At 41.8% G+C, this 288,358-nt stretch overlaps 2 protein-coding genes and 4 long non-coding RNA genes across 9 annotated transcripts; 3 read left to right on the top strand and 3 right to left on the bottom strand.

The window, feature by feature from the left end:
• Positions 1–6,919: 6,919 nt before the first annotated feature.
• On the bottom strand, positions 6,920–13,551 carry LOC146715362 (uncharacterized). The gene is made up of 8 exons (XM_085451785.1): positions 13,464–13,551; positions 12,624–12,668; positions 11,335–11,379; positions 10,495–10,539; positions 9,655–9,699; positions 8,910–8,954; positions 7,845–7,974; positions 6,920–7,348 (listed from the first exon to the last, which is right to left on the bottom strand). The coding sequence occupies exons 1-8, from the start codon at positions 13,542–13,544 to the stop codon at positions 7,257–7,259; spliced, it is 528 nt and encodes a 175-aa protein (XP_085307911.1). The 5' UTR covers positions 13,545–13,551; the 3' UTR covers positions 6,920–7,256.
• A 15,521-nt stretch (positions 13,552–29,072) lies between these two features.
• LOC146715361 (uncharacterized) lies at positions 29,073–33,057 on the top strand. 2 transcript variants are annotated; one of them, XR_014918968.1, is made up of 5 exons: positions 29,073–29,151; positions 29,756–29,928; positions 30,883–30,948; positions 32,254–32,531; positions 32,707–33,057. It is a non-coding gene; the product is annotated as an uncharacterized LOC146715361 (long non-coding RNA). The 2 variants fall into 2 exon arrangements; XR_014918967.1 differs by having other exon boundaries at positions 32,254–33,057.
• A 20,859-nt stretch (positions 33,058–53,916) lies between these two features.
• On the bottom strand, positions 53,917–255,590 carry LOC146715358 (uncharacterized). Its single transcript, XM_085451784.1, has 11 exons — positions 255,581–255,590; positions 254,904–254,982; positions 253,714–253,758; positions 60,336–60,380; positions 59,496–59,540; positions 58,332–58,376; positions 57,492–57,536; positions 56,652–56,696; positions 55,907–55,951; positions 54,842–54,971; positions 53,917–54,345 (listed from the first exon to the last, which is right to left on the bottom strand). Exons 2-11 carry the CDS (start codon positions 254,904–254,906, stop codon positions 54,254–54,256), a joined length of 540 nt encoding a protein of 179 aa, XP_085307910.1. The 5' UTR covers positions 254,907–254,982; positions 255,581–255,590; the 3' UTR covers positions 53,917–54,253.
• Positions 75,942–79,926, top strand: LOC146715360 (uncharacterized). 2 transcript variants are annotated; one of them, XR_014918970.1, is made up of 5 exons: positions 75,942–76,020; positions 76,625–76,797; positions 77,752–77,817; positions 79,123–79,400; positions 79,576–79,926. It is a non-coding gene; the product is annotated as an uncharacterized LOC146715360 (long non-coding RNA). The 2 variants fall into 2 exon arrangements; XR_014918969.1 differs by having other exon boundaries at positions 79,123–79,926.
• Positions 243,648–246,162, bottom strand: LOC146715359 (uncharacterized). The gene is made up of 3 exons (XR_014918971.1): positions 246,080–246,162; positions 245,681–245,729; positions 243,648–244,216 (listed from the first exon to the last, which is right to left on the bottom strand). It is a non-coding gene; the product is annotated as an uncharacterized LOC146715359 (long non-coding RNA).
• A 14,600-nt stretch (positions 255,591–270,190) lies between the features above and the next one.
• On the top strand, positions 270,191–274,171 carry LOC146715357 (uncharacterized). 2 transcript variants are annotated; one of them, XR_014918966.1, is made up of 4 exons: positions 270,191–270,269; positions 270,874–271,046; positions 272,001–272,066; positions 273,372–274,171. It is a non-coding gene; the product is annotated as an uncharacterized LOC146715357 (long non-coding RNA). The 2 variants fall into 2 exon arrangements; XR_014918965.1 differs by lacking the exon at positions 270,191–270,269 and having other exon boundaries at positions 270,816–271,046.
• The last annotated feature ends 14,187 nt before the right edge of the window (positions 274,172–288,358 follow it).

Below are 288,358 nucleotides of genomic sequence, written 5' to 3'. Positions count from 1 at the left end.
TACACTGTAACAGATACTTGTCTTTGAGTGAAGATTTAAGGTGATATAAATAAATAACTGCAACTTGAATCTTTACTGAAGCTCAGTATTTGACACAGAGTTCAAACTCACTGCTGTAATAACTAATAATGATTAATATAATAACTATAATATTGGCCATATTATAGTTACATTACCAAAGTGAGATGATTTTAGTCTCATGAACAACACTATCTAATTGTTATTTACTAGCTAATCTTAAAATGACTGTTCAGTACAGAAATGAAGCCCAACAATCATGTTTGTACAGTCCTGTGGTCTCAGCCTCAGATTCTTATCAAATCACACAGAGCTCATGTAGAAACAAATGTACAAAATATGTTCTCCTTCATTTCTGTCAAACAAAGCTGTATGAAACGTTTCCAAGCCTCGCACTTCCGGCCTTAACGGTCTTTGAGTACGCGGACCTTGAGGACCGTTAAGGCTGCGTACTTTAAAGCTGCAGACCCCGAATTGGGATACAGCCTTAACGTCGTTTTCCTTCGCTATTTAAATTCACAAGCACTACATAATCTCATAGTGCCACCTACCTGGCATTCCTCGGGATCAGCAGTTAATTTTCATGAGGCAATTTTAGGTGGGTTACACTTGGAATGCCATGTCTCTTCCTTATCTAATGTGTCACGTTAAAGTGACTTACCTCTGCCACTGTGAGCATTTGGCTGCTGGTGTTACTCAGTGAATCAGCTCTGACAAACATAAAGATAATAAGTTTAGAGAAAAATTATCCAAATACTGCCTTAAAAACAACAATGATGTTAAGACTTCTCATCCAAGCACATAAATGAAAAACAACATATGTACCTTTAAAATTTAGCTTGAAAATATGATTAAATACTTTAAAGTAGCAATAAGAAAGATGATCAAGTTAGATACTACAAATTTACAGACATTTCGTCTCGTGTTTGTCCCTAGTTTTAAAGATAAACTGGACCTGAAACATGAATTCAATTGAAAATAACACAATTAAAAGGAAAAAAAAACACTGAATGTCCTTTGATTTACTAAAACTACCACTGACCACCAGTTTTTTTCTTACCCTTGGCATGTGAGGGACATTTGTTTTGGTCCTGCTTAATGCTTGCCTTCACTGAACTCTGAGAGATGCACCAATGGTTCCCATGGTATCCAAAGCTGACTCCACTTCATAAGGTTCCAGAAGTGAATTTAAAAATCAACACCAAGTATTTAATGAACCACAAATCCCAGCAGGATAACAACCACTGGTGTTTTTTCCTCCAAACTTTATTTATTCAAAGTCATAAACAAAACAAAATAATAACTAACAACGAAATCAAAAATGACATAAAAGAAATAAAACCCACTCAAACTCATTATTGAACAAAATCAGTTACATTTACATTTCATCTTGTCAGAATATAATACACACAGCATATTAAATTCAACAAGATGAAGGTGTTCATAGTGTATTTGTATTGAGTATTACATAAGATGTATGTAGTTTAAACTCAACTTAAACTCTAACAGATCAACAGATCATGCATTTATAACAGCTCTCCACACAGCCCTTTCTCTAGCATTTTATTTTCATTCATTTTCACTTTCATTAGCAGATGTAAAGAGGGTTTTTTTATATATATATCTTATTAAAAGCCCCTCTGATATGTTATATATATCTATAAAAAAAAATCTGTCTCGCTCATGTCTGCAGTAGGCTCACTTAGCATAGGGGGTCTAGCCTCAGGACCCTTACTGGATACAGACATCCCAGGCGGGAATGAAACTTGCGATCCTCGGCTCCAAAGGCGTGTAGATATATATATATATATATATATATATATATATGTATATATATATATATATATATATAAAGATTGACCGCCCACAGGGGCGAGCGGGGAAAGAAAAAAAATAAAATAAAATAATATATATATATATATAATTTTATTTATTTTTATTTTTTTTCAGGGATAGCAGGGATAGCTCAGTAGGTAGAGTGGTGGCCCCATGATCGGAAGGTCGGGGGTTCGATTCCCCTGAACAGCTACCCTGAGGTACCCCTGAGCAAGGTACCGTCCCTACACACTGCTCCCCGGGCGCCTGCTTAGTGGGCTGCCCACTGCTTCACTGAGTGAATGGGTCAAATGCAGAGAAAAACAAGTAATTTCCCCATGGGGATCAATAAAGTATCCATTATTATTATTATTACTGAGAGACCATGCAGTCGTTTTGTCTCCTCCTCAAAAACTCGAATCATGACAATATATATATATACATATATATATATATATATATATATATATATATATATATATATATATATATATATATATATATATATATATAAAAAGATTGACCGCCCACAGGGGCGAGCGGGGAAAGAAAAAAAATAAAATAAAATAAAATTATATATATATATATATAATGGACACTCTCACACAACTACACAACTAAAATAAAATTATATATATATATATATAATTTTATTTTTTTTTTTATTTTTTTTTCTTTCCCCGCTCGCCCCTGTGGGCGGTCAATCTTTCAAGCTCGAGTCCTCTACCAGAGGCCTGGGAGCTTGAGGGTCCTGCACAGTATCTTAGCTGTTCCTAGGACTGCGCTCTTCTGGACAGAGATCTCCGATGTTGTTATATATATATATATATATATATATAAATATTGTCGAGAAAAACATCTTATTTTACTGTCACTATATATCATGCATAAAGCACCGTCATTATTTCATCATTACTTCATTAGTCTGCATCACTTATCATCAGTTTATCATGTATCATTTATCATTTATTTCAGAGCACGCAGGATAAAACCTATTCTAGAAGTAATACTCTATGATGTGGCGAAAACACCAGCAGAAGCTGTGGGTCCAGTCAGGCCCCAGTAAAGTCATATGAGGACACGGTGAACTTTTGTTGGCCGGAAATGGACACTCTCACACAACTACACATTCTACACACTATTGGTTAAGTTCCCAGAAACCCGGAGTGGAAACATCTGGAACATGTTGTTGTTCTTAGCCATAGAAGGACATAGAAGTGAGAACTGACTGATACTTATCAGCCACTGGTAGGATTTCTGGATATCAGCCACCTCCTCTATCTGCCAGTGGTACATACCGTGCAGGGGCCTGTCCTTCCATGATGGTTCCTTGTCTCCCTCCTCTTTCTTGGGTTTCTGCTGCCTGAGGTATTCACTGAGCACTCGGTCAGTTGGGGCCATCTTCCCAATGTATTCTTGGATGTTCGTTGTCTCATCCTGGACTGTGGTGCTGACACTCACCAGTCCCCGGCCCCCTTCCTTCCGCTTAGCGTACAGCCTCAGGGTGCTGGACTTGGGGTGAAACCCTCCATGCATGGTAAGGAGCTTTCTTGTCTTTATGTCAGTGGCTTCTATCTCCTCCTTTGGCCAGCCTATTACCCCAGCAGGGTACCTGATCACGGGCAGGGTGTAGGTGTTGATGGCCCGGATCTTGTTCTGACCGTTCAGCTGACTCCTCAGGACTTGCCTGACCCTCTGCAGGTACTTGGTGGTTGCAGCCTTTCTAGCGGCCTCTTCATGGTTCCCATTCGCCTGCGGGATCCCCAGGTACTTGTAACTGTCCTCTATGTCTGCAATGTTGCCTTCTGGTAGTTCAATCCCCTCAGTTCTGACTACCTTCCCTCTCTTTGTTACCATTCGACTACACTTCTCCAGTCCGAACGACATTCCAATGTCATTGCTGTATAGCCTGGTAGTGTGGATCAGTGAATCGATGTCTTGTTCACTCTTGGCATACAGCTTGATGTCATCCACGTACAGGAGGTGGCTGACAACTGCTCCGTTCCGTAGTCGGTATCCGTAACCAGTCTTGTTAATGATCTCACTGAGGGGGTTCAGGCCTATGCAGAACAGCAGTGGGGACAGAGCATCTCCTTGGTAGATCCCGCACTTGATGGTGACTTGTGCTATGGGCTTGGAGTTGGCCTCTAGTGTTGTACGCCACATACCCATTGAGTTCCTGATGAAGGCTCTTAGGGTCCTGTTGATCTTGTACAATTCTAAGCATTCCAGTATCCAGCTGTGGGGCATTGAGTCATAGGCCTTCTTGTAATCAATCCAGGCAGTGCACAGGTTGGTCAGTCTGGTCTTGCAGTCTCGGCTGACTGTTCTGTCTACCAGTAGCTGGTGTTTTGCGCCTCTGGTATTCTTGCCAATCCAAGGCCTCAGGTATGGACAGTTTGCTGTATTTCTTATGCACTTTCTTTGCCGCACCCTTCTGCAACTCCGTTAGTTGGCTAACCTCCCTCCGTGCTACTTTGATTTTGCTCTCTAGCCTCCTTCTCCATGGAGGGTACTGCCCCTTGTGGCTGTTCAACTTGTAGCCAAGCATCTCACTGATCACTGCTGCCGTATTGTAGATCAGCTTGTTAGTGTCGGTAATCGTGGTTGTAGGTATAGTCCGTAGTGCTGCATTAACATCATCTAGCAGACCTTCTGAGGGTACTTCACGTAATCTTGGTAACCGGCTACAGGGGATCCAGGTTTCAAGCTGTATATATATATCTATATCTATATATATATCTATATATATATATAGATATATATATCTATATCTATATATATCTATATCTATATATATCTATATCTATATATCTATATATCTATATCTATATATCTATATCTATATATATATCTATATATATATCTATATATATATCTATATATCTATATATATATCTATATATATATCTATATATCTATATATATATCTATATATCTATATATATCTATATATATATATATATATATATATATATATCTAGATGGATGGATGGATGGATGGATGGATGGATGTGTGTATATATATGCACATACATATTTCTGACAAAGGACCCACACAGGATTTCTGTGCTAGTGAAAGTTTTTATTTTGCTTGAACAGCAGTTTCTCCTGTGTTTCAGCACAGGTAACTCTATGAGCTTTTACTTCCCTAGCTGCTCGACTCACATTCCTCTCCTGTCTGTTTTTGTCATCACTGTATATAGAGGAGAGAGAGTCATTAGTCCCAGTACACACACCTCTGTCCTCACCTCGACGCCTGTGGATTAGGTTTGTTCCAACACTCGGCCAGATTGGACTTTAACAATTTTGGAGGCAGTTGCAGTTTTTGTGGTGTGGCAGGTCATACTTTCCTGCTGTGGAAAGCTGTGAGGGGGCGAGCTTAATTTGGAACAATGTCTGGTTGAGTTTTAGGTGATAAAATGCTGATGATATGAATGTCAAGACACAAGTTTTATAAATCCAAGCTGTCAATTAGTTTTTATGTTATGGCTGGTTGTGAACAGTACTGTCATAGGCTAAAATAAGCAAGCATAATAAGCCAAAAAAGAGAGTTTTTCTAATTCTCTTTTGGGATGGTTGAGGGGACGACTTGGACACAGTAAAGAGCTTCAACTCCATTATTTTGGGCTGCAGCTGGTAGTCCTTGTTTTACTTGTTAGCCTTGGTGAGCATGGCTTACCCATTTTGCTATTTGCTGCAGGTTCTACAACTCACAGCACAGATCCTCTTTGAAGTAGGGTCTCTGAGTGAATGATACCGAGCACAGCTAAAATCTGGCTAACAAGCCAGCTATTACGAAACCAAAATAAGCAGTGCTACCTGGTTAGGAGGGACTGAACTTTAAAAATAAGAAAGAAGGGGGCATTGTAGGTAACTTTGTCCTGTCAAAAACCTGAAAAATGCTAAATGAAAAATACATCTCAGAGGCCAGTATTATACCTGGGCAGCCTGTGTGGGAGAACCCCATCAGTATTGGTTGGAGTTTAATTTTAAGTTTAATTTTTTTTTAGAGGTTTCATAAATTGGTCCATCGATGGTGCTGATCTCATCTCAGTGTTGACTTCTAGTGGCTGTAATAAAACAGATGGTCTGATATTTTTTTCTCTGAAATGTTGAAAGGGTTGAAGGATTAGGGCCAAACTTTCCGATTAAGAGCACATTAGTCTGGTCTGAATTTCCTTGTGCTGTCTGTGTAACAGTGTCATCAGTTTAAATCACTGAAGGATCGGTGCTGTACATCACCTGAAAGTGTATTTCCTGTCAGAATGGATCTACAGAGCCTCACGGCCATCAGTTACTATAAGTGTAGGGTTTAAAATCATCACTCATGTGAATTTGTGACTCTACAGGCCTCAGTAATAACTATAAACCTACTTATCTTCATTAATATGTCCTCAGAAAGCCCAAGTCCTCATGCAGTTTACAGGCTACATATGAAAGTGTCACTCCTGCAGTCATTCATTCCCAAAACCTGCATCTTCCATGTTTGTTGGCAGGGTCCCCAACCATGTGTTCATTTCTAACTTAACTATAACACACACACACACACACACACACACACACACACACACACACACACACGTTTTCGTGATATATCAGTACGTATGACAAAAATGTGACAAATGGGAACGTGCCTTTCCGAAGGTCCTAGAGGCATGGGGATCTCAAAAAATTTGACCCATGCTTCCAGGAACACACCCATCTGTTGAGATTTTGGCTAGGGCTAAATTTTGGTCAAACCTGAATTTAATGCTACTTGTGAGGACACTGTCAGGTTTATGTGACTTATGAGTACCATAAGGTCACACACAGATATTTCATGTTTAGGTGAATTGTGAAGCCCATGGAAACACATAATTTTCAAGTATACATGACTTATAAGGACCAGGTAACGGTAGGTTCTGCATTTTTAGCTTGGCTCCTTTTGAGATTACAATATAATAGACATGGATGCACAATAGTAATGCTCATCAGTTGGGTAACTTCTGACAGAAATATCAGACATTTATGTGTTAATAAAACAGTAAATCTGAGCTGTGTAAAGACTTTAAAAAAAAAAAGACATGGGTCAAATATGGTCAGTCTACTTTTTAAGTCTTGATATTGTAATGCATTAATTCATTTTGTAGTGAATGTTCATGTGAATAAAAACGTGGAACATTATCTGCCTTTTTTATCATTTAATTGCAAAAAGCACCCAGCATAAACCACAGATTTATGAGTAAGAACAATGCAATACAGAAAACTGCAATACTGACATAACTGTGGAAGTAACAAAGTATCTCTCTTGCTTGTTTCTTTTTTTCTTGCATCTTTCTTTTAATGCTATGATCCTGTTGTGGCTGTAGTACCTTATAACAACCCAGTCTCTGCCTTTCAGAGCTGCCGGCTCTGCTTGGAGGCAGCAGTCACATTCCTTTTTACCTAGTACTTTGCAGCTTTTTATGAAGTGAAACATGCCGCTCAGCAACCTTCACTTCATCATTTGTCCACTTGCTTCTCACCGTCCCAGCTGTCATAAATGGAAACAAAAGAAAATATCTTAATGTGAATGCAAGAAAAGATAGAAAATATTCTAGTTTATAATGTGAATACAAAATGTTCTTAAACCTTGCTTTCTACTGGAGCACTTTAAAGGAGCAATAAGCACAATTCATCATACTTAGGTTGAAGGAATTAAAAATGACTATGTGAAGAACTAGAGGTGTAATTACATCTGGAGTACAGCATGAAGTCACAATCCCTCTCTCTGTGTTGATCTCCAGCCATAGACTTTGGTTTGGTTCACAGGCAGTGCAAAACAGCACACCTAGCAGTGAAAAGATATTGCTTATTGCTCCTTTAAGGATGCTTGGAATGAACCATTTGAAGTGCTGTGTTCTGCTGGGAATCAAATAAGATGAAATGATTTATGATAAAAGCTCTGAATAGTGTCATGTCTGAAAACAAACTTGTTCTTTGATCACAAGTATATTAACCTAAAACATTTTGTATTTTGGTGCCTTTACCCCTTCTTGGTGAAGTGTTGCTAATGTTTTTGTTGTCCAGGGTGATTGAGGCAGAGGTGCCCTTCATGTTGTCCAGGGCAGCTGAGTAAAGCGTGTGGCTTGGAACCCCCGGAATACTTGGTCCTTGAGCCTTTGAAAAGTAACAGTGAAATATGAGAATCAATGTATGCAATAGGTCTGTTTGCTTTTTTCTCTGCATTGTAGGCAAAGTCAGCGTTGGGCAGTGTGTAATTCTACATTAAGGGGCTAAGGGGCAATCGTGGCTCAAGAGTTGTAATCAGAAGGTTGCCGGTTCGAGCCCCAGCTCCGACAGTCTCGGTCGTTGTGTCCTTGGGAAAGACACTTCACCTGTTGCCTACTGGTGGTGGTCAGAGGGCCCGGTGGCGCCAGTGTCCGGCAGCCTCGCCTCTGTCAGTGCGCCCCAGGGTGGCTGTGGCTACAATGTAGCTGCCATCACCAGTGTGTGAATGTCTGTGTGAATGGGTGGATGACTGGATGTGTAAAGCGCTTTGGGGTCCTTAGGGACTAGTAAAGCGCTATATAAATATAGGATATTTACCATTTGATATGAATATTTTACATGTGAACATAATCTACTAATAATACTCATCACAGTGTGATTGTTTGAAATCGGATAGAGTGTTATTATCTTCATGACAAACATCCCTGCTGTTCAGTTTCAATGTAACACAAACTAGAGTTGTTGGTTCTACCAATTGAGAAAGGCTAAAAAAAAAAAAACAAATTCATGTCCTTCACAGCTTAAAACAATCTGAGGACAATGTAACACAGAAATATCAAATTTAGTAGGAATAAAGATCAAGCTGATGCTTTAAAGGGAAAGTTAGGACTAACAAATGATATGCCAATTTCTTTCTCCTAAGATGTTCACAAACAAGTAATGCTAATGTTGAATATGGGAAACTTTCAATCAAACTGATTATTTTAATATAATCAAAGGGCACTTAATTTATGCACTAGGCCCAACTGACACATATACTTGATGCCAAATACAAAAAAATAATGTGTAACCTGTTGGAAGAATGAAGTGGGTGTGTCACTCACCAATTGGTCTGAAGGAGGTTGAGACAGGACCTCGGCACTTGGTGTCTGCAACAAAAGACAACAATATAACGTCAGAAACATTCTCTAGTATAAATCCCGACTATTTAATTAACTACAGATCATATTTGTATCAGTGAATATTATTACAGAAGGATCTGACTTCCTTATACCAGATTCTATAGAAACTTAACACTGTATGGTTCTGCTACCCAACGATATGAGGACAGTGTAACACACACTAGAGTTGTTGGTCCTACCACATGAGGAAGGCAACTGAAACACACTCCTGTCCTTCACAGCTTAAAACAATATGAGGACATGACGACTGAACACATGTAGAGTTCACATTCCTGACTTCTAACTTCTCCTGCTGTTGTCAATAAAAGCTCTAAACCCAACACTGATGTACAGCCATCTATTTCCCCAGAAATTAAATCATGTAAACTGATCAGCGGGAGCTTATTTTGACAAAAACATGTGTAAAACGACAAAAATATCAAATTTTGTCAGAATAAAGATCAAGCTGATGCTTTAAGGGAAAGTTTGGACTAACAAATGGTATAGACAATTACTTTATCCTAATGCTAATGTTGGTTTTGGTTAACTTCGACTAAAACTGATTGTTTTAGTGCAATTAAAGTGCATTTCATTTATGCACTAGGCCCAACTGACACATATACTTGATGCCAAATACAAAAAAATAATGTGTAACCTGTGGGAAGAATGAAGTGGGTGTGTCACTCACCAATTGGTCTGAAGGAGGTTGAGACAGGACCTCGGCACCTGGTGTCTGCAACAAAAGACAACAATATAACATCAGAAACATTCTCTAGTATAAATCCCGACTATTTAATTAACTACAGATCATATTTGTATCAGTGAATATTATTACAGAAGGATCTGACTTCCTTATACCAGATTCTATAGAAACTTAACACTGTACGGTTCTGCTACCCAACGATATGAGGACAGTGTAACACACACTAGAGTTGTTGGTCCTACCACATGAGGAAGGCAACTGAAACACACTCCTGTCCTTCACAGCTTAAAACAATATGAGGACAGTGTAACACACACACTACAATCACTGGTCCTACCATATGAGGACTTCTACTTAAACACACTCCTGTCCTTCACAGCTTAAAACAATATGAGGACATGACGACTGAACACATGTAGAGTTCACATTCCTGACTTCTAACTTCTCCTGCTGTTGTCAATAAAAGCTCTAAACCCAACACTGATGTACAGCCATCTATTTCCCCAGAAATTAAATCATGTAAACTGATCAGCGGGAGCTTATTTTGACAAAAACATGTGTAAAACGACAAAAATATCAAATTTTGTCAGAATAAAGATCAAGCTGATGCTTTAAGGGAAAGTTTGGACTAACAAATGGTATAGACAATTACTTTATCCTAATGCTAATGTTGGTTTTGGTTAACTTCGACTAAAACTGATTGTTTTAGTGCAATTAAAGTGCATTTCATTTATGCACTAGGCCCAACTGACACATATACTTGATGCCAAATACAAAAAAATAATGTGTAACCTGTGGGAAGAATGAAGTGGGTGTGTCACTCACCAATTGGTCTGAAGGAGGTTGAGACAGGACCTCGGCACCTGGTGTCTGCAACAAAAGACAACAATATAACATCAGAAACATTCTCTAGTATAAATCCCGACTATTTAATTAACTACAGATCATATTTGTATCAGTGAATATTATTACAGAAGGATCTGACTTCCTTATACCAGATTCTATAGAAACTTAACACTGTACGGTTCTGCTACCCAACGATATGAGGACAGTGTAACACACACTAGAGTTGTTGGTCCTACCACATGAGGAAGGCAACTGAAACACACTCCTGTCCTTCACAGCTTAAAACAATATGAGGACAGTGTAACACACACACTACAATCACTGGTCCTACCATATGAGGACTTCTACTTAAACACACTCCTGTCCTTCACAGCTTAAAACAATATGAGGACATGACGACTGAACACATGTAGAGTTCACATTCCTGACTTCTAACTTCTCCTGCTGTTGTCAATAAAAGCTCTAAACCCAACACTGATGTACAGCCATCTATTTCCCCAGAAATTAAATCATGTAAACTGATCAGCGGGAGCTTATTTTGACAAAAACATGTGTAAAACGACAAAAATATCAAATTTTGTCAGAATAAAGATCAAGCTGATGCTTTAAGGGAAAGTTTGGACTAACAAATGGTATAGACAATTACTTTATCCTAATGCTAATGTTGGTTTTGGTTAACTTCGACTAAAACTGATTGTTTTAGTACAATTAAAGTGCATTTCATTTATGCACTAGGCCCAACTGACACATATACTTGATGCCAAATACAAAAAAATTATGTGTAACCTGTTGGAAGAATGAAGTGGGTGTGTCACTCACCAATTGGTCTGAAGGAGGTTGAGGCAGGACCTCGGCACTTGGTGTCTGCAACAAAAGACAACAATATAACGTCAGAAACATTCTCTAGTATAAATCCCGACTATTTAACCCTCGTTTTACCCTAGCGAAAAAAGGGACCCGCTTGGGTAACTTTGGATTTTTGATTCTCAATATATCAGTCATTTTAAAGACTAGTTGCATGAAACTTGGCCAGGATGTGTGTTTTAGGATTATTTTTGAAATTCAATGATCCCCTCTATGGTGTGGTGTATAGTAAAGAAGATTCACATATGTACTACCTCCTTTTACCCTTGTATCCGTTTGGGCCCCATTGACTCCCATTATAATCACATATTTTCGATATACTGTAATCCTGACATGCGATAATGCCTTTCTCGTGAATACCTAATGGATCTAAGCCTCAGCCTTCAAAATAAAGGAAAAATAGGTTTTGGATCAAATGAGCACAATATTAGGTACAGCACCACCATAGACATTTTCAGTGCTTTTGAATGGAGGACATGGTTATCTTACTATGCAAAATACATGACAATAAAACAAGCTGACCACCATAAAATAGTCTTGATGTAGTGGAACTGATATAAGAGAGTGGTGTGAATGTGATTGAGAATATATATATATATATATATATATATATATATATATATATATATATATATACTGTGTGTGTCGGTCACAAACAAAACGGCCCGTAGAGCCGCCTCCTTGAAGTGAACAACGGGAGCCTGCTCCGTTTTTTTCTCCTTTCTCTGAACCTCTGTCAATGTTATTTTGCTTCACTTTGCACATGAGCCTTGTTTTTGCCCTCAGCAGAGAGGGGAGGGGTGCAAAAGCAGCCACGTGTTTGTTGAGCAGAGGGGGGAGGGGTGCAAAAGCAGCCACGTGTTTGCAGAGCAGAGGGGGAGGGGTGCAAAAACAGCCACCTGTTTGCTGAGCAGAGGGGGGGAGGGGCAGTCGTTACTCTCCCAGTGGCATCTCAACAGAGCCGGAGGGAGAGAGAGAGATCGTTTTGGATTCAAGTGCACACTTGAAGTCTGTGAGAATAGTTTGCAGCCTTGTCTTACTAGTCATTTCTGCACAGACGCCACTAAATGCACAGACTCGCGCACACACAACACGAAGCGCACGGTCAATTTAGGGGAGCTTGGAAGCTGTGCTCATCGTGCAAACAGCGCGTTATTATCGTAACGGCTGCAAAAGTTAGGATATGTCCTGTCTGCAACATCCATCTTCACCTGTTGGAAGAATGAAGTGGGTGTGTCACTCACCAATTGGTCTGAAGGAGGTTGAGACAGGACCTCGGCACTTGGTGTCTGCAACAAAAGACAACAATATAACGTCAGAAACATTCTCTAGTATAAATCCCGACTATTTAATTAACTACAGATCATATTTGTATCAGTGAATATTATTACAGAAGGATCTGACTTCCTTATACCAGATTCTATAGAAACTTAACACTGTACGGTTCTGCTACCCAACGATATGAGGACAGTGTAACACACACTAGAGTTGTTGGTCCTACCACATGAGGAAGGCAACTGAAACACACTCCTGTCCTTCACAGCTTAAAACAATATGAGGACAGTGTAACACACACACTACAATCACTGGTCCTACCATATGAGGACTTCTACTTAAACACACTCCTGTCCTTCACAGCTTAAAACAATATGAGGACATGACGACTGAACACATGTAGAGTTCACATTCCTGACTTCTAACTTCTCCTGCTGTTGTCAATAAAAGCTCTAAACCCAACACTGATGTACAGCCATCTATTTCCCCAGAAATTAAATCATGTAAACTGATCAGCGGGAGCTTATTTTGACAAAAACATGTGTAAAACGACAAAAATATCAAATTTTGTCAGAATAAAGATCAAGCTGATGCTTTAAGGGAAAGTTTGGACTAACAAATGGTATAGACAATTACTTTATCCTAATGCTAATGTTGGTTTTGGTTAACTTCGACTAAAACTGATTGTTTTAGTACAATTAAAGTGCATTTCATTTATGCACTAGGCCCAACTGACACATATACTTGATGCCAAATACAAAAAAATTATGTGTAACCTGTTGGAAGAATGAAGTGGGTGTGTCACTCACCAATTGGTCTGAAGGAGGTTGAGGCAGGACCTCGGCACTTGGTGTCTGCAACAAAAGACAACAATATAACGTCAGAAACATTCTCTAGTATAAATCCCGACTATTTAATTAACTACAGATCATATTTGTATCAGTGAATATTATTACAGAAGGATCTGACTTCCTTATACCAGATTCTATAGAAACTTAACACTGTACGGTTCTGCTACCCAACGATATGAGGACAGTGTAACACACACTAGAGTTGTTGGTCCTACCACATGAGGAAGGCAACTGAAACACACTCCTGTCCTTCACAGCTTAAAACAATATGAGGACAGTGTAACACACACTACAATCACTGGTCCTACCATATGACGACTTCTACTTTCCTGTTGGAGGTTGAGACACGACAGAGGGACAGCAGGGTAGTAGCTTGCACAAATGATTCTATTGACACAACAGGGAAGTGAGATTAATGAACTGAACGCAACAGACTTTTTCAAAATAAAACAGGAAACATGGCATGAAAATACAAACGTGGTAATATACAGCCCTAACATAAACTCCTTAAAACGATATTAATAACGTTAAGCCAAACTCAACTAACCCGCCATTAAACATAAGAAACTCAAAAACCTTAGAATAACATCAGAAACGCTGGGCCAGAGACCCAGACCGTGAGCAAATAACTATAATATTATTGATTTGTGCTGAATAAGAAAACATTAATATTATCATTTAAATCCCCCCAAGCATATCTTGTGTTGAAAAAAAAAAAGTGTGTTGCAGTTAGCTACACTGAGCTTAGACTGACTGTCTCTGCAGTTGAAGATGCAGAGCACATGCAAGGCCGCAGGTCCCTTTAACTCCGGTGGGAATTTAAAAACAGTTAAATTTAACTTCTAATATCTATTGTTAAAGATAAATCTTAAGTAATTTTTTAGCATTTATTATCATTCACCACTTTCAATTTGTTCAAATCGGTTGTGTATTGTTTTAATTCCGTTTAACTAACCTTAATTAGCTTGTTAAACATACAACTTTACCTCGCGGAGCTTGCGTTAACGCATGGATATCAAAGGTAAATACATACCTCAAGATAAATCTCTCCTGAGTGCTGAAGGTCCCGGATGTGCCGTTCACGCAGAGCTCCGGCGAGTGTGTATCTTGCCGTGACCAGCAGCTCTTTGGTTGACGCTTTCGAACAATCAGATGCATCTTTACTCACTTTTTGACCAATCAGAGACGTCGTTCTATGCTCCACTGACGAAATGCTGCATCCTCTCACCAGCCACGGTCTCTCCTCGTCCATTTAACAACAAAAACACAGCAACACGTGCTGAATTTGAGGTAGGAACACTTGAGAACTGTCACAATGTTTTGCAAACTGCTGTTACAGTTAATTTCGTTCCGTTAATTTGTTTGGTTCCTATTCTGAAGTAACACTTAATACACATGGGGTTAGCTTGCTGGTCTAGTTTAAGTTAGCATGGGCATGCTGTTCACTGATAGAGTAAGGCTAAAATTGTCCTGATATTGTCAGTGTGTTATCATAAACATGCAGCACCCCTAGACCCCCAAGTTAAAATACAGATAATAGATAAGCAATTTAAGAAAATAAGTATAATGTGTATAATAAATGATTTTACTGTCACTTTCCTGGGTCTGTTGACCCAGCGTTTTAAGTTTTAGTTTGTTTAGATGTCGATGTTTATTTATAAGTTCTTTAGGTTTGCTAAGTTCATTTGTTTATTAGATTACCCTTGTGATGTCTGTTTTATTGGGAAAGTCTTTGTCCTATATGCAGTGAGTCTAGTTTTGTTTCCCCTTGTCCCAGCTGTTCCTCATCCCCTCATTATCTCTCTGTGTACTTGCAGTGGCTTGCAAAAGTATTCGTCCCTCTTTTCCACATTTTGTCACATTACTGCCACAAACACAAATTGTCATGGTCCTGGGTCGGTGACCCAGCGCTTTTAGTTTATTATTATGATGATGATGATGATTATTATTGTTTGAGTTCTATGTGTTATATTTGGTCTGCCTCTGAGTCTGCGTCTGTGTCTCTGTCTATGCTGTCACCCCGTCTGTTTGTGAATCTGTCTGTTTAGTTCTGTGTCTTGTTTGGTTCCCCGTGTCTGAGTTTCCTGTTTTATTGTGAAGGTCTCTGTCTGATGTGAGTGTGTTCAGTTTACGTTTCCCCTGTCCCGTCAGCTCTGATTCCTCCCAGCCGTGTTGCCCTCCTGTCTCTCATCCCCTGATTACTGGTGTGTGTATTTAAGCCCTGTGTGTTCTCCTGCCTGTTACTCGGTGTCCTGCTCGGCGGCTGCCGCGCATCCCTTTGTCGTATGCACCCAGGTCTGTTATTTTAGTTCTTCCCAGTTTAGGTGTCTTCAGTTATTTGTCATGCCCCACTGCTTGTTTGCCACTACACCTTGTAAATAAACTTCACTAGCATTTTCATCCACTGCTTGCATCTTGGGTCCTCCTTCCTCCACACCACACGGCTCGCCTTCCCAGCCGTGACACAAATCAATTTTAATGGAATCCAATTGCAGCAAAAGGTGGTTCTACAAAGTATTGACTCAGGGGGCTGAATAATTGCGCACACCCCACTTTTCAGTTATTTATTTGTAAAAAATGTTTGGAATCATGTATGATTTTTGTTCCACTTCTCACGTGTACACCACTTTGTATTGGTCTTTCACATGGAATTCCAATAAAATTGATTCATGTTTGTGGCTGTAATGTGCCAAAATGTGGGAAAGTTAAAGGGGGCCGAATACTTTTGCAAGCCACTGTAAGTCCTGTCCTCATTTGTTCAGTGTCAGGTCATCTGTTGTCTTTGGTGCCACGTTTCCATGTTCCAGGTATCTTTGTATCCATGTCAGGTTTCATGGTTTGTTTGTTTTTTTTAATAAAAAATATTTTCCCCAGGTTAGGTTATTGTTTAGCTTCACCTCTGCCTTTTGTTTTGTAATCTTTTAATTTAATTAAATTTTATTTATATAGCGCCAAATCACAACAACAATCGCCTGAAGGCGCTTTATATTGTACAGTAGATCGCACAATAATAGATACAGAGAAAAACCCAACAATCATAGGACCACCTATGAGCAAGCGCTTTGGCGACAGTGGGAAGGAAAAACTCCCTTTTAACAGGAAGAAACCTCCAGCAGAACCAGGCTCAGGGAGCGGCGGGCATCTGCTGTGACCAGTTGGGGTGAGAAAAGGAAGACAGGACAAAGACATGCTGTGGATTAATAACAAGTATGATTCAGTGCAGAGAGGTCTATTAACACACAGTGAGTGAGAAAGGTGACTGGAAAGGAAAAAACTCAGTGCTTCATGGGAATCCCCCGGCTGCCTACGTCTATTGCAGCACAACTAAGGGAGGATCCAGGGTCACCTGATCCAGCCCTAACTATATGCTTTAGCAAAAAGGAAAGTTTGAAGCCTAATCTTAAAAGTAGAGATTAATAAACGGCTTGCTTTCTGTTAATATTCAAATTTTCTTTCACGTTCCTTTGTGTCAGCATTTTGGGTCCACTCCTCAAATTCATACATATGTCTAACCGTTTTTCCCCACTCGGCGACACACCCGTCGGGGGTCAAACTCTGGTAATTGGCAATTCTGTTCTCAGACATGTGAAGCTAGAGACACCGGAAACCATAGTCAATTGTCTTCCAGGGGCCAGAGCAGGCGACATTGAAGGAAATTTAAAACTGCTGGCTAAGGGTAAACGTAAATTCAGTAAAATCATAATTCACGTCGGCAGTAATGACACCCGGTTACGCCAATCGGAGGTCACTAAAATCAATATTGAATCGGTGTGTAACTTTGCCAAAACAATGTGGGACTCTGTAGTTTTCTCTGGTCCCCTCCCCAATCAGACCAGGAGTGACATGTTTAGCCGCATGTTCTCCTTAAATTGCTGGCTGTCTGAGTGGTGTCCCAGAAACGATGTGGGCTTCATAGATAATTGGCAAACCTTCTGGAGGAAACCTGGTCTTATAAGGAGAGACGGCAGCTCTCATTTCTAGAAATATGGACAAATTAATTAAACCCCCCATAATATGACTATCCAGAGTTGGGACCAGGAAGCAGAGTTGCAGTCTTACACGCCTCTCTGCAGCTTCTCTCCTCCTGCTACCCCCCCAAAAACCCATCTCCATAGAGACTGTGTCAGCTTCCAAAAAGACAAAATCAAACTAAAAACCAGCAACAAACAACTTAAACATAAACAATTACAAAGAAAGAACAATACAGTATCCACATCCTAACTAAAGAGTAAAACAGTGAAATGTGGATTATTAAATATTAGGTCTCTCTCCTCCAAGTCTCTGTTAGTACATGACTTAATAATTGATCAACAAATCGATTTACTCTGCCTTACAGAAACCTGGTTTTAGCAGGATGATTATGTTAGTTTAAATGAATCAACACCCCCGAGTCATTCTAACTACCAGAAACCTCGAAGCACAGGCCGAGGGGGCGGTGTGGCAGCAATTTTTCACACCAGCCTATTAATTAATGAAAGACCAAGACAGACTTTTAATTCATTTGAAAGCCTGATGCTTAACATTGTCCACCCCAGCTGAAAAATTTTAGAAACCAGTCTTATTTGTTATCATCTAATTGTCCACCTGGGCCTTACACAGAGTTTCTCTCTGATTTCTCAGACTTTTTATCTGATTTAGTGCTCAGCTCAGATAAAATAATTATTGTGGGTGATTTTAACATCCATGTAGATGCTAAGAATGACAGCCTCAACATGGCATTTAATCTGTTATTAGACTCAATTGGCTTCTCTCAACATGTAAAAGAACCCACCCACCACTTTAATCACACTCTAGATCTTGTTTTTAACATATGGCATAGAAACTGAACATTTAAGTGTTTCCTGAAAACCCTCTCCTGTCTGATCATTTCCTGATAACATTTACATTTACAATAATTGATTACACAGCAGTGGAGAGTAGACTTTATCACAGATGTCTTTCTGAAAGCGCTGTAACTATGTTTAAGAATGTAATCCACCCACTGTTATCATCTTCAATGACCTGTACCAACACAGAGCAGAGCAGCTATCTGAACGCTACCCCAACAGAGGTCAATTATCTTGTTAATAATAATTTTACCTCCTCACTACATACGACTCTGGATACTGTAGCTCCTGTGAAAACTAAGGTCTCAGATCAGAAGTACCTGACTCTGTGGTATAATTCTCAAACACGTAGCCTAAAGCAGATGACTCGTAAGCTGGAGAGGAAATGGCGTGTCACAAATTTAGAGGATCATCATAATTGGAGAAATATTTTGCTGATTTATAAGAAAGCCCCCCGCAAAGCCAGAACATCTTACTATTTGTCACTGATTGAAGACAATAAGAACAACCCCAGGTTTCTCTTCAGCACTGTAGCCAGGCTGACAAACAGTCAGAGCTCTTTTGAGCCAACCATCGTTAACTAGTAATGACTTCATGAACTTCTTCACAAATAAAATTCTTATCATTAGAGAAAAAAATTACCAATAATCATCCCACAGATGTAATATTATCTACAGCTACTTTTAGTACTGTTGATGTTAAGTTAGACTCTTTTTCTCCAATTGATCTTTCTGAGTTAACTTCTATAATTACTTCCTCCAATCCTCCGTGTCTTTTAGACCCCATTCCTACAAAACTGCTCAAAGAAGTCCTGCCATTAATTAATGCTTCAATCTTAAATATGATCAACCTATCTCTAATAATCGGCTATGTACCACAGGCCTTCAAGCTGGCTGTAGTTAAACCTTTACTCAAAAAGCCATCTCTAGACCCAGCAGTCTTAGCTAATTATAGGCCAATCTCCAACCTTCCTTTCATATCAAAAATCCTTGAAAGAGTAGCTGTCAAACAGCTAACAGATCATCTGCAGAGGAATGGCTTATTTGAAGAGTTTCAGTCAGGTTTCAGAGTTCATCACAGCACAGAAACCGCTTTAGCGAAGGTTACAAATGATCTTCTTATGGCCTCTGACAGTGGACTCATCTCTGTGCTTGTCCTGCTAGGCCTTAGCGCAGCGTTCGATACTGTTGACCATAATATCCTATTAGAGCGATTAGAGCATGCTGTAGATATTACAGGTACTGCACTCCAGTGGTTTGTATCATATCTATCTAATAGACTACAATTTGTTCATGTAAATGGAGAGTCCTCTTCACTCACTAAGGTCAATTATGGAGTTCCACAGGGTTCAGTGCTAGGACCAATTCTGTTTACATTATACATGCTTCCCCTAGGCAGTATCATTAGAAGACATAGCATACATTTTCACTGCTATGCAGATGACACCCAGCTCTATCTGTCCATGAAGCCAGATAACACACACCAATTAGTTAAAGTGCAGGAATGTCTTAAAGACATAAAGACCTGGATGGCCGCTAACTTTCTGCTTCTTAATTCAGATCAAACTGAGGTTATTGTACTCGGCCCTGAAAATCTTAGAAATATGGTATCTAACCAGATTCTTACTCTGGATGGCATTACCTTGGCCTCCAGTTATACTGTGAGGAACCTTGGAGTCATTTTTGACCAAGACATGTCCTTCAATGCACATATTAAACAAATATGTAAGACTGCTTTCTTTCATTTGTGCAACATCTCTAAAGTTAGAAATATCCTGTCTCTTAGTGACGCTGAAAAACTAGTTCATGCATTTGTTACTTCCAGGCTGGACTACTGTAATTCATTATTATCAGAATGTCCTAAAAACTCCCTGAAAAGCCTTCAGCTAATCCAAAATGCTGCAGCAAGAGTACTGACAGGGACTAGAAAGAGAGCAGATTTCTCCTGTTTTGGCTTCCCTTCATTGGCTTCCTGTTAAATCCAGAATTAAATTCAAAATTCTACTCCTCACATACAAGGTCTTAAATAATCAGGCCCCATCTTATCTTAATGACCTTGTAGTACCATATCACCCTATTAGAGCACTTCGCTCTCACACTGCAGGCTTACTTGTTGTTCCTAGAGTATTTAAAAGTAGAATGGGAGGCAGAGCCTTCAGTTTTCAGGCCCCTTTTCTGTGGAACCAGCTTCCAGTTTGGATTCGGGAGACAGACACTATCTCTACTTTCAAGATTAGGCTTAAAACGTTCCTTTTAGCTGAAGCATATAGTTAGGGCTGGACCAGGTGACCCTGAATCCTCCCTTAGTTATGCTGCAATAGACGTAGGCAGCCGGGGATTCCCATGATGCATTGAGTTTTTCCTTTCCAGTCACCTTTCTCACTCAGTATGTGTTAATAGACCTCTCTGCATTGAATCATATCTGTTATTAACCTCTGTCTCTCTTCCACAGCATGTCTTTCATCCTGTTTTCCTTCTCTCACCCCAACCAGTCGCAACAGATGGCCGCCCCTCCCTGAGCCTGGTTCTGCCAGAGGTTTCTTCCTGTTAAAAGGGAGTTTTTCCTTCCCACTGTCGCCAAAGCGCTTGCTCATAGGTGGTCATATGATTGTTGGGTTTTTCTCTGTATCTATGAAGCGCCTTGAGGCGACTTTTTTTGTGATTTGGTGCTATATAAATAAAATTGAATTGAAATTGAATTGTACTTCTGTGACATTTACAGTTGCTTAGTTAATTAAGTGACTTAATTACTCACTTTTATTTACTAATTGAATTACTAAATGAAGCTGGAATTGTGTATTCTGCAGTTTTTAATAGTGTGTTATTAGTTTTTAAAGAAACAATATGCATTTTATACTATATTGTAAAAAGTATAAGGTAAGTTGAATTTAAAATATAATTAATAAAGTGTTGACTTTTTTCATCAATTCTTGTAGATACACAGAGTTGAGACTGAGCCTGATGATCATACTGAATCAGATGACAGCGGCAGGAATCTCCAAGTTCAACTGCAGATTGCAGATGCAATTATATTAATGTAGATTAATATAAACTCTTCAAGGGTCAAAATCTGCACACACATCATTCTGCATAGTGAAGGTCAGACAATTTGTGCATTGATCTTGAGAAGTAAGACTCATTAATTAATAGTAATATAATTAGACAAATGTTGAAACTTTATATTTCGATACATTTTGTCAACAACAAAAGAAACCAAGCTGTGCAGGTACTGATTCATTTTTGTCAAGATTTGCCTGATTTAACTGTTGTTACCCTTGCTTATAGCTCACCTTAATATGTATAAAAATGTGAAAAGTTTTTGATGTGTGTTAGAATGATTGTTTAATTGGCAAGGTTTGAACGAACAATTTTCAGAAGCCTCAAAATTCATCTGTTACTATTCCACGAATGATTGAAATAAAGTTCACCTCCATTTCAACATTGAATACGACTTTGGACATAAGAACTAAAAGGTGCTGTCCACGCATGTGTCCGCTAAGCCCCAGAAGGGTATAACCTGGGTCAAATGTGTTATTGTGTCTGACACACCTACAATACGAGGACTCGCAGAGTGACGTCACTGAAAGTGTGTTTAAAGTGTGTTAAGTTCCAAAACTGGCCATTTTTCTGAGCGTCCTCATTTTGTGAGTGTGTTATCATAAAATTGTCCTAAGATGTCACGAAAACAAGTACACACACACACACACACACACACACACACATATTTGCTTTCTAATGCATCATTGAATGTGCTTTATAAATAATACTTGTTTTTCTCCATCTACTCATTGCATTGTTTATTTGATTATACCTCTTCTTTGCCTTGCAGTGAAAGAATGAATGAACAACATTCCTCCCTTTCTGTGTTCCCTTTCTCTGCAATCAGTGTAAGCCGGTGCTGTGGCTGAGCTTCGCCAATATACCAAGAAACTACGAAATCAGGAAGGGAAAAATACATTTTTACTGCACTGGGTTTACTGATTTGGTTGGACTAATGATTGCCTGATTATCAAGGGGCAGCTTTGTTATCCCTTCAGGTTTCATGCAAGTGAAGCAGCGATCAAAAAGTTACCCGTCTTGCAAAGAGCTGAAATACTTTTTTTCTACAGCTCATGGAACAGAAAAGGCATTCAGACGTCTTTTTGTGCAGCTGATGTTCTCTTTGTTTTTGATTATCTTTACCAGTCAGCTCCTTTGTTCTGGTGGCGCAGGAATAAGATACAGCTCCTCCCTGCTCCCATCAGATCCACACCAAATCCAACACCAACTATCCTTGCTGTTCCCCCTTTTTTTTTCCTCTGGGGGTTTCAATTCTTGCATTTTCCACTCAACATATACTTAAATCCTTAATCTTTTACCATTGATAAGATAAAAGCTTATCACAATAGAAAGGAACACAGTTTTATTTTTTTTAATCACAGGTTTGCAGGAAAAGCCTGCACCAAAGGATGAAGGGAAACAGTTTCTGACCATCACTCAAAAGCTTAGTATTGTTTCTGTAAATTGAGTTGCACCGTGCTCACAGTAGAATGCAGAATGACTTCCTCCCATGAGTGATAACGTAAAGCCCGGGTTTAGGCAGGATATCTTCTTCCGTCCTGGAGGAACAATAAATGGGGATTAATATGCTGCGTGACAGAGAAATGGAGGACTGAGGTTGCTGCCTCTCGTAGCGACACATGATCAGCGCAGGGAATTTATTCCTGCTTGTGACACTCAGGTATGTGAGTGTCTATTTGTCTCATCTGGACTCACACTTCAAGCACAGACACACAACAAGTTACTTCATTCCCCCTCAGCTGATTATGGATACAAATACATGCAAATTCAACTTGGCCTTGGTTTGTGTCTATGGCAGTAAGGACGGACCCGACCACATAGTTCACACTTTTGACACCCTTTTTTTCCCAGTTGCAGCTTTTCAGCCGCCAGCCACACATACACACAACAACAACAACAAACTCATCAGGTCCCAGCACGTTGAATATGGGAGGCCTCCCTCACACCCCCACGTGGGGGTCGCATCCCTTTCTTTGTTGTGTCAAAGGGTCTACCTTGCAATGTAAGGCGCCTTGAGGCGACCTGGGTTAGGCTTTGTGGTAAAGTTTGAGTTTAGCTGATTCTCACTCGTTACAAGACTTCATTTGAAATGTAACATCCTTTAGCCTTTTTTCCTGTTTCCCATGTGTCTAAAACAAAATGTGACCATAACCTGGATTTTAACACTAGCTATTTAAAACTCATACCAAAAACCTGTTAGACTTGTAAAGGTCCTTTCATTCCTAAGCTACAATTCTTGCTTACATTGGAATGCAGTCTGGGTAGCGATGTCACTCTCTAGGCAGTGAAGATGGCATCACTGTTAACACTGTTAACACTGCTATCGCATAAATTATGCTCTGTATGCTTCACGTCTAAAGTGCATAGTGCATGCACATCTCTAAAAGTGTGCTTAAAGCCCACAAATTGAATTGGCTTTCTAGTCTGACTGATATCCAGATAGCAGAGACATTTAAACCTAATCTGGGCGATGTTTGGCACTTAGTTACAGCGTTGAAAAGTATCCTGTTGGATCTGTGGCTGAACTGCTGCCATCAGTCAGTTTGGGTCCATAGAAAACTAGGCCACATTCATTGCTACTGTTGATGGAGCAGCCTGACATTTATTGAACTGGGAGGCTCTTGTATTGCAAGGGTGTGTTCTTTCACATACTTTTCTGCTCTGTAAATAGTCACAGCTGCTTTTGACATGTTTAAACAGTTTGATCAATTTGTTTGTTAGTGTTAACTAAAAGATGAGCAAATATTAGACTTAAATGTATGTGCTTAGTACTGCTCTATTTCCAAAATGTGCCATCTGTACATGGACATGTTTCTTGCCAACAGGTTGATATTTGTTATACTGAGTAATAGTGATGGCACAGTTTGTGAGATAATCCAAGGGGATAGGTTGTGTCATAAAAAATAATTCAAGTAATATTCTCTTTCTCATGTTTTCCTCTTGTGGACACAGGGAATCCAATTAAGCATAACAATACAAAATGTTAAATGCAATTTTAACATGATTTTGCCAGGTGTGCCACTTAAAAGTCAGGAGCAAAGCATGTTTTCAGTCAAATGAATGAACAAATATGTCTGCCTTCTTTTTCCACTTTTTCACTTTATGTGTTTTTGTTCAGTTCAGATTTTTTTCAGTATCTCCGGCTGGCACCCGGAGAACCTTGTGGAGAGTCCAAACTGAAGGATAATCAAATGATTTATCTATTGAGGAGTACGAATGTAGAATGTATATTTTGCAACAATGTGTCTCTCTGGCTTTGCAAATGTTTTCTTAGTCTGATTTATTTTCCTCTTTCAGGAGTCTCTGTCAGCATCTCCAACTTAAGCCTGGTGGCCATTGCTATCGAAAGTTACAGTGCCATCTGTAACCCACTGAAATCCCGTGCATGGCAGACCCGATCTCACGCCTATCGCGTCATCGCTGCTACCTGGGTGGTGTCATTGTTAATCATGGTGCCCTATCCGGTGTTTCCCAAGGCATAATGGTACTGTGGGCCGCATGTGCCGCTTGGACTGGCCCAATCCACAATCTGAGCAGGCCTGGTAAGTGCTTATTAACATGTTATGTTAAACTATTTGCTGCCAGAGAAAGAAATATAAAAGATAGGTAGAAAAAAATCATGGTCTGTAATCAGTTTATCAGACAAATCTTTATGCAAAGAAAAAAAATATGTGTGTGGGCTGGATGACTAGTTTGGAAATGATGACTGCCAGCTATTTTAAAGCAATAATATCTACCATTCTCTTTTTTTTTCTTTTTTTTTTGAAAATAAGTAATCAGTAAAGTAACGGGATTACTTTTTTGGGTAAGTAATCAGTAATTAGTTACTGATTACTTTTTTCAAGTAACTTGACCAACACTGCCTATGAGCAAAGCCAGTGTTGTGTATAGTAAATTTCGATGGTGCCAATAAAGTACAGTGTTTCATTTTTTAACTTTTTACAATTGAATCGCTTTTTGAAAAGTCCCTCTAACTTGCTAACTGGATTGCTGTTGTTTTTTTTTAGCTTGTTTGCAAATCTGACAGTACTTTAACATTAGCATTTCTTCTTTCAAGCTGCAAGTGTTAATTTTAAACATGAAGTCAAACTGTCAAAAGTCAAGCAATTCTATACATCATTATAAGAAGAGTTGTTTGTTTTCAGATTATAGCCTGCCTACCCAAACATGTGGTAAAAGACCACATACTGGAGAACACATGAGCAAAATGCTCGATATTAAACACTTCAAATTTACAGTGTTACGTTTTCTGATGCAAGCTGAAATATCTTAATTAAAGCACTCAACAGTGGGCAGAAAATGAAATGAAGCATATTGAATATTCACCCACTTTGGAATCTTTCAAAACACAGATCATTTAAACACAAGTTTAAATTCATTAAACACAATTCATTAATAAATGAATATATATATGAATAATAAAAGAAAGCATTTTTAATTTCAATTGTATTCTAAGGTTTTAAGATTTACCTTGTGAAATACATTTTACTTTTTGACCATATGACATATATCAATTTGGCTAACCTGTATTAATAAAAGTTCATCCTAAAGAAACTGAAATATTTTCCTAAATTTTAAAGGTTTTTGTTGATTTATATATATATTAATGACATGTATTATATGCATGTAGCACCCATAATAATACTTCACAACATTTCACATTTCTTTTTCTTTCTGAGCTGTTCCTTGCTGGATTTGCTACCATGATTAGCATTGTTATCCTGTTGAAAGATCCATTTCAGGTTCAACTTCAATTTTCAGACAGATAGCTTCCCAATATTTTCAAGCACTCTTTGACATGATCCAGAATTCATAACTGACTCAGTGGCTGCTAGCTGGCCAGTCCCTCGGGTAGCTAAGCCACCCCAAACAGTTTCATTTTCACCTCCGTGCTTCACAGTTCTTCACCCAAAAAGCAGCTATATATTTCTACTGATCCATTTGTCCTGAGCGTGCTATTTGCCTTCAAGGGCAAACTGTATTTTTTGTTGGACAGCAAAGGCTGTTTCGTGATATACCCCGCATGCAGGCCATATTTATGAAACCGGATTCTGACAGCAATAGTTGCAAGGGTTGTCTGCATGTCCTCTGTTTTCTAGAGGCTTTCTTTGTATCAGACAGTCTGCATTACGGCTGAAGACATCAGTTCCTGACAAATTATCTATCTGTGCCAGATTTTAGCACATATGTAACTGACTTCTCTGTACACACTTCAAAGGCAAAAAGGACACCAAGGAGCTCTTGGAGGGGATTTTAAACTTAAGAAGTTTATAGACATAAGCTAGTATATCATACAGTATAATGTCTAAATCAGCTACAGAAGTGGGAAGGAACCAAAAGATGACAGAGGCACATCTCAAGGCTTTCTTTTATGGTTGCTGAATGAACTATTCGTTGCCATTTTTACGATTAGCCGAAGCTAGGGAATATTATCTAAATGTCTAAATGCTGGAACAAAAACAAAAATGCATTAGCAACAAATCCATATAAAAGAGAGATGCTGACAGTGTGGTTAATTGATTGAAGTTTGAAGCCTTGAATTAGGCATTGTGGACATGACCATATATAGAAAATCGGGTCTAGCAGGAGGCTATTAGCTTATTGTAACACTGCATGGCTAGCTTGATTATCAAAATGTCACAGATATGACTGTAATATTGACACCCTTAATTATGTTCCTTTAGGCCTCAACACAGTCCTCAGTGGAGACTATGGACTCATTCAATGACTCTAAAGGCCTAACAGACCAATAAGAAATTAAATATTCCCCACCATTTGTTCTCGCTTTCAAAGTAAAAGTTGCACCAACAGGTTGGGGGATATAGTTTTCTTGCTGGTGACCTGTGGCTCCAAGGAGGTCACTGACTGGTCTCCAGTTCTGCATGACTGGGCTTTAGCAATTAATTTCAGAGTGACTGTGATTCATCCCCAGTGACCACTCACCAGCGAGCTAGGCTCTCCCTCACTGATTGGTGATTTCCAGATAATCAAGGACCCCTCTATAGGCTCGAGGCCTGTTTAATGCAGCCACTGTTTGAGCTTCTTGCAGGACTTTTTGGGAACTTTACTTTTGTTTCCAGACTTCTTCTTTTCACTGCAAACTTTGCTGTTCAAGTTCATCATCCCAGAATACAAATGTTCTAATATTTGTTTAACCTTTGGTAGAACCTCAAAATCCCATCCTTTCGTGAACCTCGGGACCAAAAATGGTCCCGCCCCAAAAGTGCTCTAAAAATGTTATATATCAATATTTTTTTCTACTTTAAATTAGTCAATCTTTTAAAACTACTTCTGCTTAAAATATCCATGTCAAGTTTTAATTATATTTTCATTGTTTTAACCCTTTAAATCCCAGTTTTATTACATGAGCGCCCTGTTTTTTTAGCCCCAAAAAACAAAAAAACTAAATATTTTCCAAAAAAAACATTTGAAGTAATATTTGTTTGTTATTATAATTAGGCCTTTAGATGGACTAAAGATTGGCACCAACAGTCATTTCGATTGCCTTTTATTTTTTTTCCAGGAGCGCATTTCATAAAATGCACACTATCGACCACGCCCAAAAAGTGCTATAAAAAATTTATATATTAATATTTTATTCCACTTTAAATTAGCCAATCTTTTAGACCTACTTCTCCTTGAAATATTCATGTCAAGTTTTAATTACATTTCGCGGATTTTAACCCTTTATATCCCGGTTTCGTCACATGAGCGCACTGCTTTTTTTGCCCCAAAAACATAAAACATAAAACATAAAATATTTTCCAAAAAAAACATTTGAAGTAATATTTTATTGTTATTATAATTAGGCCTTTAGATGGACAAAAGATTGGCACCAACATTAATTTCGATCCGTTTTTAATTTTTTTTGCAGAAGCCGAAAATGTCCCCAGGCGGCGCTGCTGCTCCTGCTCCCCCGGGGAGGAGTGCCTCTGCCGCGGGTGTGTTTCGCGCAGCGCCGGAGCATATGGTTCGGTTCCCATGTCTGCAGCACACACTTCCGCTACCACGTGAAAACAAATACGTCATTTCCTGTTGATTAAAAAAAATTAATGCACCCTCAAACGATCCTAAGGGCAGAAAATGGTCCGGAACGAGCAGCGGGCCAAGCTGCTGCTGCACGCGGGAAATTAGTCTGCCTTTTCCGGGTATCTGTCTCGAGCAGGCCGCTGGAGAAGGTGTGTATGTTCCAGCAGGCGTCACATGTGGAACAAGGGCGCCACCCGGTGGCCAAATAAAAAATTACAATTCTAAGGCCCTGAGTCCAGAATGAAAGTGAAAGTTAAGCCATCGCCACTATGTTAATGGTAATAATTGTACAGTGAAAAATAGCGTTTATAATGGGTTTCAATGGGGCACAAATCGGCCACGAGGTTCGATAGTGGATGTATGCCTTTTATTCAGCCATTTAAGCTCATTTAAAAAACTCAGACTGAAATTTTAAAATAAAATGGGAAAAAAATACATGTTTGAAAATTTGGCTATACTCCATTAAACACAGTGGAAATGGCGTGGAATTAAAAAACGGAAAGGCCACGAAATGGTCCCAGGTTCTAAATAAATGTTTGTGTGGCAGGATGAATGTTATTTCTCAGTTCAGCCCACTTTCGGCCTGGCACATTAGGGAGGCGCTAGTATAAATAATAGCCATTTGAGCATTCCTGGATCGCTTACCTGTGATCTCCTTCTTGGTCACCTGACTTCCCTTGGTGTTGCAGAGATCATTTGCAGGTTACCCTTCTGAAGCCTCCATCGTGGCTGGTAGGTGTTTACTCATTTACTTGGTCGTAAACAGGTATTGTTTTTAGGTCGTAGCTGTAGAAGCCTGCTATGAGCCACTCCATTCATGATTCATGACGCTGTTTGCTCAGTACGTAATTCAGTTTTGTTACGATCTCTGCCTTTTATTGTTCTTTTATTGTAAATACTTATTATGCTTTGCAGGAAGTGTGGCCCTTAGTTTTACAGAACGCTACGCTAACCGAAGTGCTGCTGCTTTGCTTTTACTGTCTGTTCCTGTTGCGAGGTTACTTTTCCTGCTGCTGCCAGCTTTTTAAAGTGGACGTTGGCGTGGACAGCGGCTATATGCATGCCGGTTATGGGAGTCGGTTGGCGTGCATAGTGATTGACTGGATGATTAACTTATAGTCGGGCAGACGGCAAGTTGGAGCAATACAGCGATTCTGCCTGCTCCATATTTTAAAGTTTTATCTAGATTGTATGTTGTTTTTCTGTTGTTTTGATTTTTGTTATGCCACTGGTGGGAGGCCCTTTTTCTAGCTGCAGATCACCAGTGTGGTCCTGCGGTTGGGTTATATTAGTTTTGTTGTAATATATTAAAATTTTCTTTGTTTCTTTTATCCAGATGCGGAATGCCGACGTGGAGGAGACGAGGGTGCCTTGGTGGTGGGATCCTTTGAGTGTACACACCTGCCTTTTTTAGTTTATTAGTGTGAGTGTGTGATAGTGTGCTGCACTTGTGTCTTGGTGAGTTTTCTTTTTTTTAAGTTTGTGCGTGGCATCCCTGCCCCTCCACTGGTAAGCCTCGGCTCTGAATACCCTTTTTTAAGCATATTTGTACATTGATATTTATGATTGTGCTTTTATATGTTGTTTTAAATAATTATTAATAAATTGTCCAACTGTTTTATCATTGAACCTTGTCTCTGTACTGAGTATAGCGAACCTAAGTGCCTTCTTGATGATTAGTGTTACATCCAGTATTCTCTGGGTGAAATCCCCAGGGTGGCGTTGTCTTTTAAACTGTGAAGAATATTTACTTTATTCCCACCTCGTGCTGCCTCATTTGCTATACAAATACAGCTAGAAGCACACCTGGATTGTCACACTGACAAACCTGCCACTGACTTCCTATTGTGGACTTTGTGGGCATGTAACAGTGTCCTCACACCTCACACATTTGGTGTCTCTCTCTGTCATGCACAAATGTACTTTGAGCAGTACTTGAAAAGTGCTCTTGCACAACATAGTGAGGTTCATGATTTTATGGATTTTGTGGCTTATTGTCCTCTCACATGGCTTATAGATTTGTTAATTAGTTAGTACAGCGATATTCACTGAGTTGGCTCTTGTTGAGGACATATTAAATCCCTGCCATGAGTGTTGTGATTTAGAGGTTTTCACACAAGTAGCCTCTGCTGGGGTTAATCTATTTTCTTTAACCAGGCAAGTCACTGAGGACAAATTGTTATTTATAACAACGTTTAGCTCTCTCACCAAGAAAAGAGTAAATAAGTGTTTTTCCTAGAATTTCCAGTGCATTTAAAGGAACAGCTACAAGGCTTTTGCTCTGCAAGTATTAATGCTCGATGTCACAAACATTAGGCTTGACATGAGCCTAAGTTGGCTCTAAAGTTTTGGACCCTAAATTCACAACCCAACAACAAGACAGACTGTTGTCAGCAAGTTTATTTACACAATATTCTGAGGTGTAATTGGAAAACTTTAATCATGCTTCTTGCTGTTTTCTAGAGACTGCACTGGGTTCCTCAGATAACTTGGAGCACCGGAGGAAGGACAGGCAGGTGCGACTGGCAGGTAACTTCCCTTAGTTCCCTTTTCATTAAATACAGACCATCTTGTCAATCCTGGGATAAGTTTTTCTCTTAGATGAGTTGCTCAACATGTAATTCAAGGGTATGAAGACAAAGAAAGAAGATTTTAGTGCAGGAATAGCAATCGAGCAATCTCTGAGAGCTAGTGTAGCCTGATTACCATGATGATTGATGCAAATCTGATGGTCACTGATCACCAGATGGTCCACAAGCATGATGAGCAAGAAGCGTGAACAGGGAAGGCTCCAGCACTGGGTGAAGCTCGGAGCAAGAGCCACCCATAGTCAGCTGCAGGGGGGAAAGCTGAAAGCCCACAGAAGAAATCCAGGCAAACCCTAAACCATGACAAGGTTCCCAAACCCAATAAAGACTCCAAGGTAAAAATGCCCCTCCATGGGTGAAAATGTAGCTCTGACCAGAATAACACCTGATGAAAACCAAAAGTGAAATGTGGCAGCTTCTTTCTTATCTCTATCTCTGTCAACAAAAATCCCATCAGGTGTCTTGGGATGCACAGAAGAACTAATTATTTTTTAAATAAACCAGCTCCTCATTTGTGTATTTAGTTCTGCAGACAAGCCATTGAACAAATGTTGATCATCTCAAGACAACAGAGAAGTTCTTATGTAGTGCTTTTCTACTCAAAGGTGCAAAGTGCTTTACACAGCTTACTTGAAAACATCACAGAGCAACTTGTAGTTCAGTATCTTGCACTTTAGCATGCAGACTGGAACAGCAAGAGATTGAACCCCTAACCACCTGCTTAGTAGATTTCTTGCTCGATCTGCTGAACCACAGCAACCCCGAGTTGTTCTCTAAACTGGAGGCTGTGGTGTTCACAGAAGTCTCTTCCCTGGCGATGGAAGTGTAACCTCACGTTGGTGACAAATCTTTTTTGCTTTGCGAGTTTTCAAATCACAGCTGCTCATTTAATAGTTTCTTCAAGCAACAAGTAATTAAGCCTAAAAGATTATTTGCCTTTTAAGCAGCTCATTATCATTTGCTCTTAGTTAACCTCTCATTAGAGTGATTTTAAAATTTTTCCTTTAATTGAAGGATTTACTTGCTCAGAGGGAACTTTGCACACCTTGACCTTACTTGCTGCAAACAAAGCTGCCTTTCTCCATTCTTGAAAAGTTACAGTCTTTTCAGCCAGCAGCAAATGCTGGTGAAGCAACCATAACTAAATTACTTTCTCAATTATTTATAATGCCTTTCTGGAAGATGGCTGCGAGTAAAACATGCCTCTGCTGGAGTTTTATCATTTTGTTGATATGCGTGCCCGCAGGCTCTGCCGGCAGCCAGTTGTGCCAGAGTGAACCGAGCCGCAGGCCCAGAGGCCGGAGGCCCGAGGGCCCCATTTGCCCCGGAAGAGGCCTGACCGAGCAACAGGCACCAGGCCCTGCCAAGTAGTCACCGGGAGTGAGCTGGTACATACCTGAGCGCCCAGCCCCGGACACCAAGAACCACCAACCCACCGACCACTGAGGGCATCAGTTACCGGCAGGCAGTGTGGTGAGGGGAGATAGGCCTTTCAGGGCCTGGGAGTTCCCAGAGAGGTGGAGTGTAAGACCCGACCTGACATATAAACACAGACAAACAGGCACACACAGACACAAACATGCATTCCCACCCTCATGCACACATATACAAATATACTCAGCACTCACCCAATGTAGGGATAGACATACATGGACAATGTACAAATAATCACACTCCCCAAACAAACTCTATACCCCAGGTCCAGGTACCCTCGTCCCTGGAGGGGGAAACGGCACCTAGACCCAGGAGATGTTACACTTTCCCCCGGGGTGGAAGCAAGCAGACCGCCCCAGGCTCCGCAGCAGCAGGGAGGCCCCGCATCCCAGATCCCAATCAGACGGCCAACACCTCCTCCCAGCCCCCCCGCCCCGATGGCAAGCAGAGAACAGGGGGTGTGTGAAGACCCCAAACCACCCTCCTCTCGCTGATGTGTAGTGTTGCTGCGTGTTGTTCTAAGGTGCATTTAAAACACGGGAGAGCATGGTGCTGCTGCCAGAGAGCAGCAGGTGTTAGCACGGCCCCTCCCGAGAACCCTCAATGTCTACATGGATTTAAAATTGAGGGGTGGGCACCGGCGCCAGAGGTGGGGTTGAATACACAGACCGTCCACTGGACGCCGTTAACGTGCCCACCCCCAAGGGGGGAGGGGGGGGAATGCCTCCCCTGCACCCTGGTGACACACCTGCACCCCAAGGCCCTACTTTTGTGGGTGGGTGTGTTGGAGCGGGAAGAGGGAGGCAGCCGGGGATGAAGTGCAGCCTTACATGTTTTGTAAGGCTGCACTTCCTCCTCTGAGGTTGACTTACAGGAAAATGAGAACAGATTTCTTTTTAAAATCTTCCGAGGGAGCATGTGTAGCCAGTGTAATGTCTTCAGGGAAATAAAAGGATTCCACCAGACTGAAGTGTTGAGGCAGAGAGAAAGCACAGAGAAGAGGTGATTAAATCATAAATTAAGCTCTTGTTAGCATTGGTAAACCTCGGCTGATGTGTTTGTGCATCTACATGTGACGAATGTTTGCAGAAATCATCTGAAGACTAAAACGCTGCCATGTTTGAGTACTGCAGGGGACACAAAAAAACTGTATAAGAGGTATATATGTGATTGCTGATGTCTTACTTTCACTGCATCTGCAGGAGAGTGCAATTATAGAGAAACATTTGGTTTAGGGTGCTCTGTGTTAATTATCCAACAAAAATAAACACATAAGAGACGATAACTGTATTCCGTTTCCTGGATTAACTAAGCTGAAACCATTAAATAACTAACCAGCCTGTACCAGGGATCTGTGTCAGCCGATCCCTGCGACCGTGCACTAAGTTTTAGATAAAATAAACTAAGCCGAAACCATTAAATAACTAACCAGCAATCTGTGTCAGCGATGACAAAGATAGCTGGCACAGGCTGGTTAGTTATTTAATGGTTTCAGCTCAGTTTATCTAAAACTTCAGTGCATGGTTGCAGGGATCAGCTGACACAGATCGCTGGCACAGGCTGGTTAGTTATTTAATGGTTTAGGTTTGGTTTATTTAATCTAAAACTTCAGTGCACGGTTGCAGGGATCAGCTGACACAGATCCCTGGCACAGGCTGGTTAGTTATTTAATGGTTTCAGCTTAGTTTATTTGATCTAAAACTTCAGTCCACGGTTGCAGGGATCAGCTGACACAGATCGCTGGCACAGGCTGGTTAGTTATTTAATGGTTTCAGCTTAGTTTATTTGATCTAAAACTTCAGTGCACGGTTGCAGGGATCAGCTGACACAGATCCCTGGCACAGGCTGGTTAGTTATTTAATGGTTTCAGCTTAGTTTATTTGATCTAAATCTTCAGTGCACGGTTGCAGGGATCAGCTGAAACAGATCGCTGGCACAGGCTGGTTAGTTATTTAGTTGTTTCAGCTTAGTTTATCTAAAACTTCAGTGCACAGTTGCAGGGATCAGCTGACACAGATCCCTGGCACAGGCTGGTTAGTTATTTAATGGTTTCAGCTAAGTTTATTTTCTCTAAAACTTCAGTGCACGGTCGCAGGGATCCGCTGACACAGATCCCTGGCACAGGCTGGTTAGTTATTTAATGGTTTCAACTTAGTTTATTTTCTGTAAAACTTCAGTTCACGGTCACAGGGATCGGCTGACACAGATTGCTGGTACAGGCTATTTAGTTATTTAATGGTTTCAGCTTAGTTTATTTTGTCTAAAACTTTTGTGCACGGTCGCAGGGATCAGCTGACACAGATCGCTGGCACAGGCTGGTTAGTTATTTAATGGTTTCGGCTTAGTTTATTTGATCTAAGACTTCAGTGCACGGTTGCAGGGATCAGCTGACACAGATCCCTGGCACAGACTGGTTAGTTATTTACTGGTTTCAGCTTAGTTTATTTGATCTAAAACTTCAGTTCACGGTCACAGGGATCGGCTGACACAGATCTCTGGCACAGGCTGGTTAGTTATTTAATGGTTTCAGGTTAGTTTATTTTCTCTAAAACTTCAGTTCACGGTTGCAGCAATCAGCTGACACAGATCGCTGGCACAGGCTGGTTAGTTATTTAATGGTTTCAGCTTAGTTTATTTGATCTAAAACTTCAACTGCAACTGCAACTTCAGTGCACTGAAGATTTAGATAAAATAAACTAAGCCGAAATCATTAAATAACTAACCAGCCTGTGCCGGAGATCTGTGTCAGCTGATCCCTGCGACCGTGCACTTAAGTTTTGGATAAAATAAACTAAGCCGAAACCATTAAATAACTAACCAGCCTTAACAGGAATTTGTGTCAGCTGATCCCTGCGACCATGCACTGAAGTTTTACATCAAATAAACCAGTGGTTCCCAAACTTTTTTTGCTGGGCCCCCATTTGTTTTACAAGAAAAATGTTCGCGCCCCCCCTTGCGCGCTCACGCACGCACGAACACATCCTCCAACCACACACACCCATACTTTTTCACCATTGCGGTTTATTTCACACCGCAAACATTTAGTAAACAATTAAGCAAATACAAGTAATCTGCAATAAATTACAGGTAGTAAGAAAATAAACTACCAACACTTTTACGCTAGGTCCACACCTGTAGAACATGTTAGGGGTTCCGAAAGAGACTCAGGCGCAGGCCAGGGTTTCCCTTTAAGCGAAGAACATTGCGTTTATTCACAGTGAACACAATCACCAAGTGGCTATGTACAATGTGCAGGGGAAACGGGTCCGGGTCGCCAGGGTCCGTGGGAAACAGGGTTAGGGGAAAAGGTGCTCCACACTTTCTGTACAAAAGCTCCTCCTCAGTCACTCCTCTCAGAATCCGGTTCCAAAAACGATCTAAACACAAAAGGTCGGGTTAGCGGGATAATAACAAAGGGCTTTCAAGATACAGGTTGGCAGATACACAAGTTTGACTGACGCTGATAGTTCAACGATCCAGCGAAGACTAGTGCAGACTCGCCATCTAAGTAGTGCAGTAATCAGCTGGGATCAGCGGCCGGTGTGGTGATGAGCAGGTGTGTGGGCCAGCAGCGGGAGCCCGCAGTGAGCATCGCCGTGGCGAGAGAGAGAGAGTGAGAGAGAGAGAGGGCGAGAGAGCAAACAAACCACAAACATATTGCCCAATAGAGGATTGACCAGCAGGGCACAGGGACCATGACAGAACATCTGACCAATGTTTTTCATTAATGCTGCTTTAATATACCTGTTCCGTATTAGTATGCTGCGCATGCACGCAGTGAGACGGGAAGCAAGAGGAGGGAACCCGCCCCCGGGAATGGAATGACTAACGTGTAATGGTTGCTTTGTTTCGAAGTAAATGATGCTCGATGATATTCACGAACCCTGAGTCATTATTGAACGACAAACATGGTGTCAGAAGTTGTGGTTCGGTCATCTACTCCAGCACTGCCGACGGAGTGGTAAGACTAAAGTTTTCCCAGCACTTTACGGACGAAGCAAGCAAGTAACCAGCTAGCGTTGCTAGGCTATCGTAGCAAGAGGCTATTAAACGTCAACGACCATGTCGGACAGATTCCGTAGACCAGACCCATTGGTGTTTTGTGGAAACATCGCCGAGAAGTGGCGTATATTCGAGCAGGAATACGACATATTTATAGCCGCTGCTCATTCTGATAAGGATCCTCGGACCAGAGCGTTCATCCTGCTAAACCTCTGAAGCCATCGAGCGGGAGCGCGCATTCGTTTATGCACCCGCTGTGCACGCGGGGGAAGGAGAACACAGACGACTGGTGACCGAAGCAGAATCGAGAGAAGACCCGGAATGCCTAAAGCGCAAATTTCGTGAACTCTGTAATCCCCAAACAAACATAACAATGGAAAGGCACAAGTTTAACACCAGAAACCAACGGCCAGATGAAACAATTGAGTCTTATGTGAGTGACTTAAAAAATAAGGCAGGCAGTTGTAAATTTGGCCAGCTTAAAGACGAGCTCATCAGAGATAGACTCGTTTGTGGCATAAACAGCGACAGCATGAGAAAGCAATTGCTGCGCGACAGCAACTTAACTTTGAGTAAAGCAATTGAAATGTGCCAGATATTCGAGCAGACAGATCGACATACGAAAGCTCTAGCGGCTCCAAAGCAAATGGCGGCAAAGGTCGACACTTTGCATCACACAATAAAGAAAAAGAATCCACACAAAGTCAAGACAAAGACAGGCAATGAACGGCGTGCAACGCATCCAGAACATAGGCTCGCTCACGCAATCACAAACTGTAACAACTGCGCCCCCCCTTGCCACGAGGCAAAAAGGGACAAATGCCCAGCATATGGCCAGCAATGCCATAAGTGCCAAAAATGGAATCATTTCCAGAAATGCTGCAAGTCATCACAAACACGGCAATTCAAAAAGAGACCCGTAAATCACATTGAAATGCAGGCGCACGGCAGCGATGAAGAAATGTTCTATGTGAATGGAATTGACATAGACACTATAAATCCCTGCTTTCCATACAAGAATGACATTTTCACCACGGTGCATATTAATGGAAAACCCTTAGAGCTCAAAGTGGACACTGGCGCCAAATGTAATGTCATGCCAGCTAACCTTTTTGAACAACTGAGACATGATGAAAAACTCATGCCATCACGAAACACTAAACTGGTGGCATATGGGGGAGAGGAAATTCAAACAGCTGGCACAGCAACACTCTCATGCCACTCTGCAGGCAAGGACTACCCTCTGCAGTTCTTCATAGTGAAACGAGACGTACAACCCCTACTTGGCTTACCAGACTCACTTCACTTACAATTAATCACACTAAACAAAGAAGTCCACCATGTGACTAAGGAAGTGGAAATGCTCCTTTTGGCAGATAACACTTGACCACCAATCATCCATGCTCACAACTTTCAGCCATATGGAATAAACTCAGCCAGTGAGGTGTTCCAGCGTGCAATGGAGCAGATCTTTGCTGGATACCCCTGTGCTATCATTGTCGATGACATACTCATCGGTGGAAGAGATATGAAAGAGCATGAACACAATCTCAGAAAAGTACTCGACCGTGCAAGGGAAGTCAAGCTGAGACTTAACCCCCTGAAGTGCAAATTCAGTCTCAAAGAAGCCTGCTACGTTGGCCACGTCTTCACAAGCGAGGGCTTGAAGCCTGACCCAGCAAAGACCAAAGCAATTGAAGAGATGCCCACACCTGAAAACGTCACAGCTCTCCAACGCTTCTTAGGGATGATTAATTACCTAGGAAAGTTCATTCCTAATTTCAGCGAGCTTTCAGCCCCACTTCGGGAGCTAACGTGCAAAGACGTACAGTGGTGTTGGCTCAAGCAGCATCAAGATGCATTCCATGCTTTAAAACGAAGCCTGATCAGTCCTCCTACCCTCAGATACTACGACGTAAAGAAACCCGTCACGCTAACGTGTGACGCATCGCAGCATGGACTCCGGGCTGCATGCCTCCAAGAAGGCGCCCCGATTGCCTACTCATCTCGTACTCTGACACAGACAGAAACGCGCTATGCGCAGATTGAGAAGGAGCTTCTTGCAGTCGTATTTGGTTGTTCCAAGTTTAATGATTACATCTATGGGAAACAAATCCAAATTGAAACCGATCATCAGCCATTAGTCACTATCTTGAACAAGCCAATACATTCAGCTCCAGCCAGACTGCAACGCATGATGCTTAGGCTGCAAAAGTACAACTTTCAGATAGTGTACAAAAAAGGCTCGCAGATGTACCTCGCCGACACTTTATCCCGTGCTCCCACAACCTCGACGGATCAGAACAGTGATGAAACAGCTGACTACGAGATCATGTCGATCCAGCAAATCTCTTCTTACAGGCTGATGCAGCTAAAGGAACATACTGCCTCAGATCCAGAGCTACAGAAACTGAGCACTGTCATAATGAGAGGATGGCCTTGCAGACAAACTCAGCTGCCCACAGAACTTCGTCAATACCACCCATATCGAGACGAACTCACTCTAGAAGATGGCATTGTCATGAAAGGGCTGAAAACAGTGATTCCTAAATCTTTGCAAAAAGATTATATCGTCATCCTCCACAGAGGGCACCCAGGCATGGAAGCTACTAAACGCAGGGCCCGTGGCATTGTGTTTTGGCCCACAATGACAGCAGATATTGAGCAAGAAACAGCTGCGTGTCCAGTGTGCAACAGCACAAGGCCACATCAACAGAAAGAGCCGTTAAAGCTACATCCAGTGCCGGACCTACCCTGGTCAACCGTCGCCACCGACATCTTCGAGTGGAACGGACAACATCACCTGGTTGTAGTCGACTCTTACTCAGGTTGGTTCGAAGTAGACCTGCTTCCAGACCTAACCGCCAACACTGTCATCACAAAGCTCAAAAGACACTTTTCTGTCCATGGCAGCCCGCACAAAGTAATATCAGAAAACGGCACTCAGTTCACCAGCCAACGCTTTGCAGACTTTGCTTCAGCATGGGACTTTGTTCATGTGACAAGTAGCCCAGAATACCCGCAGGCCAATGGATTGGCTGAACGTGCGGTTCGCAGTGCAAAGCAGTTGATGGAAAGATCAAAGAGAGATGGAACGGATGTCTTCCTTAACCTACTCAATCTCCGCAACGTGCCACGAGACAACACATTAGGTTCCCCAGCTGAAAGGCTGATGTCAAGACAGACGCGCACGACCCTACCCGTGTGTAGACGTCTGCTCGTTCCCAGCCCCAAAAGCAACAGAACAGTTAAAACAAACCTACTTCACAAGCGCCAGGCACAAAAGAGATACTATGACAAGTCCAGCAGACCCCTCCGCCCCCTCATGCCAGGTGAGGTTGTGCGGATGCAAACGCGTCAAGGACATGACTCCTTAGGAACCATCAAGGAAGCCCGCGAAGAGCCCAGATCGTACATCGTCCAGTCAGGAGCTGGAGAGTACAGGCGAAACCGCAGACATATCCTCCCAGTCTCTGAACCGCCACCACCACACGGAGATTCCCGTGATGATTACACCGCAGCCCAACCACCTACCACTGACTCCCCACAGCAATCCAAGAACCCGTGACACAAACCGACGAACAAACACATAGCCACACGCAACACTTCACACAAGCCCCAGTCCAGTCCCCCTGTCGCCCGGCACGTGATGCTTACATCACACGATCTGGGAGGGTCTGCAAACCAAACCCCAAGTATGAACACTAAGGCATTAGAGATGGACAGTAACACAAAAAAGAAAAAAAAAAGTGGACAGTACAAGTGATGTGATGTCAGCAAAGTTAAATGCTCTCCGTGTCCTTACCAATGACACAGTTCAAGGTGTGAAGTAATTTGTTAATGTTTAGGCTAGAATGTTATGATATGGACATGTTGTTAACGTGTTATTGCTAAAGGTGTTGTTAGCAGTTTATACAGCCATAAGCTAAAGAGAGGGGATGTAGAACATCTGACCAATGTTGTTCATTAATGCTGCTTTAATATACCTGTTCCGTATTAGTATGCTGCGCATGCACGCAGTGAGACGGGAAGCAAGAAGAGGGAACCCGCCCCCGGGAATGGAATGACTAACGTGTAATGGTTGCTTTGTTTCGAAGTAAATGATGCTCGATGATATTCACGAACCCTGAGTCATTATTGAACGACAAACAACACCTATACAGGTATTTTTGAAAATGCAGCTGTTTCGACCACACCTAAATGGCATTTGGAATCACCTAAAACGGAGATTTTTTTTTAAACTCCTTTTTTGCGTTTACGTGTGGACGAGGAATACAGAGTTCGTCACTCAACGTCAAAGGTATGTGCCTTTTTTCACGTCACGCTGTGCGGTACGTTATTGTTTACATGAGATGAATTGCAGAATGGCAGATAGAATGGCAGACAGAATGACAAAATACTGTTACTGTTAATCTTGACTATCCCACTGTAACTTTACTGTATAAAGAGCTAACATCTCCAAAATGTCAGGAGTAGTTAGTCATTACAAGAAGTGTTTGTGAACTAAAAATCAAGAGTGTGGGATACTGTTTGTCCATAATTTGGAGAGCCCAGCGCGTGCTCACGACGAAGGTAAAACCAATTAAGCAGGGGAGACCTACCTTGGCACTTGTGCAGGTGAAGCCAAAGGGAAGATATGCTTTCTAGTCTTTGGCTTAGAATGAAGTTGGTTTGGAAACATATTCAGCGATGCTTCATCTCCTGATTTGCGTTTGTGTGGGCGCCCCGTGCTAGCAGTGTACAAGCATTGTTTCTTTGTTTTTGCTTTTTCCTTTTCATACCGCGCCCCCCCTGCCATGGCTTTGCGCCCCCCCCCCCCCCCCCCCCCCTAGGGGGCGGTCCCCACACTTTGGGAAGCTCTGTCTTAAAAGATGAGGGAACTCTTTTAGCAGGGTAATACATTTTGTACGTAGCTGACGGCTATGTGTACAGGGGCGGGTCTAGCAAAGTGTTGCCAGGGGGCCAGGTAGGGCATTAACAGGGAAAGGAGGGCACAAAGAAATACTTTTTTTTCTTATTCTCATTTAAAATGTCTAGCTTTTAATAAATAATTATCTTAAGATAATCAAATCGCAGTTTTTATCTAATGTAAAATGTATAGATATCATACATATACCAACAAGACTGTACATCACTGTCACAACAGCGTTTGTTTTCATTCAAAGGCTTTATAGCTTTAATACCTGGTGGGCCGGTCTCTAGTCAAAATGCCAGGGCCGATTTTTTTTGTCCCAGTCCAGCCCTGGGCACGACACGCAGTGAAGTAATCTGAGAAGGTGCATTAAAAAATAAATGGCCGGGCCAGCGGTGCACATCGCAAATTAGCTCGCATAGACACATTAGTTGTGCCGCTTCTTAATGACAGTATCTTAGCTAACAAGCCCAACTACCAGATTCAACTTGTAATTGGCTAAAAATAAGAGGGACGTTGCTAGCTGGCAGTTTTTTCAAGCAATGTTGAAATTTCCACATTCCGACACTTCAAATGCTTCAGGAGCTTTCAGCTCAGTGCAGCATCAGCACCACGGAAATACACGGATACATCTGTAGACTCGAGACAGAATTCAAAATGTGTTTTCGGGACTTTCAGGTGTATGGACCAATGTTTTCTTCTCAAATCACATCAGAAAGCTTTTTTTTTTTTTTTTTCTTTTAAATGACATCAGAAACAGCAGTATGCGACATTACGTGATGGCAGAGCTTCAGTTCATCCTTTGTCATTTTTTTTTTTTTTTTTTTTTAAATAAATAGGACAGGGGGAATGAATGAGAGAAAGAGGGGGAGAGAAAGAAAGAAAACCAAAGGGGAGAAGAGACGGTGAGAAGGGGGGGGAAGAGAGAGAAAAAAAAAAAAGAACTCCTGGGTCACCTGTATGGAGAAAAAAAAAAACAAACAAAAAAAACAAACAGAGGAGACAGCAAACAACAAAGAGCAACATAATAATAGAGAAAACAAAGCACCATCACAATAAACTAGCTAGCCATAGATATCAATATTTACTAAATAATAAACGATATTGTGCAGCACGCAAGATAGACAGCGCACAGCGTGCTTTGAGGTAGCAGCCAAGAAAGCTTTAGTCCGCGTCTGTGAATACCCATGTGTGCATACCTGTGTGGATCAGCATGCTTGCATTCCAAAGGTTTCTCCATGTAATGATCTGCTAGGGAGTGTGGGGGGGCCACAGCCCCGTCCTCCAGGGTGTGAAGCGGGTATGGAGGAGATCAAAACTCCAGACATCCAGAGGCCCCCAGAACACAAGAGACCATGGAAGACCAACAGAGGGGCAGCCGCGCCACTGTTCCAGTAAGAGCTGAGGAGAGTCCCAGATGAGGGCTCGCCCAGCAGCCGCGGAGCAGAAGTCAGGGGGAGTTGCAGTGACGCGCCCGTGAGCTCCGCCGGCCCCCAGCTGCGCCTGAGTGACCGAGCCCCAGGCCGAGAGGCCGGGGGCACCCCACCTCCAAAGGGGCCCGAGCGAGCCCCAGGCCCCAGGCCCCGACAAGCGGCCGCCAAGGAGTGAGCCGGTGTGTACCCGGACGCCCACCCCCAGACACAAAGAACCACCAACACACCGACACCTGAGGGAGTCCGCCACCGGCAGGGGAAGTGGTGGTGGGTGGAGATAGGCCTCCAAACCTTGGAGGGCCTGAGGTGTCCCCAGAGAGGTGGCGTCTGATACCCAACCTGACATATAGACACAGACATACAGGCACACACAGACACAAACATCCATTCCCACCCTCATGCTCTCATCAGAAAGCTTTAATGAGCAGCTGGATTTGTCCCGCATTAACTGGCTGGACACAGAGGACATCCAAATGCAGCTGATTGAACTAAAGAGCTCGACTCTGTGGGGGTCGAAGTTTGCAGAACTACGAACGCAGCTGGAATCCACAGCTGTGTGTGTTCATGGAGCTGCATTTTCACCTGCTGGACATCACTACCTGACAAGCTTAACTGTCTTTAGAACATTGCAGAGGCCTCATTGACAGTATTTGGCTCTACATATCTGTGTGAGCAGATTTTCTCTCACATGAAGAGTGTCCTTAGGCAGCCGTCTGGATGCTGGACACTCGGAGACCTGTGTCTCTGAGTGGGAGACCAGAGATCACATTAACATGTGTATCTCTGTATTAACCAACATGCCATATTGGCCCAGTTTATTTTTCTTATCATTATTGTGAGGAGACCATAAATAGCATTTGCATTTTCTGCTGTACAGTTCATTTGCTGTTATAGATTTCTTGTTATGGATAAAAAGTGTATTTTTTTGTTTCAAAATAGCTGATAACTATTCGCTGATAGCTGCAAGTGTGACAGGTTGAAGGACTACTGCATATGCTGTTCAGTTAATACAAATTCATATCAGTTGATATGAGGACGAAAATAATGTAAATATGGTAAGAAAATGGTTAAGAGTTTATTATTTTTCATGTTATATTAATTGCTTTCATGTTACTTAAGAGAACTACAATCTATACATCAGTGATTGGCTAGTAAGCCTTTTCTGGGATCGATTAGTAGTGTCTCTATTCTCCACTAGAGGGCTTTCGCGTGTTCTCCTCTCCGCAATAAACTACTGCATGAGAGACGCAAGTCATAATCACTCTCGTAATTCTTTCCCCCCTGTTTTCAGGGGTGTAACACCAACATCTACGAACAAATATAGTTCTATAAAGTTGTTTTATATAGTGTGTGACTGTTAATATAAAGCATTATTAAATTTATTGCTAATACATCATATGGCACATTGACTTCTGAGAAAATTTTAGATGGCTTTTAGATAGTGTCAATAGGAAAATTGTACTTAGTAGTCAGTATAATCTTTTAATGATATAAGTTTGCATATGGTAGAATACTGCATGTAATCATTTGTGTTTAGAAGTATATAGTTGGTGGCATATTGAAAGAATGTCTGTAACATTCCAGGGTGTTCACACCCACATCCTAGGAGTATGGGAGAGGTCGTACCTTGTCTTATTGTTTTACGGTAGAATTAACGTAGCTATATCTGTCTTAGTCTAAGTGCCTTTTGGTTTGATGAACTGCTGGACTTCGAGACCAGCAGGTGTAGGGAAGTCATTTATGGGGTCACACTCTGACCCACCACACACACTACACACACCACACACACGTACAGCTCCACATTTCAATGTATGGAACAAACGCCCACTGAAGCATATAAATAAAGACCGGGGCAGTTTCTCAGTGCGAGTCTGTTCTGGAGACTGCCCTTGCTAGCAAGAAGTTCTGTGTGTTTCTCTTCTTTGAGTCTTTACTGAAGAAGTGTTTTAGAGTATATTTCTTAACAGATAGAAAGGTTGCCGACCCCTGATCTAGCCAAAACCAATCAATAAACAGCATCACTGTGCCTATCCTCAGCTATCGATATTATGACAAACCAATTCAAGGGACTCATCTAAGCTTTGCAATCCCATCTGTTAACACATACCCACTAGACATATAATACACCATGCATCCTTCTACTTGCCCATTCATCTAAGCATCCACCGATCTGCTCCAGCTCGGTAATCATACGAATAATAGCCCCTGTGTTGTTTCCATGGCAGTTATGAGATTGATGTTGTAATATTCAGAGAGTATGCTTTCATGTACGAGCACAATCTTCAATCATATTTAGGCATCCATGTTTGTGGTTTGGGACGTTCGTGGCTTACAGTAAACGTCTGAACAGAAACAGCTGTAAGGATATCTGGCACCTGTAACACACTAATTCCACTGGTACAGTTTTAAGACCTTTGCACTTCTTGAGGCCATCCTTCAGCAGAAAATTAGGTGTTACTACAATAAACACGCATGGTTTCACCTGAGGAATGCAAATCTTTTCTCCCAGGCTGAGGTGTGCCGAGAGATCTGCAACACCAAACTTCAGAGCTTGAAAAGCCAGTTATCAGGCTGTGAGTGTTGACTCGAGTCAGGTTTAATGAAAAAAAAAAAGAATTAGAGCATCTTCATTTGGAGCAGAGCAGAGACAGTGCAAGGGGAAAATGTAAACATTTGGTTCAGTTAGTTGTCTGATAATTAATTTGTCAGCACCTCATCCAGAATTGCAGCACAAAATCCTCTAGTCAAACAAAATCCTCACAATTCTGCCAAGTTGCAGAGAGTGAAGCTTTGATCAGTGCATCTGAAAACTCTATCAAAAGAAGCAATAACTAAGACACATGAGACATGCACTTAGAAAAGAAAGAAAATATCTCCCTGTCATTGGCTTTCATTTGAAAATGAAATTAGAATGACAACATGTTAATATGCTTGCAAATTATTTTAATGGGTTGATAAACATTTGTGGAAGTGCCGATGTAGGGCAGGATGCTTCCTACACCTGTGGCATGCACTTGTGTTTCTGTAAATGAATTGCTTGGACGAAGCGTTTTCCACAGTTATTACAGGGGAATGGTTTTTCTCCTGTGTGAATACGCTGGTGCATTTTCAAGTTCCCTAAGTGAGAGAACCTTTTTCCACACTCATCACAGGGGAATGGTTTTTCTCCTGTGTGGGTGTATTGGTGTCTTTTCAAAGGACTTCGGTGAGTGAAGGTCTTTCCACACTCTTCACAGAGGAATGGTTTTTTTCCACTGTGCCCAAACTGATGCACCTGAAGATGAACTAACTGGGCAAAGCTCTGGCCACACTGATCACAAGAATAGGGTTTTTGTCCAGTGTGCAGACGCTGATGGACCTTCAAACTTAATAGTGTTTTGAACATTTTCCCACACTGCTCACAGAGGTATCGTTTGGTGTGAACTTTTGTGCGCAGATCCAGCTGTTCTTCAGTTGAATCTACCCCCTTCTTATGGTGAGGTCTTCTTTGCATTTTCCCGGTCTGTATATAAAGAGAAAGAAGAGATGGACAGAGTAACAACAATCTACAACCATTTGATCTGATAGACTTCCTCCTTACAAAGACTGAGGTGTTGTGAAAAAGTGGAAATGGGAAATTACTGAAGAGTTGTTGTGTCCTTCTTTCATAAACTCCTCCCGCCAGGTGAGGGATGAAAAACGTGTTTGTAGTCAGAAGATGTTTTGATGCAGTCAGCATGCTCATTACCCCAACAATATTTTGCATATTAATTATACATGTTTTTTACCCATTTATATGTAACTTAAACAGGCTATTTACAAGTAAGCAAAGTAATCCTGTTCACACGTCACCAAATGCATACACAAACCCACTATTCAACAACGGAAACTCTGTGCTTCCCCATCTGATTCCATAATTGGAGTCAGCAGGGAAACTGCAATTTTAGTGAAAGGTAAGTAAAAATATATCCTGGCTGTACCTGTAATGCCAAAAATGCTAAATTAACTGTTCCCCTGGCCCCTTTGGGAACATTTTTATGTCACTGTGAAGTTTACCTTTCACCTTCACATAAGATAAGATAAGATAAACCTTTATTAGTCCCACACATAGGAAATTTGTTTGTTCACAGCAGAAAGTGGACAGTAAAAAGTTAAGAGCAGCAAAGTCTACTCTTCATTCTATCAGAAACAGTTATCACAGCTCGTACATTTTCTTTTTACACATATATGTAAGCACTGAGCCAAATTTAGTAATGCCAACACATTAAAAGAACAACATTTGTCTCTTATGTATGATACATCTATATATACACTGTAACAGATACTTGTCTTTGAGTGAAGATTTAAGGTGATATAAATAAATAACTGCAACTTGAATCTTTACTGAAGCTCAGTATTTGACACAGAGTTCAAACTCACTGCTGTAATAACTAATAATGATTAATATAATAACTATAATATTGGCCATATTATAGTTACATTACCAAAGTGAGATGATTTTAGTCTCATGAACAACACTATCTAATTGTTATTTACTAGCTAATCTTAAAATGACTGTTCAGTACAGAAATGAAGCCCAACAATCATGTTTGTACAGTCCTGTGGTCTCAGCCTCAGATTCTTATCAAATCACACAGAGCTCATGTAGAAACAAATGTACAAAATATGTTCTCCTTCATTTCTGTCAAACAAAGCTGTATGAAACGTTTCCAAGCCTCGCACTTCCGGCCTTAACGGTCTTTGAGTACGCGGACCTTGAGGACCGTTAAGGCTGCGTACTTTAAAGCTGCAGACCCCGAATTGGGATACAGCCTTAACGTCGTTTTCCTTCGCTATTTAAATTCACAAGCACTACATAATCTCATAGTGCCACCTACCTGGCATTCCTCGGGATCAGCAGTTAATTTTCATGAGGCAATTTTAGGTGGGTTACACTTGGAATGCCATGTCTCTTCCTTATCTAATGTGTCACGTTAAAGTGACTTACCTCTGCCACTGTGAGCATTTGGCTGCTGGTGTTACTCAGTGAATCAGCTCTGACAAACATAAAGATAATAAGTTTAGAGAAAAATTATCCAAATACTGCCTTAAAAACAACAATGATGTTAAGACTTCTCATCCAAGCACATAAATGAAAAACAACATATGTACCTTTAAAATTTAGCTTGAAAATATGATTAAATACTTTAAAGTAGCAATAAGAAAGATGATCAAGTTAGATACTACAAATTTACAGACATTTCGTCTCGTGTTTGTCCCTAGTTTTAAAGATAAACTGGACCTGAAACATGAATTCAATTGAAAATAACACAATTAAAAGGAAAAAAAAACACTGAATGTCCTTTGATTTACTAAAACTACCACTGACCACCAGTTTTTTTCTTACCCTTGGCATGTGAGGGACATTTGTTTTGGTCCTGCTTAATGCTTGCCTTCACTGAACTCTGAGAGATGCACCAATGGTTCCCATGGTATCCAAAGCTGACTCCACTTCATAAGGTTCCAGAAGTGAATTTAAAAATCAACACCAAGTATTTAATGAACCACAAATCCCAGCAGGATAACAACCACTGGTGTTTTTTCCTCCAAACTTTATTTATTCAAAGTCATAAACAAAACAAAATAATAACTAACAACGAAATCAAAAATGACATAAAAGAAATAAAACCCACTCAAACTCATTATTGAACAAAATCAGTTACATTTACATTTCATCTTGTCAGAATATAATACACACAGCATATTAAATTCAACAAGATGAAGGTGTTCATAGTGTATTTGTATTGAGTATTACATAAGATGTATGTAGTTTAAACTCAACTTAAACTCTAACAGATCAACAGATCATGCATTTATAACAGCTCTCCACACAGCCCTTTCTCTAGCATTTTATTTTCATTCATTTTCACTTTCATTAGCAGATGTAAAGAGGGTTTTTTTATATATATATCTTATTAAAAGCCCCTCTGATATGTTATATATATCTATAAAAAAAAATCTGTCTCGCTCATGTCTGCAGTAGGCTCACTTAGCATAGGGGGTCTAGCCTCAGGACCCTTACTGGATACAGACATCCCAGGCGGGAATGAAACTTGCGATCCTCGGCTCCAAAGGCGTGTAGATATATATATATATATATATATATATATATATATATATATATATATATATATAAAGATTGACCGCCCACAGGGGCGAGCGGGGAAAGAAAAAAAATAAAATAAAATAATATATATATATATATAATTTTATTTATTTTTATTTTTTTTCAGGGATAGCAGGGATAGCTCAGTAGGTAGAGTGGTGGCCCCATGATCGGAAGGTCGGGGGTTCGATTCCCCTGAACAGCTACCCTGAGGTACCCCTGAGCAAGGTACCGTCCCTACACACTGCTCCCCGGGCGCCTGCTTAGTGGGCTGCCCACTGCTTCACTGAGTGAATGGGTCAAATGCAGAGAAAAACAAGTAATTTCCCCATGGGGATCAATAAAGTATCCATTATTATTATTATTACTGAGAGACCATGCAGTCGTTTTGTCTCCTCCTCAAAAACTCGAATCATGACAATATATATATATACATATATATATATATATATATATATATATATAAAAAGATTGACCGCCCACAGGGGCGAGCGGGGAAAGAAAAAAAATAAAATAAAATAAAATTATATATATATATATATATATGATGGACACTCTCACACAACTACACAACTAAAATAAAATTATATATATATATATATAATTTTATTTTTTTTTTTATTTTTTTTTCTTTCCCCGCTCGCCCCTGTGGGCGGTCAATCTTTCAAGCTCGAGTCCTCTACCAGAGGCCTGGGAGCTTGAGGGTCCTGCACAGTATCTTAGCTGTTCCTAGGACTGCGCTCTTCTGGACAGAGATCTCCGATGTTGTTATATATATATATATATATAAATATTGTCGAGAAAAACATCTTATTTTACTGTCACTATATATCATGCATAAAGCACCGTCATTATTTCATCATTACTTCATTAGTCTGCATCACTTATCATCAGTTTATCATGTATCATTTATCATTTATTTCAGAGCACGCAGGATAAAACCTATTCTAGAAGTAATACTCTATGATGTGGCGAAAACACCAGCAGAAGCTGTGGGTCCAGTCAGGCCCCAGTAAAGTCATATGAGGACACGGTGAACTTTTGTTGGCCGGAAATGGACACTCTCACACAACTACACATTCTACACACTATTGGTTAAGTTCCCAGAAACCCGGAGTGGAAACATCTGGAACATGTTGTTGTTCTTAGCCATAGAAGGACATAGAAGTGAGAACTGACTGATACTTATCAGCCACTGGTAGGATTTCTGGATATCAGCCACCTCCTCTATCTGCCAGTGGTACATACCGTGCAGGGGCCTGTCCTTCCATGATGGTTCCTTGTCTCCCTCCTCTTTCTTGGGTTTCTGCTGCCTGAGGTATTCACTGAGCACTCGGTCAGTTGGGGCCATCTTCCCAATGTATTCTTGGATGTTCGTTGTCTCATCCTGGACTGTGGTGCTGACACTCACCAGTCCCCGGCCCCCTTCCTTCCGCTTAGCGTACAGCCTCAGGGTGCTGGACTTGGGGTGAAACCCTCCATGCATGGTAAGGAGCTTTCTTGTCTTTATGTCAGTGGCTTCTATCTCCTCCTTTGGCCAGCCTATTACCCCAGCAGGGTACCTGATCACGGGCAGGGTGTAGGTGTTGATGGCCCGGATCTTGTTCTGACCGTTCAGCTGACTCCTCAGGACTTGCCTGACCCTCTGCAGGTACTTGGTGGTTGCAGCCTTTCTAGCGGCCTCTTCATGGTTCCCATTCGCCTGCGGGATCCCCAGGTACTTGTAACTGTCCTCTATGTCTGCAATGTTGCCTTCTGGTAGTTCAATCCCCTCAGTTCTGACTACCTTCCCTCTCTTTGTTACCATTCGACTACACTTCTCCAGTCCGAACGACATTCCAATGTCATTGCTGTATAGCCTGGTAGTGTGGATCAGTGAATCGATGTCTTGTTCACTCTTGGCATACAGCTTGATGTCATCCACGTACAGGAGGTGGCTGACAACTGCTCCGTTCCGTAGTCGGTATCCGTAACCAGTCTTGTTAATGATCTCACTGAGGGGGTTCAGGCCTATGCAGAACAGCAGTGGGGACAGAGCATCTCCTTGGTAGATCCCGCACTTGATGGTGACTTGTGCTATGGGCTTGGAGTTGGCCTCTAGTGTTGTACGCCACATACCCATTGAGTTCCTGATGAAGGCTCTTAGGGTCCTGTTGATCTTGTACAATTCTAAGCATTCCAGTATCCAGCTGTGGGGCATTGAGTCATAGGCCTTCTTGTAATCAATCCAGGCAGTGCACAGGTTGGTCAGTCTGGTCTTGCAGTCTCGGCTGACTGTTCTGTCTACCAGTAGCTGGTGTTTTGCGCCTCTGGTATTCTTGCCAATCCAAGGCCTCAGGTATGGACAGTTTGCTGTATTTCTTATGCACTTTCTTTGCCGCACCCTTCTGCAACTCCGTTAGTTGGCTAACCTCCCTCCGTGCTACTTTGATTTTGCTCTCTAGCCTCCTTCTCCATGGAGGGTACTGCCCCTTGTGGCTGTTCAACTTGTAGCCAAGCATCTCACTGATCACTGCTGCCGTATTGTAGATCAGCTTGTTAGTGTCGGTAATCGTGGTTGTAGGTATAGTCCGTAGTGCTGCATTAACATCATCTAGCAGACCTTCTGAGGGTACTTCACGTAATCTTGGTAACCGGCTACAGGGGATCCAGGTTTCAAGCTGTATATATATATCTATATCTATATATATATCTATATATATATATAGATATATATATCTATATCTATATATATCTATATCTATATATATCTATATCTATATATCTATATATCTATATCTATATATCTATATCTATATATATATCTATATATATATCTATATATCTATATATATATCTATATATATATCTATATATCTATATATCTATATATATCTATATATATATATATATATATATATATATCTAGATGGATGGATGGATGGATGGATGTGTGTATATATATGCACATACATATTTCTGACAAAGGACCCACACAGGATTTCTGTGCTAGTGAAAGTTTTTATTTTGCTTGAACAGCAGTTTCTCCTGTGTTTCAGCACAGGTAACTCTATGAGCTTTTACTTCCCTAGCTGCTCGACTCACATTCCTCTCCTGTCTGTTTTTGTCATCACTGTATATAGAGGAGAGAGAGTCATTAGTCCCAGTACACACACCTCTGTCCTCACCTCGACGCCTGTGGATTAGGTTTGTTCCAACACTCGGCCAGATTGGACTTTAACAATTTTGGAGGCAGTTGCAGTTTTTGTGGTGTGGCAGGTCATACTTTCCTGCTGTGGAAAGCTGTGAGGGGGCGAGCTTAATTTGGAACAATGTCTGGTTGAGTTTTAGGTGATAAAATGCTGATGATATGAATGTCAAGACACAAGTTTTATAAATCCAAGCTGTCAATTAGTTTTTATGTTATGGCTGGTTGTGAACAGTACTGTCATAGGCTAAAATAAGCAAGCATAATAAGCCAAAAAAGAGAGTTTTTCTAATTCTCTTTTGGGATGGTTGAGGGGACGACTTGGACACAGTAAAGAGCTTCAACTCCATTATTTTGGGCTGCAGCTGGTAGTCCTTGTTTTACTTGTTAGCCTTGGTGAGCATGGCTTACCCATTTTGCTATTTGCTGCAGGTTCTACAACTCACAGCACAGATCCTCTTTGAAGTAGGGTCTCTGAGTGAATGATACCGAGCACAGCTAAAATCTGGCTAACAAGCCAGCTATTACGAAACCAAAATAAGCAGTGCTACCTGGTTAGGAGGGACTGAACTTTAAAAATAAGAAAGAAGGGGGCATTGTAGGTAACTTTGTCCTGTCAAAAACCTGAAAAATGCTAAATGAAAAATACATCTCAGAGGCCAGTATTATACCTGGGCAGCCTGTGTGGGAGAACCCCATCAGTATTGGTTGGAGTTTAATTTTAAGTTTAATTTTTTTTTAGAGGTTTCATAAATTGGTCCATCGATGGTGCTGATCTCATCTCAGTGTTGACTTCTAGTGGCTGTAATAAAACAGATGGTCTGATATTTTTTTCTCTGAAATGTTGAAAGGGTTGAAGGATTAGGGCCAAACTTTCCGATTAAGAGCACATTAGTCTGGTCTGAATTTCCTTGTGCTGTCTGTGTAACAGTGTCATCAGTTTAAATCACTGAAGGATCGGTGCTGTACATCACCTGAAAGTGTATTTCCTGTCAGAATGGATCTACAGAGCCTCACGGCCATCAGTTACTATAAGTGTAGGGTTTAAAATCATCACTCATGTGAATTTGTGACTCTACAGGCCTCAGTAATAACTATAAACCTACTTATCTTCATTAATATGTCCTCAGAAAGCCCAAGTCCTCATGCAGTTTACAGGCTACATATGAAAGTGTCACTCCTGCAGTCATTCATTCCCAAAACCTGCATCTTCCATGTTTGTTGGCAGGGTCCCCAACCATGTGTTCATTTCTAACTTAACTATAACACACACACACACACACACACACACACACACACACACACACACACACACGTTTTCGTGATATATCAGTACGTATGACAAAAATGTGACAAATGGGAACGTGCCTTTCCGAAGGTCCTAGAGGCATGGGGATCTCAAAAAATTTGACCCATGCTTCCAGGAACACACCCATCTGTTGAGATTTTGGCTAGGGCTAAATTTTGGTCAAACCTGAATTTAATGCTACTTGTGAGGACACTGTCAGGTTTATGTGACTTATGAGTACCATAAGGTCACACACAGATATTTCATGTTTAGGTGAATTGTGAAGCCCATGGAAACACATAATTTTCAAGTATACATGACTTATAAGGACCAGGTAACGGTAGGTTCTGCATTTTTAGCTTGGCTCCTTTTGAGATTACAATATAATAGACATGGATGCACAATAGTAATGCTCATCAGTTGGGTAACTTCTGACAGAAATATCAGACATTTATGTGTTAATAAAACAGTAAATCTGAGCTGTGTAAAGACTTTAAAAAAAAAAAGACATGGGTCAAATATGGTCAGTCTACTTTTTAAGTCTTGATATTGTAATGCATTAATTCATTTTGTAGTGAATGTTCATGTGAATAAAAACGTGGAACATTATCTGCCTTTTTTATCATTTAATTGCAAAAAGCACCCAGCATAAACCACAGATTTATGAGTAAGAACAATGCAATACAGAAAACTGCAATACTGACATAACTGTGGAAGTAACAAAGTATCTCTCTTGCTTGTTTCTTTTTTTCTTGCATCTTTCTTTTAATGCTATGATCCTGTTGTGGCTGTAGTACCTTATAACAACCCAGTCTCTGCCTTTCAGAGCTGCCGGCTCTGCTTGGAGGCAGCAGTCACATTCCTTTTTACCTAGTACTTTGCAGCTTTTTATGAAGTGAAACATGCCGCTCAGCAACCTTCACTTCATCATTTGTCCACTTGCTTCTCACCGTCCCAGCTGTCATAAATGGAAACAAAAGAAAATATCTTAATGTGAATGCAAGAAAAGATAGAAAATATTCTAGTTTATAATGTGAATACAAAATGTTCTTAAACCTTGCTTTCTACTGGAGCACTTTAAAGGAGCAATAAGCACAATTCATCATACTTAGGTTGAAGGAATTAAAAATGACTATGTGAAGAACTAGAGGTGTAATTACATCTGGAGTACAGCATGAAGTCACAATCCCTCTCTCTGTGTTGATCTCCAGCCATAGACTTTGGTTTGGTTCACAGGCAGTGCAAAACAGCACACCTAGCAGTGAAAAGATATTGCTTATTGCTCCTTTAAGGATGCTTGGAATGAACCATTTGAAGTGCTGTGTTCTGCTGGGAATCAAATAAGATGAAATGATTTATGATAAAAGCTCTGAATAGTGTCATGTCTGAAAACAAACTTGTTCTTTGATCACAAGTATATTAACCTAAAACATTTTGTATTTTGGTGCCTTTACCCCTTCTTGGTGAAGTGTTGCTAATGTTTTTGTTGTCCAGGGTGATTGAGGCAGAGGTGCCCTTCATGTTGTCCAGGGCAGCTGAGTAAAGCGTGTGGCTTGGAACCCCCGGAATACTTGGTCCTTGAGCCTTTGAAAAGTAACAGTGAAATATGAGAATCAATGTATGCAATAGGTCTGTTTGCTTTTTTCTCTGCATTGTAGGCAAAGTCAGCGTTGGGCAGTGTGTAATTCTACATTAAGGGGCTAAGGGGCAATCGTGGCTCAAGAGTTGTAATCAGAAGGTTGCCGGTTCGAGCCCCAGCTCCGACAGTCTCGGTCGTTGTGTCCTTGGGAAAGACACTTCACCTGTTGCCTACTGGTGGTGGTCAGAGGGCCCGGTGGCGCCAGTGTCCGGCAGCCTCGCCTCTGTCAGTGCGCCCCAGGGTGGCTGTGGCTACAATGTAGCTGCCATCACCAGTGTGTGAATGTCTGTGTGAATGGGTGGATGACTGGATGTGTAAAGCGCTTTGGGGTCCTTAGGGACTAGTAAAGCGCTATATAAATATAGGATATTTACCATTTGATATGAATATTTTACATGTGAACATAATCTACTAATAATACTCATCACAGTGTGATTGTTTGAAATCGGATAGAGTGTTATTATCTTCATGACAAACATCCCTGCTGTTCAGTTTCAATGTAACACAAACTAGAGTTGTTGGTTCTACCAATTGAGAAAGGCTAAAAAAAAAAAAACAAATTCATGTCCTTCACAGCTTAAAACAATCTGAGGACAATGTAACACAGAAATATCAAATTTAGTAGGAATAAAGATCAAGCTGATGCTTTAAAGGGAAAGTTAGGACTAACAAATGATATGCCAATTTCTTTCTCCTAAGATGTTCACAAACAAGTAATGCTAATGTTGAATATGGGAAACTTTCAATCAAACTGATTATTTTAATATAATCAAAGGGCACTTAATTTATGCACTAGGCCCAACTGACACATATACTTGATGCCAAATACAAAAAAATAATGTGTAACCTGTTGGAAGAATGAAGTGGGTGTGTCACTCACCAATTGGTCTGAAGGAGGTTGAGACAGGACCTCGGCACTTGGTGTCTGCAACAAAAGACAACAATATAACGTCAGAAACATTCTCTAGTATAAATCCCGACTATTTAATTAACTACAGATCATATTTGTATCAGTGAATATTATTACAGAAGGATCTGACTTCCTTATACCAGATTCTATAGAAACTTAACACTGTATGGTTCTGCTACCCAACGATATGAGGACAGTGTAACACACACTAGAGTTGTTGGTCCTACCACATGAGGAAGGCAACTGAAACACACTCCTGTCCTTCACAGCTTAAAACAATATGAGGACATGACGACTGAACACATGTAGAGTTCACATTCCTGACTTCTAACTTCTCCTGCTGTTGTCAATAAAAGCTCTAAACCCAACACTGATGTACAGCCATCTATTTCCCCAGAAATTAAATCATGTAAACTGATCAGCGGGAGCTTATTTTGACAAAAACATGTGTAAAACGACAAAAATATCAAATTTTGTCAGAATAAAGATCAAGCTGATGCTTTAAGGGAAAGTTTGGACTAACAAATGGTATAGACAATTACTTTATCCTAATGCTAATGTTGGTTTTGGTTAACTTCGACTAAAACTGATTGTTTTAGTGCAATTAAAGTGCATTTCATTTATGCACTAGGCCCAACTGACACATATACTTGATGCCAAATACAAAAAAATAATGTGTAACCTGTGGGAAGAATGAAGTGGGTGTGTCACTCACCAATTGGTCTGAAGGAGGTTGAGACAGGACCTCGGCACCTGGTGTCTGCAACAAAAGACAACAATATAACATCAGAAACATTCTCTAGTATAAATCCCGACTATTTAATTAACTACAGATCATATTTGTATCAGTGAATATTATTACAGAAGGATCTGACTTCCTTATACCAGATTCTATAGAAACTTAACACTGTACGGTTCTGCTACCCAACGATATGAGGACAGTGTAACACACACTAGAGTTGTTGGTCCTACCACATGAGGAAGGCAACTGAAACACACTCCTGTCCTTCACAGCTTAAAACAATATGAGGACAGTGTAACACACACACTACAATCACTGGTCCTACCATATGAGGACTTCTACTTAAACACACTCCTGTCCTTCACAGCTTAAAACAATATGAGGACATGACGACTGAACACATGTAGAGTTCACATTCCTGACTTCTAACTTCTCCTGCTGTTGTCAATAAAAGCTCTAAACCCAACACTGATGTACAGCCATCTATTTCCCCAGAAATTAAATCATGTAAACTGATCAGCGGGAGCTTATTTTGACAAAAACATGTGTAAAACGACAAAAATATCAAATTTTGTCAGAATAAAGATCAAGCTGATGCTTTAAGGGAAAGTTTGGACTAACAAATGGTATAGACAATTACTTTATCCTAATGCTAATGTTGGTTTTGGTTAACTTCGACTAAAACTGATTGTTTTAGTGCAATTAAAGTGCATTTCATTTATGCACTAGGCCCAACTGACACATATACTTGATGCCAAATACAAAAAAATAATGTGTAACCTGTGGGAAGAATGAAGTGGGTGTGTCACTCACCAATTGGTCTGAAGGAGGTTGAGACAGGACCTCGGCACCTGGTGTCTGCAACAAAAGACAACAATATAACATCAGAAACATTCTCTAGTATAAATCCCGACTATTTAATTAACTACAGATCATATTTGTATCAGTGAATATTATTACAGAAGGATCTGACTTCCTTATACCAGATTCTATAGAAACTTAACACTGTACGGTTCTGCTACCCAACGATATGAGGACAGTGTAACACACACTAGAGTTGTTGGTCCTACCACATGAGGAAGGCAACTGAAACACACTCCTGTCCTTCACAGCTTAAAACAATATGAGGACAGTGTAACACACACACTACAATCACTGGTCCTACCATATGAGGACTTCTACTTAAACACACTCCTGTCCTTCACAGCTTAAAACAATATGAGGACATGACGACTGAACACATGTAGAGTTCACATTCCTGACTTCTAACTTCTCCTGCTGTTGTCAATAAAAGCTCTAAACCCAACACTGATGTACAGCCATCTATTTCCCCAGAAATTAAATCATGTAAACTGATCAGCGGGAGCTTATTTTGACAAAAACATGTGTAAAACGACAAAAATATCAAATTTTGTCAGAATAAAGATCAAGCTGATGCTTTAAGGGAAAGTTTGGACTAACAAATGGTATAGACAATTACTTTATCCTAATGCTAATGTTGGTTTTGGTTAACTTCGACTAAAACTGATTGTTTTAGTACAATTAAAGTGCATTTCATTTATGCACTAGGCCCAACTGACACATATACTTGATGCCAAATACAAAAAAATTATGTGTAACCTGTTGGAAGAATGAAGTGGGTGTGTCACTCACCAATTGGTCTGAAGGAGGTTGAGGCAGGACCTCGGCACTTGGTGTCTGCAACAAAAGACAACAATATAACGTCAGAAACATTCTCTAGTATAAATCCCGACTATTTAACCCTCGTTTTACCCTAGCGAAAAAAGGGACCCGCTTGGGTAACTTTGGATTTTTGATTCTCAATATATCAGTCATTTTAAAGACTAGTTGCATGAAACTTGGCCAGGATGTGTGTTTTAGGATTATTTTTGAAATTCAATGATCCCCTCTATGGTGTGGTGTATAGTAAAGAAGATTCACATATGTACTACCTCCTTTTACCCTTGTATCCGTTTGGGCCCCATTGACTCCCATTATAATCACATATTTTCGATATACTGTAATCCTGACATGCGATAATGCCTTTCTCGTGAATACCTAATGGATCTAAGCCTCAGCCTTCAAAATAAAGGAAAAATAGGTTTTGGATCAAATGAGCACAATATTAGGTACAGCACCACCATAGACATTTTCAGTGCTTTTGAATGGAGGACATGGTTATCTTACTATGCAAAATACATGACAATAAAACAAGCTGACCACCATAAAATAGTCTTGATGTAGAGCCGCCTCCTTGAAGTGAACAACGGGAGCCTGCTCCGTTTTTTTCTCCTTTCTCTGAACCTCTGTCAATGTTATTTTGCTTCACTTTGCACATGAGCCTTGTTTTTGCCCTCAGCAGAGAGGGGAGGGGTGCAAAAGCAGCCACGTGTTTGTTGAGCAGAGGGGGGAGGGGTGCAAAAGCAGCCACGTGTTTGCAGAGCAGAGGGGGAGGGGTGCAAAAACAGCCACCTGTTTGCTGAGCAGAGGGGGGGAGGGGCAGTCGTTACTCTCCCAGTGGCATCTCAACAGAGCCGGAGGGAGAGAGAGAGATCGTTTTGGATTCAAGTGCACACTTGAAGTCTGTGAGAATAGTTTGCAGCCTTGTCTTACTAGTCATTTCTGCACAGACGCCACTAAATGCACAGACTCGCGCACACACAACACGAAGCGCACGGTCAATTTAGGGGAGCTTGGAAGCTGTGCTCATCGTGCAAACAGCGCGTTATTATCGTAACGGCTGCAAAAGTTAGGATATGTCCTGTCTGCAACATCCATCTTCACCTGTTGGAAGAATGAAGTGGGTGTGTCACTCACCAATTGGTCTGAAGGAGGTTGAGACAGGACCTCGGCACTTGGTGTCTGCAACAAAAGACAACAATATAACGTCAGAAACATTCTCTAGTATAAATCCCGACTATTTAATTAACTACAGATCATATTTGTATCAGTGAATATTATTACAGAAGGATCTGACTTCCTTATACCAGATTCTATAGAAACTTAACACTGTACGGTTCTGCTACCCAACGATATGAGGACAGTGTAACACACACTAGAGTTGTTGGTCCTACCACATGAGGAAGGCAACTGAAACACACTCCTGTCCTTCACAGCTTAAAACAATATGAGGACAGTGTAACACACACACTACAATCACTGGTCCTACCATATGAGGACTTCTACTTAAACACACTCCTGTCCTTCACAGCTTAAAACAATATGAGGACATGACGACTGAACACATGTAGAGTTCACATTCCTGACTTCTAACTTCTCCTGCTGTTGTCAATAAAAGCTCTAAACCCAACACTGATGTACAGCCATCTATTTCCCCAGAAATTAAATCATGTAAACTGATCAGCGGGAGCTTATTTTGACAAAAACATGTGTAAAACGACAAAAATATCAAATTTTGTCAGAATAAAGATCAAGCTGATGCTTTAAGGGAAAGTTTGGACTAACAAATGGTATAGACAATTACTTTATCCTAATGCTAATGTTGGTTTTGGTTAACTTCGACTAAAACTGATTGTTTTAGTACAATTAAAGTGCATTTCATTTATGCACTAGGCCCAACTGACACATATACTTGATGCCAAATACAAAAAAATTATGTGTAACCTGTTGGAAGAATGAAGTGGGTGTGTCACTCACCAATTGGTCTGAAGGAGGTTGAGGCAGGACCTCGGCACTTGGTGTCTGCAACAAAAGACAACAATATAACGTCAGAAACATTCTCTAGTATAAATCCCGACTATTTAATTAACTACAGATCATATTTGTATCAGTGAATATTATTACAGAAGGATCTGACTTCCTTATACCAGATTCTATAGAAACTTAACACTGTACGGTTCTGCTACCCAACGATATGAGGACAGTGTAACACACACTAGAGTTGTTGGTCCTACCACATGAGGAAGGCAACTGAAACACACTCCTGTCCTTCACAGCTTAAAACAATATGAGGACAGTGTAACACACACTACAATCACTGGTCCTACCATATGACGACTTCTACTTTCCTGTTGGAGGTTGAGACACGACAGAGGGACAGCAGGGTAGTAGCTTGCACAAATGATTCTATTGACACAACAGGGAAGTGAGATTAATGAACTGAACGCAACAGACTTTTTCAAAATAAAACAGGAAACATGGCATGAAAATACAAACGTGGTAATATACAGCCCTAACATAAACTCCTTAAAACGATATTAATAACGTTAAGCCAAACTCAACTAACCCGCCATTAAACATAAGAAACTCAAAAACCTTAGAATAACATCAGAAACGCTGGGCCAGAGACCCAGACCGTGAGCAAATAACTATAATATTATTGATTTGTGCTGAATAAGAAAACATTAATATTATCATTTAAATCCCCCCAAGCATATCTTGTGTTGAAAAAAAAAAAGTGTGTTGCAGTTAGCTACACTGAGCTTAGACTGACTGTCTCTGCAGTTGAAGATGCAGAGCACATGCAAGGCCGCAGGTCCCTTTAACTCCGGTGGGAATTTAAAAACAGTTAAATTTAACTTCTAATATCTATTGTTAAAGATAAATCTTAAGTAATTTTTTAGCATTTATTATCATTCACCACTTTCAATTTGTTCAAATCGGTTGTGTATTGTTTTAATTCCGTTTAACTAACCTTAATTAGCTTGTTAAACATACAACTTTACCTCGCGGAGCTTGCGTTAACGCATGGATATCAAAGGTAAATACATACCTCAAGATAAATCTCTCCTGAGTGCTGAAGGTCCCGGATGTGCCGTTCACGCAGAGCTCCGGCGAGTGTGTATCTTGCCGTGACCAGCAGCTCTTTGGTTGACGCTTTCGAACAATCAGATGCATCTTTACTCACTTTTTGACCAATCAGAGACGTCGTTCTATGCTCCACTGACGAAATGCTGCATCCTCTCACCAGCCACGGTCTCTCCTCGTCCATTTAACAACAAAAACACAGCAACACGTGCTGAATTTGAGGTAGGAACACTTGAGAACTGTCACAATGTTTTGCAAACTGCTGTTACAGTTAATTTCGTTCCGTTAATTTGTTTGGTTCCTATTCTGAAGTAACACTTAATACACATGGGGTTAGCTTGCTGGTCTAGTTTAAGTTAGCATGGGCATGCTGTTCACTGATAGAGTAAGGCTAAAATTGTCCTGATATTGTCAGTGTGTTATCATAAACATGCAGCACCCCTAGACCCCCAAGTTAAAATACAGATAATAGATAAGCAATTTAAGAAAATAAGTATAATGTGTATAATAAATGATTTTACTGTCACTTTCCTGGGTCTGTTGACCCAGCGTTTTAAGTTTTAGTTTGTTTAGATGTCGATGTTTATTTATAAGTTCTTTAGGTTTGCTAAGTTCATTTGTTTATTAGATTACCCTTGTGATGTCTGTTTTATTGGGAAAGTCTTTGTCCTATATGCAGTGAGTCTAGTTTTGTTTCCCCTTGTCCCAGCTGTTCCTCATCCCCTCATTATCTCTCTGTGTACTTGCAGTGGCTTGCAAAAGTATTCGTCCCTCTTTTCCACATTTTGTCACATTACTGCCACAAACACAAATTGTCATGGTCCTGGGTCGGTGACCCAGCGCTTTTAGTTTATTATTATGATGATGATGATTATTATTGTTTGAGTTCTATGTGTTATATTTGGTCTGCCTCTGAGTCTGCGTCTGTGTCTCTGTCTATGCTGTCACCCCGTCTGTTTGTGAATCTGTCTGTTTAGTTCTGTGTCTTGTTTGGTTCCCCGTGTCTGAGTTTCCTGTTTTATTGTGAAGGTCTCTGTCTGATGTGAGTGTGTTCAGTTTACGTTTCCCCTGTCCCGTCAGCTCTGATTCCTCCCAGCCGTGTTGCCCTCCTGTCTCTCATCCCCTGATTACTGGTGTGTGTATTTAAGCCCTGTGTGTTCTCCTGCCTGTTACTCGGTGTCCTGCTCGGCGGCTGCCGCGCATCCCTTTGTCGTATGCACCCAGGTCTGTTATTTTAGTTCTTCCCAGTTTAGGTGTCTTCAGTTATTTGTCATGCCCCACTGCTTGTTTGCCACTACACCTTGTAAATAAACTTCACTAGCATTTTCATCCACTGCTTGCATCTTGGGTCCTCCTTCCTCCACACCACACGGCTCGCCTTCCCAGCCGTGACACAAATCAATTTTAATGGAATCCAATTGCAGCAAAAGGTGGTTCTACAAAGTATTGACTCAGGGGGCTGAATAATTGCGCACACCCCACTTTTCAGTTATTTATTTGTAAAAAATGTTTGGAATCATGTATGATTTTTGTTCCACTTCTCACGTGTACACCACTTTGTATTGGTCTTTCACGTGGAATTCCAATAAAATTGATTCATGTTTGTGGCTGTAATGTGCCAAAATGTGGGAAAGTTAAAGGGGGCCGAATACTTTTGCAAGCCACTGTAAGTCCTGTCCTCATTTGTTCAGTGTCAGGTCATCTGTTGTCTTTGGTGCCACGTTTCCATGTTCCAGGTATCTTTGTATCCATGTCAGGTTTCATGGTTTGTTTGTTTTTTTTAATAAAAAATATTTTCCCCAGGTTAGGTTATTGTTTAGCTTCACCTCTGCCTTTTGTTTTGTAATCTTTTAATTTAATTAAATTTTATTTATATAGCGCCAAATCACAACAACAATCGCCTGAAGGCGCTTTATATTGTACAGTAGATCGCACAATAATAGATACAGAGAAAAACCCAACAATCATAGGACCACCTATGAGCAAGCGCTTTGGCGACAGTGGGAAGGAAAAACTCCCTTTTAACAGGAAGAAACCTCCAGCAGAACCAGGCTCAGGGAGCGGCGGGCATCTGCTGTGACCAGTTGGGGTGAGAAAAGGAAGACAGGACAAAGACATGCTGTGGATTAATAACAAGTATGATTCAGTGCAGAGAGGTCTATTAACACACAGTGAGTGAGAAAGGTGACTGGAAAGGAAAAAACTCAGTGCTTCATGGGAATCCCCCGGCTGCCTACGTCTATTGCAGCACAACTAAGGGAGGATCCAGGGTCACCTGATCCAGCCCTAACTATATGCTTTAGCAAAAAGGAAAGTTTGAAGCCTAATCTTAAAAGTAGAGATTAATAAACGGCTTGCTTTCTGTTAATATTCAAATTTTCTTTCACGTTCCTTTGTGTCAGCATTTTGGGTCCACTCCTCAAATTCATACATATGTCTAACCGTTTTTCCCCACTCGGCGACACACCCGTCGGGGGTCAAACTCTGGTAATTGGCAATTCTGTTCTCAGACATGTGAAGCTAGAGACACCGGAAACCATAGTCAATTGTCTTCCAGGGGCCAGAGCAGGCGACATTGAAGGAAATTTAAAACTGCTGGCTAAGGGTAAACGTAAATTCAGTAAAATCATAATTCACGTCGGCAGTAATGACACCCGGTTACGCCAATCGGAGGTCACTAAAATCAATATTGAATCGGTGTGTAACTTTGCCAAAACAATGTGGGACTCTGTAGTTTTCTCTGGTCCCCTCCCCAATCAGACCAGGAGTGACATGTTTAGCCGCATGTTCTCCTTAAATTGCTGGCTGTCTGAGTGGTGTCCCAGAAACGATGTGGGCTTCATAGATAATTGGCAAACCTTCTGGAGGAAACCTGGTCTTATAAGGAGAGACGGCAGCTCTCATTTCTAGAAATATGGACAAATTAATTAAACCCCCCATAATATGACTATCCAGAGTTGGGACCAGGAAGCAGAGTTGCAGTCTTACACGCCTCTCTGCAGCTTCTCTCCTCCTGCTACCCCCCCAAAAACCCATCTCCATAGAGACTGTGTCAGCTTCCAAAAAGACAAAATCAAACTAAAAACCAGCAACAAACAACTTAAACATAAACAATTACAAAGAAAGAACAATACAGTATCCACATCCTAACTAAAGAGTAAAACAGTGAAATGTGGATTATTAAATATTAGGTCTCTCTCCTCCAAGTCTCTGTTAGTACATGACTTAATAATTGATCAACAAATCGATTTACTCTGCCTTACAGAAACCTGGTTTTAGCAGGATGATTATGTTAGTTTAAATGAATCAACACCCCCGAGTCATTCTAACTACCAGAAACCTCGAAGCACAGGCCGAGGGGGCGGTGTGGCAGCAATTTTTCACACCAGCCTATTAATTAATGAAAGACCAAGACAGACTTTTAATTCATTTGAAAGCCTGATGCTTAACATTGTCCACCCCAGCTGAAAAATTTTAGAAACCAGTCTTATTTGTTATCATCTAATTGTCCACCTGGGCCTTACACAGAGTTTCTCTCTGATTTCTCAGACTTTTTATCTGATTTAGTGCTCAGCTCAGATAAAATAATTATTGTGGGTGATTTTAACATCCATGTAGATGCTAAGAATGACAGCCTCAACATGGCATTTAATCTGTTATTAGACTCAATTGGCTTCTCTCAACATGTAAAAGAACCCACCCACCACTTTAATCACACTCTAGATCTTGTTTTTAACATATGGCATAGAAACTGAACATTTAAGTGTTTCCTGAAAACCCTCTCCTGTCTGATCATTTCCTGATAACATTTACATTTACAATAATTGATTACACAGCAGTGGAGAGTAGACTTTATCACAGATGTCTTTCTGAAAGCGCTGTAACTATGTTTAAGAATGTAATCCACCCACTGTTATCATCTTCAATGACCTGTACCAACACAGAGCAGAGCAGCTATCTGAACGCTACCCCAACAGAGGTCAATTATCTTGTTAATAATAATTTTACCTCCTCACTACATACGACTCTGGATACTGTAGCTCCTGTGAAAACTAAGGTCTCAGATCAGAAGTACCTGACTCTGTGGTATAATTCTCAAACACGTAGCCTAAAGCAGATGACTCGTAAGCTGGAGAGGAAATGGCGTGTCACAAATTTAGAGGATCATCATAATTGGAGAAATATTTTGCTGATTTATAAGAAAGCCCCCCGCAAAGCCAGAACATCTTACTATTTGTCACTGATTGAAGACAATAAGAACAACCCCAGGTTTCTCTTCAGCACTGTAGCCAGGCTGACAAACAGTCAGAGCTCTTTTGAGCCAACCATCGTTAACTAGTAATGACTTCATGAACTTCTTCACAAATAAAATTCTTATCATTAGAGAAAAAAATTACCAATAATCATCCCACAGATGTAATATTATCTACAGCTACTTTTAGTACTGTTGATGTTAAGTTAGACTCTTTTTCTCCAATTGATCTTTCTGAGTTAACTTCTATAATTACTTCCTCCAATCCTCCGTGTCTTTTAGACCCCATTCCTACAAAACTGCTCAAAGAAGTCCTGCCATTAATTAATGCTTCAATCTTAAATATGATCAACCTATCTCTAATAATCGGCTATGTACCACAGGCCTTCAAGCTGGCTGTAGTTAAACCTTTACTCAAAAAGCCATCTCTAGACCCAGCAGTCTTAGCTAATTATAGGCCAATCTCCAACCTTCCTTTCATATCAAAAATCCTTGAAAGAGTAGCTGTCAAACAGCTAACAGATCATCTGCAGAGGAATGGCTTATTTGAAGAGTTTCAGTCAGGTTTCAGAGTTCATCACAGCACAGAAACCGCTTTAGCGAAGGTTACAAATGATCTTCTTATGGCCTCTGACAGTGGACTCATCTCTGTGCTTGTCCTGCTAGGCCTTAGCGCAGCGTTCGATACTGTTGACCATAATATCCTATTAGAGCGATTAGAGCATGCTGTAGATATTACAGGTACTGCACTCCAGTGGTTTGTATCATATCTATCTAATAGACTACAATTTGTTCATGTAAATGGAGAGTCCTCTTCACTCACTAAGGTCAATTATGGAGTTCCACAGGGTTCAGTGCTAGGACCAATTCTGTTTACATTATACATGCTTCCCCTAGGCAGTATCATTAGAAGACATAGCATACATTTTCACTGCTATGCAGATGACACCCAGCTCTATCTGTCCATGAAGCCAGATAACACACACCAATTAGTTAAAGTGCAGGAATGTCTTAAAGACATAAAGACCTGGATGGCCGCTAACTTTCTGCTTCTTAATTCAGATCAAACTGAGGTTATTGTACTCGGCCCTGAAAATCTTAGAAATATGGTATCTAACCAGATTCTTACTCTGGATGGCATTACCTTGGCCTCCAGTTATACTGTGAGGAACCTTGGAGTCATTTTTGACCAAGACATGTCCTTCAATGCACATATTAAACAAATATGTAAGACTGCTTTCTTTCATTTGTGCAACATCTCTAAAGTTAGAAATATCCTGTCTCTTAGTGACGCTGAAAAACTAGTTCATGCATTTGTTACTTCCAGGCTGGACTACTGTAATTCATTATTATCAGAATGTCCTAAAAACTCCCTGAAAAGCCTTCAGCTAATCCAAAATGCTGCAGCAAGAGTACTGACAGGGACTAGAAAGAGAGCAGATTTCTCCTGTTTTGGCTTCCCTTCATTGGCTTCCTGTTAAATCCAGAATTAAATTCAAAATTCTACTCCTCACATACAAGGTCTTAAATAATCAGGCCCCATCTTATCTTAATGACCTTGTAGTACCATATCACCCTATTAGAGCACTTCGCTCTCACACTGCAGGCTTACTTGTTGTTCCTAGAGTATTTAAAAGTAGAATGGGAGGCAGAGCCTTCAGTTTTCAGGCCCCTTTTCTGTGGAACCAGCTTCCAGTTTGGATTCGGGAGACAGACACTATCTCTACTTTCAAGATTAGGCTTAAAACGTTCCTTTTAGCTGAAGCATATAGTTAGGGCTGGACCAGGTGACCCTGAATCCTCCCTTAGTTATGCTGCAATAGACGTAGGCAGCCGGGGATTCCCATGATGCATTGAGTTTTTCCTTTCCAGTCACCTTTCTCACTCAGTATGTGTTAATAGACCTCTCTGCATTGAATCATATCTGTTATTAACCTCTGTCTCTCTTCCACAGCATGTCTTTCATCCTGTTTTCCTTCTCTCACCCCAACCAGTCGCAACAGATGGCCGCCCCTCCCTGAGCCTGGTTCTGCCAGAGGTTTCTTCCTGTTAAAAGGGAGTTTTTCCTTCCCACTGTCGCCAAAGCGCTTGCTCATAGGTGGTCATATGATTGTTGGGTTTTTCTCTGTATCTATGAAGCGCCTTGAGGCGACTTTTTTTGTGATTTGGTGCTATATAAATAAAATTGAATTGAAATTGAATTGTACTTCTGTGACATTTACAGTTGCTTAGTTAATTAAGTGACTTAATTACTCACTTTTATTTACTAATTGAATTACTAAATGAAGCTGGAATTGTGTATTCTGCAGTTTTTAATAGTGTGTTATTAGTTTTTAAAGAAACAATATGCATTTTATACTATATTGTAAAAAGTATAAGGTAAGTTGAATTTAAAATATAATTAATAAAGTGTTGACTTTTTTCATCAATTCTTGTAGATACACAGAGTTGAGACTGAGCCTGATGATCATACTGAATCAGATGACAGCGGCAGGAATCTCCAAGTTCAACTGCAGATTGCAGATGCAATTATATTAATGTAGATTAATATAAACTCTTCAAGGGTCAAAATCTGCACACACATCATTCTGCATAGTGAAGGTCAGACAATTTGTGCATTGATCTTGAGAAGTAAGACTCATTAATTAATAGTAATATAATTAGACAAATGTTGAAACTTTATATTTCGATACATTTTGTCAACAACAAAAGAAACCAAGCTGTGCAGGTACTGATTCATTTTTGTCAAGATTTGCCTGATTTAACTGTTGTTACCCTTGCTTATAGCTCACCTTAATATGTATAAAAATGTGAAAAGTTTTTGATGTGTGTTAGAATGATTGTTTAATTGGCAAGGTTTGAACGAACAATTTTCAGAAGCCTCAAAATTCATCTGTTACTATTCCACGAATGATTGAAATAAAGTTCACCTCCATTTCAACATTGAATACGACTTTGGACATAAGAACTAAAAGGTGCTGTCCACGCATGTGTCCGCTAAGCCCCAGAAGGGTATAACCTGGGTCAAATGTGTTATTGTGTCTGACACACCTACAATACGAGGACTCGCAGAGTGACGTCACTGAAAGTGTGTTTAAAGTGTGTTAAGTTCCAAAACTGGCCATTTTTCTGAGCGTCCTCATTTTGTGAGTGTGTTATCATAAAATTGTCCTAAGATGTCACGAAAACAAGTACACACACACACACACACACACACACACACATATTTGCTTTCTAATGCATCATTGAATGTGCTTTATAAATAATACTTGTTTTTCTCCATCTACTCATTGCATTGTTTATTTGATTATACCTCTTCTTTGCCTTGCAGTGAAAGAATGAATGAACAACATTCCTCCCTTTCTGTGTTCCCTTTCTCTGCAATCAGTGTAAGCCGGTGCTGTGGCTGAGCTTCGCCAATATACCAAGAAACTACGAAATCAGGAAGGGAAAAATACATTTTTACTGCACTGGGTTTACTGATTTGGTTGGACTAATGATTGCCTGATTATCAAGGGGCAGCTTTGTTATCCCTTCAGGTTTCATGCAAGTGAAGCAGCGATCAAAAAGTTACCCGTCTTGCAAAGAGCTGAAATACTTTTTTTCTACAGCTCATGGAACAGAAAAGGCATTCAGACGTCTTTTTGTGCAGCTGATGTTCTCTTTGTTTTTGATTATCTTTACCAGTCAGCTCCTTTGTTCTGGTGGCGCAGGAATAAGATACAGCTCCTCCCTGCTCCCATCAGATCCACACCAAATCCAACACCAACTATCCTTGCTGTTCCCCCTTTTTTTTTCCTCTGGGGGTTTCAATTCTTGCATTTTCCACTCAACATATACTTAAATCCTTAATCTTTTACCATTGATAAGATAAAAGCTTATCACAATAGAAAGGAACACAGTTTTATTTTTTTTAATCACAGGTTTGCAGGAAAAGCCTGCACCAAAGGATGAAGGGAAACAGTTTCTGACCATCACTCAAAAGCTTAGTATTGTTTCTGTAAATTGAGTTGCACCGTGCTCACAGTAGAATGCAGAATGACTTCCTCCCATGAGTGATAACGTAAAGCCCGGGTTTAGGCAGGATATCTTCTTCCGTCCTGGAGGAACAATAAATGGGGATTAATATGCTGCGTGACAGAGAAATGGAGGACTGAGGTTGCTGCCTCTCGTAGCGACACATGATCAGCGCAGGGAATTTATTCCTGCTTGTGACACTCAGGTATGTGAGTGTCTATTTGTCTCATCTGGACTCACACTTCAAGCACAGACACACAACAAGTTACTTCATTCCCCCTCAGCTGATTATGGATACAAATACATGCAAATTCAACTTGGCCTTGGTTTGTGTCTATGGCAGTAAGGACGGACCCGACCACATAGTTCACACTTTTGACACCCTTTTTTTCCCAGTTGCAGCTTTTCAGCCGCCAGCCACACATACACACAACAACAACAACAAACTCATCAGGTCCCAGCACGTTGAATATGGGAGGCCTCCCTCACACCCCCACGTGGGGGTCGCATCCCTTTCTTTGTTGTGTCAAAGGGTCTACCTTGCAATGTAAGGCGCCTTGAGGCGACCTGGGTTAGGCTTTGTGGTAAAGTTTGAGTTTAGCTGATTCTCACTCGTTACAAGACTTCATTTGAAATGTAACATCCTTTAGCCTTTTTTCCTGTTTCCCATGTGTCTAAAACAAAATGTGACCATAACCTGGATTTTAACACTAGCTATTTAAAACTCATACCAAAAACCTGTTAGACTTGTAAAGGTCCTTTCATTCCTAAGCTACAATTCTTGCTTACATTGGAATGCAGTCTGGGTAGCGATGTCACTCTCTAGGCAGTGAAGATGGCATCACTGTTAACACTGTTAACACTGCTATCGCATAAATTATGCTCTGTATGCTTCACGTCTAAAGTGCATAGTGCATGCACATCTCTAAAAGTGTGCTTAAAGCCCACAAATTGAATTGGCTTTCTAGTCTGACTGATATCCAGATAGCAGAGACATTTAAACCTAATCTGGGCGATGTTTGGCACTTAGTTACAGCGTTGAAAAGTATCCTGTTGGATCTGTGGCTGAACTGCTGCCATCAGTCAGTTTGGGTCCATAGAAAACTAGGCCACATTCATTGCTACTGTTGATGGAGCAGCCTGACATTTATTGAACTGGGAGGCTCTTGTATTGCAAGGGTGTGTTCTTTCACATACTTTTCTGCTCTGTAAATAGTCACAGCTGCTTTTGACATGTTTAAACAGTTTGATCAATTTGTTTGTTAGTGTTAACTAAAAGATGAGCAAATATTAGACTTAAATGTATGTGCTTAGTACTGCTCTATTTCCAAAATGTGCCATCTGTACATGGACATGTTTCTTGCCAACAGGTTGATATTTGTTATACTGAGTAATAGTGATGGCACAGTTTGTGAGATAATCCAAGGGGATAGGTTGTGTCATAAAAAATAATTCAAGTAATATTCTCTTTCTCATGTTTTCCTCTTGTGGACACAGGGAATCCAATTAAGCATAACAATACAAAATGTTAAATGCAATTTTAACATGATTTTGCCAGGTGTGCCACTTAAAAGTCAGGAGCAAAGCATGTTTTCAGTCAAATGAATGAACAAATATGTCTGCCTTCTTTTTCCACTTTTTCACTTTATGTGTTTTTGTTCAGTTCAGATTTTTTTCAGTATCTCCGGCTGGCACCCGGAGAACCTTGTGGAGAGTCCAAACTGAAGGATAATCAAATGATTTATCTATTGAGGAGTACGAATGTAGAATGTATATTTTGCAACAATGTGTCTCTCTGACTTTGCAAATGTTTTCTTAGTCTGATTTATTTTCCTCTTTCAGGAGTCTCTGTCAGCATCTCCAACTTAAGCCTGGTGGCCATTGCTATCGAAAGTTACAGTGCCATCTGTAACCCACTGAAATCCCGTGCATGGCAGACCCGATCTCACGCCTATCGCGTCATCGCTGCTACCTGGGTGGTGTCATTGTTAATCATGGTGCCCTATCCGGTGTTTCCCAAGGCATAATGGTACTGTGGGCCGCATGTGCCGCTTGGACTGGCCCAATCCACAATCTGAGCAGGCCTGGTAAGTGCTTATTAACATGTTATGTTAAACTATTTGCTGCCAGAGAAAGAAATATAAAAGATAGGTAGAAAAAAATCATGGTCTGTAATCAGTTTATCAGACAAATCTTTATGCAAAGAAAAAAAATATGTGTGTGGGCTGGATGACTAGTTTGGAAATGATGACTGCCAGCTATTTTAAAGCAATAATATCTACCATTCTCTTTTTTTTTCTTTTTTTTTTGAAAATAAGTAATCAGTAAAGTAACGGGATTACTTTTTTGGGTAAGTAATCAGTAATTAGTTACTGATTACTTTTTTCAAGTAACTTGACCAACACTGCCTATGAGCAAAGCCAGTGTTGTGTATAGTAAATTTCGATGGTGCCAATAAAGTACAGTGTTTCATTTTTTAACTTTTTACAATTGAATCGCTTTTTGAAAAGTCCCTCTAACTTGCTAACTGGATTGCTGTTGTTTTTTTTTAGCTTGTTTGCAAATCTGACAGTACTTTAACATTAGCATTTCTTCTTTCAAGCTGCAAGTGTTAATTTTAAACATGAAGTCAAACTGTCAAAAGTCAAGCAATTCTATACATCATTATAAGAAGAGTTGTTTGTTTTCAGATTATAGCCTGCCTACCCAAACATGTGGTAAAAGACCACATACTGGAGAACACATGAGCAAAATGCTCGATATTAAACACTTCAAATTTACAGTGTTACGTTTTCTGATGCAAGCTGAAATATCTTAATTAAAGCACTCAACAGTGGGCAGAAAATGAAATGAAGCATATTGAATATTCACCCACTTTGGAATCTTTCAAAACACAGATCATTTAAACACAAGTTTAAATTCATTAAACACAATTCATTAATAAATGAATATATATATGAATAATAAAAGAAAGCATTTTTAATTTCAATTGTATTCTAAGGTTTTAAGATTTACCTTGTGAAATACATTTTACTTTTTGACCATATGACATATATCAATTTGGCTAACCTGTATTAATAAAAGTTCATCCTAAAGAAACTGAAATATTTTCCTAAATTTTAAAGGTTTTTGTTGATTTATATATATATTAATGACATGTATTATATGCATGTAGCACCCATAATAATACTTCACAACATTTCACATTTCTTTTTCTTTCTGAGCTGTTCCTTGCTGGATTTGCTACCATGATTAGCATTGTTATCCTGTTGAAAGATCCATTTCAGGTTCAACTTCAATTTTCAGACAGATAGCTTCCCAATATTTTCAAGCACTCTTTGACATGATCCAGAATTCATAACTGACTCAGTGGCTGCTAGCTGGCCAGTCCCTCGGGTAGCTAAGCCACCCCAAACAGTTTCATTTTCACCTCCGTGCTTCACAGTTCTTCACCCAAAAAGCAGCTATATATTTCTACTGATCCATTTGTCCTGAGCGTGCTATTTGCCTTCAAGGGCAAACTGTATTTTTTGTTGGACAGCAAAGGCTGTTTCGTGATATACCCCGCATGCAGGCCATATTTATGAAACCGGATTCTGACAGCAATAGTTGCAAGGGTTGTCTGCATGTCCTCTGTTTTCTAGAGGCTTTCTTTGTATCAGACAGTCTGCATTACGGCTGAAGACATCAGTTCCTGACAAATTATCTATCTGTGCCAGATTTTAGCACATATGTAACTGACTTCTCTGTACACACTTCAAAGGCAAAAAGGACACCAAGGAGCTCTTGGAGGGGATTTTAAACTTAAGAAGTTTATAGACATAAGCTAGTATATCATACAGTATAATGTCTAAATCAGCTACAGAAGTGGGAAGGAACCAAAAGATGACAGAGGCACATCTCAAGGCTTTCTTTTATGGTTGCTGAATGAACTATTCGTTGCCATTTTTACGATTAGCCGAAGCTAGGGAATATTATCTAAATGTCTAAATGCTGGAACAAAAACAAAAATGCATTAGCAACAAATCCATATAAAAGAGAGATGCTGACAGTGTGGTTAATTGATTGAAGTTTGAAGCCTTGAATTAGGCATTGTGGACATGACCATATATAGAAAATCGGGTCTAGCAGGAGGCTATTAGCTTATTGTAACACTGCATGGCTAGCTTGATTATCAAAATGTCACAGATATGACTGTAATATTGACACCCTTAATTATGTTCCTTTAGGCCTCAACACAGTCCTCAGTGGAGACTATGGACTCATTCAATGACTCTAAAGGCCTAACAGACCAATAAGAAATTAAATATTCCCCACCATTTGTTCTCGCTTTCAAAGTAAAAGTTGCACCAACAGGTTGGGGGATATAGTTTTCTTGCTGGTGACCTGTGGCTCCAAGGAGGTCACTGACTGGTCTCCAGTTCTGCATGACTGGGCTTTAGCAATTAATTTCAGAGTGACTGTGATTCATCCCCAGTGACCACTCACCAGCGAGCTAGGCTCTCCCTCACTGATTGGTGATTTCCAGATAATCAAGGACCCCTCTATAGGCTCGAGGCCTGTTTAATGCAGCCACTGTTTGAGCTTCTTGCAGGACTTTTTGGGAACTTTACTTTTGTTTCCAGACTTCTTCTTTTCACTGCAAACTTTGCTGTTCAAGTTCATCATCCCAGAATACAAATGTTCTAATATTTGTTTAACCTTTGGTAGAACCTCAAAATCCCATCCTTTCGTGAACCTCGGGACCAAAAATGGTCCCGCCCCAAAAGTGCTCTAAAAATGTTATATATCAATATTTTTTTCTACTTTAAATTAGTCAATCTTTTAAAACTACTTCTGCTTAAAATATCCATGTCAAGTTTTAATTATATTTTCATTGTTTTAACCCTTTAAATCCCAGTTTTATTACATGAGCGCCCTGTTTTTTTAGCCCCAAAAAACAAAAAAACTAAATATTTTCCAAAAAAAACATTTGAAGTAATATTTGTTTGTTATTATAATTAGGCCTTTAGATGGACTAAAGATTGGCACCAACAGTCATTTCGATTGCCTTTTATTTTTTTTCCAGGAGCGCATTTCATAAAATGCACACTATCGACCACGCCCAAAAAGTGCTATAAAAAATTTATATATTAATATTTTATTCCACTTTAAATTAGCCAATCTTTTAGACCTACTTCTCCTTGAAATATTCATGTCAAGTTTTAATTACATTTCGCGGATTTTAACCCTTTATATCCCGGTTTCGTCACATGAGCGCACTGCTTTTTTTGCCCCAAAAACATAAAACATAAAACATAAAATATTTTCCAAAAAAAACATTTGAAGTAATATTTTATTGTTATTATAATTAGGCCTTTAGATGGACAAAAGATTGGCACCAACATTAATTTCGATCCGTTTTTAATTTTTTTTGCAGAAGCCGAAAATGTCCCCAGGCGGCGCTGCTGCTCCTGCTCCCCCGGGGAGGAGTGCCTCTGCCGCGGGTGTGTTTCGCGCAGCGCCGGAGCATATGGTTCGGTTCCCATGTCTGCAGCACACACTTCCGCTACCACGTGAAAACAAATACGTCATTTCCTGTTGATTAAAAAAAATTAATGCACCCTCAAACGATCCTAAGGGCAGAAAATGGTCCGGAACGAGCAGCGGGCCAAGCTGCTGCTGCACGCGGGAAATTAGTCTGCCTTTTCCGGGTATCTGTCTCGAGCAGGCCGCTGGAGAAGGTGTGTATGTTCCAGCAGGCGTCACATGTGGAACAAGGGCGCCACCCGGTGGCCAAATAAAAAATTACAATTCTAAGGCCCTGAGTCCAGAATGAAAGTGAAAGTTAAGCCATCGCCACTATGTTAATGGTAATAATTGTACAGTGAAAAATAGCGTTTATAATGGGTTTCAATGGGGCACAAATCGGCCACGAGGTTCGATAGTGGATGTATGCCTTTTATTCAGCCATTTAAGCTCATTTAAAAAACTCAGACTGAAATTTTAAAATAAAATGGGAAAAAAATACATGTTTGAAAATTTGGCTATACTCCATTAAACACAGTGGAAATGGCGTGGAATTAAAAAACGGAAAGGCCACGAAATGGTCCCAGGTTCTAAATAAATGTTTGTGTGGCAGGATGAATGTTATTTCTCAGTTCAGCCCACTTTCGGCCTGGCACATTAGGGAGGCGCTAGTATAAATAATAGCCATTTGAGCATTCCTGGATCGCTTACCTGTGATCTCCTTCTTGGTCACCTGACTTCCCTTGGTGTTGCAGAGATCATTTGCAGGTTACCCTTCTGAAGCCTCCATCGTGGCTGGTAGGTGTTTACTCATTTACTTGGTCGTAAACAGGTATTGTTTTTAGGTCGTAGCTGTAGAAGCCTGCTATGAGCCACTCCATTCATGATTCATGACGCTGTTTGCTCAGTACGTAATTCAGTTTTGTTACGATCTCTGCCTTTTATTGTTCTTTTATTGTAAATACTTATTATGCTTTGCAGGAAGTGTGGCCCTTAGTTTTACAGAACGCTACGCTAACCGAAGTGCTGCTGCTTTGCTTTTACTGTCTGTTCCTGTTGCGAGGTTACTTTTCCTGCTGCTGCCAGCTTTTTAAAGTGGACGTTGGCGTGGACAGCGGCTATATGCATGCCGGTTATGGGAGTCGGTTGGCGTGCATAGTGATTGACTGGATGATTAACTTATAGTCGGGCAGACGGCAAGTTGGAGCAATACAGCGATTCTGCCTGCTCCATATTTTAAAGTTTTATCTAGATTGTATGTTGTTTTTCTGTTGTTTTGATTTTTGTTATGCCACTGGTGGGAGGCCCTTTTTCTAGCTGCAGATCACCAGTGTGGTCCTGCGGTTGGGTTATATTAGTTTTGTTGTAATATATTAAAATTTTCTTTGTTTCTTTTATCCAGATGCGGAATGCCGACGTGGAGGAGACGAGGGTGCCTTGGTGGTGGGATCCTTTGAGTGTACACACCTGCCTTTTTTAGTTTATTAGTGTGAGTGTGTGATAGTGTGCTGCACTTGTGTCTTGGTGAGTTTTCTTTTTTTTAAGTTTGTGCGTGGCATCCCTGCCCCTCCACTGGTAAGCCTCGGCTCTGAATACCCTTTTTTAAGCATATTTGTACATTGATATTTATGATTGTGCTTTTATATGTTGTTTTAAATAATTATTAATAAATTGTCCAACTGTTTTATCATTGAACCTTGTCTCTGTACTGAGTATAGCGAACCTAAGTGCCTTCTTGATGATTAGTGTTACATCCAGTATTCTCTGGGTGAAATCCCCAGGGTGGCGTTGTCTTTTAAACTGTGAAGAATATTTACTTTATTCCCACCTCGTGCTGCCTCATTTGCTATACAAATACAGCTAGAAGCACACCTGGATTGTCACACTGACAAACCTGCCACTGACTTCCTATTGTGGACTTTGTGGGCATGTAACAGTGTCCTCACACCTCACACATTTGGTGTCTCTCTCTGTCATGCACAAATGTACTTTGAGCAGTACTTGAAAAGTGCTCTTGCACAACATAGTGAGGTTCATGATTTTATGGATTTTGTGGCTTATTGTCCTCTCACATGGCTTATAGATTTGTTAATTAGTTAGTACAGCGATATTCACTGAGTTGGCTCTTGTTGAGGACATATTAAATCCCTGCCATGAGTGTTGTGATTTAGAGGTTTTCACACAAGTAGCCTCTGCTGGGGTTAATCTATTTTCTTTAACCAGGCAAGTCACTGAGGACAAATTGTTATTTATAACAACGTTTAGCTCTCTCACCAAGAAAAGAGTAAATAAGTGTTTTTCCTAGAATTTCCAGTGCATTTAAAGGAACAGCTACAAGGCTTTTGCTCTGCAAGTATTAATGCTCGATGTCACAAACATTAGGCTTGACATGAGCCTAAGTTGGCTCTAAAGTTTTGGACCCTAAATTCACAACCCAACAACAAGACAGACTGTTGTCAGCAAGTTTATTTACACAATATTCTGAGGTGTAATTGGAAAACTTTAATCATGCTTCTTGCTGTTTTCTAGAGACTGCACTGGGTTCCTCAGATAACTTGGAGCACCGGAGGAAGGACAGGCAGGTGCGACTGGCAGGTAACTTCCCTTAGTTCCCTTTTCATTAAATACAGACCATCTTGTCAATCCTGGGATAAGTTTTTCTCTTAGATGAGTTGCTCAACATGTAATTCAAGGGTATGAAGACAAAGAAAGAAGATTTTAGTGCAGGAATAGCAATCGAGCAATCTCTGAGAGCTAGTGTAGCCTGATTACCATGATGATTGATGCAAATCTGATGGTCACTGATCACCAGATGGTCCACAAGCATGATGAGCAAGAAGCGTGAACAGGGAAGGCTCCAGCACTGGGTGAAGCTCGGAGCAAGAGCCACCCATAGTCAGCTGCAGGGGGGAAAGCTGAAAGCCCACAGAAGAAATCCAGGCAAACCCTAAACCATGACAAGGTTCCCAAACCCAATAAAGACTCCAAGGTAAAAATGCCCCTCCATGGGTGAAAATGTAGCTCTGACCAGAATAACACCTGATGAAAACCAAAAGTGAAATGTGGCAGCTTCTTTCTTATCTCTATCTCTGTCAACAAAAATCCCATCAGGTGTCTTGGGATGCACAGAAGAACTAATTATTTTTTAAATAAACCAGCTCCTCATTTGTGTATTTAGTTCTGCAGACAAGCCATTGAACAAATGTTGATCATCTCAAGACAACAGAGAAGTTCTTATGTAGTGCTTTTCTACTCAAAGGTGCAAAGTGCTTTACACAGCTTACTTGAAAACATCACAGAGCAACTTGTAGTTCAGTATCTTGCACTTTAGCATGCAGACTGGAACAGCAAGAGATTGAACCCCTAACCACCTGCTTAGTAGATTTCTTGCTCGATCTGCTGAACCACAGCAACCCCGAGTTGTTCTCTAAACTGGAGGCTGTGGTGTTCACAGAAGTCTCTTCCCTGGCGATGGAAGTGTAACCTCACGTTGGTGACAAATCTTTTTTGCTTTGCGAGTTTTCAAATCACAGCTGCTCATTTAATAGTTTCTTCAAGCAACAAGTAATTAAGCCTAAAAGATTATTTGCCTTTTAAGCAGCTCATTATCATTTGCTCTTAGTTAACCTCTCATTAGAGTGATTTTAAAATTTTTCCTTTAATTGAAGGATTTACTTGCTCAGAGGGAACTTTGCACACCTTGACCTTACTTGCTGCAAACAAAGCTGCCTTTCTCCATTCTTGAAAAGTTACAGTCTTTTCAGCCAGCAGCAAATGCTGGTGAAGCAACCATAACTAAATTACTTTCTCAATTATTTATAATGCCTTTCTGGAAGATGGCTGCGAGTAAAACATGCCTCTGCTGGAGTTTTATCATTTTGTTGATATGCGTGCCCGCAGGCTCTGCCGGCAGCCAGTTGTGCCAGAGTGAACCGAGCCGCAGGCCCAGAGGCCGGAGGCCCGAGGGCCCCATTTGCCCCGGAAGAGGCCTGACCGAGCAACAGGCACCAGGCCCTGCCAAGTAGTCACCGGGAGTGAGCTGGTACATACCTGAGCGCCCAGCCCCGGACACCAAGAACCACCAACCCACCGACCACTGAGGGCATCAGTTACCGGCAGGCAGTGTGGTGAGGGGAGATAGGCCTTTCAGGGCCTGGGAGTTCCCAGAGAGGTGGAGTGTAAGACCCGACCTGACATATAAACACAGACAAACAGGCACACACAGACACAAACATGCATTCCCACCCTCATGCACACATATACAAATATACTCAGCACTCACCCAATGTAGGGATAGACATACATGGACAATGTACAAATAATCACACTCCCCAAACAAACTCTATACCCCAGGTCCAGGTACCCTCGTCCCTGGAGGGGGAAACGGCACCTAGACCCAGGAGATGTTACACTTTCCCCCGGGGTGGAAGCAAGCAGACCGCCCCAGGCTCCGCAGCAGCAGGGAGGCCCCGCATCCCAGATCCCAATCAGACGGCCAACACCTCCTCCCAGCCCCCCCGCCCCGATGGCAAGCAGAGAACAGGGGGTGTGTGAAGACCCCAAACCACCCTCCTCTCGCTGATGTGTAGTGTTGCTGCGTGTTGTTCTAAGGTGCATTTAAAACACGGGAGAGCATGGTGCTGCTGCCAGAGAGCAGCAGGTGTTAGCACGGCCCCTCCCGAGAACCCTCAATGTCTACATGGATTTAAAATTGAGGGGTGGGCACCGGCGCCAGAGGTGGGGTTGAATACACAGACCGTCCACTGGACGCCGTTAACGTGCCCACCCCCAAGGGGGGAGGGGGGGGAATGCCTCCCCTGCACCCTGGTGACACACCTGCACCCCAAGGCCCTACTTTTGTGGGTGGGTGTGTTGGAGCGGGAAGAGGGAGGCAGCCGGGGATGAAGTGCAGCCTTACATGTTTTGTAAGGCTGCACTTCCTCCTCTGAGGTTGACTTACAGGAAAATGAGAACAGATTTCTTTTTAAAATCTTCCGAGGGAGCATGTGTAGCCAGTGTAATGTCTTCAGGGAAATAAAAGGATTCCACCAGACTGAAGTGTTGAGGCAGAGAGAAAGCACAGAGAAGAGGTGATTAAATCATAAATTAAGCTCTTGTTAGCATTGGTAAACCTCGGCTGATGTGTTTGTGCATCTACATGTGACGAATGTTTGCAGAAATCATCTGAAGACTAAAACGCTGCCATGTTTGAGTACTGCAGGGGACACAAAAAAACTGTATAAGAGGTATATATGTGATTGCTGATGTCTTACTTTCACTGCATCTGCAGGAGAGTGCAATTATAGAGAAACATTTGGTTTAGGGTGCTCTGTGTTAATTATCCAACAAAAATAAACACATAAGAGACGATAACTGTATTCCGTTTCCTGGATTAACTAAGCTGAAACCATTAAATAACTAACCAGCCTGTACCAGGGATCTGTGTCAGCCGATCCCTGCGACCGTGCACTAAGTTTTAGATAAAATAAACTAAGCCGAAACCATTAAATAACTAACCAGCAATCTGTGTCAGCGATGACAAAGATAGCTGGCACAGGCTGGTTAGTTATTTAATGGTTTCAGCTCAGTTTATCTAAAACTTCAGTGCATGGTTGCAGGGATCAGCTGACACAGATCGCTGGCACAGGCTGGTTAGTTATTTAATGGTTTAGGTTTGGTTTATTTAATCTAAAACTTCAGTGCACGGTTGCAGGGATCAGCTGACACAGATCCCTGGCACAGGCTGGTTAGTTATTTAATGGTTTCAGCTTAGTTTATTTGATCTAAAACTTCAGTCCACGGTTGCAGGGATCAGCTGACACAGATCGCTGGCACAGGCTGGTTAGTTATTTAATGGTTTCAGCTTAGTTTATTTGATCTAAAACTTCAGTGCACGGTTGCAGGGATCAGCTGACACAGATCCCTGGCACAGGCTGGTTAGTTATTTAATGGTTTCAGCTTAGTTTATTTGATCTAAAACTTCAGTCCACGGTTGCAGGGATCAGCTGACACAGATCGCTGGCACAGGCTGGTTAGTTATTTAATGGTTTCAGCTTAGTTTATTTGATCTAAAACTTCAGTGCACGGTTGCAGGGATCAGCTGACACAGATCCCTGGCACAGGCTGGTTAGTTATTTAATGGTTTCAGCTTAGTTTATTTGATCTAAAACTTCAGTGCACGGTTGCAGGGATCAGCTGACACAGATCCCTGGCACAGGCTGGTTAGTTATTTAATGGTTTCAGCTTAGTTTATTTGATCTAAGACTTCAGTGCACGGTTGCAGGGATCAGCTGACACAGATCGCTGGCACAGGTTGGTTAGTTATTTCGTGGTTTCAGCTTAGATTATTTTGATCTAAGACTTCAGTGCACGTTCGCAAAGATCAGCTGACACAGATCGCTGGCACAGGCTGGTTAGTTATTTAATTGTTTCAGCTTAGTTTATCTAAAACTTCAGTGCACAGTTGCAGGGATCAGCTGACACAGATCCCTGGCACAGGCTGGTTAGTTATTTAATGGTTTCAACTTAGTTTATTTTCTCTAAAACTTCAGTGCACGGTCGCAGGGATCCGCTGACACAGATCGCTGGCACAGGCTGGTTAGTTATTTAATGGTTTCAGCTTAGTTTATCTAAAACTTCAGTGCACGGTTGCAGGGATCAGCTGACACAGATCGCTCGCACAGGCTGGTTAGTTATTTAATGGTTTCAGGTTAGTTTATTTGATCTAAAACTTCAGTCCACGTTCGCAGGGATCAGCTGACACAGATCGCTGGCACAGGCTGGTTAGTTATTTAATGGTTTCAGCCAAGTTTATCTAAAACTTCAGTGCACGGTTGCAGGGATCAGTTGGCACAGATCGCTGGCACAGGCTGGTTAGTTATTTAATGGTTTCAGCTTACTTTATTTTCTGTAAAACTTCAGTGCACAGTTGCAGGGATCAGCTGACACAGATTGCTGGCACAGGCTGGTTGGTTATTTAATGGTTTCAGCTTAGTTTATTTGATCTAAAACTTCAGTGCACGGTCGCAGGGATCCGCTGACACAGATCGCTGGCACAGGCTGGTTAGTTATTTAATGGTTTCAGCTTAGTTTATTTGATCTAAAACTTCAGTGCACGGTTGCAGGGATCAGCTGACACAGATCGCTGTCACAGGCTGGTTAGTTATTTAAATGGTTTCAGGTTAGTTTATTTGATCTAAAACTTCAGTGCATGGTCGCAAAGATCAGCTGACACAGATCGCTGTCACAGGCTGGTTAGTTATTTAATGGTTTCAGCTTACTTTATTTTCTGTAAAACTTCAGTCCACGTTCGCAGGGATCAGCTAACACAGATCCCTGACACACGCTGGTTAGTTATTTAATGGTTTCAACTTAGTTTATTTTATCTAAAACTTCAGTGCACGGTCGCAGTGATCAGCTGACACAGATCGCTGGTTAGTTATTTAATGGTTTCAGCTTTGTTTATTTGATCTAAAACTTCAGTCCACGTTCGCAGGGATCAGCTGACACAGATCGCTGGCACAGGCTGGTTAGTTATTTAATGGTTTCAGGTTAGTTTATTTGATCTAAGACTTCAGGGCATGATCACAAAGATCAGCTGACACAGATCGCTGGCACAGGCTGGTTAGTTATTTAATGGTTTCAGCTTAGTTTATCTAAAACTTCAGTGCACGATTGCAGGGATCAGCTGACACAGATCGCTGACACAGGCTGGTTAGTTATTTAATGGTTTCAGCTTAGTTTATTTGATCTAAAACTTCAGTGCACGGTTGCAGGGATCAGCTGACACAGATCCCTGGCACAGGCTGGTTAGTTATTTAATGGTTTCAGCTTAGTTTATTTGATCTAAAACTTCAGTGCACGATTGCAGGGATCAGCTGAAACAGATCGCTGGTACAGGCTGGTTAGTTATTTAATGGTTTCAGCTTAGTTTATCTAAAACTTCAGTGCACGGTTGCAGGGATCAGCTGAAACAGATCGCTGGTACAGGCTGGTTAGTTATTTAATGGTTTCAGGTTAGTTTATTTGATCTAAGACTTCAGTGCACGTTCGCAAAGATCAGCTGAAACAGATCGCTGGCACAGATCCCTTGCACAGGCTGGTTAGTTATTTAATGGTTTCAACTTAGTTTATTTTATCTTAAACTTCAGTGCACGCTCGCAGGGATCCGCTGACACAGATCGCTGGTTAGTTATTTAATGGTTTCAGCTTAGTTTATTTGATCTAAGACTTCAGTGCACGGTTGCAGGGATCAGCTGACACAGATCGCTGGCACAGGCTGGTTAGTTATTTAATGGTTTCAACTTAGTTTATTTTATCTAAAACTTCAGTGCACGGTCGCAGTGATCAGCTGACAGAGATCGCTGGTTAGTTATTTAATGGTTTCAGCTTTGTTTATTTGATCTAAAACTTCAGTCCACGTTCGCAGGGATCAGCTGACACAGATCCCTGGCACAGGCTGGTTAGTTATTTAATGGTTTCAGCTTAGTTTATTTGATCTAAAACTTCAGTCCACGGTTGCAGGGATCAGCTGACACAGATCGCTGGCACAGGCTGGTTAGTTATTTAATGGTTTCAGCTTAGTTTATTTGATCTAAAACTTCAGTGCACGGTTGCAGGGATCAGCTGACACAGATCCCTGGCACAGGCTGGTTAGTTATTTAATGGTTTCAGCTTAGTTTATTTGATCTAAAACTTCAGTCCACGGTTGCAGGGATCAGCTGACACAGATCGCTGGCACAGGCTGGTTAGTTATTTAATGGTTTCAGCTTAGTTTATTTGATCTAAAACTTCAGTGCACGGTTGCAGGGATCAGCTGACACAGATCCCTGGCACAGGCTGGTTAGTTATTTAATGGTTTCAGCTTAGTTTATTTGATCTAAGACTTCAGTGCACGGTTGCAGGGATCAGCTGACACAGATCGCTGGCACAGGTTGGTTAGTTATTTCGTGGTTTCAGCTTAGATTATTTTGATCTAAGACTTCAGTGCACGTTCGCAAAGATCAGCTGACACAGATCGCTGGCACAGGCTGGTTAGTTATTTAATTGTTTCAGCTTAGTTTATCTAAAACTTCAGTGCACAGTTGCAGGGATCAGCTGACACAGATCGCTGGCACAGGCTGGTTAGTTATTTAATGGTTTCAGCTTAGTTTATCTAAAACTTCAGTGCACGGTTGCAGGGATCAGCTGACACAGATCGCTCGCACAGGCTGGTTAGTTATTTAATGGTTTCAGGTTAGTTTATTTGATCTAAAACTTCAGTCCACGTTCGCAGGGATCAGCTGACACAGATCGCTGGCACAGGCTGGTTAGTTATTTAATGGTTTCAGCCAAGTTTATCTAAAACTTCAGTGCACGGTTGCAGGGATCAGTTGGCACAGATCGCTGGCACAGGCTGGTTGGTTATTTAATGGTTTCAGCTTAGTTTATTTGATCTAAAACTTCAGTGCACGGTTGCAGGGATCAGCTGACACAGATCGCTGGCACAGGCTGGTTAGTTATTTAATGGTTTCAACTTAGTTTATTTGATCTAAAACTTCAGTCCACGGTTGCAGGGATCAGCTGACACAGATCGCTGGCAAAGGTTGGTTAGTTATTTCGTGGTTTCAGCTTAGATTATTTTGATCTAAGACTTCAGTGCACGTTCGCAAAGATCAGCTGACACAGATCGCTGGCACAGGCTGGTTAGTTATTTAATTGTTTCAGCTTAGTTTATCTAAAACTTCAGTGCACAGTTGCAGGGATCAGCTGACACAGATCCCTGGCACAGGCTGGTTAGTTATTTAATGGTTTCAGCTTAGTTTATTTGATCTAAGACTTCAGTGCACGGTTGCAGGGATCAGCTGACACAGATCGCTGGCACAGGCTGGTTAGTTATTTAATGGTTTCAACTTAGTTTATTTGATCTAAAACTTCAGTCCACGGTTGCAGGGATCAGCTGACACAGATCGCTGGCAAAGGTTGGTTAGTTATTTCGTGGTTTCAGCTTAGATTATTTTGATCTAAGACTTCAGTGCACGTTCGCAAAGATCAGCTGACACAGATCGCTGGCACAGGCTGGTTAGTTATTTAATTGTTTCAGCTTAGTTTATCTAAAACTTCAGTGCACAGTTGCAGGGATCAGCTGACACAGATCCCTGGCACAGGCTGGTTAGTTATTTAATGGTTTCAACTTAGTTTATTTTCTCTAAAACTTCAGTGCACGGTCGCAGGGATCCGCTGACACAGATCGCTGGCACAGGCTGGTTAGTTATTTAATGGTTTCAGCTTAGTTTATCTAAAACTTCAGTGCACGGTTGCAGGGATCAGCTGACACAGATCGCTCGCACAGGCTGGTTAGTTATTTAATGGTTTCAGGTTAGTTTATTTGATCTAAAACTTCAGTGCACGGTCGCAGGGATCCGCTGACACAGATCGCTGGCACAGGCTGGTTGGTTATTTAATGGTTTCAGCTTAGTTTATTTGATCTAAAACTTCAGTGCACGGTCGCAGGGATCAGCTGACACAGATCGCTGGCACAGGCTGGTTAGTTATTTAATGGTTTCAGCTTAGTTTATTTGATCTAAAACTTCAGTGCACGGTCGCAGGGATCAGCTGACACAGATCGCTGGCACAGGCTGGTTAGTTATTTAATGGTTTCAGCTTAGTTTATTTGATCTAAAACTTCAGTGCACGGTTGCAGGGATCAGCTGACACAGATCGCTGTCACAGGCTGGTTAGTTATTTAAATGGTTTCAGGTTAGTTTATTTGATCTAAGACTTCAGTGCATGGTCGCAAAGATCAGCTGACACAGATCGCTGTCACAGGCTGGTTAGTTATTTAATGGTTTCAGCTTACTTTATTTTCTGTAAAACTTCAGTCCACGTTCGCAGGGATCAGCTAACACAGATCCCTGACACACGCGGGTTAGTTATTTAATGGTTTCAACTTAGTTTATTTTCTCTAAAACTTCAGTGCACGGACGCAGGGATCAGCTGACACAGATCGCTGGTTAGTTATTTAATGGTTTCAGCTTTGTTTATTTGATCTACAACTTCAGTCCACGTTCGCAGGGATCAGCTGACACAGATCTCTGGCACAGCCTGGTTAGTTATTTAATGGTTTCAACTTAGTTTATTTTATCTAAAACTTCAGTGCACGGTCGCAGTGATCAGCTGACAGAGATCGCTGGTTAGTTATTTAATGGTTTCAGCTTTGTTTATTTGATCTACAACTTCAGTCCACGTTCGCAGGGATCAGCTGACACAGATCTCTGGCACAGGCTGGTTAGTTATTTAATGGTTTCAGCTTAGTTTATTTGATCTAAAACTTCAGTCCACGGTTGCAGGGATCAGCTGACACAGATCGCTGGCACAGGCTGGTTAGTTATTTAATGGTTTCAGCTTAGTTTATTTGATCTAAAACTTCAGTGCACGGTTGCAGGGATCAGCTGACACAGATCCCTGGCACAGGCTGGTTAGTTATTTAATGGTTTCAGCTTAGTTTATTTGATCTAAAACTTCAGTCCACGGTTGCAGGGATCAGCTGACACAGATCGCTGGCACAGGCTGGTTAGTTATTTAATGGTTTCAGCTTAGTTTATTTGATCTAAAACTTCAGTGCACGGTTGCAGGGATCAGCTGACACAGATCCCTGGCACAGGCTGGTTAGTTATTTAATGGTTTCAGCTTAGTTTATTTGATCTAAGACTTCAGTGCACGGTTGCAGGGATCAGCTGACACAGATCGCTGGCACAGGTTGGTTAGTTATTTCGTGGTTTCAGCTTAGATTATTTTGATCTAAGACTTCAGTGCACGTTCGCAAAGATCAGCTGACACAGATCGCTGGCACAGGCTGGTTAGTTATTTAATTGTTTCAGCTTAGTTTATCTAAAACTTCAGTGCACAGTTGCAGGGATCAGCTGACACAGATCCCTGGCACAGGCTGGTTAGTTATTTAATGGTTTCAACTTAGTTTATTTTCTCTAAAACTTCAGTGCACGGTCGCAGGGATCCGCTGACACAGATCGCTGGCACAGGCTGGTTAGTTATTTAATGGTTTCAGCTTAGTTTATCTAAAACTTCAGTGCACGGTTGCAGGGATCAGCTGACACAGATCGCTCGCACAGGCTGGTTAGTTATTTAATGGTTTCAGGTTAGTTTATTTGATCTAAGACTTCAGTGCACGTTCGCAAAGATCAGCTGAAACAGATCGCTGGCACAGATCCCTTGCACAGGCTGGTTAGTTATTTAATGGTTTCAACTTAGTTTATTTTATCTTAAACTTCAGTGCACGCTCGCAGGGATCCGCTGACACAGATCGCTGGTTAGTTATTTAATGGTTTCAGCTTAGTTTATTTGATCTAAGACTTCAGTGCACGGTTGCAGGGATCAGCTGACACAGATCGCTGGCACAGGCTGGTTAGTTATTTAATGGTTTCAACTTAGTTTATTTTATCTAAAACTTCAGTGCACGGTCGCAGTGATCAGCTGACAGAGATCGCTGGTTAGTTATTTAATGGTTTCAGCTTTGTTTATTTGATCTAAAACTTCAGTCCACGTTCGCAGGGATCAGCTGACACAGATCGCTGGCACAGGCTGGTTAGTTATTTAATGGTTTCAGCTTAGTTTATTTGATCTAAAACTTCAGTCCACGGTTGCAGGGATCAGCTGACACAGATCGCTGGCACAGGCTGGTTACTTATTTAATGGTTTCAGCTTAGTTTATTTGATCTAAAACTTCAGTGCACGGTTGCAGGGATCAGCTGACACAGATCCCTGGCACAGGCTGGTTAGTTATTTAATGGTTTCAGCTTAGTTTATTTGATCTAAAACTTCAGTCCACGGTTGCAGGGATCAGCTGACACAGATCGCTGGCACAGGCTGGTTAGTTATTTAATGGTTTCAGCTTAGTTTATTTGATCTAAAACTTCAGTGCACGGTCGCAGGGATCCGCTGACACAGATCGCTGGCACAGGCTGGTTAGTTATTTAATGGTTTCAGCTTAGTTTATCTAAAACTTCAGTGCACGGTTGCAGGGATCAGCTGACACAGATCGCTCGCACAGGCTGGTTAGTTATTTAATGGTTTCAGGTTAGTTTATTTGATCTAAAACTTCAGTCCACGTTCGCAGGGATCAGCTGACACAGATCGCTGGCACAGGCTGGTTAGTTATTTAATGGTTTCAGCCAAGTTTATCTAAAACTTCAGTGCACGGTTGCAGGGATCAGTTGGCACAGATCGCTGGCACAGGCTGGTTAGTTATTTAATGGTTTCAGCTTAGTTTATTTGATCTAAAACTTCAGTGCACGGTCGCAGGGATCCGCTGACACAGATCGCTGGCACAGGCTGGTTAGTTATTTAATGGTTTCAGCTTAGTTTATTTGATCTAAGACTTCAGTGCACGGTTGCAGGGATCAGCTGACACAGATCGCTGGCACAGGCTGGTTAGTTATTTAATGGTTTCAACTTAGTTTATTTTATCTAAAACTTCAGTGCACGGTCGCGGTGATCAGCTGACAGAGATCGCTGGTTAGTTATTTAATGGTTTCAGCTTTGTTTATTTGATCTAAAACTTCAGTCCACGGTTGCAGGGATCAGCTGACACAGATCGCTGGCACAGGCTGGTTAGTTATTTAAATGGTTTCAGGTTAGTTTATTTGATCTAAGACTTCAGTGCATGGTCGCAAAGATCAGCTGACACAGATCCCTGGCACAGGCTGGTTAGTTATTTAATGGTTTCAGCTTACTTTATTTTCTGTAAAACTTCAGTCCACGTTCGCAGGGATCAGCTAACACAGATCCCTGACACACGCTGGTTAGTTATTTAATGGTTTCAACTTAGTTTATTTTCTCTAAAACTTCAGTGCACGGACGCAGGGATCAGCTGACACAGATCGCTGGTTAGTTATTTAATGGTTTCAGCTTTGTTTATTTGATCTACAACTTCAGTCCACGTTCGCAGGGATCAGCTGACACAGATCTCTGGCACAGCCTGGTTGGTTATTTAATGGTTTCAGCTTAGTTTATCTAAAACTTCAGTGCACGGTTGCAGGGATCAGCTGACACAGATCGCTGGCACAGGCTGGTTAGTTATTTAATGGTTTCAGGTTAGTTTATTTGATCTAAGACTTCAGGGCATGATCGCAAAGATCAGCTGACACAGATCGCTGGCACAGGCTGGTTAGTTATTTAATGGTTTCAGCTTAGTTTATCTAAAACTTCAGTGCACGATTGCAGGGATCAGCTGACACAGATCGCTGACACAGGCTGGTTAGTTATTTAATGGTTTCAGCTTAGTTTATTTGATCTAAAACTTCAGTGCACGGTTGCAGGGATCAGCTGACACAGATCCCTGGCACAGGCTGGTTAGTTATTTAATGGTTTCAGCTTAGTTTATTTGATCTAAAACTTCAGTGCACGATTGCAGGGATCAGCTGAAACAGATCGCTGGTACAGGCTGGTTAGTTATTTAATGGTTTCAGCTTAGTTTATCTAAAACTTCAGTGCACGGTTGCAGGGATCAGCTGAAACAGATCGCTGGTACAGGCTGGTTAGTTATTTAATGGTTTCAGCTTAGTTTATCTAAAACTTCAGTGCACGGTTGCAGGGATCAGCTGAAACAGATCGCTGGTACAGGCTGGTTAGTTATTTAATGGTTTCAGGTTAGTTTATTTGATCTAAGACTTCAGTGCACGTTCGCAAAGATCAGCTGAAACAGATCGCTGGCACAGGCTGGTTAGTTATTTAATGGTTTCAACTTAGTTTATTTTATCTTAAACTTCAGTGCACGCTCGCAGGGATCCGCTGACACAGATCGCTGGTTAGTTATTTAATGGTTTCAGCTTAGTTTATTTGATCTAAGACTTCAGTGCACAGTTGCAGGGATCAGCTGACACAGATCGCTGGCACAGGCTGGTTAGTTATTTAATGGTTTCAGCTTAGTTTATTTGATCTAAAACTTCAGTGCACGTTTGCAGGGATCAGCTGACACAGATCCCTGGCACAGGCTGGTTAGTTATTTAATGGTTTCAGCTTAGTTTATTTGATCTAAGACTTCAGTGCACGGTTGCAGGGATCAGCTGACACAGATCGCTGGCACAGGTTGGTTAGTTATTTCGTGGTTTCAGCTTAGATTATTTTGATCTAAGACTTCAGTGCACGTTCGCAAAGATCAGCTGACACAGATCGCTGGCACAGGCTGGTTAGTTATTTAATTGTTTCAGCTTAGTTTATCTAAAACTTCAGTGCACAGTTGCAGGGATCAGCTGACACAGATCCCTGGCACAGGCTGGTTAGTTATTTAATGGTTTCAACTTAGTTTATTTTCTCTAAAACTTCAGTGCACGGTCGCAGGGATCCGCTGACACAGATCGCTGGCACAGGCTGGTTAGTTATTTAATGGTTTCAGCTTAGTTTATCTAAAACTTCAGTGCACGGTTGCAGGGATCAGCTGACACAGATCGCTCGCACAGGCTGGTTAGTTATTTAATGGTTTCAGGTTAGTTTATTTGATCTAAGACTTCAGTGCACGTTCGCAAAGATCAGCTGAAACAGATCGCTGGCACAGATCCCTTGCACAGGCTGGTTAGTTATTTAATGGTTTCAACTTAGTTTATTTTATCTTAAACTTCAGTGCACGCTCGCAGGGATCCGCTGACACAGATCGCTGGTTAGTTATTTAATGGTTTCAGCTTAGTTTATTTGATCTAAGACTTCAGTGCACGGTTGCAGGGATCAGCTGACACAGATCGCTGGCACAGGTTGGTTAGTTATTTCGTGGTTTCAGCTTAGATTATTTTGATCTAAGACTTCAGTGCACGTTCGCAAAGATCAGCTGACACAGATCGCTGGCACAGGCTGGTTAGTTATTTAATTGTTTCAGCTTAGTTTATCTAAAACTTCAGTGCACAGTTGCAGGGATCAGCTGACACAGATCGCTCGCACAGGCTGGTTAGTTATTTAATGGTTTCAGGTTAGTTTATTTGATCTAAGACTTCAGTGCACGTTCGCAAAGATCAGCTGAAACAGATCGCTGGCACAGATCCCTTGCACAGGCTGGTTAGTTATTTAATGGTTTCAACTTAGTTTATTTTATCTTAAACTTCAGTGCACGCTCGCAGGGATCCGCTGACACAGATCGCTGGTTAGTTATTTAATGGTTTCAGCTTAGTTTATTTGATCTAAGACTTCAGTGCACGGTTGCAGGGATCAGCTGACACAGATCGCTGGCACAGGCTGGTTAGTTATTTAATGGTTTCAACTTAGTTTATTTTATCTAAAACTTCAGTGCACGGTCGCAGTGATCAGCTGACAGAGATCGCTGGTTAGTTATTTAATGGTTTCAGCTTTGTTTATTTGATCTAAAACTTCAGTCCACGTTCGCAGGGATCAGCTGACACAGATCCCTGGCACAGGCTGGTTAGTTATTTAATGGTTTCAGCTTAGTTTATTTGATCTAAAACTTCAGTCCACGGTTGCAGGGATCAGCTGACACAGATCGCTGGCACAGGCTGGTTAGTTATTTAATGGTTTCAGCTTAGTTTATTTGATCTAAAACTTCAGTCCACGGTTGCAGGGATCAGCTGACACAGATCGCTGGCACAGGCTGGTTAGTTATTTAATGGTTTCAGCTTAGTTTATTTGATCTAAAACTTCAGTGCACGGTTGCAGGGATCAGCTGACACAGATCCCTGGCACAGGCTGGTTAGTTATTTAATGGTTTCAGCTTAGTTTATTTGATCTAAGACTTCAGTGCACGGTTGCAGGGATCAGCTGACACAGATCGCTGGCACAGGTTGGTTAGTTATTTCGTGGTTTCAGCTTAGATTATTTTGATCTAAGACTTCAGTGCACGTTCGCAAAGATCAGCTGACACAGATCGCTGGCACAGGCTGGTTAGTTATTTAATTGTTTCAGCTTAGTTTATCTAAAACTTCAGTGCACAGTTGCAGGGATCAGCTGACACAGATCCCTGGCACAGGCTGGTTAGTTATTTAATGGTTTCAACTTAGTTTATTTTCTCTAAAACTTCAGTGCACGGTCGCAAGGATCCGCTGACACAGATCGCTGGCACAGGCTGGTTAGTTATTTAATGGTTTCAGCTTAGTTTATCTAAAACTTCAGTGCACGGTTGCAGGGATCAGCTGACACAGATCGCTCGCACAGGCTGGTTAGTTATTTAATGGTTTCAGGTTAGTTTATTTGATCTAAAACTTCAGTCCACGTTCGCAGGGATCAGCTGACACAGATCGCTGGCACAGGCTGGTTAGTTATTTAATGGTTTCAGCCAAGTTTATCTAAAACTTCAGTGCACGGTTGCAGGGATCAGTTGGCACAGATCGCTGGCACAGGCTGGTTGGTTATTTAATGGTTTCAGCTTAGTTTATTTGATCTAAAACTTCAGTGCACGGTCGCAGGGATCCGCTGACACAGATCGCTGGCACAGGCTGGTTAGTTATTTAATGGTTTCAGCTTAGTTTATTTGATCTAAGACTTCAGTGCACGGTTGCAGGGATCAGCTGACACAGATCGCTGGCACAGGCTGGTTAGTTATTTAATGGTTTCAACTTAGTTTATTTTATCTAAAACTTCAGTGCACGGTCGCGGTGATCAGCTGACAGAGATCGCTGGTTAGTTATTTAATGGTTTCAGCTTTGTTTATTTGATCTAAAACTTCAGTCCACGGTTGCAGGGATCAGCTGACACAGATCGCTGGCACAGGCTGGTTAGTTATTTAATGGTTTCAGCTTAGTTTATTTGATCTAAAACTTCAGTGCACGGTTGCAGGGATCAGCTGACACAGATCCCTGGCACAGGCTGGTTAGTTATTTAATGGTTTCAGCTTAGTTTATTTGATCTAAAACTTCAGTCCACGGTTGCAGGGATCAGCTGACACAGATCCCTGGCACAGGCTGGTTAGTTATTTAATGGTTTCAGCTTAGTTTATTTGATCTAAAACTTCAGTGCACGTTCGCAGGGATCAGCTGACACAGATCGCTGGCACAGGCTGGTTAGTTATTTAATGGTTTCAGCCAAGTTTATCTAAAACTTCAGTGCACGGTTGCAGGGATCAGTTGGCACAGATCGCTGGCACAGGCTGGTTAGTTATTTAATGGTTTCAGCTTACTTTATTTTCTGTAAAACTTCAGTGCACAGTTGCAGGGATCAGCTGACACAGATTGCTGGCACAGGCTGGTTGGTTATTTAATGGTTTCAGCTTAGTTTATTTGATCTAAAACTTCAGTGCACGGTTGCAGGGATCAGCTGACACAGATCGCTGTCACAGGCTGGTTAGTTATTTAAATGGTTTCAGGTTAGTTTATTTGATCTAAGACTTCAGTGCATGGTCGCAAAGATCAGCTGACACAGATCGCTGTCACAGGCTGGTTAGTTATTTAATGGTTTCAGCTTAGTTTATTTTCTCTAAAACTTCAGTCCACGTTCGCAGGGATCAGCTAACACAGATCCCTGACACACGCTGGTTAGTTATTTAATGGTTTCAACTTAGTTTATTTTCTCTAAAACTTCAGTGCACGGACGCAGGGATCAGCTGACACAGATCGCTGGTTAGTTATTTAATGGTTTCAGCTTTGTTTATTTGATCTACAACTTCAGTCCACGTTCGCAGGGATCAGCTGACACAGATCGCTGGCACAGGCTGGTTAGTTATTTAATGGTTTCAACTTAGTTTATTTTATCTAAAACTTCAGTGCACGGTCGCAGTGATCAGCTGACACAGATCGCTGGTTAGTTATTTAATGGTTTCAGCTTTGTTTATTTGATCTAAAACTTCAGTCCACGTTCGCAGGGATCAGCTGACACAGATCGCTGGCACAGGCTGGTTAGTTATTTAATGGTTTCAGGTTAGTTTATTTGATCTAAGACTTCAGGGCATGATCGCAAAGATCAGCTGACACAGATCGCTGGCACAGGCTGGTTAGTTATTTAATGATTTCAGCTTAGTTTATCTAAAACTTCAGTGCACAGTTGCAGGGATCAGCTGACACAGATCCCTGGCACAGGCTGGTTAGTTATTTAATGGTTTCAACTTAGTTTATTTTCTCTAAAACTTCAGTGCACGGTCGCAGGGATCCGCTGACACAGATCGCTGGCACAGGCTGGTTAGTTATTTAATGTTTTCAGCTTAGTTTATCTAAAACTTCAGTGCACGGTTGCAGGGATCAGCTGACACAGATCGCTCGCACAGGCTGGTTAGTTATTTAATGGTTTCAGGTTAGTTTATTTGATCTAAAACTTCAGTCCACGTTCGCAGGGATCAGCTGACACAGATCGCTGGCACAGGCTGGTTAGTTATTTAATGGTTTCAGGTTAGTTTATTTGATCTAAGACTTCAGGGCATGATCGCAAAGATCAGCTGACACAGATCGCTGGCACAGGCTGGTTAGTTATTTAATGATTTCAGCTTAGTTTATCTAAAACTTCAGTGCACAGTTGCAGGGATCAGCTGACACAGATCCCTGGCACAGGCTGGTTAGTTATTTAATGGTTTCAACTTAGTTTATTTTCTCTAAAACTTCAGTGCACGGTCGCAGGGATCCGCTGACACAGATCGCTGGCACAGGCTGGTTAGTTATTTAATGTTTTCAGCTTAGTTTATCTAAAACTTCAGTGCACGGTTGCAGGGATCAGCTGACACAGATCGCTCGCACAGGCTGGTTAGTTATTTAATGGTTTCAGGTTAGTTTATTTGATCTAAAACTTCAGTCCACGTTCGCAGGGATCAGCTGACACAGATCGCTGGCACAGGCTGGTTAGTTATTTAATGGTTTCAGCCAAGTTTATCTAAAACTTCAGTGCACGGTTGCAGGGATCAGTTGGCACAGATCGCTGGCACAGGCTGGTTAGTTATTTAATGGTTTCAGCTTACTTTATTTTCTGTAAAACTTCAGTGCACAGTTGCAGGGATCAGCTGACACAGATTGCTGGCACAGGCTGGTTGGTTATTTAATGGTTTCAGCTTAGTTTATTTGATCTAAAACTTCAGTGCACGGTTGCAGGGATCAGCTGACACAGATCGCTGTCACAGGCTGGTTAGTTATTTAAATGGTTTCAGGTTAGTTTATTTGATCTAAGACTTCAGTGCATGGTCGCAAAGATCAGCTGACACAGATCGCTGTCACAGGCTGGTTAGTTATTTAATGGTTTCAGCTTACTTTATTTTCTGTAAAACTTCAGTCCACGTTCGCAGGGATCAGCTAACACAGATCCCTGACACACGCTGGTTAGTTATTTAATGGTTTCAACTTAGTTTATTTTCTCTAAAACTTCAGTGCACGGACGCAGGGATCAGCTGACACAGATCGCTGGTTAGTTATTTAATGGTTTCAGCTTTGTTTATTTGATCTACAACTTCAGTCCACGTTCGCAGGGATCAGCTGACACAGATCTCTGGCACAGCCTGGTTGGTTATTTAATGGTTTCAGCTTAGTTTATCTAAAACTTCAGTGCACGGTTGCAGGGATCAGCTGACACAGATCGCTGGCACAGGCTGGTTAGTTATTTAATGGTTTCAACTTAGTTTATTTTATCTAAAACTTCAGTGCACGGTTGCAGGGATCAGCTGACACAGATCCCTGGCACAGGCTGGTTAGTTATTTAATGGTTTCAGCTTAGTTTATTTGATCTAAAACTTCAGTGCACGATTGCAGGGATCAGCTGAAACAGATCGCTGGTACAGGCTGGTTAGTTATTTAATGGTTTCAGCTTAGTTTATCTAAAACTTCAGTGCACGGTTGCAGGGATCAGCTGAAACAGATCGCTGGTACAGGCTGGTTAGTTATTTAATGGTTTCAGGTTAGTTTATTTGATCTAAGACTTCAGTGCACGTTCGCAAAGATCAGCTGAAACAGATCGCTGGCACAGATCCCTTGCACAGGCTGGTTAGTTATTTAATGGTTTCAACTTAGTTTATTTTATCTTAAACTTCAGTGCACGCTCGCAGGGATCCGCTGACACAGATCGCTGGTTAGTTATTTAATGGTTTCAGCTTAGTTTATTTGATCTAAGACTTCAGTGCACGGTTGCAGGGATCAGCTGACACAGATCGCTGGCACAGGCTGGTTAGTTATTTAATGGTTTCAGCTTTGTTTATTTGATCTAAAACTTCAGTCCACGTTCGCAGGGATCAGCTGACACAGATCCCTGGCACAGGCTGGTTAGTTATTTAATGGTTTCAGCTTAGTTTATTTGATCTAAAACTTCAGTGCACGGTTGCAGGGATCAGCTGACACAGATCGCTGGCACAGGCTGGTTAGTTATTTAATGGTTTCAGCTTAGTTTATTTGATCTAAAACTTCAGTGCACGGTTGCAGGGATCAGCTGACACAGATCCCTGGCACAGGCTGGTTAGTTATTTAATGGTTTCAGCTTAGTTTATTTGATCTAAAACTTCAGTCCACGGTTGCAGGGATCAGCTGACACAGATCGCTGGCACAGGCTGGTTAGTTATTTAATGGTTTCAGCTTAGTTTATTTGATCTAAAACTTCAGTGCACGGTTGCAGGGATCAGCTGACACAGATCCCTGGCACAGGCTGGTTAGTTATTTAATGGTTTCAGCTTAGTTTATTTGATCTAAAACTTCAGTGCACGGTTGCAGGGATCAGCTGACACAGATCCCTGGCACAGGCTGGTTAGTTATTTAATGGTTTCAGCTTAGTTTATTTGATCTAAGACTTCAGTGCACGGTTGCAGGGATCAGCTGACACAGATCGCTGGCACAGGTTGGTTAGTTATTTCGTGGTTTCAGCTTAGATTATTTTGATCTAAGACTTCAGTGCACGTTCGCAAAGATCAGCTGACACAGATCGCTGGCACAGGCTGGTTAGTTATTTAATTGTTTCAGCTTAGTTTATCTAAAACTTCAGTGCACAGTTGCAGGGATCAGCTGACACAGATCCCTGGCACAGGCTGGTTAGTTATTTAATGGTTTCAACTTAGTTTATTTTCTCTAAAACTTCAGTGCACGGTCGCAGGGATCCGCTGACACAGATCGCTGGCACAGGCTGGTTAGTTATTTAATGGTTTCAGCTTAGTTTATCTAAAACTTCAGTGCACGGTTGCAGGGATCAGCTGACACAGATCGCTCGCACAGGCTGGTTAGTTATTTAATGGTTTCAGGTTAGTTTATTTGATCTAAAACTTCAGTCCACGTTCGCAGGGATCAGCTGACACAGATCGCTGGCACAGGCTGGTTAGTTATTTAATGGTTTCAGCTTACTTTATTTTCTGTAAAACTTCAGTGCACAGTTGCAGGGATCAGCTGACACAGATTGCTGGCACAGGCTGGTTAGTTATTTAATGATTTCAGCTTAGTTTATTTGATCTAAAACTTCAGTGCACGGTTGCAGGGATCAGCTGACACAGATCGCTGGCACAGATCGCTGGTTAGTTATTTAATGGTTTCAGCTTAGTTTATTTGATCTAAAACTTCAGTGCACGGTTGCAGGGATCCGCTGACACAGATCGCTGGCACAGGCTGGTTAGTTATTTAATGGTTTCAGCTTAGTTTATCTAAAACTTCAGTGCACGGTTGCAGGGATCAGCTGACACAGATCGCTGGCACAGGCTGGTTGGTTATTTAATGGTTTCAGCTTAGTTTATTTGATCTAAAACTTCAGTCCACGTTCGCAGGGATCAGCTGACACAGATCGCTGGCACAGGCTGGTTAGTTATTTAATGGTTTCAGCCAAGTTTATCTAAAACTTCAGTGCACGGTTGCAGGGATCAGTTGGCACAGATCGCTGGCACAGGCTGGTTGGTTATTTAATGGTTTCAGCTTAGTTTATTTGATCTAAAACTTCAGTGCACGGTCGCAGGGATCCGCTGACACAGATCGCTGGCACAGGCTGGTTAGTTATTTAATGGTTTCAGCTTAGTTTATTTGATCTAAGACTTCAGTGCACGGTTGCAGGGATCAGCTGACACAGATCGCTGGCACAGGCTGGTTAGTTATTTAATGGTTTCAACTTAGTTTATTTTATCTAAAACTTCAGTGCACGGTCGCAGTGATCAGCTGACACAGATCGCTGGCACAGGCTGGTTAGTTATTTAATGGTTTCAGCTTAGTTTATTTGATCTAAAACTTCAGTGCACGGTTGCAGGGATCAGCTGACACAGATCGCTGGCACAGGCTGGTTAGTTATTTAATGGTTTCAGCTTAGTTTATTTGATCTAAGACTTCAGTGCACGGTTGCAGGGATCAGCTGACACAGATCGCTGGCACAGGCTGGTTAGTTATTTAATGGTTTCAGCTTTGTTTATTTGATCTAAAACTTCAGTCCACGTTCGCAGGGATCAGCTGACACAGATCCCTGGCACAGGCTGGTTAGTTATTTAATGGTTTCAGCTTAGTTTATTTGATCTAAAACTTCAGTCCACGGTTGCAGGGATCAGCTGACACAGATCGCTGGCACAGGCTGGTTAGTTATTTAATGGTTTCAGCTTAGTTTATTTGATCTAAAACTTCAGTGCACGGTTGCAGGGATCAGCTGACACAGATCCCTGGCACAGGCTGGTTAGTTATTTAATGGTTTCAGCTTAGTTTATTTGATCTAAGACTTCAGTGCACGGTTGCAGGGATCAGCTGACACAGATCGCTGGCACAGGTTGGTTAGTTATTTCGTGGTTTCAGCTTAGATTATTTTGATCTAAGACTTCAGTGCACGTTCGCAAAGATCAGCTGACACAGATCGCTGGCACAGGCTGGTTAGTTATTTAATTGTTTCAGCTTAGTTTATCTAAAACTTCAGTGCACAGTTGCAGGGATCAGCTGACACAGATCCCTGGCACAGGCTGGTTAGTTATTTAATGGTTTCAACTTAGTTTATTTTCTCTAAAACTTCAGTGCACGGTCGCAGGGATCCGCTGACACAGATCGCTGGCACAGGCTGGTTAGTTATTTAATGTTTTCAGCTTAGTTTATCTAAAACTTCAGTGCACGGTTGCAGGGATCAGCTGACACAGATCGCTCGCACAGGCTGGTTAGTTATTTAATGGTTTCAGGTTAGTTTATTTGATCTAAAACTTCAGTCCACGTTCGCAGGGATCAGCTGACACAGATCGCTGGCACAGGCTGGTTAGTTATTTAATGGTTTCAGCTTACTTTATTTTCTGTAAAACTTCAGTGCACAGTTGCAGGGATCAGCTGACACAGATTGCTGGCACAGGCTGGTTGGTTATTTAATGGTTTCAGCTTAGTTTATTTGATCTAAAACTTCAGTGCACGGTTGCAGGGATCAGCTGACACAGATCGCTGTCACAGGCTGGTTAGTTATTTAAATGGTTTCAGGTTAGTTTATTTGATCTAAGACTTCAGTGCATGGTCGCAAAGATCAGCTGACACAGATCGCTGTCACAGGCTGGTTAGTTATTTAATGGTTTCAGCTTACTTTATTTTCTGTAAAACTTCAGTCCACGTTCGCAGGGATCAGCTAACACAGATCCCTGACACACGCTGGTTAGTTATTTAATGGTTTCAACTTAGTTTATTTTCTCTAAAACTTCAGTGCACGGACGCAGGGATCAGCTGACACAGATCGCTGGTTAGTTATTTAATGGTTTCAGCTTTGTTTATTTGATCTACAACTTCAGTCCACGTTCGCAGGGATCAGCTGACACAGATCTCTGGCACAGCCTGGTTGGTTATTTAATGGTTTCAGCTTAGTTTATCTAAAACTTCAGTGCACGGTTGCAGGGATCAGCTGACACAGATCGCTGGCACAGGCTGGTTAGTTATTTAATGGTTTCAACTTAGTTTATTTTATCTAAAACTTCAGTGCACGGTTGCAGGGATCAGCTGACACAGATCCCTGGCACAGGCTGGTTAGTCATTTAATGGTTTCAGCTTAGTTTATTTGATCTAAAACTTCAGTGCACGATTGCAGGGATCAGCTGAAACAGATCGCTGGTACAGGCTGGTTAGTTATTTAATGGTTTCAGCTTAGTTTATCTAAAACTTCAGTGCACGGTTGCAGGGATCAGCTGAAACAGATCGCTGGTACAGGCTGGTTAGTTATTTAATGGTTTCAGGTTAGTTTATTTGATCTAAGACTTCAGTGCACGTTCGCAAAGATCAGCTGAAACAGATCGCTGGCACAGATCCCTTGCACAGGCTGGTTAGTTATTTAATGGTTTCAACTTAGTTTATTTTATCTTAAACTTCAGTGCACGCTCGCAGGGATCCGCTGACACAGATCGCTGGTTAGTTATTTAATGGTTTCAGCTTAGTTTATTTGATCTAAGACTTCAGTGCACGGTTGCAGGGATCAGCTGACACAGATCGCTGGCACAGGCTGGTTAGTTATTTAATGGTTTCAGCTTTGTTTATTTGATCTAAAACTTCAGTCCACGTTCGCAGGGATCAGCTGACACAGATCCCTGGCACAGGCTGGTTAGTTATTTAATGGTTTCAGCTTAGTTTATTTGATCTAAAACTTCAGTGCACGGTTGCAGGGATCAGCTGACACAGATCCCTGGCACAGGCTGGTTAGTTATTTAATGGTTTCAGCTTAGTTTATTTGATCTAAAACTTCAGTGCACGGTTGCAGGGATCAGCTGACACAGATCCCTGGCACAGGCTGGTTAGTTATTTAATGGTTTCAGCTTAGTTTATTTGATCTAAGACTTCAGTGCACGGTTGCAGGGATCAGCTGACACAGATCGCTGGCACAGGTTGGTTAGTTATTTCGTGGTTTCAGCTTAGATTATTTTGATCTAAGACTTCAGTGCACGTTCGCAAAGATCAGCTGACACAGATCGCTGGCACAGGCTGGTTAGTTATTTAATTGTTTCAGCTTAGTTTATCTAAAACTTCAGTGCACAGTTGCAGGGATCAGCTGACACAGATCCCTGGCACAGGCTGGTTAGTTATTTAATGGTTTCAACTTAGTTTATTTTCTCTAAAACTTCAGTGCACGGTCGCAGGGATCCGCTGACACAGATCGCTGGCACAGGCTGGTTAGTTATTTAATGGTTTCAGCTTAGTTTATCTAAAACTTCAGTGCACGGTTGCAGGGATCAGCTGACACAGATCGCTCGCACAGGCTGGTTAGTTATTTAATGGTTTCAGGTTAGTTTATTTGATCTAAAACTTCAGTCCACGTTCGCAGGGATCAGCTGACACAGATCGCTGGCACAGGCTGGTTAGTTATTTAATGGTTTCAGCCAAGTTTATCTAAGACTTCAGTGCACGGTTGCAGGGATCAGTTGGCACAGATCGCTGGCACAGGCTGGTTAGTTATTTAATGGTTTCAGCTTACTTTATTTTCTGTAAAACTTCAGTGCACAGTTGCAGGGATCAGCTGACACAGATTGCTGGCACAGGCTGGTTGGTTATTTAATGGTTTCAGCTTAGTTTATTTGATCTAAAACTTCAGTGCACGGTCGCAGGGATCCGCTGACACAGATCGCTGGCACAGGCTGGTTAGTTATTTAATGATTTCAGCTTAGTTTATTTGATCTAAAACTTCAGTGCACGGTTGCAGGGATCAGCTGACACAGATCGCTGGCACAGGCTGGTTAGTTATTTAATGGTTTCAGCTTAGTTTATTTGATCTAAAACTTCAGTGCACGGTCGCAGGGATCCGCTGACACAGATCGCTGGCACAGGCTGGTTAGTTATTTAATGGTTTCAGCTTAGTTTATCTAAAACTTCAGTGCACGGTTGCAGGGATCAGCTGACACAGATCGCTGGCACAGGCTGGTTGGTTATTTAATGGTTTCAGCTTAGTTTATTTGATCTAAAACTTCAGTCCACGTTCGCAGGGATCAGCTGACACAGATCGCTGGCACAGGCTGGTTAGTTATTTAATGGTTTCAGCCAAGTTTATCTAAAACTTCAGTGCACGGTTGCAGGGATCAGTTGGCACAGATCGCTGGCACAGGCTGGTTGGTTATTTAATGGTTTCAGCTTAGTTTATTTGATCTAAAACTTCAGTGCACGGTCGCAGGGATCCGCTGACACAGATCGCTGGCACAGGCTGGTTAGTTATTTAATGGTTTCAGCTTAGTTTATTTGATCTAAGACTTCAGTGCACGGTTGCAGGGATCAGCTGACACAGATCGCTGGCACAGGCTGGTTAGTTATTTAATGGTTTCAACTTAGTTTATTTTATCTAAAACTTCAGTGCACGGTCGCAGTGATCAGCTGACACAGATCGCTGGCACAGGCTGGTTAGTTATTTAATGGTTTCAGCTTAGTTTATTTGATCTAAAACTTCAGTGCACGGTTGCAGGGATCAGCTGACACAGATCGCTGGCACAGGCTGGTTAGTTATTTAATGGTTTCAGCTTAGTTTATTTGATCTAAGACTTCAGTGCACGGTTGCAGGGATCAGCTGACACAGATCGCTGGCACAGGCTGGTTAGTTATTTAATGGTTTCAGCTTTGTTTATTTGATCTAAAACTTCAGTCCACGTTCGCAGGGATCAGCTGACACAGATCCCTGGCACAGGCTGGTTAGTTATTTAATGGTTTCAGCTTAGTTTATTTGATCTAAAACTTCAGTCCACGGTTGCAGGGATCAGCTGACACAGATCGCTGGCACAGGCTGGTTAGTTATTTAATGGTTTCAGCTTAGTTTATTTGATCTAAAACTTCAGTGCACGGTTGCAGGGATCAGCTGACACAGATCCCTGGCACAGGCTGGTTAGTTATTTAATGGTTTCAGCTTAGTTTATTTGATCTAAAACTTCAGTGCACGGTTGCAGGGATCAGCTGACACAGATCCCTGGCATAGGCTGGTTAGTTATTTAATGGTTTCAGCTTAGTTTATTTGATCTAAGACTTCAGTGCACGGTTGCAGGGATCAGCTGACACAGATCGCTGGCACAGGTTGGTTAGTTATTTCGTGGTTTCAGCTTAGATTATTTTGATCTAAGACTTCAGTGCACGTTCGCAAAGATCAGCTGACACAGATCGCTGGCACAGGCTGGTTAGTTATTTAATTGTTTCAGCTTAGTTTATCTAAAACTTCAGTGCACAGTTGCAGGGATCAGCTGACACAGATCCCTGGCACAGGCTGGTTAGTTATTTAATGGTTTCAACTTAGTTTATTTTCTCTAAAACTTCAGTGCACGGTCGCAGGGATCCGCTGACACAGATCGCTGGCACAGGCTGGTTAGTTATTTAATGGTTTCAGCTTAGTTTATCTAAAACTTCAGTGCACGGTTGCAGGGATCAGCTGACACAGATTGCTCGCACAGGCTGGTTAGTTATTTAATGGTTTCAGGTTAGTTTATTTGATCTAAAACTTCAGTCCACGTTCGCAGGGATCAGCTGACACAGATCGCTGGCACAGGCTGGTTAGTTATTTAATGGTTTCAGCCAAGTTTATCTAAAACTTCAGTGCACGGTTGCAGGGATCAGTTGGCACAGATCGCTGGCACAGGCTGGTTAGTTATTTAATGGTTTCAGCTTACTTTATTTTCTGTAAAACTTCAGTGCACAGTTGCAGGGATCAGCTGACACAGATTGCTGGCACAGGCTGGTTGGTTATTTAATGGTTTCAGCTTAGTTTATTTGATCTAAAACTTCAGTGCACGGTTGCAGGGATCAGCTGACACAGATCGCTGGCACAGGCTGGTTAGTTATTTAATGGTTTCAGCTTAGTTTATTTGATCTAAAACTTCAGTGCACGGTCGCAGGGATCCGCTGACACAGATCGCTGGCACAGGCTGGTTAGTTATTTAATGGTTTCAGCTTAGTTTATCTAAAACTTCAGTGCACGGTTGCAGGGATCAGCTGACACAGATCGCTCGCACAGGCTGGTTAGTTATTTAATGGTTTCAGGTTAGTTTATTTGATCTAAAACTTCAGTCCACGTTCGCAGGGATCAGCTGACACAGATCGCTGGCACAGGCTGGTTAGTTATTTAATGGTTTCAGCTTAGTTTATTTGATCTAAGACTTCAGTGCACGGTTGCAGGGATCAGCTGACACAGATCGCTGGCACAGGCTGGTTAGTTATTTAATGGTTTCAACTTAGTTTATTTTATCTAAAACTTCAGTGCACGGTCGCAGTGATCAGCTGACACAGATCGCTGGCACAGGCTGGTTAGTTATTTAATGGTTTCAGCTTAGTTTATTTGATCTAAAACTTCAGTGCACGGTTACAGGGATCAGCTGACACAGATCGCTGGCACAGGCTGGTTAGTTATTTAATGGTTTCAGCTTAGTTTATTTGATCTAAAACTTCAGTGCACGGTTGCAGGGATCAGCTGACACAGATCCCTGGCACAGGCTGGTTAGTTATTTAATGGTTTCAGCTTTGTTTATTTGATCTAAAACTTCAGTCCACGGTTGCAGGGATCAGCTGACACAGATCGCTGGCACAGGCTGGTTAGTTATTTAATGGTTTCAGCTTAGTTTATTTGATCTAAAACTTCAGTGCACGGTTGCAGGGATCAGCTGACACAGATCCCTGGCACAGGCTGGTTAGTTATTTAATGGTTTCAGCTTAGTTTATTTGATCTAAAACTTCAGTCCACGGTTGCAGGGATCAGCTGACACAGATCGCTGGCACAGGCTGGTTAGTTATTTAATGGTTTCAGCTTAGTTTATTTGATCTAAAACTTCAGTGCACGGTTGCAGGGATCAGCTGACACAGATCCCTGGCACAGGCTGGTTAGTTATTTAATGATTTCAGCTTAGTTTATTTGATCTAAAACTTCAGTGCACGGTTGCAGGGATCAGCTGACACAGATCCCTGGCACAGGCTGGTTAGTTATTTAATGGTTTCAGCTTAGTTTATTTGATCTAAGACTTCAGTGCACGGTTGCAGGGATCAGCTGACACAGATCGCTGGCACAGGTTGGTTAGTTATTTCGTGGTTTCAGCTTAGATTATTTTGATCTAAGACTTCAGTGCACGTTCGCAAAGATCAGCTGACACAGATCGCTGGCACAGGCTGGTTAGTTATTTAATTGTTTCAGCTTAGTTTATCTAAAACTTCAGTGCACAGTTGCAGGGATCAGCTGACACAGATCCCTGGCACAGGCTGGTTAGTTATTTAATGGTTTCAACTTAGTTTATTTTCTCTAAAACTTCAGTGCACGGTCGCAGGGATCCGCTGACACAGATCGCTGGCACAGGCTGGTTAGTTATTTAATGGTTTCAGCTTAGTTTATCTAAAACTTCAGTGCACGGTTGCAGGGATCAGCTGACACAGATCGCTCGCACAGGCTGGTTAGTTATTTAATGGTTTCAGGTTAGTTTATTTGATCTAAAACTTCAGTCCACGTTCGCAGGGATCAGCTGACACAGATCGCTGGCACAGGCTGGTTAGTTATTTAATGGTTTCAGCCAAGTTTATCTAAAACTTCAGTGCACGGTTGCAGGGATCAGTTGGCACAGATCGCTGGCACAGGCTGGTTAGTTATTTAATGGTTTCAGCTTAGTTTATTTGATCTAAAACTTCAGTGCACAGTTGCAGGGATCAGCTGACACAGATCGCTGTCACAGGCTGGTTAGTTATTTAAATGGTTTCAGGTTAGTTTATTTGATCTAAGACTTCAGTGCATGGTCGCAAAGATCAGCTGACACAGATCGCTGGCACAGGCTGGTTAGTTATTTAATGGTTTCAACTTAGTTTATTTTCTCTAAAACTTCAGTGCACGGTCGCAGGGATCAGCTGACACAGATTTCTGGCACAGGCTGGTTGGTTATTTAATGGTTTCAGCTTAGTTTATTTGATCTACAACTTCAGTGCATGGTCGCAAAGATCAGCTGACACAGATCGCTGGCACAGGCTGTTAGTTATTTAATGGTTTCAGCTTAGTTTATTTGATCTAAAACTTCAGTGCACGGTTGCAGGGATCAGCTGACACAGATCGCTGGCACAGGCTGGTTAGTTATTTAATGGTTTCAGCTTAGTTTATTTGATCTAAAACTTCAGTGCACGATTGCAGGGATCAGCTGAAACAGATCGCTGGTACAGGCTGGTTAGTTATTTAATGGTTTCAGCCAAGTTTATCTAAAACTTCAGTGCACGGTTGCAGGGATCAGCTGAAACAGATCGCTGGTACAGGCTGGTTAGTTATTTAATGGTTTCAGGTTAGTTTATTTGATCTAAGACTTCAGTGCACGTTTGCAAAGATCAGCTGAAACAGATCGCTGGCACAGATCCCTTGCACAGGCTGGTTAGTTATTTAATGGTTTCAACTTAGTTTATTTTCTCTAAAAATTCAGTGCACGGTTGCAGGGATCAGTTGACAAAGATTCCTGGCACAGGCTGGTTAGTTATTTAATGGTTTCAGCTTAGTTTATTTGATCTAAATCTTCAGTGCACAGTTGCAGGGATCAGCTAACACAGATCCCTGACACACGCTGGTTAGTTATTTAATGGTTTCAACTTAGTTTATTTTCTCTAAAAATTCAGTGCACGGTTGCAGGGATCAGTTGACAAAGATTCCTGGCACAGGCTGGTTAGTTATTTAATGGTTTAAGCTTAGTTTATTTGATTTAAAACTTCAGTGCACGGTCGCAGGGATCAGCTGACACAGATCGCTGGCACAGGCTGGTTAGTTATTTAATGGTTTCAGCTTAGTTTATTTGATCTAAAACTTCAGTGCACGGTTGCAGGGATCAGCTGACACAGATCGCTGGTTAGTTATTTAATGGTTTCAGCTTAGTTTATTTGATCTAAAACAGTGCACGGTTGCAGGGATCAGCTGACACAGATCCCTGGCACAGGCTGGTTAGTTATTTAATGGTTTCAGCTTAGTTTATTTGATCTAAAACTTCAGTGCATGATTGCAGGGATCAGCTGAAACAGATCGCTGGTACAGGCTGGTTAGTTATTTAATGGTTTCAGGTTAGTTTATTTGATCTAATACTTCAGTGCACGTTTGCAAAGATCAGCTGAAACAGATCGCTGGCACAGATCCCTTGCACAGGCTGGTTAGTTATTTAATGGTTTTAACTTAGTTTATTTTATCTTAAACTTCAGTGCACGGTCGCAGGGATCCGCTGACACAGATCGCTGGCACAGGCTGGTTGGTTATTTAATGGTTTCAGCTTAGTTTATTTGATCTAAAACTTCAGTGCACGGTCGCAGGGATCCGCTGACACAGATCGCTGGCACAGGCTGGTTAGTTATTTAATGGTTTCAGCTTAGTTTATTTGATCTAAGACTTCAGTGCACGGTTGCAGGGATCAGCTGACACAGATCGCTGGCACAGGCTGGTTAGTTATTTAATGGTTTCAACTTAGTTTATTTTATCTAAAACTTCAGTGCACGGTCGCAGGGATCAGCTGACACAGATCGCTGGCACAGGCTGGTTAGTTATTTAATGGTTTCAGCTTAGTTTATTTGATCTAAAACTTCAGTGCACGGTTGCAGGGATCAGCTGACACAGATCGCTGGCACAGGCTGGTTAGTTATTTAATGGTTTCAGCTTAGTTTATTTGATCTAAAACTTCAGTGCACGGTTGCAGGGATCAGCTGACACAGATCCCTGGCACAGGCTGGTTAGTTATTTAATGGTTTCAGCTTTGTTTATTTGATCTAAAACTTCAGTCCACGGTTGCAGGGATCAGCTGACACAGATCGCTGGCACAGGCTGGTTAGTTATTTAATGGTTTCAGCTTAGTTTATTTGATCTAAAACTTCAGTGCACGGTTGCAGGGATCAGCTGACACAGATCCCTGGCACAGGCTGGTTAGTTATTTAATGGTTTCAGCTTAGTTTATTTGATCTAAAACTTCAGTCCACGGTTGCAGGGATCAGCTGACACAGATCGCTGGCACAGGCTGGTTAGTTATTTAATGGTTTCAGCTTAGTTTATTTGATCTAAAACTTCAGTGCACGGTTGCAGGGATCAGCTGACACAGATCCCTGGCACAGGCTGGTTAGTTATTTAATGATTTCAGCTTAGTTTATTTGATCTAAAACTTCAGTGCACGGTTGCAGGGATCAGCTGACACAGATCCCTGGCACAGGCTGGTTAGTTATTTAATGGTTTCAGCTTAGTTTATTTGATCTAAGACTTCAGTGCACGGTTGCAGGGATCAGCTGACACAGATCGCTGGCACAGGTTGGTTAGTTATTTCGTGGTTTCAGCTTAGATTATTTTGATCTAAGACTTCAGTGCACGTTCGCAAAGATCAGCTGACACAGATCGCTGGCACAGGCTGGTTAGTTATTTAATTGTTTCAGCTTAGTTTATCTAAAACTTCAGTGCACAGTTGCAGGGATCAGCTGACACAGATCCCTGGCACAGGCTGGTTAGTTATTTAATGGTTTCAACTTAGTTTATTTTCTCTAAAACTTCAGTGCACGGTCGCAGGGATCCGCTGACACAGATCGCTGGCACAGGCTGGTTAGTTATTTAATGGTTTCAGCTTAGTTTATCTAAAACTTCAGTGCACGGTTGCAGGGATCAGCTGACACAGATCGCTCGCACAGGCTGGTTAGTTATTTAATGGTTTCAGGTTAGTTTATTTGATCTAAAACTTCAGTCCACGTTCGCAGGGATCAGCTGACACAGATCGCTGGCACAGGCTGGTTAGTTATTTAATGGTTTCAGCCAAGTTTATCTAAAACTTCAGTGCACGGTTGCAGGGATCAGTTGGCACAGATCGCTGGCACAGGCTGGTTAGTTATTTAATGGTTTCAGCTTAGTTTATTTGATCTAAAACTTCAGTGCACAGTTGCAGGGATCAGCTGACACAGATCGCTGTCACAGGCTGGTTAGTTATTTAAATGGTTTCAGGTTAGTTTATTTGATCTAAGACTTCAGTGCATGGTCGCAAAGATCAGCTGACACAGATCGCTGGCACAGGCTGGTTAGTTATTTAATGGTTTCAACTTAGTTTATTTTCTCTAAAACTTCAGTGCACGGTCGCAGGGATCAGCTGACACAGATTTCTGGCACAGGCTGGTTGGTTATTTAATGGTTTCAGCTTAGTTTATTTGATCTACAACTTCAGTGCATGGTCGCAAAGATCAGCTGACACAGATCGCTGGCACAGGCTGTTAGTTATTTAATGGTTTCAGCTTAGTTTATTTGATCTAAAACTTCAGTGCACGGTTGCAGGGATCAGCTGACACAGATCGCTGGCACAGGCTGGTTAGTTATTTAATGGTTTCAGCTTAGTTTATTTGATCTAAAACTTCAGTGCACGATTGCAGGGATCAGCTGAAACAGATCGCTGGTACAGGCTGGTTAGTTATTTAATGGTTTCAGCCAAGTTTATCTAAAACTTCAGTGCACGGTTGCAGGGATCAGCTGAAACAGATCGCTGGTACAGGCTGGTTAGTTATTTAATGGTTTCAGGTTAGTTTATTTGATCTAAGACTTCAGTGCACGTTTGCAAAGATCAGCTGAAACAGATCGCTGGCACAGATCCCTTGCACAGGCTGGTTAGTTATTTAATGGTTTCAACTTAGTTTATTTTCTCTAAAAATTCAGTGCACGGTTGCAGGGATCAGTTGACAAAGATTCCTGGCACAGGCTGGTTAGTTATTTAATGGTTTCAGCTTAGTTTATTTGATCTAAATCTTCAGTGCACAGTTGCAGGGATCAGCTAACACAGATCCCTGACACACGCTGGTTAGTTATTTAATGGTTTCAACTTAGTTTATTTTCTCTAAAAATTCAGTGCACGGTTGCAGGGATCAGTTGACAAAGATTCCTGGCACAGGCTGGTTAGTTATTTAATGGTTTAAGCTTAGTTTATTTGATTTAAAACTTCAGTGCACGGTCGCAGGGATCAGCTGACACAGATCGCTGGCACAGGCTGGTTAGTTATTTAATGGTTTCAGCTTAGTTTATTTGATCTAAAACTTCAGTGCACGGTTGCAGGGATCAGCTGACACAGATCGCTGGTTAGTTATTTAATGGTTTCAGCTTAGTTTATTTGATCTAAAACTTCAGTGCACGGTTGCAGGGATCAGCTGACACAGATCCCTGGCACAGGCTGGTTAGTTATTTAATGGTTTCAGCTTAGTTTATTTGATCTAAAACTTCAGTGCATGATTGCAGGGATCAGCTGAAACAGATCGCTGGTACAGGCTGGTTAGTTATTTAATGGTTTCAGGTTAGTTTATTTGATCTAATACTTCAGTGCACGTTTGCAAAGATCAGCTGAAACAGATCGCTGGCACAGATCCCTTGCACAGGCTGGTTAGTTATTTAATGGTTTTAACTTAGTTTATTTTATCTTAAACTTCAGTGCACGGTCGCAGGGATCAGCTGACACAGATCGCTGGTTAGTTATTTAATGGTTTCAGCTTTGTTTATTTGATCTAAAACTTCAGTCCACGTTCGCAGGGATCAGTTGGCACAGAATCGCTGGCACAGGCTGATTAGTTATTTAATGGTTTAGGTTTGGTTTATTTAATCTAAAACTTCAGTGCACGGTTGCAGGGATCAGCTAACACAGATTCCTGACACACGCTGGTAAGTTATTTAATGGTTTCAACTTAGTTTATTTGATCTAAAACTTCAGTGCACGGTTGCAGGGATCAGCTGACACAGATCGCTGGCACAGGCTGGTTAGTTATTTAATGGTTTCAGCTTAGTTTATTTGATCTAAAACTTCAGTGCACGGTCGCAGGGATCCGCTGACACAGATCGCTGGCACAGGCTGGTTAGTTATTTAATGGTTTCAGCTTAGTTTATTTGATCTAAAACTTCAGTGCACGGTTGCAGGGATCAGTTGGCACAGATCGCTGGCACAGGCTGGTTAGTTATTTAATGGTTTCAGCTTAGTTTATTTGATCTAAAACTTCAGTGCACAGTTTCAGGGATCAGCTAACACAGATCCCTGACACACGCTGGTTAGTTATTTAATGGTTTCAACTTAGTTTATTTTCTCTAAAAATTCAGTGCACGGTTGCAGGGATCAGTTGACAAAGATTCCTGGCACAGGCTGGTTAGTTATTTAATGGTTTCAGCTTAGTTTATTTGATCTAAAACTTCAGTGCACGGTCGCAGGGATCAGCTGACACAGATCGCTGGCACAGGCTGGTTAGTTATTTAATGGTTTCAGCTTAGTTTATTTGATCTAAAACTTCAGTGCACGGTTGCAGGGATCAGCTGACACAGATCGCTGTCACAGGCTGGTTAGTTATTTAAATGGTTTCAGGTTAGTTTATTTGATCTAAGACTTCAGTGCATGGTCGCAAAGATCAGCTGACACAGATCCCTGGCACAGGCTGGTTAGTTATTTAATGGTTTCAGCTTACTTTATTTTCTGTAAAACTTCAGTGCACAGTTGCAGGGATCAGCTAACACAGATCCCTGACACAGATCGCTGGCACAGGCTGGTTAGTTATTTAATGGTTTCAACTTAGTTTATTTTCTCTAAAACTTCAGTGCACGGTTGCAGGGATCAGCTGACACAGATCGCTGGTTAGTTATTTAATGGTTTCAGCTTAGTTTATTTGATCTACAACTTCAGTGCATGGTCGCAAAGATCAGCTGACACAGATCGCTGGCACAGGCTGTTAGTTATTTAATGGTTTCAGCTTAGTTTATTTGATCTAAAACTTCAGTGCACGGTTGCAGGGATCAGCTGACACAGATCCCTGGCACAGGCTGGTTAGTTATTTAATGGTTTCAGCTTAGTTTATTTGATCTAAAACTTCAGTGCATGATTGCAGGGATCAGCTGAAACAGATCGCTGGTACAGGCTGGTTAGTTATTTAATGGTTTCAGCCAAGAGTATCTAAAACTTCAGTGCACGGTTGCAGGGATCAGCTGAAACAGATCGCTGGTACAGGCTGGTTAGTTATTTAATGGTTTCAGGTTAGTTTATTTGATCTAAGACTTCAGTGCACGTTTGCAAAGATCAGCTGAAACAGATCGCTGGCACAGATCCCTTGCACAGGCTGGTTAGTTATTTAATGGTTTTAACTTAGTTTATTTTATCTTAAACTTCAGTGCACGGTCGCAGGGATCAGTTGACACAGATCGCTGGTTAGTTATTTAATGGTTTCAGCTTAGTTTATTTTATCTACAACTTCAGTGCATGGTCGCAAAGATCAGCTGACACAGATCGCTGGCACAGGCTGGTTAGTTATTTAATGGTTTCAGCTTAGTTTATTTGATCTAAAACTTCAGTGCACGATTGCAGGGATCAGCTGAAACAGATCGCTGGTACAGGCTGGTTAGTTATTTAATGGTTTCAGCTTAGTTTATTTGATCTAAAACTTCAGTGCACGATTGCAGGGATCAGCTGAAACAGATCGCTGGCACAGGCTGGTTAGTTATTTAATGTTTTCAGCTTAGTTTATCTAAAACTTCAGTGCACGGTTGCAGGGATCAGCTGACACAGATCGCTCGCACAGGCTGGTTAGTTATTTAATGGTTTCAGGTTAGTTTATTTGATCTAAAACTTCAGTCCACGTTCGCAGGGATCAGCTGACACAGATCGCTGGCACAGGCTGGTTAGTTATTTAATGGTTTCAGCTTACTTTATTTTCTGTAAAACTTCAGTGCACAGTTGCAGGGATCAGCTGACACAGATTGCTGGCACAGGCTGGTTGGTTATTTAATGGTTTCAGCTTAGTTTATTTGATCTAAAACTTCAGTGCACGGTTGCAGGGATCAGCTGACACAGATCGCTGTCACAGGCTGGTTAGTTATTTAAATGGTTTCAGGTTAGTTTATTTGATCTAAGACTTCAGTGCATGGTCGCAAAGATCAGCTGACACAGATCGCTGTCACAGGCTGGTTAGTTATTTAATGGTTTCAGCTTACTTTATTTTCTGTAAAACTTCAGTCCACGTTCGCAGGGATCAGCTAACACAGATCCCTGACACACGCTGGTTAGTTATTTAATGGTTTCAACTTAGTTTATTTTCTCTAAAACTTCAGTGCACGGACGCAGGGATCAGCTGACACAGATCGCTGGTTAGTTATTTAATGGTTTCAGCTTTGTTTATTTGATCTACAACTTCAGTCCACGTTCGCAGGGATCAGCTGACACAGATCTCTGGCACAGCCTGGTTGGTTATTTAATGGTTTCAGCTTAGTTTATCTAAAACTTCAGTGCACGGTTGCAGGGATCAGCTGACACAGATCCCTGGCACAGGCTGGTTAGTTATTTAATGGTTTCAGCTTAGTTTATTTGATCTAAAACTTCAGTGCACGATTGCAGGGATCAGCTGAAACAGATCGCTGGTACAGGCTGGTTAGTTATTTAATGGTTTCAGCTTAGTTTATCTAAAACTTCAGTGCACGGTTGCAGGGATCAGCTGAAACAGATCGCTGGTACAGGCTGGTTAGTTATTTAATGGTTTCAGGTTAGTTTATTTGATCTAAGACTTCAGTGCACGTTCGCAAAGATCAGCTGAAACAGATCGCTGGCACAGATCCCTTGCACAGGCTGGTTAGTTATTTAATGGTTTCAACTTAGTTTATTTTATCTTAAACTTCAGTGCACGCTCGCAGGGATCCGCTGACACAGATCGCTGGTTAGTTATTTAATGGTTTCAGCTTAGTTTATTTGATCTAAGACTTCAGTGCACGGTTGCAGGGATCAGCTGACACAGATCGCTGGCACAGGCTGGTTAGTTATTTAATGGTTTCAGCTTTGTTTATTTGATCTAAAACTTCAGTCCACGTTCGCAGGGATCAGCTGACACAGATCCCTGGCACAGGCTGGTTAGTTATTTAATGGTTTCAGCTTAGTTTATTTGATCTAAAACTTCAGTCCACGGTTGCAGGGATCAGCTGACACAGATCGCTGGCACAGGCTGGTTAGTTATTTAATGGTTTCAGCTTAGTTTATTTGATCTAAAACTTCAGTGCACGGTTGCAGGGATCAGCTGACACAGATCCCTGGCACAGGCTGGTTAGTTATTTAATGGTTTCAGCTTAGTTTATTTGATCTAAAACTTCAGTGCACGGTTGCAGGGATCAGCTGACACAGATCCCTGGCACAGGCTGGTTAGTTATTTAATGGTTTCAGCTTAGTTTATTTGATCTAAGACTTCAGTGCACGGTTGCAGGGATCAGCTGACACAGATCGCTGGCACAGGTTGGTTAGTTATTTCGTGGTTTCAGCTTAGATTATTTTGATCTAAGACTTCAGTGCACGTTCGCAAAGATCAGCTGACACAGATCGCTGGCACAGGCTGGTTAGTTATTTAATTGTTTCAGCTTAGTTTATCTAAAACTTCAGTGCACAGTTGCAGGGATCAGCTGACACAGATCCCTGGCACAGGCTGGTTAGTTATTTAATGGTTTCAACTTAGTTTATTTTCTCTAAAAATTCAGTGCACGGTTGCAGGGATCAGTTGACAAAGATTCCTGGCACAGGCTGGTTAGTTATTTAATGGTTTCAGCTTAGTTTATTTGATCTAAATCTTCAGTGCACAGTTGCAGGGATCAGCTAACACAGATCCCTGACACACGCTGGTTAGTTATTTAATGGTTTCAACTTAGTTTATTTTCTCTAAAAATTCAGTGCACGGTTGCAGGGATCAGTTGACAAAGATTCCTGGCACAGGCTGGTTAGTTATTTAATGGTTTAAGCTTAGTTTATTTGATTTAAAACTTCAGTGCACGGTCGCAGGGATCAGCTGACACAGATCGCTGGCACAGGCTGGTTAGTTATTTAATGGTTTCAGCTTAGTTTATTTGATCTAAAACTTCAGTGCACGGTTGCAGGGATCAGCTGACACAGATCGCTGGTTAGTTATTTAATGGTTTCAGCTTAGTTTATTTGATCTAAAACTTCAGTGCACGGTTGCAGGGATCAGCTGACACAGATCCCTGGCACAGGCTGGTTAGTTATTTAATGGTTTCAGCTTAGTTTATTTGATCTAAAACTTCAGTGCATGATTGCAGGGATCAGCTGAAACAGATCGCTGGTACAGGCTGGTTAGTTATTTAATGGTTTCAGGTTAGTTTATTTGATCTAATACTTCAGTGCACGTTTGCAAAGATCAGCTGAAACAGATCGCTGGCACAGATCCCTTGCACAGGCTGGTTAGTTATTTAATGGTTTTAACTTAGTTTATTTTATCTTAAACTTCAGTGCACGGTCGCAGGGATCAGCTGACACAGATCGCTGGTTAGTTATTTAATGGTTTCAGCTTTGTTTATTTGATCTAAAACTTCAGTCCACGTTCGCAGGGATCAGTTGGCACAGAATCGCTGGCACAGGCTGATTAGTTATTTAATGGTTTAGGTTTGGTTTATTTAATCTAAAACTTCAGTGCACGGTTGCAGGGATCAGCTAACACAGATTCCTGACACACGCTGGTAAGTTATTTAATGGTTTCAACTTAGTTTATTTGATCTAAAACTTCAGTGCACGGTTGCAGGGATCAGCTGACACAGATCGCTGGCACAGGCTGGTTAGTTATTTAATGGTTTCAGCTTAGTTTATTTGATCTAAAACTTCAGTGCACGGTCGCAGGGATCCGCTGACACAGATCGCTGGCACAGGCTGGTTAGTTATTTAATGGTTTCAGCTTAGTTTATTTGATCTAAAACTTCAGTGCACGGTTGCAGGGATCAGTTGGCACAGATCGCTGGCACAGGCTGGTTAGTTATTTAATGGTTTCAGCTTAGTTTATTTGATCTAAAACTTCAGTGCACAGTTTCAGGGATCAGCTAACACAGATCCCTGACACACGCTGGTTAGTTATTTAATGGTTTCAACTTAGTTTATTTTCTCTAAAAATTCAGTGCACGGTTGCAGGGATCAGTTGACAAAGATTCCTGGCACAGGCTGGTTAGTTATTTAATGGTTTCAGCTTAGTTTATTTGATCTAAAACTTCAGTGCACGGTCGCAGGGATCAGCTGACACAGATCGCTGGCACAGGCTGGTTAGTTATTTAATGGTTTCAGCTTAGTTTATTTGATCTAAAACTTCAGTGCACGGTTGCAGGGATCAGCTGACACAGATCGCTGTCACAGGCTGGTTAGTTATTTAATGGTTTCAGCTTACTTTATTTTCTGTAAAACTTCAGTGCACAGTTGCAGGGATCAGCTAACACAGATCCCTGACACAGATCGCTGGCACAGGCTGGTTAGTTATTTAATGGTTTCAACTTAGTTTATTTTCTCTAAAACTTCAGTGCACGGTTGCAGGGATCAGCTGACACAGATCGCTGGTTAGTTATTTAATGGTTTCAGCTTAGTTTATTTGATCTACAACTTCAGTGCATGGTCGCAAAGATCAGCTGACACAGATCGCTGGCACAGGCTGTTAGTTATTTAATGGTTTCAGCTTAGTTTATTTGATCTAAAACTTCAGTGCACGGTTGCAGGGATCAGCTGACACAGATCCCTGGCACAGGCTGGTTAGTTATTTAATGGTTTCAGCTTAGTTTATTTGATCTAAAACTTCAGTGCATGATTGCAGGGATCAGCTGAAACAGATCGCTGGTACAGGCTGGTTAGTTATTTAATGGTTTCAGCCAAGAGTATCTAAAACTTCAGTGCACGGTTGCAGGGATCAGCTGAAACAGATCGCTGGTACAGGCTGGTTAGTTATTTAATGGTTTCAGGTTAGTTTATTTGATCTAAGACTTCAGTGCACGTTTGCAAAGATCAGCTGAAACAGATCGCTGGCACAGATCCCTTGCACAGGCTGGTTAGTTATTTAATGGTTTTAACTTAGTTTATTTTATCTTAAACTTCAGTGCACGGTCGCAGGGATCAGTTGACACAGATCGCTGGTTAGTTATTTAATGGTTTCAGCTTAGTTTATTTTATCTACAACTTCAGTGCATGGTCGCAAAGATCAGCTGACACAGATCGCTGGCACAGGCTGGTTAGTTATTTAATGGTTTCAGCTTAGTTTATTTGATCTAAAACTTCAGTGCACGATTGCAGGGATCAGCTGAAACAGATCGCTGGTACAGGCTGGTTAGTTATTTAATGGTTTCAGCTTAGTTTATTTGATCTAAAACTTCAGTGCACGATTGCAGGGATCAGCTGAAACAGATCGCTGGCACAGGCTGGTTAGTTATTTAATGTTTTCAGCTTAGTTTATCTAAAACTTCAGTGCACGGTTGCAGGGATCAGCTGACACAGATCGCTCGCACAGGCTGGTTAGTTATTTAATGGTTTCAGGTTAGTTTATTTGATCTAAAACTTCAGTCCACGTTCGCAGGGATCAGCTGACACAGATCGCTGGCACAGGCTGGTTAGTTATTTAATGGTTTCAGCTTACTTTATTTTCTGTAAAACTTCAGTGCACAGTTGCAGGGATCAGCTGACACAGATTGCTGGCACAGGCTGGTTGGTTATTTAATGGTTTCAGCTTAGTTTATTTGATCTAAAACTTCAGTGCACGGTTGCAGGGATCAGCTGACACAGATCGCTGTCACAGGCTGGTTAGTTATTTAAATGGTTTCAGGTTAGTTTATTTGATCTAAGACTTCAGTGCATGGTCGCAAAGATCAGCTGACACAGATCGCTGTCACAGGCTGGTTAGTTATTTAATGGTTTCAGCTTACTTTATTTTCTGTAAAACTTCAGTCCACGTTCGCAGGGATCAGCTAACACAGATCCCTGACACACGCTGGTTAGTTATTTAATGGTTTCAACTTAGTTTATTTTCTCTAAAACTTCAGTGCACGGACGCAGGGATCAGCTGACACAGATCGCTGGTTAGTTATTTAATGGTTTCAGCTTTGTTTATTTGATCTACAACTTCAGTCCACGTTCGCAGGGATCAGCTGACACAGATCTCTGGCACAGCCTGGTTGGTTATTTAATGGTTTCAGCTTAGTTTATCTAAAACTTCAGTGCACGGTTGCAGGGATCAGCTGACACAGATCGCTGGCACAGGCTGGTTAGTTATTTAATGGTTTCAACTTAGTTTATTTTATCTAAAACTTCAGTGCACGGTTGCAGGGATCAGCTGACACAGATCCCTGGCACAGGCTGGTTAGTTATTTAATGGTTTCAGCTTAGTTTATTTGATCTAAAACTTCAGTGCACGATTGCAGGGATCAGCTGAAACAGATCGCTGGTACAGGCTGGTTAGTTATTTAATGGTTTCAGCTTAGTTTATCTAAAACTTCAGTGCACGGTTGCAGGGATCAGCTGAAACAGATCGCTGGTACAGGCTGGTTAGTTATTTAATGGTTTCAACTTAGTTTATTTTATCTTAAACTTCAGTGCACGCTCGCAGGGATCCGCTGACACAGATCGCTGGTTAGTTATTTAATGGTTTCAGCTTAGTTTATTTGATCTAAGACTTCAGTGCACGGTTGCAGGGATCAGCTGACACAGATCGCTGGCACAGGCTGGTTAGTTATTTAATGGTTTCAGCTTTGTTTATTTGATCTAAAACTTCAGTCCACGTTCGCAGGGATCAGCTGACACAGATCCCTGGCACAGGCTGGTTAGTTATTTAATGGTTTCAGCTTAGTTTATTTGATCTAAAACTTCAGTCCACGGTTGCAGGGATCAGCTGACACAGATCGCTGGCACAGGCTGGTTAGTTATTTAATGGTTTCAGCTTAGTTTATTTGATCTAAAACTTCAGTGCACGGTTGCAGGGATCAGCTGACACAGATCCCTGGCACAGGCTGGTTAGTTATTTAATGGTTTCAGCTTAGTTTATTTGATCTAAAACTTCAGTGCACGGTTGCAGGGATCAGCTGACACAGATCCCTGGCACAGGCTGGTTAGTTATTTAATGGTTTCAGCTTAGTTTATTTGATCTAAGACTTCAGTGCACGGTTGCAGGGATCAGCTGACACAGATCGCTGGCACAGGTTGGTTAGTTATTTCGTGGTTTCAGCTTAGATTATTTTGATCTAAGACTTCAGTGCACGTTCGCAAAGATCAGCTGACACAGATCGCTGGCACAGGCTGGTTAGTTATTTAATTGTTTCAGCTTAGTTTATCTAAAACTTCAGTGCACAGTTGCAGGGATCAGCTGACACAGATCCCTGGCACAGGCTGGTTAGTTATTTAATGGTTTCAACTTAGTTTATTTTCTCTAAAACTTCAGTGCACGGTCGCAGGGATCCGCTGACACAGATCGCTGGCACAGGCTGGTTAGTTATTTAATGGTTTCAGCTTAGTTTATCTAAAACTTCAGTGCACGGTTGCAGGGATCAGCTGACACAGATCGCTCGCACAGGCTGGTTAGTTATTTAATGGTTTCAGGTTAGTTTATTTGATCTAAAACTTCAGTCCACGTTCGCAGGGATCAGCTGACACAGATCGCTGGCACAGGCTGGTTAGTTATTTAATGGTTTCAGCCAAGTTTATCTAAGACTTCAGTGCACGGTTGCAGGGATCAGTTGGCACAGATCGCTGGCACAGGCTGGTTAGTTATTTAATGGTTTCAGCTTACTTTATTTTCTGTAAAACTTCAGTGCACAGTTGCAGGGATCAGCTGACACAGATTGCTGGCACAGGCTGGTTGGTTATTTAATGGTTTCAGCTTAGTTTATTTGATCTAAAACTTCAGTGCACGGTCGCAGGGATCCGCTGACACAGATCGCTGGCACAGGCTGGTTAGTTATTTAATGATTTCAGCTTAGTTTATTTGATCTAAAACTTCAGTGCACGGTTGCAGGGATCAGCTGACACAGATCGCTGGCACAGGCTGGTTAGTTATTTAATGGTTTCAGCTTAGTTTATTTGATCTAAAACTTCAGTGCACGGTCGCAGGGATCCGCTGACACAGATCGCTGGCACAGGCTGGTTAGTTATTTAATGGTTTCAGCTTAGTTTATCTAAAACTTCAGTGCACGGTTGCAGGGATCAGCTGACACAGATCGCTGGCACAGGCTGGTTGGTTATTTAATGGTTTCAGCTTAGTTTATTTGATCTAAAACTTCAGTGCACGGTCGCAGGGATCCGCTGACACAGATCGCTGGCACAGGCTGGTTAGTTATTTAATGGTTTCAGCTTAGTTTATCTAAAACTTCAGTGCACGGTTGCAGGGATCAGCTGACACAGATCGCTGGCACAGGCTGGTTGGTTATTTAATGGTTTCAGCTTAGTTTATTTGATCTAAAACTTCAGTCCACGTTCGCAGGGATCAGCTGACACAGATCGCTGGCACAGGCTGGTTAGTTATTTAATGGTTTCAGCTTAGTTTATCTAAAACTTCAGTGCACGGTTGCAGGGATCAGCTGACACAGATTGCTCGCACAGGCTGGTTAGTTATTTAATGGTTTCAGGTTAGTTTATTTGATCTAAAACTTCAGTCCACGTTCGCAGGGATCAGCTGACACAGATCGCTGGCACAGGCTGGTTAGTTATTTAATGGTTTCAGCCAAGTTTATCTAAAACTTCAGTGCACGGTTGCAGGGATCAGTTGGCACAGATCGCTGGCACAGGCTGGTTGGTTATTTAATGGTTTCAGCTTAGTTTATTTGATCTAAAACTTCAGTGCACGGTCGCAGGGATCCGCTGACACAGATCGCTGGCACAGGCTGGTTAGTTATTTAATGGTTTCAGCTTAGTTTATTTGATCTAAGACTTCAGTGCACGGTTGCAGGGATCAGCTGACACAGATCGCTGGCACAGGCTGGTTAGTTATTTAATGGTTTCAACTTAGTTTATTTTATCTAAAACTTCAGTGCACGGTCGCAGTGATCAGCTGACACAGATCGCTGGCACAGGCTGGTTAGTTATTTAATGGTTTCAGCTTAGTTTATTTGATCTAAGACTTCAGTGCACGGTTGCAGGGATCAGCTGACACAGATCGCTGGCACAGGCTGGTTAGTTATTTAATGGTTTCAGCTTTGTTTATTTGATCTAAAACTTCAGTCCACGTTCGCAGGGATCAGCTGACACAGATCCCTGGCACAGGCTGGTTAGTTATTTAATGGTTTCAGCTTAGTTTATTTGATCTAAAACTTCAGTCCACGGTTGCAGGGATCAGCTGACACAGATCGCTGGCACAGGCTGGTTAGTTATTTAATGGTTTCAGCTTAGTTTATTTGATCTAAAACTTCAGTGCACGGTTGCAGGGATCAGCTGACACAGATCCCTGGCACAGGCTGGTTAGTTATTTAATGGTTTCAGCTTAGTTTATTTGATCTAAAACTTCAGTGCACGGTTGCAGGGATCAGCTGACACAGATCCCTGGCATAGGCTGGTTAGTTATTTAATGGTTTCAGCTTAGTTTATTTGATCTAAGACTTCAGTGCACGGTTGCAGGGATCAGCTGACACAGATCGCTGGCACAGGTTGGTTAGTTATTTCGTGGTTTCAGCTTAGATTATTTTGATCTAAGACTTCAGTGCACGTTCGCAAAGATCAGCTGACACAGATCGCTGGCACAGGCTGGTTAGTTATTTAATTGTTTCAGCTTAGTTTATCTAAAACTTCAGTGCACAGTTGCAGGGATCAGCTGACACAGATCCCTGGCACAGGCTGGTTAGTTATTTAATGGTTTCAACTTAGTTTATTTTCTCTAAAACTTCAGTGCACGGTCGCAGGGATCCGCTGACACAGATCGCTGGCACAGGCTGGTTAGTTATTTAATGGTTTCAGCTTAGTTTATCTAAAACTTCAGTGCACGGTTGCAGGGATCAGCTGACACAGATTGCTCGCACAGGCTGGTTAGTTATTTAATGGTTTCAGGTTAGTTTATTTGATCTAAAACTTCAGTCCACGTTCGCAGGGATCAGCTGACACAGATCGCTGGCACAGGCTGGTTAGTTATTTAATGGTTTCAGCCAAGTTTATCTAAAACTTCAGTGCACGGTTGCAGGGATCAGTTGGCACAGATCGCTGGCACAGGCTGGTTAGTTATTTAATGGTTTCAGCTTACTTTATTTTCTGTAAAACTTCAGTGCACAGTTGCAGGGATCAGCTGACACAGATTGCTGGCACAGGCTGGTTGGTTATTTAATGGTTTCAGCTTAGTTTATTTGATCTAAAACTTCAGTGCACGGTTGCAGGGATCAGCTGACACAGATCGCTGGCACAGGCTGGTTAGTTATTTAATGGTTTCAGCTTAGTTTATTTGATCTAAAACTTCAGTGCACGGTCGCAGGGATCCGCTGACACAGATCGCTGGCACAGGCTGGTTAGTTATTTAATGGTTTCAGCTTAGTTTATCTAAAACTTCAGTGCACGGTTGCAGGGATCAGCTGACACAGATCGCTCGCACAGGCTGGTTAGTTATTTAATGGTTTCAGGTTAGTTTATTTGATCTAAAACTTCAGTCCACGTTCGCAGGGATCAGCTGACACAGATCGCTGGCACAGGCTGGTTAGTTATTTAATGGTTTCAGCCAAGTTTATCTAAAACTTCAGTGCACGGTTGCAGGGATCAGTTGGCACAGATCGCTGGCACAGGCTGGTTGGTTATTTAATGGTTTCAGCTTAGTTTATTTGATCTAAAACTTCAGTGCACGGTCGCAGGGATCCGCTGACACAGATCGCTGGCACAGGCTGGTTAGTTATTTAATGGTTTCAGCTTAGTTTATTTGATCTAAGACTTCAGTGCACGGTTGCAGGGATCAGCTGACACAGATCGCTGGCACAGGCTGGTTAGTTATTTAATGGTTTCAACTTAGTTTATTTTATCTAAAACTTCAGTGCACGGTCGCAGTGATCAGCTGACACAGATCGCTGGCACAGGCTGGTTAGTTATTTAATGGTTTCAGCTTAGTTTATTTGATCTAAAACTTCAGTGCACGGTTGCAGGGATCAGCTGACACAGATCGCTGGCACAGGCTGGTTAGTTATTTAATGGTTTCAGCTTAGTTTATTTGATCTAAAACTTCAGTGCACGGTTGCAGGGATCAGCTGACACAGATCCCTGGCACAGGCTGGTTAGTTATTTAATGGTTTCAGCTTTGTTTATTTGATCTAAAACTTCAGTCCACGGTTGCAGGGATCAGCTGACACAGATCGCTGGCACAGGCTGGTTAGTTATTTAATGGTTTCAGCTTAGTTTATTTGATCTAAAACTTCAGTGCACGGTTGCAGGGATCAGCTGACACAGATCCCTGGCACAGGCTGGTTAGTTATTTAATGATTTCAGCTTAGTTTATTTGATCTAAAACTTCAGTGCACGGTTGCAGGGATCAGCTGACACAGATCCCTGGCACAGGCTGGTTAGTTATTTAATGGTTTCAGCTTAGTTTATTTGATCTAAGACTTCAGTGCACGGTTGCAGGGATCAGCTGACACAGATCGCTGGCACAGGTTGGTTAGTTATTTCGTGGTTTCAGTTTAGATTATTTTGATCTAAGACTTCAGTGCACGTTCGCAAAGATCAGCTGACACAGATCGCTGGCACAGGCTGGTTAGTTATTTAATTGTTTCAGCTTAGTTTATCTAAAACTTCAGTGCACAGTTGCAGGGATCAGCTGACACAGATCCCTGGCACAGGCTGGTTAGTTATTTAATGGTTTCAACTTAGTTTATTTTCTCTAAAACTTCAGTGCACGGTCGCAGGGATCCGCTGACACAGATCGCTGGCACAGGCTGGTTAGTTATTTAATGGTTTCAGCTTAGTTTATCTAAAACTTCAGTGCACGGTTGCAGGGATCAGCTGACACAGATCGCTCGCACAGGCTGGTTAGTTATTTAATGGTTTCAGGTTAGTTTATTTGATCTAAAACTTCAGTCCACGTTCGCAGGGATCAGCTGACACAGATCGCTGGCACAGGCTGGTTAGTTATTTAATGGTTTCAGCCAAGTTTATCTAAAACTTCAGTGCACGGTTGCAGGGATCAGTTGGCACAGATCGCTGGCACAGGCTGGTTAGTTATTTAATGGTTTCAGCTTAGTTTATTTGATCTAAAACTTCAGTGCACAGTTGCAGGGATCAGCTGACACAGATCGCTGTCACAGGCTGGTTAGTTATTTAAATGGTTTCAGGTTAGTTTATTTGATCTAAGACTTCAGTGCATGGTCGCAAAGATCAGCTGACACAGATCGCTGGCACAGGCTGGTTAGTTATTTAATGGTTTCAACTTAGTTTATTTTCTCTAAAACTTCAGTGCACGGTCGCAGGGATCAGCTGACACAGATTTCTGGCACAGGCTGGTTGGTTATTTAATGGTTTCAGCTTAGTTTATTTGATCTACAACTTCAGTGCATGGTCGCAAAGATCAGCTGACACAGATCGCTGGCACAGGCTGTTAGTTATTTAATGGTTTCAGCTTAGTTTATTTGATCTAAAACTTCAGTGCACGGTTGCAGGGATCAGCTGACACAGATCGCTGGCACAGGCTGGTTAGTTATTTAATGGTTTCAGCTTAGTTTATTTGATCTAAAACTTCAGTGCACGATTGCAGGGATCAGCTGAAACAGATCGCTGGTACAGGCTGGTTAGTTATTTAATGGTTTCAGCCAAGTTTATCTAAAACTTCAGTGCACGGTTGCAGGGATCAGCTGAAACAGATCGCTGGTACAGGCTGGTTAGTTATTTAATGGTTTCAGGTTAGTTTATTTGATCTAAGACTTCAGTGCACGTTTGCAAAGATCAGCTGAAACAGATCGCTGGCACAGATCCCTTGCACAGGCTGGTTAGTTATTTAATGGTTTCAACTTAGTTTATTTTCTCTAAAAATTCAGTGCACGGTTGCAGGGATCAGTTGACAAAGATTCCTGGCACAGGCTGGTTAGTTATTTAATGGTTTCAGCTTAGTTTATTTGATCTAAATCTTCAGTGCACAGTTGCAGGGATCAGCTAACACAGATCCCTGACACACGCTGGTTAGTTATTTAATGGTTTCAACTTAGTTTATTTTCTCTAAAAATTCAGTGCACGGTTGCAGGGATCAGTTGACAAAGATTCCTGGCACAGGCTGGTTAGTTATTTAATGGTTTAAGCTTAGTTTATTTGATTTAAAACTTCAGTGCACGGTCGCAGGGATCAGCTGACACAGATCGCTGGCACAGGCTGGTTAGTTATTTAATGGTTTCAGCTTAGTTTATTTGATCTAAAACTTCAGTGCACGGTTGCAGGGATCAGCTGACACAGATCGCTGGTTAGTTATTTAATGGTTTCAGCTTAGTTTATTTGATCTAAAACTTCAGTGCACGGTTGCAGGGATCAGCTGACACAGATCCCTGGCACAGGCTGGTTAGTTATTTAATGGTTTCAGCTTAGTTTATTTGATCTAAAACTTCAGTGCATGATTGCAGGGATCAGCTGAAACAGATCGCTGGTACAGGCTGGTTAGTTATTTAATGGTTTCAGGTTAGTTTATTTGATCTAATACTTCAGTGCACGTTTGCAAAGATCAGCTGAAACAGATCGCTGGCACAGATCCCTTGCACAGGCTGGTTAGTTATTTAATGGTTTTAACTTAGTTTATTTTATCTTAAACTTCAGTGCACGGTCGCAGGGATCAGCTGACACAGATCGCTGGTTAGTTATTTAATGGTTTCAGCTTTGTTTATTTGATCTAAAACTTCAGTCCACGTTCGCAGGGATCAGTTGGCACAGAATCGCTGGCACAGGCTGATTAGTTATTTAATGGTTTAGGTTTGGTTTATTTAATCTAAAACTTCAGTGCACGGTTGCAGGGATCAGCTAACACAGATTCCTGACACACGCTGGTAAGTTATTTAATGGTTTCAACTTAGTTTATTTGATCTAAAACTTCAGTGCACGGTTGCAGGGATCAGCTGACACAGATCGCTGGCACAGGCTGGTTAGTTATTTAATGGTTTCAGCTTAGTTTATTTGATCTAAAACTTCAGTGCACGGTCGCAGGGATCCGCTGACACAGATCGCTGGCACAGGCTGGTTAGTTATTTAATGGTTTCAGCTTAGTTTATTTGATCTAAAACTTCAGTGCACGGTTGCAGGGATCAGTTGGCACAGATCGCTGGCACAGGCTGGTTAGTTATTTAATGGTTTCAGCTTAGTTTATTTGATCTAAAACTTCAGTGCACAGTTTCAGGGATCAGCTAACACAGATCCCTGACACACGCTGGTTAGTTATTTAATGGTTTCAACTTAGTTTATTTTCTCTAAAAATTCAGTGCACGGTTGCAGGGATCAGTTGACAAAGATTCCTGGCACAGGCTGGTTAGTTATTTAATGGTTTCAGCTTAGTTTATTTGATCTAAAACTTCAGTGCACGGTCGCAGGGATCAGCTGACACAGATCGCTGGCACAGGCTGGTTAGTTATTTAATGGTTTCAGCTTAGTTTATTTGATCTAAAACTTCAGTGCACGGTTGCAGGGATCAGCTGACACAGATCGCTGTCACAGGCTGGTTAGTTATTTAAATGGTTTCAGGTTAGTTTATTTGATCTAAGACTTCAGTGCATGGTCGCAAAGATCAGCTGACACAGATCCCTGGCACAGGCTGGTTAGTTATTTAATGGTTTCAGCTTACTTTATTTTCTGTAAAACTTCAGTGCACAGTTGCAGGGATCAGCTAACACAGATCCCTGACACAGATCGCTGGCACAGGCTGGTTAGTTATTTAATGGTTTCAACTTAGTTTATTTTCTCTAAAACTTCAGTGCACGGTTGCAGGGATCAGCTGACACAGATCGCTGGTTAGTTATTTAATGGTTTCAGCTTAGTTTATTTGATCTACAACTTCAGTGCATGGTCGCAAAGATCAGCTGACACAGATCGCTGGCACAGGCTGTTAGTTATTTAATGGTTTCAGCTTAGTTTATTTGATCTAAAACTTCAGTGCACGGTTGCAGGGATCAGCTGACACAGATCCCTGGCACAGGCTGGTTAGTTATTTAATGGTTTCAGCTTAGTTTATTTGATCTAAAACTTCAGTGCATGATTGCAGGGATCAGCTGAAACAGATCGCTGGTACAGGCTGGTTAGTTATTTAATGGTTTCAGCCAAGAGTATCTAAAACTTCAGTGCACGGTTGCAGGGATCAGCTGAAACAGATCGCTGGTACAGGCTGGTTAGTTATTTAATGGTTTCAGGTTAGTTTATTTGATCTAAGACTTCAGTGCACGTTTGCAAAGATCAGCTGAAACAGATCGCTGGCACAGATCCCTTGCACAGGCTGGTTAGTTATTTAATGGTTTTAACTTAGTTTATTTTATCTTAAACTTCAGTGCACGGTCGCAGGGATCAGTTGACACAGATCGCTGGTTAGTTATTTAATGGTTTCAGCTTAGTTTATTTTATCTACAACTTCAGTGCATGGTCGCAAAGATCAGCTGACACAGATCGCTGGCACAGGCTGGTTAGTTATTTAATGGTTTCAGCTTAGTTTATTTGATCTAAAACTTCAGTGCACGATTGCAGGGATCAGCTGAAACAGATCGCTGGTACAGGCTGGTTAGTTATTTAATGGTTTCAGCTTAGTTTATTTGATCTAAAACTTCAGTGCACGATTGCAGGGATCAGCTGAAACAGATCGCTGGCACAGGCTGGTTAGTTATTTAATGTTTTCAGCTTAGTTTATCTAAAACTTCAGTGCACGGTTGCAGGGATCAGCTGACACAGATCGCTCGCACAGGCTGGTTAGTTATTTAATGGTTTCAGGTTAGTTTATTTGATCTAAAACTTCAGTCCACGTTCGCAGGGATCAGCTGACACAGATCGCTGGCACAGGCTGGTTAGTTATTTAATGGTTTCAGCTTACTTTATTTTCTGTAAAACTTCAGTGCACAGTTGCAGGGATCAGCTGACACAGATTGCTGGCACAGGCTGGTTGGTTATTTAATGGTTTCAGCTTAGTTTATTTGATCTAAAACTTCAGTGCACGGTTGCAGGGATCAGCTGACACAGATCGCTGTCACAGGCTGGTTAGTTATTTAAATGGTTTCAGGTTAGTTTATTTGATCTAAGACTTCAGTGCATGGTCGCAAAGATCAGCTGACACAGATCGCTGTCACAGGCTGGTTAGTTATTTAATGGTTTCAGCTTACTTTATTTTCTGTAAAACTTCAGTCCACGTTCGCAGGGATCAGCTAACACAGATCCCTGACACACGCTGGTTAGTTATTTAATGGTTTCAACTTAGTTTATTTTCTCTAAAACTTCAGTGCACGGACGCAGGGATCAGCTGACACAGATCGCTGGTTAGTTATTTAATGGTTTCAGCTTTGTTTATTTGATCTACAACTTCAGTCCACGTTCGCAGGGATCAGCTGACACAGATCTCTGGCACAGCCTGGTTGGTTATTTAATGGTTTCAGCTTAGTTTATCTAAAACTTCAGTGCACGGTTGCAGGGATCAGCTGACACAGATCGCTGGCACAGGCTGGTTAGTTATTTAATGGTTTCAACTTAGTTTATTTTATCTAAAACTTCAGTGCACGGTTGCAGGGATCAGCTGACACAGATCCCTGGCACAGGCTGGTTAGTTATTTAATGGTTTCAGCTTAGTTTATTTGATCTAAAACTTCAGTGCACGATTGCAGGGATCAGCTGAAACAGATCGCTGGTACAGGCTGGTTAGTTATTTAATGGTTTCAGCTTAGTTTATCTAAAACTTCAGTGCACGGTTGCAGGGATCAGCTGAAACAGATCGCTGGTACAGGCTGGTTAGTTATTTAATGGTTTCAGGTTAGTTTATTTGATCTAAGACTTCAGTGCACGTTCGCAAAGATCAGCTGAAACAGATCGCTGGCACAGATCCCTTGCACAGGCTGGTTAGTTATTTAATGGTTTCAACTTAGTTTATTTTATCTTAAACTTCAGTGCACGCTCGCAGGGATCCGCTGACACAGATCGCTGGTTAGTTATTTAATGGTTTCAGCTTAGTTTATTTGATCTAAGACTTCAGTGCACGGTTGCAGGGATCAGCTGACACAGATCGCTGGCACAGGCTGGTTAGTTATTTAATGGTTTCAGCTTTGTTTATTTGATCTAAAACTTCAGTCCACGTTCGCAGGGATCAGCTGACACAGATCCCTGGCACAGGCTGGTTAGTTATTTAATGGTTTCAGCTTAGTTTATTTGATCTAAGACTTCAGTGCACGGTTGCAGGGATCAGCTGACACAGATCGCTGGCACAGGTTGGTTAGTTATTTCGTGGTTTCAGCTTAGATTATTTTGATCTAAGACTTCAGTGCACGTTCGCAAAGATCAGCTGACACAGATCGCTGGCACAGGCTGGTTAGTTATTTAATTGTTTCAGCTTAGTTTATCTAAAACTTCAGTGCACAGTTGCAGGGATCAGCTGACACAGATCCCTGGCACAGGCTGGTTAGTTATTTAATGGTTTCAACTTAGTTTATTTTCTCTAAAACTTCAGTGCACGGTCGCAGGGATCCGCTGACACAGATCGCTGGCACAGGCTGGTTAGTTATTTAATGGTTTCAGCTTAGTTTATCTAAAACTTCAGTGCACGGTTGCAGGGATCAGCTGACACAGATCGCTCGCACAGGCTGGTTAGTTATTTAATGGTTTCAGGTTAGTTTATTTGATCTAAAACTTCAGTCCACGTTCGCAGGGATCAGCTGACACAGATCGCTGGCACAGGCTGGTTAGTTATTTAATGGTTTCAGCCAAGTTTATCTAAGACTTCAGTGCACGGTTGCAGGGATCAGTTGGCACAGATCGCTGGCACAGGCTGGTTAGTTATTTAATGGTTTCAGCTTACTTTATTTTCTGTAAAACTTCAGTGCACAGTTGCAGGGATCAGCTGACACAGATTGCTGGCACAGGCTGGTTGGTTATTTAATGGTTTCAGCTTAGTTTATTTGATCTAAAACTTCAGTGCACGGTCGCAGGGATCCGCTGACACAGATCGCTGGCACAGGCTGGTTAGTTATTTAATGATTTCAGCTTAGTTTATTTGATCTAAAACTTCAGTGCACGGTTGCAGGGATCAGCTGACACAGATCGCTGGCACAGGCTGGTTAGTTATTTAATGGTTTCAGCTTAGTTTATTTGATCTAAAACTTCAGTGCACGGTCGCAGGGATCCGCTGACACAGATCGCTGGCACAGGCTGGTTAGTTATTTAATGGTTTCAGCTTAGTTTATCTAAAACTTCAGTGCACGGTTGCAGGGATCAGCTGACACAGATCGCTGGCACAGGCTGGTTGGTTATTTAATGGTTTCAGCTTAGTTTATTTGATCTAAAACTTCAGTGCACGGTCGCAGGGATCCGCTGACACAGATCGCTGGCACAGGCTGGTTAGTTATTTAATGGTTTCAGCTTAGTTTATCTAAAACTTCAGTGCACGGTTGCAGGGATCAGCTGACACAGATTGCTCGCACAGGCTGGTTAGTTATTTAATGGTTTCAGGTTAGTTTATTTGATCTAAAACTTCAGTCCACGTTCGCAGGGATCAGCTGACACAGATCGCTGGCACAGGCTGGTTAGTTATTTAATGGTTTCAGCCAAGTTTATCTAAAACTTCAGTGCACGGTTGCAGGGATCAGTTGGCACAGATCGCTGGCACAGGCTGGTTGGTTATTTAATGGTTTCAGCTTAGTTTATTTGATCTAAAACTTCAGTGCACGGTCGCAGGGATCCGCTGACACAGATCGCTGGCACAGGCTGGTTAGTTATTTAATGGTTTCAGCTTAGTTTATTTGATCTAAGACTTCAGTGCACGGTTGCAGGGATCAGCTGACACAGATCGCTGGCACAGGCTGGTTAGTTATTTAATGGTTTCAACTTAGTTTATTTTATCTAAAACTTCAGTGCACGGTCGCAGTGATCAGCTGACACAGATCGCTGGCACAGGCTGGTTAGTTATTTAATGGTTTCAGCTTAGTTTATTTGATCTAAAACTTCAGTGCATGGTTGCAGGGATCAGCTGACACAGATCGCTGGCACAGGCTGGTTAGTTATTTAATGGTTTCAGCTTAGTTTATTTGATCTAAGACTTCAGTGCACGGTTGCAGGGATCAGCTGACACAGATCGCTGGCACAGGCTGGTTAGTTATTTAATGGTTTCAGCTTTGTTTATTTGATCTAAAACTTCAGTCCACGGTTGCAGGGATCAGCTGACACAGATCGCTGGCACAGGCTGGTTAGTTATTTAATGGTTTCAGCTTAGTTTATTTGATCTAAAACTTCAGTGCACGGTTGCAGGGATCAGCTGACACAGATCCCTGGCACAGGCTGGTTAGTTATTTAATGGTTTCAGCTTAGTTTATTTGATCTAAAACTTCAGTGCACGGTTGCAGGGATCAGCTGACACAGATCCCTGGCATAGGCTGGTTAGTTATTTAATGGTTTCAGCTTAGTTTATTTGATCTAAGACTTCAGTGCACGGTTGCAGGGATCAGCTGACACAGATCGCTGGCACAGGTTGGTTAGTTATTTCGTGGTTTCAGCTTAGATTATTTTGATCTAAGACTTCAGTGCACGTTCGCAAAGATCAGCTGACACAGATCGCTGGCACAGGCTGGTTAGTTATTTAATTGTTTCAGCTTAGTTTATCTAAAACTTCAGTGCACAGTTGCAGGGATCAGCTGACACAGATCCCTGGCACAGGCTGGTTAGTTATTTAATGGTTTCAACTTAGTTTATTTTCTCTAAAACTTCAGTGCACGGTCGCAGGGATCCGCTGACACAGATCGCTGGCACAGGCTGGTTAGTTATTTAATGGTTTCAGCTTAGTTTATCTAAAACTTCAGTGCACGGTTGCAGGGATCAGCTGACACAGATTGCTCGCACAGGCTGGTTAGTTATTTAATGGTTTCAGGTTAGTTTATTTGATCTAAAACTTCAGTCCACGTTCGCAGGGATCAGCTGACACAGATCGCTGGCACAGGCTGGTTAGTTATTTAATGGTTTCAGCCAAGTTTATCTAAAACTTCAGTGCACGGTTGCAGGGATCAGTTGGCACAGATCGCTGGCACAGGCTGGTTAGTTATTTAATGGTTTCAGCTTACTTTATTTTCTGTAAAACTTCAGTGCACAGTTGCAGGGATCAGCTGACACAGATTGCTGGCACAGGCTGGTTGGTTATTTAATGGTTTCAGCTTAGTTTATTTGATCTAAAACTTCAGTGCACGGTTGCAGGGATCAGCTGACACAGATCGCTGGCACAGGCTGGTTAGTTATTTAATGGTTTCAGCTTAGTTTATTTGATCTAAAACTTCAGTGCACGGTCGCAGGGATCCGCTGACACAGATCGCTGGCACAGGCTGGTTAGTTATTTAATGGTTTCAGCTTAGTTTATCTAAAACTTCAGTGCACGGTTGCAGGGATCAGCTGACACAGATCGCTCGCACAGGCTGGTTAGTTATTTAATGGTTTCAGGTTAGTTTATTTGATCTAAAACTTCAGTCCACGTTCGCAGGGATCAGCTGACACAGATCGCTGGCACAGGCTGGTTAGTTATTTAATGGTTTCAGCCAAGTTTATCTAAAACTTCAGTGCACGGTTGCAGGGATCAGTTGGCACAGATCGCTGGCACAGGCTGGTTGGTTATTTAATGGTTTCAGCTTAGTTTATTTGATCTAAAACTTCAGTGCACGGTCGCAGGGATCCGCTGACACAGATCGCTGGCACAGGCTGGTTAGTTATTTAATGGTTTCAGCTTAGTTTATTTGATCTAAGACTTCAGTGCACGGTTGCAGGGATCAGCTGACACAGATCGCTGGCACAGGCTGGTTAGTTATTTAATGGTTTCAACTTAGTTTATTTTATCTAAAACTTCAGTGCACGGTCGCAGTGATCAGCTGACACAGATCGCTGGCACAGGCTGGTTAGTTATTTAATGGTTTCAGCTTAGTTTATTTGATCTAAAACTTCAGTGCACGGTTGCAGGGATCAGCTGACACAGATCGCTGGCACAGGCTGGTTAGTTATTTAATGGTTTCAGCTTAGTTTATTTGATCTAAAACTTCAGTGCACGGTTGCAGGGATCAGCTGACACAGATCCCTGGCACAGGCTGGTTAGTTATTTAATGGTTTCAGCTTTGTTTATTTGATCTAAAACTTCAGTCCACGGTTGCAGGGATCAGCTGACACAGATCGCTGGCACAGGCTGGTTAGTTATTTAATGGTTTCAGCTTAGTTTATTTGATCTAAAACTTCAGTGCACGGTTGCAGGGATCAGCTGACACAGATCCCTGGCACAGGCTGGTTAGTTATTTAATGGTTTCAGCTTAGTTTATTTGATCTAAAACTTCAGTCCACGGTTGCAGGGATCAGCTGACACAGATCGCTGGCACAGGCTGGTTAGTTATTTAATGGTTTCAGCTTAGTTTATTTGATCTAAAACTTCAGTGCACGGTTGCAGGGATCAGCTGACACAGATCCCTGGCACAGGCTGGTTAGTTATTTAATGATTTCAGCTTAGTTTATTTGATCTAAAACTTCAGTGCACGGTTGCAGGGATCAGCTGACACAGATCCCTGGCACAGGCTGGTTAGTTATTTAATGGTTTCAGCTTAGTTTATTTGATCTAAGACTTCAGTGCACGGTTGCAGGGATCAGCTGACACAGATCGCTGGCACAGGTTGGTTAGTTATTTCGTGGTTTCAGTTTAGATTATTTTGATCTAAGACTTCAGTGCACGTTCGCAAAGATCAGCTGACACAGATCGCTGGCACAGGCTGGTTAGTTATTTAATTGTTTCAGCTTAGTTTATCTAAAACTTCAGTGCACAGTTGCAGGGATCAGCTGACACAGATCCCTGGCACAGGCTGGTTAGTTATTTAATGGTTTCAACTTAGTTTATTTTCTCTAAAACTTCAGTGCACGGTCGCAGGGATCCGCTGACACAGATCGCTGGCACAGGCTGGTTAGTTATTTAATGGTTTCAGCTTAGTTTATCTAAAACTTCAGTGCACGGTTGCAGGGATCAGCTGACACAGATCGCTCGCACAGGCTGGTTAGTTATTTAATGGTTTCAGGTTAGTTTATTTGATCTAAAACTTCAGTCCACGTTCGCAGGGATCAGCTGACACAGATCGCTGGCACAGGCTGGTTAGTTATTTAATGGTTTCAGCCAAGTTTATCTAAAACTTCAGTGCACGGTTGCAGGGATCAGTTGGCACAGATCGCTGGCACAGGCTGGTTAGTTATTTAATGGTTTCAGCTTAGTTTATTTGATCTAAAACTTCAGTGCACAGTTGCAGGGATCAGCTGACACAGATCGCTGTCACAGGCTGGTTAGTTATTTAAATGGTTTCAGGTTAGTTTATTTGATCTAAGACTTCAGTGCATGGTCGCAAAGATCAGCTGACACAGATCGCTGGCACAGGCTGGTTAGTTATTTAATGGTTTCAACTTAGTTTATTTTCTCTAAAACTTCAGTGCACGGTCGCAGGGATCAGCTGACACAGATTTCTGGCACAGGCTGGTTGGTTATTTAATGGTTTCAGCTTAGTTTATTTGATCTACAACTTCAGTGCATGGTCGCAAAGATCAGCTGACACAGATCGCTGGCACAGGCTGTTAGTTATTTAATGGTTTCAGCTTAGTTTATTTGATCTAAAACTTCAGTGCACGGTTGCAGGGATCAGCTGACACAGATCGCTGGCACAGGCTGGTTAGTTATTTAATGGTTTCAGCTTAGTTTATTTGATCTAAAACTTCAGTGCACGATTGCAGGGATCAGCTGAAACAGATCGCTGGTACAGGCTGGTTAGTTATTTAATGGTTTCAGCCAAGTTTATCTAAAACTTCAGTGCACGGTTGCAGGGATCAGCTGAAACAGATCGCTGGTACAGGCTGGTTAGTTATTTAATGGTTTCAGGTTAGTTTATTTGATCTAAGACTTCAGTGCACGTTTGCAAAGATCAGCTGAAACAGATCGCTGGCACAGATCCCTTGCACAGGCTGGTTAGTTATTTAATGGTTTCAACTTAGTTTATTTTCTCTAAAAATTCAGTGCACGGTTGCAGGGATCAGTTGACAAAGATTCCTGGCACAGGCTGGTTAGTTATTTAATGGTTTCAGCTTAGTTTATTTGATCTAAATCTTCAGTGCACAGTTGCAGGGATCAGCTAACACAGATCCCTGACACACGCTGGTTAGTTATTTAATGGTTTCAACTTAGTTTATTTTCTCTAAAAATTCAGTGCACGGTTGCAGGGATCAGTTGACAAAGATTCCTGGCACAGGCTGGTTAGTTATTTAATGGTTTAAGCTTAGTTTATTTGATTTAAAACTTCAGTGCACGGTCGCAGGGATCAGCTGACACAGATCGCTGGCACAGGCTGGTTAGTTATTTAATGGTTTCAGCTTAGTTTATTTGATCTAAAACTTCAGTGCACGGTTGCAGGGATCAGCTGACACAGATCGCTGGTTAGTTATTTAATGGTTTCAGCTTAGTTTATTTGATCTAAAACTTCAGTGCACGGTTGCAGGGATCAGCTGACACAGATCCCTGGCACAGGCTGGTTAGTTATTTAATGGTTTCAGCTTAGTTTATTTGATCTAAAACTTCAGTGCATGATTGCAGGGATCAGCTGAAACAGATCGCTGGTACAGGCTGGTTAGTTATTTAATGGTTTCAGGTTAGTTTATTTGATCTAATACTTCAGTGCACGTTTGCAAAGATCAGCTGAAACAGATCGCTGGCACAGATCCCTTGCACAGGCTGGTTAGTTATTTAATGGTTTTAACTTAGTTTATTTTATCTTAAACTTCAGTGCACGGTCGCAGGGATCAGCTGACACAGATCGCTGGTTAGTTATTTAATGGTTTCAGCTTTGTTTATTTGATCTAAAACTTCAGTCCACGTTCGCAGGGATCAGTTGGCACAGAATCGCTGGCACAGGCTGATTAGTTATTTAATGGTTTAGGTTTGGTTTATTTAATCTAAAACTTCAGTGCACGGTTGCAGGGATCAGCTAACACAGATTCCTGACACACGCTGGTAAGTTATTTAATGGTTTCAACTTAGTTTATTTGATCTAAAACTTCAGTGCACGGTTGCAGGGATCAGCTGACACAGATCGCTGGCACAGGCTGGTTAGTTATTTAATGGTTTCAGCTTAGTTTATTTGATCTAAAACTTCAGTGCACGGTCGCAGGGATCCGCTGACACAGATCGCTGGCACAGGCTGGTTAGTTATTTAATGGTTTCAGCTTAGTTTATTTGATCTAAAACTTCAGTGCACGGTTGCAGGGATCAGTTGGCACAGATCGCTGGCACAGGCTGGTTAGTTATTTAATGGTTTCAGCTTAGTTTATTTGATCTAAAACTTCAGTGCACAGTTTCAGGGATCAGCTAACACAGATCCCTGACACACGCTGGTTAGTTATTTAATGGTTTCAACTTAGTTTATTTTCTCTAAAAATTCAGTGCACGGTTGCAGGGATCAGTTGACAAAGATTCCTGGCACAGGCTGGTTAGTTATTTAATGGTTTCAGCTTAGTTTATTTGATCTAAAACTTCAGTGCACGGTCGCAGGGATCAGCTGACACAGATCGCTGGCACAGGCTGGTTAGTTATTTAATGGTTTCAGCTTAGTTTATTTGATCTAAAACTTCAGTGCACGGTTGCAGGGATCAGCTGACACAGATCGCTGTCACAGGCTGGTTAGTTATTTAAATGGTTTCAGGTTAGTTTATTTGATCTAAGACTTCAGTGCATGGTCGCAAAGATCAGCTGACACAGATCCCTGGCACAGGCTGGTTAGTTATTTAATGGTTTCAGCTTACTTTATTTTCTGTAAAACTTCAGTGCACAGTTGCAGGGATCAGCTAACACAGATCCCTGACACAGATCGCTGGCACAGGCTGGTTAGTTATTTAATGGTTTCAACTTAGTTTATTTTCTCTAAAACTTCAGTGCACGGTTGCAGGGATCAGCTGACACAGATCGCTGGTTAGTTATTTAATGGTTTCAGCTTAGTTTATTTGATCTACAACTTCAGTGCATGGTCGCAAAGATCAGCTGACACAGATCGCTGGCACAGGCTGTTAGTTATTTAATGGTTTCAGCTTAGTTTATTTGATCTAAAACTTCAGTGCACGGTTGCAGGGATCAGCTGACACAGATCCCTGGCACAGGCTGGTTAGTTATTTAATGGTTTCAGCTTAGTTTATTTGATCTAAAACTTCAGTGCATGATTGCAGGGATCAGCTGAAACAGATCGCTGGTACAGGCTGGTTAGTTATTTAATGGTTTCAGCCAAGAGTATCTAAAACTTCAGTGCACGGTTGCAGGGATCAGCTGAAACAGATCGCTGGTACAGGCTGGTTAGTTATTTAATGGTTTCAGGTTAGTTTATTTGATCTAAGACTTCAGTGCACGTTTGCAAAGATCAGCTGAAACAGATCGCTGGCACAGATCCCTTGCACAGGCTGGTTAGTTATTTAATGGTTTTAACTTAGTTTATTTTATCTTAAACTTCAGTGCACGGTCGCAGGGATCAGTTGACACAGATCGCTGGTTAGTTATTTAATGGTTTCAGCTTAGTTTATTTTATCTACAACTTCAGTGCATGGTCGCAAAGATCAGCTGACACAGATCGCTGGCACAGGCTGGTTAGTTATTTAATGGTTTCAGCTTAGTTTATTTGATCTAAAACTTCAGTGCACGATTGCAGGGATCAGCTGAAACAGATCGCTGGTACAGGCTGGTTAGTTATTTAATGGTTTCAGCCAAGAGTATCTAAAACTTCAGTGCACGGTTGCAGGGATCAGCTGAAACAGATCGCTGGTACAGGCTGGTTAGTTATTTAATGGTTTCAGGTTAGTTTATTTGATCTAAGACTTCAGTGCACGTTTGCAAAGATCAGCTGAAACAGATCGCTGGCACAGATCCCTTGCACAGGCTGGTTAGTTATTTAATGGTTTTAACTTAGTTTATTTTATCTTAAACTTCAGTGCACGGTCGCAGGGATCAGCTGACACAGATCGCTGGTTAGTTATTTAATGGTTTCAGCTTAGTTTATTTTATCTACAACTTCAGTGCATGGTCGCAAAGATCAGCTGACACAGATCGCTGGCACAGGCTGTTAGTTATTTAATGGTTTCAGCTTAGTTTATTTGATCTAAAACTTCAGTGCACGGTTGCAGGGATCAGCTGACACAGATCCCTGGCACAGGCTGGTTAGTTATTTAATGGTTTCAGCTTAGTTTATTTGATCTAAAACTTCAGTGCACGATTGCAGGGATCAGCTGAAACAGATCGCTGGTACAGGCTGGTTAGTTATTTAATGGTTTCAGCTTAGTTTATTTTATCTTAAACTTCAGTGCACGGTCGCAGGGATCCGCTGACACAGATCGCTGGTTAGTTATTTAATGGTTTCAGCCAAGAGTATCTAAAACTTCAGTGCACGGTTGCAGGGATCAGCTGAAACAGATCGCTGGTACAGGCTGGTTAGTTATTTAATGGTTTCAGCTTAGTTTATTTTATCTTAAACTTCAGTGCACGGTCGCAGGGATCCGCTGACACAGATCGCTGGTTAGTTATTTAATGGTTTCAGCTTTGTTTATTTGATCTAAAACTTCAGTCCACGTTCGCAGGGATCAGTTGGCACAGAATCGCTGGCCCAGGCTGGTTAGTTATTTAATGGTTTAGGTTTGGTTTATTTAATCTAAAACTTCAGTGCACGGTTTCAGGGATCAGCTGACACAGATCGCTGGCACAGGCTGGTTAGTTATTTAATGGTTTCAGCTTACTTTATTTTCTGTAAAACTTCAGTGCATGGTAGCAAAGATCAGCTGACACAGATCCCTGGCACAGGCTGGTTAGTTATTTAAATGGTTTCAGGTTAGTTTATTTGATCTAAGACTTCAGTGCATGGTAGCAAAGATCAGCTGACACAGATCCCTGGCACAGGCTGGTTAGTTATTTAATGGTTTCAGCTTACTTTATTTTCTGTAAAACTTCAGTGCACAGTTGCAGGGATCAGCTAACACAGATCCCTGACACAGATCGCTGGCACAGGCTGGTTAGTTATTTAATGGTTTCAACTTAGTTTATTTTCTCTAAAACTTCAGTGCACGGTCGCAGGGATCAGCTGACACAGATCGCTGGTTAGTTATTTAATGGTTTCAGCTTAATTTATTTGATCTAAAACTTCAGTCCACGTTCGCAGGGATCAGCTGACACAGATTTCTGGCACAGGCTGGTTAGTTATTTAATGGTTTCAGCTTAGTTTATTTGATCTACAACTTCAGTGCATGGTCGCAAAGATCAGCTGACACAGATCGCTGGCACAGGCTGTTAGTTATTTAATGGTTTCAGCTTAGTTTATTTGATCTAAAACTTCAGTGCACGGTTGCAGGGATCAGCTGACACAGATCCCTGGCACAGGCTGGTTAGTTATTTAATGGTTTCAGCCAAGAGTATCTAAAACTTCAGTGCACGGTTGCAGGGATCAGCTGAAACAGATCGCTGGTACAGGCTGGTTAGTTATCTAATGGTTTCAGGTTAGTTTATTTGATCTAAGACTTCAGTGCACGTTTGCAAAGATCAGCTGAAACAGATCGCTGGCACAGATCCCTTGCACAGGCTGGTTAGTTATTTAATGGTTTTAACTTAGTTTATTTTATCTTAAACTTCAGTGCACGGTCGCAGGGATCCGCTGACACAGATCGCTGGTTAGTTATTTAATGGTTTCAGCTTTGTTTATTTGATCTAAAACTTCAGTCCACGTTCGCAGGGATCAGTTGGCACAGAATCGCTGGCACAGGCTGGTTAGTTATTTAATGGTTTAGGTTTGGTTTATTTAATCTAAAACTTCAGTGCACGGTTGCAGGGATCAGCTGACACAGATCGCTGGCACAGGCTGGTTAGTTATTTAATGGTTTCAGCTTAGTTTATTTGATCTAAAACTTCAGTGCACGATTGCAGGGATCAGCTGAAACAGATCGCTGGTACAGGCTGGTTAGTTATTTAATGGTTTCAGCCAAGTTTATCTAAAACTTCAGTGCACGGTTGCAGGGATCAGCTGAAACAGATCGCTAGTACAGGCTGGTTAGTTATTTAATGGTTTCAGCCAAGTTTATCTAAAACTTCAGTGCACGGTTGCAGGGATCAGCTGACACAGATCCCTTGCACAGGCTGGTTAGTTATTTAATGGTTTCAGCTCAGTTTATCTAAAACTTCAGTGCACGGTTGCAGGGATCAGCTGAAACAGATCGCTGGTACAGGCTGGTTAGTTATTTAATGGTTTCAGCCAAGTTTATCTAAAACTTCAGTGCACGGTTGCAGGGATCAGCTGACACAGATCCCTTGCACAGGCTGGTTAGTTATTTAATGGTTTCAGCTCAGTTTATCTAAAACTTCAGTGCACGGTCGCAGGGATCAGATGACAAAGATAGCTGGCACAGGCTGGTTAGTTATTTAATGGTTTCAGCTTACTTTATTTTCTGTAAAACTTCAGTGCACAGTTGCAGGGATCAGCTAACACAGATCCCTGACACAGATCGCTGGCACAGGCTGGTTAGTTATTTAATGGTTTCAACTTAGTTTATTTTCTCTAAAACTTCAGTGCACGGTTGCAGGGATCAGCTGACACAGATCGCTGGTTAGTTATTTAATGGTTTCAGCTTAGTTTATTTGATCTACAACTTCAGTGCATGGTCGCAAAGATCAGCTGACACAGATCGCTGGCACAGGCTGTTAGTTATTTAATGGTTTCAGCTTAGTTTATTTGATCTAAAACTTCAGTGCACGGTTGCAGGGATCAGCTGACACAGATCCCTGGCACAGGCTGGTTAGTTATTTAATGGTTTCAGCTTAGTTTATTTGATCTAAAACTTCAGTGCATGATTGCAGGGATCAGCTGAAACAGATCGCTGGTACAGGCTGGTTAGTTATTTAATGGTTTCAGCCAAGAGTATCTAAAACTTCAGTGCACGGTTGCAGGGATCAGCTGAAACAGATCGCTGGTACAGGCTGGTTAGTTATTTAATGGTTTCAGGTTAGTTTATTTGATCTAAGACTTCAGTGCACGTTTGCAAAGATCAGCTGAAACAGATCGCTGGCACAGATCCCTTGCACAGGCTGGTTAGTTATTTAATGGTTTTAACTTAGTTTATTTTATCTTAAACTTCAGTGCACGGTCGCAGGGATCAGTTGACACAGATCGCTGGTTAGTTATTTAATGGTTTCAGCTTAGTTTATTTTATCTACAACTTCAGTGCATGGTCGCAAAGATCAGCTGACACAGATCGCTGGCACAGGCTGGTTAGTTATTTAATGGTTTCAGCTTAGTTTATTTGATCTAAAACTTCAGTGCACGATTGCAGGGATCAGCTGAAACAGATCGCTGGTACAGGCTGGTTAGTTATTTAATGGTTTCAGCCAAGAGTATCTAAAACTTCAGTGCACGGTTGCAGGGATCAGCTGAAACAGATCGCTGGTACAGGCTGGTTAGTTATTTAATGGTTTCAGGTTAGTTTATTTGATCTAAGACTTCAGTGCACGTTTGCAAAGATCAGCTGAAACAGATCGCTGGCACAGATCCCTTGCACAGGCTGGTTAGTTATTTAATGGTTTTAACTTAGTTTATTTTATCTTAAACTTCAGTGCACGGTCGCAGGGATCAGCTGACACAGATCGCTGGTTAGTTATTTAATGGTTTCAGCTTAGTTTATTTTATCTACAACTTCAGTGCATGGTCGCAAAGATCAGCTGACACAGATCGCTGGCACAGGCTGTTAGTTATTTAATGGTTTCAGCTTAGTTTATTTGATCTAAAACTTCAGTGCACGGTTGCAGGGATCAGCTGACACAGATCCCTGGCACAGGCTGGTTAGTTATTTAATGGTTTCAGCTTAGTTTATTTGATCTAAAACTTCAGTGCACGATTGCAGGGATCAGCTGAAACAGATCGCTGGTACAGGCTGGTTAGTTATTTAATGGTTTCAGCTTAGTTTATTTTATCTTAAACTTCAGTGCACGGTCGCAGGGATCCGCTGACACAGATCGCTGGTTAGTTATTTAATGGTTTCAGCCAAGAGTATCTAAAACTTCAGTGCACGGTTGCAGGGATCAGCTGAAACAGATCGCTGGTACAGGCTGGTTAGTTATTTAATGGTTTCAGCTTAGTTTATTTTATCTTAAACTTCAGTGCACGGTCGCAGGGATCCGCTGACACAGATCGCTGGTTAGTTATTTAATGGTTTCAGCTTTGTTTATTTGATCTAAAACTTCAGTCCACGTTCGCAGGGATCAGTTGGCACAGAATCGCTGGCCCAGGCTGGTTAGTTATTTAATGGTTTAGGTTTGGTTTATTTAATCTAAAACTTCAGTGCACGGTTTCAGGGATCAGCTGACACAGATCGCTGGCACAGGCTGGTTAGTTATTTAATGGTTTCAGCTTACTTTATTTTCTGTAAAACTTCAGTGCATGGTAGCAAAGATCAGCTGACACAGATCCCTGGCACAGGCTGGTTAGTTATTTAAATGGTTTCAGGTTAGTTTATTTGATCTAAGACTTCAGTGCATGGTAGCAAAGATCAGCTGACACAGATCCCTGGCACAGGCTGGTTAGTTATTTAATGGTTTCAGCTTACTTTATTTTCTGTAAAACTTCAGTGCACAGTTGCAGGGATCAGCTAACACAGATCCCTGACACAGATCGCTGGCACAGGCTGGTTAGTTATTTAATGGTTTCAACTTAGTTTATTTTCTCTAAAACTTCAGTGCACGGCGCAGGGATCAGCTGACACAGATCGCTGGTTAGTTATTTAATGGTTTCAGCTTAATTTATTTGATCTAAAACTTCAGTCCACGTTCGCAGGGATCAGCTGACACAGATTTCTGGCACAGGCTGGTTAGTTATTTAATGGTTTCAGCTTAGTTTATTTGATCTACAACTTCAGTGCATGGTCGCAAAGATCAGCTGACACAGATCGCTGGCACAGGCTGTTAGTTATTTAATGGTTTCAGCTTAGTTTATTTGATCTAAAACTTCAGTGCACGGTTGCAGGGATCAGCTGACACAGATCCCTGGCACAGGCTGGTTAGTTATTTAATGGTTTCAGCCAAGAGTATCTAAAACTTCAGTGCACGGTTGCAGGGATCAGCTGAAACAGATCGCTGGTACAGGCTGGTTAGTTATCTAATGGTTTCAGGTTAGTTTATTTGATCTAAGACTTCAGTGCACGTTTGCAAAGATCAGCTGAAACAGATCGCTGGCACAGATCCCTTGCACAGGCTGGTTAGTTATTTAATGGTTTTAACTTAGTTTATTTTATCTTAAACTTCAGTGCACGGTCGCAGGGATCCGCTGACACAGATCGCTGGTTAGTTATTTAATGGTTTCAGCTTTGTTTATTTGATCTAAAACTTCAGTCCACGTTCGCAGGGATCAGTTGGCACAGAATCGCTGGCACAGGCTGGTTAGTTATTTAATGGTTTAGGTTTGGTTTATTTAATCTAAAACTTCAGTGCACGGTTGCAGGGATCAGCTGACACAGATCGCTGGCACAGGCTGGTTAGTTATTTAATGGTTTCAGCTTAGTTTATTTGATCTAAAACTTCAGTGCACGATTGCAGGGATCAGCTGAAACAGATCGCTGGTACAGGCTGGTTAGTTATTTAATGGTTTCAGCCAAGTTTATCTAAAACTTCAGTGCACGGTTGCAGGGATCAGCTGAAACAGATCGCTAGTACAGGCTGGTTAGTTATTTAATGGTTTCAGCCAAGTTTATCTAAAACTTCAGTGCACGGTTGCAGGGATCAGCTGACACAGATCCCTTGCACAGGCTGGTTAGTTATTTAATGGTTTCAGCTCAGTTTATCTAAAACTTCAGTGCACGGTTGCAGGGATCAGCTGAAACAGATCGCTGGTACAGGCTGGTTAGTTATTTAATGGTTTCAGCCAAGTTTATCTAAAACTTCAGTGCACGGTTGCAGGGATCAGCTGACACAGATCCCTTGCACAGGCTGGTTAGTTATTTAATGGTTTCAGCTCAGTTTATCTAAAACTTCAGTGCACGGTCGCAGGGATCAGATGACAAAGATAGCTGGCACAGGCTGGTTAGTTATTTAATGGTTTCAGCTCAGTTTATCTAAAACTTCAGTGCATGGTTGCAGGGATCAGCTGACACAGATCGCTGGCACAGGCTGGTTAGTTATTTAATGGTTTCAGCTCAGTTTATCTAAAACTTCAGTGCACGGTCGCAGGGATCCGCTGACACAGATCGCTGGCACAGGCTGGTTAGTTATTTAATGGTTTAGGTTTGGTTTATTTAATCTAAAACTTCAGTGCACGGTTGCAGGGATCAGCTGACACAGAATCGCTGGCACAGGCTGGTTAGTTATTTAATGGTTTAGGTTTGGTTTATTTAATCTAAAACTTCAGTGCACGGTTGCAGGGATCAGCTGACACAGATCGCTGGCACAGGCTGGTTAGTTATTTAATGGTTTAGGTTTGGTTTATTTAATCTAAAACTTCAGTGCACGGTTGCAGGGATCAGCTGACACAGATCGCTGGCACAGGCTGGTTAGTTATTTAATTGTTTAGGTTTGGTTTATTTAATCTAAAACTTCAGTGCACGGTTGCAGGGATCCGCTGACACAGATCGCTGGCACAGGCTGGTTAGTTATTTAATGGTTTCAGCTAAGTTTATTTTCTCTAAAACTTCAGTGCACGGTTGCAGGGATCAGCTGACACAGATCGCTGGCACAGGCTGGTTAGTTATTTAATGGTTTCAGCTTAGTTTATTTGATCTAAAACTTCAGTGCACGGTTGAAGGGATCAGCTGACACAGATCGCTGTCACAGGCTGGTTAGTTATTTAAATGGTTTCAGGTTAGTTTATTTGATCTAAGACTTCAGTGCATGGTCGCAAAGATCAGCTGACACAGATCCCTGGCACAGGCTGGTTAGTTATTTAATGGTTTCAGCTTACTTTATTTTCTGTAAAACTTCAGTGCACAGTTGCAGGGATCAGCTAACACAGATCCCTGACACACGCTGGTTAGTTATTTAATGGTTTCAACTTAGTTTATTTTATCTAAAACTTCAGTGCACGGTTGCAGGGATCAGCTGACACAGATCGCTGACACAGGCTGGTTAGTTATTTAATGGTTTCAGCTTAGTTTATTTTATCTAAAACTTCAGTGCACGGTCGCAGTGATCAGCTGACACAGATCGCTGGTTAGTTATTTAATGGTTTCAGCTTTGTTTATTTGATCTAAAACTTCAGTCCACGTTCGCAGGGATCCGCTGACACAGATCGCTGGCACAGGCTGGTTAGTTATTTAATGGTTTCAGCTTAGTTTATTTGATCTAAAACTTCAGTGCACGGTTGCAGGGATTAGCTGACACAGATCGCTGGCACAGGCTGGTTAGTTATTTAATGGTTTCAGCTTAGTTTATTTGATCTAAAACTTCAGTGCACGGTTGCAGGGATCAGCTGACACAGATCCCTGGCACAGGCTGGTTAGTTATTTAAAGGTTTCAGCTTAGTTTATTTGATCTAAAACTTCAGTGCACATCTCAGGGATCAGCTGACACAGATCGCTGGTTAGTTATTTAATGGTTTCAGCTTTGTTTATTTGATCTACAACTTCAGTCCACGTTCGCAGGGATCAGCTGACACAGATCTCTGGCACAGGCTGGTTAGTTATTTAATGGTTTCAGCTTACTTTATTTTCTGTAAAACTTCAGTGCACAGTTGCAGGGATCAGCTAACACAGATCCCTGACACACGCTGGTTAGTTATTTAATGGTTTCAACTTAGTTTATTTTCTCTAAAACTTCAGTGCATGGTTGCAGGGATCAGCTGACACAGATCGCTGGCACAGGCTGGGTAGTTATTTAATGGTTTAGGTTTGGTTTATTTAATCTAAAACTTCAGTGCACGGTTGCAGGGATCAGCTGACACAGAATCGCTGGCACAGGCTGGTTAGTTATTTAATGGTTTAGGTTTGGTTTATTTAATCTAAAACTTCAGTGCACGGTTGCAGGGATCAGCTGACACAGATCGCTGTCACAGGCTGGTTAGTTATTTAATGGTTTCAGCTTACTTTATTTTCTGTAAAACTTCATTGCACAGTTGCAGGGATCAGCTAACACAGATCCCTGACACACGCTGGTTAGTTATTTAATGGTTTCAACTTAGTTTATTTTATCTAAAACTTCAGTGCACGGTCGCAGGGATCCGCTGACACAGATCGCTGGTTAGTTATTTAATGGTTTCAGCTTAGTTTATTTTATCTAAAACTTCAGTGCACGGTTGCAGGGATCAGCTGACACAGATCGCTGGCACAGGCTGGTTAGTTATTTAATGGTTTCAGCTTAGTTTATTTTATCTAAAACTTCAGTGCACGGTCGCAGTGATCAGCTGACACAGATCGCTGGTTAGTTATTTAATGGTTTCAGCTTTGTTTATTTGATCTAAAACTTCAGTGCACGGTTGCAGGGATCAGCTGACACAGATCGCTGGCACAGGCTGGTTAGTTATTTAATGGTTTCAGCTTAGTTTATTTGATCTAAAACTTCAGTGCACGGTTGCAGGGATCAGCTGACACAGATCGCTGTCACAGGCTGGTTAGTTATTTAATGGTTTCAGCTTAGTTTATTTGATCTAAAACTTCAGTGCATGGTCGCAAAGATCAGCTGACACAGATCCCTGGCACAGGCTGGTTAGTTATTTAATGGTTTCAGCTTAGTTTATTTGATCTAAAACTTCAGTGCACGGTCTCAGGGATCAGCTGACACAGATCGCTGGTTAGTTATTTAATGGTTTCAGCTTTGTTTATTTGATCTACAACTTCAGTCCACGTTCGCAGGGATCAGCTGACACAGATCGCTGGCACAGGCTGGTTAGTTATTTAATGGTTTCAGGTTAGTTTATTTGATCTAAAACTTCAGTCCACGTTCGCAGGGATCAGCTGACACAGATCTCTGGCACAGGCTGGTTAGTTATTTAATGGTTTCAGCTTTGTTTATTTGATCTAAAACTTCAGTCCACGTTCGCAGGGATCAGCTGACACAGATCCCTGGCACAGGCTGGTTAGTTATTTAATGGTTTCAGCTTAGTTTATCTAAAACTTCAGTGCACGGTTGAAGGGATCAGCTGACACAGATCCCTGGCACAGGCTGGTTAGTTATTTAATGGTTTCAACTTAGTTTATTTTATCTTAAACTTCAGTGCACGGTCGCAGGGATCCGCTGACACAGATCGCTGGTTAGTTATTTAATGGTTTCAGCCTAGTTTATTTTATCTAAAACTTCAGTGCACGGTCGCAGGGATCAGCTGACACAGATCGCTGGTTAGTTATTTAATGGTTTCAGCCTGGTTTATTTTATCTAAAACTTCAGTGCACGGTTGCAGGGATCAGCTGACACAGATTGCTGGTACAGGCTGGTTAGTTATTTAATGGTTTCAGCTTAGTTTATCTAAAACTTCAGTGCACGGTTGCAGTGATCAGCTGACACAGATCGCTGGTACAGGCTGGTTAGTTATTTAATGGTTTCAGCCAAGTTTATCTAAAACTTCAGTGCACGGTTGCAGGGATCAGATGACAAAGATAGCTGGCACAGGCTGGTTAGTTATTTAATGGTTTCAGCCAAGTTTATCTAAAACTTCAGTGCACAGTTGCAGGGATCAGATGACAAAGATAGCTGGCACAGGCTGGTTAGTTATTTAATGGTTTCAGGTTTGGTTTATTTGATCTAAAACTTCAGTCGACGTTCGCAGGGATCAGCTGACACAGATCGCTGGTACAGACTGGTTAGTTATTTAATGGTTTCAGCTTAGTTTATTTTATCTAAAACTTCAGTCCACGTTCGCAGGGATCAGCTGACAAAGATCGCTGGCACAGGCTGGTTAGTTATTTAATGGTTTCAGCTTAGTTTATCTAAAACTTCAGTGCACGGTTGCAGGGATAAGCTGACACAGATCGCTGGCACAGGCTGGTTAGTTATTTAATGGTTTAGGTTTGGTTTATTTAATCTAAAACTTCAGTGCACGGTCGCAGAGATCAGCTAACACAGATTCCTGACACACGCTGGTTAGTTATTTAGTGGTTTCAGCTTAGTTTATTTGATCTAAGACTTCAGTGCACGTTCGCAAAGATCAGCTGACACAGATCGCTGGCACAGGCTGGTTAGTTATTTAGTGGTTTCAACTTTGTTTATTTGATCTAAAATTTCAGTCCACGTTCGCAGGGATCCACTGACACAGATCGCTGGCACATGCTGGTTAGTTATTTAATGGTTTAGGTTTGGTTTATTTGATCTAAAACTTCAGTCGACGTTCGCAGGGATCAGCTGACACAGATCGCTGGCACAGGCTGGTTAGTTATTTAATGGTTTCAGCTTTGTTTATTTGATCTAAAACTTCAGTCCACGTTCGCAGGGATCAGCTGACACAGATCGCTGGCACAGGCTGGTTAGTTATTTAATGGTTTAGGTTTGGTTTATTTGATCTAAAACTTCAGTCGACGTTCGCAGGGATCAGCTGACACAGATCGCTGGTACAGACTGATTAGTTATTTAATGGTTTCAGCTTAGTTTATTTTATCTAAAACTTCAGTCCACGTTCGCAGGGATCAGCTGACAAAGATCGCTGGCACAGGCTGGTTAGTTATTTAATGGTTTCAACTTAGTTAATTTTATCTAAAACTTCAGTGCACGGTTGCAGGGATTAGCTGACACAGATCGCTGGCACAGGCTGGTTAGTTATTTAATGGTTTAGGTTTGGTTTATTTAATCTAAAACTTCAGTGCACGGTCGCAAAGATCAGCTGACACAGATCGCTGGCACAGGCTGGTTAGTTATTTAGTGGTTTCAACTTTGTTTATTTGATCTAAAACTTCAGTCCACGTTCGCAGGGATCCACTGACACAGATCGCTGGCACATGCTGGTTAGTTATTTAATGGTTTCAGCTTTGTTTATTTGATCTAAAACTTCAGTCCACGTTCGCAGGGATCAGCTGACACAGATCGCTGGCACAGGCTGGTTAGTTATTTAATGGTTTCAGCTTAGTTTATTTGATCTAAGACTTCAGTGCACGGTTGCAGGGATCAGCTGACACAGATCGCTGGCACAGGCTGGTTAGTTATTTCGTGGTTTCAGCTTAGTTTATTTTGATCTAAGACTTCAGTGCACGTTCGCAAAGATCAGCTGAAACAGATTGCTGGCACAGGCTGGTTAGTTATTTAATGGTTTCAGCTTAGTTTATCTAAAACTTCAGTGCACAGTTGCAGGGATCAGCTGACACAGATCCCTGGCACAGGCTGGTTAGTTATTTAATGGTTTCAGCTTAGTTTATTTGATCTAAAACTTCAGTGCACGGTTGCAGGGATCAGCTGAAACAGATCGCTGGTACAGGCTGGTTAGTTATTTAATGGTTTCAGCTTAGTTTATCTAAAACTTCAGTGCACGGTTGCAGGGATCAGCTGACACAGATCGCTGGTACAGGCTGGTTAGTTATTTAATGGTTTCAGCCAAGTTTATCTAAAACTTCAGTGCACAGTTGCAGGGATCAGATGACAAAGATAGCTGGCACAGGCTGGTTAGTTATTTAATGGTTTCAGCTTAGTTTATCTAAAACTTCAGTGCACGGTTGCAGGGATCAGATGACAAAGATAGCTGGCACAGGCTGGTTAGTTATTTAATGGTTTCAGCTTAGTTTATCTAAAACTTCAGTGCACGGTTGCAGGGATCAGCTGACACAGATCGCTGGCACAGGCTGGTTAGTTATTTAATGGTTTAGGTTTGGTTTATTTAATCTAAAACTTCAGTGCACGGTTGCAGGGATCAGCTGACACAGATCGCTGGCACAGGCTGGTTAGTTATTTAATGGTTTAGGTTTGGTTTATTTAATCTAAAACTTCAGTGCACGGTTGCAGGGATCAGCTGACACAGATCGCTGGTACAGGCTGGTTAGTTATTTAATGGTTTCAGCTTAGTTTATTTTATCTAAAACTTCAGTCCACGTTCGCAGGGATCAGCTGACAAAGATCGCTGGCACAGGCTGGTTAGTTATTTAATGGTTTCAGCTTAGTTTATCTAAAACTTCAGTGCACGGTTGCAGGGATAAGCTGACACAGATCGCTGGCACAGGCTGGTTAGTTATTTAATGGTTTAGGTTTGGTTTATTTAATCTAAAACTTCAGTGCACGGTCGCAGAGATCAGCTAACACAGATTCCTGACACACGCTGGTTAGTTATTTAATGGTTTCAACTTAGTTAATTTTATCTAAAACTTCAGTGCACGGTTGCAGGGATTAGCTGACACAGATCGCTGGCACAGGCTGGTTAGTTATTTAATGGTTTAGGTTTGGTTTATTTAATCTAAAACTTCAGTGCACGGTCGCAGAGATCAGCTAACACAGATTCCTGACACACGCTGGTTAGTTATTTAATAGTTTCAGGTTAGTTTATTTTGATCTAAGACTTCAGTGCACATTCGCAAAGATCAGCTGAAACAGATCGCTGGCACAGGCTTGTTAGTTATTTAATTGTTTCAGCTTAGTTTATCTAAAACTTCAGTGCACGGTTGCAGGGATCAGCTGACATAGATCGTTGGCACAGGCTGGTTAGTTATTTAATGGTTTCAGTTTGGTTTATTTTATCTAAAACTTCAGTGCACGGTTGCAGGTAGCAGCTGACACAGATCGCTGGCACAGGCTGGTTAGTTATTTAATGGTTTCAGCTTAGTTTATTTTATCTAAAACTTCAGTCCACGTTCGCAGGGATCAGCTGACAAAGATCGCTGGCACAGGCTGGTTAGTTATTTAATGGTTTCAGCTTAGTTTATCTAAAACTTCAGTGCACGGTTGCAGGGATTAGCTGACACAGATCGCTGGCACAGGCTGGTTAGTTATTTAATGGTTTAGGTTTGGTTTATTTAATCTAAAACTTCAGTGCACGGTCGCAGAGATCAGCTAACACAGATTCCTGACACACGCTGGTTAGTTATTTAATAGTTTCAGGTTAGTTTATTTTGATCTAAGACTTCAGTGCACATTCGCAAAGATCAGCTGAAACAGATCGCTGGCACAGGCTGGTTAGTTATTTAATTGTTTCAGCTTAGTTTATCTAAAACTTCAGTGCACGGTTGCAGGGATCAGCTGACACAGATCGTTGGCACAGGCTGGTTAGTTATTTAATGGTTTCAGTTTGGTTTATTTTATCTAAAACTTCAGTGCACGGTTGCAGGTAGCAGCTGACACAGATCGCTGGCACAGGCTGGTTAGTTATTTAATGGTTTCAGCTTAGTTTATCTAAAACTTCAGTGCACGGTTGCAGGTAGCAGCTGACACAGATCGCTGGCACACGCTGGTTAGTTATTTAATGGTTTCAGTTTGGTTTATTTTATCTAAAACTTCAGTGCACGGTTGCAGGTAGCAGCTGACACAGATCGCTGGCACAGGCTGGTTAGTTATTTAATGGTTTCAGCTTAGTTTATCTAAAACTTCAGTGCACGGTTGCAGGTAGCAGCTGACACAGATCGCTGGCACACGCTGGTTAGTTATTTAATGGTTTCAGTTTGGTTTATTTTATCTAAAACTTCAGTGCACGGTTGCAGGTAGCAGCTGACACAGATCGCTGGCACAGGCTGGTTAGTTATTTAATGGTTTCAACTTAGTTCATTTAATCTAAAACTTCAGTGCACGGTTGCAGGGATCAGCTGACACAGATCGCTCGCACAGGCTGGTTAGTTATTTAATGGTTTCAGCTTACTTTATTTTCTGTAAAACTTCAGTGCACGGTCGCAGGGATCCGCTGACACAGATCGCTGGTTAGTTATTTAATGGTTTCAGCTTAGTTTATTTTATCTAAAACTTCAGTCCACGTTCGCAGGGATCAGCTGACAAAGATCGCTGGCACAGGCTGGTTTGTTATTTAATGGTTTCAGCTTAGTTTATCTAAAACTTCAGTGCACGGTTGCAGGGATAAGCTGACACAGATCGCTGGCACAGGCTGGTTAGTTATTTAATGGTTTAGGTTTGGTTTATTTAATCTAAAACTTCAGTGCACGGTCGCAGAGATCAGCTAACACAGATTCCTGACACACGCTGGTTAGTTATTTAATGGTTTCAACTTAGTTAATTTTATCTAAAACTTCAGTGCACGGTTGCAGGGATTAGCTGACACAGATCGCTGGCACAGGCTGGTTAGTTATTTAATGGTTTAGGTTTGGTTTATTTAATCTAAAACTTCAGTGCACGGTCGCAGAGATCAGCTAACACAGATTCCTGACACACGCTGGTTAGTTATTTAATAGTTTCAGGTTAGTTTATTTTGATCTAAGACTTCAGTGCACATTCGCAAAGATCAGCTGAAACAGATCGCTGGCACAGGCTGGTTAGTTATTTAATGGTTTCAGTTTGGTTTATTTTATCTAAAACTTCAGTGCACGGTTGCAGGGATCAGCTGACACAGATCGTTGGCACAGGCTGGTTAGTTATTTAATGGTTTCAGTTTGGTTTATTTTATCTAAAACTTCAGTGCACGGTTGCAGGTAGCAGCTGACACAGATCGCTGGCACAGGCTGGTTAGTTATTTAATGGTTTCAGCTTAGTTTATCTAAAACTTCAGTGCACGGTTGCAGGTAGCAGCTGACACAGATCGCTGGCACACGCTGGTTAGTTATTTAATGGTTTCAACTTAGTTCATTTAATCTAAAACTTCAGTGCACGGTTGCAGGGATCAGCTAACACAGATCCCTGACACACGCTGGTTAGTTATTTAATGGTTTCAACTTAGTTTATTTTCTCTAAAACTTCAGTGCACGGTTGCAGGGATCAGCTGACACAGATCGCTGGTTAGTTATTTAATGGTTTCAGCTTTGTTTATTTGATCTAAGACTTCAGTGCACGTTCGCAGGGATCAGCTGACACAGATCGCTGTCACAGGCTGGTTAGTTATTTAATGGTTTCAGCTTAGTTTATTTGATCTAAAACTTCAGTGCACGGTTGCAGGGATCAGCTGACACAGATCGCTGGCACAGGCTGGTTAGTTATTTAATGGTTTCAGCTTAGTTTATCTAAAACTTCAATGCACGGTTGCAGGGATCAGCTGACACAGATCGCTGGCACAGGCTGGTTAGTTATTTCGTGGTTTCAGCTTAGTTTATTTTGATCTAAGACTTCAGTGCACATTCGCAAAGATCAGCTGAAACAGATCGCTGGCACAGGCTGGTTAGTTATTTAATTGTTTCAGCTTAGTTTATCTAAAACTTCAGTGCACGGTTGCAGGGATTAGCTGACACAGATCGCTGGCACAGGCTGGTTAGTTATTTCGTGGTTTCAGCTTAGTTTATTTTGATCTAAGACTTCAGTGCACATTCGCAAAGATCAGCTGAAACAGATCGCTGGCACAGGCTGGTTAGTTATTTAATTGTTTCAGCTTAGTTTATCTAAAACTTCAGTCCACGTTCGCAGGGATCAGCTGACACAGATCGCTGGCACGGATCGCTGGCACAGGCTGGTTGGTTATTTAATGGTTTCAGCTTAGTTTATTTGATCTAAAACTTCAGTGCACGGTTGCAGGGATCAGCTGACACAGATCGCTCGCACAGGCTGGTTGGTTATTTAATGGTTTCAGGTTAGTTTATTTGATCTAAGACTTCAGTGCACGTTCGCAAAGATCAGCTGAAACAGATTGCTGGCACAGGCTGGTTAGTTATTTAATGGTTTCAGCTTAGTTTATCTAAAACTTCAGTGCACAGTTGCAGGGATCAGCTGACACAGATCCCTTGCACAGGCTGGTTAGTTATTTAATGGTTTCAGCTTACTTTATTTTCTGTAAAACTTCAGTGCACGGTTGCAGGGATCAGCTAACACAGATCCCTGACACACGCTGGTTAGTTATTTAATGGTTTCAACTTAGTTTATTTTATCTAAAACTTCAGTGCACGGTCGCAGGGATCCGCTGACACAGATCGCTGGCACAGGCTGGTTAGTTATTTAATGGTTTCAGCTTAGTTTATTTGATCTAAAACTTCAGTGCACGCTTGCAGGGATCAGCTGACACAGATCGCTGTCACAGGCTGGTTAGTTATTTAAATGGTTTCAGGCTAGTTTATTTGATCTAAGACTTCAGTGCATGGTCGCAAAGATCAGCTGACACAGATCCCTGGCACAGGCTGGTTAGTTATTTAATGGTTTCAACTTAGTTTATTTTCTCTAAAACTTCAGTGCACGGTTGCAGGGATCAGCTAACACAGATCCCTGACACACGCTGGTTAGTTATTTAATGGTTTCAGCTTAGTTTATCTAAAACTTCAGTGCACAGTTGCAGGGATCAGCTGACACAGATCCCTGGCACAGGCTGGTTAGTTATTTAATGGTTTCAGCTTAGTTTATCTAAAACTTCAGTGCACGGTTGCAGGGATCAGCTGACACAGATCGCTCGCACAGGCTGGTTAGTTATTTAATGGTTTCAGCTTAGTTTATCTAAAACTTCAGTGCACGGTTGCAGGGATCAGCTGACACAGATCGCTGGCACAGGCTGGTTAGTTATTTAATGGTTTCAGCCAAGTTTATCTAAAACTTCAGTGCACGGTTGCAGGGATCAGCTGACACAGATCGCTCGCACAGGCTGGTTAGTTATTTAATGGTTTCAGCTTAGTTTATCTAAAAATTCAGTGCACGGTTGCAGGGATCAGCTGACACAGATCGCTGGCACAGGCTGGTTAGTTATTTAATGGTTTCAGCTTAGTTTATCTAAAACTTCAGTGCACGGTTGCAGGGATCAGCTGGCACAGATCGCTGGCACAGGCTGGTTAGTTATTTAATGGTTTCAGCTTACTTTATTTTCTGTAAAACTTCAGTGCACAGTTGCAGGGATCAGCTAACACAGATCCCTGACACACGCTGGTTAGTTATTTAATGGTTTCAACTTAGTTTATTTTCTCTAAAAATTCAGTGCACGGTTGCAGGGATCAGCTGACACAGACCGCTGGCACAGGCTGGTTAGTTATTTAGTGGTTTCAGCTTAGTTTATTTTATCTTAAACTTCAGTGCACGGTCGCAGGGATCAGCTGACACAGATCGCTGGTTAGTTATTTAATGGTTTCAGCTTTGTTTATTTGATCTAAAACTTCAGTCCACGTTCGCAGGGATCAGCTGACACAGATCTCTGGCACAGGCTGGTTGGTTATTTAATGGTTTCAGCTTAGTTTATTTGATCTAAAACTTCAGTGCACGGTTGCAGGGATCAGCTGACACAGATCGCTGGCACAGGCTGGTTAGTTATTTCGTGGTTTCAGCTTAGTTTATTTTGATCTAAGACTTCAGTGCACATTCGCAAAGATCAGCTGAAACAGATCGCTGGCACAGGCTGGTTAGTTATTTAATTGTTTCAGCTTAGTTTATCTAAAACTTCAGTGCACGGTTGCAGGGATCAGCTGACACAGATCGCTGGCACAGGCTGGTTAGTTATTTCGTGGTTTCAGCTTAGTTTATTTTGATCTAAGACTTCAGTGCACATTCGCAAAGATCAGCTGAAACAGATCGCTGGCACAGGCTGGTTAGTTATTTAATTGTTTCAGCTTAGTTTATCTAAAACTTCAGTGCACGGTTGCAGGGATTAGCTGACACAGATCGCTGGCACAGGCTGGTTAGTTATTTCGTGGTTTCAGCTTAGTTTATTTTGATCTAAGACTTCAGTGCACATTCGCAAAGATCAGCTGAAACAGATCGCTGGCACAGGCTGGTTAGTTATTTAATTGTTTCAGCTTAGTTTATCTAAAACTTCAGTGCACGTTGCAGGGATCAGCTGACACAGATCGCTGGCACAGGCTGGTTAGTTATTTAATGGTTTCAGCTTAGTTTATCTAAAACTTCAGTGCACGGTTGCAGGGATCAGATGAAACAGATCGCTGGCACAGGCTGGTTAGTTATTTAATGGTTTTAACTTAGTTTATTTGATCTAAAACTTCAGTGCACGATTGCAGGGATCAGCTGAAACAGATCGCTGGTACAGGCTGGTTAGTTATTTAATGGTTTCAGCCAAGTTTATCTAAAACTTCAGTGCGCGGTTGCAGGGATCAGCTGACACAAATCCCTTGCACAGGCTGGTTAGTTATTTAATGGTTTCAACTTAGTTTATTTTATCTAAAACTTCAGTGCACGGTCGCAGGGATCCGCTGACACAGATCGCTGGCACAGGCTGGTTAGTTATTTAATGGTTTCAACTTAGTTTATTTTATCTAAAACTTCAGTGCACGGTCGCAGGGATCCGCTGACACAGATCGCTGGCACAGGCTGGTTAGTTATTTAAATGGTTTCAGGTTAGTTTATTTGATCTAAGACTTCAGTGCATGGTCGCAAAGATCAGCTGACACAGATCCCTGGCACACGCTGGTTAGTTATTTAATGGTTTCAACTTAGTTTATTTTCTCTAAAACTTCAGTGCACGGTTGCAGTGATCAGCTGACACAGATCGCTGGCACAGGCTGGTTAGTTATTTAACGGTTTCAGCTTTGTTTATTTGATCTACAACTTCAGTCCACGTTCGCAGGGATCAGCTGACACAGATCTCTGGCACAGCCTGGTTGGTTATTTAATGGTTTCAGCTTAGTTTATTTGATCTAAAACTTCAGTGCACGGTTGCAGGGATCAGCTGACACAGATCGCTCGCACAGGCTGGTTAGTTATTTAATGGTTTCAGGTTAGTTTATTTGATCTAAGACTTCAGTGCATGGTCGCAAAGATCAGCTGACACAGATCCCTGGCACAGGCTGGTTAGTTATTTAATTGTTTCAGCTTACTTTATTTTCTGTAAAACTTCAGTGCACAGTTGCAGGGATCAGCTAACACAGATCCCTGACACACGCTGGTTAGTTATTTAATGGTTTCAACTTAGTTTATTTTCTCTAAAAATTCAGTGCACGGTTGCAGGGATCAGTTGACAAAGATTCCTGGCACAGGCTGGTTAGTTATTTAATGGTTTCAACTTAGTTTATTTTCTCTAAAACTTCAGTCCACGTTCGCAGGGATCAGTTGACAAAGATTCCTGCCACAGGCTGGTTGGTTATTTAATGGTTTCAGCTTAGTTTATTTGATCTAAAACTTCAGTGCACGGTTGCAGGGATCAGCTGACACAGATCGCTCGCACAGGCTGGTTGGTTATTTAATGGTTTCAGGTTAGTTTATTTGATCTAAGACTTCAGTGCACGGTTGCAGGGATCAGCTGAAACAGATCGCTGGCACAGATCCCTTGCACAGGCTGGTTAGTTATTTAATGGTTTCAACTTAGTTTATTTTATCTTAAACTTCAGTGCACGGTCGCAGGGATCCGCTGACACAGATCGCTGGTTAGTTATTTAATGGTTTCAGCTTTGTTTATTTGATCTAAAACTTCAGTCCACGTTCGCAGGGATCAGCTGACCCAGATCGCTGGCACAGGCTGGTTAGTTATTTAATGGTTTCAGCTTAGTTTATTTGATCTAAGACTTCAGTGCACGGTTGCAGGGATCAGCTGACACAGATCGCTGGTTAGTTATTTAATGGTTTCAGCTTAGTTTATTTGATCTAAGACGTAAGTGCACGGTTGCAGGGATCAGCTGACACAGATCGCTGGCACAGGCTGGTTAGTTATTTAATGGTTTCAGCTTAGTTTATCTAAAACTTCAGTGCACGGTTGCAGGGATCAGCTGACACAGATCGTTGGCACAGGCTGGTTAGTTATTTAATGGTTTCAACTTAGTTTATCTAAAACTTCAGTGCACGGTTGCAGGAATCAGCTGACACAGATCGCTGGCACAGGCTGGTTAGTTATTTAATGGTTTCGGTTTGGTTTATTTTATCTAAAACTTCAGTGCACGGTTGCAGGGATCAGATGAAACAGATCGCTGGCACAGGCTGGCTAGTTATTTAATGGTTTCAGCTTAGTTTATCTAAAACTTCAGTGCACGGTTGCAGGAATCAGCTGACACAGATCGCTGGCACAGGCTGGTTAGTTATTTAATGGTTTCAACTTAGTTTATTTTCTCTGAAACTTCAGTCCACGTTCGCAGGGATCAGCTGACACAGATCGCTGGCACAGGCTGGTTGGTTATTTAATGGTTTCAGCTTAGTTTATTTGATCTAAAACTTCAGTGCACGGTTGCAGGGATCAGCTGACACAGATCGCTCGCACAGGCTGGTTGGTTATTTAATGGTTTCAGGTTAGTTTATTTGATCTAAGACTTCAGTGCACGTTCGCAAAGATCAGCTGAAACGGATCGCTGGCACAGATCCCTTGCACAGGCTGGTTAGTTATTTAATGGTTTCAACTTAGTTTTTTTTACTCTAAAACTTCAGTCCACGTTCGCAGGGATCAGCTGACACAGATCGCTGGCACAGGCTGGTTGGTTATTTAATGGTTTCAGCTTAGTTTATTTGATCTAAAACTTCAGTGCACGGTTGCAGGGATCAGCTGACACAGATCGCTCGCACAGGCTGGTTGGTTATTTAATGGTTTCAGGTTAGTTTATTTGATCTAAGACTTCAGTGCATGGTCGCAAAGATCAGCTGACACAGATCCCTGGCACAGGCTGGTTAGTTATTTAATTGTTTCAGCTTACTTTATTTTCTGTAAAACTTCAGTGCACAGTTGCAGGGATCAGCAAACACAGATCCCTGACACACGCTGGTTAGTTATTTAATGGTTTCAACTTAGTTTATTTTCTCTAAAAATTCAGTGCACGGTTGCAGGGATCAGTTGACAAAGATTCCTGGCACAGGCTGGTTAGTTATTTAATGGTTTCAACTTAGTTTATTTTCTCTAAAACTTCAGTCCACGTTCGCAGGGATCAGTTGACAAAGATTCCTGGCACAGGCTGGTTGGTTATTTAATGGTTTCAGCTTAGTTTATTTGATCTAAAACTTCAGTGCACGGTTGCAGGGATCAGCTGACACAGATCGCTCGCACAGGCTGGTTGGTTATTTAATGGTTTCAGGTTAGTTTATTTTATCTTAAACTTCAGTGCACGGTTGCAGGGATCAGCTGACACAGGTCGCTGGTTGGTTATTTAATGGTTTCAGCTCAGTTTATTTGATCTAAGACGTAAGTGCACGGTTGCAGGGATCAGCTGACACAGATCGCTGGCACAGGCTGGTTAGTTATTTAATGGTTTCAGCTTAGTTTATCTAAAACTTCAGTGCACGGTTGCAGGGATCAGCTGACACAGATCGTTGGCACAGGCTGGTTAGTTATTTAATGGTTTCAACTTAGTTTATCTAAAACTTCAGTGCACGGTTGCAGGAATCAGCTGACACAGATCGCTGGCACAGGCTGGTTAGTTATTTAATGGTTTCGGTTTGGTTTATTTTATCTAAAACTTCAGTGCACGGTTGCAGGGATCAGCTGACACAGATCGCTGGCACAGGCTGGTTAGTTATTTAATGGTTTCAGCTTAGTTTATCTAAAACTTCAGTGCACGGTTGCAGGGATCAGATGAAACAGATCGCTGGCACAGGCTGGTTAGTTATTTAATGGTTTCAGCTTAGTTTATCTAAAACTTCAGTGCACGGTTGCAGGGATCAGCTGACACAGATAGCTGGCACAGGCTGGTTAGTTATTTAATGGTTTCAGCTTAGTTTATCTAAAACTTCAGTGCACGGTTGCAGGGATCAGATGAAACAGATCGCTGGCACAGGCTGGTTAGTTATTTAATGGTTTCAGCTTAGTTTATCTAAAACTTCAGTGCACGGTTGCAGGGATCAGCTGACACAGATCCCTGGCACAGGCTGGCTAGTTATTTAATGGTTTCAACTTAGTTTATTTTCTCTAAAACTTCAGTCCACGTTCGCAGGGATCAGCTGACACAGATCGCTGGCACAGGCTGGTTGGTTATTTAATGGTTTCAGCTTAGTTTATTTGATCTAAAACTTCAGTGCACGGTTGCAGGGATCAGCTGACACAGATCGCTCACACAGGCTGGTTGGTTATTTAATGGTTTCAGGTTAGTTTATTTGATCTAAGACTTCAGTGCACGTTCGCAAAGATCAGCTGAAACAGATCGCTGGCAAAGATCCCTTGCACAGGCTGGTTAGTTATTTAATGGTTTCAACTTAGTTTATTTTCTCTAAAACTTCAGTCCACGTTCGCAGGGATCAGCTGACACAGATCGCTGGCACAGGCTGGTTGGTTATTTAATGGTTTCAGCTTAGTTTATTTGATCTAAAACTTCAGTGCACGGTTGCAGGGATCAGCTGACACAGATCGCTCGCACAGGCTGGTTGGTTATTTAATGGTTTCAGGTTAGTTTATTTGATCTAAGACTTCAGTGCACGTTCGCAAAGATCAGCTGAAACAGATCGCTGGCACAGGCTGGTTAGTTATTTAATGGTTTCAACTTAGTTTATTTTATCTTAAACTTCAGTGCACGGTCGCAGGGATCCGCTGACACAGATCGCTGGTTAGTTATTTAATGGTTTCAGCTTTGTTTATTTGATCTAAAACTTCAGTCCACGTTCGCAGGGATCAGCTGACCCAGATCGCTGGCACAGGCTGGTTAGTTATTTAATGGTTTCAGCTTAGTTTATTTGATCTAAGACTTCAGTGCACGGTTGCAGGGATTAGCTGACACAGATCGCTGGTTGGTTATTTAATGGTTTCAGCTTAGTTTATTTGATCTAAGACGTAAGTGCACGGTTGCAGGGATCAGCTGACACAGATCGCTGGCACAGGCTGGTTAGTTATTTAATGGTTTCAGCTTAGTTTATCTAAAACTTCAGTGCACGGTTGCAGGGATCAGCTGACACAGATCGTTGGCACAGGCTGGTTAGTTATTTAATGGTTTCAACTTAGTTTATCTAAAACTTCAGTGCACGGTTGCAGGAATCAGCTGACACAGATCGCTGGCACAGGCTGGTTAGTTATTTAATGGTTTCGGTTTGGTTTATTTTATCTAAAACTTCAGTGCACGGTTGCAGGGATCAGCTGACACAGATCGCTGGCACAGGCTGGTTAGTTATTTAATGGTTTCAGCTTAGTTTATCTAAAACTTCAGTGCACGGTTGCAGGGATCAGATGAAACAGATCGCTGGCACAGGCTGGTTAGTTATTTAATGGTTTCAGCTTAGTTTATCTAAAACTTCAGTGCACGGTTGCAGGGATCAGCTGACACAGATCCCTGGCACAGGCTGGCTAGTTATTTAATGGTTTCAGCTTAGTTTATCTAAAACTTCAGTGCACGGTTGCAGGAATCAGCTGACACAGATCGCTGGCACAGGCTGGTTAGTTATTTAATGGTTTCAACTTAGTTTATTTTCTCTAAAACTTCAGTCCACGTTCGCAGGGATCAGCTGACACAGATCGCTGGCACAGGCTGGTTGGTTATTTAATGGTTTCAGCTTAGTTTATCTAAAACTTCAGTGCACGGTTGCAGGAATCAGCTGACACAGATCGCTGGCACAGGCTGGTTAGTTATTTAATGGTTTCAACTTAGTTTATTTTCTCTAAAACTTCAGTCCACGTTCGCAGGGATCAGCTGACACAGATCGCTGGCACAGGCTGGTTGGTTATTTAATGGTTTCAGGTTAGTTTATTTGATCTAAGACTTCAGTGCACGTTCGCAAAGATCAGCTGAAACAGATCGCTGGCACAGATCCCTTGCACAGGCTGGTTAGTTATTTAATGGTTTCAACTTAGTTTATTTTATCTTAAACTTCAGTGCACGGTCGCAGGGATCCGCTGACACAGATCGCTGGTTAGTTATTTAATGGTTTCAGCTTTGTTTATTTGATATAAAACTTCAGTCCACGTTCGCAGGGATCAGCTGACCCAGATCGCTGGCACAGGCTGGTTGGTTATTTAATGGTTTCAGCTTAGTTTATCTAAAACTTCAGTGCACGGTTGCAGGAATCAGCTGACACAGATCGCTGGCACAGGCTGGTTAGTTATTTAATGGTTTCGGTTTGGTTTATTTTATCTAAAACTTCAGTGCACGGTTGCAGGGATCAGCTGACACAGATCGCTGGCACAGGCTGGTTAGTTATTTAATGGTTTCAGCTTAGTTTATCTAAAACTTCAGTGCACGGTTGCAGGGATCAGCTGAAACAGATCGCTGGTACAGGCTGGTTAGTTATTTAATGGTTTCAACCAAGTTTATCTAAAACTTCAGTGCACGGTTGCAGGGATCAGCTGACACAGATCCCTGGCACAGGCTGGCTAGTTATTTAATGGTTTCAACCAAGTTTATCTAAAACTTCAGTGCACGGTTGCAGGAATCAGCTGACACAGATCGCTGGCACAGACTGGTTAGTTATTTAATGGTTTCGGTTTGGTTTATTTTATCTAAAACTTCAGTGCACGGTTGCAGGGATCAGCTGACACAGATCGCTGGCACAGGCTGGCTAGTTATTTAATGGTTTCAGCTTAGTTTATCTAAAACTTCAGTGCACGGTTGCAGGGATCAGATGAAACAGATCGCTGGCACAGGCTGGCTAGTTATTTAATGGTTTCAGCTTAGTTTATCTAAAACTTCAGTGCACGGTTGCAGGGATCAGCTGACACAGATCGCTGGCACAGGCTGGTTAGTTATTTAATGGTTTTAACTTAGTTTATCTAAAACTTCAGTGCACGGTTGCAGGGATCAGATGAAACAGATCGCTGGCACAGGCTGGCTAGTTATTTAATGGTTTCAGCTTAGTTTATCTAAAACTTCAGTGCACGGTTGCAGGGATCAGCTGACACAGATCCCTGGCACAGGCTGGCTAGTTATTTAATGGTTTCAGCTTAGTTTATCTAAAACTTCAGTGCACGGTTGCAGGAATCAGCTGACACAGATCGCTGGTACAGGCTGGTTAGTTATTTAATGGTTTCAGCTTAGTTTATCTAAAACTTCAGTGCACGGTTGCAGGGATCAGCTGACACAGATCGCTGGCACAGGCTGGTTAGTTATTTAATGGTTTCAGCTTAGTTTATCTAAAACTTCAGTGCACGGTTGCAGGAATCAGCTGACACAGATCGCTGGCACAGGCTGGTTAGTTATTTAATGGTTTCGGTTTGGTTTATTTTATCTAAAACTTCAGTGCACGGTTGCAGGGATCAGCTGACACAGATCGCTGGCACAGGCTGGTTAGTTATTTAATGGTTTCAACTTAGTTTATCTAAAACTTCAGTGCACGGTTGCAGGGATCAGATGAAACAGATCGCTGGCACAGGCTGGCTAGTTATTTAATGGTTTCAACTTAGTTTATTTTCTCTAAAACTTCAGTCCACGTTCGCAGGGATCAGCTGACACAGATCGCTGGCACAGGCTGGTTGGTTATTTAATGGTTTCAGCTTAGTTTATTTGATCTAAAACTTCAGTGCACGGTTGCAGGGATCAGCTGACACAGATCGCTCGCACAGGCTGGTTGGTTATTTAATGGTTTCAGGTTAGTTTATTTGATCTAAGACTTCAGTGCACGTTCGCAAAGATCAGCTGAAACAGATCGCTGGCACAGATCCCTTGCACAGGCTGGTTAGTTATTTAATGGTTTCAACTTAGTTTATTTTATCTTAAACTTCAGTGCACGATTGCAGGGATCAGCTGAAACAGATCGCTGGTACAGGCTGGTTAGTTATTTAATGGTTTCAGGTTAGTTTATCTAAAACTTCAGTGCGCGGTTGCAGGGATCAGCTGACACAGATCCCTTGCACAGGCTGGTTAGTTATTTAATGGTTTCAACTTAGTTTATTTTATCTAAAACTTCAGTGCACGGTTGCAGGGATCAGCTGACACAGATCGCTGGCACAGGCTGGTTAGTTATTTAATGGTTTCAGCTTAGTTTATCTAAAACTTCAGTGCACGGTTGCAGGGATCAGATGAAACAGATCGCTGGCACAGGCTGGCTAGTTATTTAATGGTTTCAGCTTAGTTTATCTAAAACTTCAGTGCACGGTTGCAGGGATCAGCTGACACAGATCCCTGGCACAGGCTGGCTAGTTATTTAATGGTTTCAGCTTAGTTTATCTAAAACTTCAGTGCACGGTTGCAGGAATCAGCTGACACAGATCGCTGGCACAGGCTGGTTAGTTATTTAATGGTTTCAGCTTAGTTTATCTAAAACTTCAGTGCACGGTTGCAGGGATCAGCTGACACAGATCGCTGGCACAGGCTGGTTAGTTATTTAATGGTTTCAGCTTAGTTTATCTAAAACTTCAGTGCACGGTTGCAGGAATCAGCTGACACAGATCGCTGGCACAGGCTGGTTAGTTATTTAATGGTTTCAGTTTGGTTTATTTTATCTAAAACTTCAGTGCACGGTTGCAGGGATCAGCTGACACAGATCGCTGGCACAGGCTGGTTAGTTATTTAATGGTTTCAACTTAGTTTATCTAAAACTTCAGTGCACGGTTGCAGGGATCAGATGAAACAGATCGCTGGCACAGGCTGGCTAGTTATTTAATGGTTTCAACTTAGTTTATTTTCTCTAAAACTTCAGTCCACGTTCGCAGGGATCAGCTGACACAGATCGCTGGCACAGGCTGGTTGGTTATTTAATGGTTTCAGCTTAGTTTATTTGATCTAAAACTTCAGTGCACGGTTGCAGGGATCAGCTGACACAGATCGCTCGCACAGGCTGGTTGGTTATTTAATGGTTTCAGGTTAGTTTATTTGATCTAAGACTTCAGTGCACGTTCGCAAAGATCAGCTGAAACAGATCGCTGGCACAGATCCCTTGCACAGGCTGGTTAGTTATTTAATGGTTTCAACTTAGTTTATTTTATCTTAAACTTCAGTGCACGGTCGCAGGGATCCGCTGACACAGATCGCTGGTTAGTTATTTAATGGTTTCAGCTTTGTTTATTTGATCTAAAACTTCAGTCCACGTTCGCAGGGTTCAGCTGACCCAGATCGCTGGCACAGGCTGGTTAGTTATTTAATGGTTTCAGCTTAGTTTATTTGATCTAAGACTTCAGTGCACGGTTGCAGGGATCAGCTGACACAGATCGCTGGTTGGTTATTTAATGGTTTCAGCTTAGTTTATTTGATCTAAGACGTAAGTGCACGGTTGCAGGGATCAGCTGACACAGATCGTTGGCACAGGCTGGTTAGTTATTTAATGGTTTCAGCTTAGTTTATCTAAAACTTCAGTGCACGGTTGCAGGGATCAGCTGACACAGATCCCTGGCACAGGCTGGCTAGTTATTTAATGGTTTCAGCTTAGTTTATCTAAAACTTCAGTGCACGGTTGCAGGAATCAGCTGACACAGATCGCTGGCGCAGGCTGGTTAGTTATTTAATGGTTTCGGTTTGGTTTATTTTATCTAAAACTTCAGTGCACGGTTGCAGGGATCAGCTGACACAGATCGCTGGCACAGGCTGGTTAGTTATTTAATGGTTTCAGCTTTGTTTATTTGATCTACAACTTCAGTCCACGTTCGCAGGGATCAGCTGACACAGATCTCTGGCACAGCCTGGTTGGTTATTTAATGGTTTCAGCTCAGTTTATTTGATCTAAAACTTCAGTGCACGGTTGCAGGGATCAGCTGACACAGATCGCTGGCACAGGCTGGTTAGTTATTTAATGGTTTCAGCTTTGTTTATTTGATCTACAACTTCAGTCCACGTTCGCAGGGATCAGCTGACACAGATCTCTGGCACAGGCTGGCTAGTTATTTAATTGTTTCAGCTTAGTTTATCTAAAACTTCAGTGCACGGTTGCAGGAATCAGCTGACACAGATCGCTGGCACAGGCTGGTTAGTTATTTAATGGTTTCGGTTTGGTTTATTTTATCTAAAACTTCAGTGCACGGTTGCAGGGATCAGCTGACACAGATCGCTGGCACAGGCTGGTTAGTTATTTAATGGTTTCAGCTTAGTTTATCTAAAACTTCAGTGCACGGTTGCAGGAATCAGCTGACACAGATCACTGGCACAGACTGGTTAGTTATTTAATGGTTTCAACCAAGTTTATCTAAAACTTCAGTGCACGGTTGCAGGGATCAGCTGACACAGATCCCTGGCACAGGCTGGCTAGTTATTTAATGGTTTCAACCAAGTTTATCTAAAACTTCAGTGCACGGTTGCAGGAATCAGCTGACACAGATCGCTGGCACAGACTGGTTAGTTATTTAATGGTTTCGGTTTGGTTTATTTTATCTAAAACTTCAGTGCACGGTTGCAGGGATCAGCTGACACAGATCGCTGGCACAGGCTGGCTAGTTATTTAATGGTTTCAGCTTAGTTTATCTAAAACTTCAGTGCACGGTTGCAGGGATCAGATGAAACAGATCGCTGGCACAGGCTGGCTAGTTATTTAATGGTTTCAGCTTAGTTTATCTAAAACTTCAGTGCACGGTTGCAGGGATCAGCTGACACAGATCCCTGGCACAGGCTGGTTAGTTATTTAATGGTTTTAACTTAGTTTATTTGATCTAAAACTTCAGTGCACGATTGCAGGGATCAGCTGAAACAGATCGCTGGTACAGGCTGGTTAGTTATTTAATGGTTTCAGGTTAGTTTATCTAAAACTTCAGTGCGCGGTTGCAGGGATCAGCTGACACAGATCGCTGGCACAGGCTGGTTAGTTATTTAATGGTTTCAGCTTAGTTTATCTAAAACTTCAGTGCACGGTTGCAGGGATCAGATGAAACAGATCGCTGGCACAGGCTGGCTAGTTATTTAATGGTTTCAGCTTAGTTTATCTAAAACTTCAGTGCACGGTTGCAGGGATCAGCTGACACAGATCCCTGGCACAGGCTGGCTAGTTATTTAATGGTTTCAGCTTAGTTTATCTAAAACTTCAGTGCACGGTTGCAGGAATCAGCTGACACAGATCGCTGGTACAGGCTGGTTAGTTATTTAATGGTTTCAGCTTAGTTTATCTAAAACTTCAGTGCACGGTTGCAGGGATCAGCTGACACAGATCGCTGGCACAGGCTGGTTAGTTATTTAATGGTTTCAGCTTAGTTTATCTAAAACTTCAGTGCACGGTTGCAGGAATCAGCTGACACAGATCGCTGGCACAGGCTGGTTAGTTATTTAATGGTTTCGGTTTGGTTTATTTTATCTAAAACTTCAGTGCACGGTTGCAGGGATCAGCTGACACAGATCGCTGGCACAGGCTGGTTAGTTATTTAATGGTTTCAACTTAGTTTATCTAAAACTTCAGTGCACGGTTGCAGGGATCAGATGAAACAGATCGCTGGCACAGGCTGGCTAGTTATTTAATGGTTTCAACTTAGTTTATTTTCTCTAAAACTTCAGTCCACGTTCGCAGGGATCAGCTGACACAGATCGCTGGCACAGGCTGGTTGGTTATTTAATGGTTTCAGCTTAGTTTATTTGATCTAAAACTTCAGTGCACGGTCGCAGGGATCACCTGACACAGATCGCTCGCACAGGCTGGTTGGTTATTTAATGGTTTCAGGTTAGTTTATTTGATCTAAGACTTCAGTGCACGTTCGCAAAGATCAGCTGAAACAGATCGCTGGCACAGATCCCTTGCACAGGCTGGTTAGTTATTTAATGGTTTCAACTTAGTTTATTTTATCTTAAACTTCAGTGCACGGTCGCAGGGATCCGCTGACACAGATCGCTGGTTAGTTATTTAATGGTTTCAGCTTTGTTTATTTGATCTAAGACTTCAGTGCACGTTCGCAAAGATCAGCTGAAACAGATCGCTGGCACAGATCCCTTGCACAGGCTGGTTAGTTATTTAATGGTTTCAACTTAGTTTATTTTATCTTAAACTTCAGTGCACGATTGCAGGGATCAGCTGAAACAGATCGCTGGTACAGGCTGGTTAGTTATTTAATGGTTTCAGGTTAGTTTATCTAAAACTTCAGTGCGCGGTTGCAGGGATCAGCTGACACAGATCCCTTGCACAGGCTGGTTAGTTATTTAATGGTTTCAACTTAGTTTATTTTATCTTAAACTTCAGTGCACGATTGCAGGGATCAGCTGACACAGATCGCTGGCACAGGCTGGTTAGTTATTTAATGGTTTCAGCTTAGTTTATCTAAAACTTCAGTGCACGGTTGCAGGGATCAGATGAAACAGATCGCTGGCACAGGCTGGCTAGTTATTTAATGGTTTCAGCTTAGTTTATCTAAAACTTCAGTGCACGGTTGCAGGGATCAGCTGACACAGATCCCTGGCACAGGCTGGCTAGTTATTTAATGGTTTCAGCTTAGTTTATCTAAAACTTCAGTGCACGGTTGCAGGAATCAGCTGACACAGATCGCTGGCACAGGCTGGTTAGTTATTTAATGGTTTCAGCTTAGTTTATCTAAAACTTCAGTGCACGGTTGCAGGGATCAGCTGACACAGATCGCTGGCACAGGCTGGTTAGTTATTTAATGGTTTCAGCTTAGTTTATCTAAAACTTCAGTGCACGGTTGCAGGAATCAGCTGACACAGATCGCTGGCACAGGCTGGTTAGTTATTTAATGGTTTCAGTTTGGTTTATTTTATCTAAAACTTCAGTGCACGGTTGCAGGGATCAGCTGACACAGATCGCTGGCACAGGCTGGTTAGTTATTTAATGGTTTCAGCTTAGTTTATCTAAAACTTCAGTGCACGGTTGCAGGGATCAGATGAAACAGATCGCTGGCACAGGCTGGCTAGTTATTTAATGGTTTCAACTTAGTTTATTTTCTCTAAAACTTCAGTCCACGTTCGCAGGGATCAGCTGACACAGATCGCTGGCACAGGCTGGTTGGTTATTTAATGGTTTCAGCTTAGTTTATTTGATCTAAAACTTCAGTGCACGGTTGCAGGGATCAGCTGACACAGATCGCTCGCACAGGCTGGTTGGTTATTTAATGGTTTCAGGTTAGTTTATTTGATCTAAGACTTCAGTGCACGTTCGCAAAGATCAGCTGAAACAGATCGCTGGCACAGATCCCTTGCACAGGCTGGTTAGTTATTTAATGGTTTCAACTTAGTTTATTTTATCTTAAACTTCAGTGCACGGTCGCAGGGATCCGCTGACACAGATCGCTGGTTAGTTATTTAATGGTTTCAGCTTTGTTTATTTGATCTAAAACTTCAGTCCACGTTCGCAGGGATCAGCTGACCCAGATCGCTGGCACAGGCTGGTTAGTTATTTAATGGTTTCAGCTTAGTTTATTTGATCTAAGACTTCAGTGCACGGTTGCAGGGATCAGCTGACACAGATCGCTGGTTGGTTATTTAATGGTTTCAGCTTAGTTTATTTGATCTAAGACGTAAGTGCACGGTTGCAGGGATCAGCTGACACAGATCGTTGGCACAGGCTGGTTAGTTATTTAATGGTTTCAGCTTAGTTTATCTAAAACTTCAGTGCACGGTTGCAGGGATCAGCTGACACAGATCCCTGGCACAGGCTGGCTAGTTATTTAATGGTTTCAGCTTAGTTTATCTAAAACTTCAGTGCACGGTTGCAGGAATCAGCTGACACAGATCGCTGGCGCAGGCTGGTTAGTTATTTAATGGTTTCGGTTTGGTTTATTTTATCTAAAACTTCAGTGCACGGTTGCAGGGATCAGCTGACACAGATCGCTGGCACAGGCTGGTTAGTTATTTAATGGTTTCAGCTTTGTTTATTTGATCTACAACTTCAGTCCACGTTCGCAGGGATCAGCTGACACAGATCTCTGGCACAGCCTGGTTGGTTATTTAATGGTTTCAGCTCAGTTTATTTGATCTAAAACTTCAGTGCACGGTTGCAGGGATCAGCTGACACAGATCGCTGGCACAGGCTGGTTAGTTATTTAATGGTTTCAGCTTTGTTTATTTGATCTACAACTTCAGTGCACGTTCGCAGGGATCAGCTGACACAGATCTCTGGCACAGGCTGGCTAGTTATTTAATTGTTTCAGCTTAGTTTATCTAAAACTTCAGTGCACGGTTGCAGGAATCAGCTGACACAGATCGCTGGCACAGGCTGGTTAGTTATTTAATGGTTTCGGTTTGGTTTATTTTATCTAAAACTTCAGTGCACGGTTGCAGGGATCAGCTGACACAGATCGCTGGCACAGGCTGGTTAGTTATTTAATGGTTTCAGCTTAGTTTATCTAAAACTTCAGTGCACGGTTGCAGGGATCAGCTGAAACAGATCGCTGGTACAGGCTGGTTACTTATTTAATGGTTTCAGCTTATTTTATCTAAAACTTCAGTGCACGGTTGCAGGGATCAGCTGACACAGATCCCTGGCACAGGCTGGCTAGTTATTTAATGGTTTCAGCTTAGTTTATCTAAAACTTCAGTGCACGGTTGCAGGAATCAACTGACACAGATCGCTGGCACAGGCTGGTTAGTTATTTAATGGTTTCGGTTTGGTTTACTTTATCTAAAACTTCAGTGCACGGTTGCAGGGATCAGCTGACACAGATCGCTGGCACAGGCTGGTTAGTTATTTAATGGTTTCAGCTTAGTTTATTTGATCTAAAACTTCAGTGCACGGTCGCAAAGATCAGCTGACACAGATCGCTGGTTGGTTATTTAATGGTTTCAGCTTAGTTTATTTGATCTAAGACGTAAGTGCACGGTTGCAGGGATCAGCTGACACAGATCGCTGGCACAGGCTGGTTAGTTATTTAATGGTTTCAGCTTAGTTTATCTAAAACTTCAGTGCACGGTTGCAGGGATCAGCTGACACAGATCGTTGGCACAGGCTGGTTAGTTATTTAATGGTTTCAACTTAGTTTATCTAAAACTTCAGTGCACGGTTGCAGGAATCAGCTGACACAGATCGCTGGCACAGGCTGGTTAGTTATTTAATGGTTTCGGTTTGGTTTATTTTATCTAAAACTTCAGTGCACGGTTGCAGGGATCAGCTGACACAGATCGCTGGCACAGGCTGGTTAGTTATTTAATGGTTTCAGCTTAGTTTATCTAAAACTTCAGTGCACGGTTGCAGGGATCAGATGAAACAGATCGCTGGCACAGGCTGGTTAGTTATTTAATGGTTTCAGCTTAGTTTATCTAAAACTTCAGTGCACGGTTGCAGGGATCAGCTGACACAGATCCCTGGCACAGGCTGGCTAGTTATTTAATGGTTTCAGCTTAGTTTATCTAAAACTTCAGTGCACGGTTGCAGGAATCAGCTGACACAGATCGCTGGCACAGGCTGGTTAGTTATTTAATGGTTTCAACTTAGTTTATTTTCTCTAAAACTTCAGTCCACGTTCGCAGGGATCAGCTGACACAGATCGCTGGCACAGGCTGGTTGGTTATTTAATGGTTTCAGCTTAGTTTATCTAAAACTTCAGTGCACGGTTGCAGGAATCAGCTGACACAGATCGCTGGCACAGGCTGGTTAGTTATTTAATGGTTTCAACTTAGTTTATTTTCTCTAAAACTTCAGTCCACGTTCGCAGGGATCAGCTGACACAGATCGCTGGCACAGGCTGGTTGGTTATTTAATGGTTTCAGGTTAATTTATTTGATCTAAGACTTCAGTGCACGTTCGCAAAGATCAGCTGAAACAGATCGCTGGCACAGATCCCTTGCACAGGCTGGTTAGTTATTTAATGGTTTCAACTTAGTTTATTTTATCTTAAACTTCAGTGCACGGTCGCAGGGATCCGCTGACACAGATCGCTGGTTAGTTATTTAATGGTTTCAGCTTTGTTTATTTGATCTAAAACTTCAGTCCACGTTCGCAGGGATCAGCTGACCCAGATCGCTGGCACAGGCTGGTTGGTTATTTAATGGTTTCAGCTTAGTTTATCTAAAACTTCAGTGCACGGTTGCAGGAATCAGCTGACACAGATCGCTGGCACAGGCTGGTTAGTTATTTAATGGTTTCGGTTTGGTTTATTTTATCTAAAACTTCAGTGCACGGTTGCAGGGATCAGCTGACACAGATCGCTGGCACAGGCTGGTTAGTTATTTAATGGTTTCAGCTTAGTTTATCTAAAACTTCAGTGCACGGTTGCAGGGATCAGCTGAAACAGATCGCTGGTACAGGCTGGTTAGTTATTTAATGGTTTCAACCAAGTTTATCTAAAACTTCAGTGCACGGTTGCAGGGATCAGCTGACACAGATCCCTGGCACAGGCTGGCTAGTTATTTAATGGTTTCAACCAAGTTTATCTAAAACTTCAGTGCACGGTTGCAGGAATCAGCTGACACAGATCCCTGGCACAGGCTGGTTAGTTATTTAATGGTTTTAACTTAGTTTATTTGATCTAAAACTTCAGTGCACGATTGCAGGGATCAGCTGAAACAGATCGCTGGTACAGGCTGGTTAGTTATTTAATGGTTTCAGGTTAGTTTATCTAAAACTTCAGTGCGCGGTTGCAGGGATCAGCTGACACAGATCGCTGGCACAGGCTGGTTAGTTATTTAATGGTTTCAGCTTAGTTTATCTAAAACTTCAGTGCACGGTTGCAGGGATCAGATGAAACAGATCGCTGGCACAGGCTGGTTGGTTATTTAATGGTTTCAGGTTAGTTTATTTGATCTAAGACTTCAGTGCACGTTCGCAAAGATCAGCTGAAACAGATCGCTGGCACAGATCCCTTGCACAGGCTGGTTAGTTATTTAATGGTTTCAACTTAGTTTATTTTATCTTAAACTTCAGTGCACGGTCGCAGGGATCCGCTGACACAGATCGCTGGTTAGTTATTTAATGGTTTCAGCTTTGTTTATTTGATCTAAGACTTCAGTGCACGTTCGCAAAGATCAGCTGAAACAGATCGCTGGCACAGATCTCTTGCACAGGCTGGTTAGTTATTTAATGGTTTCAACTTAGTTTATTTTATCTTAAACTTCAGTGCACGATTGCAGGGATCAGCTGAAACAGATCGCTGGTACAGGCTGGTTAGTTATTTAATGGTTTCAGGTTAGTTTATCTAAAACTTCAGTGCGCGGTTGCAGGGATCAGCTGACACAGATCCCTTGCACAGGCTGGTTAGTTATTTAATGGTTTCAACTTAGTTTATTTTATCTAAAACTTCAGTGCACGGTTGCAGGGATCAGCTGACACAGATCGCTGGCACAGGCTGGTTAGTTATTTAATGGTTTCAGCTTAGTTTATCTAAAACTTCAGTGCACGGTTGCAGGGATCAGATGAAACAGATCGCTGGCACAGGCTGGCTAGTTATTTAATGGTTTCAGCTTAGTTTATCTAAAACTTCAGTGCACGGTTGCAGGGATCAGCTGACACAGATCCCTGGCACAGGCTGGCTAGTTATTTAATGGTTTCAGCTTAGTTTATCTAAAACTTCAGTGCACGGTTGCAGGAATCAGCTGACACAGATCGCTGGCACAGGCTGGTTAGTTATTTAATGGTTTCAGCTTAGTTTATCTAAAACTTCAGTGCACGGTTGCAGGGATCAGCTGACACAGATCGCTGGCACAGGCTGGTTAGTTATTTAATGGTTTCAGCTTAGTTTATCTAAAACTTCAGTGCACGGTTGCAGGAATCAGCTGACACAGATCGCTGGCACAGGCTGGTTAGTTATTTAATGGTTTCAGTTTGGTTTATTTTATCTAAAACTTCAGTGCACGGTTGCAGGGATCAGCTGACACAGATCGCTGGCACAGGCTGGTTAGTTATTTAATGGTTTCAACTTAGTTTATCTAAAACTTCAGTGCACGGTTGCAGGGATCAGATGAAACAGATCGCTGGCACAGGCTGGCTAGTTATTTAATGGTTTCAACTTAGTTTATTTTCTCTAAAACTTCAGTCCACGTTCGCAGGGATCAGCTGACACAGATCGCTGGCACAGGCTGGTTGGTTATTTAATGGTTTCAGCTTAGTTTATTTGATCTAAAACTTCAGTGCACGGTTGCAGGGATCAGCTGACACAGATCGCTCGCACAGGCTGGTTGGTTATTTAATGGTTTCAGGTTAGTTTATTTGATCTAAGACTTCAGTGCACGTTCGCAAAGATCAGCTGAAACAGATCGCTGGCACAGATCCCTTGCACAGGCTGGTTAGTTATTTAATGGTGTCAACTTAGTTTATTTTATCTTAAACTTCAGTGCACGGTCGCAGGGATCCGCTGACACAGATCGCTGGTTAGTTATTTAATGGTTTCAGCTTTGTTTATTTGATCTAAAACTTCAGTCCACGTTCGCAGGGATCAGCTGACCCAGATCGCTGGCACAGGCTGGTTAGTTATTTAATGGTTTCAGCTTAGTTTATTTGATCTAAGACTTCAGTGCACGGTTGCAGGGATCAGCTGACACAGATCGCTGGTTGGTTATTTAATGGTTTCAGCTTAGTTTATTTGATCTAAGACGTAAGTGCACGGTTGCAGGGATCAGCTGACACAGATCGTTGGCACAGGCTGGTTAGTTATTTAATGGTTTCAGCTTAGTTTATCTAAAACTTCAGTGCACGGTTGCAGGAATCAGCTGACACAGATCGCTGGCGCAGGCTGGTTAGTTATTTAATGGTTTCGGTTTGGTTTATTTTATCTAAAACTTCAGTGCACGGTTGCAGGGATCAGCTGACACAGATCGCTGGCACAGGCTGGTTAGTTATTTAATGGTTTCAGCTTTGTTTATTTGATCTACAACTTCAGTCCACGTTCGCAGGGATCAGCTGACACAGATCTCTGGCACAGCCTGGTTGGTTATTTAATGGTTTCAGCTCAGTTTATTTGATCTAAAACTTCAGTGCACGGTTGCAGGGATCAGCTGACACAGATCGCTGGCACAGGCTGGTTAGTTATTTAATGGTTTCAGCTTTGTTTATTTGATCTACAACTTCAGTCCACGTTCGCAGGGATCAGCTGACACAGATCTCTGGCACAGGCTGGCTAGTTATTTAATTGTTTCAGCTTAGTTTATCTAAAACTTCAGTGCACGGTTGCAGGAATCAGCTGACACAGATCGCTGGCACAGGCTGGTTAGTTATTTAATGGTTTCGGTTTGGTTTATTTTATCTAAAACTTCAGTGCACGGTTGCAGGGATCAGCTGACACAGATCGCTGGCACAGGCTGGTTAGTTATTTAATGGTTTCAGCTTAGTTTATCTAAAACTTCAGTGCACGGTTGCAGGGATCAGCTGAAACAGATCGCTGGTACAGGCTGGTTAGTTATTTAATGGTTTCAGCTTATTTTATCTAAAACTTCAGTGCACGGTTGCAGGGATCAGCTGACACAGATCCCTGGCACAGGCTGGCTAGTTATTTAATGGTTTCAGCTTAGTTTATCTAAAACTTCAGTGCACGGTTGCAGGAATCAACTGACACAGATCGCTGGCACAGGCTGGTTAGTTATTTAATGGTTTCGGTTTGGTTTACTTTATCTAAAACTTCAGTGCACGGTTGCAGGGATCAGCTGACACAGATCGCTGGCACAGGCTGGTTAGTTATTTAATGGTTTCAGCTTAGTTTATTTGATCTAAAACTTCAGTGCACGGTCGCAAAGATCAGCTGACACAGATCGCTGGTTGGTTATTTAATGGTTTCAGCTTAGTTTATTTGATCTAAGACGTAAGTGCACGGTTGCAGGGATCAGCTGACACAGATCGCTGGCACAGGCTGGTTAGTTATTTAATGGTTTCAGCTTAGTTTATCTAAAACTTCAGTGCACGGTTGCAGGGATCAGCTGACACAGATCGTTGGCACAGGCTGGTTAGTTATTTAATGGTTTCAACTTAGTTTATCTAAAACTTCAGTGCACGGTTGCAGGAATCAGCTGACACAGATCGCTGGCACAGGCTGGTTAGTTATTTAATGGTTTCGGTTTGGTTTATTTTATCTAAAACTTCAGTGCACGGTTGCAGGGATCAGCTGACACAGATCGCTGGCACAGGCTGGTTAGTTATTTAATGGTTTCAGCTTAGTTTATCTAAAACTTCAGTGCACGGTTGCAGGGATCAGATGAAACAGATCGCTGGCACAGGCTGGTTAGTTATTTAATGGTTTCAGCTTAGTTTATCTAAAACTTCAGTGCACGGTTGCAGGGATCAGCTGACACAGATCCCTGGCACAGGCTGGCTAGTTATTTAATGGTTTCAGCTTAGTTTATCTAAAACTTCAGTGCACGGTTGCAGGAATCAGCTGACACAGATCGCTGGCACAGGCTGGTTAGTTATTTAATGGTTTCAACTTAGTTTATTTTCTCTAAAACTTCAGTCCACGTTCGCAGGGATCAGCTGACACAGATCGCTGGCACAGGCTGGTTGGTTATTTAATGGTTTCAGCTTAGTTTATCTAAAACTTCAGTGCACGGTTGCAGGAATCAGCTGACACAGATCGCTGGCACAGGCTGGTTAGTTATTTAATGGTTTCAACTTAGTTTATTTTCTCTAAAACTTCAGTCCACGTTCGCAGGGATCAGCTGACACAGATCGCTGGCACAGGCTGGTTGGTTATTTAATGGTTTCAGGTTAATTTATTTGATCTAAGACTTCAGTGCACGTTCGCAAAGATCAGCTGAAACAGATCGCTGGCACAGATCCCTTGCACAGGCTGGTTAGTTATTTAATGGTTTCAACTTAGTTTATTTTATCTTAAACTTCAGTGCACGGTCGCAGGGATCCGCTGACACAGATCGCTGGTTAGTTATTTAATGGTTTCAGCTTTGTTTATTTGATCTAAAACTTCAGTCCACGTTCGCAGGGATCAGCTGACCCAGATCGCTGGCACAGGCTGGTTGGTTATTTAATGGTTTCAGCTTAGTTTATCTAAAACTTCAGTGCACGGTTGCAGGAATCAGCTGACACAGATCGCTGGCACAGGCTGGTTAGTTATTTAATGGTTTCGGTTTGGTTTATTTTATCTAAAACTTCAGTGCACGGTTGCAGGGATCAGCTGACACAGATCGCTGGCACAGGCTGGTTAGTTATTTAATGGTTTCAGCTTAGTTTATCTAAAACTTCAGTGCACGGTTGCAGGGATCAGCTGAAACAGATCGCTGGTACAGGCTGGTTAGTTATTTAATGGTTTCAACCAAGTTTATCTAAAACTTCAGTGCACGGTTGCAGGGATCAGCTGACACAGATCCCTGGCACAGGCTGGCTAGTTATTTAATGGTTTCAACCAAGTTTATCTAAAACTTCAGTGCACGGTTGCAGGAATCAGCTGACACAGATCCCTGGCACAGGCTGGTTAGTTATTTAATGGTTTTAACTTAGTTTATTTGATCTAAAACTTCAGTGCACGATTGCAGGGATCAGCTGAAACAGATCGCTGGTACAGGCTGGTTAGTTATTTAATGGTTTCAGGTTAGTTTATCTAAAACTTCAGTGCGCGGTTGCAGGGATCAGCTGACACAGATCGCTGGCACAGGCTGGTTAGTTATTTAATGGTTTCAGCTTAGTTTATCTAAAACTTCAGTGCACGGTTGCAGGGATCAGATGAAACAGATCGCTGGCACAGGCTGGTTGGTTATTTAATGGTTTCAGGTTAGTTTATTTGATCTAAGACTTCAGTGCACGTTCGCAAAGATCAGCTGAAACAGATCGCTGGCACAGATCCCTTGCACAGGCTGGTTAGTTATTTAATGGTTTCAACTTAGTTTATTTTATCTTAAACTTCAGTGCACGGTCGCAGGGATCCGCTGACACAGATCGCTGGTTAGTTATTTAATGGTTTCAGCTTTGTTTATTTGATCTAAGACTTCAGTGCACGTTCGCAAAGATCAGCTGAAACAGATCGCTGGCACAGATCTCTTGCACAGGCTGGTTAGTTATTTAATGGTTTCAACTTAGTTTATTTTATCTTAAACTTCAGTGCACGATTGCAGGGATCAGCTGAAACAGATCGCTGGTACAGGCTGGTTAGTTATTTAATGGTTTCAGGTTAGTTTATCTAAAACTTCAGTGCGCGGTTGCAGGGATCAGCTGACACAGATCCCTTGCACAGGCTGGTTAGTTATTTAATGGTTTCAACTTAGTTTATTTTATCTAAAACTTCAGTGCACGGTTGCAGGGATCAGCTGACACAGATCGCTGGCACAGGCTGGTTAGTTATTTAATGGTTTCAGCTTAGTTTATCTAAAACTTCAGTGCACGGTTGCAGGGATCAGATGAAACAGATCGCTGGCACAGGCTGGCTAGTTATTTAATGGTTTCAGCTTAGTTTATCTAAAACTTCAGTGCACGGTTGCAGGGATCAGCTGACACAGATCCCTGGCACAGGCTGGCTAGTTATTTAATGGTTTCAGCTTAGTTTATCTAAAACTTCAGTGCACGGTTGCAGGAATCAGCTGACACAGATCGCTGGCACAGGCTGGTTAGTTATTTAATGGTTTCAGCTTAGTTTATCTAAAACTTCAGTGCACGGTTGCAGGGATCAGCTGACACAGATCGCTGGCACAGGCTGGTTAGTTATTTAATGGTTTCAGCTTAGTTTATCTAAAACTTCAGTGCACGGTTGCAGGAATCAGCTGACACAGATCGCTGGCACAGGCTGGTTAGTTATTTAATGGTTTCAGTTTGGTTTATTTTATCTAAAACTTCAGTGCACGGTTGCAGGGATCAGCTGACACAGATCGCTGGCACAGGCTGGTTAGTTATTTAATGGTTTCAACTTAGTTTATCTAAAACTTCAGTGCACGGTTGCAGGGATCAGATGAAACAGATCGCTGGCACAGGCTGGCTAGTTATTTAATGGTTTCAACTTAGTTTATTTTCTCTAAAACTTCAGTCCACGTTCGCAGGGATCAGCTGACACAGATCGCTGGCACAGGCTGGTTGGTTATTTAATGGTTTCAGCTTAGTTTATTTGATCTAAAACTTCAGTGCACGGTTGCAGGGATCAGCTGACACAGATCGCTCGCACAGGCTGGTTGGTTATTTAATGGTTTCAGGTTAGTTTATTTGATCTAAGACTTCAGTGCACGTTCGCAAAGATCAGCTGAAACAGATCGCTGGCACAGATCCCTTGCACAGGCTGGTTAGTTATTTAATGGTGTCAACTTAGTTTATTTTATCTTAAACTTCAGTGCACGGTCGCAGGGATCCGCTGACACAGATCGCTGGTTAGTTATTTAATGGTTTCAGCTTTGTTTATTTGATCTAAAACTTCAGTCCACGTTCGCAGGGATCAGCTGACCCAGATCGCTGGCACAGGCTGGTTAGTTATTTAATGGTTTCAGCTTAGTTTATTTGATCTAAGACTTCAGTGCACGGTTGCAGGGATCAGCTGACACAGATCGCTGGTTGGTTATTTAATGGTTTCAGCTTAGTTTATTTGATCTAAGACGTAAGTGCACGGTTGCAGGGATCAGCTGACACAGATCGTTGGCACAGGCTGGTTAGTTATTTAATGGTTTCAGCTTAGTTTATCTAAAACTTCAGTGCACGGTTGCAGGGATCAGCTGACACAGATCCCTGGCACAGGCTGGCTAGTTATTTAATGGTTTCAGCTTAGTTTATCTAAAACTTCAGTGCACGGTTGCAGGAATCAGCTGACACAGATCGCTGGCGCAGGCTGGTTAGTTATTTAATGGTTTCGGTTTGGTTTATTTTATCTAAAACTTCAGTGCACGGTTGCAGGGATCAGCTGACACAGATCGCTGGCACAGGCTGGTTAGTTATTTAATGGTTTCAGCTTTGTTTATTTGATCTACAACTTCAGTCCACGTTCGCAGGGATCAGCTGACACAGATCTCTGGCACAGCCTGGTTGGTTATTTAATGGTTTCAGCTCAGTTTATTTGATCTAAAACTTCAGTGCACGGTTGCAGGGATCAGCTGACACAGATCGCTGGCACAGGCTGGTTAGTTATTTAATGGTTTCAGCTTTGTTTATTTGATCTACAACTTCAGTCCACGTTCGCAGGGATCAGCTGACACAGATCTCTGGCACAGGCTGGCTAGTTATTTAATTGTTTCAGCTTAGTTTATCTAAAACTTCAGTGCACGGTTGCAGGAATCAGCTGACACAGATCGCTGGCACAGGCTGGTTAGTTATTTAATGGTTTCGGTTTGGTTTATTTTATCTAAAACTTCAGTGCACGGTTGCAGGGATCAGCTGACACAGATCGCTGGCACAGGCTGGTTAGTTATTTAATGGTTTCAGCTTAGTTTATCTAAAACTTCAGTGCACGGTTGCAGGGATCAGCTGAAACAGATCGCTGGTACAGGCTGGTTAGTTATTTAATGGTTTCAGCTTATTTTATCTAAAACTTCAGTGCACGGTTGCAGGGATCAGCTGACACAGATCCCTGGCACAGGCTGGCTAGTTATTTAATGGTTTCAGCTTAGTTTATCTAAAACTTCAGTGCACGGTTGCAGGAATCAACTGACACAGATCGCTGGCACAGGCTGGTTAGTTATTTAATGGTTTCGGTTTGGTTTACTTTATCTAAAACTTCAGTGCACGGTTGCAGGGATCAGCTGACACAGATCGCTGGCACAGGCTGGTTAGTTATTTAATGGTTTCAGCTTAGTTTATTTGATCTAAAACTTCAGTGCACGGTCGCAAAGATCAGCTGACACAGATCGCTGGTTAGTTATTTAATGGTTTCAGCTTTGTTTATTTGATCTACAACTTCAGTCCACGTTCGCAGGGATCAGCTGACACAGATCTCTGGCACAGGCTGGTTGGTTATTTAATGGTTTCAGCTTAGTTTATTTGATCTAAAACTTCAGTGCACGGTTGCAGGGATCAGCTGACACAGATCTCTGGCACAGCCTGGTTGGTTATTTAATGGTTTCAGGTTAGTTTATTTGATCTAAGACTTCAGTGCATGGTCGCAAAGATCAGCTGACAGAGATCCCTGGCACAGGCTGGTTAGTTATTTAATTGTTTCAGCTTACTTTATTTTCTGTAAAACTTCAGTGCACATTTGCAGGGATCAGCTAACACAGATCCCTGACACACGCTGGTTAGTTATTTAATGGTTTCAACTTAGTTTATTTTCTCTAAAAATTCAGTGCACGGTTGCAGGGATCAGTTGACAAAGATTCCTGGCACAGGCTGGTTAGTTATTTAATGGTTTCAACTTAGTTTATTTTCTCTAAAACTTCAGTGCACGGTTGCAGGGATCAGCTGACACAGATCGCTGGCACAGGCTGGTTAGTTATTTAGTGGTTTCAGCTTAGTTAATTTGATCTAAAACTTCAGTCCACGTTCGTAGGGATCAGCTGACACAGATCTCTGGCACAGCCTGGTTGGTTATTTAATGGTTTCAGCTTAGTTAATTTGATCTAAAACTTCAGTGCACGGTTGCAGGGATCAGCTGACACAGATCGCTGTCACAGGCTGGTTGGTTATTTAATGGTTTCAGGTTAGTTTATTTGATCTAAGACTTCAGTGCACGTTCGCAAAGATCAGCTGTAACAGATCGCTGGCACAGATCCCTTGCACAGGCTGGTTAGTTATTTAATGGTTTCAACTTAGTTTATTTTATCTTAAACTTCAGTGCACGGTCGCAGGGATCCGCTGACACAGATCGCTGGTTAGTTATTTAATGGTTTCAGCTTAGTTTATTTTATCTAAAACTTCAGTGCACGGTCGCAGGGATCAGCTGACACAGATCGCTGGTTAGTTATTTAATGGTTTCAGCTTTGTTTATTTGATCTAAGACGTAAGTGCACGGTTGCAGGGATCAGCTGACACAGATCGCTGGCACAGGCTGGTTAGTTATTTAATGGTTTCAGCTTAGTTTATTTGATCTAAGACGTAAGTGCACGGTTGCAGGGATCAGCTGACACAGATCGCTGGCACAGGCTGGTTAGTTATTTAATGGTTTCATTTTAGTTTATTTGATCTAAGACGTAAGTGCACGGTTGCAGGGATCAGCTGACACAGATCGCTGGCACAGGCTGGTTAGTTATTTCGTGGTTTCAGCTTAGTTTATCTAAAACTTCAGTGCACGGTTGCAGGAATCAGCTGACACAGATCGCTGGCACAGGCTGGTTAGTTATTTAATGGTTTCAGCTTAGTTTATTTGATCTAAAACTTCAGTGCACGATTGCAGGGATCAGCTGAAACAGATCGCTGGTACAGGCTGGTTAGTTATTTAATGGTTTCAGCCAAGTTTATCTAAAACTTCAGTGCACGGTCGCAGTGATCAGCTGACACAGATCGCTGGTTAGTTATTTAATGGTTTCAGCTTTGTTTATTTGATCTAAAACTTCAGTCCACGTTCGCAGGGATCAGCTGACACAGATCGCTGGCACAGGCTGGTTAGTTATTTAATGGTTTCAGCTTAGTTTATCTAAAACTTCAGTGCACGGTTGCAGGGATCAGCTGACACAGATCGTTGGCACAGGCTGGTTAGTTATTTAATGGTTTCAACTTAGTTTATCTAAAACTTCAGTGCACGGTTGCAGGAATCAGCTGACACAGATCGCTGGCACAGGCTGGTTAGTTATTTAATGGTTTCGGTTTGGTTTATTTTATCTAAAACTTCAGTGCACGGTTGCAGGGATCAGCTGACACAGATCGCTGGCACAGGCTGGTTAGTTATTTAATGGTTTCAGCTTAGTTTATCTAAAACTTCAGTGCACGGTTGCAGGGATCAGATGAAACAGATCGCTGGCACAGGCTGGTTAGTTATTTAATGGTTTCAGCTTAGTTTATCTAAAACTTCAGTGCACGGTTGCAGGGATCAGCTGACAAAGATCCCTGGCACAGGCTGGCTAGTTATTTAATGGTTTCAGCTTAGTTTATCTAAAACTTCAGTGCACGGTTGCAGGAATCAGCTGACACAGATCGCTGGCACAGGCTGGTTAGTTATTTAATGGTTTCAACTTAGTTTATTTTCTCTAAAACTTCAGTCCACGTTCGCAGGGATCAGCTGACACAGATCGCTGGCACAGGCTGGTTGGTTATTTAATGGTTTCAGCTTAGTTTATTTGATCTAAAACTTCAGTGCACGGTTGCAGGGATCAGCTGACACAGATCGCTGGCACAGGCTGGTTAGTTATTTAATGGTTTCAGCTTAGTTTATCTAAAACTTCAGTGCACGGTTGCAGGAATCAGCTGACACAGATCGCTGGCACAGGCTGGTTAGTTATTTAATGGTTTCAACTTAGTTTATTTTCTCTAAAACTTCAGTCCACGTTCGCAGGGATCAGCTGACACAGATCGCTGGCACAGGCTGGTTGGTTATTTAATGGTTTCAGGTTAGTTTATTTGATCTAAGACTTCAGTGCACGTTCGCAAAGATCAGCTGAAACAGATCGCTGGCACAGATCCCTTGCACAGGCTGGTTAGTTATTTAATGGTTTCAACTTAGTTTATTTTATCTTAAACTTCAGTGCACGGTCGCAGGGATCCGCTGACACAGATCGCTGGTTAGTTATTTAATGGTTTCAGCTTTGTTTATTTGATCTAAAACTTCAGTCCACGTTCGCAGGGATCAGCTGACCCAGATCGCTGGTACAGGCTGGTTAGTTATTTAATGGTTTCAGCTTAGTTTATCTAAAACTTCAGTGCACGGTTGCAGGGATCAGCTGACACAGATCGCTGGCACAGGCTGGTTAGTTATTTAATGGTTTCAGCTTAGTTTATCTAAAACTTCAGTGCACGGTTGCAGGAATCAGCTGACACAGATCGCTGGCACAGGCTGGTTAGTTATTTAATGGTTTCGGTTTTGTTTATTTTATCTAAAACTTCAGTGCACGGTTGCAGGGATCAGCTGACACAGATCGCTGGCACAGGCTGGTTAGTTATTTAATGGTTTCAACTTAGTTTATCTAAAACTTCAGTGCACGGTTGCAGGGATCAGATGAAACAGATCGCTGGCACAGGCTGGCTAGTTATTTAATGGTTTCAACTTAGTTTATTTTCTCTAAAACTTCAGTCCACGTTCGCAGGGATCAGCTGACACAGATCGCTGGCACAGGCTGGTTGGTTATTTAATGGTTTCAGCTTAGTTTATTTGATCTAAAACTTCAGTGCACGGTTGCAGGGATCAGCTGACACAGATCGCTCGCACAGGCTGGTTGGTTATTTAATGGTTTCAGGTTAGTTTATTTGATCTAAGACTTCAGTGCACGTTCGCAAAGATCAGCTGAAACAGATCGCTGGCACAGATCCCTTGCACAGGCTGGTTAGTTATTTAATGGTTTCAACTTAGTTTATTTTATCTTAAACTTCAGTGCACGGTCGCAGGGATCCGCTGACACAGATCGCTGGTTAGTTATTTAATGGTTTCAGCTTTGTTTATTTGATCTAAGACTTCAGTGCACGTTCGCAAAGATCAGCTGAAACAGATCGCTGGCACAGATCCCTTGCACAGGCTGGTTAGTTATTTAATGGTTTCAACTTAGTTTATTTTATCTAAAACTTCAGTGCACGGTTGCAGGGATCAGCTGACACAGATCGCTGGCACAGGCTGGTTAGTTATTTAATGGTTTCAGCTTAGTTTATCTAAAACTTCAGTGCACGGTTGCAGGGATCAGATGAAACAGATCGCTGGCACAGGCTGGCTAGTTATTTAATGGTTTCAGCTTAGTTTATCTAAAACTTCAGTGCACGGTTGCAGGGATCAGCTGACACAGATCCCTGGCACAGGCTGGCTAGTTATTTAATGGTTTCAGCTTAGTTTATCTAAAACTTCAGTGCACGGTTGCAGGAATCAGCTGACACAGATCGCTGGCACAGGCTGGTTAGTTATTTAATGGTTTCAGCTTAGTTTATCTAAAACTTCAGTGCACGGTTGCAGGGATCAGCTGACACAGATCGCTGGCACAGGCTGGTTAGTTATTTAATGGTTTCAGCTTAGTTTATCTAAAACTTCAGTGCACGGTTGCAGGAATCAGCTGACACAGATCGCTGGCACAGGCTGGTTAGTTATTTAATGGTTTCAGTTTGGTTTATTTTATCTAAAACTTCAGTGCACGGTTGCAGGGATCAGCTGACACAGATCGCTGGCACAGGCTGGTTAGTTATTTAATGGTTTCAACTTAGTTTATCTAAAACTTCAGTGCACGGTTGCAGGGATCAGATGAAACAGATCGCTGGCACAGGCTGGCTAGTTATTTAATGGTTTCAACTTAGTTTATTTTCTCTAAAACTTCAGTCCACGTTCGCAGGGATCAGCTGACACAGATCGCTGGCACAGGCTGGTTGGTTATTTAATGGTTTCAGCTTAGTTTATTTGATCTAAAACTTCAGTGCACGGTTGCAGGGATCAGCTGACACAGATCGCTCGCACAGGCTGGTTGGTTATTTAATGGTTTCAGGTTAGTTTATTTGATCTAAGACTTCAGTGCACGTTCGCAAAGATCAGCTGAAACAGATCGCTGGCACAGATCCCTTGCACAGGCTGGTTAGTTATTTAATGGTTTCAACTTAGTTTATTTTATCTTAAACTTCAGTGCACGGTCGCAGGGATCCGCTGACACAGATCGCTGGTTAGTTATTTAATGGTTTCAGCTTTGTTTATTTGATCTAAAACTTCAGTCCACGTTCGCAGGGATCAGCTGACCCAGATCGCTGGCACAGCCTGGTTAGTTATTTAATGGTTTCAGCTTAGTTTATTTGATCTAAGACTTCAGTGCACGGTTGCAGGGATCAGCTGACACAGATCGCTGGTTGGTTATTTAATGGTTTCAGCTTAGTTTATTTGATCTAAGACGTAAGTGCACGGTTGCAGGGATCAGCTGACACAGATCGTTGGCACAGGCTGGTTAGTTATTTAATGGTTTCAGCTTAGTTTATCTAAAACTTCAGTGCACGGTTGCAGGGATCAGCTGACACAGATCCCTGGCACAGGCTGGCTAGTTATTTAATGGTTTCAGCTTAGTTTATCTAAAACTTCAGTGCACGGTTGCAGGAATCAGCTGACACAGATCGCTGGCGCAGGCTGGTTAGTTATTTAATGGTTTCGGTTTGGTTTATTTTATCTAAAACTTCAGTGCACGGTTGCAGGGATCAGCTGACACAGATCGCTGGCACAGGCTGGTTAGTTATTTAATGGTTTCAGCTTTGTTTATTTGATCTACAACTTCAGTCCACGTTCGCAGGGATCAGCTGACACAGATCTCTGGCACAGGCTGGCTAGTTATTTAATTGTTTCAGCTTAGTTTATCTAAAACTTCAGTGCACGGTTGCAGGAATCAGCTGACACAGATCGCTGGCACAGGCTGGTTAGTTATTTAATGGTTTCGGTTTGGTTTATTTTATCTAAAACTTCAGTGCACGGTTGCAGGGATCAGCTGACACAGATCGCTGGCACAGGCTGGTTAGTTATTTAATGGTTTCAGCTTAGTTTATCTAAAACTTCAGTGCACGGTTGCAGGGATCAGCTGAAACAGATCGCTGGTACAGGCTGGTTAGTTATTTAATGGTTTCAGCTTATTTTATCTAAAACTTCAGTGCACGGTTGCAGGGATCAGCTGACACAGATCCCTGGCACAGGCTGGCTAGTTATTTAATGGTTTCAGCTTAGTTTATCTAAAACTTCAGTGCACGGTTGCAGGAATCAACTGACACAGATCGCTGGCACAGGCTGGTTAGTTATTTAATGGTTTCGGTTTGGTTTACTTTATCTAAAACTTCAGTGCACGGTTGCAGGGATCAGCTGACACAGATCGCTGGCACAGGCTGGTTAGTTATTTAATGGTTTCAGCTTAGTTTATTTGATCTAAAACTTCAGTGCACGGTCGCAAAGATCAGCTGACACAGATCGCTGGTTAGTTATTTAATGGTTTCAGCTTTGTTTATTTGATCTACAACTTCAGTCCACGTTCGCAGGGATCAGCTGACACAGATCTCTGGCACAGGCTGGTTGGTTATTTAATGGTTTCAGCTTAGTTTATTTGATCTAAAACTTCAGTGCACGGTTGCAGGGATCAGCTGACACAGATCTCTGGCACAGCCTGGTTGGTTATTTAATGGTTTCAGGTTAGTTTATTTGATCTAAGACTTCAGTGCATGGTCGCAAAGATCAGCTGACAGAGATCCCTGGCACAGGCTGGTTAGTTATTTAATTGTTTCAGCTTACTTTATTTTCTGTAAAACTTCAGTGCACATTTGCAGGGATCAGCTAACACAGATCCCTGACACACGCTGGTTAGTTATTTAATGGTTTCAACTTAGTTTATTTTCTCTAAAAATTCAGTGCACGGTTGCAGGGATCAGTTGACAAAGATTCCTGGCACAGGCTGGTTAGTTATTTAATGGTTTCAACTTAGTTTATTTTCTCTAAAACTTCAGTGCACGGTTGCAGGGATCAGCTGACACAGATCGCTGGCACAGGCTGGTTAGTTATTTAGTGGTTTCAGCTTAGTTTATTTGATCTAAAACTTCAGTCCACGTTCGTAGGGATCAGCTGACACAGATCTCTGGCACAGCCTGGTTGGTTATTTAATGGTTTCAGCTTAGTTAATTTGATCTAAAACTTCAGTGCACGGTTGCAGGGATCAGCTGACACAGATCGCTGTCACAGGCTGGTTGGTTATTTAATGGTTTCAGGTTAGTTTATTTTATCTAAGACTTCAGTGCACGTTCGCAAAGATCAGCTGTAACAGATCGCTGGCACAGATCCCTTGCACAGGCTGGTTAGTTATTTAATGGTTTCAACTTAGTTTATTTTATCTTAAACTTCAGTGCACGGTCGCAGGGATCCGCTGACACAGATCGCTGGTTAGTTATTTAATGGTTTCAGCTTAGTTTATTTTATCTAAAACTTCAGTGCACGGTCGCAGGGATCAGCTGACACAGATCGCTGGTTAGTTATTTAATGGTTTCAGCTTTGTTTATTTGATCTAAGACGTAAGTGCACGGTTGCAGGGATCAGCTGACACAGATCGCTGGCACAGGCTGGTTAGTTATTTAATGGTTTCAGCTTAGTTTATTTGATCTAAGACGTAAGTGCACGGTTGCAGGGATCAGCTGACACAGATCGCTGGCACAGGCTGGTTAGTTATTTAATGGTTTCATTTTAGTTTATTTGATCTAAGACGTAAGTGCACGGTTGCAGGGATCAGCTGACACAGATCGCTGGCACAGGCTGGTTAGTTATTTCGTGGTTTCAGCTTAGTTTATCTAAAACTTCAGTGCACGGTTGCAGGAATCAGCTGACACAGATCGCTGGCACAGGCTGGTTAGTTATTTAATGGTTTCAGCTTAGTTTATTTGATCTAAAACTTCAGTGCACGATTGCAGGGATCAGCTGAAACAGATCGCTGGTACAGGCTGGTTAGTTATTTAATGGTTTCAGCCAAGTTTATCTAAAACTTCAGTGCACGGTCGCAGTGATCAGCTGACACAGATCGCTGGTTAGTTATTTAATGGTTTCAGCTTTGTTTATTTGATCTAAAACTTCAGTCCACGTTCGCAGGGATCAGCTGACACAGATCGCTGGCACAGGCTGGTTAGTTATTTAATGGTTTCAGCTTAGTTTATTTGATCTAAGACTTCAGGGCATGATCGCAAAGATCAGCTGACACAGATCGCTCGCACAGGTTGGTTAGTTATTTAATGGTTTCAGCTTAGTTTATCTAAAACTTCAGTGCACGATTGCAGGGATCAGCTGACACAGATCGCTGGCACAGGCTGGTTAGTTATTTAATGGTTTCAGCTTAGTTTATTTGATCTAAAACTTCAGTGCACGATTGCAGGGATCAGCTGAAACAGATCGCTGGTACAGGCTGGTTAGTTATTTAATGGTTTCAGCTTAGTTTATCTAAAACTTCAGTGCACGGTTGCAGGGATCAGCTGAAACAGATCGCTGGTACAGGCTGGTTAGTTATTTAATGGTTTCAGGTTAATTTATTTGATCTAAGACTTCAGTGCACGTTCGCAAAGATCAGCTGAAACAGATCGCTGGCACAGATCCCTTGCACAGGCTGGTTAGTTATTTAATGGTTTCAGCTTAGTTTATTTTATCTTAAACTTCAGTGCACGGTCGCAGGGATCCGCTGACACAGATCGCTGGTTAGTTATTTAATGGTTTCAGCTTAGTTTATTTTATCTAAAACTTCAGTGCACGGTCGCAGGGATCAGCTGACACAGATCGCTGGTTAGTTATTTAATGGTTTCAGCTTTGTTCATTTGATCTAAAACTTCAGTCCAAGTTCGCAGGGATCAGCTGACACAGATCGCTGGCACAGGCTGGTTATTTATTTAATGGTTTCAGCTTAGTTTATTTGATCTAAGACTTCAGTGCACGGTTGCAGGGATCAGCTGACACAGATCGCTGGCACAGGCTGGTTAGTTATTTCGTGGTTTCAGCTTAGTTTATTTTGATCTAAGACTTCAGTGCACGTTCGCAAAGATCAGCTGAAACAGATTGCTGGCACAGGCTGGTTAGTTATTTAATTGCTTCAGCTTAGTTTATCTAAAACTTCAGTGCACAGTTGCAGGGATCAGCTGACACAGATCGCTGGCACAGGCTGGTTAGTTATTTAATGGTTTCAGCTTAGTTTATTTGATCTACAACTTCAGTCCACGTTCGCAGGGATCAGCTGACACAGATCTCTGGCACAGGCTGGTTGGTTATTTAATGGTTTCAGCTTAGTTTATTTGATCTACAACTTCAGTGCATGGTCGCAAAGATCAGCTGACACAGATCGCTGGCAAAGGCTGGTTAGTTATTTAATGGTTTCAGCTTAGTTTATCTAAAACTTCAGTGCACGGTTGCAGGGATCAGCTGACACAGATCGCTGGCACAGGCTGGTTAGTTATTTAATGGTTTTAACTTAGTTTATTTTATCTTAAACTTCAGTGCACGGTTGCAGGGATCAGCTGACACAGATCGCTGGAACAGGCTGGTTAGTTATTTAATGGTTTCAGCTTAGTTTATTTGATCTAAGACTTCAGTGCACGGTTTCAGGGATCAGCTGACACAGATCGCTGGCACAGGCTGGTTAGTTATTTAATGGTTTCAGCTTAGTTTATTTTATCTAAAACTTCAGTGCACGGTCGCAGTGATCAGCTGACACAGATCGCTGGTTAGTTATTTAATGGTTTCAGCTTAGTTTATTTGATTTAAAACTTCAGTGCACGGTTGCAGGGATCAGCTGACATAGATCGCTGGCACAGGCTGGTTAGTTATTTAATGGTTTCAGCTTAGTTTATTTTGATCTAAGACTTCAGTGCACGTTCGCAAAGATCAGCTGACACAGATCCCTGGCACAGGCTGGTTAGTTATTTAATGGTTTCAACTTAGGTTATTTTCTCTAAAACTTCAGTGCACGGTCGCAGGGATCCGCTGACACAGATTGCTGGCACAGGCTGGTTAGTTATTTAATGGTTTCAGCTTAGTTTATCTAAAACTTCAGTGCACGGTTGCAGGGATCAGCTGACACAGATCGCTCGCACAGGCTGGTTAGTTATTTAATGGTTTCAGCTTAGTTTATCTAAAACTTCAGTGCACGGTTGCAGGGATCAGCTGACACAGATCGCTGGCACAGGCTGGTTAGTTATTTAATGGTTTCAGCCAAGTTTATCTAAAACTTCAGTGCACGGTTGCAGGGATCAGCTGACACAGATCCCTGGCACAGGCTGGTTAGTTATTTAATGGTTTCAGCTAAGTTTATCTAAAACTTCAGTGCACGGTTGCAGGGATCAGCTAACACAGATCCCTGACTCACGCTGGTTAGTTATTTAATGGTTTCAACTTAGTTTATTTTCTCTAAAACTTCAGTGCACGGTTGCAGGGATCAGCTGACACAGACCGCTGGCACAGGCTGGTTAGTTATTTAGTGGTTTCAACTTAGTTTATTTTCTCTAAAACTTCAGTGCACGGTTGCAGGGATCAGCTGACACAGACCGCTGGCACAGGCTGGTTAGTTATTTAGTGGTTTCAGCTTAGTTTATTTGATCTAAAACTTCAGTCCACGTTCGCAGGGATCAGCTGACACAGATCGCTGGCACAGGCTGGTTGGTTATTTAATGGTTTCAGCTTAGTTTATTTTGATCTAAGACTTCAGTGCACATTCGCAAAGATCAGCTGAAACAGATCGCTGGCACAGGCTGGTTAGTTATTTAATTGTTTCAGCTTAGTTTATCTAAAACTTCAGTGCACGGTTGCAGGGATCAGCTGACACAGATCGTTGGCACAGGCTGGTTAGTTATTTAATGGTTTCGGTTTGGTTTATTTTATCTAAAACTTCAGTGCACGGTTGCAGGGATCAGCTGACACAGATCGCTGGCACAGGCTGGTTAGTTATTTAATGGTTTCAGCTTAGTTTATCTAAAACTTCAGTGCACGGTTGCAGGGATCAGCTGACACAGATCCCTGGCACAGGCTGGTTAGTTATTTAATGGTTTTAACTTAGTTTATTTGATCTAAAACTTCAGTGCACGGTTGCAGGGATCAGCTGAAACAGATCGCTGGTACAGGCTGGTTAGTTATTTAATGGTTTCAGCCAAGTTTATCTAAAACTTCAGTGCGCGGTTGCAGGGATCCTCTGACACAGATCGCTGGCACAGGCTGGTTAGTTATTTAAATGGTTTCAGGTTAGTTTATTTGATCTAAGACTTCAGTGCATGGTCGCAAAGATCAGCTGACACAGATCCCTGGCACAGGCTGGTTAGTTATTTAATGGTTTCAACTTAGTTTATTTTCTCTAAAACTTCAGTGCACGGTTGCAGGGATCACCTAACACAGATCCCTGACACACGCTGGTTAGTTATTTAATGGTTTCAACTTAGTTTATGTGATCTAAAACTTCAGTGCACGGTCGCAGTGATCAGCTGACACAGATCGCTGGTTAGTTATTTAATGGTTTCAGCTTAGTTTATTTGATCTAAAACTTCAGTGCACGGTTGCAGGGATCAGCTAACACAGATCCCTGACACACGCTGGTTAGTTATTTAATGGTTTCAACTTAGTTTATTTTCTCTAAAACTTCAGTGCACGGTTGCAGGGATCAGTTGACAAAGATTCCTGGCACAGGCTGGTTAGTTATTTAATGGTTTCAGCTTAGATTATTTGATCTAAAACTTCAGTGCACGCTTGCAGGGATCAGCTGACACAGATCGCTGTCACAGGCTGGTTAGTTATTTAAATGGTTTCAGGTTAGTTTATTTGATCTAAGACTTCAGTGCATGGTCGCAAAGATCAGCTGACACAGATCCCTGGCACAGGCTGGTTAGTTATTTAATGGTTTCAACTTAGTTTATTTTCTCTAAAACTTCAGTGCACGGTTGCAGGGATCAGCTGACACAGATCGCTGACACACGCTGGTTAGTTATTTAATGGTTTCAACTTAGTTTATTTTCTCTAAAACTTCAGTGCACAGTTGCAGGGATCAGCTGACACAGATCGCTGACACACGCTGGTTAGTTATTTAATGGTTTCAACTTAGTTTATTTTCTCTAAAACTTCAGTGCACGGTTGCAGGGATCACCTAACACAGATCCCTGACACACGCTGGTTAGTTATTTAATGGTTTCAACTTAGTTTATTTGATCTAAAACTTCAGTGCACGGTCGCAGTGATCAGCTGACACAGATCGCTCGCACAGGCTGGTTAGTTATTTAATGGTTTCAGCTTAGTTTATCTAAAACTTCAGTGCACGGTTGCAGGGATCAGCTGACACAGATCGCTGGCACAGGCTGGTTAGTTATTTAATGGTTTCAGCCAAGTTTATCTAAAACTTCAGTGCACGGTTGCAGGGATCAGCTGACACAGATCCCTGGCACAGGCTGGTTAGTTATTTAATGGTTTCAGCTAAGTTTATCTAAAACTTCAGTGCACGGTTGCAGGGATCAGCTAACACAGATCCCTGACTCACGCTGGTTAGTTATTTAATGGTTTCAACTTAGTTTATTTTCTCTAAAACTTCAGTGCACGGTTGCAGGGATCAGCTGACACAGACCGCTGGCACAGGCTGGTTAGTTATTTAGTGGTTTCAACTTAGTTTATTTTCTCTAAAACTTCAGTGCACGGTTGCAGGGATCAGCTGACACAGACCGCTGGCACAGGCTGGTTAGTTATTTAGTGGTTTCAGCTTAGTTTATTTGATCTAAAACTTCAGTCCACGTTCGCAGGGATCAGCTGACACAGATCGCTGGCACAGGCTGGTTGGTTATTTAATGGTTTCAGCTTAGTTTATTTTGATCTAAGACTTCAGTGCACATTCGCAAAGATCAGCTGAAACAGATCGCTGGCACAGGCTGGTTAGTTATTTAATTGTTTCAGCTTAGTTTATCTAAAACTTCAGTGCACGGTTGAAGGGATCAGCTGACACAGATCGTTGGCACAGGCTGGTTAGTTATTTAATGGTTTCGGTTTGGTTTATTTTATCTAAAACTTCAGTGCACGGTTGCAGGGATCAGCTGACACAGATCGCTGGCACAGGCTGGTTAGTTATTTAATGGTTTCAGCTTAGTTTATCTAAAACTTCAGTGCACGGTTGCAGGGATCAGATGAAACAGATCGCTGGCACAGGCTGGCTAGTTATTTAATGGTTTCAGCTTAGTTTATCTAAAACTTCAGTGCACGGTTGCAGGGATCAGCTGACACAGATCCCTGGCACAGGCTGGTTAGTTATTTAATGGTTTTAACTTAGTTTATTTGATCTAAAACTTCAGTGCACGATTGCAGGGATCAGCTGAAACAGATCGCTGGTACAGGCTGGTTAGTTATTTAATGGTTTCAGCCAAGTTTATCTAAAACTTCAGTGCGCGGTTGCAGGGATCCTCTGACACAGATCGCTGGCACAGGCTGGTTAGTTATTTAAATGGTTTCAGGTTAGTTTATTTGATCTAAGACTTCAGTGCATGGTCGCAAAGATCAGCTGACACAGATCCCTGGCACAGGCTGGTTAGTTATTTAATGGTTTCAACTTAGTTTATTTTCTCTAAAACTTCAGTGCACGGTTGCAGGGATCACCTAACACAGATCCCTGACACACGCTGGTTAGTTATTTAATGGTTTCAACTTAGTTTATTTGATCTAAAACTTCAGTGCACGGTCGCAGTGATCAGCTGACACAGATCGCTGGTTAGTTATTTAATGGTTTCAGCTTAGTTTATTTGATCTAAAACTTCAGTGCACGGTTGCAGGGATCAGCTAACACAGATCCCTGACACACGCTGGTTAGTTATTTAATGGTTTCAACTTAGTTTATTTTCTCTAAAACTTCAGTGCACGGTTGCAGGGATCAGTTGACAAAGATTCCTGGCACAGGCTGGTTAGTTATTTAATGGTTTCAACTTAGTTTATTTTCTCTAAAACTTCAGTGCACGGTTGCAGGGATCAGCTGACACAGATCGCTGACACACGCTGGTTAGTTATTTAATGGTTTCAACTTAGTTTATTTTCTCTAAAACTTCAGTGCACAGTTGCAGGGATCAGCTGACACAGATCGCTGACACACGCTGGTTAGTTATTTAATGGTTTCAACTTAGTTTATTTTCTCTAAAACTTCAGTGCACGGTTGCAGGGATCAGCTGACACAGACCGCTGGCACAGGCTGGTTAGTTATTTAGTGGTTTCAACTTAGTTTATTTTCTCTAAAACTTCAGTGCACGGTTGCAGGGATCAGCTGACACAGACCGCTGGCACAGGCTGGTTAGTTATTTAGTGGTTTCAGCTTAGTTTATTTGATCTAAAACTTCAGTCCACGTTCGCAGGGATCAGCTGACACAGATCGCTGGCACAGGCTGGTTGGTTATTTAATGGTTTCAGCTTAGTTTATTTTGATCTAAGACTTCAGTGCACATTCGCAAAGATCAGCTGAAACAGATCGCTGGCACAGGCTGGTTAGTTATTTAATTGTTTCAGCTTAGTTTATCTAAAACTTCAGTGCACGGTTGCAGGGATCAGCTGACACAGATCGTTGGCACAGGCTGGTTAGTTATTTAATGGTTTCGGTTTGGTTTATTTTATCTAAAACTTCAGTGCACGGTTGCAGGGATCAGCTGACACAGATCGCTGGCACAGGCTGGTTAGTTATTTAATGGTTTCAGCTTAGTTTATCTAAAACTTCAGTGCACGGTTGCAGGGATCAGATGAAACAGATCGCTGGCACAGGCTGGCTAGTTATTTAATGGTTTCAGCTTAGTTTATCTAAAACTTCAGTGCACGGTTGCAGGGATCAGCTGACACAGATCCCTGGCACAGGCTGGTTAGTTATTTAATGGTTTTAACTTAGTTTATTTGATCTAAAACTTCAGTGCACGATTGCAGGGATCAGCTGAAACAGATCGCTGGTACAGGCTGGTTAGTTATTTAATGGTTTCAGCCAAGTTTATCTAAAACTTCAGTGCGCGGTTGCAGGGATCCTCTGACACAGATCGCTGGCACAGGCTGGTTAGTTATTTAAATGGTTTCAGGTTAGTTTATTTGATCTAAGACTTCAGTGCATGGTCGCAAAGATCAGCTGACACAGATCCCTGGCACAGGCTGGTTAGTTATTTAATGGTTTCAACTTAGTTTATTTTCTCTAAAACTTCAGTGCACGGTTGCAGGGATCACCTAACACAGATCCCTGACACACGCTGGTTAGTTATTTAATGGTTTCAACTTAGTTTATGTGATCTAAAACTTCAGTGCACGGTCGCAGTGATCAGCTGACACAGATCGCTGGTTAGTTATTTAATGGTTTCAGCTTAGTTTATTTGATCTAAAACTTCAGTGCACGGTTGCAGGGATCAGCTAACACAGATCCCTGACACACGCTGGTTAGTTATTTAATGGTTTCAACTTAGTTTATGTGATCTAAAACTTCAGTGCACGGTCGCAGTGATCAGCTGACACAGATCGCTGGTTAGTTATTTAATGGTTTCAACTTAGTTTATTTTCTCTAAAACTTCAGTGCACGGTTGCAGGGATCAGTTGACAAAGATTCCTGGCACAGGCTGGTTAGTTATTTAATGGTTTCAGCTTAGTTTATTTGATCTAAAACTTCAGTGCACGCTTGCAGGGATCAGCTGACACAGATCGCTGTCACAGGCTGGTTAGTTATTTAAATGGTTTCAGGTTAGTTTATTTGATCTAAGACTTCAGTGCATGGTCGCAAAGATCAGCTGACACAGATCCCTGGCACAGGCTGGTTAGTTATTTAATGGTTTCAACTTAGTTTATTTTCTCTAAAACTTCAGTGCACGGTTGCAGGGATCAGCTGACACAGATCGCTGACACACGCTGGTTAGTTATTTAATGGTTTCAACTTAGTTTATTTTCTCTAAAACTTCAGTGCACAGTTGCAGGGATCAGCTGACACAGATCGCTGACACACGCTGGTTAGTTATTTAATGGTTTCAACTTAGTTTATTTGATCTAAGACTTCAGTGCATGGTCGCAAAGATCAGCTGACACAGATCCCTGACACACGCTGGTTAGTTATTTAATGGTTTCAACTTAGTTTATTTGATCTAAAACTTCAGTGCACGGTCGCAGTGATCAGCTGACACAGATCGCTCGCACAGGCTGGTTGGTTATTTAATGGTTTCAGGTTAGTTTATTTGATCTAAGACTTCAGTGCACGTTCGCAAAGATCAGCTGAAACAGATCGCTGGCACAGATCCCTTGCACAGGCTGGTTAGTTATTTAATGGTTTCAACTTAGTTTATTTTATCTTAAACTTCAGTGCACGGTCGCAGGGATCCGCTGACACAGATCGCTGGTTAGTTATTTAATGGTTTCAGCTTAGTTTATTTTATCTAAAACTTCAGTGCACGGTCGCAGGGATCAGCTGACACAGATCGCTGGTTAGTTATTTAATGGTTTCAGCTTTGTTTATTTGATCTAAAACTTCAGTCCACGTTCGCAGGGATCAGCTGACACAGATCGCTGGCACAGGCTGGTTAGTTATTTAATGGTTTCAGCTTAGTTTATTTGATCTAAGACTTCAGTGCACGGTTGCAGGGATCAGCTGACACAGATCGCTGGCACAGGCTGGTTAGTTATTTAATGGTTTCAACTTAGTTTATTTTATCTAAAACTTCAGTGCACGGTCGCAGTGATCAGCTGACACAGATCGCTGGTTAGCTATTTAATGGTTTCAGCTTTGTTTATTTGATCTAAAACTTCAGTCCACGTTCGCAGGGATCAGCTGACACAGATCTCTGGCACAGGCTGGTTGGTTATTTAATGGTTTCAACTTAGTTTATTTGATCTAAAACTTCAGTGCACGGTTGCAGGGATCAGCTGACACAGATCGTTGGCACAGGCTGGTTAGTTATTTAATGGTTTCGGTTTGGTTTATTTTATCTAAAACTTCAGTGCACGGTTGCAGGGATCAGCTGACACAGATCGCTGGCACAGGCTGGTTAGTTATTTAATGGTTTCAGCTTAGTTTATCTAAAACTTCAGTGCACGGTTGCAGGGATCAGATGAAACAGATCGCTGGCACAGGCTGGCTAGTTATTTAATGGTTTCAGCTTAGTTTATCTAAAACTTCAGTGCACGGTTGCAGGGATCAGCTGACACAGATCCCTGGCACAGGCTGGTTAGTTATTTAATGGTTTTAACTTAGTTTATTTGATCTAAAACTTCAGTGCACGATTGCAGGGATCAGCTGAAACAGATCGCTGGTACAGGCTGGTTAGTTATTTAATGGTTTCAGCCAAGTTTATCTAAAACTTCAGTGCGCGGTTGCAGGGATCCTCTGACACAGATCGCTGGCACAGGCTGGTTAGTTATTTAAATGGTTTCAGGTTAGTTTATTTGATCTAAGACTTCAGTGCATGGTCGCAAAGATCAGCTGACACAGATCCCTGGCACAGGCTGGTTAGTTATTTAATGGTTTCAACTTAGTTTATTTTCTCTAAAACTTCAGTGCACGGTTGCAGGGATCACCTAACACAGATCCCTGACACACGCTGGTTAGTTATTTAATGGTTTCAACTTAGTTTATGTGATCTAAAACTTCAGTGCACGGTCGCAGTGATCAGCTGACACAGATCGCTGGTTAGTTATTTAATGGTTTCAGCTTAGTTTATTTGATCTAAAACTTCAGTGCACGGTTGCAGGGATCAGCTAACACAGATCCCTGACACACGCTGGTTAGTTATTTAATGGTTTCAACTTAGTTTATTTTCTCTAAAACTTCAGTGCACGGTTGCAGGGATCAGTTGACAAAGATTCCTGGCACAGGCTGGTTAGTTATTTAATGGTTTCAGCTTAGTTTATTTGATCTAAAACTTCAGTGCACGCTTGCAGGGATCAGCTGACACAGATCGCTGTCACAGGCTGGTTAGTTATTTAAATGGTTTCAGGTTAGTTTATTTGATCTAAGACTTCAGTGCATGGTCGCAAAGATCAGCTGACACAGATCCCTGGCACAGGCTGGTTAGTTATTTAATGGTTTCAACTTAGTTTATTTTCTCTAAAACTTCAGTGCACGGTTGCAGGGATCAGCTGACACAGATCGCTGACACACGCTGGTTAGTTATTTAATGGTTTCAACTTAGTTTATTTTCTCTAAAACTTCAGTGCACAGTTGCAGGGATCAGCTGACACAGATCGCTGACACACGCTGGTTAGTTATTTAATGGTTTCAACTTAGTTTATTTTCTCTAAAACTTCAGTGCACGGTTGCAGGGATCACCTAACACAGATCCCTGACACACGCTGGTTAGTTATTTAATGGTTTCAGCTTAGTTTATTTGATCTAAAACTTCAGTGCACGGTTGCAGGGATCAGCTGACACAGATCGCTGGCACAGCCTGGTTGGTTATTTAGTGGTTTCAGCTTAGTTTATTTGATCTAAAACTTCAGTCCACGTTCGCAGGGATCAGCTGACACAGATCTCTGGCACAGCCTGGTTGGTTATTTAATGGTTTCAGCTTAGTTTATTTGATCTAAAACTTCAGTGCACGGTTGCAGGGATCAGCTGACACAGATCGCTCGCACAGGCTGGTTGGTTATTTAATGGTTTCAGGTTAGTTTATTTGATCTAAGACTTCAGTGCACGGTTGCAGGGATCAGCTGACACAGATCGCTGGCACAGGCTGGTTAGTTATTTAATGGTTTCAACTTAGTTTATTTTATCTAAAACTTCAGTGCACGGTCGCAGTGATCAGCTGACACAGATCGCTGGTTAGCTATTTAATGGTTTCAGCTTTGTTTATTTGATCTAAAACTTCAGTCCACGTTCGCAGGGATCAGCTGACACAGATCTCTGGCACAGGCTGGTTGGTTATTTAATGGTTTCAACTTAGTTTATTTGATCTAAAACTTCAGTGCACGGTTGCAGGGATCAGCTGACACAGATCGCTGGCACAGGCTGGTTAGTTATTTAATGGTTTCAGCTTAGTTTATTTGATCTAAGACGTAAGTGCACGGTTGCAGGGATCAGCTGACACAGATCGCTGGCACAGGCTGGTTAGTTATTTAATGGTTTCAGCTTAGTTTATTTGATCTAAAACTTCAGTGCACGGTTGCAGGGATCAGCTGACACAGATCGCTGGCACAGCCTGGTTGGTTATTTAGTGGTTTCAGCTTAGTTTATTTGATCTAAAACTTCAGTCCACGTTCGCAGGGATCAGCTGACACAGATCTCTGGCACAGCCTGGTTGGTTATTTAATGGTTTCAGCTTAGTTTATTTGATCTAAAACTTCAGTGCACGGTTGCAGGGATCAGCTGACACAGATCGCTCGCACAGGCTGGTTGGTTATTTAATGGTTTCAGGTTAGTTTATTTGATCTAAGACTTCAGTGCACGTTCGCAAAGATCAGCTGAAACAGATCGCTGGCACAGATCCCTTGCACAGGCTGGTTAGTTATTTAATGGTTTCAACTTAGTTTATTTTATCTTAAACTTCAGTGCACGGTCGCAGGGATCCGCTGACACAGATCGCTGGTTAGTTATTTAATGGTTTCAGCTTAGTTTATTTTATCTAAAACTTCAGTGCACGGTCGCAGGGATCAGCTGACACAGATCGCTGGTTAGTTATTTAATGGTTTCAGCTTAGTTTATTTGATCTAAGACGTAAGTGCACGGTTGCAGGGATCAGCTGACACAGATCGCTGGCACAGGCTGGTTAGTTATTTAATGGTTTCATTTTAGTTTATTTGATCTAAGACGTAAGTGCACGGTTGCAGGGATCAGCTGACACAGATCGCTGGCACAGGCTGGTTAGTTATTTAATGGTTTCAGCTTAGTTTATTTGATCTAAGACGTAAGTGCATGGTTGCAGGGATCAGCTGACACAGATCGCTGGCACAGGCTGGTTAGTTATTTAATGGTTTCATTTTAGTTTATTTGATCTAAGACGTAAGTGCACGGTTGCAGGGATCAGCTGACACAGATCGCTGGCACAGGCTGGTTAGTTATTTCGTGGTTTCAGCTTATTTTATTTTGATCTAAGACTTCAGTGCACATTCGCAAAGATCAGCTGAAACAGATCGCTGGCACAGGCTGGTTAGTTATTTAATTGTGTCAACTTAGTTTATCTAAAACTTCAGTGCACGGTTGCAGGGATCAGCTGACACAGATCGTTGGCACAGGCTGGTTAGTTATTTAATGGTTTCAACTTAGTTTATCTAAAACTTCAGTGCACGGTTGCAGGAATCACCTGACACAGATCGCTGGCACAGGCTGGTTAGTTATTTAATGGTTTCGGTTTGGTTTATTTTATCTAAAACTTCAGTGCACGGTTGCAGGGATCAGCTGACAAAGATCGCTGGCACAGGCTGGTTAGTTATTTAATGGTTTCAGCTTAGTTTATTTTATCTAAAACTTCAGTCCACGTTCGCAGGGATCAGCTGACACTGATCCCTGGCACAGCCTGGTTGGTTATTTAATGGTTTCAGCTTAGTTTATTTGATCTAAAACTTCAGTGCACGGTTGCAGGGATCAGCTGACACAGATCGCTGGCACAGGCTGGTTAGTTATTTAATTGTGTCAACTTAGTTTATCTAAAACTTCAGTGCACGGTTGCAGGGATCAGCTGACACAGATCGTTGGCACAGGCTGGTTAGTTATTTAATGGTTTCAACTTAGTTTATCTAAAACTTCAGTGCACGGTTGCAGGAATCACCTGACACAGATCGCTGGCACAGGCTGGTTAGTTATTTAATGGTTTCGGTTTGGTTTATTTTATCTAAAACTTCAGTGCACGGTTGCAGGGATCAGCTGACAAAGATCGCTGGCACAGGCTGGTTAGTTATTTAATGGTTTCAGCTTAGTTTATTTTATCTAAAACTTCAGTCCACGTTCGCAGGGATCAGCTGACACTGATCCCTGGCACAGCCTGGTTGGTTATTTAATGGTTTCAGCTTATTTTATTTTGATCTAAGACTTCAGTGCACATTCGCAAAGATCAGCTGAAACAGATCGCTGGCACAGGCTGGTTAGTTATTTAATTGTGTCAACTTAGTTTATCTAAAACTTCAGTGCACGGTTGCAGGGATCAGCTGACACAGATCGTTGGCACAGGCTGGTTAGTTATTTAATGGTTTCAACTTAGTTTATCTAAAACTTCAGTGCACGGTTGCAGGAATCACCTGACACAGATCGCTGGCACAGGCTGGTTAGTTATTTAATGGTTTCGGTTTGGTTTATTTTATCTAAAACTTCAGTGCACGGTTGCAGGGATCAGCTGACAAAGATCGCTGGCACAGGCTGGTTAGTTATTTAATGGTTTCAGCTTAGTTTATTTTATCTAAAACTTCAGTCCACGTTCGCAGGGATCAGCTGACACTGATCCCTGGCACAGCCTGGTTGGTTATTTAATGGTTTCAGCTTAGTTTATTTGATCTAAAACTTCAGTGCACGGTTGCAGGGATCAGCTGACACAGATCCCTGGCACAGGCTGGTTAGTTATTTAATGGTTTCAACTTAGTTTATTTTCTCTAAAACTTCAGTGCACGGTTGCAGGGATCAGCTGACACAGAGCGCTGGCACAGGCTGGTTAGTTATTTAATGGTTTCAGCTTAGTTTATTTGATCTAAGACTTCAGTGCACGTTCGCAAAGATCAGCTGAAACAGATCGCTGGCACAGGCTGGTTAGTTATTTAATGGTTTCAACTTAGTTTATTTTATCTAAAACTTCAGTGCACGTTTGCAAGGATCAGCTGACAAAGATCGCTGGCACAGGCTGGTTAGTTATTTAATGGTTTCAGCTTAGTTTATCTAAAACTTCAGTGCACGGTTGCAGGGATCAGCTGAAACAGATCGCTGGCACAGGCTGGTTAGTTATTTAATGGTTTCAGCTTAGTTTATCTAAAACTTCAGTGCACGGTTGCAGGGATCAGCTGACACAGATCGCTGGCACAGGCTGGTTAGTTATTTAATGGTTTCAACTTAGTTTATTTGATCTAAAACTTCAGTGCACGGTTGCCGGGATCAGCTGACACAGATCGCTGGCACAGGCTGGTTAGTTATTTAATGGTTTCAGCTTAGTTTATCTAAAACTTCAGTGCACGGTTGCAGGAATCAGCTGACACAGATCGCTGGTTAGTTATTTAATGGTTTCAGCTTTGTTTATTTGATCTAAAACTTCAGTCCACGTTCGCAGGGATCAGCTGACCCAGATCGCTGGCACAGGCTGGTTAGTTATTTAATGGTTTCAGCCAAGTTTATCTAAAACTTCAGTGCACGGTTGCAGGGATCAGATGACAAAGATAGCTGGCACAGGCTGGTTAGTTATTTAATGGTTTCAGCTTAGTTTATCTAAAACTTCAGTTCACGGTTGCAGGGATCAGATGACAAAGATAGCTGGCACAGGCTGGTCAGTTATTTAATGGTTTCAACTTAGTTTTTTTGATCTAAAACTTCAGTGCACGGTTGCAGGGATCAGCTGACACAGAATCGCTGGTACAGGCTGGTTAGTTATTTAATGGTTTCAACTTATGGTTACTTATTTAATGGTTTCAACTTAGTTTATTTTCTCTAAAACTTCAGTGCACGGTTGCAGGGATCAGCTGACACAGATCGCTGGCACAGGCTGGTTAGTTATTTAATGGTTTCAACTTAGTTTATTTTCTCTAAAACTTCAGTGCACGGTTGCAGAGATCAGCTAACACAGATCCCTGACACACGCTGGTTAGTTATTTAATGGTTTCAACTTAGTTTATTTGATCTAAAACTTCAGTGCACGGTCGCAGTGATCAGCTGACACAGATCGCTGGTTAGTTATTTAATGGTTTCAGCTTTGTTTATTTGATCTACAACTTCAGTCCACGTTCGCAGGGATCAGTTGACAAAGATTCCTGGCACAGGCTGGTTAGTTATTTAATTGTTTCAGCTTACTTTATTTTCTCTAAAAATTCAGTGCACGGTTGCAGGGATCAGTTGACAAAGATTCCTGGCACAGGCTGGTTAGTTATTTAATGGTTTCAACTTAGTTTATTTTCCCTAAAACTTCAGTGCACGGTTGCAGGGATCAGCTGACACAGATCGCTGGCACAGGCTGGTTAGTTGTTTAGTGGTTTCAGCTTAGTTTATTTGATCTAATACTTCAGTCCACGTTCGCAGGGATCAGCTGACACAGATCTCTGGCACAGCCTGGTTGGTTATTTAATGGTTTCAGTTTAGTTTATTTGATCTAAGACTTCAGTGCACGTTCGCAAAGATCAGCTGAAACAGATCGCTGGCACAGATCCCTTGCACAGGCTCGTTAGTTATTTAATGGTTTCAACTTAGTTTATTTTATCTTAAACTTCAGTGCACGGTCGCAGGGATCCGCTGACACAGATCGCTGGTTAGTTATTTAATGGTTTCAGCTTAGTTTATTTTATCTAAAACTTCAGTGCACGGTCGCAGGGATCAGCTGACACAGATCGCTGGTTAGTTATTTAATGGTTTCAGCTTTGTTTATTTGATCTAAAACTTCAGTCCACGTTCGCAGGGATCAGCTGACCCAGATCACTGGCACAGGCTGGTTGGTTATTTAATGGTTTCAGGTTAGTTTATTTGATCTAAAACTTCAGTGCACGGTTGCAGGGATCAGCTGACAAAGATTCCTGGCACAGGCTGGTTAGTTATTTAATGGTTTCAGCCAAGTTTATCTAAAACTTCAGTGCGCGGTTGCAGGGATCAGCTGACACAGATCCCTTACACAGGCTGGTTAGTTATTTAATGGTTTCAACTTAGTTTATTTTATCTAAAACTTCAGTGCACGGTCGCAGGGATCCGCTGACACAGATCGCTGGCACAGGCTGGTTAGTTATTTAATGGTTTCAGCTTAGTTTATTTGATCTAAAACTTCAGTGCACGCTTGCAGGGATCAGCTGACACAGATCGCTGTCACAGGCTGGTTAGTTATTTAAATAGTTTCAGGTTAGTTTATTTGATCTAAGACTTCAGTGCATGGTCGCAAAGATCAGCTGACACAGATCCCTGGCACAGGCTGGTTAGTTATTTAATGGTTTCAACTTAGTTTATTTTCTCTAAAACTTCAGTGCACGGTTGCAGGGATCAGCTAACACAGATCCCTGACACACGCTGGTTAGTTATTTAATGGTTTCAGCTTAGTTTATTTTCTCTAAAACTTCAGTGCACGGTTGCAGGGATCAGTTGACACAGATCGCTGGCACAGGCTGGTTAGTTATTTAGTGGTTTCAGCTTAGTTTATTTGATCTAAAACTTCAGTGCACGGTTGCAGGGATCAGCTGACACAGATCGCTCGCACAGGCTGGTTAGTTATTTAATGGTTTCAGGTTAGTTTATTTGATCTAAGACTTCAGTGCATGGTCGCAAAGATCAGCTGACACAGATCCCTGGCACAGGCTGGTTAGTTATTTAATTGTTTCAGCTTACTTTATTTTCTGTAAAACTTCAGTGCACAGTTGCAGGGATCAGCTAACACAGATCCCTGACACACGCTGGTTAGTTATTTAATGGTTTCAACTTAGTTTATTTTCTCTAAAAATTCAGTGCACGGTTGCAGGGATCAGTTGACAAAGATTCCTGGCACAGGCTGGTTAGTTATTTAATGCTTTCAACTTAGTTTATTTTCTCTAAAACTTCAGTGCACGGTTGCAGGGATCAGCTGACACAGATCGCTGGCACAGGCTGGTTAGTTGTTTAGTGGTTTCAGCTTAGTTTATTTGATCTAAAACTTCAGTCCACGTTCGCAGGGATCAGCTGACACAGATCGCTGGCACAGGCTGGTTAGTTGTTTAGTGGTTTCAGCTTAGTTTATTTGATCTAAAACTTCAGTCCACGTTCGCAGGGATCAGCTGACACAGATCGCTGGCACAGGCTGGTTAGTTATTTAAATGGTTTCAACTTAGTTTATCATAAAAAACTTCAGTGCACGGTTGCAGGAATCAGCTGAAACAGATCGCTGGCACAGGCTGGTTAGTTATTTAATGGTTTCAGCTTAGTTTATCTAAAACTTCAGTGCACGGTTGCAGGGATCAGCTGACACAGATCGTTGGCACAGGCTGGTTAGTTATTTAATGGTTTCGGTTTGGTTTATTTTATCTAAAACTTCAGTGCACGGTTGCAGGGATCAGCTGACACAGATCGCTGGCACAGGCTGGTTAGTTATTTAATGGTTTCAGCTTAGTTTATTTTATCTAAAACTTCAGTCCACGTTCGCAGGGATCAGCTGAAACAGATCGCTGGCACAGGCTGGTTAGTTATTTAATGGTTTCAGCTTAGTTTATTTTATCTAAAACTTCAGTGCACGGTTTCAGGGATCAGCTGACACAGATCGCTGGCACAGGCTGGTTAGTTATTTAATGGTTTCAGCTTAGTTTATTTTATCTAAAACTTCAGTCCACGTTCGCAGGGATCAGCTGAAACAGATCGCTGGCACAGGCTGGTTAGTTATTTAATGGTTTCAACTTAGTTTTTTTGATCTAAAACTTCAGTGCACGGTCGCAGGGATCAGCTGAAACAGATCGCTGGCACAGGCTGGTCAGTTATTTAATGGTTTCAGCTTAGTTTATCTAAAACTTCAGTGCACGGTTGCAGGGATCAGCTGACACAGATCGCTGGCACAGGCTGGTTAGTTATTTAATGGTTTCAACTTAGTTTATTTGATCTAAAACTTCAGTGCACGGTTGCAGGGATCAGCTGACACAGATCGCTGGCACAGGCTGGTTAGTTATTTAATGGTTTCAGCTTAGTTTATCTAAAACTTCAGTGCACGGTTGCAGGAATCAGCTGACACAGATCGCTGGCACATGCTGGTTAGTTATTTAATGGTTTCGGTTTGGTTTATTTTATCTAAAACTTCAGTGCACGGTTGCAGGGATCAGCTGACACAGATCGCTGGCACAGGCTGGTTAGTTATTTAATGGTTTCAGCCAAGTTTATCCAAAACTTCAGTGCACGGTTGCAGGGATCAGATGACAAAGATAGCTGGCACAGGCTGGTTAGTTATTTAATGGTTTCAGCTTAGTTTATCTAAAACTTCAGTGCACGGTTGCAGGGATCAGCTGACACAGATCGCTGGCACAGGCTGGTTAGTTATTTAATGGTTTAGGTTTGGTTTATTTAATCTAAAACTTCAGTGCACGGTTGCAGGGATCAGCTGACACAGATCGCTGGCACAGGCTGGTTAGTTATTTAATGGTTTAGGTTTGGTTTATTTGATCTAAAACTTCAGTCCACGTTCGCAGGGATCAGCTGACACAGATCGCTGGCACAGGCTGGTTAGTTATTTCATTGTTTCAGCTTAGTTTATCTAAAACTTCAGTGCACGGTTGCAGGGATCAGCTGACACAAATCGTTGGCACAGGCTGGTTAGTTATTTAATGGTTTCAACTTAGTTTATCTAAAACTTCAGTGCACGGTTGCAGGAATCAGCTGACACAGATCGCTGGCACAGGCTGGTTAGTTATTTAATGGTTTCGGTTTGGTTTATTTTATCTAAAACTTCAGTGCACGGTTGCAGGAATCAGCTGACACAGATCGCTGGCACAGGCTGGTTAGTTATTTAATGGTTTCAGCTTAGTTTATCTAAAACTTCAGTGCACGGTTGCAGGAATCAGCTGACACAGATCGCTGGCACAGGCTGGCTAGTTATTTAATGGTTTCAGCTTAGTTTATCTAAAACTTCAGTGCACGGTTGCAGGGATCAGCTGACACAGATCCCTGGCACAGGCTGGTTAGTTATTTAATGGTTTTAACTTAGTTTATTTGATCTAAAACTTCAGTGCACGATTGCAGGGATCAGCTGAAACAGATCGCTGGTACAGGCTGGTTAGTTATTTAATGGTTTCAGCCAAGTTTATCTAAAACTTCAGTGCGCGGTTGAAGGGATCAGCTGACACAGATCCCTTACACAGGCTGGTTAGTTATTTAATGGTTTCAACTTAGTTTATTTTATCTAAAACTTCAGTGCACGGTCGCAGGGATCCGCTGACACAGATCGCTGGCACAGGCTGGTTAGTTATTTAAATGGTTTCAGGTTAGTTTATTTGATCTAAGACTTCAGTGCATGGTCGCAAAGATCAGCTGACACAGATCCCTGGCACAGGCTGGTTAGTTATTTAATGGTTTCAACTTAGTTTATTTTCTCTAAAACTTCAGTGCACGGTTGCAGGGATCAGCTAACACAGATCCCTGACACACGCTGGTTAGTTATTTAATGGTTTCAACTTAGTTTATTTTCTCTAAAACTTCAGTGCACGGTTGCAGGGATCAACTGACACAGATCGCTGGCACAGGCTGGTTAGTTATTTAGTGGTTTCAGCTTAGTTTATTTGATCTAAAACTTCAGTGCACGGTTGCAGGGATCAGCTGACACAGATCGCTCGCACAGGCTGGTTAGTTATTTAATGGTTTCAGGTTAGTTTATTTGATCTAAGACTTCAGTGCATGGTCGCAAAGATCAGCTGACACAGATCCCTGGCACAGGCTGGTTAGTTATTTAATTGTTTCAGCTTACTTTATTTTCTGTAAAACTTCAGTGCACAGTTGCAGGGATCAGCTAACACAGATCCCTGACACACGCTGGTTAGTTATTTAATGGTTTCAACTTAGTTTATTTTCTCTAAAAATTCAGTGCACGGTTGCAGGGATCAGTTGACAAAGATTCCTGGCACAGGCTGGTTAGTTATTTAATGGTTTCAACTTAGTTTATTTTCTCTAAAACTTCAGTGCACGGTTGCAGGGATCAGCTGACACAGATCGCTCGCACAGGCTGGTTGGTTGTTTAGTGGTTTCAGCTTAGTTTATTTGATCTAAAACTTCAGTGCACGGTCGCAGGGATCAGCTGACCCAGATCGCTGGCACACGCTGGTTAGTTATTTAATGGTTTCAACTTAGTTTATTTTCTCTAAAACTTCAGTGCACGGTTGCAGGGATCAGCTGACACAGATCGCTCGCACAGGCTGGTTGGTTGTTTAGTGGTTTCAGCTTAGTTTATTTGATCTAAAACTTCAGTGCACGGTCGCAGGGATCAGCTGACACAGATCGCTGGTTAGTTATTTAATGGTTTCAGCTTTGTTTATTTGATCTAAAACTTCAGTCCACGTTCGCAGGCATCAGCTGACCCAGATCGCTGGCACAGGCTGGTTAGTTATTTAATGGTTTCAGCTTAGTTTATTTGATCTAAGACTTCAGTGCACGGTTGCAGGGATCAGCTGACACAGATCGCTGGCACAGGCTGGTTAGTTATTTAATGGTTTCAACTTAGTTTATTTTATCTAAAACTTCAGTGCACGGTCGCAGTGATCAGCTGACACAGATCGCTGGTTAGTTATTTAATGGTTTCAGCTTTGTTTATTTGATCTAAAACTTCAGTCCACGTTCGCAGGGATCAGCTGACACAGATCTCTGGCACAGGCTGGTTGGTTATTTAATGGTTTCAGCTTAGTTTATTTGATCTAAGACGTAAGTGCACGGTTGCAGGGATCAGCTGACACAGATCGCTGGTTAGTTATTTAATGGTTTCAGCTTAGTTTATTTGATCTAAGACGTAAGTGCACGGTTGCAGGGATCAGCTGACACAGATCACTGGCACAGGCTGGTTAGTTATTTAATGGTTTCAGCTTAGTTTATTTGATCTAAAACTTCAGTGCACGGTTGCAGGGATCAGCTGACACAGATCGCTGTCACAGGCTGGTTAGTTATTTAAATGGTTTCAACTTAGTTTATCATAAAAAACTTCAGTGCACGGTTGCAGGAATCAGCTGAAACAGATCGCTGGCACAGGCTGGTTAGTTATTTAATGGTTTCAGCTTAGTTTATCTAAAACTTCAGTGCACGGTTGCAGGGATCAGCTGACACAGATCGTTGGCACAGGCTGGTTAGTTATTTAATGGTTTCAACTTAGTTTATCTAAAACTTCAGTGCACGGTTGCAGGAATCAGCTGACACAGATCGCTGGCACAGGCTGGTTAGTTATTTAATGGTTTCGGTTTGGTTTATTTTATCTAAAACTTCAGTGCACGGTTGCAGGGATCAGCTGACACAGATCGCTGGCACAGGCTGGTTAGTTATTTAATGGTTTCAGCTTAGTTTATCTAAAACTTCAGTGCACGGTTGCAGGGATCAGATGAAACAGATCGCTGGCACAGGCTGGCTAGTTATTTAATGGTTTCAGCTTAGTTTATCTAAAACTTCAGTGCACGGTTGCAGGGATCAGCTGACACAGATCCCTGGCACAGGCTGGTTAGTTATTTAATGGTTTCAGCTTAGTTTATCTAAAACTTCAGTGCACAGTTGCAGGGATCAGCTGACACAGATCCCTCGCACAGGCTGGTTAGTTATTTAATGGTTTTAACTTAGTTTATTTGATCTAAAACTTCAGTGCACGGTTGCAGGGATCAGCTGAAACAGATCGCTGGTACAGGCTGGTTAGTTATTTAATGGTTTCAGCCAAGTTTATCTAAAACTTCAGTGCGCGGTTGCAGGGATCAGCTGACACAGATCCCTTGCACAGGCTGGTTAGTTATTTAATGGTTTCAACTTAGTTTATTTTATCTAAAACTTCAGTGCACGGTCGCAGGGATCCGCTGACACAGATCGCTGGCACAGGTCGGTTAGTTATTGAATGGTTTCAGCTTAGTTTATCTAAAACTTCAGTGCACGGTTGCAGGGATCAGCTGACACAGATCGCTGTCACAGGCTGGTTAGTTATTTAAATGGTTTCAGGTTAGTTTATTTGATCTAAAACTTCAGTGCATGGTCGCAAAGATCAGCTGACACAGATCCCTGACACACGCTGGTTAGTTATTTAATGGTTTCAACTTAGTTTATTTTCTCTAAAACTTCAGTGCACGGTTGCAGGGATCAGCTGACACAGATCGCTGGCACAGGCTGGTTAGTTATTTAGTGGTTTCAGCTTAGTTTATTTGATCTAAAACTTCAGTGCACGGTTGCAGGGATCAGCTGACACAGATCGCTCGCACAGGCTGGTTAGTTATTTAATGGTTTCAGGTTAGTTTATTTGATCTCAGACTTCAGTGCATGGTCGCAAAGATCAGCTGACACAGATCCCTGGCACAGGCTGGTTAGTTATTTAATTGTTTCAGCTTACTTTATTTTCTGTAAAACTTCAGTGCACAGTTGCAGGGATCAGCTAACACAGATCCCTGACACACGCTGGTTAGTTATTTAATGGTTTCAACTTAGTTTATTTTCTCTAAAACTTCAGTGCACGGTTGCAGGGATCAGCTGACACAGATCGCTGGCACAGGCTGGTTAGTTATTTAATGGTTTCAGCTTAGTTTATTTGATCTAAAACTTCAGTCCACGTTCGCAGGGATCAGCTGACACAGATCTCTGGCACAGCCTGGTTGGTTATTTAATGGTTTCAGCTTAGTTTATTTGATCTAAAACTTCAGTGCACGGTTGCAGGGATCAGCTGACACAGATCGCTCGCACAGGCTGGTTGGTTATTTAATGGTTTCAACTTAGTTTATTTTATCTTAAACTTCAGTGCACGGTCGCAGGGATCCGCTGACACAGATTGCTGGTTAGTTATTTAATGGTTTCAGCTTTGTTTATTTGATCTAAAACTTCAGTCCACGTTCGCAGGGATCAGCTGACACAGATCGCTGGCACAGGCTGGTTAGTTATTTAATGGTTTCAGCTTAGTTTATTTGATCTAAGACGTAAGTGCACGGTTGCAGGGATCAGCTGACACAGATCACTGGCACATGCTGGTTAGTTATTTAATGGTTTCAGCTTAGTTTATTTGATCTAAAACTTCAGTGCACGGTTGCAGGGATCAGCTGACACAGATCGCTGTCACAGGCTGGTTAGTTATTTAAATGGTTTCAACTTAGTTTATCATAAAAAACTTCAGTGCACGGTTGCAGGAATCAGCTGAAACAGATCGCTGGCACAGGCTGGTTAGTTATTTAATGGTTTCAGCTTAGTTTATCTAAAACTTCAGTGCACGGTTGCAGGGATCAGCTGACACAGATCGTTGGCACAGGCTGGTTAGTTATTTAATGGTTTCAACTTAGTTTATCTAAAACTTCAGTGCACGGTTGCAGGAATCAGCTGACACAGATCGCTGGCACAGGCTGGTTAGTTATTTAATGGTTTCGGTTTGGTTTATTTTATCTAAAACTTCAGTGCACGGTTGCAGGGATCAGCTGACACAGATCGCTGGCACAGGCTGGTTAGTTATTTTGTGGTTTCAGCTTAGTTTATTTTGATCTAAGACTTCAGTCCACGTTCGCAGGGATCAGCTGAAACAGATCGCTGGCACAGGCTGGTTAGTTATTTAATGGTTTCAGCTTAGTTTATTTTATCTAAAACTTCAGTGCACGGTTGCAGGGATCAGCTGACACAGATCGCTGGCACAGGCTGGTTAGTTATTTTGTGGTTTCAGCTTAGTTTATTTTGATCTAAGACTTCAGTCCACGTTCGCAGGGATCAGCTGAAACAGATCGCTGGCACAGGCTGGTCAGTTATTTAATGGTTTCAACTTAGTTTTTTTGATCTAAAACTTCAGTGCACGGTCGCAGGGATCAGCTGAAACAGATCGCTGGCACAGGCTGGTCAGTTATTTAATGGTTTCAGCTTAGTTTATCTAAAACTTCAGTGCACGGTTGCAGGGATCAGCTGACACAGATCGCTGGCACAGGCTGGTTAGTTATTTAATAGTTTCAACTTAGTTTATTTGATCTAAAACTTCAGTGCACGGTTGCAGGGATCAGCTGACACAGATCGCTGGCACATGCTGGTTAGTTATTTAATGGTTTCGGTTTGGTTTATTTTATCTAAAACTTCAGTGCACGGTTGCAGGGATCAGCTGACACAGATAGCTGGCACAGGCTGGTTAGTTATTTAATGGTTTCAGCCAAGTTTATCCAAAACGTCAGTGCACGGTTGCAGGGATCAGATGACACAGATCGCTGGCACAGGCTGGTTAGTTATTTAATGGTTTAGGTTTGGTTTATTTAATCTAAAACTTCAGTGCACGGTTGCAGGGATCAGCTGACACAGATCGCTGGCACAGGCTGGTTAGTTATTTAATGGTTTAGGTTTGGTTTATTTGATCTAAAACTTCAGTCCACGTTCGCAGGGATCAGCTGACACAGATCGCTGGCACAGGCTGGTTAGTTATTTAATTGTTTCAGCTTAGTTTATCTAAAACTTCAGTGCACGGTTGCAGGGATCAGCTGACACAGATCGTTGGCACAGGCTGGTTAGTTATTTAATGGTTTCAACTTAGTTTATCTAAAACTTCAGTGCACGGTTGCAGGAATCAGCTGACACAGATCGCTGGCACAGGCTGGTTAGTTATTTAATGGTTTCGGTTTGGTTTATTTTATCTAAAACTTCAGTGCACGGTTGCAGGAATCAGCTGACACAGATCGCTGGCACAGGCTGGTTAGTTATTTAATGGTTTCAGCTTAGTTTATCTAAAACTTCAGTGCACGGTTGCAGGGATCAGCTGACACAGATCCCTGGCACAGGCTGGTTAGTTATTTAATGGTTTTAACTTAGTTTATTTGATCTAAAACTTCAGTGCACGATTGCAGGGATCAGCTGAAACAGATCGCTGGTACAGGCTGGTTAGTTATTTAATGGTTTCAGCCAAGTTTATCTAAAACTTCAGTGCGCGGTTGCAGGGATCAGCTGACACAGATCCCTTACACAGGCTGGTTAGTTATTTAATGGTTTCAACTTAGTTTATTTTATCTAAAACTTCAGTGCACGGTCGCAGGGATCCGCTGACACAGATCGCTGGCACAGGCTGGTTAGTTATTTAATGGTTTCAGCTTAGTTTATTTGATCTAAAACTTCAGTGCACGCTTGCAGGGATCAGCTGACACAGATCGCTGTCACAGGCTGGTTAGTTATTTAAATGGTTTCAGGTTAGTTTATTTGATCTAAGACTTCAGTGCATGGTCGCAAAGATCAGCTGACACAGATCCCTGGCACAGGCTGGTTAGTTATTTAATGGTTTCAACTTAGTTTATTTTCTCTAAAACTTCAGTGCACGGTTGCAGGGATCAGCTAACACAGATCCCTGACACACGCTGGTTAGTTATTTAATGGTTTCAACTTAGTTTATTTTCTCTAAAACTTCAGTGCACGGTTGCAGGGATCAGCTGACACAGATCGCTGGCACAGGCTGGTTAGTTATTTAGTGGTTTCAGCTTCGTTTATTTGATCTAAAACTTCAGTGCACGGTTGCAGGGATCAGCTGACACAGATCGCTCGCACAGGCTGGTTAGTTATTTAATGGTTTCAGGTTAGTTTATTTGATCTAAGACTTCAGTGCATGGTCGCAAAGATCAGCTGACACAGATCCCTGGCACAGGCTGGTTAGTTATTTAATTGTTTCAGCTTACATTATTTTCTGTAAAACTTCAGTGCACAGTTGCAGGGATCAGCTGACACAGATCCCTGACACACGCTGGTTAGTTATTTAATGGTTTCAACTTAGTTTATTTTCTCTAAAAATTCAGTGCACGGTTGCAGGGATCAGTTGACAAAGATTCCTGGCACAGGCTGGTTAGTTATTTAATGGTTTCAACTTAGTTTATTTTCTCTAAAACTTCAGTGCACGGTTGCAGGGATCAGCTGACACAGATCGCTGGCACAGGCTGGTTAGTTGTTTAGTGGTTTCAGCTTAGTTTATTTGATCTAAAACTTCAGTCCACGTTCGCAGGGATCAGCTGACACAGATCTCTGGCACAGCCTGGTTGGTTATTTAATGGTTTCAACTTAGTTTATTTTATCTTAAACTTCAGTGCACGGTCGCAGGGATCAGCTGACACAGATCGCTGGTTAGTTATTTAATGGTTTCAGCTTTGTTTATTTGATCTAAAACTTCAGTCCACGTTCGCAGGGATCAGCTGACCCAGATCGCTGGCACAGGCTGGTTGGTTATTTAATGGTTTCAGCTTAGTTTATTTGATCTAAGACTTCAGTGCACGGTTGCAGGGATCAGCTGACACAGATCGCTGGCACAGGCTGGTTAGTTATTTAATGGTTTCAACTTAGTTTATTTTATCTAAAACTTCAGTGCACGGTCACAGTGATCAGCTGACACAGATCGCTGGTTAGTTATTTAATGGTTTCAGCTTTGTTTATTTGATCTAAAACTTCAGTCCACGTTCGCAGGGATCAGCTGACACAGATCTCTGGCACAGGCTGGTTGGTTATTTAATGGTTTCAGCGTAGTTTATTTGATCTAAGACGTAAGTGCACGGTTGCAGGGATCAGCTGACACAGATCGCTGGTTAGTTATTTAATGGTTTCAGCTTAGTTTATTTGATCTAAGACGTAAGTGCACGGTTGCAGGGATCAGCTGACACAGATCACTGGCACAGGCTGGTTAGTTATTTAATGGTTTCAGCTTAGTTTATTTGATCTAAAACTTCAGTGCACGGTTGCAGGGATCAGCTGACACAGATCGCTGTCACAGGCTGGTTACTTATTTAAATGGTTTCAACTTAGTTTATCATAAAAAACTTCAGTGCACGGTTGCAGGAATCAGCTGACACAGATCTCTGGCACAGGCTGGTTAGTTATTTAATGGTTTCAGCTTAGTTTATCTAAAACTTCAGTGCACGGTTGCAGGGATCAGCTGACACAGATCGTTGGCACAGGCTGGTTAGTTATTTAATGGTTTCAACTTAGTTTATCTAAAACTTCAGTGCACGGTTGCAGGAATCAGCTGACACAGATCGCTGGCACAGGCTGGTTAGTTATTTAATGGTTTCGGTTTGGTTTATTTTATCTAAAACTTCAGTGCACGGTTGCAGGGATCAGCTGACACAGATCGCTGGCACAGGCTGGTTAGTTATTTAATGGTTTCAGCTTAGTTTATCTAAAACTTCAGTGCACGGTTGCAGGGATCAGATGAAACAGATCGCTGGCACAGGCTGGCTAGTTATTTAATGGTTTCAGCTTAGTTTATCTAAAACTTCAGTGCACGGTTGCAGGGATCAGCTGACACAGATCCCTGGCACAGGCTGGCTAGTTATTTAATGGTTTCAGCTTAGTTTATCTAAAACTTCAGTGCACGGTTGCAGGAATCAGCTGACACAGATCGCTGGCACAGGCTGGTTAGTTATTTAATGGTTTCGGTTTGGTTTATTTTATCTAAAACTTCAGTGCACGGTTGCAGGGATCAGCTGACACAGATCGCTGGCACAGGCTGGTTAGTTATTTAATGGTTTCAGCTTAGTTTATCTAAAACTTCAGTGCACGGTTGCAGGGATCAGCTGACACAGATCCCTGGCACAGGCTGGTTAGTTATTTAATGGTTTTAACTTAGTTTATTTGATCTAAAACTTCAGTGCACGGTTGCAGGGATCAGCTGAAACAGATCGCTGGTACAGGCTGGTTAGTTATTTAATGGTTTCAGCCAAGTTTATCTAAAACTTCAGTGCGCGGTTGCAGGGATCAGCTGACACAGATCCCTTGCACAGGCTGGTTAGTTATTTAATGGTTTCAACTTAGTTTATTTTATCTAAAACTTCAGTGCACGGTCGCAGGGATCCGCTGACACAGATCGCTGGCACAGGCTGGTTAGTTATTGAATGGTTTCAGCTTAGTTTATCTAAAACTTCAGTGCACGGTTGCAGGGATCAGCTGACACAGATCGCTGTCACAGGCTGGTTAGTTATTTAAATGGTTTCAGGTTAGTTTATTTGATCTAAAACTTCAGTGCACGGTTGCAGGGATCAGCTGACACAGATCGCTGTCACAGGCTGGTTAGTTATTTAAATGGTTTCAGGTTAGTTTATTTGATCTAAGACTTCAGTGCATGGTCGCAAAGATCAGCTGACACAGATCCCTGACACACGCTGGTTAGTTATTTAATGGTTTCAACTTAGTTTATTTTCTCTAAAACTTCAGTGCACGGTTGCAGGGATCAGCTGACACAGATCGCTGGTTAGTTATTTAATGGTTTCAGCTTTGTTTATTTGATCTACAACTTCAGTCCACGTTCGCAGGGATCAGCTGACACAGATCTCTGGCACAGGCTGGTTGGTTATTTAATGGTTTCAGCTTAGTTTATTTGATCTAAAACTTCAGTGCACGGTTGCAGTGATCAGCTGACACAGATCTCTGGCACAGGCTGGTTGGTTATTTAATGGTTTCAGCTTAGTTTATTTGATCTAAAACTTCAGTGCACGGTTGCAGGGATCAGCTGACACAGATTGCTCGCACAGGCTGGTTAGTTATTTAATGGTTTCAGGTTAGTTTATTTGATCTAAGACTTCACTACATGGTCGCAAAGATCAGCTGACACAGATCCCTGGCACAGGCTGGTTAGTTATTTAATTGTTTCAGCTAGTTTATTTGATCTAAAACTTCAGTGCACGGTTGCAGGGATCAGCTGACACAGATCTCTGGCACAGCCTGGTTGGTTATTTAATGGTTTCAGCTTAGTTTATTTGATCTAAAACTTCAGTGCACGGTTGCAGGGATCAGCTGACACAGATCGCTCGCACAGGCTGGTTGGTTATTTAATGGTTTCAGGTTAGTTTATTTGATCTAAGACTTCAGTGCACGTTCGCAAAGATCAGCTGAAACAGATCGCTGGCACAGATCCCTTGCACAGGCTGGTTAGTTATTTAATGGTTTCAACTTAGTTTATTTTATCTTAAACTTCAGTGCACGGTCGCAGGGATCCGCTGACACAGATCGCTGGTTAGTTATTTAATGGTTTCAGCTTAGTTTATTTTATCTAAAACTTCAGTGCACGGTCGCAGGGATCAGCTGACACAGATCGCTGGTTAGTTATTTAATGGTTTCAGCTTTGTTTATTTGATCTAAAACTTCAGTCCACGTTCGCAGGGATCAGCTGACCCAGATCGCTGGCACAGGCTGGTTAGTTATTTAATGGTTTCAGCTTAGTTTATTTGATCAAAGACGTAAGTGCACGGTTGCAGGGATCAGCTGACACAGATCGCTGGCACAGGCTGGTTAGTTATTTAATGGTTTCAGCTTAGTTTATTTGATCTAAGACGTAAGTGCACGGTTGCAGGGATCAGCTGACACAGATCGCTGGCACAGGCTGGTTAGCTATTTCGTGGTTTCAGCTTAGTTTATTTTGATCTAAGACTTCAGTGCACATTCGCAAAGATCAGCTGAAACAGATCGCTGGCACAGGCTGGTTAGTTATTTAATTGTTTCAGCTTAGTTTATCTAAAACTTCAGTGCACGGTTGCAGGGATCAGCTGACACAGATCGCTGGCACAGGCTGGTTAGTTATTTAATTCTTTCAGCTTAGTTTATCTAAAACTTCAGTGCACGGTTGCAGGGATCAGCTGACACAGATCGCTGGCACAGGCTGGTTAGTTATTTAATGGTTTAGGTTTGGTTTATTTAATCTAAAACTTCAGTGCACGGTTGCAGGGATCAGCTGACACAGATCGCTGGCACAGGCTGGTTAGTTATTTAATGGTTTCAGCCAAGTTTATCTAAAACTTCAGTGCACGGTTGCAGGGATCAGCTGACACAGATCCCTGACACAGGCTGGTTAGTTATTTAATGGTTTCAGCTAAGTTTATCTAAAACTTCAGTGCACGGTTGCAGGGATCAGCTGACACAGATCCCTGGCACAGGCTGGCTAGTTATTTAATGGTTTCAGCTTAGTTTATCTAAAACTTCAGTGCACGGTTGCAGGAATCAGCTGACACAGATCGCTGGCACAGGCTGGTTAGTTATTTAATGGTTTCGGTTTGGTTTATTTTATCTAAAACTTCAGTGCACGGTTGCAGGGATCAGCTGACACAGATCGCTGGCACAGGCTGGTTAGTTATTTAATGGTTTCAGCTTAGTTTATCTAAAACTTCAGTGCACGGTTGCAGGGATCAGCTGACACAGATCCCTGGCACAGGCTGGTTAGTTATTTAATGGTTTTAACTTAGTTTATTTGATCTAAAACTTCAGTGCACGGTTGCAGGGATCAGCTGAAACAGATCGCTGGTACAGGCTGGTTAGTTATTTAATGGTTTCAGCCAAGTTTATCTAAAACTTCAGTGCGCGGTTGCAGGGATCAGCTGACACAGATCGCTGTCACAGGCTGGTTAGTTATTTAAATGGTTTCAGGTTAGTTTATTTGATCTAAAACTTCAGTGCACGGTTGCAGGGATCAGCTGACACAGATCGCTGTCACAGGCTGGTTAGTTATTTAAATGGTTTCAGCTTAGTTTATTTGATCTAAGACTTCAGTGCATGGTCGCAAAGATCAGCTGACACAGATCCCTGACACACGCTGGTTAGTTATTTAATGGTTTCAACTTAGTTTATTTTCTCTAAAACTTCAGTGCACGGTTGCAGGGATCAGCTGACACAGATCGCTGGTTAGTTATTTAATGGTTTCAGCTTTGTTTATTTGATCTACAACTTCAGTCCACGTTCGCAGGGATCAGCTGACACAGATCTCTGGCACAGGCTGGTTGGTTATTTAATGGTTTCAGCTTAGTTTATTTGATCTAAAACTTCAGTGCACGGTTGCAGTGATCAGCTGACACAGATCTCTGGCACAGGCTGGTTGGTTATTTAATGGTTTCAGCTTAGTTTATTTGATCTAAAACTTCAGTGCACGGTTGCAGGGATCAGCTGACACAGATTGCTCGCACAGGCTGGTTAGTTATTTAATGGTTTCAGGTTAGTTTATTTGATCTAAGACTTCACTACATGGTCGCAAAGATCAGCTGACACAGATCCCTGGCACAGGCTGGTTAGTTATTTAATTGTTTCAGCTAGTTTATTTGATCTAAAACTTCAGTGCACGGTTGCAGGGATCAGCTGACACAGATCTCTGGCACAGCCTGGTTGGTTATTTAATGGTTTCAGCTTAGTTTATTTGATCTAAAACTTCAGTGCACGGTTGCAGGGATCAGCTGACACAGATCGCTCGCACAGGCTGGTTGGTTATTTAATGGTTTCAGGTTAGTTTATTTGATCTAAGACTTCAGTGCACGTTCGCAAAGATCAGCTGAAACAGATCGCTGGCACAGATCCCTTGCACAGGCTGGTTAGTTATTTAATGGTTTCAACTTAGTTTATTTTATCTTAAACTTCAGTGCACGGTCGCAGGGATCCGCTGACACAGATCGCTGGTACAGGCTGGTTAGTTATTTAATGGTTTCAGCCAAGTTTATCTAAAACTTCAGTGCGCGGTTGCAGGGATCAGCTGACACAGATCGCTGTCACAGGCTGGTTAGTTATTTAAATGGTTTCAGGTTAGTTTATTTGATCTAAAACTTCAGTGCACGGTTGCAGGGATCAGCTGACACAGATCGCTGGTTAGTTATTTAATGGTTTCAGCTTTGTTTATTTGATCTAAAACTTCAGTCCACGTTCGCAGGGATCAGCTGACCCAGATCGCTGGCACAGGCTGGTTGGTTATTTAATGGTTTCAGCTTAGTTTATTTGATCTAAGACTTCACTACATGGTCGCAAAGATCAGCTGACACAGATCCCTGGCACAGGCTGGTTAGTTATTTAATTGTTTCAGCTAGTTTATTTGATCTAAAACTTCAGTGCACGGTTGCAGGGATCAGCTGAAACAGATCTCTGGCACAGCCTGGTTGGTTATTTAATGGTTTCAGCTTAGTTTATTTGATCTAAAACTTCAGTGCACGGTTGCAGGGATCAGCTGACACAGATCGCTCGCACAGGCTGGTTGGTTATTTAATGGTTTCAGGTTAGTTTATTTGATCTAAGACTTCAGTGCACGTTCGCAAAGATCAGCTGAAACAGATCGCTGGCACAGATCCCTTGCACAGGCTGGTTAGTTATTTAATGGTTTCAACTTAGTTTATTTTATCTTAAACTTCAGTGCACGGTCGCAGGGATCCGCTGACACAGATCGCTGGTTAGTTATTTAATGGTTTCAGCTTAGTTTATTTTATCTAAAACTTCAGTGCACGGTCGCAGGGATCAGCTGACACAGATCGCTGGTTAGTTATTTAATGGTTTCAGCTTTGTTTATTTGATCTAAAACTTCAGTCCACGTTCGCAGGGATCAGCTGACCCAGATCGCTGGCACAGGCTGGTTAGTTATTTAATGGTTTCAGCTTAGTTTATTTGATCAAAGACGTAAGTGCACGGTTGCAGGGATCAGCTGACACAGATCGCTGGCACAGGCTGGTTAGTTATTTAATGGTTTCAGCTTAGTTTATTTGATCTAAGACGTAAGTGCACGGTTGCAGGGATCAGCTGACACAGATCGCTGGCACAGGCTGGTTAGTTATTTAATTGTTTCAGCTTAGTTTATCTAAAACTTCAGTGCACGGTTGCAGGGATCAGCTGACACAGATCGCTGGCACAGGCTGGTTAGTTATTTAATTCTTTCAGCTTAGTTTATCTAAAACTTCAGTGCACGGTTGCAGGGATCAGCTGACACAGATCGCTGGCACAGGCTGGTTAGTTATTTAATGGTTTAGGTTTGGTTTATTTAATCTAAAACTTCAGTGCACGGTTGCAGGGATCAGCTGACACAGAATCGCTGGTACAGACTGGTTAGTTATTTAATGGTTTCAGCTTAGTTTATCTAAAACTTCAGTGCACGGTTGCAGGGATCAGCTGACACAGATCGCTGGCACAGGCTGGTTAGTTATTTAATGGTTTAGGTTTGGTTTATTTAATCTAAAACTTCAGTGCACGGTTGCAGGGATCAGCTGACACAGATCGCTGGCACAGGCTGGTTAGTTATTTAATGGTTTCAGCTTAGTTTATCTAAAACTTCAGTGCACGGTTGCAGGGATCAGATGAAACAGATCGCTGGCACAGGCTGGTTAGTTATTTAATGGTTTCAGCTTAGTTTATCTAAAACTTCAGTGCACGGTTGCAGGGATCAGATGAAACAGATCGCTGGCACAGGCTGGTTAGTTATTTAATGGTTTCAGCTTAGTTTATCTAAAACTTCAGTGCGCGGTTGCAGGGATCAGCTGACACAGATCCCTTGCACAGGCTGGTTAGTTATTTAATGGTTTCAACTTAGTTTATTTTATCTAAAACTTCAGTGCACGGTCGCAGGGATCCGCTGACACAGATCACTGGCACAGGCTGGTTAGTTATTTAATGGTTTCAGCTAGTTTATTTGATCTAAAACTTCAGTGCACGGTTGCAGGGATCAGCTGACACAGATCTCTGGCACAGCCTGGTTGGTTATTTAATGGTTTCAGCTTAGTTTGTTTGATCTAAAACTTCAGTGCACGGTTGCAGGGATCAGCTGACACAGATCGCTCGCACAGGCTGGTTGGTTATTTAATGGTTTCAGGTTAGTTTATTTGATCTAAGACTTCAGTGCACGTTCGCAAAGATCAGCTGAAAGAGATCGCTGGCACAGATCCCTTGCACAGGCTGGTTAGTTATTTAATGGTTTCAACTTAGTTTATTTTATCTTAAACTTCAGTGCACGGTCGCAGGGATCCGCTGACACAGATCGCTGGTTAGTTATTTAATGGTTTCAGCTTAGTTTATTTTATCTAAACCTTCAGTGCACGGTCGCAGGGATCAGCTGACACAGATCGCTGGTTAGTTATTTAATGGTTTCAGCTTTGTTTATTTGATCTAAAACTTCAGTCCACGTTCGCAGGGATCAGCTGACCCAGATCGCTGGCACAGGCTGGTTAGTTATTTAATGGATTCAGCTTAGTTTATTTGATCAAAGACGTAAGTGCACGGTTGCAGGGATCAGCTGACACAGATCGCTGGCACAGGCTGGTTAGTTATTTAATGGTTTCAGCTTAGTTTATTTGATCTAAGACGTAAGTGCACGGTTGCAGGGATCAGCTGACACAGATCGCTGGCACAGGCTGGTTAGCTATTTCGTGGTTTCAGCTTAGTTTATTTTGATCTAAGACTTCAGTGCACATTCGCAAAGATCAGCTGAAACAGATCGCTGGCACAGGCTGGTTAGTTATTTAATTGTTTCAGCTTAGTTTATCTAAAACTTCAGTGCACGGTTGCAGGGATCAGCTGACACAGATCGCTGGCACAGGCTGGTTAGTTATTTAATTCTTTTAGCTTAGTTTATCTAAAACTTCAGTGCACGGTTGCAGGGATCAGCTGACACAGATCGCTGGCACAGGCTGGTTAGTTATTTAATGGTTTAGGTTTGGTTTATTTAATCTAAAACTTCAGTGCACGGTTGCAGGGATCAGCTGACACAGATCGCTGGCACAGGCTGGTTAGTTATTTAATGGTTTCAGCTTAGTTTATCTAAAACTTCAGTGCACGGTTGCAGGGATCAGATGAAACAGATCGCTGGCACAGGCTGGTTAGTTATTTAATGGTTTCAGCTTAGTTTATCTAAAACTTCAGTGCACGGTTGCAGGGATCAGCTGACACAGATCCCTGGCACAGGCTGGTTAGTTATTTAATGGTTTTAACTTAGTTTATTTGATCTAAAACTTCAGTGCACGATTGCAGGGATCAGCTGAAACAGATCGCTGGTACAGACTGGTTAGTTATTTAATGGTTTCAGCTTAGTTTATCTAAAACTTCAGTGCGCGGTTGCAGGGATCAGCTGACACAGATCCCTTGCACAGGCTGGTTAGTTATTTAATGGTTTCAACTTAGTTTATTTTATCTAAAACCTCAGTGCACGGTCGCAGGGATCCGCTGACACAGATCGCTGGCACAGGCTGGTTAGTTATTTAATGGTTTCAGCTAGTTTATTTGATCTAAAACTTCAGTGCACGGTTGCAGGGATCAGCTGACACAGATCGCTGTCACAGGCTGGTTAGTTATTTAAATGGTTTCAACTTAGTTTATCATAAAAAACTTCAGTGCACGGTTGCAGGAATCAGCTGAAACAGATCCCTGGCACAGGCTGGTTAGTTATTTAATGGTTTCAGCTTAGTTTATCTAAAACTTCAGTGCACGGTTGCAGGGATCAGCTGACACAGATCGTTGGCACAGGCTGGTTAGTTATTTAATGGTTTCAACTTAGTTTATCTAAAACTTCAGTGCACGGTTGCAGGAATCAGCTGACACAGATCGCTGGCACAGGCTGGTTAGTTATTTAATGGTTTCGGTTTGGTTTATTTTATCTAAAACTTCAGTGCACGGTTGCAGGGATCAGATGAAACAGATCGCTGGCACAGGCTGGCTAGTTATTTAATGGTTTCAGCTTAGTTTATCTAAAACTTCAGTGCACGGTTGCAGGGATCAGCTGACACAGATCCCTGGCACAGGCTGGCTAGTTATTTAATGGTTTCAGCTTAGTTTATCTAAAACTTCAGTGCACGGTTGCAGGAATCAGCTGACACAGATTGCTGGCACAGGCTGGTTAGTTATTTAATGGTTTTAACTTAGTTTATTTGATCTAAAACTTCAGTGCACGGTTGCAGGGATCAGCTGAAACAGATCGCTGGTACAGGCTGGTTAGTTATTTAATGGTTTCAGCCAAGTTTATCTAAAACTTCAGTGCGCGGTTGCAGGGATCAGCTGACACAGATCCCTTGCACAGGCTGGTTAGTTATTTAATGGTTTCAACTTAGTTTATTTTATCTAAAACTTCAGTGCACGGTTGCAGGGATCCGCTGACACAGATCGCTGGCACAGGCTGGTTAGTTATTTAAATGGTTTCAGGTTAGTTTATTTGATCTAAGACTTCAGTGCATGGTCGCAAAGATCAGCTGACACAGATCCCTGACACACGCTGGTTAGTTATTTAATGGTTTCAACTTAGTTTATTTTCTCTAAAACTTCAGTGCACGGTTGCAGGGATCAGCTGACACAGATCGCTGGTTAGTTATTTAATGGTTTCAGCTTTGTTTATTTGATCTACAACTTCAGTCCACGTTCGCAGGGATCAGCTGACACAGATCTCTGGCACAGGCTGGTTGGTTATTTAATGGTTTCAGCTTAGTTTATTTTCTCTAAAACTTCAGTGCACGGTTGCAGGGATCAGCTGACACAGATCGCTCGCACAGGCTGGTTGGTTATTTAATGGTTTCAGGTTAGTTTATTTGATCTAAGACTTCAGTGCACGTTCGCAAAGATCAGCTGAAACAGATCGCTGGCACAGATCCCTTGCACAGGCTGGTTAGTTATTTAATGGTTTCAGGTTAGTTTATTTTATCTTAAACTTCAGTGCACGGTCGCAGGGATCCGCTGACACAGATCGCTGGTTAGTTATTTAATGGTTTCAGCTTAGTTTATTTTATCTAAAACTTCAGTGCACGGTCGCAGGGATCAGCTGACGCAGGGATCAGCTGACACAGATCGCTTGCACAGGCTGGTTAGTTATTTAATGGTTTCAGCTTTGTTTATTTGATCTAAAACTTCAGTCCACGTTCGCAGGGATCAGCTGACCCAGATCGCTGGCACAGGCTGGTTAGTTATTTAATGGTTTCAGCTTAGTTTATTTGATCAAAGACGTAAGTGCACGGTTGCAGGGATCAGCTGACACAGATTGCTGGCACAGGCTGGTTAGTTATTTCGTGGTTTCAGCTTAGTTTATTTTGATCTAAGACTTCAGTGCACATTCGCAAAGATCAGCTGAAACAGATCGCTGGCACAGGCTGGTTAGTTATTTAATTGTTTCAGCTTAGTTTATCTAAAACTTCAGTGCACGGTTGCAGGGATCAGCTGACACAGATCGCTGGCACAGGCTGGTTAGTTATTTAATTGTTTCAGCTTAGTTTATCTAAAACTTCAATGCACGGTTGCAGGGATCAGCTGACACAGATCGCTGGCACAGGCTGGTTAGTTATTTAATGGTTTAGGTTTGGTTTATTTAATCTAAAACTTCAGTGCACGGTTGCAGGGATCAGCTGACACAGAATCGCTGGTACAGACTGGTTAGTTATTTAATGGTTTCAGCTTAGTTTATCTAAAACTTCAGTGCACGGTTGCAGGGATCAGCTGACACAGATCGCTGGCACAGGCTGGTTAGTTATTTAATGGTTTAGGTTTGGTTTATTTAATCTAAAACTTCAGTGCACGGTTGCAGGGATCAGCTGACACAGATCGCTGGCACAGGCTGGTTAGTTATTTAATGGTTTAGGTTTGGTTTATTTGATCTAAAACTTCAGTCTACGTTCGCAGGGATCAGCTGACACAGATCGCTGGCACAGGCTGGTTAGTTATTTAATTGTTTCAGCTTAGTTTATCTAAAACTTCAGTGCACGGTTGCAGGGATCAGCTGACACAGATCGTTGGCACAGGCTGGTTAGTTATTTAATGGTTTCAACTTAGTTTATCTAAAACTTCAGTGCACGGTTGCAGGGATCAGCTGACACAGATCCCTGGCACAGGCTGGTTAGTTATTTAATGGTTTTAACTTAGTTTATTTGATCTAAAACTTCAGTGCACGATTGCAGGGATCAGCTGAAACAGATCGCTGGTACAGGCTGGTTAGTTATTTAATGGTTTCAGCCAAGTTTATCTAAAACTTCAGTGCGCGGTTGCAGGGATCAGCTGACACAGATCCCTTGCACAGGCTGGTTAGTTATTTAATGGTTTCAACTTAGTTTATTTTATCTAAAACTTCAGTGCACGGTCGCAGGGATCCGCTGACACAGATCGCTGGCACAGGCTGGTTAGTTATTGAATGGTTTCAACTTAGTTTATTTTATCTAAAACTTCAGTGCACGGTCGCAGGGATCCGCTGACACAGATCGCTGGCACAGGCTGGTTAGTTATTGAATGGTTTCAGCTTAGTTTATTTGATCTAAGACTTCAGTGCATGGTCGCAAAGATCAGCTGACACAGATCCCTGACACACGCTGGTTAGTTATTTAATGGTTTCAACTTAGTTTATTTTCTCTAAAACTTCAGTGCACGGTTGCAGGGATCAGCTGACACAGATCGCTGGTTAGTTATTTAATGGTTTCAGCTTTGTTTATTTGATCTACAACTTCAGTCCACGTTCGCAGGGATCAGCTGACACAGATCTCTGGCACAGGCTGGTTGGTTATTTAATGGTTTCAGCTTAGTTTATCTAAAACTTCAGTGCACGGTTGCAGGGATCAGCTGACACAGATCGTTGGCACAGGCTGGTTAGTTATTTAATGGTTTCAACTTAGTTTATCTAAAACTTCAGTGCACGGTTGCAGGAATCAGCTGACACAGATCGCTGGCACAGGCTGGTTAGTTATTTAATGGTTTCGGTTTGGTTTATTTTATCTAAAACTTCAGTGCACGGTTGCAGGGATCAGCTGACACAGATCGCTGGCACAGGCTGGTTAGTTATTTAATGGTTTCAGCTTAGTTTATCTAAAACTTCAGTGCACGGTTGCAGGGATCAGATGAAACAGATCGCTGGCACAGGCTGGCTAGTTATTTAATGGTTTCAGCTTAGTTTATCTAAAACTTCAGTGCACGGTTGCAGGGATCAGCTGACACAGATCCCTGGCACAGGCTGGCTAGTTATTTAATGGTTTCAGCTTAGTTTATCTAAAACTTCAGTGCACGGTTGCAGGAATCAGCTGACACAGATTGCTGGCACAGGCTGGTTAGTTATTTAATGGTTTCGGTTTGGTTTATTTTATCTAAAACTTCAGTGCACGGTTGCAGGGATCAGCTGACACAGATCGCTGGCACAGGCTGGTTAGTTATTTAATGGTTTCAGCTTAGTTTATCTAAAACTTCAGTGCACGGTTGCAGGGATCAGCTGACACAGATCGCTGGCACAGGCTGGTTAGTTATTTAATGGTTTCAGCTTAGTTTATTTTATCTAAAACTTCAGTGCACGGTCGCAGGGATCAACTAACACAGATCCCTGACACACGCTGGTTAGTTATTTAATGGTTTCAACTTAGTTAATTTTATCTAAAACCTCAGTGCACGTTTGCAAGGATCAGCTGACAAAGATCGCTGGCACAGGCTGGTTAGTTATTTAATGGTTTCAGCTTAGTTTATTTTATCTAAAACTTCAGTCCACGTTCGCAGGGATCAGCTGACACAGATCGCTGGCACAGGCTGGTTAGTTATTTAATGGTTTCAGCTTAGTTTATTTTATCTAAAACTTCAGTGCACGGTTGCAGGGATCAGCTGACACAGATCGCTGGCACAGGCTGGTTAGTTATTTTGTGGTTTCAGCTTAGTTTATTTTGATCTAAGACTTCAGTCCACGTTCGCAGGGATCAGCTGAAACAGATCGCTGGCACAGGCTGGTCAGTTATTTAATGGTTTCAACTTAGTTTTTTTGATCTAAAACTTCAGTGCACGGTCGCAGGGATCAGCTGAAACAGATCGCTGGCACAGGCTGGTCAGTATTTAATGGTTTCAGCTTAGTTTATCTAAAACTTCAGTGCACGGTTGCAGGGATCAGCTGACACAGATCGCTGGCACAGGCTGGTTAGTTATTTAATGGTTTCAACTTAGTTTATTTGATCTAAAACTTCAGTGCACGGTTGCAGGGATCAGCTGACACAGATCGCTGGCACAGGCTGGTTAGTTATTTAATGGTTTCAACTTAGTTTATTTGATCTAAAACTTCAGTGCACGGTTGCAGGGATCAGCTGACACAGATCGCTGGCACAGGCTGGTTAGTTATTTAATAGTTTCAACTTAGTTTATTTGATCTAAAACTTCAGTCCACGTTCGCAGGGATCCTCTGACACAGATCGCTGGCACAGGCTGGTTAGTTATTTAATGGTTTCAGCTTAGTTTATCTAAAACTTCAGTGCACGGATGCAGGAATCAGCTGACACAGATCGCTGGCACATGCTGGTTAGTTATTTAATGGTTTCGGTTTGGTTTATTTTATCTAAAACTTCAGTGCACGGTTGCAGGGATCAGCTGACACAGATCGCTGGCACAGGCTGGTTAGTTATTTAATGGTTTAGGTTTGGTTTATTTAATCTAAAACTTCAGTGCACGGTTGCAGGGATCAGCTGACACAGATCGCTGGCACAGGCTGGTTAGTTATTTAATGGTTTAGGTTTGGTTTATTTGATCTAAAACTTCAGTCCACGTTCGCAGGGATCAGCTGACACAGATCGCTGGTACAGACTGGTTAGTTATTTAATGGTTTCAGCTTAGTTTATTTTATCTAAAACTTCAGTCCACGTTCGCAGGGATCAGCTGACAAAGATCGCTGGCACAGGCTGGTTAGTTATTTAATGGTTTCAGCTTAGTTTATCTAAAACTTCAGTGCACGGTTGCAGGGATAAGCTGACACAGATCGCTGGCACAGGCTGGTTAGTTATTTAATGGTTTAGGTTTGGTTTATTTAATCTAAAACTTCAGTGCACGGTCGCAGAGATCAGCTAACACAGATTCCTGACACACGCTGGTTAGTTATTTAGTGGTTTCAGCTTTGTTTATTTGATCTAAAACTTCAGTGCACGTTCGCAAAGATCAGCTGACACAGATCGCTGGCACATGCTGGTTAGTTATTTAATGGTTTCAGCTTTGTTTATTTGATCTAAAACTTCAGTCCACGTTCACAGGGATCAGCTGACACAGATCCCTTGCACAGGCTGGTTACTTATTTAATGGTTTCGGCTTAGTTATTTAATAGTTTCACCTTAGTTTCTTTGATCTATGACTTCAGTGCACGGTTGCAGGGATCAGCTGACACAGATCCCTGGCACAGGCTGGTTAGTTATTTAATGGTTTTAACTTAGTTTATTTTCTATAAAACTTCAGTGCACGGTTGCAGAGATCAGCTAACACAGATTCCTGACACACGCTGGTTAGTTATTTAATGGTTTCAGCTTTGTTTATTTGATCTAAAACTTCAGTGCACGGTTGCAGGGATCAGCTGACACAGATCGCTGGCACAGGCTGGTTAGTTATTTAATGGTTTCAGCTTAGTTTAATTTATCTAAATCTTCAGTGCACGGTTGCAGGGATCAGCTGAAACAGATCGCTGGCACAGGCTGGTTAGTTATTTAGTTGTTTCAGCTTAGTTTATCTAAAACTTCAGTGCACAGTTGCAGGGATCAGCTGACACAGATCCCTGGCACAGGCTGGTTAGTTATTTAATGGTTTCAGCTAAGTTTATTTTCTCTAAAACTTCAGTGCACGGTCGCAGGGATCCGCTGACACAGATCCCTGGCACAGGCTGGTTAGTTATTTAATGGTTTTAACTTAGTTTATTTGATCTAAAACTTCAGTGCACGATTGCAGGGATCAGCTGAAACAGATCGCTGGTACAGGCTGGTTAGTTATTTAATGGTTTCAGCCAAGTTTATCTAAAACTTCAGTGCGCGGTTGCAGGGATCAGCTGACACAGATCCCTTGCACAGGCTGGTTAGTTATTTAATGGTTTCAACTTAGTTTATTTTATCTAAAACTTCAGTGCACGGTCGCAGGGATCCGCTGACACAGATCGCTGGCACAGGCTGGTTAGTTATTGAATGGTTTCAACTTAGTTTATTTTATCTAAAACTTCAGTGCACGGTCGCAGGGATCCGCTGACACAGATCGCTGGCACAGGCTGGTTAGTTATTGAATGGTTTCAGCTTAGTTTATTTGATCTAAGACTTCAGTGCATGGTCGCAAAGATCAGCTGACACAGATCCCTGACACACGCTGGTTAGTTATTTAATGGTTTCAACTTAGTTTATTTTCTCTAAAACTTCAGTGCACGGTTGCAGGGATCAGCTGACACAGATCGCTGGTTAGTTATTTAATGGTTTCAGCTTTGTTTATTTGATCTACAACTTCAGTCCACGTTCGCAGGGATCAGCTGACACAGATCTCTGGCACAGGCTGGTTGGTTATTTAATGGTTTCAGCTTAGTTTATCTAAAACTTCAGTGCACGGTTGCAGGGATCAGCTGACACAGATCGTTGGCACAGGCTGGTTAGTTATTTAATGGTTTCAACTTAGTTTATCTAAAACTTCAGTGCACGGTTGCAGGAATCAGCTGACACAGATCGCTGGCACAGGCTGGTTAGTTATTTAATGGTTTCGGTTTGGTTTATTTTATCTAAAACTTCAGTGCACGGTTGCAGGGATCAGCTGACACAGATCGCTGGCACAGGCTGGTTAGTTATTTAATGGTTTCAGCTTAGTTTATCTAAAACTTCAGTGCACGGTTGCAGGGATCAGATGAAACAGATCGCTGGCACAGGCTGGCTAGTTATTTAATGGTTTCAGCTTAGTTTATCTAAAACTTCAGTGCACGGTTGCAGGGATCAGCTGACACAGATCCCTGGCACAGGCTGGCTAGTTATTTAATGGTTTCAGCTTAGTTTATCTAAAACTTCAGTGCACGGTTGCAGGAATCAGCTGACACAGATTGCTGGCACAGGCTGGTTAGTTATTTAATGGTTTCGGTTTGGTTTATTTTATCTAAAACTTCAGTGCACGGTTGCAGGGATCAGCTGACACAGATCGCTGGCACAGGCTGGTTAGTTATTTAATGGTTTCAGCTTAGTTTATCTAAAACTTCAGTGCACGGTTGCAGGGATCAGCTGACACAGATCGCTGGCACAGGCTGGTTAGTTATTTAATGGTTTCAGCTTAGTTTATTTTATCTAAAACTTCAGTGCACGGTCGCAGGGATCAACTAACACAGATCCCTGACACACGCTGGTTAGTTATTTAATGGTTTCAACTTAGTTAATTTTATCTAAAACCTCAGTGCACGTTTGCAAGGATCAGCTGACAAAGATCGCTGGCACAGGCTGGTTAGTTATTTAATGGTTTCAGCTTAGTTTATTTTATCTAAAACTTCAGTCCACGTTCGCAGGGATCAGCTGAAACAGATCGCTGGCACAGGCTGGTCAGTTATTTAATGGTTTCAACTTAGTTTTTTTGATCTAAAACTTCAGTGCACGGTCGCAGGGATCAGCTGAAACAGATCGCTGGCACAGGCTGGTCAGTATTTAATGGTTTCAGCTTAGTTTATCTAAAACTTCAGTGCACGGTTGCAGGGATCAGCTGACACAGATCGCTGGCACAGGCTGGTTAGTTATTTAATGGTTTCAACTTAGTTTATTTGATCTAAAACTTCAGTGCACGGTTGCAGGGATCAGCTGACACAGATCGCTGGCACAGGCTGGTTAGTTATTTAATGGTTTCAACTTAGTTTATTTGATCTAAAACTTCAGTGCACGGTTGCAGGGATCAGCTGACACAGATCGCTGGCACAGGCTGGTTAGTTATTTAATAGTTTCAACTTAGTTTATTTGATCTAAAACTTCAGTCCACGTTCGCAGGGATCCTCTGACACAGATCGCTGGCACAGGCTGGTTAGTTATTTAATGGTTTCAGCTTAGTTTATCTAAAACTTCAGTGCACGGATGCAGGAATCAGCTGACACAGATCGCTGGCACATGCTGGTTAGTTATTTAATGGTTTCGGTTTGGTTTATTTTATCTAAAACTTCAGTGCACGGTTGCAGGGATCAGCTGACACAGATCGCTGGCACAGGCTGGTTAGTTATTTAATGGTTTAGGTTTGGTTTATTTAATCTAAAACTTCAGTGCACGGTTGCAGGGATCAGCTGACACAGATCGCTGGCACAGGCTGGTTAGTTATTTAATGGTTTAGGTTTGGTTTATTTGATCTAAAACTTCAGTCCACGTTCGCAGGGATCAGCTGACACAGATCGCTGGTACAGACTGGTTAGTTATTTAATGGTTTCAGCTTAGTTTATTTTATCTAAAACTTCAGTCCACGTTCGCAGGGATCAGCTGACAAAGATCGCTGGCACAGGCTGGTTAGTTATTTAATGGTTTCAGCTTAGTTTATCTAAAACTTCAGTGCACGGTTGCAGGGATAAGCTGACACAGATCGCTGGCACAGGCTGGTTAGTTATTTAATGGTTTAGGTTTGGTTTATTTAATCTAAAACTTCAGTGCACGGTCGCAGAGATCAGCTAACACAGATTCCTGACACACGCTGGTTAGTTATTTAGTGGTTTCAGCTTTGTTTATTTGATCTAAAACTTCAGTGCACGTTCGCAAAGATCAGCTGACACAGATCGCTGGCACATGCTGGTTAGTTATTTAATGGTTTCAGCTTTGTTTATTTGATCTAAAACTTCAGTCCACGTTCACAGGGATCAGCTGACACAGATCCCTTGCACAGGCTGGTTACTTATTTAATGGTTTCGGCTTAGTTATTTAATAGTTTCACCTTAGTTTCTTTGATCTATGACTTCAGTGCACGGTTGCAGGGATCAGCTGACACAGATCCCTGGCACAGGCTGGTTAGTTATTTAATGGTTTTAACTTAGTTTATTTTCTATAAAACTTCAGTGCACGGTTGCAGAGATCAGCTAACACAGATTCCTGACACACGCTGGTTAGTTATTTAATGGTTTCAGCTTTGTTTATTTGATCTAAAACTTCAGTGCACGGTTGCAGGGATCAGCTGACACAGATCGCTGGCACAGGCTGGTTAGTTATTTAATGGTTTCAGCTTAGTTTAATTTATCTAAATCTTCAGTGCACGGTTGCAGGGATCAGCTGAAACAGATCGCTGGCACAGGCTGGTTAGTTATTTAGTTGTTTCAGCTTAGTTTATCTAAAACTTCAGTGCACAGTTGCAGGGATCAGCTGACACAGATCCCTGGCACAGGCTGGTTAGTTATTTAATGGTTTCAGCTAAGTTTATTTTCTCTAAAACTTCAGTGCACGGTCGCAGGGATCCGCTGACACAGATCCCTGGCACAGGCTGGTTAGTTATTTAATGGTTTCAACTTAGTTTATTTTCTGTAAAACTTCAGTTCACGGTCACAGGGATCGGCTGACACAGATTGCTGGTACAGGCTATTTAGTTATTTAATGGTTTCAGCTTAGTTTATTTTGTCTAAAACTTTTGTGCACGGTCGCAGGGATCAGCTGACACAGATCGCTGGCACAGGCTGGTTAGTTATTTAATGGTTTCGGCTTAGTTTATTTGATCTAAGACTTCAGTGCACGGTTGCAGGGATCAGCTGACACAGATCCCTGGCACAGACTGGTTAGTTATTTACTGGTTTCAGCTTAGTTTATTTGATCTAAAACTTCAGTTCACGGTCACAGGGATCGGCTGACACAGATCTCTGGCACAGGCTGGTTAGTTATTTAATGGTTTCAGGTTAGTTTATTTTCTCTAAAACTTCAGTTCACGGTTGCAGCAATCAGCTGACACAGATCGCTGGCACAGGCTGGTTAGTTATTTAATGGTTTCAGCTTAGTTTATTTGATCTAAAACTTCAACTGCAACTGCAACTTCAGTGCACTGAAGATTTAGATAAAATAAACTAAGCCGAAATCATTAAATAACTAACCAGCCTGTGCCGGAGATCTGTGTCAGCTGATCCCTGCGACCGTGCACTTAAGTTTTGGATAAAATAAACTAAGCCGAAACCATTAAATAACTAACCAGCCTTAACAGGAATTTGTGTCAGCTGATCCCTGCGACCATGCACTGAAGTTTTACATCAAATAAACCAGTGGTTCCCAAACTTTTTTTGCTGGGCCCCCATTTGTTTTACAAGAAAAATGTTCGCGCCCCCCCTTGCGCGCTCACGCACGCACGAACACATCCTCCAACCACACACACCCATACTTTTTCACCATTGCGGTTTATTTCACACCGCAAACATTTAGTAAACAATTAAGCAAATACAAGTAATCTGCAATAAATTACAGGTAGTAAGAAAATAAACTACCAACACTTTTACGCTAGGTCCACACCTGTAGAACATGTTAGGGGTTCCGAAAGAGACTCAGGCGCAGGCCAGGGTTTCCCTTTAAGCGAAGAACATTGCGTTTATTCACAGTGAACACAATCACCAAGTGGCTATGTACAATGTGCAGGGGAAACGGGTCCGGGTCGCCAGGGTCCGTGGGAAACAGGGTTAGGGGAAAAGGTGCTCCACACTTTCTGTACAAAAGCTCCTCCTCAGTCACTCCTCTCAGAATCCGGTTCCAAAAACGATCTAAACACAAAAGGTCGGGTTAGCGGGATAATAACAAAGGGCTTTCAAGATACAGGTTGGCAGATACACAAGTTTGACTGACGCTGATAGTTCAACGATCCAGCGAAGACTAGTGCAGACTCGCCATCTAAGTAGTGCAGTAATCAGCTGGGATCAGCGGCCGGTGTGGTGATGAGCAGGTGTGTGGGCCAGCAGCGGGAGCCCGCAGTGAGCATCGCCGTGGCGAGAGAGAGAGAGTGAGAGAGAGAGAGGGCGAGAGAGCAAACAAACCACAAACATATTGCCCAATAGAGGATTGACCAGCAGGGCACAGGGACCATGACAGAACATCTGACCAATGTTTTTCATTAATGCTGCTTTAATATACCTGTTCCGTATTAGTATGCTGCGCATGCACGCAGTGAGACGGGAAGCAAGAGGAGGGAACCCGCCCCCGGGAATGGAATGACTAACGTGTAATGGTTGCTTTGTTTCGAAGTAAATGATGCTCGATGATATTCACGAACCCTGAGTCATTATTGAACGACAAACATGGTGTCAGAAGTTGTGGTTCGGTCATCTACTCCAGCACTGCCGACGGAGTGGTAAGACTAAAGTTTTCCCAGCACTTTACGGACGAAGCAAGCAAGTAACCAGCTAGCGTTGCTAGGCTATCGTAGCAAGAGGCTATTAAACGTCAACGACCATGTCGGACAGATTCCGTAGACCAGACCCATTGGTGTTTTGTGGAAACATCGCCGAGAAGTGGCGTATATTCGAGCAGGAATACGACATATTTATAGCCGCTGCTCATTCTGATAAGGATCCTCGGACCAGAGCGTTCATCCTGCTAAACCTCTGAAGCCATCGAGCGGGAGCGCGCATTCGTTTATGCACCCGCTGTGCACGCGGGGGAAGGAGAACACAGACGACTGGTGACCGAAGCAGAATCGAGAGAAGACCCGGAATGCCTAAAGCGCAAATTTCGTGAACTCTGTAATCCCCAAACAAACATAACAATGGAAAGGCACAAGTTTAACACCAGAAACCAACGGCCAGATGAAACAATTGAGTCTTATGTGAGTGACTTAAAAAATAAGGCAGGCAGTTGTAAATTTGGCCAGCTTAAAGACGAGCTCATCAGAGATAGACTCGTTTGTGGCATAAACAGCGACAGCATGAGAAAGCAATTGCTGCGCGACAGCAACTTAACTTTGAGTAAAGCAATTGAAATGTGCCAGATATTCGAGCAGACAGATCGACATACGAAAGCTCTAGCGGCTCCAAAGCAAATGGCGGCAAAGGTCGACACTTTGCATCACACAATAAAGAAAAAGAATCCACACAAAGTCAAGACAAAGACAGGCAATGAACGGCGTGCAACGCATCCAGAACATAGGCTCGCTCACGCAATCACAAACTGTAACAACTGCGCCCCCCCTTGCCACGAGGCAAAAAGGGACAAATGCCCAGCATATGGCCAGCAATGCCATAAGTGCCAAAAATGGAATCATTTCCAGAAATGCTGCAAGTCATCACAAACACGGCAATTCAAAAAGAGACCCGTAAATCACATTGAAATGCAGGCGCACGGCAGCGATGAAGAAATGTTCTATGTGAATGGAATTGACATAGACACTATAAATCCCTGCTTTCCATACAAGAATGACATTTTCACCACGGTGCATATTAATGGAAAACCCTTAGAGCTCAAAGTGGACACTGGCGCCAAATGTAATGTCATGCCAGCTAACCTTTTTGAACAACTGAGACATGATGAAAAACTCATGCCATCACGAAACACTAAACTGGTGGCATATGGGGGAGAGGAAATTCAAACAGCTGGCACAGCAACACTCTCATGCCACTCTGCAGGCAAGGACTACCCTCTGCAGTTCTTCATAGTGAAACGAGACGTACAACCCCTACTTGGCTTACCAGACTCACTTCACTTACAATTAATCACACTAAACAAAGAAGTCCACCATGTGACTAAGGAAGTGGAAATGCTCCTTTTGGCAGATAACACTTGACCACCAATCATCCATGCTCACAACTTTCAGCTCACCGTTTGGCAGATTCCGCTTTCTAAGAATGCCATATGGAATAAACTCAGCCAGTGAGGTGTTCCAGCGTGCAATGGAGCAGATCTTTGCTGGATACCCCTGTGCTATCATTGTCGATGACATACTCATCGGTGGAAGAGATATGAAAGAGCATGAACACAATCTCAGAAAAGTACTCGACCGTGCAAGGGAAGTCAAGCTGAGACTTAACCCCCTGAAGTGCAAATTCAGTCTCAAAGAAGCCTGCTACGTTGGCCACGTCTTCACAAGCGAGGGCTTGAAGCCTGACCCAGCAAAGACCAAAGCAATTGAAGAGATGCCCACACCTGAAAACGTCACAGCTCTCCAACGCTTCTTAGGGATGATTAATTACCTAGGAAAGTTCATTCCTAATTTCAGCGAGCTTTCAGCCCCACTTCGGGAGCTAACGTGCAAAGACGTACAGTGGTGTTGGCTCAAGCAGCATCAAGATGCATTCCATGCTTTAAAACGAAGCCTGATCAGTCCTCCTACCCTCAGATACTACGACGTAAAGAAACCCGTCACGCTAACGTGTGACGCATCGCAGCATGGACTCCGGGCTGCATGCCTCCAAGAAGGCGCCCCGATTGCCTACTCATCTCGTACTCTGACACAGACAGAAACGCGCTATGCGCAGATTGAGAAGGAGCTTCTTGCAGTCGTATTTGGTTGTTCCAAGTTTAATGATTACATCTATGGGAAACAAATCCAAATTGAAACCGATCATCAGCCATTAGTCACTATCTTGAACAAGCCAATACATTCAGCTCCAGCCAGACTGCAACGCATGATGCTTAGGCTGCAAAAGTACAACTTTCAGATAGTGTACAAAAAAGGCTCGCAGATGTACCTCGCCGACACTTTATCCCGTGCTCCCACAACCTCGACGGATCAGAACAGTGATGAAACAGCTGACTACGAGATCATGTCGATCCAGCAAATCTCTTCTTACAGGCTGATGCAGCTAAAGGAACATACTGCCTCAGATCCAGAGCTACAGAAACTGAGCACTGTCATAATGAGAGGATGGCCTTGCAGACAAACTCAGCTGCCCACAGAACTTCGTCAATACCACCCATATCGAGACGAACTCACTCTAGAAGATGGCATTGTCATGAAAGGGCTGAAAACAGTGATTCCTAAATCTTTGCAAAAAGATTATATCGTCATCCTCCACAGAGGGCACCCAGGCATGGAAGCTACTAAACGCAGGGCCCGTGGCATTGTGTTTTGGCCCACAATGACAGCAGATATTGAGCAAGAAACAGCTGCGTGTCCAGTGTGCAACAGCACAAGGCCACATCAACAGAAAGAGCCGTTAAAGCTACATCCAGTGCCGGACCTACCCTGGTCAACCGTCGCCACCGACATCTTCGAGTGGAACGGACAACATCACCTGGTTGTAGTCGACTCTTACTCAGGTTGGTTCGAAGTAGACCTGCTTCCAGACCTAACCGCCAACACTGTCATCACAAAGCTCAAAAGACACTTTTCTGTCCATGGCAGCCCGCACAAAGTAATATCAGAAAACGGCACTCAGTTCACCAGCCAACGCTTTGCAGACTTTGCTTCAGCATGGGACTTTGTTCATGTGACAAGTAGCCCAGAATACCCGCAGGCCAATGGATTGGCTGAACGTGCGGTTCGCAGTGCAAAGCAGTTGATGGAAAGATCAAAGAGAGATGGAACGGATGTCTTCCTTAACCTACTCAATCTCCGCAACGTGCCACGAGACAACACATTAGGTTCCCCAGCTGAAAGGCTGATGTCAAGACAGACGCGCACGACCCTACCCGTGTGTAGACGTCTGCTCGTTCCCAGCCCCAAAAGCAACAGAACAGTTAAAACAAACCTACTTCACAAGCGCCAGGCACAAAAGAGATACTATGACAAGTCCAGCAGACCCCTCCGCCCCCTCATGCCAGGTGAGGTTGTGCGGATGCAAACGCGTCAAGGACATGACTCCTTAGGAACCATCAAGGAAGCCCGCGAAGAGCCCAGATCGTACATCGTCCAGTCAGGAGCTGGAGAGTACAGGCGAAACCGCAGACATATCCTCCCAGTCTCTGAACCGCCACCACCACACGGAGATTCCCGTGATGATTACACCGCAGCCCAACCACCTACCACTGACTCCCCACAGCAATCCAAGAACCCGTGACACAAACCGACGAACAAACACATAGCCACACGCAACACTTCACACAAGCCCCAGTCCAGTCCCCCTGTCGCCCGGCACGTGATGCTTACATCACACGATCTGGGAGGGTCTGCAAACCAAACCCCAAGTATGAACACTAAGGCATTAGAGATGGACAGTAACACAAAAAAGAAAAAAAAAAGTGGACAGTACAAGTGATGTGATGTCAGCAAAGTTAAATGCTCTCCGTGTCCTTACCAATGACACAGTTCAAGGTGTGAAGTAATTTGTTAATGTTTAGGCTAGAATGTTATGATATGGACATGTTGTTAACGTGTTATTGCTAAAGGTGTTGTTAGCAGTTTATACAGCCATAAGCTAAAGAGAGGGGATGTAGAACATCTGACCAATGTTGTTCATTAATGCTGCTTTAATATACCTGTTCCGTATTAGTATGCTGCGCATGCACGCAGTGAGACGGGAAGCAAGAAGAGGGAACCCGCCCCCGGGAATGGAATGACTAACGTGTAATGGTTGCTTTGTTTCGAAGTAAATGATGCTCGATGATATTCACGAACCCTGAGTCATTATTGAACGACAAACAACACCTATACAGGTATTTTTGAAAATGCAGCTGTTTCGACCACACCTAAATGGCATTTGGAATCACCTAAAACGGAGATTTTTTTTTAAACTCCTTTTTTGCGTTTACGTGTGGACGAGGAATACAGAGTTCGTCACTCAACGTCAAAGGTATGTGCCTTTTTTCACGTCACGCTGTGCGGTACGTTATTGTTTACATGAGATGAATTGCAGAATGGCAGATAGAATGGCAGACAGAATGACAAAATACTGTTACTGTTAATCTTGACTATCCCACTGTAACTTTACTGTATAAAGAGCTAACATCTCCAAAATGTCAGGAGTAGTTAGTCATTACAAGAAGTGTTTGTGAACTAAAAATCAAGAGTGTGGGATACTGTTTGTCCATAATTTGGAGAGCCCAGCGCGTGCTCACGACGAAGGTAAAACCAATTAAGCAGGGGAGACCTACCTTGGCACTTGTGCAGGTGAAGCCAAAGGGAAGATATGCTTTCTAGTCTTTGGCTTAGAATGAAGTTGGTTTGGAAACATATTCAGCGATGCTTCATCTCCTGATTTGCGTTTGTGTGGGCGCCCCGTGCTAGCAGTGTACAAGCATTGTTTCTTTGTTTTTGCTTTTTCCTTTTCATACCGCGCCCCCCCTGCCATGGCTTTGCGCCCCCCCCCCCCCCCCCCTTAGGGGGCGGTCCCCACACTTTGGGAAGCTCTGTCTTAAAAGATGAGGGAACTCTTTTAGCAGGGTAATACATTTTGTACGTAGCTGACGGCTATGTGTACAGGGGCGGGTCTAGCAAAGTGTTGCCAGGGGGCCAGGTAGGGCATTAACAGGGAAAGGAGGGCACAAAGAAATACTTTTTTTTCTTATTCTCATTTAAAATGTCTAGCTTTTAATAAATAATTATCTTAAGATAATCAAATCGCAGTTTTTATCTAATGTAAAATGTATAGATATCATACATATACCAACAAGACTGTACATCACTGTCACAACAGCGTTTGTTTTCATTCAAAGGCTTTATAGCTTTAATACCTGGTGGGCCGGTCTCTAGTCAAAATGCCAGGGCCGATTTTTTTTGTCCCAGTCCAGCCCTGGGCACGACACGCAGTGAAGTAATCTGAGAAGGTGCATTAAAAAATAAATGGCCGGGCCAGCGGTGCACATCGCAAATTAGCTCGCATAGACACATTAGTTGTGCCGCTTCTTAATGACAGTATCTTAGCTAACAAGCCCAACTACCAGATTCAACTTGTAATTGGCTAAAAATAAGAGGGACGTTGCTAGCTGGCAGTTTTTTCAAGCAATGTTGAAATTTCCACATTCCGACACTTCAAATGCTTCAGGAGCTTTCAGCTCAGTGCAGCATCAGCACCACGGAAATACACGGATACATCTGTAGACTCGAGACAGAATTCAAAATGTGTTTTCGGGACTTTCAGGTGTATGGACCAATGTTTTCTTCTCAAATCACATCAGAAAGCTTTTTTTTTTTTTTTTTTCTTTTAAATGACATCAGAAACAGCAGTATGCGACATTACGTGATGGCAGAGCTTCAGTTCATCCTTTGTCATTTTTTTTTTTTTTTTTTTTTTAAATAAATAGGACAGGGGGAATGAATGAGAGAAAGAGGGGGAGAGAAAGAAAGAAAACCAAAGGGGAGAAGAGACGGTGAGAAGGGGGGGGAAGAGAGAGAAAAAAAAAAAAGAACTCCTGGGTCACCTGTATGGAGAAAAAAAAAAACAAACAAAAAAAACAAACAGAGGAGACAGCAAACAACAAAGAGCAACATAATAATAGAGAAAACAAAGCACCATCACAATAAACTAGCTAGCCATAGATATCAATATTTACTAAATAATAAACGATATTGTGCAGCACGCAAGATAGACAGCGCACAGCGTGCTTTGAGGTAGCAGCCAAGAAAGCTTTAGTCCGCGTCTGTGAATACCCATGTGTGCATACCTGTGTGGATCAGCATGCTTGCATTCCAAAGGTTTCTCCATGTAATGATCTGCTAGGGAGTGTGGGGGGGCCACAGCCCCGTCCTCCAGGGTGTGAAGCGGGTATGGAGGAGATCAAAACTCCAGACATCCAGAGGCCCCCAGAACACAAGAGACCATGGAAGACCAACAGAGGGGCAGCCGCGCCACTGTTCCAGTAAGAGCTGAGGAGAGTCCCAGATGAGGGCTCGCCCAGCAGCCGCGGAGCAGAAGTCAGGGGGAGTTGCAGTGACGCGCCCGTGAGCTCCGCCGGCCCCCAGCTGCGCCTGAGTGACCGAGCCCCAGGCCGAGAGGCCGGGGGCACCCCACCTCCAAAGGGGCCCGAGCGAGCCCCAGGCCCCAGGCCCCGACAAGCGGCCGCCAAGGAGTGAGCCGGTGTGTACCCGGACGCCCACCCCCAGACACAAAGAACCACCAACACACCGACACCTGAGGGAGTCCGCCACCGGCAGGGGAAGTGGTGGTGGGTGGAGATAGGCCTCCAAACCTTGGAGGGCCTGAGGTGTCCCCAGAGAGGTGGCGTCTGATACCCAACCTGACATATAGACACAGACATACAGGCACACACAGACACAAACATCCATTCCCACCCTCATGCTCTCATCAGAAAGCTTTAATGAGCAGCTGGATTTGTCCCGCATTAACTGGCTGGACACAGAGGACATCCAAATGCAGCTGATTGAACTAAAGAGCTCGACTCTGTGGGGGTCGAAGTTTGCAGAACTACGAACGCAGCTGGAATCCACAGCTGTGTGTGTTCATGGAGCTGCATTTTCACCTGCTGGACATCACTACCTGACAAGCTTAACTGTCTTTAGAACATTGCAGAGGCCTCATTGACAGTATTTGGCTCTACATATCTGTGTGAGCAGATTTTCTCTCACATGAAGAGTGTCCTTAGGCAGCCGTCTGGATGCTGGACACTCGGAGACCTGTGTCTCTGAGTGGGAGACCAGAGATCACATTAACATGTGTATCTCTGTATTAACCAACATGCCATATTGGCCCAGTTTATTTTTCTTATCATTATTGTGAGGAGACCATAAATAGCATTTGCATTTTCTGCTGTACAGTTCATTTGCTGTTATAGATTTCTTGTTATGGATAAAAAGTGTATTTTTTTGTTTCAAAATAGCTGATAACTATTCGCTGATAGCTGCAAGTGTGACAGGTTGAAGGACTACTGCATATGCTGTTCAGTTAATACAAATTCATATCAGTTGATATGAGGACGAAAATAATGTAAATATGGTAAGAAAATGGTTAAGAGTTTATTATTTTTCATGTTATATTAATTGCTTTCATGTTACTTAAGAGAACTACAATCTATACATCAGTGATTGGCTAGTAAGCCTTTTCTGGGATCGATTAGTAGTGTCTCTATTCTCCACTAGAGGGCTTTCGCGTGTTCTCCTCTCCGCAATAAACTACTGCATGAGAGACGCAAGTCATAATCACTCTCGTAATTCTTTCCCCCCTGTTTTCAGGGGTGTAACACCAACATCTACGAACAAATATAGTTCTATAAAGTTGTTTTATATAGTGTGTGACTGTTAATATAAAGCATTATTAAATTTATTGCTAATACATCATATGGCACATTGACTTCTGAGAAAATTTTAGATGGCTTTTAGATAGTGTCAATAGGAAAATTGTACTTAGTAGTCAGTATAATCTTTTAATGATATAAGTTTGCATATGGTAGAATACTGCATGTAATCATTTGTGTTTAGAAGTATATAGTTGGTGGCATATTGAAAGAATGTCTGTAACATTCCAGGGTGTTCACACCCACATCCTAGGAGTATGGGAGAGGTCGTACCTTGTCTTATTGTTTTACGGTAGAATTAACGTAGCTATATCTGTCTTAGTCTAAGTGCCTTTTGGTTTGATGAACTGCTGGACTTCGAGACCAGCAGGTGTAGGGAAGTCATTTATGGGGTCACACTCTGACCCACCACACACACTACACACACCACACACACGTACAGCTCCACATTTCAATGTATGGAACAAACGCCCACTGAAGCATATAAATAAAGACCGGGGCAGTTTCTCAGTGCGAGTCTGTTCTGGAGACTGCCCTTGCTAGCAAGAAGTTCTGTGTGTTTCTCTTCTCTGAGTCTTTACTGAAGAAGTGTTTTAGAGTATATTTCTTAACAGATAGAAAGGTTGCCGACCCCTGATCTAGCCAAAACCAATCAATAAACAGCATCACTGTGCCTATCCTCAGCTATCGATATTATGACAAACCAATTCAAGGGACTCATCTAAGCTTTGCAATCCCATCTGTTAACACATACCCACTAGACATATAATACACCATGCATCCTTCTACTTGCCCATTCATCTAAGCATCCACCGATCTGCTCCAGCTCGGTAATCATACGAATAATAGCCCCTGTGTTGTTTCCATGGCAGTTATGAGATTGATGTTGTAATATTCAGAGAGTATGCTTTCATGTACGAGCACAATCTTCAATCATATTTAGGCATCCATGTTTGTGGTTTGGGACGTTCGTGGCTTACAGTAAACGTCTGAACAGAAACAGCTGTAAGGATATCTGGCACCTGTAACACACTAATTCCACTGGTACAGTTTTAAGACCTTTGCACTTCTTGAGGCCATCCTTCAGCAGAAAATTAGGTGTTACTACAATAAACACGCATGGTTTCACCTGAGGAATGCAAATCTTTTCTCCCAGGCTGAGGTGTGCCGAGAGATCTGCAACACCAAACTTCAGAGCTTGAAAAGCCAGTTATCAGGCTGTGAGTGTTGACTCGAGTCAGGTTTAATGAAAAAAAAAAAGAATTAGAGCATCTTCATTTGGAGCAGAGCAGAGACAGTGCAAGGGGAAAATGTAAACATTTGGTTCAGTTAGTTGTCTGATAATTAATTTGTCAGCACCTCATCCAGAATTGCAGCACAAAATCCTCTAGTCAAACAAAATCCTCACAATTCTGCCAAGTTGCAGAGAGTGAAGCTTTGATCAGTGCATCTGAAAACTCTATCAAAAGAAGCAATAACTAAGACACATGAGACATGCACTTAGAAAAGAAAGAAAATATCTCCCTGTCATTGGCTTTCATTTGAAAATGAAATTAGAATGACAACATGTTAATATGCTTGCAAATTATTTTAATGGGTTGATAAACATTTGTGGAAGTGCCGATGTAGGGCAGGATGCTTCCTACACCTGTGGCATGCACTTGTGTTTCTGTAAATGAATTGCTTGGACGAAGCGTTTTCCACAGTTATTACAGGGGAATGGTTTTTCTCCTGTGTGAATACGCTGGTGCATTTTCAAGTTCCCTAAGTGAGAGAACCTTTTTCCACACTCATCACAGGGGAATGGTTTTTCTCCTGTGTGGGTGTATTGGTGTCTTTTCAAAGGACTTCGGTGAGTGAAGGTCTTTCCACACTCTTCACAGAGGAATGGTTTTTTTCCACTGTGCCCAAACTGATGCACCTGAAGATGAACTAACTGGGCAAAGCTCTGGCCACACTGATCACAAGAATAGGGTTTTTGTCCAGTGTGCAGACGCTGATGGACCTTCAAACTTAATAGTGTTTTGAACATTTTCCCACACTGCTCACAGAGGTATCGTTTGGTGTGAACTTTTGTGCGCAGATCCAGCTGTTCTTCAGTTGAATCTACCCCCTTCTTATGGTGAGGTCTTCTTTGCATTTTCCCGGTCTGTATATAAAGAGAAAGAAGAGATGGACAGAGTAACAACAATCTACAACCATTTGATCTGATAGACTTCCTCCTTACAAAGACTGAGGTGTTGTGAAAAAGTGGAAATGGGAAATTACTGAAGAGTTGTTGTGTCCTTCTTTCATAAACTCCTCCCGCCAGGTGAGGGATGAAAAACGTGTTTGTAGTCAGAAGATGTTTTGATGCAGTCAGCATGCTCATTACCCCAACAATATTTTGCATATTAATTATACATGTCTTTTACCCATTTATATGTAACTTAAACAGGCTATTTACAAGTAAGCAAAGTAATCCTGTTCACACGTCACCAAATGCATACACAAACCCACTATTCAACAACGGAAACTCTGTGCTTCCCCATCTGATTCCATAATTGGAGTCAGCAGGGAAACTGCAATTTTAGTGAAAGGTAAGTAAAAATATATCCTGGCTGTACCTGTAATGCCAAAAATGCTAAATTAACTGTTCCCCTGGCCCCTTTGGGAACATTTTTATGTCACTGTGAAGTTTACCTTTCACCTTCACATAAGATAAGATAAGATAAACCTTTATTAGTCCCACACATAGGAAATTTGTTTGTTCACAGCAGAAAGTGGACAGTAAAAAGTTAAGAGCAGCAAAGTCTACTCTTCATTCTATCAGAAACAGTTATCACAGCTTGTACATTTTCTTTTTACACATATATGTAAGCACTGAGCCAAATTTAGTAATGCCAACACATTAAAAGAACAGCATTTGTCTCTTATGTATGATACATCTATATATACACTGTAACAGATACTTGTCTTTGAGTGAAGATTTAAGGTGATATAAATAAATAACTGCAACTTGAATCTTTACTGAAGCTCAGTATTTGACACAGAGTTCAAACTCACTGCTGTAATAACTAATAATGATTAATATAATAACTATAATATTGGCCATATTATAGTTACATTACCAAAGTGAGATGATTTTAGTCTCATGAACAACACTATCTAATTGTTATTTACTAGCTAATCTTAAAATGACTGTTCAGTACAGAAATGAAGCCCAACAATCATGTTTGTACAGTCCTGTGGTCTCAGCCTCAGATTCTTATCAAATCACACAGAGCTCATGTAGAAACAAATGTACAAAATATGTTCTCCTTCATTTCTGTCAAACAAAGCTGTATGAAACGTTTCCAAGCCTCGCACTTCCGGCCTTAACGGTCTTTGAGTACGCGGACCTTGAGGACCGTTAAGGCTGCGTACTTTAAAGCTGCAGACCCCGAATTGGGATACAGCCTTAACGTCGTTTTCCTTCGCTATTTAAATTCACAAGCACTACATAATCTCATAGTGCCACCTACCTGGCATTCCTCGGGATCAGCAGTTAATTTTCATGAGGCAATTTTAGGTGGGTTACACTTGGAATGCCATGTCTCTTCCTTATCTAATGTGTCACGTTAAAGTGACTTACCTCTGCCACTGTGAGCATTTGGCTGCTGGTGTTACTCAGTGAATCAGCTCTGACAAACATAAAGATAATAAGTTTAGAGAAAAATTATCCAAATACTGCCTTAAAAACAACAATGATGTTAAGACTTCTCATCCAAGCACATAAATGAAAAACAACATATGTACCTTTAAAATTTAGCTTGAAAATATGATTAAATACTTTAAAGTAGCAATAAGAAAGATGATCAAGTTAGATACTACAAATTTACAGACATTTCGTCTCGTGTTTGTCCCTAGTTTTAAAGATAAACTGGACCTGAAACATGAATTCAATTGAAAATAACACAATTAAAAGGAAAAAAAAACACTGAATGTCCTTTGATTTACTAAAACTACCACTGACCACCAGTTTTTTTCTTACCCTTGGCATGTGAGGGACATTTGTTTTGGTCCTGCTTAATGCTTGCCTTCACTGAACTCTGAGAGATGCACCAATGGTTCCCATGGTATCCAAAGCTGACTCCACTTCATAAGGTTCCAGAAGTGAATTTAAAAATCAACACCAAGTATTTAATGAACCACAAATCCCAGCAGGATAACAACCACTGGTGTTTTTTCCTCCAAACTTTATTTATTCAAAGTCATAAACAAAACAAAATAATAACTAACAACGAAATCAAAAATGACATAAAAGAAATAAAACCCACTCAAACTCATTATTGAACAAAATCAGTTACATTTACATTTCATCTTGTCAGAATATAATACACACAGCATATTAAATTCAACAAGATGAAGGTGTTCATAGTGTATTTGTATTGAGTATTACATAAGATGTATGTAGTTTAAACTCAACTTAAACTCTAACAGATCAACAGATCATGCATTTATAACAGCTCTCCACACAGCCCTTTCTCTAGCATTTTATTTTCATTCATTTTCACTTTCATTAGCAGATGTAAAGAGGGTTTTTTTATATATATATCTTATTAAAAGCCCCTCTGATATGTTATATATATCTATAAAAAAAAATCTGTCTCGCTCATGTCTGCAGTAGGCTCACTTAGCATAGGGGGTCTAGCCTCAGGACCCTTACTGGATACAGACATCCCAGGCGGGAATGAAACTTGCGATCCTCGGCTCCAAAGGCGTGTAGATATATATATATATATATATATATATATATATATATATATATATATATATATATATATATATATATATATATATAAGATTGACCGCCCACAGGGGCGAGCGGGGAAAGAAAAAAAATAAAATAAAATAATATATATATATATATAATTTTATTTATTTTTATTTTTTTTCAGGGATAGCAGGGATAGCTCAGTAGGTAGAGTGGTGGCCCCATGATCGGAAGGTCGGGGGTTCGATTCCCCTGAACAGCTACCCTGAGGTACCCCTGAGCAAGGTACCGTCCCTACACACTGCTCCCCGGGCGCCTGCTTAGTGGGCTGCCCACTGCTTCACTGAGTGAATGGGTCAAATGCAGAGAAAAACAAGTAATTTCCCCATGGGGATCAATAAAGTATCCATTATTATTATTATTACTGAGAGACCATGCAGTCGTTTTGTCTCCTCCTCAAAAACTCGAATCATGACAATATATATATATATATATATATATATATATATATATATATATATATATATATATATATATATATATATATATATAAAAAGATTGACCGCCCACAGGGGCGAGCGGGGAAAGAAAAAAAATAAAATAAAATAAAATTATATATATATATATATAATGGACACTCTCACACAACTACACAACTAAAATAAAATTATATATATATATATATAATTTTATTTATTTTTTTATTTTTTTTTCTTTCCCCGCTCGCCCCTGTGGGCGGTCAATCTTTCAAGCTCGAGTCCTCTACCAGAGGCCTGGGAGCTTGAGGGTCCTGCACAGTATCTTAGCTGTTCCTAGGACTGCGCTCTTCTGGACAGAGATCTCCGATGTTGTTATATATATATATATATATAAATATTGTCGAGAAAAACATCTTATTTTACTGTCACTATATATCATGCATAAAGCACCGTCATTATTTCATCATTACTTCATTAGTCTGCATCACTTATCATCAGTTTATCATGTATCATTTATCATTTATTTCAGAGCACGCAGGATAAAACCTATTCTAGAAGTAATACTCTATGATGTGGCGAAAACACCAGCAGAAGCTGTGGGTCCAGTCAGGCCCCAGTAAAGTCATATGAGGACACGGTGAACTTTTGTTGGCCGGAAATGGACACTCTCACACAACTACACATTCTACACACTATTGGTTAAGTTCCCAGAAACCCGGAGTGGAAACATCTGGAACATGTTGTTGTTCTTAGCCATAGAAGGACATAGAAGTGAGAACTGACTGATACTTATCAGCCACTGGTAGGATTTCTGGATATCAGCCACCTCCTCTATCTGCCAGTGGTACATACCGTGCAGGGCCCTGTCCTTCCATGATGGTTCCTTGTCTCCCTCCTCTTTCTTGGGTTTCTGCTGCCTGAGGTATTCACTGAGCACTCGGTCAGTTGGGGCCATCTTCCCAATGTATTCTTGGATGTTCGTTGTCTCATCCTGGACTGTGGTGCTGACACTCACCAGTCCCCGGCCCCCTTCCTTCCGCTTAGCGTACAGCCTCAGGGTGCTGGACTTGGGGTGAAACCCTCCATGCATGGTAAGGAGCTTTCTTGTCTTTATGTCAGTGGCTTCTATCTCCTCCTTTGGCCAGCCTATTACCCCAGCAGGGTACCTGATCACGGGCAGGGTGTAGGTGTTGATGGCCCGGATCTTGTTCTGACCGTTCAGCTGACTCCTCAGGACTTGCCTGACCCTCTGCAGGTACTTGGTGGTTGCAGCCTTTCTAGCGGCCTCTTCATGGTTCCCATTCGCCTGCGGGATCCCCAGGTACTTGTAACTGTCCTCTATGTCTGCAATGTTGCCTTCTGGTAGTTCAATCCCCTCAGTTCTGACTACCTTCCCTCTCTTTGTTACCATTCGACTACACTTCTCCAGTCCGAACGACATTCCAATGTCATTGCTGTATAGCCTGGTAGTGTGGATCAGTGAATCGATGTCTTGTTCACTCTTGGCATACAGCTTGATGTCATCCACGTACAGGAGGTGGCTGACAACTGCTCCGTTCCGTAGTCGGTATCCGTAACCAGTCTTGTTAATGATCTCACTGAGGGGGTTCAGGCCTATGCAGAACAGCAGTGGGGACAGAGCATCTCCTTGGTAGATCCCGCACTTGATGGTGACTTGTGCTATGGGCTTGGAGTTGGCCTCTAGTGTTGTACGCCACATCCCCATTGAGTTCCTGATGAAGGCTCTTAGGGTCCTGTTGATCTTGTACAATTCTAAGCATTCCAGTATCCAGCTGTGGGGCATTGAGTCATAGGCCTTCTTGTAATCAATCCAGGCAGTGCACAGGTTGGTCAGTCTGGTCTTGCAGTCTCGGCTGACTGTTCTGTCTACCAGTAGCTGGTGTTTTGCGCCTCTGGTATTCTTGCCAATCCAAGGCCTCAGGTATGGACAGTTTGCTGTATTTCTTATGCACTTTCTTTGCCGCACCCTTCTGCAACTCCGTTAGTTGGCTAACCTCCCTCCGTGCTACTTTGATTTTGCTCTCTAGCCTCCTTCTCCATGGAGGGTACTGCCCCTTGTGGCTGTTCAACTTGTAGCCAAGCATCTCACTGATCACTGCTGCCGTATTGTAGATCAGCTTGTTAGTGTCGGTAATCGTGGTTGTAGGTATAGTCCGTAGTGCTGCATTAACATCATCTAGCAGACCTTCTGAGGGTACTTCACGTAATCTTGGTAACCGGCTACAGGGGATCCAGGTTTCAAGCTGTATATATAAATCTATCTATATCTATATATATATATATATCTATATCTATATATATATCTATATATCTATCTATATATATATCTATATATATATATATATATATATATCTAGATGGATAGATGGATGGATGGATGGATGTGTGTATATATATGCACATACATATTTCTGACAAAGGACCCACACAGGATTTCTGTGCTAGTGAAAGTTTTTATTTTGCTTGAACAGCAGTTTCTCCTGTGTTTCAGCACAGGTAACTCTATGAGCTTTTACTTCCCTAGCTGCTCGACTCACATTCCTCTCCTGTCTGTTTTTGTCATCACTGTATATAGAGGAGAGAGAGTCATTAGTCCCAGTACACACACCTCTGTCCTCACCTCGACGCCTGTGGATTAGGTTTGTTCCAACACTCGGCCAGATTGGACTTTAACAATTTTGGAGGCAGTTGCAGTTTTTGTGGTGTGGCAGGTCATACTTTCCTGCTGTGGAAAGCTGTGAGGGGGCGAGCTTAATTTGGAACAATGTCTGGTTGAGTTTTAGGTGATAAAATGCTGATGATATGAATGTCAAGACACAAGTTTTATAAATCCAAGCTGTCAATTAGTTTTTATGTTATGGCTGGTTGTGAACAGTACTGTCATAGGCTAAAATAAGCAAGCATAATAAGCCAAAAAAGAGAGTTTTTCTAATTCTCTTTTGGGATGGTTGAGGGGACGACTTGGACACAGTAAAGAGCTTCAACTCCATTATTTTGGGCTGCAGCTGGTAGTCCTTGTTTTACTTGTTAGCCTTGGTGAGCATGGCTTACCCATTTTGCTATTTGCTGCAGGTTCTACAACTCACAGCACAGATCCTCTTTGAAGTAGGGTCTCTGAGTGAATGATACCGAGCACAGCTAAAATCTGGCTAACAAGCCAGCTATTACGAAACCAAAATAAGCAGTGCTACCTGGTTAGGAGGGACTGAACTTTAAAAATAAGAAAGAAGGGGGCATTGTAGGTAACTTTGTCCTGTCAAAAACCTGAAAAATGCTAAATGAAAAATACATCTCAGAGGCCAGTATTATACCTGGGCAGCCTGTGTGGGAGAACCCCATCAGTATTGGTTGGAGTTTAATTTTAAGTTTAATTTTTTTTTAGAGGTTTCATAAATTGGTCCATCGATGGTGCTGATCTCATCTCAGTGTTGACTTCTAGTGGCTGTAATAAAACAGATGGTCTGATATTTTTTTCTCTGAAATGTTGAAAGGGTTGAAGGATTAGGGCCAAACTTTCCGATTAAGAGCACATTAGTCTGGTCTGAATTTCCTTGTGCTGTCTGTGTAACAGTGTCATCAGTTTAAATCACTGAAGGATCGGTGCTGTACATCACCTGAAAGTGTATTTCCTGTCAGAATGGATCTACAGAGCCTCACGGCCATCAGTTACTATAAGTGTAGGGTTTAAAATCATCACTCATGTGAATTTGTGACTCTACAGGCCTCAGTAATAACTATAAACCTACTTATCTTCATTAATATGTCCTCAGAAAGCCCAAGTCCTCATGCAGTTTACAGGCTACATATGAAAGTGTCACTCCTGCAGTCATTCATTCCCAAAACCTGCATCTTCCATGTTTGTTGGCAGGGTCCCCAACCATGTGTTCATTTCTAACTTAACTATAACACACACACACACGTTTTCGTGATATATCAGTACGTATGACAAAAATGTGACAAATGGGAACGTGCCTTTCCGAAGGTCCTAGAGGCATGGGGATCTCAAAAAATTTGACCCATGCTTCCAGGAACACACCCATCTGTTGAGATTTTGGCTAGGGCTAAATTTTGGTCAAACCTGAATTTAATGCTACTTGTGAGGACACTGTCAGGTTTATGTGACTTATGAGTACCATAAGGTCACACACAGATATTTCATGTTTAGGTGAATTGTGAAGCCCATGGAAACACATAATTTTCAAGTATACATGACTTATAAGGACCAGGTAACGGTAGGTTCTGCATTTTTAGCTTGGCTCCTTTTGAGATTACAATATAATAGACATGGATGCACAATAGTAATGCTCATCAGTTGGGTAACTTCTGACAGAAATATCAGACATTTATGTGTTAATAAAACAGTAAATCTGAGCTGTGTAAAGACTTTAAAAAAAAAAAGACATGGGTCAAATATGGTCAGTCTACTTTTTAAGTCTTGATATTGTAATGCATTAATTCATTTTGTAGTGAATGTTCATGTGAATAAAAACGTGGAACATTATCTGCCTTTTTTATCATTTAATTGCAAAAAGCACCCAGCATAAACCACAGATTTATGAGTAAGAACAATGCAATACAGAAAACTGCAATACTGACATAACTGTGGAAGTAACAAAGTATCTCTCTTGCTTGTTTCTTTTTTTCTTGCATCTTTCTTTTAATGCTATGATCCTGTTGTGGCTGTAGTACCTTATAACAACCCAGTCTCTGCCTTTCAGAGCTGCCGGCTCTGCTTGGAGGCAGCAGTCACATTCCTTTTTACCTAGTACTTTGCAGCTTTTTATGAAGTGAAACATGCCGCTCAGCAACCTTCACTTCATCATTTGTCCACTTGCTTCTCACCGTCCCAGCTGTCATAAATGGAAACAAAAGAAAATATCTTAATGTGAATGCAAGAAAAGATAGAAAATATTCTAGTTTATAATGTGAATACAAAATGTTCTTAAACCTTGCTTTCTACTGGAGCACTTTAAAGGAGCAATAAGCACAATTCATCATACTTAGGTTGAAGGAATTAAAAATGACTATGTGAAGAACTAGAGGTGTAATTACATCTGGAGTACAGCATGAAGTCACAATCCCTCTCTCTGTGTTGATCTCCAGCCATAGACTTTGGTTTGGTTCACAGGCAGTGCAAAACAGCACACCTAGCAGTGAAAAGATATTGCTTATTGCTCCTTTAAGGATGCTTGGAATGAACCATTTGAAGTGCTGTGTTCTGCTGGGAATCAAATAAGATGAAATGATTTATGATAAAAGCTCTGAATAGTGTCATGTCTGAAAACAAACTTGTTCTTTGATCACAAGTATATTAACCTAAAACATTTTGTATTTTGGTGCCTTTACCCCTTCTTGGTGAAGTGTTGCTAATGTTTTTGTTGTCCAGGGTGATTGAGGCAGAGGTGCCCTTCATGTTGTCCAGGGCAGCTGAGTAAAGCGTGTGGCTTGGAACCCCCGGAATACTTGGTCCTTGAGCCTTTGAAAAGTAACAGTGAAATATGAGAATCAATGTATGCAATAGGTCTGTTTGCTTTTTTCTCTGCATTGTAGGCAAAGTCAGCGTTGGGCAGTGTGTAATTCTACATTAAGGGGCTAAGGGGCGATCGTGGCTCAAGAGTTGTAATCAGAAGGTTGCCGGTTCGAGCCCCAGCTCCGACAGTCTCGGTCGTTGTGTCCTTGGGAAAGACACTTCACCTGTTGCCTACTGGTGGTGGTCAGAGGGCCCGGTGGCGCCAGTGTCCGGCAGCCTCGCCTCTGTCAGTGCGCCCCAGGGTGGCTGTGGCTACAATGTAGCTGCCATCACCAGTGTGTGAATGTCTGTGTGAATGGGTGGATGACTGGATGTGTAAAGCGCTTTGGGGTCCTTAGGGACTAGTAAAGCGCTATATAAATATAGGATATTTACCATTTGATATGAATATTTTACATGTGAACATAATCTACTAATAATACTCATCACAGTGTGATTGTTTGAAATCGGATAGAGTGTTATTATCTTCATGACAAACATCCCTGCTGTTCAGTTTCAATGTAACACAAACTAGAGTTGTTGGTTCTACCAATTGAGAAAGGCTAAAAAAAAAAAAACAAATTCATGTCCTTCACAGCTTAAAACAATCTGAGGACAATGTAACACAGAAATATCAAATTTAGTAGGAATAAAGATCAAGCTGATGCTTTAAAGGGAAAGTTAGGACTAACAAATGATATGCCAATTTCTTTCTCCTAAGATGTTCACAAACAAGTAATGCTAATGTTGAATATGGGAAACTTTCAATCAAACTGATTATTTTAATATAATCAAAGGGCACTTAATTTATGCACTAGGCCCAACTGACACATATACTTGATGCCAAATACAAAAAAATAATGTGTAACCTGTTGGAAGAATGAAGTGGGTGTGTCACTCACCAATTGGTCTGAAGGAGGTTGAGACAGGACCTCGGCACCTGGTGTCTGCAACAAAAGACAACAATATAACATCAGAAACATTCTCTAGTATAAATCCCGACTATTTAATTAACTACAGATCATATTTGTATCAGTGAATATTATTACAGAAGGATCTGACTTCCTTATACCAGATTCTATAGAAACTTAACACTGTACGGTTCTGCTACCCAACGATATGAGGACAGTGTAACACACACTAGAGTTGTTGGTCCTACCACATGAGGAAGGCAACTGAAACACACTCCTGTCCTTCACAGCTTAAAACAATATGAGGACAGTGTAACACACACACTACAATCACTGGTCCTACCATATGAGGACTTCTACTTAAACACACTCCTGTCCTTCACAGCTTAAAACAATATGAGGACATGACGACTGAACACATGTAGAGTTCACATTCCTGACTTCTAACTTCTCCTGCTGTTGTCAATAAAAGCTCTAAACCCAACACTGATGTACAGCCATCTATTTCCCCAGAAATTAAATCATGTAAACTGATCAGCGGGAGCTTATTTTGACAAAAACATGTGTAAAACGACAAAAATATCAAATTTTGTCAGAATAAAGATCAAGCTGATGCTTTAAGGGAAAGTTTGGACTAACAAATGGTATAGACAATTACTTTATCCTAATGCTAATGTTGGTTTTGGTTAACTTCGACTAAAACTGATTGTTTTAGTACAATTAAAGTGCATTTCATTTATGCACTAGGCCCAACTGACACATATACTTGATGCCAAATACAAAAAAATTATGTGTAACCTGTTGGAAGAATGAAGTGGGTGTGTCACTCACCAATTGGTCTGAAGGAGGTTGAGGCAGGACCTCGGCACTTGGTGTCTGCAACAAAAGACAACAATATAACGTCAGAAACATTCTCTAGTATAAATCCCGACTATTTAATTAACTACAGATCATATTTGTATCAGTGAATATTATTACAGAAGGATCTGACTTCCTTATACCAGATTCTATAGAAACTTAACACTGTACGGTTCTGCTACCCAACGATATGAGGACAGTGTAACACACACTAGAGTTGTTGGTCCTACCACATGAGGAAGGCAACTGAAACACACTCCTGTCCTTCACAGCTTAAAACAATATGAGGACAGTGTAACACACACTACAATCACTGGTCCTACCATATGAGGACTTCTACTTTCCTGTTGGAGGTTGAGACACGACAGAGGGACAGCAGGGTAGTAGCTTGCACAAATGATTCTATTGACACAACAGGGAAGTGAGATTAATGAACTGAACGCAACAGACTTTTTCAAAATAAAACAGGAAACATGGCATGAAAATACAAACGTGGTAATATACAGCCCTAACATAAACTCCTTAAAACGATATTAATAACGTTAAGCCAAACTCAACTAACCCGCCATTAAACATAAGAAACTCAAAAACCTTAGAATAACATCAGAAACGCTGGGCCAGAGACCCAGACCGTGAGCAAATAACTATAATATTATTGATTTGTGCTGAATAAGAAAACATTAATATTATCATTTAAATCCCCCCAAGCATATCTTGTGTTGAAAAAAAAAAGTGTGTTGCAGTTAGCTACACTGAGCTTAGACTGACTGTCTCTGCAGTTGAAGATGCAGAGCACATGCAAGGCCGCAGGTCCCTTTAACTCCGGTGGGAATTTAAAAACAGTTAAATTTAACTTCTAATATCTATTGTTAAAGATAAATCTTAAGTAATTTTTTAGCATTTATTATCATTCACCACTTTCAATTTGTTCAAATCGGTTGTGTATTGTTTTAATTCCGTTTAACTAACCTTAATTAGCTTGTTAAACATACAACTTTACCTCGCGGAGCTTGCGTTAACGCATGGATATCAAAGGTAAATACATACCTCAAGATAAATCTCTCCTGAGTGCTGAAGGTCCCGGATGTGCCGTTCACGCAGAGCTCCGGCGAGTGTGTATCTTGCCGTGACCAGCAGCTCTTTGGTTGACGCTTTCGAACAATCAGATGCATCTTTACTCACTTTTTGACCAATCAGAGACGTCGTTCTATGCTCCACTGACGAAATGCTGCATCCTCTCACCAGCCACGGTCTCTCCTCGTCCATTTAACAACAAAAACACAGCAACACGTGCTGAATTTGAGGTAGGAACACTTGAGAACTGTCACAATGTTTTGCAAACTGCTGTTACAGTTAATTTCGTTCCGTTAATTTGTTTGGTTCCTATTCTGAAGTAACACTTAATACACATGGGGTTAGCTTGCTGGTCTAGTTTAAGTTAGCATGGGCATGCTGTTCACTGATAGAGTAAGGCTAAAATTGTCCTGATATTGTCAGTGTGTTATCATAAACATGCAGCACCCCTAGACCCCCAAGTTAAAATACAGATAATAGATAAGCAATTTAAGAAAATAAGTATAATGTGTATAATAAATGATTTTACTGTCACTTTCCTGGGTCTGTTGACCCAGCGTTTTAAGTTTTAGTTTGTTTAGATGTCGATGTTTATTTATAAGTTCTTTAGGTTTGCTAAGTTCATTTGTTTATTAGATTACCCTTGTGATGTCTGTTTTATTGGGAAAGTCTTTGTCCTATATGCAGTGAGTCTAGTTTTGTTTCCCCTTGTCCCAGCTGTTCCTCATCCCCTCATTATCTCTCTGTGTACTTGCAGTGGCTTGCAAAAGTATTCGTCCCTCTTTTCCACATTTTGTCACATTACTGCCACAAACACAAATTGTCATGGTCCTGGGTCGGTGACCCAGCGCTTTTAGTTTATTATTATGATGATGATGATGATTATTATTGTTTGAGTTCTATGTGTTATATTTGGTCTGCCTCTGCGTCTGTGTCTCTGTCTATGCTGTCACCCCGTCTGTTTGTGAATCTGTCTGTTTAGTTCTGTGTCTTGTTTGGTTCCCCGTGTCTGAGTTTCCTGTTTTATTGTGAAGGTCTCTGTCTGATGTGAGTGTGTTCAGTTTACGTTTCCCCTGTCCCGTCAGCTCTGATTCCTCCCAGCCGTGTTGCCCTCCTGTCTCTCATCCCCTGATTACTGGTGTGTGTATTTAAGCCCTGTGTGTTCTCCTGCCTGTTACTCGGTGTCCTGCTCGGCGGCTGCCGCGCATCCCTTTGTCGTATGCACCCAGGTCTGTTATTTTAGTTCTTCCCAGTTTAGGTGTCTTCAGTTATTTGTCATGCCCCACTGCTTGTTTGCCACTACACCTTGTAAATAAACTTCACTAGCATTTTCATCCACTGCTTGCATCTTGGGTCCTCCTTCCTCCACACCACACGGCTCGCCTTCCCAGCCGTGACACAAATCAATTTTAATGGAATCCAATTGCAGCAAAAGGTGGTTCTACAAAGTATTGACTCAGGGGGCTGAATAATTGCGCACACCCCACTTTTCAGTTATTTATTTGTAAAAAATGTTTGGAATCATGTATGATTTTTGTTCCACTTCTCACGTGTACACCACTTTGTATTGGTCTTTCACGTGGAATTCCAATAAAATTGATTCATGTTTGTGGCTGTAATGTGCCAAAATGTGGGAAAGTTAAAGGGGGCCGAATACTTTTGCAAGCCACTGTAAGTCCTGTCCTCATTTGTTCAGTGTCAGGTCATCTGTTGTCTTTGGTGCCACGTTTCCATGTTCCAGGTATCTTTGTATCCATGTCAGGTTTCATGGTTTGTTTGTTTTTTTTAATAAAAAATATTTTCCCCAGGTTAGGTTATTGTTTAGCTTCACCTCTGCCTTTTGTTTTGTAATCTTTTAATTTAATTAAATTTTATTTATATAGCGCCAAATCACAACAACAATCGCCTGAAGGCGCTTTATATTGTACAGTAGATCGCACAATAATAGATACAGAGAAAAACCCAACAATCATAGGACCACCTATGAGCAAGCGCTTTGGCGACAGTGGGAAGGAAAAACTCCCTTTTAACAGGAAGAAACCTCCAGCAGAACCAGGCTCAGGGAGCGGCGGGCATCTGCTGTGACCAGTTGGGGTGAGAAAAGGAAGACAGGACAAAGACATGCTGTGGATTAATAACAAGTATGATTCAGTGCAGAGAGGTCTATTAACACACAGTGAGTGAGAAAGGTGACTGGAAAGGAAAAAACTCAGTGCTTCATGGGAATCCCCCGGCTGCCTACGTCTATTGCAGCACAACTAAGGGAGGATCCAGGGTCACCTGATCCAGCCCTAACTATATGCTTTAGCAAAAAGGAAAGTTTGAAGCCTAATCTTAAAAGTAGAGATTAATAAACGGCTTGCTTTCTGTTAATATTCAAATTTTCTTTCACGTTCCTTTGTGTCAGCATTTTGGGTCCACTCCTCAAATTCATACATATGTCTAACCGTTTTTCCCCACTCGGCGACACACCCGTCGGGGGTCAAACTCTGGTAATTGGCAATTCTGTTCTCAGACATGTGAAGCTAGAGACACCGGAAACCATAGTCAATTGTCTTCCAGGGGCCAGAGCAGGCGACATTGAAGGAAATTTAAAACTGCTGGCTAAGGGTAAACGTAAATTCAGTAAAATCATAATTCACGTCGGCAGTAATGACACCCGGTTACGCCAATCGGAGGTCACTAAAATCAATATTGAATCGGTGTGTAACTTTGCCAAAACAATGTGGGACTCTGTAGTTTTCTCTGGTCCCCTCCCCAATCAGACCAGGAGTGACATGTTTAGCCGCATGTTCTCCTTAAATTGCTGGCTGTCTGAGTGGTGTCCCAGAAACGATGTGGGCTTCATAGATAATTGGCAAACCTTCTGGAGGAAACCTGGTCTTATAAGGAGAGACGGCAGCTCTCATTTCTAGAAATATGGACAAATTAATTAAACCCCCCATAATATGACTATCCAGAGTTGGGACCAGGAAGCAGAGTTGCAGTCTTACACGCCTCTCTGCAGCTTCTCTCCTCCTGCTACCCCCCCAAAAACCCATCTCCATAGAGACTGTGTCAGCTTCCAAAAAGACAAAATCAAACTAAAAACCAGCAACAAACAACTTAAACATAAACAATTACAAAGAAAGAACAATACAGTATCCACATCCTAACTAAAGAGTAAAACAGTGAAATGTGGATTATTAAATATTAGGTCTCTCTCCTCCAAGTCTCTGTTAGTACATGACTTAATAATTGATCAACAAATCGATTTACTCTGCCTTACAGAAACCTGGTTTTAGCAGGATGATTATGTTAGTTTAAATGAATCAACACCCCCGAGTCATTCTAACTACCAGAAACCTCGAAGCACAGGCCGAGGGGGCGGTGTGGCAGCAATTTTTCACACCAGCCTATTAATTAATGAAAGACCAAGACAGACTTTTAATTCATTTGAAAGCCTGATGCTTAGCATTGTCCACCCCAGCTGAAAAATTTTAGAAACCAGTCTTATTTGTTATCATCTAATTGTCCACCTGGGCCTTACACAGAGTTTCTCTCTGATTTCTCAGACTTTTTATCTGATTTAGTGCTCAGCTCAGATAAAATAATTATTGTGGGTGATTTTAACATCCATGTAGATGCTAAGAATGACAGCCTCAACATGGCATTTAATCTGTTATTAGACTCAATTGGCTTCTCTCAACATGTAAAAGAACCCACCCACCACTTTAATCACACTCTAGATCTTGTTTTTAACATATGGCATAGAAACTGAACATTTAACAGTGTTTCCTGAAAACCCTCTCCTGTCTGATCATTTCCTGATAACATTTACATTTACAATAATTGATTACACAGCAGTGGAGAGTAGACTTTATCACAGATGTCTTTCTGAAAGCGCTGTAACTATGTTTAAGAATGTAATCCACCCACTGTTATCATCTTCAATGACCTGTACCAACACAGAGCAGAGCAGCTATCTGAACGCTACCCCAACAGAGGTCAATTATCTTGTTAATAATAATTTTACCTCCTCACTACATACGACTCTGGATACTGTAGCTCCTGTGAAAACTAAGGTCTCAGATCAGAAGTACCTGACTCTGTGGTATAATTCTCAAACACGTAGCCTAAAGCAGATGACTCGTAAGCTGGAGAGGAAATGGCGTGTCACAAATTTAGAGGATCATCATAATTGGAGAAATATTTTGCTGATTTATAAGAAAGCCCCCCGCAAAGCCAGAACATCTTACTATTTGTCACTGATTGAAGACAATAAGAACAACCCCAGGTTTCTCTTCAGCACTGTAGCCAGGCTGACAAACAGTCAGAGCTCTTTTGAGCCAACCATCGTTAACTAGTAATGACTTCATGAACTTCTTCACAAATAAAATTCTTATCATTAGAGAAAAAAATTACCAATAATCATCCCACAGATGTAACATTATCTACAGCTACTTTTAGTACCGTTGATGTTAAGTTAGACTCTTTTTCTCCAATTGATCTTTCTGAGTTAACTTCTATAATTACTTCCTCCAATCCTCCGTGTCTTTTAGACCCCATTCCTACAAAACTGCTCAAAGAAGTCCTGCCATTAATTAATGCTTCAATCTTAAATATGATCAACCTATCTCTAATAATCGGCTATGTACCACAGGCCTTCAAGCTGGCTGTAGTTAAACCTTTACTCAAAAAGCCATCTCTAGACCCAGCAGTCTTAGCTAATTATAGGCCAATCTCCAACCTTCCTTTCATATCAAAAATCCTTGAAAGAGTAGCTGTCAAACAGCTAACAGATCATCTGCAGAGGAATGGCTTATTTGAAGAGTTTCAGTCAGGTTTCAGAGTTCATCACAGCACAGAAACCGCTTTAGCGAAGGTTACAAATGATCTTCTTATGGCCTCTGACAGTGGACTCATCTCTGTGCTTGTCCTGCTAGGCCTTAGTGCAGCGTTCGATACTGTTGACCATAATATCCTATTAGAGCGATTAGAGCATGCTGTAGATATTACAGGTACTGCACTCCAGTGGTTTGTATCATATCTATCTAATAGACTACAATTTGTTCATGTAAATGGAGAGTCCTCTTCACTCACTAAGGTCAATTATGGAGTTCCACAGGGTTCAGTGCTAGGACCAATTCTGTTTACATTATACATGCTTCCCCTAGGCAGTATCATTAGAAGACATAGCATACATTTTCACTGCTATGCAGATGACACCCAGCTCTATCTGTCCATGAAGCCAGATAACACACACCAATTAGTTAAAGTGCAGGAATGTCTTAAAGACATAAAGACCTGGATGGCCGCTAACTTTCTGCTTCTTAATTCAGATCAAACTGAGGTTATTGTACTCGGCCCTGAAAATCTTAGAAATATGGTATCTAACCAGATTCTTACTCTGGATGGCATTACCTTGGCCTCCAGTTATACTGTGAGGAACCTTGGAGTCATTTTTGACCAAGACATGTCCTTCAATGCACATATTAAACAAATATGTAAGACTGCTTTCTTTCATTTGTGCAACATCTCTAAAGTTAGAAATATCCTGTCTCTTAGTGACGCTGAAAAACTAGTTCATGCATTTGTTACTTCCAGGCTGGACTACTGTAATTCATTATTATCAGAATGTCCTAAAAACTCCCTGAAAAGCCTTCAGCTAATCCAAAATGCTGCAGCAAGAGTACTGACAGGGACTAGAAAGAGAGCAGATTTCTCCTGTTTTGGCTTCCCTTCATTGGCTTCCTGTTAAATCCAGAATTAAATTCAAAATTCTACTCCTCACATACAAGGTCTTAAATAATCAGGCCCCATCTTATCTTAATGACCTTGTAGTACCATATCACCCTATTAGAGCACTTCGCTCTCACACTGCAGGCTTACTTGTTGTTCCTAGAGTATTTAAAAGTAGAATGGGAGGCAGAGCCTTCAGTTTTCAGGCCCCTTTTCTGTGGAACCAGCTTCCAGTTTGGATTCGGGAGACAGACACTATCTCTACTTTCAAGATTAGGCTTAAAACGTTCCTTTTAGCTGAAGCATATAGTTAGGGCTGGACCAGGTGACCCTGAATCCTCCCTTAGTTATGCTGCAATAGACGTAGGCAGCCGGGGATTCCCATGATGCATTGAGTTTTTCCTTTCCAGTCACCTTTCTCACTCAGTATGTGTTAATAGACCTCTCTGCATTGAATCATATCTGTTATTAACCTCTGTCTCTCTTCCACAGCATGTCTTTCATCCTGTTTTCCTTCTCTCACCCCAACCAGTCGCAACAGATGGCCGCCCCTCCCTGAGCCTGGTTCTGCCAGAGGTTTCTTCCTGTTAAAAGGGAGTTTTTCCTTCCCACTGTCGCCAAAGCGCTTGCTCATAGGTGGTCATATGATTGTTGGGTTTTTCTCTGTATCTATGAAGCGCCTTGAGGCGACTTTTTTTGTGATTTGGTGCTATATAAATAAAATTGAATTGAAATTGAATTGTACTTCTGTGACATTTACAGTTGCTTAGTTAATTAAGTGACTTAATTACTCACTTTTATTTACTAATTGAATTACTAAATGAAGCTGGAATTGTGTATTCTGCAGTTTTTAATAGTGTGTTATTAGTTTTTAAAGAAACAATATGCATTTTATACTATATTGTAAAAAGTATAAGGTAAGTTGAATTTAAAATATAATTAATAAAGTGTTGACTTTTTTCATCAATTCTTGTAGATACACAGAGTCGAGACTGAGCCTGATGATCATACTGAATCAGATGACAGCGGCAGGAATCTCCAAGTTCAACTGCAGATTGCAGATGCAATTATATTAATGTAGATTAATATAAACTCTTCAAGGGTCAAAATCTGCACACACATCATTCTGCATAGTGAAGGTCAGACAATTTGTGCATTGATCTTGAGAAGTAAGACTCATTAATTAATAGTAATATAATTAGACAAATGTTGAAACTTTATATTTCGATACATTTTGTCAACAACAAAAGAAACCAAGCTGTGCAGGTACTGATTCATTTTTGTCAAGATTTGCCTGATTTAACTGTTGTTACCCTTGCTTATAGCTCACCTTAATATGTATAAAAATGTGAAAAGTTTTTGATGTGTGTTAGAATGATTGTTTAATTGGCAAGGTTTGAACGAACAATTTTCAGAAGCCTCAAAATTCATCTGTTACTATTCCACGAATGATTGAAATAAAGTTCACCTCCATTTCAACATTGAATACGACTTTGGACATAAGAACTAAAAGGTGCTGTCCACGCATGTGTCCGCTAAGCCCCAGAAGGGTATAACCTGGGTCAAATGTGTTATTGTGTCTGACACACCTACAATACGAGGACTCGCAGAGTGACGTCACTGAAAGTGTGTTTAAAGTGTGTTAAGTTCCAAAACTGGCCATTTTTCTGAGCGTCCTCATTTTGTGAGTGTGTTATCATAAAATTGTCCTAAGATGTCACGAAAACAAGTACACACACACACACACACACACACACACACACACACACACACACACACACACACACACACACACACATATTTGCTTTCTAATGCATCATTGAATGTGCTTTATAAATAATACTTGTTTTTCTCCATCTACTCATTGCATTGTTTATTTGATTATACCTCTTCTTTGCCTTGCAGTGAAAGAATGAATGAACAACATTCCTCCCTTTCTGTGTTCCCTTTCTCTGCAATCAGTGTAAGCCGGTGCTGTGGCTGAGCTTCGCCAATATACCAAGAAACTACGAAATCAGGAAGGGAAAAATACATTTTTACTGCACTGGGTTTACTGATTTGGTTGGACTAATGATTGCCTGATTATCAAGGGGCAGCTTTGTTATCCCTTCAGGTTTCATGCAAGTGAAGCAGCGATCAAAAAGTTACCCGTCTTGCAAAGAGCTGAAATACTTTTTTTCTACAGCTCATGGAACAGAAAAGGCATTCAGACGTCTTTTTGTGCAGCTGATGTTCTCTTTGTTTTTGATTATCTTTACCAGTCAGCTCCTTTGTTCTGGTGGCGCAGGAATAAGATACAGCTCCTCCCTGCTCCCATCAGATCCACACCAAATCCAACACCAACTATCCTTGCTGTTCCCCCTTTTTTTTTCCTCTGGGGGTTTCAATTCTTGCATTTTCCACTCAACATATACTTAAATCCTTAATCTTTTACCATTGATAAGATAAAAGCTTATCACAATAGAAAGGAACACAGTTTTATTTTTTTTAATCACAGGTTTGCAGGAAAAGCCTGCACCAAAGGATGAAGGGAAACAGTTTCTGACCATCACTCAAAAGCTTAGTATTGTTTCTGTAAATTGAGTTGCACCGTGCTCACAGTAGAATGCAGAATGACTTCCTCCCATGAGTGATAACGTAAAGCCCGGGTTTAGGCAGGATATCTTCTTCCGTCCTGGAGGAACAATAAATGGGGATTAATATGCTGCGTGACAGAGAAATGGAGGACTGAGGTTGCTGCCTCTCGTAGCGACACATGATCAGCGCAGGGAATTTATTCCTGCTTGTGACACTCAGGTATGTGAGTGTCTATTTGTCTCATCTGGACTCACACTTCAAGCACAGACACACAACAAGTTACTTCATTCCCCCTCAGCTGATTATGGATACAAATACATGCAAATTCAACTTGGCCTTGGTTTGTGTCTATGGCAGTAAGGACGGACCCGACCACATAGTTCACACTTTTGACACCCTTTTTTTCCCAGTTGCAGCTTTTCAGCCGCCAGCCACACATACACACAACAACAACAACAAACTCATCAGGTCCCAGCACGTTGAATATGGGAGGCCTCCCTCACACCCCCACGTGGGGGTCGCATCCCTTTCTTTGTTGTGTCAAAGGGTCTACCTTGCAATGTAAGGCGCCTTGAGGCGACCTGGGTTAGGCTTTGTGGTAAAGTTTGAGTTTAGCTGATTCTCACTCGTTACAAGACTTCATTTGAAATGTAACATCCTTTAGCCTTTTTTCCTGTTTCCCATGTGTCTAAAACAAAATGTGACCATAACCTGGATTTTAACACTAGCTATTTAAAACTCATACCAAAAACCTGTTAGACTTGTAAAGGTCCTTTCATTCCTAAGCTACAATTCTTGCTTACATTGGAATGCAGTCTGGGTAGCGATGTCACTCTCTAGGCAGTGAAGATGGCATCACTGTTAACACTGTTAACACTGCTATCGCATAAATTATGCTCTGTATGCTTCACGTCTAAAGTGCATAGTGCATGCACATCTCTAAAAGTGTGCTTAAAGCCCACAAATTGAATTGGCTTTCTAGTCTGACTGATATCCAGATAGCAGAGACATTTAAACCTAATCTGGGCGATGTTTGGCACTTAGTTACAGCGTTGAAAAGTATCCTGTTGGATCTGTGGCTGAACTGCTGCCATCAGTCAGTTTGGGTCCATAGAAAACTAGGCCACATTCATTGCTACTGTTGATGGAGCAGCCTGACATTTATTGAACTGGGAGGCTCTTGTATTGCAAGGGTGTGTTCTTTCACATACTTTTCTGCTCTGTAAATAGTCACAGCTGCTTTTGACATGTTTAAACAGTTTGATCAATTTGTTTGTTAGTGTTAACTAAAAGATGAGCAAATATTAGACTTAAATGTATGTGCTTAGTACTGCTCTATTTCCAAAATGTGCCATCTGTACATGGACATGTTTCTTGCCAACAGGTTGATATTTGTTATACTGAGTAATAGTGATGGCACAGTTTGTGAGATAATCCAAGGGGATAGGTTGTGTCATAAAAAATAATTCAAGTAATATTCTCTTTCTCATGTTTTCCTCTTGTGGACACAGGGAATCCAATTAAGCATAACAATACAAAATGTTAAATGCAATTTTAACATGATTTTGCCAGGTGTGCCACTTAAAAGTCAGGAGCAAAGCATGTTTTCAGTCAAATGAATGAACAAATATGTCTGCCTTCTTTTTCCACTTTTTCACTTTATGTGTTTTTGTTCAGTTCAGATTTTTTTCAGTATCTCCGGCTGGCACCCGGAGAACCTTGTGGAGAGTCCAAACTGAAGGATAATCAAATGATTTATCTATTGAGGAGTACGAATGTAGAATGTATATTTTGCAACAATGTGTCTCTCTGGCTTTGCAAATGTTTTCTTAGTCTGATTTATTTTCCTCTTTCAGGAGTCTCTGTCAGCATCTCCAACTTAAGCCTGGTGGCCATTGCTATCGAAAGTTACAGTGCCATCTGTAACCCACTGAAATCCCGTGCATGGCAGACCCGATCTCACGCCTATCGCGTCATCGCTGCTACCTGGGTGGTGTCATTGTTAATCATGGTGCCCTATCCGGTGTTTCCCAAGGCATAATGGTACTGTGGGCCGCATGTGCCGCTTGGACTGGCCCAATCCACAATCTGAGCAGGCCTGGTAAGTGCTTATTAACATGTTATGTTAAACTATTTGCTGCCAGAGAAAGAAATATAAAAGATAGGTAGAAAAAAATCATGGTCTGTAATCAGTTTATCAGACAAATCTTTATGCAAAGAAAAAAAATATGTGTGTGGGCTGGATGACTAGTTTGGAAATGATGACTGCCAGCTATTTTAAAGCAATAATATCTACCATTCTCTTTTTTTTTTTTTTTTTTTGAAAATAAGTAATCAGTAAAGTAACGGGATTACTTTTTTGGGTAAGTAATCAGTAATTAGTTACTGATTACTTTTTTCAAGTAACTTGACCAACACTGCCTATGAGCAAAGCCAGTGTTGTGTATAGTAAATTTCGATGGTGCCAATAAAGTACAGTGTTTCATTTTTTAACTTTTTACAATTGAATCGCTTTTTGAAAAGTCCCTCTAACTTGCTAACTGGATTGCTGTTGTTTTTTTTTAGCTTGTTTGCAAATCTGACAGTACTTTAACATTAGCATTTCTTCTTTCAAGCTGCAAGTGTTAATTTTAAACATGAAGTCAAACTGTCAAAAGTCAAGCAATTCTATACATCATTATAAGAAGAGTTGTTTGTTTTCAGATTATAGCCTGCCTACCCAAACATGTGGTAAAAGACCACATACTGGAGAACACATGAGCAAAATGCTCGATATTAAACACTTCAAATTTACAGTGTTACGTTTTCTGATGCAAGCTGAAATATCTTAATTAAAGCACTCAACAGTGGGCAGAAAATGAAATGAAGCATATTGAATATTCACCCACTTTGGAATCTTTCAAAACACAGATCATTTAAACACAAGTTTAAATTCATTAAACACAATTCATTAATAAATGAATATATATATGAATAATAAAAGAAAGCATTTTTAATTTCAATTGTATTCTAAGGTTTTAAGATTTACCTTGTGAAATACATTTTACTTTTTGACCATATGACATATATCAATTTGGCTAACCTGTATTAATAAAAGTTCATCCTAAAGAAACTGAAATATTTTCCTAAATTTTAAAGGTTTTTGTTGATTTATATATATATTAATGACATGTATTATATGCATGTAGCACCCATAATAATACTTCACAACATTTCACATTTCTTTTTCTTTCTGAGCTGTTCCTTGCTGGATTTGCTACCATGATTAGCATTGTTATCCTGTTGAAAGATCCATTTCAGGTTCAACTTCAATTTTCAGACAGATAGCTTCCCAATATTTTCAAGCACTCTTTGACATGATCCAGAATTCATAACTGACTCAGTGGCTGCTAGCTGGCCAGTCCCTCGGGTAGCTAAGCCACCCCAAACAGTTTCATTTTCACCTCCGTGCTTCACAGTTCTTCACCCAAAAAGCAGCTATATATTTCTACTGATCCATTTGTCCTGAGCGTGCTATTTGCCTTCAAGGGCAAACTGTATTTTTTGTTGGACAGCAAAGGCTGTTTCGTGATATACCCCGCATGCAGGCCATATTTATGAAACCGGATTCTGACAGCAATAGTTGCAAGGGTTGTCTGCATGTCCTCTGTTTTCTAGAGGCTTTCTTTGTATCAGACAGTCTGCATTACGGCTGAAGACATCAGTTCCTGACAAATTATCTATCTGTGCCAGATTTTAGCACATATGTAACTGACTTCTCTGTACACACTTCAAAGGCAAAAAGGACACCAAGGAGCTCTTGGAGGGGATTTTAAACTTAAGAAGTTTATAGACATAAGCTAGTATATCATACAGTATAATGTCTAAATCAGCTACAGAAGTGGGAAGGAACCAAAAGATGACAGAGGCACATCTCAAGGCTTTCTTTTATGGTTGCTGAATGAACTATTCGTTGCCATTTTTACGATTAGCCGAAGCTAGGGAATATTATCTAAATGTCTAAATGCTGGAACAAAAACAACAGCATTAGCAACAAATCCATATAAAAGAGAGATGCTGACAGTGTGGTTAATTGATTGAAGTTTGAAGCCTTGAATTAGGCATTGTGGACATGACCATATATAGAAAATCGGGTCTAGCAGGAGGCTATTAGCTTATTGTAACACTGCATGGCTAGCTTGATTATCAAAATGTCACAGATATGACTGTAATATTGACACCCTTAATTATGTTCCTTTAGGCCTCAACACAGTCCTCAGTGGAGACTATGGACTCATTCAATGACTCTAAAGGCCTAACAGACCAATAAGAAATTAAATATTCCCCACCATTTGTTCTCGCTTTCAAAGTAAAAGTTGCACCAACAGGTTGGGGGATATAGTTTTCTTGCTGGTGACCTGTGGCTCCAAGGAGGTCACTGACTGGTCTCCAGTTCTGCATGACTGGGCTTTAGCAATTAATTTCAGAGTGACTGTGATTCATCCCCAGTGACCACTCACCAGCGAGCTAGGCTCTCCCTCACTGATTGGTGATTTCCAGATAATCAAGGACCCCTCTATAGGCTCGAGGCCTGTTTAATGCAGCCACTGTTTGAGCTTCTTGCAGGACTTTTTGGGAACTTTACTTTTGTTTCCAGACTTCTTCTTTTCACTGCAAACTTTGCTGTTCAAGTTCATCATCCCAGAATACAAATGTTCTAATATTTGTTTAACCTTTGGTAGAACCTCAAAATCCCATCCTTTCGTGAACCTCGGGACCAAAAATGGTCCCGCCCCAAAAGTGCTCTAAAAATGTTATATATCAATATTTTTTTCTACTTTAAATTAGTCAATCTTTTAAAACTACTTCTGCTTAAAATATCCATGTCAAGTTTTAATTATATTTTCATTGTTTTAACCCTTTAAATCCCAGTTTTATTACATGAGCGCCCTGTTTTTTTAGCCCCAAAAAACAAAAAAACTAAATATTTTCCAAAAAAAACATTTGAAGTAATATTTGTTTGTTATTATAATTAGGCCTTTAGATGGACTAAAGATTGGCACCAACAGTCATTTCGATTGCCTTTTATTTTTTTTCCAGGAGCGCATTTCATAAAATGCACACTATCGACCACGCCCAAAAAGTGCTATAAAAAATTTATATATTAATATTTTATTCCACTTTAAATTAGCCAATCTTTTAGACCTACTTCTCCTTGAAATATTCATGTCAAGTTTTAATTACATTTCGCGGATTTTAACCCTTTATATCCCGGTTTCGTCACATGAGCGCACTGCTTTTTTTGCCCCAAAAACATAAAACATAAAACATAAAATATTTTCCAAAAAAAACATTTGAAGTAATATTTTATTGTTATTATAATTAGGCCTTTAGATGGACAAAAGATTGGCACCAACATTAATTTCGATCCGTTTTTAATTTTTTTTGCAGAAGCCGAAAATGTCCCCAGGCGGCGCTGCTGCTCCTGCTCCCCCGGGGAGGAGTGCCTCTGCCGCGGGTGTGTTTCGCGCAGCGCCGGAGCATATGGTTCGGTTCCCATGTCTGCAGCACACACTTCCGCTACCACGTGAAAACAAATACGTCATTTCCTGTTGATTAAAAAAAATTAATGCACCCTCAAACGATCCTAAGGGCAGAAAATGGTCCGGAACGAGCAGCGGGCCAAGCTGCTGCTGCACGCGGGAAATTAGTCTGCCTTTTCCGGGTATCTGTCTCGAGCAGGCCGCTGGAGAAGGTGTGTATGTTCCAGCAGGCGTCACATGTGGAACAAGGGCGCCACCCGGTGGCCAAATAAAAAATTACAATTCTAAGGCCCTGAGTCCAGAATGAAAGTGAAAGTTAAGCCATCGCCACTATGTTAATGGTAATAATTGTACAGTGAAAAATAGCGTTTATAATGGGTTTCAATGGGGCACAAATCGGCCACGAGGTTCGATAGTGGATGTATGCCTTTTATTCAGCCATTTAAGCTCATTTAAAAAACTCAGACTGAAATTTTAAAATAAAATGGGAAAAAAATACATGTTTGAAAATTTGGCTATACTCCATTAAACACAGTGGAAATGGCGTGGAATTAAAAAACGGAAAGGCCACGAAATGGTCCCAGGTTCTAAATAAATGTTTGTGTGGCAGGATGAATGTTATTTCTCGGTTCAGCCCACTTTCGGCCTGGCACATTAGGGAGGCGCTAGTATAAATAATAGCCATTTGAGCATTCCTGGATCGCTTACCTGTGATCTCCTTCTTGGTCACCTGACTTCCCTTGGTGTTGCAGAGATCATTTGCAGGTTACCCTTCTGAAGCCTCCATCGTGGCTGGTAGGTGTTTACTCATTTACTTGGTCGTAAACAGGTATTGTTTTTAGGTCGTAGCTGTAGAAGCCTGCTATGAGCCACTCCATTCATGATTCATGACGCTGTTTACTCAGTACGTAATTCAGTTTTGTTACGATCTCTGCCTTTTATTGTTCTTTTATTGTAAATACTTATTATGCTTTGCAGGAAGTGTGGCCCTTAGTTTTACAGAACGCTACGCTAACCGAAGTGCTGCTGCTTTGCTTTTACTGTCTGTTCCTGTTGCGAGGTTACTTTTCCTGCTGCTGCCAGCTTTTTAAAGTGGACGTTGGCGTGGACAGCGGCTATATGCATGCCGGTTATGGGAGTCGGTTGGCGTGCATAGTGATTGACTGGATGATTAACTTATAGTCGGGCAGACGGCAAGTTGGAGCAATACAGCGATTCTGCCTGCTCCATATTTTAAAGTTTTATCTAGATTGTATGTTGTTTTTCTGTTGTTTTGATTTTTGTTATGCCACTGGTGGGAGGCCCTTTTTCTAGCTGCAGATCACCAGTGTGGTCCTGCAGTTGGGTTATATTAGTTTTGTTGTAATATATTAAAATTTTCTTTGTTTCTTTTATCCAGATGCGGAATGCCGACGTGGAGGAGACGAGGGTGCCTTGGTGGTGGGATCCTTTGAGTGTACACACCTGCCTTTTTTAGTTTATTAGTGTGAGTGTGTGATAGTGTGCTGCACTTGTGTCTTGGTGAGTTTTCTTTTTTTTAAGTTTGTGCGTGGCATCCCTGCCCCTCCACTGGTAAGCCTCGGCTCTGAATACCCTTTTTTAAGCATATTTGTACATTGATATTTATGATTGTGCTTTTATATGTTGTTTTAAATAATTATTAATAAATTGTCCAACTGTTTTATCATTGAACCTTGTCTCTGTACTGAGTATAGCGAACCTAAGTGCCTTCTTGATGATTAGTGTTACATCCAGTATTCTCTGGGTGAAATCCCCAGGGTGGCGTTGTCTTTTAAACTGTGAAGAATATTTACTTTATTCCCACCTCGTGCTGCCTCATTTGCTATACAAATACAGCTAGAAGCACACCTGGATTGTCACACTGACAAACCTGCCACTGACTTCCTATTGTGGACTTTGTGGGCATGTAACAGTGTCCTCACACCTCACACATTTGGTGTCTCTCTCTGTCATGCACAAATGTACTTTGAGCAGTACTTGAAAAGTGCTCTTGCACAACATAGTGAGGTTCATGATTTTATGGATTTTGTGGCTTATTGTCCTCTCACATGGCTTATAGATTTGTTAATTAGTTAGTACAGCGATATTCACTGAGTTGGCTCTTGTTGAGGACATATTAAATCCCTGCCATGAGTGTTGTGATTTAGAGGTTTTCACACAAGTAGCCTCTGCTGGGGTTAATCTATTTTCTTTAACCAGGCAAGTCACTGAGGACAAATTGTTATTTATAACAACGTTTAGCTCTCTCACCAAGAAAAGAGTAAATAAGTGTTTTTCCTAGAATTTCCAGTGCATTTAAAGGAACAGCTACAAGGCTTTTGCTCTGCAAGTATTAATGCTCGATGTCACAAACATTAGGCTTGACATGAGCCTAAGTTGGCTCTAAAGTTTTGGACCCTAAATTCACAACCCAACAACAAGACAGACTGTTGTCAGCAAGTTTATTTACACAATATTCTGAGGTGTAATTGGAAAACTTTAATCATGCTTCTTGCTGTTTTCTAGAGACTGCACTGGGTTCCTCAGATAACTTGGAGCACCGGAGGAAGGACAGGCAGGTGCGACTGGCAGGTAACTTCCCTTAGTTCCCTTTTCATTAAATACAGACCATCTTGTCAATCCTGGGATAAGTTTTTCTCTTAGATGAGTTGCTCAACATGTAATTCAAGGGTATGAAGACAAAGAAAGAAGATTTTAGTGCAGGAATAGCAATCGAGCAATCTCTGAGAGCTAGTGTAGCCTGATTACCATGATGATTGATGCAAATCTGATGGTCACTGATCACCAGATGGTCCACAAGCATGATGAGCAAGAAGCGTGAACAGGGAAGGCTCCAGCACTGGGTGAAGCTCGGAGCAAGAGCCACCCATAGTCAGCTGCAGGGGGGAAAGCTGAAAGCCCACAGAAGAAATCCAGGCAAACCCTAAACCATGACAAGGTTCCCAAACCCAATAAAGACTCCAAGGTAAAAATGCCCCTCCATGGGTGAAAATGTAGCTCTGACCAGAATAACACCTGATGAAAACCAAAAGTGAAATGTGGCAGCTTCTTTCTTATCTCTATCTCTGTCAACAAAAATCCCATCAGGTGTCTTGGGATGCACAGAAGAACTAATTATTTTTTAAATAAACCAGCTCCTCATTTGTGTATTTAGTTCTGCAGACAAGCCATTGAACAAATGTTGATCATCTCAAGACAACAGAGAAGTTCTTATGTAGTGCTTTTCTACTCAAAGGTGCAAAGTGCTTTACACAGCTTACTTGAAAACATCACAGAGCAACTTGTAGTTCAGTATCTTGCACTTTAGCATGCAGACTGGAACAGCAAGAGATTGAACCCCTAACCACCTGCTTAGTAGATTTCTTGCTCGATCTGCTGAACCACAGCAACCCCGAGTTGTTCTCTAAACTGGAGGCTGTGGTGTTCACAGAAGTCTCTTCCCTGGCGATGGAAGTGTAACCTCACGTTGGTGACAAATCTTTTTTGCTTTGCGAGTTTTCAAATCACAGCTGCTCATTTAATAGTTTCTTCAAGCAACAAGTAATTAAGCCTAAAAGATTATTTGCCTTTTAAGCAGCTCATTATCATTTGCTCTTAGTTAACCTCTCATTAGAGTGATTTTAAAATTTTTCCTTTAATTGAAGGATTTACTTGCTCAGAGGGAACTTTGCACACCTTGACCTTACTTGCTGCAAACAAAGCTGCCTTTCTCCAGTCTTGAAAAGTTACAGTCTTTTCAGCCAGCAGCAAATGCTGGTGAAGCAACCATAACTAAATTACTTTCTCAATTATTTATAATGCCTTTCTGGAAGATGGCTGCGAGTAAAACATGCCTCTGCTGGAGTTTTATCATTTTGTTGATATGCGTGCCCGCAGGCTCTGCCGGCAGCCAGTTGTGCCAGAGTGAACCGAGCCGCAGGCCCAGAGGCCGGAGGCCCGAGGGCCCCATTTGCCCCGGAAGAGGCCTGACCGAGCAACAGGCACCAGGCCCTGCCAAGTAGTCACCGGGAGTGAGCTGGTACATACCTGAGCGCCCAGCCCCGGACACCAAGAACCACCAACCCACCGACCACTGAGGGCATCAGTTACCGGCAGGCAGTGTGGTGAGGGGAGATAGGCCTTTCAGGGCCTGGGAGTTCCCAGAGAGGTGGAGTGTAAGACCCGACCTGACATATAAACACAGACAAACAGGCACACACAGACACAAACATGCATTCCCACCCTCATGCACACATATACAAATATACTCAGCACTCACCCAATGTAGGGATAGACATACATGGACAATGTACAAATAATCACACTCCCCAAACAAACTCTATACCCCAGGTCCAGGTACCCTCGTCCCTGGAGGGGGAAACGGCACCTAGACCCAGGAGATGTTACACTTTCCCCCGGGGTGGAAGCAAGCAGACCGCCCCAGGCTCCGCAGCAGCAGGGAGGCCCCGCATCCCAGATCCCAATCAGACGGCCAACACCTCCTCCCAGCCCCCCCGCCCCGATGGCAAGCAGAGAACAGGGGGTGTGTGAAGACCCCAAACCACCCTCCTCTCGCTGATGTGTAGTGTTGCTGCGTGTTGTTCTAAGGTGCATTTAAAACACGGGAGAGCATGGTGCTGCTGCCAGAGAGCAGCAGGTGTTAGCACGGCCCCTCCCGAGAACCCTCAATGTCTACATGGATTTAAAATTGAGGGGTGGGCACCGGCACCAGAGGTGGGGTTGAATACACAGACCGTCCACTGGACGCCGTTAACGTGCCCACCCCCAAGGGGGGAGGGGGGGGAATGCCTCCCCTGCACCCTGGTGACACACCTGCACCCCAAGGCCCTACTTTTGTGGGTGGGTGTGTTGGAGCGGGAAGAGGGAGGCAGCCGGGGATGAAGTGCAGCCTTACATGTTTTGTAAGGCTGCACTTCCTCCTCTGAGGTTGACTTACAGGAAAATGAGAACAGATTTCTTTTTAAAATCTTCCGAGGGAGCATGTGTAGCCAGTGTAATGTCTTCAGGGAAATAAAAGGATTCCACCAGACTGAAGTGTTGAGGCAGAGAGAAAGCACAGAGAAGAGGTGATTAAATCATAAATTAAGCTCTTGTTAGCATTGGTAAACCTCGGCTGATGTGTTTGTGCATCTACATGTGACGAATGTTTGCAGAAATCATCTGAAGACTAAAACGCTGCCATGTTTGAGTACTGCAGGGGACACAAAAAAACTGTATAAGAGGTATATATGTGATTGCTGATGTCTTACTTTCACTGCATCTGCAGGAGAGTGCAATTATAGAGAAACATTTGGTTTAGGGTGCTCTGTGTTAATTATCCAACAAAAATAAACACATAAGAGACGATAACTGTATTCCGTTTCCTGGATTAACTAAGCTGAAACCATTAAATAACTAACCAGCCTGTACCAGCGATCTGTGTCAGCCGATCCCTGCGACCGTGCACTAAGTTTTAGATAAAATAAACTAAGCCGAAACCATTAAATAACTAACCAGCAATCTGTGTCAGCGATGACAAAGATAGCTGGCACAGGCTGGTTAGTTATTTAATGGTTTCAGCTCAGTTTATCTAAAACTTCAGTGCATGGTTGCAGGGATCAGCTGACACAGATCGCTGGCACAGGCTGGTTAGTTATTTAATGGTTTAGGTTTGGTTTATTTAATCTAAAACTTCAGTGCACGGTTGCAGGGATCAGCTGACACAGATCCCTGGCACAGGCTGGTTAGTTATTTAATGGTTTCAGCTTAGTTTATTTGATCTAAAACTTCAGTCCACGGTTGCAGGGATCAGCTGACACAGATCGCTGGCACAGGCTGGTTAGTTATTTAATGGTTTCAGCTTAGTTTATTTGATCTAAAACTTCAGTGCACGGTTGCAGGGATCAGCTGACACAGATCCCTGGCACAGGCTGGTTAGTTATTTAATGGTTTCAGCTTAGTTTATTTGATCTAAAACTTCAGTCCACGGTTGCAGGGATCAGCTGACACAGATCGCTGGCACAGGCTGGTTAGTTATTTAATGGTTTCAGCTTAGTTTATTTGATCTAAAACTTCAGTGCACGGTTGCAGGGATCAGCTGACACAGATCCCTGGCACAGGCTGGTTAGTTATTTAATGGTTTCAGCTTAGTTTATTTGATCTAAAACTTCAGTCCACGGTTGCAGGGATCAGCTGACACAGATCGCTGGCACAGGCTGGTTAGTTATTTAATGGTTTCAGCTTAGTTTATTTGATCTAAAACTTCAGTGCACGGTTGCAGGGATCAGCTGACACAGATCCCTGGCACAGGCTGGTTAGTTATTTAATGGTTTCAGCTTAGTTTATTTGATCTAAAACTTCAGTGCACGGTTGCAGGGATCAGCTGACACAGATCCCTGGCACAGGCTGGTTAGTTATTTAATGGTTTCAGCTTAGTTTATTTGATCTAAGACTTCAGTGCACGGTTGCAGGGATCAGCTGACACAGATCGCTGGCACAGGTTGGTTAGTTATTTCGTGGTTTCAGCTTAGATTATTTTGATCTAAGACTTCAGTGCACGTTCGCAAAGATCAGCTGACACAGATCGCTGGCACAGGCTGGTTAGTTATTTAATTGTTTCAGCTTAGTTTATCTAAAACTTCAGTGCACAGTTGCAGGGATCAGCTGACACAGATCCCTGGCACAGGCTGGTTAGTTATTTAATGGTTTCAACTTAGTTTATTTTCTCTAAAACTTCAGTGCACGGTCGCAGGGATCCGCTGACACAGATCGCTGGCACAGGCTGGTTAGTTATTTAATGGTTTCAGCTTAGTTTATCTAAAACTTCAGTGCACGGTTGCAGGGATCAGCTGACACAGATCCCTGGCACAGGCTGGTTAGTTATTTAATGGTTTCAACTTAGTTTATTTTCTCTAAAACTTCAGTGCACGGTCGCAGGGATCCGCTGACACAGATCGCTGGCACAGGCTGGTTAGTTATTTAATGGTTTCAGCTTAGTTTATCTAAAACTTCAGTGCACGGTTGCAGGGATCAGCTGACACAGATCGCTCGCACAGGCTGGTTAGTTATTTAATGGTTTCAGGTTAGTTTATTTGATCTAAAACTTCAGTCCACGTTCGCAGGGATCAGCTGACACAGATCGCTGGCACAGGCTGGTTAGTTATTTAATGGTTTCAGCCAAGTTTATCTAAAACTTCAGTGCACGGTTGCAGGGATCAGTTGGCACAGATCGCTGGCACAGGCTGGTTAGTTATTTAATGGTTTCAGCTTACTTTATTTTCTGTAAAACTTCAGTGCACAGTTGCAGGGATCAGCTGACACAGATTGCTGGCACAGGCTGGTTGGTTATTTAATGGTTTCAGCTTAGTTTATTTGATCTAAAACTTCAGTGCACGGTCGCAGGGATCCGCTGACACAGATCGCTGGCACAGGCTGGTTAGTTATTTAATGGTTTCAGCTTAGTTTATTTGATCTAAAACTTCAGTGCACGGTTGCAGGGATCAGCTGACACAGATCGCTGTCACAGGCTGGTTAGTTATTTAAATGGTTTCAGGTTAGTTTATTTGATCTAAGACTTCAGTGCATGGTCGCAAAGATCAGCTGACACAGATCGCTGTCACAGGCTGGTTAGTTATTTAATGGTTTCAGCTTACTTTATTTTCTGTAAAACTTCAGTCCACGTTCGCAGGGATCAGCTAACACAGATCCCTGACACACGCTGGTTAGTTATTTAATGGTTTCAACTTAGTTTATTTTCTCTAAAACTTCAGTGCACGGACGCAGGGATCAGCTGACACAGATCGCTGGTTAGTTATTTAATGGTTTCAGCTTTGTTTATTTGATCTACAACTTCAGTCCACGTTCGCAGGGATCAGCTGACACAGATCTCTGGCACAGGCTGGTTGGTTATTTAATGGTTTCAGCTTAGTTTATCTAAAACTTCAGTGCACGATTGCAGGGATCAGCTGAAACAGATCGCTGGTACAGGCTGGTTAGTTATTTAATGGTTTCAGCTTAGTTTATCTAAAACTTCAGTGCACGGTTGCAGGGATCAGCTGAAACAGATCGCTGGTACAGGCTGGTTAGTTATTTAATGGTTTCAGGTTAGTTTATTTGATCTAAGACTTCAGTGCACGTTCGCAAAGATCAGCTGAAACAGATCGCTGGCACAGATCCCTTGCACAGGCTGGTTAGTTATTTAATGGTTTCAACTTAGTTTATTTTATCTTAAACTTCAGTGCACGCTCGCAGGGATCCGCTGACACAGATCGCTGGTTAGTTATTTAATGGTTTCAGCTTAGTTTATTTGATCTAAGACTTCAGTGCACGGTTGCAGGGATCAGCTGACACAGATCGCTGGCACAGGCTGGTTAGTTATTTAATGGTTTCAACTTAGTTTATTTTATCTAAAACTTCAGTGCACGGTCGCAGTGATCAGCTGACAGAGATCGCTGGTTAGTTATTTAATGGTTTCAGCAGGGATCAGCTGACACAGATCCCTGGCACAGGCTGGTTAGTTATTTAATGGTTTCAGCTTAGTTTATTTGATCTAAAACTTCAGTCCACGGTTGCAGGGATCAGCTGACACAGATCGCTGGCACAGGCTGGTTAGTTATTTAATGGTTTCAGCTTAGTTTATTTGATCTAAAACTTCAGTGCACGGTTGCAGGGATCAGCTGACACAGATCCCTGGCACAGGCTGGTTAGTTATTTAATGGTTTCAGCTTAGTTTATTTGATCTAAAACTTCAGTCCACGGTTGCAGGGATCAGCTGACACAGATCGCTGGCACAGGCTGGTTAGTTATTTAATGGTTTCAGCTTAGTTTATTTGATCTAAAACTTCAGTGCACGGTTGCAGGGATCAGCTGACACAGATCCCTGGCACAGGCTGGTTAGTTATTTAATGGTTTCAGCTTAGTTTATTTGATCTAAGACTTCAGTGCACGGTTGCAGGGATCAGCTGACACAGATCGCTGGCACAGGTTGGTTAGTTATTTCGTGGTTTCAGCTTAGATTATTTTGATCTAAGACTTCAGTGCACGTTCGCAAAGATCAGCTGACACAGATCGCTGGCACAGGCTGGTTAGTTATTTAATTGTTTCAGCTTAGTTTATCTAAAACTTCAGTGCACAGTTGCAGGGATCAGCTGACACAGATCCCTGGCACAGGCTGGTTAGTTATTTAATGGTTTCAACTTAGTTTATTTTCTCTAAAACTTCAGTGCACGGTCGCAGGGATCCGCTGACACAGATCGCTGGCACAGGCTGGTTAGTTATTTAATGGTTTCAGCTTAGTTTATCTAAAACTTCAGTGCACGGTTGCAGGGATCAGCTGACACAGATCGCTCGCACAGGCTGGTTAGTTATTTAATGGTTTCAGGTTAGTTTATTTGATCTAAAACTTCAGTCCACGTTCGCAGGGATCAGCTGACACAGATCGCTGGCACAGGCTGGTTAGTTATTTAATGGTTTCAGCCAAGTTTATCTAAAACTTCAGTGCACGGTTGCAGGGATCAGTTGGCACAGATCGCTGGCACAGGCTGGTTAGTTATTTAATGGTTTCAGCTTAGTTTATTTGATCTAAAACTTCAGTGCACGGTCGCAGGGATCCGCTGACACAGATCGCTGGCACAGGCTGGTTAGTTATTTAATGGTTTCAGCTTAGTTTATTTGATCTAAGACTTCAGTGCACGGTTGCAGGGATCAGCTGACACAGATCGCTGGCACAGGCTGGTTAGTTATTTAATGGTTTCAACTTAGTTTATTTTATCTAAAACTTCAGTGCACGGTCGCAGTGATCAGCTGACAGAGATCGCTGGTTAGTTATTTAATGGTTTCAGCTTTGTTTATTTGATCTAAAACTTCAGTGCACGGTTGCAGGGATCAGCTGACACAGATCCCTGGCACAGGCTGGTTAGTTATTTAATGGTTTCAGCTTAGTTTATTTGATCTAAAACTTCAGTCCACGGTTGCAGGGATCAGCTGACACAGATCGCTGGCACAGGTTGGTTAGTTATTTCGTGGTTTCAGCTTAGATTATTTTGATCTAAGACTTCAGTGCACGTTCGCAAAGATCAGCTGACACAGATCGCTGGCACAGGCTGGTTAGTTATTTAATTGTTTCAGCTTAGTTTATCTAAAACTTCAGTGCACAGTTGCAGGGATCAGCTGACACAGATCCCTGGCACAGGCTGGTTAGTTATTTAATGGTTTCAACTTAGTTTATTTTCTCTAAAACTTCAGTGCACGGTCGCAGGGATCCGCTGACACAGATCGCTGGCACAGGCTGGTTAGTTATTTAATGGTTTCAGCTTAGTTTATCTAAAACTTCAGTGCACGGTTGCAGGGATCAGCTGACACAGATCGCTCGCACAGGCTGGTTAGTTATTTAATGGTTTCAGGTTAGTTTATTTGATCTAAAACTTCAGTCCACGTTCGCAGGGATCAGCTGACACAGATCGCTGGCACAGGCTGGTTAGTTATTTAATGGTTTCAGCCAAGTTTATCTAAAACTTCAGTGCACGGTTGCAGGGATCAGTTGGCACAGATCGCTGGCACAGGCTGGTTAGTTATTTAATGGTTTCAGCTTACTTTATTTTCTGTAAAACTTCAGTGCACGGTTGCAGGGATCAGTTGGCACAGATCACTGGCACAGGCTGGTTGGTTATTTAATGGTTTCAGCTTAGTTTATTTGATCTAAAACTTCAGTGCACGGTCGCAGGGATCCGCTGACACAGATCGCTGGCACAGGCTGGTTAGTTATTTAATGGTTTCAGCTTAGTTTATTTGATCTAAAACTTCAGTGCACGGTTGCAGGGATCAGCTGACACAGATCGCTGTCACAGGCTGGTTAGTTATTTAAATGGTTTCAGGTTAGTTTATTTGATCTAAGACTTCAGTGCATGGTCGCAAAGATCAGCTGACACAGATCGCTGTCACAGGCTGGTTAGTTATTTAATGGTTTCAGCTTACTTTATTTTCTGTAAAACTTCAGTCCACGTTCGCAGGGATCAGCTAACACAGATCCCTGACACACGCTGGTTAGTTATTTAATGGTTTCAACTTAGTTTATTTTCTCTAAAACTTCAGTGCACGGACGCAGGGATCAGCTGACACAGATCGCTGGTTAGTTATTTAATGGTTTCAGCTTTGTTTATTTGATCTACAACTTCAGTCCACGTTCGCAGGGATCAGCTAACACAGATCCCTGACACACGCTGGTTAGTTATTTAATGGTTTCAACTTAGTTTATTTTCTCTAAAACTTCAGTGCACGGACGCAGGGATCAGCTGACACAGATCGCTGGCACAGCCTGGTTAGTTATTTAATGGTTTCAACTTAGTTTATTTTATCTAAAACTTCAGTGCACGGTCGCAGTGATCAGCTGACAGAGATCGCTGGTTAGTTATTTAATGGTTTCAGCTTTGTTTATTTGATCTACAACTTCAGTCCACGGTTGCAGGGATCAGCTGACACAGATCGCTGGCACAGGCTGGTTAGTTATTTAATGGTTTCAGCTTAGTTTATTTGATCTAAAACTTCAGTGCACGGTTGCAGGGATCAGCTGACACAGATCCCTGGCACAGGCTGGTTAGTTATTTAATGGTTTCAGCTTAGTTTATTTGATCTAAAACTTCAGTCCACGGTTGCAGGGATCAGCTGACACAGATCGCTGGCACAGGCTGGTTAGTTATTTAATGGTTTCAGCTTAGTTTATTTGATCTAAAACTTCAGTGCACGGTTGCAGGGATCAGCTGACACAGATCCCTGGCACAGGCTGGTTAGTTATTTAATGGTTTCAGCTTAGTTTATTTGATCTAAGACTTCAGTGCACGGTTGCAGGGATCAGCTGACACAGATCGCTGGCACAGGTTGGTTAGTTATTTCGTGGTTTCAGCTTAGATTATTTTGATCTAAGACTTCAGTGCACGTTCGCAAAGATCAGCTGACACAGATCGCTGGCACAGGCTGGTTAGTTATTTAATTGTTTCAGCTTAGTTTATCTAAAACTTCAGTGCACAGTTGCAGGGATCAGCTGACACAGATCCCTGGCACAGGCTGGTTAGTTATTTAATGGTTTCAACTTAGTTTATTTTCTCTAAAACTTCAGTGCACGGTCGCAGGGATCCGCTGACACAGATCGCTGGCACAGGCTGGTTAGTTATTTAATGGTTTCAGCTTAGTTTATCTAAAACTTCAGTGCACGGTTGCAGGGATCAGCTGACACAGATCGCTCGCACAGGCTGGTTAGTTATTTAATGGTTTCAGGTTAGTTTATTTGATCTAAGACTTCAGTGCACGTTCGCAAAGATCAGCTGAAACAGATCGCTGGCACAGATCCCTTGCACAGGCTGGTTAGTTATTTAATGGTTTCAACTTAGTTTATTTTATCTTAAACTTCAGTGCACGCTCACAGGGATCCGCTGACACAGATCGCTGGTTAGTTATTTAATGGTTTCAGCTTAGTTTATTTGATCTAAGACTTCAGTGCACGGTTGCAGGGATCAGCTGACACAGATCGCTGGCACAGGCTGGTTAGTTATTTAATGGTTTCAACTTAGTTTATTTTATCTAAAACTTCAGTGCACGGTCGCAGTGATCAGCTGACAGAGATCGCTGGTTAGTTATTTAATGGTTTCAGCTTTGTTTATTTGATCTAAAACTTCAGTCCACGTTCGCAGGGATCAGCTGACACAGATCCCTGGCACAGGCTGGTTAGTTATTTAATGGTTTCAGCTTAGTTTATTTGATCTAAAACTTCAGTCCACGGTTGCAGGGATCAGCTGACACAGATCGCTGGCACAGGCTGGTTAGTTATTTAATGGTTTCAGCTTAGTTTATTTGATCTAAAACTTCAGTGCACGGTTGCAGGGATCAGCTGACACAGATCCCTGGCACAGGCTGGTTAGTTATTTAATGGTTTCAGCTTAGTTTATTTGATCTAAAACTTCAGTCCACGGTTGCAGGGATCAGCTGACACAGATCGCTGGCACAGGCTGGTTAGTTATTTAATGGTTTCAGCTTAGTTTATTTGATCTAAAACTTCAGTGCACGGTTGCAGGGATCAGCTGACACAGATCCCTGGCACAGGCTGGTTAGTTATTTAATGGTTTCAGCTTAGTTTATTTGATCTAAGACTTCAGTGCACGGTTGCAGGGATCAGCTGACACAGATCGCTGGCACAGGTTGGTTAGTTATTTCGTGGTTTCAGCTTAGATTATTTTGATCTAAGACTTCAGTGCACGTTCGCAAAGATCAGCTGACACAGATCGCTGGCACAGGCTGGTTAGTTATTTAATGGTTTCAACTTAGTTTATTTTCTCTAAAACTTCAGTGCACGGTCGCAGGGATCCGCTGACACAGATCGCTGGCACAGGCTGGTTAGTTATTTAATGGTTTCAGCTTAGTTTATCTAAAACTTCAGTGCACGGTTGCAGGGATCAGCTGACACAGATCGCTCGCACAGGCTGGTTAGTTATTTAATGGTTTCAGGTTAGTTTATTTGATCTAAAACTTCAGTCCACGTTCGCAGGGATCAGCTGACACAGATCGCTGGCACAGGCTGGTTAGTTATTTAATGGTTTCAGCCAAGTTTATCTAAAACTTCAGTGCACGGTTGCAGGGATCAGTTGGCACAGATCGCTGGCACAGGCTGGTTGGTTATTTAATGGTTTCAGCTTAGTTTATTTGATCTAAAACTTCAGTGCACGGTCGCAGGGATCCGCTGACACAGATCGCTGGCACAGGCTGGTTAGTTATTTAATGGTTTCAGCTTAGTTTATTTGATCTAAGACTTCAGTGCACGGTTGCAGGGATCAGCTGACACAGATCGCTGGCACAGGCTGGTTAGTTATTTAATGGTTTCAACTTAGTTTATTTTATCTAAAACTTCAGTGCACGGTCGCGGTGATCAGCTGACAGAGATCGCTGGTTAGTTATTTAATGGTTTCAGCTTTGTTTATTTGATCTAAAACTTCAGTCCACGGTTGCAGGGATCAGCTGACACAGATCGCTGGCACAGGCTGGTTAGTTATTTAATGGTTTCAGCTTAGTTTATTTGATCTAAAACTTCAGTGCACGGTTGCAGGGATCAGCTGACACAGATCCCTGGCACAGGCTGGTTAGTTATTTAATGGTTTCAGCTTAGTTTATTTGATCTAAAACTTCAGTCCACGGTTGCAGGGATCAGCTGACACAGATCGCTGGCACAGGTTGGTTAGTTATTTCGTGGTTTCAGCTTAGATTATTTTGATCTAAGACTTCAGTGCACGTTCGCAAAGATCAGCTGACACAGATCGCTGGCACAGGCTGGTTAGTTATTTAATTGTTTCAGCTTAGTTTATCTAAAACTTCAGTGCACAGTTGCAGGGATCAGCTGACACAGATCCCTGGCACAGGCTGGTTAGTTATTTAATGGTTTCAACTTAGTTTATTTTCTCTAAAACTTCAGTGCACGGTCGCAGGGATCCGTTGACACAGATCGCTGGCACAGGCTGGTTAGTTATTTAATGGTTTCAACTTAGTTTATTTTCTCTAAAACTTCAGTGCACGGTCGCAGGGATCCGCTGACACAGATCGCTGGCACAGGCTGGTTAGTTATTTAATGTTTTCAGCTTAGTTTATCTAAAACTTCAGTGCACGGTTGCAGGGATCAGCTGACACAGATCGCTCGCACAGGCTGGTTAGTTATTTAATGGTTTCAGGTTAGTTTATTTGATCTAAAACTTCAGTCCACGTTCGCAGGGATCAGCTGACACAGATCGCTGGCACAGGCTGGTTAGTTATTTAATGGTTTCAGCCAAGTTTATCTAAAACTTCAGTGCACGGTTGCAGGGATCAGTTGGCACAGATCGCTGGCACAGGCTGGTTAGTTATTTAATGGTTTCAGCTTACTTTATTTTCTGTAAAACTTCAGTGCACAGTTGCAGGGATCAGCTGACACAGATTGCTGGCACAGGCTGGTTGGTTATTTAATGGTTTCAGCTTAGTTTATTTGATCTAAAACTTCAGTGCACGGTTGCAGGGATCAGCTGACACAGATCGCTGTCACAGGCTGGTTAGTTATTTAATGGTTTCAGCTTACTTTATTTTCTGTAAAACTTCAGTCCACGTTCGCAGGGATCAGCTAACACAGATCCCTGACACACGCTGGTTAGTTATTTAATGGTTTCAACTTAGTTTATTTTCTCTAAAACTTCAGTGCACGGACGCAGGGATCAGCTGACACAGATCGCTGGTTAGTTATTTAATGGTTTCAGCTTTGTTTATTTGATCTACAACTTCAGTCCACGTTCGCAGGGATCAGCTGACACAGATCTCTGGCACAGCCTGGTTGGTTATTTAATGGTTTCAGCTTAGTTTATCTAAAACTTCAGTGCACGGTTGCAGGGATCAGCTGACACAGATCGCTGGCACAGGCTGGTTAGTTATTTAATGGTTTCAACTTAGTTTATTTTATCTAAAACTTCAGTGCACGGTCGCAGTGATCAGCTGACACAGATCGCTGGTTAGTTATTTAATGGTTTCAGCTTTGTTTATTTGATCTAAAACTTCAGTCCACGTTCGCAGGGATCAGCTGACACAGATCGCTGGCACAGGCTGGTTAGTTATTTAATGGTTTCAGGTTAGTTTATTTGATCTAAGACTTCAGGGCATGATCGCAAAGATCAGCTGACACAGATCGCTGGCACAGGCTGGTTAGTTATTTAATGGTTTCAGCTTAGTTTATCTAAAACTTCAGTGCACGATTGCAGGGATCAGCTGACACAGATCGCTGACACAGGCTGGTTAGTTATTTAATGGTTTCAGCTTAGTTTATTTGATCTAAAACTTCAGTGCACGGTTGCAGGGATCAGCTGACACAGATCCCTGGCACAGGCTGGTTAGTTATTTAATGGTTTCAGCTTAGTTTATTTGATCTAAAACTTCAGTGCACGATTGCAGGGATCAGCTGAAACAGATCGCTGGTACAGGCTGGTTAGTTATTTAATGGTTTCAGCTTAGTTTATCTAAAACTTCAGTGCACGGTTGCAGGGATCAGCTGAAACAGATCGCTGGTACAGGCTGGTTAGTTATTTAATGGTTTCAGGTTAGTTTATTTGATCTAAGACTTCAGTGCACGTTCGCAAAGATCAGCTGAAACAGATCGCTGGCACAGATCCCTTGCACAGGCTGGTTAGTTATTTAATGGTTTCAACTTAGTTTATTTTATCTTAAACTTCAGTGCACGCTCGCAGGGATCCGCTGACACAGATCGCTGGTTAGTTATTTAATGGTTTCAGCTTAGTTTATTTGATCTAAGACTTCAGTGCACGGTTGCAGGGATCAGCTGACACAGATCGCTGGCACAGGCTGGTTAGTTATTTAATGGTTTCAGCTTAGTTTATTTGATCTAAAACTTCAGTGCACGGTTGCAGGGATCAGCTGACACAGATCCCTGGCACAGGCTGGTTAGTTATTTAATGGTTTCAGCTTAGTTTATTTGATCTAAGACTTCAGTGCACGGTTGCAGGGATCAGCTGACACAGATCGCTGGCACAGGTTGGTTAGTTATTTCGTGGTTTCAGCTTAGATTATTTTGATCTAAGACTTCAGTGCACGTTCGCAAAGATCAGCTGACACAGATCGCTGGCACAGGCTGGTTAGTTATTTAATTGTTTCAGCTTAGTTTATCTAAAACTTCAGTGCACAGTTGCAGGGATCAGCTGACACAGATCCCTGGCACAGGCTGGTTAGTTATTTAATGGTTTCAACTTAGTTTATTTTCTCTAAAACTTCAGTGCACGGTCGCAGGGATCCGCTGACACAGATCGCTGGCACAGGCTGGTTAGTTATTTAATGGTTTCAGCTTAGTTTATCTAAAACTTCAGTGCACGGTTGCATGGATCAGCTGACACAGATCGCTCGCACAGGCTGGTTAGTTATTTAATGGTTTCAGGTTAGTTTATTTGATCTAAGACTTCAGTGCACGTTCGCAAAGATCAGCTGAAACAGATCGCTGGCACAGATCCCTTGCACAGGCTGGTTAGTTATTTAATGGTTTCAACTTAGTTTATTTTATCTTAAACTTCAGTGCACGCTCGCAGGGATCCGCTGACACAGATCGCTGGTTAGTTATTTAATGGTTTCAGCTTAGTTTATTTGATCTAAGACTTCAGTGCACGGTTGCAGGGATCAGCTGACACAGATCGCTGGCACAGGTTGGTTAGTTATTTCGTGGTTTCAGCTTAGATTATTTTGATCTAAGACTTCAGTGCACGTTCGCAAAGATCAGCTGACACAGATCGCTGGCACAGGCTGGTTAGTTATTTAATTGTTTCAGCTTAGTTTATCTAAAACTTCAGTGCACAGTTGCAGGGATCAGCTGACACAGATCCCTGGCACAGGCTGGTTAGTTATTTAATGGTTTCAACTTAGTTTATTTTCTCTAAAACTTCAGTGCACGGTCGCAGGGATCCGCTGACACAGATCGCTGGCACAGGCTGGTTAGTTATTTAATGGTTTCAGCTTAGTTTATCTAAAACTTCAGTGCACGGTTGCAGGGATCAGCTGACACAGATCGCTCGCACAGGCTGGTTAGTTATTTAATGGTTTCAGGTTAGTTTATTTGATCTAAGACTTCAGTGCACGTTCGCAAAGATCAGCTGAAACAGATCGCTGGCACAGATCCCTTGCACAGGCTGGTTAGTTATTTAATGGTTTCAACTTAGTTTATTTTATCTTAAACTTCAGTGCACGCTCGCAGGGATCCGCTGACACAGATCGCTGGTTAGTTATTTAATGGTTTCAGCTTAGTTTATTTGATCTAAGACTTCAGTGCACGGTTGCAGGGATCAGCTGACACAGATCGCTGGCACAGGCTGGTTAGTTATTTAATGGTTTCAACTTAGTTTATTTTATCTAAAACTTCAGTGCACGGTCGCAGTGATCAGCTGACAGAGATCGCTGGTTAGTTATTTAATGGTTTCAGCTTTGTTTATTTGATCTAAAACTTCAGTCCACGGTTGCAGGGATCAGCTGACACAGATCGCTGGCACAGGCTGGTTAGTTATTTAATGGTTTCAGCTTAGTTTATTTGATCTAAAACTTCAGTGCACGGTTGCAGGGATCAGCTGACACAGATCGCTGGCACAGGCTGGTTAGTTATTTAATGGTTTCAGCTTAGTTTATTTGATCTAAAACTTCAGTGCACGGTTGCAGGGATCAGCTGACACAGATCCCTGGCACAGGCTGGTTAGTTATTTAATGGTTTCAGCTTAGTTTATTTGATCTAAGACTTCAGTGCACGGTTGCAGGGATCAGCTGACACAGATCGCTGGCACAGGTTGGTTAGTTATTTCGTGGTTTCAGCTTAGATTATTTTGATCTAAGACTTCAGTGCACGTTCGCAAAGATCAGCTGACACAGATCGCTGGCACAGGCTGGTTAGTTATTTAATTGTTTCAGCTTAGTTTATCTAAAACTTCAGTGCACAGTTGCAGGGATCAGCTGACACAGATCCCTGGCACAGGCTGGTTAGTTATTTAATGGTTTCAACTTAGTTTATTTTCTCTAAAACTTCAGTGCACGGTCGCAGGGATCCGCTGACACAGATCGCTGGCACAGGCTGGTTAGTTATTTAATGGTTTCAGCTTAGTTTATCTAAAACGTCAGTGCACGGTTGCAGGGATCAGCTGACACAGATCGCTCGCACAGGCTGGTTAGTTATTTAATGGTTTCAGGTTAGTTTATTTGATCTAAAACTTCAGTCCACGTTCGCAGGGATCAGCTGACACAGATCGCTGGCACAGGCTGGTTAGTTATTTAATGGTTTCAGCCAAGTTTATCTAAAACTTCAGTGCACGGTTGCAGGGATCAGTTGGCACAGATCGCTGGCACAGGCTGGT

This window comes from Copadichromis virginalis, linkage group LG3 (genome assembly GCF_057382275.1).
Source record: "Copadichromis virginalis isolate Kocher_CV1m ecotype Utaka linkage group LG3, C_Virginalis_male_GT1.1, whole genome shotgun sequence".
Classification (NCBI taxonomy): Eukaryota; Metazoa; Chordata; class Actinopteri; order Cichliformes; family Cichlidae; genus Copadichromis; species Copadichromis virginalis.
The sequence above is the reverse complement of the archived record's forward strand: the minus strand, read 5'-3'. Positions and strand labels throughout refer to the sequence as shown.

What these genes read in the sequence shown, in the direction of transcription:
- LOC146715362 (XM_085451785.1), bottom strand. Translation starts at nt 13,544, where the DNA reads ATGTTTCTGACGTTATATTGTTGTCTTTTGTTGCAGACACCAAGTGCC. An exon ending in AACCTCCTTCAGACCAATTG is followed by an intron (nt 12,669 to 13,463) that starts GTGAGTGACACA and finishes CTTTTGTTGCAG; the next exon opens with ACACCAAGTGCCGAGGTCCT. An exon ending in AACCTCCTTCAGACCAATTG is followed by an intron (nt 8,955 to 9,654) that starts GTGAGTGACACA and finishes CTTTTGTTGCAG; the next exon opens with ACACCAAGTGCCGAGGTCCT.
- LOC146715358 (XM_085451784.1), bottom strand. An exon ending in AACCTCCTTCAGACCAATTG is followed by an intron (nt 60,381 to 253,713) that starts GTGAGTGACACA and finishes CTTTTGTTGCAG; the next exon opens with ACACCAAGTGCCGAGGTCCT. An exon ending in AACCTCCTTCAGACCAATTG is followed by an intron (nt 58,377 to 59,495) that starts GTGAGTGACACA and finishes CTTTTGTTGCAG; the next exon opens with ACACCAAGTGCCGAGGTCCT.